We start from the raw sequence: 255,037 nt of genomic DNA on the forward strand, positions 1-255,037 counted from the left end.
AAAATCGGGGGGCACATGTGGGACCCCCTGGCAGTCTAGTCTTCAAGTTTATTATTTAGATGCGGGCTCCACCTGATTTTGTGGCAAAGAACCGTCACGAGAGCAATATGACCCGGCCCACTATCCCACAACCAAAAAACTGATTGCCATGTGGCCCATGTCTGGTTTTAGATGATCTGCCTCACTCGCAATCTCATCGTGCTCAGAACAAAATGCCGTTATCAACCGTTGCAACGGTTATAGTTCTCGTCACTTGTCTATTTATGGTATCGACGAACAACACAGTCAACATTATCCGGTGAGAAGACCAAAATGTGAAATTCAAAATCGGTTTCCGCTGTTCCAGAGTGGAGGGATTACAATCAGCTCAATAGTTGGTTTTAGGAAATTTTCAAATCAACAAGAATGGAGATAACCATATTTATCCACCGATCTCCAAATCTGGCTCCTCTTCCTCTTTCTCTTCCTCTTCCAAAACCTCTTAGACCGGAGAGGGAGAGAGAGAGAATCCTAAGATTATGCTCTAATGGAGCCCAAATTGCTTGGACTAATCTCTCATCAGTCGTTCTTTTCGGCAGTCCAATCCGACAATATCGATTCCCTGAAGCTCATTCTTGAAGGATCAAACGGGGGTGAAGGTGGAGATCCATCTAGCTTAATGGCACTGTGTAATGACGCAGGTGAGACGCCTCTGTACATCGCTGCTGAAAGGAATCTAGAAGAGATCGTCAGGCACTTGGTGGAATACTGTGACCTTGAGACCGTCATGATCAGATCCAAGTCCGACATGGACGCATTTCATGTCGCTGCATTGCGTGGGAACTTAGGTATTTTTCTTCTTCCCTGTCTTTAATCTCTCTGTTTCTCTCCGTGGTTCTGTTGTTATTGAATGAATAATGATGTCATGTCAAAGCCTCCGGTATATTAACTGGGATCTAGGGCACCCAGTGTAGCTTAAATTTTCAGTTGCCTTGAGAAAACCTTGATCCAATTGTTACAGAAACTAAGAATGTCTTCTGTTGTGTAAACATGCATGGAGATATCTGTATTTATACTTGATTTTCCAAAAAGACTACCAACATGGGATGGAAGAGATTTGTGGTTTGATGTAAATTGTTTTGACTCACCTATTCTCGAGAATACTCTTGTAAGACATTATCAGAACTAATTCGACTCTTCATTTAAAAAGATGTTTCTTCATATTGATTTTGGAGCACTGAGGATTCTAGGCAGACTAAGATCAAAAGACTCCCTGTGGTTTTTTTAATCACCTCTAAAACGGAACTAATGAGATGCCTTACCTACATTGTTCAACAACACTGCACCGCCAACTAGCTGTGGACTTGGTTGGTTGGTTAGTTATCTTGAATGCTCTAACATCATAAGATGCATAGCTTGAGATTTATAGATTGGATTAATGGTTGAGTGCCCAGTGTCTAAAAAATTAAGAACTAAAAATATGGGTCATTCTCAGCTGGGTACCAAATCACGTGGTACTTCAACCAGATGTGCCTCTGATTCCTTGTTTCCCAAACTTTCTCCAGAGATATGTTGGTCAATGATCTAGATCCTACATTGAGTGTATGTGAATTGGTTATATAGAAAAATCTGGATACAGTTTGGATCTCAGTTTATCATCCTTGAGGGAAGATGGACAATTCAGTACCCTTAGTCGACATCAAACTGTTTTTCTATTCATTCATGAAAATTCCAACAACGAAACCTCTGAGCATAATACAAGTTTGAAACATGTTACTTATCTGAAAGTTAATAGCCTGACTCTTCTTCCGATCACTCGCCCTGGCATTGTGAAAACATTTCTGAGCTTGTACTCTACTAAAACACTTACACACTCATTATTTTTCTGTCCAGGAGTCGTGAAAGAGCTTTTGAACAGGTGGCCAGAGCTTTGTAAATTTTGTGATTCCACAAACACAAGCCCTCTTTATTCAGCTGCTCGCAGGGATCACTTGGAGGTGGTGAATGCCATATTACATGCCGATGAAAGTTCAGTTAGGATTGTGAGAAAAAATGGGAAAACTGCTCTGCACAATGCAGTTAGGTATGGCCCTTATCGAATAGCTAAAGCTCTCATAGACACAGACCCAGAGTTAGTTTGTATTAGAGACAAGAAGGGTCAGACTGCGCTTCACATGTCTGTGAAAGGTCGGGATCCTTCTATAGTAGAGGAAATATTATGTGCTGATATGTCAATACTCAATGCACGCGATAGGAGGGGAAATACAGCTCTGCACATAGCCACAAGGAAATACCGTTCACAGGTATTTATCTTATTATGACCTGTCTTTAGGATAAATCTGTTCATCGTTTATCATTTCTTATTTTCTCTTAGTTTTTTTGACATTCTATAACAGTTTTAATTGCTTTTTTCGTAATTGTTTTTCTTTTTATGAATGCAACTTAATAAGCAAGCATTTCATGACTGTAATAACAATCTAGATGAACAAGATCTCCTACTATGTAGATGGAGTATCTTTTTTTCCCAGTTCTAACTTATGTTCTTTTTGTGGGGGAGTAGGAAAAGTAGACATTTGGACAGTAGCTATGCTTAAAGTGTGCTTTGGTAGACAAAGCAGGAGCACATTATCAAAGATTTCTCGATTGGGAGGATATGATCAAAGATTCTGTTTGGAACTCAAAGATTGAACAAAATAATATTAAACATCTAGAACTCATAAAAGAAAAGTAGATCTTGACATAGCTATTGAAGGTATGATAAAAATCTAATTTCAGTAAAGAAGGAGAATGGCCTTGAATTTTTCAAGCATGAAGTGAGGAACAATGGAAGAATAAAGATAGTTAAGCTTTACAAAAGTGAATACATAAGTACCACACCTGTAATAATTCCTACTTCTAGGAATAAGAAAATGTAATGCAGAATATTCTGTTTATTAGAAAGGAGGAAAACTAACACACTTGAAATGTCGATGCCTATTCCAGCCGGGACTTGATTGTTTGACTTCAGAAACAAAAAAGTACTGTTCCCACAGTACTATGTTTTAAAATGGATGAAAGAAATTATAAGGGAACCAAATGAAAACAACAAATAATTTCCAGTGACTAAATGTGGAGAATGCTGAACATTCTCCTTTCCTTGCATTCTTGATCATCACTAGCCCTTGGTTCTTCATATTATTGGGTCCTGTAGATGGATGAGCAAGGACTTGAAAATATTTTCTGATTATAAAAGGGTGAAACGTTGATCAGTTTCATATGTGTACCTTACTAACTCAACCTGAAGTTTAGTTTAGCAGGCTGTCATTTTAAGACCTCAATTTGGCTTCATCGAGTAACTCAGGCAGCCAATCCAGAGTCCAAGAGCATGTCTTAGTTATACTTTACAACTATTACATTTTAAGTAATATGATTATCATAATGTCTATCTTAGTTTTTGGAGCATTGCTTTGTGTTAGAAGTGTTCCAAGTTCAATTCCACCTTTACTCAAAGGTCATTGTAGGGTTTTAATACTAGTCAGCTTTAATCTCATGCAGCAGGTGTGAACCTGACCTAACCTGCTTGTGCAACTTTTAGCAACTTGCAATTGATTATAGACTCTGGTTGTTTTATACTTTTATGGTTGGGTACTTTGATATTGTCATTAGGGTTGTTGCATTTTGTGTTGGCAAATTATTCGTTTCATTGAGCTTGAGTTGGACCCAATAATCCTAGCTAACCCAAATTTCTTCTTCCCATAAGCAAAGTCTCGTTTTAGTTAATTTGTAGGCATCAAACTATTAATGAGTGGAGAATGTTTCTTTTATGCTTTTTCCTTAAACGTGTCAGGTAAGTCCACTGTTCTCTTCAATTGATGTAGTTCCTTTTCAAGATAGAAAGACATGCATAATACGGAGAAATATTGGATTTGGCCTCTTGTTACTCGTAATTAGGGTTTTTTTTTTGTGTTATTTGTGTACCCAATGTTCTACTTAATTCTATCCAACAATGAATTTCAACAATTTTAAGATCCCATCTCTTTTTCATAGGTACATTACTATGAAAATTTATAGATTTCCCTCATTAATTTACTGGATTTTGGAAATGTTATAGAACTCACTATTTTGTTTTTCATCTTGGGTTTTTCCTTTCCTTCAGATAGTGATCCTTCTACTAGGATATGCTTCTCTAAAGGTCAATGCTATTAACTGTCAGAATGAAACTGCATTGGACTTGGCAGAGAAACTCCAGTATGGAGGACTTGCGTTGGAAATCATGGAAGCCCTAGTAGATGCAGGTGCAAAACATGCTATGTTCTTAGGCCCTTTGGATGAGGGAATGGAGCTGAAAAGCACTGTAAGAGATATAAAATATGACTTACAATCACAACTCCTACAGAATGCAAAGACTGACAGACGATTCTCTGGGATTAAAAAGGAGCTACGGGAACTACACAGAGTTTCTGTCCACAATACCACCAATTCTGTGACGGTTGTTGCTGTTCTGTTTGCCTCCATTGCTTTCATGGCTATATTTAACTTACCTGGTCAATATATTCGTAATGGGACAGATGCTGGGAAAGCTCAAATAGCTGGTTTTATTGGGTTTCGTGTGTTCTGCCTTTTGAATGCTACATCTCTATTCATCTCTCTAGCTGTTGTTGTAATTCAGATGAGTTTGATTGCCTGGGAAACCAAGGCTCAGAAACAAGTTGTTTCAGTAGTGAACAAACTAATGTGGGCAGCCTGCATTAGCACATCTGGGTCTTTCCTCTCATTAGCTTTCATTGTTGTGGGAACAGACACCTATTGGATGGCTATTACTATTGCGGCTTTAGGTATACCCATCCTTGTTGGGACCTTTGCCAGCATGTGTTATTTTTTCCGTCAACGTTTTAGAATATTTGGTGATGATTCTCAGAGACGCATCAGAAGGGGTGGTGGCAGCAAATCCTTTTCATGGTCTCGAAACTCTGGCTTTTCAGATCCATATGCTCATGAGTCAGACTGTGAGAGGATCTATGCTTTGTAACAATGTATGCATTAAAAATCGTAAAGAACTAGAAAAGCTGGTTTTTAAGTGGTAAAAATGGCCAGTTTTGGAAGTTCAATAGCAGTAGCTTTGATTCTACTAAAACCATCTTAGGAAATGGTAGAAAAGATTGCAGGAGGATTCTTGCTTTTTTCCGGGAAGGGTCCCATTTATATAAACGTAACCTTATGTTGATCCATGCATTTGAAAATAGTGAGTTTTGATTTTGCAGGTCACGGTGATTGCATTAGTTTTAAGTTTTAACCTTCTCAAGGCTCTGGAAATACGGCTCAATGAATTGTTTGTTCCTTTTAGAATATCTGTGGCTGATACATAAGAGACCACCAGCAATGAAAGCCATGAACCGGCTCTCAGAAGCACCTGAGTCTTCACCAAAGAAGCTTGATGCAGCTCTGCAATTGAGATGATTGAAGCCCGAACACCATTTGGACACGGAAAAAAGCTAACAAAGTTATTACATACAAAGGGGAAACTTTGTTCGATTTGGTGAGCAAGATTAGGAGAACGCATTTGGAGATTAATGGATAACCATACTGGTCAAAGTCCTCAATCACATTTCAGGCATACAGTGCAGGCATAATAAAGAGGGAGGGTGGAAGTTGATTTAAAGCCCCTGATGAAAGAAACAGAAAAACTGATTTAGGTCACGTTTGCAGTTTTTTTTTCTTTCTTCAATTATAGGATGATTTCGTGGGAGTATTAAACTATTAATACATTTTTGAGGAAGAAACTGAAATTGACTTGTTTGCAATCTAAACTGTTCATGGCAAAACAAATACATGAGGTATTTCAATTTCCAAGGCAAACTGCTTTATATGACCGATCTTGAGTACGGATCATCTCCTCCGACAACTATTCACCACGAATTACACGGGATCCACAGGGTTAGGGTGATGGGGATTTTTTAAATATTTTATTACTTTTTATTTTTGGGTCCACATAATTTGTGGTTGTAAAGCCATCAAGGCAGCACAACCTGTCAGGGGAGATGATCCACACTTGCTGATCCTAGCCTACATTATATCCATTTCAAAAATATCTGAATATAAACTAAGCTCCAAAATTCTTAGAGCCCACTGGGTGCTTCAGAATTCTAGTTTCATTTAATACCCCCATTTCACTGTACAAAAATCAAATCAAACAAATTTCATAATAAGATTCACCCACGAAATTGAATTAACGATTGCACCTACCCAAAACTTTATTTTCAGGTAAACACCAAGCTTTAATACCAAATAGAAATGAACTTTGAAACGACAGTTGTTCATACATTTGATAATTGAACATGTACATAGTAGTGATCAACAAAAAAAACAAATAATGATGATTTACTTACAAACACAGAAGACATCAATGTACATAATTCCTTCAATAACTTATTTTCCTCAGATTGCTTTAGACTGCAGATCCTAAATATAATTCTCCCTCCTGCTCACATGGTCTTCAATTGAAAAAATAACAGAACCACATGAGCGTGCCCAAGTTTGCTAGTGCAAAAGAATAGGCTTGGGAGCAGCCCAAGCTCGATCTCAAGTTAACCCCATTTCCTACAACCCCAACACCCCCAAAACACAACACAACAAACCTCTATGATATACAATTTTACAATTACACCAGATCTCACTCATGGCTTGTAACATAATGTATTTGATTAACATACTCCACGGGAGCACAGAGATCGGTGGAATAGAACCCCAACCGGAGCCAAGAAAAACTACCAACAATGTCAAGACTGTCCTGAGCCTCTCCATGATGATCTTGAAGGAGGACGGCTGATATCTAGCACCGATGAAGGTCTATGATTTTCTTCTGGTCTTTGAAACTCCTGCACATAAGATTGTCAATATCCAAGGCACTGTCAATCAAAAAAAAAAAAAAAAAATCCAAGTCCAGATTTACTTAAAAGAGTAAACACTCTAGTTCAGATGAAAAAAGCCATAAAAAATATGGGTTATGCAAGTAGTACATAGCATGCCACATGGTGGCAATACATGATTCCAAACAGAGACCTGTGATAAGGAAGACGAAGTGGAATTCCGGGACTGCATCTCTGCTTTTGAATGCATCCGATGTTGGTGCTGCATGTGCTCAAACTGCTGTAGTCGTGAAGCAAAGTTAATCCCATTATATGCATTCCCTACATCTTGCTTTCTATCAACATCCCCCATGATCTGTGGTCCACTGGGCATCTGATGCAAAATCTGGTATGAATTCCCTAATGATGTTTGCTTCAATTGGTCACCGGTGAAGGAATAAGAAGGTACAGTTCTCAGTCGAGTCCGTAATATTTTGAAGGCTGAACTTTGCTGCATTGGGTAAAACCATTATCATCATCATCATCATCATCATCATCATCATTATTATTATTATTATTTTTTGGGGTGGGGTGGGGGGTGGGGGTGTGTGTGGGGAAGGCTATGTGATCAAGGAATACTACCAAAATATATGTACTATACTTTGGAACCATGGTAACATACTGTCGAATATCTCTCTAAAACTACTGCGGTTATGATTGAATCTCCAATATGGGCAAGTCAGCAAATACTCATTATTATACTTGCAGGCTATGCATTCAAAGAAAATTGAATGGAAAGCATTGAATATAACTAAAAAATATGGTTTAATGGAAGAAAATATGGTTACTGTACTTCAAATAAGAAAAAGCTTGGAGGCATCCCAATCAGAACCAGGTCCTTGACTCAGGACAAACGACAATATGGAAACATGAACTACAGTTCATACTCCAACCTAATATCAATACCGTATGATTCAATTAAATTACTATTGAAGGAGGAGACGATAAGGTTATCGTACTTCATATGAGGCATCCCAATCAGAAATAATGCCAGGCAGTTGCTCCAGGGTAACAAGAAGAAGACAAGACAACCTAAAGCTGGAAGAAGAAAAAACAGCCTACAGTCTATACTCCAAACCAATACCAATACCCTATGGTTCAACAACATCACGACCAAAGCAGCCTCAAGTCAATGAGGGCTAGAAAGCCAAGATCCTTAGATAAATAGCAGTGAGATAAACAAGGGTTTAAGAGGGCTAGTTCAAGTTATCTGAATATTAACTCTCAGTTAAGCCCTTTGTTGAAGTATACGCACTTTGGGCTATTTTACTATTCACGGTACTGTTCATTTGAACAGTATTGTACTATTGATGTTATTCTACTTTCTATTTCTAATTTAAGAGTCTTGCTACATAAGTTTTGGGAGTTTTTTAGAAAGCATAGTTTCTATTTTGGTGGTAGTTTCTATTTTCAGAACTTTCTATTTTAGGAGCTAGGAAGTTACTAAAGCTGTAATTTTTTGTTTTTTTTTTCTAGAGGACAATTATTTGTCTCTCAAGTTGTATTATATTCATTAGAAGCTATAAATAAAAGGGCTCTGTGATTCTAGACTCTTTAACTAAAATCACAGGTCTCTTCTACTTGTTATTCATCTCTCTTTTTTTTGTTCAAGTTCAACTGCTATTTTGATTATTTAAAGCTTGTTTTCTAATATGACATTAGAGCCTTTTTGAATCAAAACAGTGTTGTTCTAAATATTATCTTATATTTTTTATATTTTTTCCTGTTTTCCTTGGTGTGCAGCCACCTAATGCTGTATATTATGGACTATTAGATCAGATATTCATGTGAATTGATCTTCTCTACCTATTACCTTACTCTTACAAGTTCCAGAACTTGGATTAAATACTGTTTTCTACCTACCTTCGTTACCTCTTTTTCTTTTTTTTTTTTTTTCTCCTATTCGGTCCTAAGGTTGCAGAATTTTTTTTTGTGCTCATTCTACTTCAAGTTTTGGAAAACTGATTTGAGTGATATCTACCTCAGTTTAATGTCATCACTTACACGTGACTCAACCATGAGTACGGCAGAATCTAAAGGATCTCAAGGAGATCATGTAAGCGTTCAAATTGCAACTATCAAGCTCAAAGGTAGTTCTAATTACTTGTTGTGGTCACAAGTGGTTCAAGTGTACATACTTGCAAAAGGTAAGCTTAAGTTCATTGAGGATGAACCTACTGCTAAGACTGACAAATCCTATTTAGTTGGATCCAAGATGATGCAATCATCAAAATTTGGATGTGGAATAGTAAGGAACCTGATATTGCAGTGAATGTTATGTTCCATAAGACTGCAAAGGGAATATGAGATGACTTGCAAGAGACCCCTATTCCCAAACTAAAAATATGACTCGAATTTTTAGTATTTATGAAAAGCTATTTCAATTTCAGCAAGTTGACAAGTCTCTGCAGGATTATTACAACTCCTTTAAAGGCATGATGGAGGAGTTGAATGTCTTTCAACCTCTCACCACAGATATAGAGAAGCTTAAGGCCCAAAGGAATAAATTTTTTGTGTCCAAATTTCTTATAGGATTGAACCCTGAACTGAAATCTATCAAAGGACATCTCCTTGCTGGTAAGCATGTCCCTAACTTTAGTGAAGCATATTTTAGACTTCAACGTATTGCCTTGCCTGAAGGGAGTTCTCCAGAAAAAAAGTTCTAAAGGAGAAATTCAGCCTTCATTACCTCTCGTGGAAGGGGATGTGGTCTTGGTTCAGGGGGAGTTAGTAGGTCTTCTGGAGGTTGTGGTGTTCAACAGTTTGATAAGACATCTCGACTTTGTACTCATTGCGGTAAAACACGGCACTTAGTGGAAGCTTGTTGGGCCAAACATGGAAAGCCGAGTGGGCCAAGCACCTTGCCAATCATGTTGTTTCTGATGGTGGTACTGATACTGTAGCAAACAATGATAGTGGCTTTGGATCTTCTTTAGGGGACTTGTCTAAGACTTTAAGAGATGATGTAAGCCAAATCCTTCACCGATTGCAAACTATTGAGACTGGCTCTTCCACATCCACTGGTACTTTTGCTGCCACACTTTCTCACGCAAGTAACATAGCACTTTTCACTTCTACTCCCACCCCTTGGATCATCGATTCAGGGGCCTCTTCTCACATGACTGGTAAGTCATCACTTTTCAACTCTTTTTTTAAATCTACTACTAAAAATTATGTTGTTATAGCTAATGGAACTTCCACACCTATTCTAGGCTCTGGAAGTGTTTCTCCTACACCTTCTCTTACTTTGTCATCTGTACTTCATGTTGCTAACTTTCCTTTTAACTTATTATCTGTTAGTCAATTAACTGAAGCACTAAATTGCTCTGTGACTTTTACTCCCACTTATTGTGTTTTCCAGGACCTTCACACAAGGAAGACGATTGGTGGAGGGTGTGAAAGGAACGGACTCTACTATCTGGACTATGCTACCCCTATTGCGGCTCTCTTTGATGATGGTGTAGATGTTCTCCAATGGCACTGTCATTTAGGCCATCTGTCTTTTACCTAGATTAAAAATTTTATTTCCTTCTTTAATCAGTGTTTAAATTAAATTGTGAAGCGTGTGAGTTAGGGAAGCATCATTGTGCCACCTATCCTCCACGCTCTATCCCTTGTAGTGAGTCCTTATTTTCTTTTGTTCATTCCGATATTTGGGGTCCTTGTAGAATTAGTAATAGGCATGGTTTTTTATATTTTGTCACTTTTGTGGACGATTTCTCTCGTCTTACATGGCTGTATCTTTTAAAGGATCGGACAGAGTTCTTAACTACATTTAAAAGTTTTATTCATGAAATTCGGACTCAATTTTCTCTTCCTATTAAAATTTTTTGGTTTGATAATGCTTTAGAATATGTGCAACATGATATATCTAACCTACGTGATTCTCTTGGAATGATTCATCAAACCAGTTGTTCATTCACTCCCCAACAAAATAGAGTGGCTGAACGCAAAAATCCTCGCCTCTTGGAGGTTGCACGCGCTATTTTGATTAAGATGAATGTTCCCAAGAGTTACTGGTGTGATGCAGTTTTGACTGCTGGTCATTTAATTAACCAAATGCTTATGACTTTGCTTTCTGAAAAATCTCCTTTTTCAATTGTTTTTCTCAATAGAGAACCATTTTTAGTTCCACACAAAATTTTTGGTTGTGTTTTGTTCATAAACCACATCCTTTGGACAAGCTTTCCCCCCGTTCTGTTAAGTGTATTTTTCTTGGGTACTCACATACTCAAAAAGGTTTTCGCTGTTATGATCCGGTTCTTCGGAAACAATTTACAAGTGCAGATGTGACCTTTTTTGAAGACACTCATTATTATCCTAGTCAATCTATATATGTTGAAAACTGTGTTTTGGATGATGCTCCTCCTATTCCCTTTTTAGTTTCTTCCACTAGCAATGTTCCTCTACAAGTTTATTAGCGGAGACATAAGTTGGCAGAACATACTATGGATAGTAGAGTTCCTCCTAACAATATTAGCAACTCTCCTTTAGTGGAGCCTGAAGCTAGCCCTAGGGATGTTTCTTCTTCATCCTCTCCACCAACGGATTCTTCTAGTGGAGATCCCACTCCGACTTCAAATGACTTACCAATTGCTTTGAGGAAAGGTACTTGTACTTGTACTTTACACTCTAACATTGTTTATCCTGTTTCCAATTTTGTCTCTATCTCTCATCTCCCTCCTAGCTTTCGTTGCCTTGCTTTGTCTATGTCTGCCATTCATATTCCAACCCATCATACCAAAGCACTTAAAATTCCTGGCTAGAAAGCCGCCATGGAAGTGGAAATGGATGCTTTACATTCTTGTCATACATGGTCTTTAGTAGACTTACCCCTGGGAAAGATGTGGTCCACTGTCGATGGGTGTATATTGTTAAGTACCATTCTGATGGTACAATTGAAAGGCTTAAGGCCCGATTGGTGGCTAAGGGCTATACACAAACATATGGTGTGGATTATTTTGAGACTTTTTCTCCTGTAATGAGACTTAATTCTGTCTTTGTTTTGATATCTTTGGCTGTGAATTATGATTGGCCTCTTTTTCAAATTGACATAAAAAATGCATTCTTATATGGTGACCTTCATGAAGAAGTTAAAAGGAGCAACCTTCAGGGTATGTTGCTCAAGGGGAGGACAATGTTCATGTTTGCAAGCTTCATAAAGCGGTTTATGGACTCAAATAGTCTCCACGGGCTTGGTTTGAGAAATTTACCAAGACTGTGGAGTCTTTTTGTTTTGTACAATGTTATTCTGATCACTCTATGGTTGTTAGACGAAAAGGTGATTGTGTTATCATTATGGTAGTTTATGTTGATGATATTTGTCCTTTCAGGTAGTGATGTTGATGCAATCCATGCAATCCATGCACACTTTACAAAAATCTTTCCAAACCAAAGATTTAGGTGATCTACAATATTTCTTGGGGATTGAAGTGATCTGCAATAAACAGGGAGTAAGTTTGTCACAACAAAAGTATGTGTTAGATCTTTAGATTGAGACTGGCATGCTTGCTTCTAAACCTAAAGACATTCCCATGGATCCTCAGTTGAAGTTAGGACATGATGATGGTGACTTGTTAGATGATTTCCATCCTTACAGGAGTCTTATTGAGAAACTTATTTATTTAACTGTTACTTGTACTGATATTTCTTATTATGTTGGTCTGTTGGAGTCAGTTTATGCAGTCTCCTAGGAAGGCCCATTGGGGTGCAGCAATGAGAATACTTTGGTACCCCAAGAGTGCTCCCAAAAAGGGCTCATCTATCGACCAAATTGGAGTATGGACTTGGTTGCCTTTTCTGATGCCGATTGGGCTGGATCCGTCATTGATCGTTTCAACTTTCAACTACAGGTTATTGTACTTTTCTTGGTGGAAATCTTGTGACTTGGAAGAGTAAGAAATAGTCCACCATTGCCCGATCTAGTGCTGAAGCTGAGTATAGGGCTATGGCCCACACTGCTGCTGAATTGATGTGGCTTTGTTCGTTGTTAGAGGAAATGGGATTTCCGGTTTCTGCCCCTATAAAAGTATTTTGTGATAATTAGGCAGCCACTTACATTGCAAGTAATCCAGTGTTCCATGAGAGGACAAAGCATATAAAAGTAGACTGTCACTTTGTGTGTGATGCAGTCAAGAAGAAGCTTATAGCGACTCCTTTTCTGAGATCTACTGACCAACTAGCTGATTTGTTCACCAAAGCTTTGTTCAGACCAAGTTTTTAGTCTTTGTGTTGCAAACTGGGCATTGGAGATTTGTATGCTCCATCTTGAGTGGGAGTCTTGAAGTATAGACACTTTGTGCTATTTTATTGTTCACGGTACGGTTCACGTGAACAGTAAAATTTGTTTATTTACTATTCACGTGAATAGTATTGTGCTATTGATGTTATTCTACTTTTTGTTTCTAATGTAGGAGTCTTGCTACATAAGTTTTGGGAGATTTTTTTAGAAAGTATAGTTTATATTTTGGTGGTAGTTTCTATTTTCAGAACTTTCTATTTTAGGAGCTAGGAAGTTACTAAAGCTGTAATTTTTTGTTTCCTTTTTCCCAGAGGACAATTACTTGTCTCTCAAGTTGTATTAGATTCATTAGAAGCTATAAATAAAAGGGCTTTGTGATCCTAGACTCTTTAACTAGAATCACAGGTCTCTTCTACTGGTTCTTCGTCTCTCTTCTCTTCTACTTCTTCTCTCTTTTCTTTGTTCAAGTTCAACTGCTGCTTTGATTATGTAAAGCTTGTTTTCTAACACCCTTGATTTCTGAATTTAAAACTGAACTGAACTGCCAAGTAGATTCTCTGTTTCTGACTTGTTTGTATAACATCTTGCTGACTTGAATTCCTCAATTCAGGAATTAGGTTTAGGGATTACAGGGGACTCGAATTGGGCTCCGTTTAAGGGACTTCTTGGGTGGGGTGTGACAGGGTCTGGTTTAGGGTTTTTAGAGTTCATGGATGGGGTGTAACAGAGACTGCTTTAGGGTTACAGGTCTAGGGTTGGGATGTTCAGGTTCTAGAAAGGAAACTAATAATTTGTGGCACTAGGGTATTGAAGATCTAGGGTTTGGGTTACAGTTTTAGTAACTCGTTTAGGTTTTGGGAATTTAGGGCAGCAAGGATTTAGGGTTTTAAAGGAGTGAACAGGGCTGAGGCTGAGATCTGAGTGTTAGTGGCTGTATAGGGATTATGGACCTGCAAGGCGGAAGGATTCTAATAGAGGGTTTAAGAATTAAGAATTCTATGGTTTATGGAGAAAACAAGGGCTGAATGGGGTAGGGTTTGCAGAAATAGAAATTTAAATAGGGGAAAGGTGAATGGAATAAAGCTGACATTACTTGTCTGTAACCAAGTTTCTTAATGGCCAAGATGCAGATGGGATGATGCAGGTAGGTTGAAAGCACTGCTGAAGGAGCATAGTTGTCAAGGCGCGTCCTGGCGGTAATAGAGAGGGTGAGTCGAGGAACACCTCAAGGGAAACACATAAGGCGGTCGCCTCGGTATCTGAGGCGTCTCCGTAGCGTCCGAGGCGACGCATCAGACGCATTATACCACTAGGCGACCGTCTTTGTGGTTTTTAAAAAATCACCATTTTTTTATTCCAAATCAAAGGCCAAAACTGAATTGGAAACTAGATTCCAATTGGGAATCATCTAATGGCTGAATGGTTACATAAATGGTACTTGAGAAACATGGGATCATTTGTAATATTAATTCAATTAAAAAAAAACAAAAAACAAAAGAAAAGGGAAAATCGAGACAAAATCCCTAATCTCTCATTCTCTCTCGAGTCTTCTTCCTCTCTGTTACTCCTCTCCCTGACAATCGATGATGCCACCAGTGCCATCGACGACGCCACTAGTGACACCGGCGACGAAATCCCTAATCTGGTTATGGCTCTCGAGTCTTCTTCCTCTCTGCTACTCCTCTCCCTCTGCTACTCCAGTTTCAGACCATCGACGACGCCACCAACACCGGTGACACCATTGTACTCTCTTTTTCAGTTTGGAAGGTCCAAAATTGATCGACTTCTGCAGTTTTGCTGCTACTCTCTTACTTCTGCTGCTTCTTTTTTTTTCCCCCCTCATAAGCTCATATGAAAGCTACCGTAGTTGCAGCAACCAAGTTGCAGCGCCTTCGGTCACCATCTCAGGCGACGGTATGTCGCTGGATTTTTTTTTTTTTTTTCTGGTTTGGTTTGCATTCTTGAGATATACTGCTTGATGTATGCACTGTGTCCATGAGATTCCTTTGAACTGCAATTCTTTTGATATTATCTGCTTTTATTTATTTATCCCTTGCATTTGATTTATGTGCTTGCACTTCTATGATCTATCGATGCTTTCATTAGGAATCCTTTTTGTTTTGGCAATATTTTGTCTGAAATTGCAATTTTAGAACTTTCAAAGTTGCCTTAACATAGTTTAGATGGCAATAAAAGAGATGACTCGTTGGGAATACGACTAAGTTGCTTTTGGAATAATAATTTAAGCAGCCTTATGTATCTTTTCATGTGTATTACTGTATTTGTACACCACAAAACATGTATGGATGCTTGTCTTATTCACACTGGGTGTGATTTATCATGAGACTAGGGTTTTAGTTAAACTTGAGAGTTTTGATTATTTTTTCTACCTCTTCCTTATCTATAAGTTAACTGATTAGATAGTTAATTGTCGGGTATGCTCTATTTGACTTACTCCTCTGTTATTCTGGAATTTTGTACTGATTATTGTTGTTTATTAGCTTTAGTGTATTTTTTCTGATTTTTCAGAATAGAAGCTTGATTATCAATTTATCATGAAGTGAGATGATTAGATGAATGCTTAGGATTTTTATTGTGGTGTGGTATGGTGCAAAATTAAAATTATATGGTATCATTATCAATTTTATTATTGTTTTTAATTTTGGCTGATTATATGTGTATGTTTCATGTTTTTTATTGTAGATATTTACTAGTTATTTACAATGACCTCAAGGCCCTCAACTGATAATCCAACGTTCTAGTCAGCCTATTCCTAGTGGGGGTGAAGCCTATGATCCCTCGAAAGACCCGAAGAGAAAGGCTAAGTCAAATGACCCAGGGTGGAAATATGGGTATTGGCCAAATGTTGCTGATAGGAATACAGTCAGGTGCAGTTTGTACAACATAAGCTTTAAAGTAGGAATTAAAAGATTGAAGCAACATCTAATTGGTGGATATGGGGATGTTGTGAAGTGCACTAAGACCACTGTAGAAGTTGCCCAAGAGATGAATGCAATGTTGGTGAAAAATAAAAATAGGGCAATTGTTACTGATTTGGATAATGAGTATGATGACAATCAAATTGGAGAAGAACATCCTATTCCTGCCTCTACTAGAGGAGGTACATTACCTAGTGTAGGGTTTGAGATTGAGGTGTGCTCCAAGATAACAAGCTCTGGGACTGCATCAAAGAGACTGAAAAGTGCCCTTAATAAGACACCTAAGGGGTCCCATGGATATGCATGTTAGACGCACTCCTGAGGAAGTTGTTGAAGAAAGGAGGGCTAAGGGTGCTACTCAAACAACAATATTGAATAGAATGAGATCTGCCAAAGAAAAGAAGCGAGTGGATAACCACATTGCTGATTGGATGTATCAGTGTGGCATTCCATTCAATGCAGTTAAGGCTAAAAGCTTTGAGGTGATGGTCGAGTCTATAGCACAATATGGTTCTGGGTATAAGCCCCCAAGTTACCATGAAGTCGGAGATGAGGAAAAATTATGAAAAATATTAGAAGATGTATGGATGCACACTCATGTCTGATGGGTGGACTGACAAAAGGGTAGGCATCTCATCAATTTTCTTGTCAATTGTCCAAGGGGAACATTCTTCCTTGGTTCTATGGATGCATCTAGCCAGTTGCAAGATGCAAACATGCTCTTTCAGTTATTGGATAACAAAGTTGAAGAAATTGGGGAAGAACATGTAATTCGAGTGGTGACTGATAATGCCTTAAATTACAAAGCAGCAAGGGCATTATTAATGGAGAAGAAGACTACATTATAGTGGACTCCTTGTGCAGCCCACTGTCTTGATTTGATGGCATACATTATAGAGGACATTGGGAATTTGAAACAATATAAGAAAGTGATAATTCAGGGGAAGAGAATAACCACTTTAATTTATAGGCACACAAGATTGTTGGAGGCCTTGAGACAGAAGACAAATGGCAGGGATCTTGTGAGGGCTGCAGTGACTAGGTTTACCACTTCATTCTTGACATTGCAAAGCTTATTAAAACACAAGGATGACTTAAGGCACTTATTCATTTCTAAGGAGTGGACAAAATCCAATTTGTCCAAGACAGAAGTAGGGAAGAAAGTAACTAAAACAACTTTTTCTACAGCATTTTGGCATGGTGTGGAGGATTGTATTAGAGCATCACAACCTCTTATGATTGTATTGAGGATTGTGGATGCTAAAGAAAGACCCACATTGCCTGAAGTGTTTGTAGCCATGTAAGAGGCTAAGAGAAGAATAAAGGAGGCAAAGAACGACTCTGGAAGAAAGTCATACAAATAATTGATAGGCGATGGGAGTGTCAAATGGAGAGACCTTTATATGGTGCAACCTTTTTTTTGAATCCTGGGAAGTTCTACAACTTAGATGATGTAGATGATTATGAGTTGATCACTTCTCTCCAAACTTCTTTCAATTAAGTTGTTGGAAGACTAGTGCTTGAGGCACATTGACAAGATAAGATATTGTCCTGGGCAAGTGAATACAAGCAAGGTAGAGGTCCTTTCTCCATAGCTATGGCTATTAGACAGCGTACAACTATGAGTCCTTGTAAGTTTTTGGTTTGTAACTCTACCTATTATGTTTATCTTTTTTTTTTTTTTAAATACTATAGTTACATGGTGGGATACGCATGGAGGAATTGCTTTTGAGCTTACAAGGATTGCACGGAGGATACTAGGCCTTTGTTGTTCTTCCTCTGGTTGTGAACGGAATTGGAGCACATTTGAGTTTGTAAGTATTAAGTGATTCAAGTATTTAAAACACTTTAAAATTTAAATTTAGAAGAATGACTTGGGATTCTTTTCAATTGCTCATGAATTCAGATTCACGCCAAGAAGAGGAATAGGTTGGAAAATGAGAGGTTTAATGATCTAGCTTTTGTTTAGTACAATCGCTGTCTTCAAGAAAGGTTCAATGAAAGGCAATTAAAGAGTAGAAATTATGATCCATTACTCCTTGATGAGCTAACAGGAGAAAACCTTTAGTCTGAAACCCTAGATTGCTTACTCGATAACTTGGAAGGTACCTTACCACTGATGAGCTCTTTGGCAGCAACAATCTTTATTAATTGTATTCCGCTATCTGAATTCTATTAACATGCGCAGGCCTTGTATTTATAGCCTTGTACTGACTTGCCTCATTGTACTCAAAATAGAAACCAAATTTGAAATAGGACTTCTCTAATAACAACTAGTAACCTAATAAGGACTGTTTACTCATGTATATCAGGTCTCTGTTAAGGATTATCTAATGAAGGTGTATTAGGGCCTGATAAAGTCTATTTAATTATGTACGTTACGCTTAATAGAGCTTACCTAAGTTAAACAAAATAAATAACCTATTTCGTACTTGGCCTAGACACTAAATTTATGGGCCCATAGAATAGGCTTATGACCACGTAAACCTGCTGAACAAAGACCCAACACCCGTATCTACCAACCGTAAGTTAATACTAAAGGGAAATAGGCCAATCTGGTGTATGATACTAGTGCTATATTAACACCCTTCTCAAAAAAATGAGATTATACTTGGATTAAACATCTGGAATGAACTCCCTTTAACAAAAACATGCATGAATCTAATAAAATATGACAACTGCAATGACGGTTCAACCCAATTTCTAATTAAACTGGACCTGAAATAGAGACATCCTAATCTGACTACACTTACCTAAATAAATAAAATCATGTTGATGTAACCAGGGAGGCCCCTCCAAAGCCAAAATAAGGCCCAAAACTAGGCCCGCTTAGGCTGCCCTATAGGGTGGGCAAACTCTAATAAGGGCAAAATTGTCATTTTGATAGCCCCTTTGAAGTCCCAACTAGCCCAGAAAAATTTGGTATTTTATTAGGTCCCAAGATCTACTTATTGTTTTTTATTTGAGTTATTGGTTAGAGTCCGGCTCTGTTTGGAGTCATAGTTAGAATCCTATTCTCAAGTTGGATTCCTTCTTAGAGTTGGTTATTTAATTTTGCAAGTTTCGTTTGTTCAGGAACTCTTCAAAACAAGAGTCCTTTTCCTAGTTTGTTTTGAAGTTGAGTCCAATTGTAAAAGGAAATTCTAATCAAAATAGAATCCCTTGGTTGAGTCCAAGTAGGAAGTCTTCAAGTAAAGCTATAAATAAGCCCACTCAGTTGCAAATCAAATTTGATGATATTAATAAACAAAGACCGAGTTTGGAGACCGAGAGTGTCGTACGATCCAGAAAGGGCCCCCATGATTTTAAGTTTCATAGTTTCTGCGATTTCCATCTTGTTCCATCTCCTTCCAGCCTGCAGCAGCCATTGAAGACCATCAAATCCAACAATTGTTCACTTCTAGCCCCTCCCTAATCTAGAACTCCAATACCCAACCCCTTCCGTACCCTAATTCCTTTCCCATCCCTTGCACAGACCTCCCTCTCCCTCCTTCCTTGCTGCAGTGGCAGCTCCATCTCCAACCTAAAAATCCTAAAAAATCCCCTCCCCTTTGGATTGCACCCCTCCTCTGCCTCAAATCATCCCTCAAATTTCATCACAGCCCCTAATTAGATTCTAAGATATAAAGTTCATCTTGTACGCTCCCTTTATATTGGATTGAGTGAAGAGTCAAATGTTTTGGTAATTCCTCATGGGGGGACGAATCAAGAGAATTTTGAATCAGAGCTCTAGATTTTTGTTCATCCCTCGTCGTAATAATATCTCGAGATTTGCAACGATAAATTGGTATATCTACTATACGATCATTAACTAAAATATGTCTATGATTAACTAATTGCCGGGCTCCGGGAATGGTCAAAGCCATACCCAATCGAAAAAGGATGTTATCCAAACGCATTTCAAGTAATTGTAGTAACACTAGAAGCCCAAAAACACTCCCCTACCAATCACCTAAATCCAACCCCCTTTTGGATTTAATACCCTAAGACCCCTACCTACTCTCGACCCAAACCCTACCCTAGAAACCCTATAAATTACAAAACCCTAAATTCCTTAAACCCTAGTTGAAGACTAATTCTGCGATTAAAATTCTGTCAAAACAGAATTGTTTTCTTCTAATTCCAGCCCTAATACAGCTTAGCCAAGTCCGATTGTCCTTCCCTATCATACCTAAATCAACCCTAGAGACCCCCCCCCCCCAAAAAAAAAAAAACCCTAGCTGCAGGAGTTGGAAGCCAAAATCCCCCACCAGAAGGGCATCATTAGACCTTATTAGCTGCTATCCACCTGCAATTTTGTCCTAAACAGCAGAATTAAAGTCCCGAGAGTATTGCTGGTTCTCTTAAAGAGGATACTGAAGCCTGGCCCCTGATCTGAGGTTACATCACATGTCACTGGTAAAAACCTTATCAATAAAGAAGCCATAACTCTCCTGATAGAAAATGGAAGTGACGACATCTAGGCCCTGTGGGATGGTATCTTCGAAAACTTCTTCAAACAACATCAAATTCATGTAAAATATGTCAAAAAGAAAAAAATTCATGTAAAACAGATAGGTCTTCACTATGCAAAATAAACTCCAAGAAAAGAGATGGAATTAACACAAAGGAGAACTTAGAGATGAAAAAAGTTATTTTCTTGTGTTAATTTTTTTTATTTTATATTTTATTTTTATTATTTTTTTGGGGCGGGTTGTGGGTGTGGGGGAAGGGTGGTCTCTTGTGTGATGAAATAGCCATTCAAACTTTACCTGGGGCAGCAACATAAGTAGTCCATACAATGTCTTCAACAACCATATGTATCTCCCAGGTTCAAGAAGCTGCAGAATCCATAGGATTAGGAAAGGTAACCAAAACAAAATCTTAATTTATGAAGAAATGTAAGAATATATTAACATCAGGAGTTCAGGACACAACCAATAGGAACAGTAGCAAGGGAATTCAATGAGCATTCCCTGAACCACATGTCACAAGATGACATACAAGGAATACTGCATGACAACCAACACAACCAACTTCACTGGAATGCTGAAAAAGTTAGCACTCTTGTTTAAACTGAACAAATCTTCATTCTCTTATAAGTCCACCAAGAGGAAACATCAGATAACAAAATCTCAATGGGCACGCCATCCTCCCAACCTAGTGAACTTAGATCCTAATGCACCGCTTTTTGACCAGCCACTTTCAAGACTGATATGTTCATGAATTCTTGTACTTCCCCAAACTAGAATCATTCTTTTTCCAGAAAGAAACTGGAAAATCAATTCTACTAACTGGTGAGAGCTTTTATGGAGACACAAACTGTAGAAAAACCTAACCTTCTGAGACAGAACTGGATATACTGCAGAGAAGCTACACACCTGCAGTCTTAGATAAGCAAATATTGGTGTCTCCAGCAAGCGGATCAATTTGTCCAGCTGAACCAGGAATTTGACATTGATATCTTCCTCCCCCAGAGACTGAATGACAAAACTTGCATGCTGGTATGCCTGTCAGGAAAGACTACAATTGAAAAGAAATGCAAAAACAAAATCCATGAAAAGATTGAACCATTGCCATGACAATATATGTACCTGAGCTACTAAGCAAAGACTTATTGTTGCCATTGGTGAATGGCACCAGGACGAATACAAGGACACGAATAAGTCCCTGCCAGAAGCATTCACTAGAGACTGTTTTAGGAGATCTCTCAGACCAGATAATTCAGATGATGTAAGTAAAATCAAATTCAGGGCCTGAACCATCACAGATGCAAAATCCAAGTCGGCTTCTCCCACAAGGATTGTTGAGAGCTCCCGGTAAACCCGTTCAGGATCCAAAAGCACACAAAGACGGCGGACTATTAAAGCACCACGCCTGATAAAAATATCAAGTTATGAAAATTCCTTGCAAAATACCAAGATTCATTCGTCATTTGCTTTGAAAGCAGAAAAAGAAGTTATAAAGATGGATAACAGGATATCAAAAAAGAAACTCACTTCTCGAGAAGTGAGTGATCAACCCGGAAGTTGTGCACTAGGAAAATAACAAGATGTCGAAATTGAGGTGCATCTCTTGCTATACATGCATGGACCTCAAGTACCAGGAGCACTACCTGTAGATAAAAAGAACAAAGCCTTTTTGGATGGATTTAAAGGAAAAGACTGGGGACTTGTCATAATGGAGATTAATAAACAAGGAAAACAAAAGAACAAGAGCTCAATAGTAGCAACGCTCATACACCAGCTGAAAATTAATACGCATCATTTGCAGAATAAATATAAATAATAAAGGGGCATACCCAGGGCATGAGGCTCCTGTCACTGCAGGGCCTGGAGCACGCCCATCCAGTGCATAGTGATATCTAAGCAGCCTTACTTGTTTGTAAACATATTGCTGACTTGAACTCCTCAAATCAGGACTTAGGGTCTTCAGGAGACTCGAATTGGGCTCTGTTTAGGGTTTCTAAGGCTTCCTGGGTGAGGTGTAACAGGGACTGGTTTAGGGTTTCTAGAGTCCATGTTTAGGATTTTAAGGTTCTAGAATGGAAACTAATTACTTGTGGAACTAGGGTTTTGGGTTATAGTTTTAGAATTAAGACTTCAGGTTCCGGGTTTGGGAATTTAAGGCAGCAGGGATTTAAGGTTTTAAAGGAGTGAGGGCTGAGGCAGAGATCAAGTGCTAGTGGCTCTAGAGGGATTATGGACCTGCAAGGAGGAAGGATTCCAATAGAGGGTTTAAGACTTAAAGAGTTATGAATTATGGGGTTTATAGAGAAAAGAAGGGCCGAATGGGGTAGGGTTTGCAGAAACAGCAATTTAAATAGGGGAATGGTGAACAGAATAAGGCTGACTTGTTACTTACCAGTAATCAAGTTTGGTAATGGCCGAGATGCAGATGGGATGATGTAGGCAGGCTATAAGCACTGCCAAAGGAGAAAACCTTCAGTTTGAAACCCTAGATTGTTCTTACTCAATCACTAGGAGGTACCCTTACAACTGACGAGAAGCTCTAGTATTCTAAATATTGTGTGGAATAGCCTTGGTAGAGCTCAATAGTACCAACCCAGGGTAGTAGGAATTAATTTATACATCTAGTAGACTGCAAAATTGCGGTAAAAGCAAGATCCGGCTACAACATATCACTAATAAACTAGGACATTAGTTTATAAAGTCATTATTTTTTACTTAATCTCCTAGTTTATAAAATATGTGATATGTTGTTACTAATTGGGCTCCATGGCCATTTAGATAAACAGAGATGTCATACATTGTGGGTCCATCTAGATAAATTAGAACAATAACTTATAAGAAAAAATTTTGAGAAAATAAAAGTTGATTTTATCAAAGAGAACAACATATCTGATATCAGTGAATTAAAAGCAACTTCTAAACCCTATACTAGTACCAACAATTACCATGATATCGTAATTCCTATTAGCACTGGAACAACCTCATTACTGCATATCTAAGCACTGATTGGACTGACATTTTCAGCATAGTTTCCCCTTCCCATTACCTCCACTTGAAAGTAAACTGTAAACCTACACCCCTCAATCTATTTGATTGTCTATCATACAAATCCCCTTGATCTGAACCTATCCTTCATCATGATTGTTGCTACTGATTTGAACTCTCAAACCAGTAATACCATTAATACGTGGCAAATGTACAAGAATGTTTTTAGATGATCAAAACATTCTTCTAAAGCGTCAAAGAATACACACCTATAACTATTATAGATATAGAAAGCATTTTAATATACCCAAAAGGAGAAAAATATTTTTTAAAATTGGAGGAGAGAATCAGAAGGAAAATATTATTACCTCATCAGAAGGATCTGATAGCACTCTAAGAAGGGTGTCAAATATGTCATCCAAGAAAGATAATACCTGTTACAGTGCAAGTACAGAATAAAATCATTCCAGATGGGAGAAAAAAAAAACTCCAAGCTAGTCAACAAAATGAAAGGTCTATCTTAACAAATAGAAACATGGATAACTTGCGGTTAATGAAAAGAATAAAACCTTAGTGAAGAATTAAATCAACCCATGAAGACCAAGAATGAGACAACGGCGACTCCATTAGCAGCTGGGAGGTTGTCCAATGGACTCTAGATAGGCAGATAGAAAGAATTTGAACATCCCATAAAACTAGTTTCATAATATGCTTGGCAGCTATACTAAATACCAAATGGAGGAAGTGTGGCAATACTGTTTCTTTCTTGGGTTGCATAGCCACCAAATCTTCTGAGCTCATGTTTCCAAAAGGAGGGAAACCAGGCAAGCTTGCATCAACTGCTAAATCTGAAATTTCTAGCTTTAAATGTTAATGATATTCCTTGCACTCCAAAAAGCAGAGTTCTCTTCTAAGGCGCATAATCAAACTCAGTAGCTCTTGTCTAACCCACTAAGGCTCCACCACCCCTCCCTCACCTGAAAATATTAAGCCAGTGGCCTCTATAGCCCAATGGCCACTCATATTAAACCTAATTAGACCCAACCTAAACGATAAGTTTGGCTGCAGGGAAAAGCTAAACAAAACCCATTCATTTCTGCAGCAAGAAAATACGGGGAAAAAAAAATCTGTAAACATCAATGAATGATTAAATTAGTTGAACAACCATAGATTACCTCAGAACGGTTTCTGGCTAAGAGGGTAGCAATCCAATGCAATGCCTCAATCCGAGTGCCCTCCCATTCACTAGATAGTTCCCTGATAAAAAGATGAAAACCCAACAATCACTGTAAGTCAAGACACCTTATGCATATTAATTCCAGATGATCATTGCCAGTGAACTAAATTATAATATGACCCCCTGCAATAGAGATTTCCCCTGCTCTAGAAGCACAAGAGCCTCATAAACCAACAGATACAGAGGCATCAGTAACCTTTAAAACCTATCTGTTTTCCCAGGTGACAAAAACTGCACCTCCTTGCAATGGAAAGGATAGCTCCAACATCGAATCCCTCAGCAGGGTCAGCCCTAATTGCACGAAGCTCATCGTTTGTCTCACGAGCAACCTGTATTTGAACGTAATTTCAGACATTGAAGATGCTAATTATTACCACTCTAATTATAGCAGAATAAGAAAAATCATTCCTATAGATAATAACAGAAAAGACATATTACCACTCTAATTTTCTCCTCTTTATCAGAAATGCAGGGCAAGATGGCTCCCAAAATATCAGCATAGTAAGGTACAAGCTGGTCTCCACCCAGTTTTACAAACTCATTTATCTGCATGATCACAATGAATCAAAAATGATTTTGGGTTTGATCACAACACTCAGTGGATAAGTATGCCAAATAACAAGCACATAGATCCCATCCTCTACCACTAAGAAATCTGAATAAAAATAACTAAATCAACAAAGAAAGCTTGCACCAGATGGCAAGTTAAAATTCTCCATGATAAAATGAGCCAATCTCCTTACCCACGTGATAGCTGTCAGCCGAGTAAATTCATCTGGAGAAGCTGCCCTTTGTACCAATATTTCAGCCATGCGACCATAATCTACAGACTTACAAGTAGCATTTTGCAAGTCAGAAAATAGAACCAAATGCACCATCAAAGAATAAATTTGCACACTCCACCCTAGGCTCAAAACTAAAATATATCCACCCTCCAAATTCCTAGTTTAAAAGGGGATATGAAACTTGAGGTTCTGACTTAACTCCATCCTTCGGTGGTTCTGGTTTGCATCTCGTTGAACCAGTTTGTACAGTCAGGTCCTGGTTTCTGGTTCAGTCATGAATGAGATCTTAGGTTGACTTTTGTGGCTGATATTTATCTTTTCTTTAAGTACCAGTTTGTTTGGTCAGCTCCAGCTTTCTGGTTCACCAATAATTCAGATCACTGGTCGGCTTTTCTGGTCTAGGTTTTCTTTTCATTTGTTTGTTTGTTTGTTTCTTCTTCTTCTATTATTTTATTTTATTTTATTTGGGGGGGGGTAAGTAGTGGGATAAAATAAATTATAATGTCTTTTAGCCCAGGCCCATATTATCATGAGAGTTTATTTCATTTGTAACACTCCACACATCTCATTGTTCGAAAAGATCTAGTTAAAGAAAGTTAATTTGCTATGATATTATAAGAAGAGTTACAACACAAAAAGGACTAGAGGCACTTCTGTTCTCACAGTATATGTATACTAGTAATAACATAACATATATGTATGTGAGTCAGACTGAAAACTAACATAACGTAAATGTACACTAGTAAGACTGAAAACCTAGCATTAACTGAAGTTTAAATTCAACTAAAACAGGAACCGAATACCAATATTGCAGGATTCTGAGAATAATATCCCCTGCAGCACCATATACATTACGCAGTATTCCCCCTCAAACTGGAGCATACAAAATCACTCATGCCCAGATTGGAAAGCCTTCCAGAAGGGACACAATAGAGGCTTGGTTCAATTTTATTTCTGAAACTGAGTATTTGGTTGGTTATCTCTTACTCTAATCAGCTCAGAATGCTACGATTCTTATGTGCAACGGAGGCCTCTGGATGCTCCACTACAGTGGGGTGTTCTGCTGCAGCTTAGAGCAGCTGAAGGAGCCCAAGCATGGCCTAAATTAACTCTAGGAGAAGTGAGGATAGAGATGCGTAGCTCATGAATGGTATCAAGGATGGCACTAAATACATCAGATTGAAAAGAAGGATCCATGTAGCCAATCCCATTTGGCCGGGATAAGGCTGAGTCAAGTTCTGTTCACTAAAGATCAAGCCTTCAGCTGTATCTTGAGTTTCATATTGCAAGTAAGAAATTTGAATTTTGCTTTCATAAGATCTGATATTTGAAACCATTTTCAGAGACAACCATAAGACTTAGTGGTGTAGCCTGAAATGAATGAGGGCCAGTTCTCCCAAGATCTTATAAGAGAACCAACACAAATAGGACCCAAAAAACATTTCTAGAAATTTTGTGAAAATTTGGTGAAGGCTGTCTATTTAGCCATAGCAAGGATCTAACTGGATCTCACCAAGAACCTCAAGGGTTAATAAACTCTTGGAGCTTCTCTGTCCAAAGTTGACATAACCAAGCACTGCACTAGCACAATCACACACAAACACTGGGGCTTGAAGGAAAAATAATCTAATAATCAATTGTAGACTATCGTAATAGACTAATAGATGCGGGGCTATTTAGAGCTTACCATAAGAAGTCATAGGACATGGAAACTGACTTAAACTACGGCAGTCAACCTACTTCTAATTGACTAAGCAAGACTGATGGTGCGCTGCATTTGCATGAATTAATAAAAGCTTTAAAAAAAGCTTGCCTTCAATAAAAGACTAATAACAAGTCCAAGCCTGGGCTTCTAAGGGCAAGACAACAAGTCCAAGCTCTAATTAGGACTGGATCTACGTCACCTAGCTCCTGATCTGCTTTCAAAATCCAAACCTGCAGCTGTTTTGATTGAGTTCTTTTGCTACTTAACTTGACAAGATTCTCAGATTAGAATTCTATTTTCAACTGCAGTTTCTGGTTATCCTTCAGGTTGATATTTTATTGATAAGACTTGATTTTCTAGCCGTTTGATCATCCTTTGAGCTCTAATACTCATCTGTGAACATATCTGGAACAATCCTGTTCTATCTAGAATACTTCTGTAACTTAGAATCTGACCATTGAATGGTTCCAGATTCAGATATTCTGTTCTCCACACAACAGAGTATCCCCTTTAAGCTCTGAAGTGCATCTGATATTATAACTTCCTCAGATTGTTCATACTTCAATTCTGAAACTAATCTTTTAGAATTCTAGAAAACCATAACCATTATTCTTTAGTGCTTGGGCATCTTGATGAAAATTGATTAATACAAACAGATAGATATGAAACAACTACTTTAACACAAGCCTTACTGGTGAATTCTTGATCTCCTGAAGAAATTCAGATAGTGCCGAATCAGCTTGTTGCCGAATTTCATGGCTAGAATCACTTAACATGTTGAATAATCCTGAAATGCAACAAATGCTCTGAGATAGCATTTAATTACCAACACCCCCCCCCCCCAAAAAAAAAAAATCCAAACCGTAGAGTTTGTGATCAATATTTACCATCAAGAAAATCTGGAAGAAAGCCAAGCATATCAATATCTGGAACACTATCCAGTACAGTGATCCATCCTACCAAAAATTGGCGAACATAAGGATTTAAGACATTCATACGCTCCCTTAGCAATGGTATAAATTCTTCAATGCTGAGAACAATCACGCAACCACAAAATTAGGGCAAACAACCCACTTGATAATGCACAGCTTATGTCAAAGCTTCTTAGTTTCAATATAAAACCACCCAAACTTCAACAGCAAAATGCATACCTGAATTGATCACTTTCAGTTACAATATCCTGCACAACAAAAGAAAAAAATTAAACTTTACATAGCAATATTAGCAAAACCAAAATGAAATGGGAGAAAACTTGGGTATACCTTGACAAGCCGATCTAAAAGATGCGCAGCACTTTGTACATTGGAATCTGAGTCTGCTGAGAGCTTGCATAGTGCATCAAACATCTGATTGAAGAACACAATGAAATCACCTCTTACAACCTGCACAGCAGCCATCAAGAATGAGATTAACCAGAATTACATGTTGATATCTAACTACCAAAATAATAGAAAATCAGGGAATAAATTTATTAAAATAAATCCAGCCAATCTCACCTTTGCAATATTATACAAAGCTTCACAAGCATAATAGCGTACTCTGCTATCTTGGTCAGAAAAGGAACTGAGCACAGGTGGTACAATTTGCTGTCAATCAAATTAAAAGGAATATGATAATAAAAACAATATCCAAGAAAAGCAAAACAAAGGATGAAACTAGGATCTGGCATAATTAAACAATCAAAACTGTAAGAAACCAAAAGACCATGGAATGTGAGAACGCCGTCTTGTTCTCTATCATGGATATCATGTATGCCAACAAAAATAAGAGTGGTATAGTGGCTTGGTAAGACATTAATGTTTGGATTTATTACTTTCTCCCCCATATACATGACCAACTTAGCCTTTATCCTCCAGATACCAGAGATCAGGTTCTGTGGACCAATATCTGCCCTCAAATTGTATTTGTCCTTTTTCAAGTTGATAAAAATTCATCACTGAACAGGAAAGCAATAATCATGATGCATAAATACATCAAAATAAAAAATAAAAAAATGTTAGTACTCTTGTATCTTTGTCAGATAGCAATACTGAAGCAGGATTATCTGAATTCAGACACCAAAGTGTTTGAGTATACAACAATTTCTTTGTTTTTTCTCTTTTTAATGTATAACTGAGATTAACTACAGATTAAGGTGGAACAGGGCCAGGCTTTTTAAAACCCTAGCCAAACCCAAAGTCCTCTTAACTCAGTCATCCTGCCAGCCCAGCCAAAACTTGATTGAACCCAGTTGAGCCAGTTTGGCCCTGATTTGACTTTAGTAGCTGCTAGGGATCGTCAGATACAAACTTGTGTCCTTACTATAAATCACATGACACAGTACATCAGGATACAATGTCAAAGGCATCATCATTAAATCCACACACTATGTTGATCGCAAAATGGACCACAATATTTTCACAATACCATCGCGGATACTGATTTGCCAAGTTGATTTTATTTCATGGCAAATCAAGGAGAAGACATAACCACCACCTTTTCTCACAATAGACTTTACTGAGAGAACCTGTAAGACTTATAATTACAACTTCCATAAAACACAGGGTCAAGCCGGAATAGCTTATTAAGGGAGTTCCTCCATCTCCTTTCAATTTCTCCACAATTCGAATCTTGCGACTACAAAGAATTTAGAGCTCAAAAGTTATTAAGCTCTAGCCTCTACTGGCTTCCTTCCAGCTGGCTATCACATAGACTATGAGAATCCTTCTTGTTGCACTCCAAAGGTCACCATGTTAGAAAAGAAAACCAGATTATTTTGCTTTACAACACAATATTTTATCTAGCAAGAATCTCTACTGAGAAACAAACACCAAAGTCTGATACAAGTACCAGGTGACCTCTTTTGACGCACCACTGTTCTTTACCAAGAAGTAGTATGGTTTTCATATCTTGAGATGGATCAAGAAGGATTAATCCCATCAAATTGCACTGCACAAACGTAACCTGACATCTATGCTCATACCATTTTATCTAAAAGCTCAAACTGTTAGGAAAGAGCATCAACAATTTATACAGACACATTCCCCTGCACATATAGGCCAAGATCATTTGGAGCTCACACTACATATACTTCATACAGCACAGAGGGAGAAAAATAAATGCTGGCGAAACTTTCCCAATATCTTCCCAAGAGTCAAACACTTGACCACCTAGCTTAGATACCATGTTCGCTACCATTTCGCTTGAAATCTCAAATTGTTAGAAATGACACCATCAATGTATACGTCAAAAATCCATAACCTAAGGTCAATCAAAGGCCCTTCAAATACAATCACTAAGGGATAATCAGGTTGGATTCAACAAAAGGAATGATCAAAGGCCAAAAACCATGAAAACATGGAAAGCAATATTTTATACAATATTTTATAAGACAAAAACTTTCAAAAACTGACACGCTCCGAGTATTTCACCCAGAAAGCACTACCACAATTTATTGTAAACTCACAAGTCACACCACAAGAACTTCATATAACAATTCAAACCCATAAAACTTCATACCATTTAGCACCAACCAACAATTCCTAATGTCATGATCATGGGGCCAAGGAGTAAATTTTTACTTATAATGATACTGTAAAGAAACTCAATTTGTTAAACTGTCCCACAACAAACTGATGTAGCCCCATATTGAATAGGATCAGCTAGGATCTCAATCCAAGGTTTTTGCATTTCAGGGTTTTATGATTTTTAAGTAGTTGAATGGGGTACAAGAATACAGTTATATGGGGGCAGAGAAAGGGGGAAATAGGAGTTGGGCTAGAAGATTACAAGAAGAAGAATTGGGGCTGGGGATAATTTGACTTATTGTTGTCAGAGATCTTCCTGACCAGCAACTTGAATGATAGAAGAAACTCTTGCAAGTTGGCATATCAATCCCGAATGCATTGCTCAACACCACCAAAACTCTTATAATAAAAGTCATATTAATTAATCATCTCTAATTGATGGGGGATGCATTACATATATACAGACCTTCTAAAGTTGGCATAGCAATCCCATCTTGCTTTTGCAGATGATCTCATGATTTTTTCCAAAGTTGGTCACGGATCTATCTCTTCCATTCTCTCCTCTCTTTCCTATTTTGAATCTCTTTCCGGTCTTCGAGTGAATCTGGAGAAATCCACCATCTTCCTCTCGGGCATCTTTGACTCGACTGGCACCTCTCTCTTGCACCTTACCGGTTTTAAGCTTGGGTCCTTCCTTGTGACCTACCTCGGTCTAACCCTCTTATCCCTTGTAGACTCACCCTCCACCATTGTGCCCCCATGCTTGACCACATTCAGAAAAAGCTCCAACTCTGGAAAGGTAGACTCCTCTCCTTTGTTGGTAGAGTGGTGCTCATCCGATCTGTTCTCCAATCCTCCTACCTTTATTGGTGCGGTATCTTTTCTCTTCCTAAAGCTACGATCCATACTATGGAATCTCTCTTCTGTGCATTCCTCTGGAAAAAGCCAAGAATCCTCCCGATTCCTTCACCCCATCAATTGGGCTGCCATCTGTCGCCCTAAATCTGAAGGTGGTCTTGGTATCCGTCATATTCTTGATGTTAACTTGGCATGTCTCTTCAAACTTATTCTAGAAAAAATTGCCTCCAAGCATGATTTCATTTGAGTTTCCTAGGTCTATTCCTATCTTCTTAAATCATACTCCATTTGGATTGTCCCGATCCTATCCACCTCTTCTTGGATTTGGAGAAAACTCTTTATCCTCCGTCCTCGTTCTCTTTCCACTTTCTCTATCCAAATCTCCTCTGGATCCTCCACTTCCTTTTGGCTTGATCCCTGGCATCCGATGAGTATTTTGTTCACTCTCCGTGCTGTCTATGACACCCATATCCCTACAGATATTTCCCTCTAATCCTTCATCTCTAATGGTTCATGGACCCTCTCCCCTCACCCAAGTCTCACATAGACTTGTCTATCCAAATCTCCTCTGGATCCTCCACTTCCTTTTGGCTTGATCCCTGGCATCCGATGAGTATTTTGTTTTCTCTCCGTGCTGTCTATGACACCCATATCCCTACAAATATTTCCCTCTAATCCTTCATCTCTAATGGTTCATGGACCCTCTCCCCTCACCCAAGTCTCACACAGACTTGAAACTCCCTCTCCCCCCCCCCCACCCTCTCCTTCCGATATATCCATCTGGCTTCCCTCCTCCACTAAATCCTTCATTACCACTTCCAATTGGAACCTCCTCAAATCCCCCTCCCCCCCCACCCCCCGTCCCTTGGGCCTTTCTTGTCTGGTTCAAAGCCATATCCCCGCCATTCCTTTACCCTCTGGAGAGCCCTCAACCTTACCCTTCCCACCCAATCTTTCCTTATTAGCCGCCATATCCTTGCTAACCCCAACTGTATCCTATGTTGGAATGACTCAGAGGACCTTGAGCACCTTTTTTTCACTTGCCCCTTTCCCGTTCCTTATGGACCCTTGTCCTTGCATCTATTTGGCCGAGATTGAGGCGCTCCCTTGGGTTTGCCTGTGATTGGAATTGGATCCTGATAAGCTTTTCTGGCTCCTCAATTTGTGACCAAGTTGGTAAGCTTGTCTTTGCTGCTACCATCCATCATCTATGGTGGGAGCATAACATGAGGAGATGGAGCTCCAAATTCCAATCCCGACCCTGAGATGGGATTTGGAATGCCATCCGTTTTGATGTTTCTTCTAGATTGCTCTCTTTTCCCCATCCCCTTGTGCCTAACTCTCCAAGGAATAGGTTAATTGTTAGTTCCTGGAGTCTCGCCTCCCCTATTCAGCCCCACTCTTGATGGGCTTTCGCTCTCCTTGTTCTCTTTGTTTTTCCTTTTTGCTGTCTAATATAATTCTTTATTCACCCAAAAAAAAAAATTCTTGATTTGACTCATAAAAGAACTTCTAATTACTCAAAGGCTCAACAAGGAAAATAAAACCAAAACAGAATTCTAACTAGCTTAAGTATCCTAATCTAACTCAAACAGTGACTAAAATATTGAATTAACTACTAATCACGTTTATTAGCATAACCCTCACTTTGTTGGCTTATAGATTAGGCCCATTTACATCAATAAAAATAAGAAGCCTGATGTCTATAGAACTCAGACATGGAACAAAATATAGCATTTTAAAGAGAAATTGACCCAGCTATACATTCTTAACTGAATCACAAACCCAAACAACCCCACCCCCCTTCCCCAATAAAACTAAAAAAGAAAAAAGGAAAAGGAATGGTTGTTGCATACAAGCGAGCAACTTTGGCATGGGATCATGACCATCAAGGACAAAGTAAGCATTGAATGATCCAGCAAGAACTCATATGATGCAAATTAGCACTTTTAAAATAGAAGGACCAGCTAAGGCAAGTTGATATATAGTATCCAAGCTGTCCAAATCCAAGACCAAGTGGAAGGCCAAGAGAATTCCTGAGGGTTGCTTCCCAGCAGCTTATTTTTAGTTTTATTTCAGCTCCTTTAGCATACTAAATAGAACCAGTGGCAAAATTATTTTTCCATCCACTTGAGGGGCATAATATTAGGCATATGATCATTCTTTTTAAACATGTGGTTTTTTTATTATTTTAACTCAGTTCTTGTACAGACCCAACTACAAAAACCTCCTAATATTAGAAGTCGGTTAGAATAAGGCTGGAAACTCAAATCAGATTAGGAATTCCAGCCCATAATTTGTATAAATATACCCCTTCACTCAATGGATGGCGAGAGATCAGATTCAAATATTGAATACAAGGCTTCTCTCCGAGCACCTCTCTTGTGTTTGTTAAGTTCTGGTTCATTCAATTGGCACTGAAGACTAAAGAAGGTTCTAAGTGTAATCAAGCTTAGACTCTGAGTGTGGCTACACAGAATAGCCTTCAACTTCCATCTACAGGTGAATTCCTATCGTCCATAAAGGCTCCAATCAGGTGCATCTGTATCCTACAGAATCCCCCTCTCCGTTCTACTTTATTTTATGTTCTGGATCCCCACCCTGGTTCGATCCCTTCTCTTCCACCCTAAACCAAGAATAGCTAAATCTCCCTAACCAACAACCACTTTCACCCCCAATTTCAGCCATTAAACTACCACCATACCCCTTACCTTTGATCCAGTTTTCAAACCAATCACCTCCAAATGTGGTCATTCATGTTCCTTTTTTCACCCAACTTCCTCCAAAATCAAGAAACCTACTATCTTGACATTCAACCAAGCAAATCCATTGAAACCAGGGGAGATTATTCTAAGTGGTAATGGCTAGGCTCGGCTCAAGTTTCACCCCATTCACATGACTTTTCGTTTCATATCTCAAGAGCCAGCCCTGTCTCACCAATAATCCCAACACCCTAAAACTCTCCAAAACTAAAACCCGATCATCCTTGAGAACATTTCATCCAAAGCATAACCAGGGGATTCAAAGTTCACCAGTCCAGAGCTAATCAAGGCATCCATCCACAAAGCATCCCATACATGATACCTGAGATCAAGATTTGGGCCTGGAAAGATAGTTTAGCCTAAGAGATCTTGGAAGAGTAAGCCTCGTTCGACAAGGGATGCAACACAAATGAATTGGAATAAACAGGTAAGCAAGATATGAATTTCCAATCGAGAATAGATGTGGTGACACACAAAGGTAAGTAGGTAACAGTAAAATCAGATTGAGGTAGCCAAACCCAACTAGTCTATGAACTCGCAATTAGGTTTAGTGACCTCTTTAGTGGGACTTCTCTCCCTCAATTTGAGAGCACTCCATATCACACTTGTAGAAGTATTGGCATTGATTCCAAAAAGGTATCTCCAACTTCATCTTGATTGCGTTATGCATTGTGCTTCTATAAGATTTAATATACTCTAGAAAAAGAAAAAATATTGTGTCAAGAATCACGTTTTTTAATGCAAAAGACAAATTAAAGTATAAGCACATGAAAATGGAGAGTTTGAAACAGAAAGATGGATATTGACAGTGGACATGGGTTGAAAATTAGGATTGAAACCTTAACTTGTAAGGCTACATATTTGGTTAAAGTTCGTATAATGATGTAGACAAATATAACAAATAAGGTGGTGTTCAGAGTAACACCAATAAAATTGCTACAAAAAGCTAAACCACTGCAAATGCTTTTCTCACTAGCAGTCAGCACTATCATCTACAAAAAAGCATTCCAACCAATATTAGCATCTGGTAGTCTCTCTGGCTCAATTCTGTATGCTTTCATTGATTTCTGAGACTGCTGGTAATTAAACCGTCAGTTTGGTTTGGACTCATTCATCGATATTGTTCAAATAAGTAAAATGAAGGAATGAATGACCTAACTACAGGAGAAGTCCATTTGTTCCGGTCAAATAAACAAGATACAGGCCCTAAATTATTTTACCTCAAGATGCTGAGAGGCTTCCGATGACAGACCAACTGTCGCAGCAGCAAGTCCTATTAAACCTCCCTGCGGGAAAAAATGTCGCCACAATATTCAAATTTAAAAAGATTACTTCGATTTTATGTATAATTTGCGAAGAAAAAATTACAGATTGTAAGTCAAACCAAGCAAGGAGAAGACTGATCGCAGATAAGCAAAATGATCGACGAACCTTACGGTGGTTCGCCTGTGGCGAGTTAGTGAACTCTGAGGTCAATACTTTGATAACAGTAGATATTTTGTCATGATCTCCAGTAACAGAAAGTTGCTTCACAATCCCTTCGACCTAAAGCATTGATTTCATGTTTAGATACACAAATTCGGTAACTCCAAACCAATCGAAACACTAAGGTAATTTCATTCAGAATAAACAGAAGCAAACTAGGATAAGAACAAAAACCTCCAGTGCGGCGTTCTTGCGTTTCTCGTAGAGTTTATCCGCCAGGTTTCGAAGAACAAATGTCGGAATTACCGACACACCGTCCGACATATCACCCCCAGTATTGTTTCCAAAACTCAACTTCGTTTACGAATTTCAACCTCTCGAAATATTGTTTGCAAATGTTTTCATACCAGATCGACAATCAACCGTCATCCAACTTCCCCAAAAAAACAGATCGTAATTACAGATACACCAGATCGAAAAAATTAAGTCAAAAACCCTACTTTGTTCTCTTCGTCTCTATCTCTTCATCTCCTTCTTCACTCTTTTATTTTTCTGGTTGTTTTATTATAATTTTTTTTGCCTCCTCATTCCATTTTTCTTCTGCTCCTTGCTGTTTTTTAAGCTTATCGCCGTCGCTGCGTTTACCGTTAGTCGTCTGACGTCTCGACGACGTGTTTAAACTCAGGAAGTCGTAAGGCGGTTCGTATTTACGAAAACTGCCACTTCAATTTAACTTTACTGACGAAAATGCCCTTCTGGTTACCTCTTCGCATGAACATCTGAAAGTTCTGAAAGTCGTGAGCACATAGTCACTACCGGCTGCTTGCGTAATACGTTTTAAACCCAGGAAACCGGTTCCCGCCCTTCAAATCTTAAATGACGAAACTACCCGTCTAATTTTCCAAGGGCCCGCATCCTTTTGAACCATAGAAAACCACTCAACGAACCGGGTCTGCCAGAATCAATCGCAAATCAGTCTGGGCTCTTTCCCGGTTTAAAAAGAGCAAGCAATGGATGAATTGTCAAACAATAGGGATTCAACTTTAGTGCTGCGCATTTAATGCCAATACTGAGCTGCTTATGACCACCATCAAACTGAGTGTTGAGATCAAAATCTTGACCACTCATATTACATATATTTTTTTTTATTACAATTAAGTATGGCTGAAAAAGTCAAAAAAGTATTAAAAAAAAAAAAGAGTGGTCGAGACTTGGACGTTGACCACTCATTCCATCATCACCGTACAAAGCTAGTGCTGCTCATTAATTATGCAGCACTAAAGCTCTATCCCAAAAATAGAGTATAACTGGTGGAAATCAATTAGTTTAACCAATTCAATTATGGGTTTTAAAACCATGAGCCAAGCCCCCTATCTTTAGGGAAAATGAGATCCAAAATGGTTCCCACTAAGTTTAAAATTGATAATATGTCTTTTTTTTATTCTAGCAAGATTTATCACTTCTTGAGTTCAAAGGCATAAGGAGGGGGAGGATTGGAGGGTTGAAGATTCAATCTAGAAATCTCTTCAATCTTATTAGTTCTACATATGAGATTGTCACTATTGTTAGATACACGTTTTTATAAAATTCCATTTTAATGTGCAAGCTTTCCACCTAGGCTATGAGCTAAAATTTTGCATTCTCATCAATCACATTGATGACTTGTGGGGTTGGCATGCATGGTTTTTTTTAATGTAGTTATCCAATTAATCGTTTTTCTCTTCTTGGATTATCCAAAATGATTCAATCAATTGGACCCTTTATCCCATTATATGCAATCAAGTGGATTAGCACATATGGCTTGACATTAATTATTTATTATATTTACTAATAAATCCATCATACAATTTAGGTAAAAGTCTATTCAAAGGTACATTCACCATTGTTGGTCCACTTGATTTTATCAATTTCTATTGTTTGTGAGGATTTGAAAAATATGCAATTATAATCTCAATTGATCCACACATAACTTGAATAGATCACACACTTGAAATCTATTATAGGATAAAATATTTATCTTGGTAGGTCTTAAGCCTCATTTCTTTTGTTGACATTTGAAAGTTTCACTTACGCGGTTAATGGGTTGGTGAACAAGAAGTTCATACGGTGAGTAGTCATCTAGGTAAGTACTAATGAATTAAACATATTCAAGGTAGGGCCTCATTTTTTCTAAATTACAAACAATAATAATAATTACCACTAAATAAGGAAATTAATGGATTAATTAAGATTCTTTAAAATAGTTAATTAGAAGACAGCTTTTTTATGGGGTCCATGTCTGCTTTTCTTGTGTTCCGGGGTTTGAACTTGAAAGTTTCCCTCTCTGGATTTATGGAAAATAGATTGGGAGGTGCAGCACATGATAACTTGGTCAAGGGAAAGACAAGTATTTCCAAATCCAGTCATTGTTTGATCAGCCAATTGAAAACATTTGAGGAAATTGTGGACAACATCAATGCATTTTTTAAGGGCATGAGGTAATCAGTAATCCATTTTCTATTTAGGATCTCCATCACATTGTATTAAATTGACCATAACTATTAATTTTGATGAGTTTGGATTTTATATTAGTAGGATTATATTTCTCTTATATTTGTTCAGGGAGGATTTTATTTTTGAATACGGTTAAGATGGACCAAAGATGAGTCGCTTCCTAAATATATGATAGACGGATGTGAAAATAGCACAATCCTCTACCCTTATAAGTAAAGGATATCAACTCCAACTTGATGGATATATTTTGTAGTTTGGCTCTGGATTTGAATCTTCTATCCATATGATTGAATTTTTGACACGTGTATAATCTAAAAACAAGATTATCTTTTAGAATTTAACAGCACTAGTCATCAGCCAATTTACCCCAAAAAATGATAAAATTTAAAAAATAAGAAATAAAAAGAGAAGACTCTAACTTTGAGACTTGACACAAGTCAAAATCCAACCATGTGGATATAAATTTTTTCTCTCTATGTGAGTAAAGGATTTGAATCCTATATTATCTAAGAATATGAATTGGATAAAACTAATTATACTTGATAGAGATAAAGAAGCAGTTAAATCAGATTAATTAAATTTCTAATAGTCAATTGAATCTTCTATTTCTTTTCAAGATTCATCCACCTATCCATAAAAGCATGTAAAATTTTCACTCTTTCTATTAAATAAAATTAATTCGTCCATACTAATGCCTATATTTGAATTCTCATTCGTTCCAGGAGGCCACATTAGTATAGTAAGTAAGTGATCAAGTAATGATTATTGGGATAGATGTTGTCTACCCAAAAAATTGGGAGGGTTGGGGTTTAAAAGAATGGAAAATTACAATGTTGTGCTTGCGTCAAGGATGGAGGTTATTGAGCCAACTTAATTTTCTCTAGGCTCTAACTCGAAAGGCTCAAATATTTCCTTGGTGGGATCCAAAGGTGATGACTAAGGATGGTTACTGGACTTGGAATAGCTTACGCAATGTGCTTCCTACTCTCGTAAGTAGAGTCCTCCATCGACTGAGGTTCAGGGTATCAAATACCTCCTTCCAGCATGATCCACGGTTCTAGGACTCAATGCATCATAAAGCCGAAGAGATTGATTACAATCTCTTACTAAGGTGTCCTAGTGTTACAATCATGGTGGAAAGTAGACTTTTAGTGTGACTTTGGAGAATCCTCTTGCAATCCGTCTATCATCTTCTATTTTATCTTCTTTTAGTACTATTTATTCTAATGAACTTCATTCTTGGATCCCTTTACTTTCTTCCAGTGAGGAATTTACCACCAAACTTGCTTAGAAAACCTTTACTTAATTCAAAAATACATAATATTTCTTATATTTTTTTCTTATTGGTGGAGTTTTTTTTTGGAAATTGTAGATACATCATAAATTCAAATTGTTCCTTCTTGCCAATTTGGCTAACATATGATTGATTAGTACTCCATTTACATCATCAGACCATATGATATTGATGGAAGAGTCCGGTAAGGATTGGATGGACTCTAGCAACGTTTAACTGCACCAGTGTTTTTCTGATCAGTGGAGTTTGCGCAACTGCCCTGTAACTCCATTGCCTGTTCTGGCTCATCTTTTCAAGGGTTTTTTTTTTTGAGTGGAGATTATCATGGATCTTTCTTGGGGCTTTGGGTCATGGTGCAAAAGCCTACTCTCAAGCTTTTCCAGTGAACCAGGAGAACTCTACACTCGCCAATGTCATCGAATGTCTACTAATACAGCACAAGAGATTAACCATACATAAAAGATAATGTAGGTAAAAGCTACCTGTTTTTGCGAGCATTTGTGTGGTCTGAGAAGGATTTTAGAGGTATGGTGTTTATAGGAGTTGGAGAGATTGGGCATTTTCCAAAGGCTGATGGAGCAACATTTTGAGTGTCACGATCGAAGAAATGTTGGATTTCGAACTTGGTAGGCTGGGGTTGCTGGTTGTTCGGATTTGATTTCTCTTTCATAAAGATTTCTCAGATTTCTCAGATTTCTTCCATTGGGTTACTTCTGATATTAAGAATAATAATTTGAACGTTGTAGAGAACTCTTCAAAACGATGAGTGTCAATTGAAGCCTCTAGCTGTTCGAACATTTGTAAAAGTAAACGTCTTTAAGGATTTCACAACTAAATCGTTACCCAGCAATCCTCTCTACAGATTTAAAAAGCCTGAAGAATTTAAAATCGATGTTTACAGTTCCAAAGCCGGATTCCACATTCCAATTTTGTTTAATCGATACCATTTAATCAACAATTAAAGATCATCAGGGCACCTCACGAGAGATACTTAAACCTGAGTTGGGTTTTTAGAGTGTGCGTTTGGGAAGTGCAGGTACGTCGGACTCATATCAGGTCCATTTCTGATTTATAAATGGATTTCAACCATTTGATGTGATCTTGGGACACATGTCAAACATCTACAAGGAAATGGATGGGTCATTTGATAAATTTCCAGGTATGATCTCATTTGGCAAAATTTGAGGGAGCTTGACTCCTGGATGGTGGTCTTCTTCTGACATTACTTGTGATTTAGGGTGGTTTGAAAAGGTATGTACATTTTTTTTTGGTAGAAAAAGTATATACATTTGAGAAAGGGTATTTGACACTTTTGAAAAAGGTATTTTGGTCTAATAAAAAACCATTTAATGAAAGGGTGTGTTCCATGGCCAAGGGGTGCATTTTGTTGTGGTCAGTTGCATAGTTCTTGATGGAGGTTTTAGTGTGTGTTGTTGTTGTCAACATGTGCATTTCATGTGAAGAGGTAGGTTGTTTTCGTGGGAGGGTATTTTGGTCATTTAAAATATTTGCTATCTAGTTTATTTGGTACATGTTTATAAAGGATACATGTCTATTCAAGGGGTATATGAGTCAACCAAAAATACATACCATAACTTTTGCGAACAGGTACATGTTTATTTAGGGGATATATGTGTCAACCAAAACACATGCTACAATTGTTTCAAGTTTTTCTTTGATATAGTAATATGATATGATATGATATGATATAGTGGTATATATGTATATATATAAATTGCAAGCAATAGATTTTTCTTTTTTGATAATAAAACTTTCATTTAAGCCGGGCAAGAAACAAAATTACAAATACACTGTAGCCAAAGAGAGGAGATATACCACACAGTGTCACCTGAAAGACTCTATGCTCTCTGGGCTAGGATGTCTGCAACATTGTTGAGCTTCCTAGGAGGTTTCCGCAATAGATAACTTCTCCGTCTGAGATTTGAGACTTTCAAGTTGATTTGGACTTGAGATTACTTGATGACCATTGAGAGGTCTGAGGTTGGAGACGTTCAAGTTGATTTGGATTTGAGATTACTTGATGACCATTGATCGGCTTACAAATTTTCAGGGATGGTGGCAGATTTTAGTTGAAATTTTTGGGGCAAGTGGCAGACTTTGTTGAAGATAGACATAGAACCTTTAAAGGCAAAGCAAATTCAGTTTGACTCAGACGTGTAACTGGGTTCAAAGTTGTTGGTTTTAATTAGAATTAATAGCAGAGAAAATATGAACAGAAACAAAAATAAAATCAAAGAAAATAAAGATACTATCATGATTCACATATCAATACAGCATGCTTTGTGTAATTTCACTATACAGGGAAAGATACAACGAAAAGAATAAAAAAATGATTCTGGATGTTGGAGTTCTAAGTTTGAGCTCTGTTTCTGTTTTTCTTCGTCTTGGAATTCTTCTGGGTTTAAAGTTGGGCATTGAAAATAAGGCAGAACCGCAGAAGTGGTTCTGTTTCTGCAATGGTAGGTTCAACCATTAAATTCTCTTCACCAAATTGTAATTAACTTTAGTTGACCGTTCTCCATATTCCATGGTTAGACGATGGACACCGAAGCATCTTAGCCACAAGACCCATCAGTCTCTGTCATTAATTATTTATCCAAGAAAATAAAGAACCTCTCTTGAATGTTTAGTGAGGACTTGAGCCATAAAACAGAAATTAATACCTTACTCTTTGAGTATGGAGATTTTTTTTTTATAAGTAAAACAATGAAGATGAAACCTTGCTTGATTACCTGAGAACCAACCTTAAAACTTTGAGTGTCCTCTCCTCTCTCTCTCTCTCTCTCTCTCTCTCTCTCTCTCTTCCCCTGATTGCTTCATCAAAATGCCGTGCAATCAACTAAAAGATGAAGAGAAGCGTCTCAAACACAGATTTTTGAGTTGCTTTAATGATGATATGCAGCGGGATGGAGCATACTGTAATGGTGATCCTGAGTGGACAGGGACCATGGCTTATCGGTCCTGGAAACATGTTCTCAGAAGCACCGGCTGCAATGAATCACACACCTGCAAAGTGTACAAGGAAGCTGTGGGAAGAGTGGAGAGAAAAGCTAGAGCTGTCTATGTAGACGAAGATTCAAGAAGCCAGGATGAATTCATGCGTATAATGATAGAGCGAGGTTGTTTCATACTACAAGTAGTCTTATGCTCCTTGGGTGGTCCAAAACGATTGGGTTATCCTCCAAATGATCCATTCTTTGGCGAGAACAGATGGAACAAGGAACAGATCAGACGCTGGGTCACCTCTATATTTACCATGAGGAAGCAGATCCCACTTGTAGTTCTCAAGGTGTTGATGAAACAGAGCTTCTTTCAGAAAGTACTGAAACAGGGCAAATGGAGAAGACATAATGATTTGGCCAGAATGGCTTTGTATGATTTCCTAGTTGAACCAATGTTAGAAAACCCAGTGAAGAACCAAGGAAACTCCATGAAGAGGTTTCTTGGCTTCTTCAACAAGAAGAGCCATTCGCATCAAGAACAACCCAACACTCCCCTCCATGCTCTTTGGTTGCTCTTAGCAGGACCGAAATCCCATGGTGCCAACCATATTCAAGATGATGATCAGGGTGACCCATATAGAAACTTCACCACAGTACGCAGTGCCATGGATCTGCAAGCAGCAGGAATCACTTTTAGGACTGAAGAGGGAATGGGAATAAGACAGATAAAGTTCAAGGAAAAGATTATGGAGGCTCATCTTGATCTCCCCCGCATTTACCTAGAACCTGACACTATAGCCCTGTTCCAGAGTTTGATCCGTTATGAAGCTGCAGTTGATTTGGAGAGAAACCAGTGTGAGGTTTCTGCATATTTAAGCTTCATGAAAGATCTAATTCGCAGTCGTGATGATCTAAAAGTCCTTATTACACAAGGTATCATTGATACCGATACTGAATATGAAGAACTACTACCATACATACTATCAAAGTTGAACCCAGTGGAGGTGGGAAACACACACAATCTTGGTTCCATTCGGCAACGGGTTCACAGGTATCTGAAGCCAAGCATCCGGCCAAAAGTAATGTATCTTGCTGCTATAAGTTTAGTTATTGCCTTGGTGCAAACCACATATACTGTCCTGAGCTATTATCACCCTCCCAACTGATCAAGAACTGAAGAATGGTTTAGCAGTGAAGAAGCAACGAAATCATGGATGGAAATCCTATCTGCCATATTTTTATAGATTTTCTTGGATTGATTAATATTCCTTTTGGGGGAAGTTCTCCATCACTGTGTCACAAATGCTTATTCTAATTTGCTTGGTACCTTATCTAAAATGAGTTGTTATGTACATGGGCAGTGCAATACCAGAATCATTGGCCAATTTTTTTTTCTTCTTCCAGCAATTTACATGCAATTCCTAGAGATGGTGATTCTAAGGCTTTATTTTCTGCATCACTCATAACCCGTCTACAAGCATTATCATCCACAAAGGAACAAGGTTTCTCCACAATTTCCTTACTCTGTTAGCCAGTTGATTAGCGACCCAACAAGCAAACATTCTATAATCAAGGAATATTTGAGCCCAACCAAATTCAGGAGGTGGACCATTAACAATGGTAAGAAAATTTCAGAGACATCAAGTAGCCACTTTGACATACCAATCGACCCAAGAAGACAACTTGCTCACAAGCTAATTGCAACCCAGGAATCGCAATCCAAATCCCCATAGCCTCTGATGTTTCTTTTTAGCTTCATTTGATCAAATCAATACTGAATCACTCACTCGCTACACTATGGAACATCAAATCATCAATTGTATCAGAATAAGTTTACAATTTCCATCACTTGTTAGGATAATGGTAGCTAAGCATGGCGTATAAGGTCTGCAGAAATGAGAGAAAAACCGTTATGACGATAAGATTCATAACCTTCCCCCAATTGCTTGGCTTCACATAGGTACGAATCTTACGTCGGACATTGATCATGTGCTGGCTATCTCCCACCTCATCTGGCAGATTCAAACTCTGTAAGATTCCGGGTAGATCTTCCTCTCCTCTGAGATCTGCAATCACAATCCCTTGCATCGCAAGCACTTTGGCATCATCAGGTGTGCGGATGAGTTCACGCATCAGCTTTAAATAGGAACAAACCTCACGCTGATTTTTCCCCAATACAATTTCGGTCTCATAATCGATCAAGTGCTTGAACAATGTCTCTGTATTGGGTTCAATTGTAATGGAAGGAAGAAAAAGCTCTGCATTGATCATCTTCTCTTTGAATTCTATTCCCCTGCTGCCCTTCCCCTCGTTATTCTTGAAGGTAATCTCGACCTTCTGCAACTCAGTCGCACTCCGGATCGTGTACCAGGATGAATTGGTGCTGTCATCATCTTCATCTCCGTCGATGTCGACACTGCAGATAATGGAGCCTGGTCCAGTCTGATGAAGCCAAAGAGCATGGAGAAGGGTAGGGGGTTCAAGATCTGAAAAGCCCATGCTTTTGTTGATGAGGCCATGGAAGAAATGCTTCATGGAATTCACTTTGTGACCTGAGCCTTCCAGCATAGATTCCACCAATTGCTCATACAAAACAATTCTCGCCATGTCTTTGGGTCGATTCCACTTTTTTCTCGACTTCAATACCTCCTGGAAGAAGCTCAGTTTCATCAACTCCTTGAGGACTAGCAGGGGAAGCTGGCTTCTGATGCCAAACAAAATGGGTACCCAAGCTTTAACCATATCTTTGCTCCATTCATTTTTCAACTCCTCTGGAGAACAACCTAAAGAGAACAAAGCGACTAGAAGTACGAAGCAGCCATGATCCATAGTTCGGCGCACGAATTCGTCGCGGCAGGGTACAGGATTGTAGGGGTCATCTTTATATATCTTTCGAGCTTGTTCCTCTACTGCTGCCACTGAGTCTGTGATTAACTTTTCATCGGTTCTTTCCCTGACGATCTCCCATGCCCTGCGAACATCTAGTTGCGAGAATGATCCCACAAAGAACATACCCAAACGTGGATCTTCTTGTTGACATGGTTTCAACTCTGAATTGGTGAGGAGTGAGCATTTCTTCATCTTCAAGAGTAACTGAGATAGTCCTCTGGTCGATGAGGAAGGTGTGAATGCTCTCTTTCTGTCCATTCTGACCTCATTTTCTTTGGGTAGACTTCTATTCTGAGATACTTAAATTGCCGAGCATACCGACACATACAGTAGTAGCTTTCATCCATGGTGAATCCTCAGTTCATAAATCCAATTTCTCCATACCGGTTTCACAGAAGGTTCTTTCACAAGGGATATAAAAGGGAGGAACCTCAGAACACAGTGACCATTACTTTGACCCAATTATTGGTGTAGATATATAATATTGTTAACGCGTAAGTGCACGAACTTTTCAACGGAAGAGATTCCAAGTATTGGTCAAGCGTGAAATTTTTTATATATGTTGATTTCTTCATATTAGGTAATTATTAGCATATTTATTTTACATAAAATATAAATATGGTTTCTCTTTGCATTTTTATTTTTCTTTTTGGTTTTTGAAGCAGGAGAGTTATATATAAATAAAAATCCAAAGAGAAACCATATGCCGTATATGCATCCCATATATATATATGTTTTTTGGTAAATAAGAAATATGAATCTTACAATTCGTAGAGTTGGCTGAATTATCTTTACATTTAAGTATTATTATATCAAATTCTCATTGTTATAAATTAGATAGTTACACCTGGCTGAATTCTCTTTGCATTTAAGTATTATTATATCAAATTCTCATTATTATACATTTGGTTGCTTCAATGGTCAAGAATTAATTGGAGACCAAGGATCAAGTATTGGTACCTTCAAGTCCTTACGATAGTCACACCTTGTAAGCCTATATGAATGCTTAAGTGAAAGCTTTGCCACTTAAGTGACCCCTCCGGAGTACAGTTCGACTAACACTTGATGGAACATAACTAGGGGGAAAAAACACAGGGCATGCTGCTAGAAAGAAATTTCAAAATTTTCTGGAAGAAAAATTCATCAAATGGATGGCTCATAACCATTATCCAAGTCAAAATGCTTAGTAATAAGATGGTACTCTAAAACTACTCAAATCAACATAAATAAGGGGCTTGTCTATCTCCAGCATTGTACTTGCACAGCCAACAAGCAATCTGGAATGTACTATAATTATGAATGCACTTGTAATGTATACTGTTGTGTACATCTCTCTACTATGCACAACAATATACTTTTATTCAAATAAAAAACTGTAATTAAAATTTTAACTTTGAATTAAAAAAATCCTCAATCATTTTTAAATTTTTTAATTTTCTCAACCACTTAGTTTGACATATAAGTGCACAATTGTGCACAACAAAAGATATTTTTCGTTCTTAGTAGAATCTTTTGGGTTCATAATAAATAAATAAGGAACTTCAACTGAACTTCAACTGGTCAACAACCGATGTACCAACTTTGCTCCAGAGGTAAACTATAGTCTGGATCGATCCTATTTGGCCAAAGCCTGAAAGAATTTTGCAGAAATAAGCATTTGAGAAAGTTGGGCATGTCTCTGCCAAGTTGTTTGCTCAGGTAGCACCAGGAACGAATTTCTATCTCATGTTGATACGTTTCAGCGCATCAAAAAAAAAATTCATTCCAATTATGGAAAAATTGAACCATGCTGACTAAAACTAGATACCTTAGCGAGTCTTTCTTCTCTGTTCTTTTGCCCTTCGTTCTTCAGCTGATAAGAATTCAAGATACCCCAGCACGGGTTTTTACAACTCAACATAGTGCCCCCATCCCAACCCCAAAAAAATTTCAAAAAAGAAGAAAAAATGCAGTTCAATCAACTAACCTAATACAGAAACTGCAACTTATTAAACTCTATGTTACACAGAAATTTTTTTGTTACATTATACATGAAAAACAATTCAGAACCGCTCAAAAGAAAAGGGACTCATTAGTGACTCTTCAAGTTCTCGGAAACCTCGGTAAACAGCTTCAGTCTGGCTCTGTGGAAGAGCTAAACGACGCACTTCAGTCATATACCTGCCATTCCAAAATTCAACAGAAAATAGACTTTAGTTTATGTCCTTCATGATAATTGAGAGTGATAGATAAAAAGATGCCAACCAAAATAACATTAACCTTGACTAAGGAAATCAAGCATATAACTTAACATAGCTGATGGCTAAAATATTTTCTTTCTTTTTCTGGATGAATATTAATTGCATTAAACAACCAGGATGGGAGCAAAAAAGAGAAGGGGAAGGAGGGGAGGCACAAAAGCCATGGATGAGAGATGATAGGGAGAGATTTAGGCCCCAAGTAACAACAATAAATTTGTTCCCTTGGGGAGCATACAAAAGATTTTTGGGAAAGCAAGGTAATCTCAAGACTAACATTTGTACAGATGGTCTTTCAAATCATGTCAGGGAAGCGAGATTTTAAGGACCATCTACAAAGGCTGCATACAAGCCAACAATGAGAAATAGATGCTTCAAAAACAAGCTTGTCAATGGTGTAATTGATTGAAAAGTCACTGAAAGTAGAGAGCATCCAAGAGCACTAATGGTCAAAAGAATGACGGTTCAACATGAAAAGGGGGGAGGTGGGAGGCGGCGTTGGGCTCAAATGGAAGGGTGTCTAGACGTCTGGATGGGCCTGGATGAGGAAAAGGTTGGGTGCTGATAAGAAGAGAATGTTTAAAGAGGTGAGGATGGGGGGGGGGGGGGTCGAGGGATGGTTTCAATGGACTAGGCTAGTTCTGGCCATCCAAAAGCGGGGGGGGGGGGGGGGGGGGGGGGGGGGGGGGGGGGGGAGGGGGCAAGGAGGGAGGGGGGGGGGGGGGAAGGAAAAAACGGGGGGGGGGGGGGGGGGCCAACCGGCAGGGAACCAAGATCAAGTAAACCAACAATGGACTAGGCTAGCTCAAGCCAACCCATTTAGTTTAAATGGTCGTTAGAAGGCCAAAACACGATTCACGCGAACAATGTCATAGCCCATTATTTGGCATAGTGGGAATATTCATAGAGGATTTTGTGGGGCCCAAGATTGAATTTTATGCACATTTTATTCTTGGGAGATTTAGGACCTTAGTTTCAATTTTAGTTATTTATGCATGTGGCTAAAATATAAAGCCTAGTAGTTTCTAGTTTTAGTTAGTTTTTATTTCCATAAGATTCTATTGTCAAATATTACTAGGATATTGGTTTCTATTTTTAATCTACTAAGTTTCTATTTCTCGTAAAGCTTTGGCCTAGCTATAAATATGACCTTAAATTGCAATTAAGAAACAAGACTCTTGGAGGTAGGAAAACAATGAAGTAAAGCTTGAGCTTTGTGCATTTGTGCCCCCCCCCCCTCCCGGTTTCTTCTTCTCCTCTTCTATTCTTATGGGTGTTCTTCTCCCTCTTCCCCTTCTTCAAGATTGGTTCTTTTGAGATTTCCCCTTCTTCCTCTATCTTCTTTATCCTACTTTCTTCTCTATCTTGTCCCTCATTGATGATATCAGAGCCCAAATCTGAACCCTGTTGAACTCTTCACTCTATCGAGCTTGCTCTCGACTTTTCTTCGGTGCTAATTTCCTTCTCTCTGATTTGTCTTCTCCATTTCTTCTTCTTCTTTCTGTGGTCTTCTCCCCCATTCTGTTCTCCATTTTAATTAATATCATTTCTGCAAACCTTGTCTTTCTTCATTCTGCACACCTTTGGTGCCCCCCCGGGGGGGGGGGGAACATACTTTGATTCTTTGAACAAGCGCTTGTCGTACAATATCAGTTAAGTTCCTATTTGAGTAGAACTCGAGGACATTTTCTTTTTCTTTTTTTTTACGAGAGGAGAAATTGATGCAGGAGAACCAGCATGGAACTAGGACCAGGTGAACTAACAATAGACCAGACCAGCTCAAGCAATACCATTCAGTTCAAATGGTCTTCTAGAAGGCCAAAACACTGTTAACGTGAAAAGTGTTATAGCCCATTAGTTGGCATATTGAGAATATTCATAGAGGATTTTGTGAGACCCAAGATCAGATATTATGAGCATTCTATTCCTGGGAGATTTAGGACCTTAGTTTAGTTTCTATTTTCTTTATTTATTTGTGGCTGAAATATAAAACCTAGTAGTTTCTATTTCCATAAGATTTTACAGTCACTATTACTAGGACATGAGTTTCTAATTTGTCTACTAAGTTTCTCTTTGTTTTAAAGCTTTATCCAAGCCATAAATAGGCCCTTAAATTGCAATAGAAAACAAGACTTTTGGAATAGAAAAAATGAAGTAAAGCTTGAGCTTTGTGTGTTTTCAGCCCCCTTCTCTCCTCTTCTCTTCTTATGAGTCTCCTTATTCCCCTTCTTCAAGACTGATTCTTCTGAGATTTCCCCTTCTCCTGTCTTCTTTATCCTTCTTTCTTCTCTGTCGCATCCCTCATTAATAAGCTTACCAGCATACAACAGGAGTTCCTTTCCCCAGATGGAGCTCTTTGCTCATACAATAATGCAAACATTCTCAATAAGTAAGCATTCTTTCATTTCTTGCCACATTTTCTTCCATCTGTATCACTTTAAGCAGCAACGGATCTCGTGCAAGGAGTTTGTTAGCACCGTCCAGGATACCTACCTACCTGAGCATGACTACCACCACACCGGTGTTCCTTCAGCAGCTCAAGGATGAAATCGCTCAACACACTGTCGTTGTTCAGGATTCAGGAACTTGGAAGTGATGCACAACTCCACCCTGGCTTTGCATACAGAAATGGACTACTATACTACTGTGATCAATTGGTGATCCCAGCAACCTCACCACTTTGCAGCGTTTTTTTAAAGGAGTTCCATGCCACCACCATGGGCGGTCATGCAGGCAATTTGAAAACATTTCAGTGACTTGCAACAATTTTTTCTGGAAGGTACTGCTCAGATTTTCACAAAGAAAATCTGCTGAAATTTTTGGTTGAATATTCCCCTAATCTTAAGGCACTACCCAAATTCATACCTATTCATCCAAATGATCACCTGAAGTTACACTTTTACCAATCAGTCTTATTTCTACTAGAAATCCTCTATAGCTACAAGTTTAAAAACCTGTTGTAGTTGTAAGTTGTAACTTGGAATTTCCTATTCTACCCTACATCAACTTCAGTAAATCTAACCATCAAACCCTAATTTTGACATAACCCTATCCCTTAAGTGGACCCATGCCCAACTCTGACCTTTAATTGAACCAGGTTGGTTCACAGAATATCTTGGTTTATTCCTTCCTCCTTTGTCTCTTACAAATCTAGGACTACATCATAGGCATCACTGTAGCCGCATTCCCTACCCGATGCTTACCCTTATTGATTCAACAAGGTCACAATATGAAGAAGAAAAAAAAGGGGGGTGGTTTATAAGTGTGGGCACCCTAATTTGGACCAGTCTATAAACAACTGTTTGCCATTCCCACAGCAAGTGAGGAAGCAGAGTATATTTATTCAGAAAAATAAGACAACTAGCAGAATTGGTAAACATGAAAAGGTAGATGGTTAAAACTTGAAAGCAAGTACAAGCTCTCTACTTTGGGAAATAAAACAAAGTACCATACCTGTTTGCTGCACTAGCGATTTTATCGCGGACTCCTTGATTTATGACAGACGTTTGTTCCAAGGATAATGCTCCACCAAGAATAAGAGAAGCTCCAGTAGCACTAGTTCCCATTCTCTGCCCAAGCACTGACATTGCCCATTCACGAAGGACCACAAGCACAGAACGGAGAAGGCGCAATCTGAGGTTTGGTGATGGCAATATAATTCCATTTGATAGCAATTGGTCATATGTATTTAACACAGGTTCAGCAGCACCCTTGCAAGCTGCAAGAAGAGCCCTTGCAACATCTTCATCTCCAACAAGTTCAACTCCTGAAACAGATCGCTCCTGCAAAAACAGATAAGCACTTTGTAATAGAAAGCAACAGCAAAAAAAGGAATTCACAAAAAGCAAACACATGCATCGACAAATTAGAGAAGCACAATTTCAGAATTAGCAAATTCAGAAAGCAACAACTTCAAGAAGACACTATTTTAAATGTTAAACAAGATACCAGTGCAGCCTTCTCAAGGTGCAAGCATAATGTATCTAGAGGCAAGCCAGCACCATCCCCAGGGTAAACACTTGAACCAACCCTCTTTAAAACAGCACAAGCTTCAGCAATGCCACCCCTCAAAAGAGCTTGATCAATAAGTCTGGCCCAGGTCTCTCTGACGATACTACTATCTGCATCTCCAGAATAATTTGCAAAGTAAAGCATCTCCAAGCATATCTGGAAGCAGAATAGCATGTGAAAGAAACTGTCAAACATTATGTATCATGCTTGGAATACATGCCTCAATTCCAACAATTAGATGGTTTTACAAGCAAATACACAACAAAAGAGACGCCCACCAGAAGATATATAAACATAGAAATCAAAAAAGGGAGGAGGCTTGACAAAAGCAGTTAATAGCATGACACTGAGATTTGATGATGAAGAGAACAAAAAGAAACAAGATAGAAATCCTAGAAGATAAAGAGGCATCCTAAGGAGATGAGATTATCATGGAAATCAAACAACAGGACAATAAAGTGTACATGAGAACACCAGCAGCTAAAACAAATTATGTCATTAGCAGTTATTTATGCAAGTCAAATACAGAGATACCAAAATGTACAGAGTACTGCATAAATGGAAGTCTTTTCTCTTTTCACTTAGATGCTAGGATGAACCTGATGAAGCACTAATTTCCCATTTACTCAAAAAACAGAAGCATTGTATTAATATCCATCAAAGACAATCAAAAAATTGGCAGCCATTGCCGATAAACCAATACAGTATGGGAAACTGCCTCCTCACCATAGGGAACCCTCATCATAGTAGTGCAACTGAATAATCAAAGAAAAACCTAAACAAACTTTAATGCTTTGCTTCACAATGTAAATTAATAAAAAAAGTTACTAAAACAAAAATGAAAACTCACCTCCCAAAGCTCAAATGGGACTGCATAGTCATTGTATAGTTGAGTGATACTTTTCAAATCCACTGATAACTCTTTGGCCTTCTCACTTGCTGTCTTTACAAGATCAGTATCAGCAACTGGATTTCTACGTGGGGAGGAGTCATCAGGGGACTCAGAAGTACCAGATGAAGCATCCATCCTTGAGGCAACAGCCTCCAGTTCCTCTTTGATCTTGATTTGAAACCGAAGAACAGCAAGCTTCCCTTCGAGTAAATCCAACAACCCATTATCAAAAGCACCTCGGGCTGAGCTTGCTAAAGCATCACTATTGCTTGCATTCTTCGCCTGCAGAACCGCATTACTGAGGTACTGGCGCCTGGTTTGAATGAGATAATATGCAGTTCAGAAGCCCACAAGGTTGATCCCAAAAATTTAAACAAAATAAATTAAAATGAAACAGAAGGAAGAGGAGGCAAATTGAATCACAAATAAAAAATAAGAAATAATAGCTAAATATTTTATGAAACACCTTTGCTCCACTGTAGGGGCATCTACACCATCAGACGGGTGTCTTTCTGCAAGTCTCAACAATACATGAGCTGCAAGGACATGCTGCCGCTTTAATACATAGTATTTTGCGAGAAGTTCACAGTACTTGACTTGATGAGCGGCAAGTGGTGCTCCTGAGTGACCCATAGATGAAGCTCCAGATGATATGGCAGAAAGAGGCCGAACCTATAAATGAACAATGATGGCAAAGGCATTTAAAATAGTGCAAATCCCAATTGGTCAAAATATTCTAAATTTTTCTTATCGAAATCAAGGCAAGCAGGCTTCCAAACAAGCTATAAAGTGGAAACAGAAATCTATATCAACAAGATAAATCATCTCCAAAAAATATACTGCCTTCAAAGAAGAGCTAATGCAGCAAGTACCTCTTGTATTGGTCCACGGGCAGCATTCTGCAGAAAAGGCACCAAATCAGACCCCCCGTACTCCAACAACTCATTCTCAAGGCCCACATCAATCATTGTTCTGTACAAATGCTCATGAAATGCTCTGTCAGTTGACTGGACACCAAGCTGAACAATCTGCCGTATATATCTCTCCCGAGAGGCTTTATCAAGGACAGATTGCACAACAGGTCTAACAGGAGAACCAAATTCCCTTTGTGACCCTGTCTGTCCTTTCAAGGAACGTAAGGCATTGGTTATTATCTCATAGCACTGCTCACGTTGAGCTAGAGCATTTTCTCGAATGCTTGCATCAATTTGCTCATTGAAAGCATCTCCTGCAGGATCAATCGCCTCTGCCTTTTGCAGTGCTAGATGGACCACAGCTTCATAAAATCTGCAAGAACCAGAAACCATCGGACTTTCTGTCGCCAACTAAAATGCACATTTAGTGCATGAAATGAACAGGGACATTAGGCATGAAAAGAAAAGCGGAGCATTAAGATAAAAGATAGCAGACCTCAAATCTTCAAATCTTTTGCACACAATACTCAAATCCACCGACTCTGGAACTTTAGTTAACAAATTAAAACCCTCTCTAGCAAGATTCTCCTTCTCTTCAATGTCAGCAGTGCCTGCAGCTCTCTCAAGACACTCAACAGCAAGATAGAATTTATAGTCAGACTCCTTGAAATAGCTAGGACAACCTTCTCGTAATTTCGCACTGACATCATCCACTGTCCCTCGGCCATCAGAACCAGTATAATACTGGAAAAACAAATAGCATTTTTCCATAAGCATAACGCTTCATAATTGAAACACTGGAACTAGCAGACCAATAACAACTAGCTTATAAATACTCAACTAAACAGTCAGAATTCAAACCATGCTCAAAAACAAAGCTGGTCCAAACAATGTTGATTTTTTGTTTTTTTTTTTGTTGGGGGGGGGGGGTGTGTGTTGTAAAACCTACATAATTAACTTGAAGAGTACGTAAAATGGCTTATCATAGGTTACCTCCATAAGAGCAGATATAAGCCTTGTAGCGAGCCGATCACCCTCCTCAGAGCAAACCAGCTGATGGAATGTCATTTGAACTAAAGCCTGCCGCAGACTGCCATCAAACCCTTGAACCAACCGAGTCACATGATGCTGTGAAAGGATTTGAAGCAAAAAGAATGCTTCACCAGATCTAAGGAGCAACTGCCTAATACACTCCATTGCTCTCACCTGTAAGACGACAGACGGAAATTTAGTAATGGAACTTTGGATGTGGACGAACATTTGTCAGAGAATCAAGAAGTCAGAAAAGGATTTCAATTTACCTCCATGGCAGCCAATTCTGCAGGATTATATGGAAGACGCTGCCGTTTAGATGCCCCAATGTCACTTGACTCAACACTTCGTGAATAAGCACCAAACAAGTTTCTCACCATGCTCTGGTCGCCAAGTCCTAAATTTGAACCAGTTCCATACAGAATAGAACCAGTCACATCTCCCAGACCAGCAACACAACCATAAAGTCCCCTCCTTTGGTTTCTTCTTGACCTTAAAAATTGCTCTAATGACCGAATCTTGCTTTCAAGGACTTGCATCGACCCAACAGAAAGTCTGCAAACAACGACCCCACTTTCAACATCCGCAGCAGAGCTTAGACTGCCCTTGATGACCAGTACAGGAAGCTCCCACACAGGAAAAAGTAACCTAGATGAGCACAAACAAAGCCCTTCATGAGCACCAGAAAAGATGGGTTCGGCCTCTTGAACAACCTGCCCCATACTGAAGCCTCCTGGAGGAGTTCTTGTGTTTGACAATGCATTACTACCTTCAAGTTGTGGCATCCCAACTAGACGTGGATCTTCAAATGCCTCAGCTGCCTTCTCAGCAACAGCATTAGTTATTAGGTTTTCAGAATGAACTATCTTTGCAGCCAGCATTAAACACATTGATGCAGCTTCTCCAGCTCCAAAACGGTTAAAGAAATCTTCTAATATTGATCTTGGTGTACTCGACTCTAACAACCTTCGCAGAATGTCAACTGGCCTGTTGAAAACCACTTCCATCATGCCCATGGTACTAAATATGACAATCCTCCTCCTCGGTAAAATATGTTGCATTGCAAGGTCACCTCTAGCCCAAAGTTTCACAGATTTCTCACATGATTCTCCGAAACCTTCAAATCCAAAGGATTCCGAATCTAAATACAGAGACTGCACAATAGCCGCTGTTTCTGGAAGAGGCAAAACATCAGCAACAAAAAGCATGCGGCCTTCTACAGGTAGAGAAGATACAGATTCCCTTAAAGCCCGAGAGCTCCTTGAACTTGTCCCAAAACTGCCTGAGAGAGATGACTGTGTGCTTGAATCCCTGTTCACAATGAGAAGAGAGGACATGGATGGGGGCGATGAATCAGAAAGCACAAGAGTGCCAGCAGAGTAGTATGCTGCTTCTACCTTCAGTGACAGATCCTCAGCCTGTGATCTACTAGCAAGAGACATGGCCCCAAAGCTCAGCCCACCACTGACACCTAAAGGAGGTGAGGGCCTGGTTGTTACAACCTTTAAACAGCATGGCTTTTGACGAACAGAATTTAGTCCACCTAAACCTCCAACGCTGTTCCCACTAGAAGGAATGGTGGAAAGGTACATCCTCTTACCATCTGACAAGATAGCAACAAGGTGTAACCACTTTGATTCCGTGGTTGATAAAGGTTCGATGCAAACTATTGATGGTTTTGCTGCCCGGTTGCTAACGCCTCTAGATCCAGCAGACTGTCTACCCCCATAAGATGTATCCTTCTGACTGATCAAATTCCTTTCTTCTGCAACTTTCTTAAGTGGACCCATACCATCTTCCCCGAGATCAAACACCTGAAGTTTCATCTCCTCTGTTCTTGCATAAAGAATGTGTCTCTCATTATCCACAACCATTTCAAGGACGGGGTCAATAGCTCCAAACTTGAACACATTTGGAACAACCCACCTGCACCAATACAGCTTGTTTAAGATTAATAGAACATAATAGCAAGTCTTAACTTCAATATTCATGTATGCTGAGCTGTACATTGGCCAATCAGAAGAACCGTTACCACCAAATACCTTGAAATAACACTTCCTAGACCTGCAGTGAGGCAAACTTTACGGCAACGCTTATGCCAGCCTGAACCAGTTGTATACTGCATCTCATAAATGTGACCATCACGGCCAGCCAGGAAAATCTTTCCATTATCTGTACATGCAATACATGTCATCGTGACACCATCAGATGGTACTGTGTATTCTGGCAATGACTGTAGTGCAACCTCAGCATATGGGTCTGTGCCATCTTGCCTACCAGTGCAGCATACTCCTACAAGAAGCAACTGCTTGCAATATAGAGGTTCATCAGAAACCATTAGAATCATCACAGAAGGAATGGAAATTCGAATAAAAAGGAGGACAGCAAGAAGGAAGTCCAAATCTTGCAGTTATAGCCAAGCAATTGTGGACAGAAAAACTAAAACCATGAAGAGAAGAACTTAAAAGAATTGCTATTGAAGGATTTGGGGATTAAAAAAACACGTAATATTTTTTTGGATTGGGATGGGATTATAACCTACCTCAACAGGAGTTGCAAGGACTAAGAGATGTTGAATGGCTTCAATAAAAATTCCAGGCTTAGATTTGGCCAGGCCAACAGCACAGATAGCTTGTTCCTCGCCGCTATATTCAGGGCATTGACCATCCCTGGATGAATGGAAGAAAAAAATGTACGCGTAAAAAATATGAAAAAGTAAAAGATGTGTAAGCAAAAACAGTAGCATAGACGAAGAACTAGAGGCCATTGTGCAATTTCAAGCATGAGCGTTCAAAGCATAAGATCTTAGGTTAGCTATGGACTGGAGTTGGCCAAACCTCAAAATGCAGGAAAACATTGTAAATCAGACTCACAAATTACTTTCTCAAAATGTGAATGAGGCAGGAAGTAATGAAATATCCTCATATTTCTTCTATGGGCATCACAGGCTTTTTGGGATTATCAATTGCAATTGCACATATTGACTTATGGCATGAGAACATGGAGAGAGAAAAGACAAAAGGGGGGGGGTGCAACTGGATATAGTTCAACGATAAGATTTTCAAGAACACGGGAATTCTACCACAAAAACAAAGCAGAAGGTCAGAATAATTAACTAGACTAGACTAACTACAAGGATGGCCTTCAAGTAGAAGGACTAAACCTTCATGAAACATGTAATAATAAGTTAAAGATTGATTTTTGTAATGCGGAAAACATGTCAGGTAGAATACTTCACACCATTTCCAAGTACTAAGTCCCTACATCATAGGAAAAAAGACCAATATGTACAGAATGAGCAATGAGCAACATAAAAGGAAAGTTAAAACTGGTTTTCTTAATCATAAAATATGTTTGCCATATTTGTAATATGAAACCTTCCCCTAATCTTGTTTCCAACCTTATTTTCAAGGCCACATTGTATATGCAAAATGTTGAAGACTAACAACTACCTTTTGTCCATGTAGAAGCTGAGTACTACCAGGCTACCAGCATTCTGTCTTAGATCTTTATTTGATGAATCAAACAACACATGACATTCATCTAATGAATTACATGCCTATAGTTTTCATTCTTAATGGGACAGAAAATCCCCAAAAAGAACTTCTCACCATTTATCAAAACGCCAAAGAAATAAAGAATTATCTACCGATGCCCATGCCCGGCGTATCTCTGGAAATATTCCACATAATGCTGTTCCTTCTCCACTGGCTGCATTGTATCTTTCAACCAATACAGGAGGCAACTCCAAAGTGTCCGCCACTTCAACCAGAGGAGGCCACTATAATGCAATGAATACCAGTAAAATGTGAGAAACAGCTTCTACTTCCAACCATCATAGAGAGTTACATTCTACAAACGCATAATCACTGACAAAATAACAATGTGAAAATGAAACGGGCAACCACACAAGCATCAGGAGAAAGTAGAATATAGGAGTAGCTAAATAGCTATGATAATTAAGGAAGGATAAAAGAGGGAAAATTTCACCCACCTGCACATAAAGTGATATTAGTCAAAACCACCAGATTAACAATCAAGCAATTCATTATCACTGGTAGAAAGTGTCAACTGACAAAATAACAAGGTGAAAATGAAATGGGCAACCACACAAGCATCAGGAGAAAGTAGATTATAGGAGTAGCTAAATAGCTATGATAATTAAGGAAGGATATAATAGGGAAAATTTCACCCACCTGCACATAAAGTGATATTAGTCAAAACCACCAGATTAACAATCAAGTAATTCATTACCACTGGTACAAAGTGTCAACTGACAATATAACAAGGTGAAAATGAAATGGACAACCACACAAGCATCAGGAGAAAGTAGATTATAGGAGTAGCTAAATAGCTATGATAATTAAGGAAGGATATGAGAGTGAAAATTTGACCCACCTGCACATGAAGTGACATTACTCAAAACCACCAGATTAACAATCAAGTAATTCATTATCACTGGTACAAAGCGTCAATCAGCATGTGAACAAAAAAAAAAGGGTTGGCAAAGTCAATACACATTGATATATCTCATTTCATTGGACATTCAAGTATTAGGATATCACTAGAACTGCAAAATAGGGAAGATAATCTTGATTCACAAGAAATCCAAGTATCCGGTACCACAAGAACTGCAATATAGGGAAGCAACACAAGCACAAATATTCCAGAATGGTATTGCAATTTCATAATTATTTGTTTAACAGCACCAACATTTAACAATTTTATCAACAGCTAAGACAAGGAAATAAAAGAAGAATAACAACTTGGTCTTATCCTATTAGAATGGGGTTCCTTGACCTCCAATCAGCTCTCTATTTGATGCCATACCTGAATACATAGGCCTAAGGTTACATATATTGTTTCACTCTTTATAGGATCATCATAGGTCTGACCTTGGCTTTTTATGTTATGTTAGAAAACAAGCATTAAATAATCAAAACAACAGCTGAACTTGAACAAAGAAAAGAAAGATGAAGAACCAGCAGAGAAGAGGCCTGTGATTCTTGCTTAAGAGTCTAGAATCACAAAGCCCGTTTATTTATAGCTTCTAATGAATCTAATAAAACATGAGAGACAAGTAATTGTCCTCTAGAAAAAAGAAACAAAAAATTACAGTTTTAGTAACTTTCTAGCTCCTAAAATAGAAAGTTCTGAAAATAGAAACTACCACCAAAATAGAAACTATGCTTACAGTTTTAGTAACTTTCTACTTTCTATTTCTAATGTAGGAGTCTTGCTACATAAGTTTTGGGAGTTTCTAAAAAGCAGAGTAGCATCACTAGCATTATACTGTTCACGTGAATAGTAAAATAGCCCAAAGTGTGCATACTTCAACACTCCCCCTCAAGCTGGAGTGTACACAAAGAAAACTTCAGCTTGTACAATAAGAATAAACTTAAAGGTAGCACCAATCTTGAATCGTGTAGCAATAGTAGACGTCGATAAACACTGAGAAAACTTCACCCAGGAGATAATCAACACCAAGTTAAGAAAAAACTTTAATTCTTCATGTCGAAAGAACCACCCAATAATGAGAACAATTGACGATGTTGAAGACGAACAAAGTCCATAAGTATAGCAAGATCAAAGACACTATCCACATAATGCCGGTAGTAGGGAGAAATATCCATACTAAATCTTCAAAATTGCAACTCCAATATCCATATAAATGCTTCGCAAGAATGCAAGTAGTAGGTAAAGTATGGGTAGGTAAAAGGCAATATTGATTATTGTGGACCAAGCAAGTAAGTAAAAGACAGTATAGGTTACTATAGACCCAGTAAGTAAGGTAGTATGGATTACTACGGACCAAGTAGGTAGGTATAAGACAATATAGGTTACTACGGATCAAGTAGGTAAGGTAAAAGACAGTAAAGGCTATTGTAGACCAAGCAGGTAAGGTAGTATGGGTTACTACATACCAAGTAATTAGGTAAAGGATAATATAGGTAAAGGTAGGTAATGATATTGTTGTAAAATGCCAAGTAATATCCATCAATACATCTTGAGTGGATAAGGTACCATGCTCCCCCTCACGTGTAGCATTACACGCGGACAATTAATGACAACCAATAACCAATATCCAGTTTAAAAAAAATCCCAAAAATATAGTTTCCAAGTTCTCCTCATGGTAGGGAATGTTAAAATGTGGTAAATATAGTCCAATGGCGAGGAGTTGTGGTATAGATGGGATTTAATAAAAAGCAAAAATATGGACGAGGAGGGAGAGGCACAAGTTCAGCTATGGGTAATCAAGAACAATAAAAAAGCAAAATATGTGTAGTACCAAAGGTGGGTAGAAAAAAATTTTATTAGAAAATTAATTTCACCCATAAAATAGGGAAACAGTTGCCCGGGATTCGAAGGAAACATTGTATAGCATCGTCGGTTATAAACCAGTAGTTGAGATGCTAACACAACCAAATAGGTAAATCGCAACCCTTATCATATAAAAAGGAAACAGCTGCCCAGGGATTAAATACTACGTAGATCGAACCTTAGAGAAGACCCAAAAAAAAACTTGTGTAAGAACCATCATGTAAAGGATTGCAAATTAAACATACAGCAAATCTTCATCTGGATTCCCTGGGTTGTTAGTAGCATGGATAGGTATATTTGAGTCCTTTATAAGTCACCAAAGAAGCAGACCATATAAACCAGTAGCCATCCCAAATAAATCTTCAGAAACCAGCAAAACATCCCACGATCTATAGTATAAACTCATGAACCAGCAACCCAGAACTTGAAGAAGAATCATAAAATGAATTCTGCAGAGTGTAGAACATAATAGGGTAGGACAAAAAACTAATCTAAGTAGCACATTATTTGCAGCAGCAGGTGGTTGCGCACCAAAACTTGAAGAAGAATAACAGAAAAATTCTGCAACACAGAATCAAATAGGTCTTTGCAGAGAAAAACAGATCTGCAGAAGGATGTAAAACTGCAGAAAATAATAGATCAAAGTAATCAATCAAGTTATGGGATAAGTAAGAGATAAATAATAGAATAGATCAGTTTATATATTCATCTGCTCTAACTAAAAAATAAATACAGCAGTAGGTGGTTGTGCACTAAAGAGAGGAACACTAAAAGAGAACTTCAGAAGAGAATACTTGAGAACATAACTGTTTTGATTAAAAAAGCTCTGATACCATGTTAGAAAACAAACATTAAATAATCAAAACAACAGCTGAATTTGAACAAAGAAAAGAGAGATGAAGAACCAGCAGAGAAGAGGCCTGTGATTCTTGCTTAAGAGTCTAGAATCACAAAGCCATTTTATTTATAGCTTCTAATGAATCTAATACAACTTGAGAGACAAGTAATTGTCCTCTAGAAAAAAGAAACAAAAAATTACAGCTTTAGTAGCTTTCTAGCTCCTAAAATAGAAAGTTCTGAAAATAGAAACTACCACCAAAATAGAAACTATGCTTTTTAGAAACTCCCAAAACTTATGTAGCAAGACTCCTACATTAGAAATAGAAAATAGAGTAGCATCACTAGGATTATACTGTTTATGTGAACAGTAAAATAGCCCAAAGTGCGTATACTTCAACATGTTCATTTAATCTGAATCAAACCTCTCCTCATTGAGGCATTCAAAGACCTCTATTGAACATGGCCATGCCACTGATTTGAATTTCCTATAGCTTATCATGTATGGAAGCTACTACCAAATCAGCCCCATTATGACTGTTGTATCGTTCATGTTTTGTAAGACATCCATCTCAACATCCTCATCTCTATTAAATTGAGATGACCTACATGATGCTTCTTAACTACCAAACACTTCACACTATTCATTATAGCCAATCATACCACTAGCCTATGGAATTTCCCTTTTAAGTTTTTAATGACTATGTAGATTACACAAAACTCTAGTCTGAAGACGCTTATCCAATTCATCCATTGTATTCTAATTCTCTATGAAACACTAATGTCGAACCTGGGTAGAACCAAACAGGCTTCCGTTCGAACTAATTGGACCAAGTCAAACCAGTCTAGCACATCTTCTAGAAGATCCAAAAAGAAGCCAAAACATTGTTCATATGAACTAAAATAATGTTCACCACATTATTATTGTCCTAGTGTAACTAAAATTTTCACCACCTTATTATCATCCTAGCATAACTAAAATGACAGGTCATATTCTCCTTTGGTTCTACTTAAATTGAAGCCTTTAGATTCCAATCAGTTAGACCCAGTCAAGCTTGATCTTTTCCATCCACACCCGACTGCTTTCAACAATGCTTCAGGCTTGGACTCACCCCTATCACCGAACCCTGATAAAACTGGATTCCCACCTCCGTTGTAAGAGCCATTCGATCAAAAGAATTGCTCTTCAAAACGTGAATGTCTCATCTACCAAAACAATATCATTAACAGAAAACATACATCAAGGAAACTCATCTTCAATGTCTATGGTAAAAATACCATAATAAGCACAAACAAATAAGGACTTAACGTTGATCATTGATTTAAGACAGTTGTAATTGGAAGTTGACTACCTCAAAACCGTCTCCCTACCCCCTCACCTCAAACAACAAATAAATCTTACATTAGTCACTATACCACCGTACATATTCAGTCAGTTCTAATTGGAGATTCACTACCTTGAAACCTGTCTCCCTTCCACCCCACCACCAACAAATGTCTTACGTTAGTAACCAAAAATATCTTTAATTATGTTTACATACCCAAAATATTTACTTGAAAAACTTCACTCTTTACTCTCTAGTACTTTCCAGAATAAGTTTGTAGGAACAGTCATAATATCTTTCCTACATCAATAAGTACCATATGGAGATTGATGTGGACCTTGGTCAGAAGAAGAAGAATAAAGGTCCACCGAGTCAGCTATAAGTGGACCAGGACTGAAAGAGGTCAAGCAAGTCTAATAGGTCTAAAAGGACCAAAAATAGATGAAAACATTGTTCACATTACTGATGACATGAAGTGTCACAGCCCCTCTTTTGGGCCTTAATGAGAATATTATAACAAAGGTTCATGGAGGCCATAATTGTGAGTTGAAACTGACTGAACTTGGACTTCTAGCAGGACCACCTGTATTACAAAGCTGCAACCTAGGAAACTGAAGGTTTTTTTTTATTTATTTCCTAGTTGCTACAGACGTGTTTCTATTTTTAGAGCCGGAAATCAGCTTTATTCCTAACATATCTATTTTCTATTTTAGATTTAGCACTTTCTTTTTCCCATGTAAGTTGGAGAGCAAGTCCCCCCCCCCCTCCTTCTCCATTGACTTACCAATGATTTCTTTAAGCCAAGGAAGGAAAAAAAAAAGAACTTTGCTTAAATTGAGTTACCATTCTCTTGTCCAAGTGTGTAATAAGAAGGGTTAAGGGACTGTGCTGTTGACTGCTAAACCCTAGTGCTCAAGGAGTGATGCAGTAAAGAATGTCCAAAAGGGTCAATTAGGCTTTCAAATACTTAATTTTGGCTCATGGGTGGGTTCTATAGACATTAAACTTCTTATTTTTGGGTTTATTGACGCAACGGGCCAAATTTATAAGCCCATAAAGTGGGGGCAATGATGATTGATGTAACACAAGATTTTAGGGTAGAAATGCAGGATCTTCTAGGATGGATCCAGCACTCAATTAGGGTTTTTAGGGTAAACTAGGGATTCGGCTAAGGTTTAGGATGGGCCTAGGGTTGTTGGTTCTGTAGGTCTGAACTACCGTTAATGCTAAATTAGTAATTCAGATGCTGTCCAGAGGTGAGGGGGCTGGGGTATGAAGGTTTTATAGCTTTCTGAAAATTCAAAAAATTCTGCAACTTCACTTGAAAAAGATAAAGTGCAAAAAATTTCTAACTCCAGAAACAGGACTGCTTTTGGGAAACTGGAATTAGGATTACAGTCTAGTGCTAGGGGTGACCCAAAGAGAGCGAAACGGGGGAGGGAAGGGGCTTGGATTTAAGTTCTGCAGGGAGGGGAAACCGGCTGTATCGCAGGGAGGAAGGGAATAGAGGGATGGGTCACGGCAGCTTGGGGTGGTCTAGGGTTGGGCTGGAACTAAGGGGAAAGGGAGGGGGATGATTTGTGATGCGTTTAGGAGGGGTTTCAAGGTCTGAAACTGAAGGGAGGGGCTGGGAGCTGCGGAGAGAGAGAGAGAGAGAGGTGGTTAGGGTTGGGGTCTCTTACTTGCTTGAGAATGAAGATCTTTGCAGGCATTCTGTGATTGAATGTTAGAAGCAGTGAAGGAAGCCTTGAGCTTTGAAGAAACAAATCACAAACTCGGCCGCATGATGTCCCTCAAGATCCCACGATTTCTACAAGCCAATTTTTCAAACTTTGGTTTATTCAGTAATCAAGACTGAGAAATAACATGAAGGACTAGTCTATTTATAGCCTTCACAACTAGATTGAACTCAAAAAAGGATTCCATTACCTATTTGGGATCCAACAATACTTAATCAAAACCTGACTAAATAAGACCACTACACTTAAGATAAGGCTTCTAAGTCTAGAAAACCCTATCCTAAACAACTCATACTCATAAACAAATAGCAACTTAACTACTAAGACTCCAAATTAGGAAATAAAAACAGAATTAGTTTTCCTAACTAAAATAGACTCGGTCAACCAATAATACTTGATCCAGGGGTCGCAAAATGACCATTCTCTAGATAGATTTGGCCCCTTTTAGTTGGGCCATGGTTCACGGATGGGCGCGGGCCCTCTTCTGGGCTCTTTTGGGGTGGATAGATCAATGATACACCGGAATAGGCATTAAATTCAATATATGTCTATTGTCTAGTTAGATCATGATGTTTAATTCTTATGAAGAATTCTGTTTTGAGGCTTCTTATGTACAGGAAAGCTGCCCCCCCCCCCCTTTAGCTCTGCTTGTGTGCAAGCCTCTAGCACTGGTTTTGCCCTTTTCTTTATTGAGTCTTCTAGAGTGATTAGTAGTCCTTCTATAAGTCAAATTTAGAAGACTTATTAATGTGAACACAAAGACCCCCTGGCTGAAACACCTAGCGGGGCCCCCTAGACGGATGCAAGAAGCCTCCATAGGCTGGCCGAACCTTACAAGAGGGGTATTTTGGCCATTCTAGCCCTCATTTACTCCTGAAACAAATTAGGAATTATTTCAGATTTTATTTGAGTCAGTTTGAGTCCAGTTTGAAGTCTTCTAGGATGAGCTAAAGTTAGGTTTTGAACAGTTAAATAGTCATGTTTGAGTTAGGATAGGATTCCCTATCTTAGGCAAGAGTTATTTCCTTTTAAGAAAGCCCAATTAGTTTTGTAAAGGAATCCTTATCTGATAAGGAAGTCCTAAGTTGAGTCAGAGTCAGGCTATAAATAGCCTGTCATTGTAAGTTATTTTTCAGTTTTTGATGATTAATTGAATTGATCGAGTAAGGACCAGGGTCTCCTTCATTGGGTGGGCCTTGGTTGAGAGTTTTGAGTTCAGACTTTCTGCTCCTCCTTCAACTACAACAACTTCAAGAGATCATCAAGACATTCCTGTGCATAGCCCAAGCTTCCCAGCACCTTCCCAAGTAAGTTATAAACCATCCCCACCCCTCCCTTAGCCCACAGATCTCTCACAACACTCCCCATCTGACCATAGCCTCCTCTGCTCAATCCCCATTGTTAGACCCTAGAATCCCTTCCCTCCACATCGTGACAGCCCCCTCCCATACTGTTTCCCCTCCATCCTGGTCACTCCCTTACTTGCAGCAGCCATACCCCTTCTTCCTTCTTCCCCACATCCTCCAGTCCTAACTCCATTAGGATTCACTGATCCCCAGCCCCGTTTTCACTCCTTTTCCCCTCAATAGAATTGCAGGAAGCTTTAGAATCTAGTCCTACCCTTAGTTTCTGCAAATCAGATTTGTCTTGGTGAGTTTGAAAATTCTGCAAGTCATCTTCAACCTTGAGATTTTGCAGAAATCAAATTTCCAGAATTTTGATTTTGTTTAGTCTGATCAATTTGGAACTCAACCTAATTGAAAGGACAACAACAGAGGACCATTCTGGGCAGCAGAAGCAGCAGGGTGTTAGCCAAAACTAACACTAGCTGAAACCTCAATAAACCCTAAATTTGATCTTAAATTCAAGTTCAAAATCTGAGATCCCAACTCCCATATAATTTCAGGGCTGAGGTTGAGTTTCAGAGGATTTAAAACCCTGTTAGTAGCCTTCAAACCCCTTCATCTACCGCTGAAACTCCTAGGCAGCCTCCTAATCTAGGGAATTACAAAACAAACCCTAACCTTAGATCATGGTTTACATCACCTATATATATTTGATGCTTCCCCCACCAATAAAATGATGAATTGATCAACTGAGTTTTTATTGCTTGTTTACTGCTCCCAGTGAGGTACAATGAGATAGCACCCCCACCCCTTATATGATTTATTATCTTCTCTTTTTATATTTCTTCTCCCAAGAATAAGTTTCCAAATCCAAGAATATCTTCAACAAAAGTAAGTTGCATTATCCCCAACCCCAATTCTTCTTTTTCTAATCTTCTAACCTTCTAAATTTTCCCACCCTAAATTTCTTTATTTCCTTTTATTTGCGTACTCCCAAGAAACCCAAATTTCCAACTTAGATCTAGACTTATCTAACATTAGAATGGTCCCAAACTTTAGTCCTTATACCCTTTTCAATAACTTTGCATCCCATCCAACCATGCACCCCCATTCCATTACGATTGTTCATTTATTGCTGCTGATGAGATACAATGACATAGCATCTCCCTTGCCCCTCCCCCTCTCTTGATTTCTTATCTTTTCTTTTTCTCCTTTCTTATCCCAAGAATATATTTTCTCACCAAGCTGATATTCAAGAATATCTGATGTGAACACCATGAACCCCCCCCCCCCCCATAATTGGTTCCAAAATCCAAATCCAAAGGCCAATACAAGGTGGCCGAATGCCCCCCAAGGGTATTTTGATCAATTTCCATCCCTGTTATAGGGTTCAATATAAGTATGGCTAGATTCCCCATGATCCAAGGGACATGAATCTATTTTCAGTTTCTTATTTGAGTAAGTAGTTTAAGAGTTACATTTCATTGTAAGTTGAGTCAGCCAGTTGTGGATAAGATAAGATTCCTTATCCAAATGGGTTCTTATCTTTTAGGAATTTGTTTTGCTTAAGAATCCTATTATGAAGTTGTCCCAAGTTAAGTGTCGTTACAAGATTCCAATCCTAGGGTTGTGGTCTTGTAGTAACTTGATTCCGTTTTGAGTGTTTTAATCTAAAGTTGGGACTTGGGATCCTTATCTCTTAGGGATTCCCTACCCCAATTAGAGTCCTTTATTTTAGGCTATAAATAGCCTCTTCTTGCATTGTAATATTCAGATTTGATGAACTAAAGAATTTGATTGTTAATTGCCTAAGTGAGTGGCAGGGTTCCTTTGAGAGGGACCCTACAATTGTTTGTTGAGTGTTCCCAAGTTGTTTCCAAGCTTTCACGCAGTCGATAATCAAGTTCAGAAGATCAATTCAGCAAGTCCATCAAGTCTCTTCAACAGTCCAGCAAACCAAGTAAGCCATAGCCCTTCCCCACCTTCCACCCCCCTCCAATGCAAGCCCATCCTCCACCTCCCCTACCATGCACAACCTTCCCCAACCCCTGCCCTGCTGCTGCATCAAACCAGCAGTCACCCCTAGGTCCTATGATCCCATTAACCTCTTCCCCTAAACCCCATGACTCCCCCCGCCTTTCCCTCCTCACCCTAGCACCCGCAGGCCATCCTCCCCCTTCTCCTTCCTCACGGCAGCCATATCCTACTCCAATTAGAAAACCTTGCTTCCCAACCTTGTTCAATCCCCTTTCAACTCCATTAGGATCACACAAACCCCTAGATACCGTCCCTACTGTTAGTTTCTTAAATTCAGCCCTACTCCCCTAACTAGAGAAAAACCTGCACTTCATCTTCAACCTTGAAATTCTGCAGAAATTCTAAAATCGTAGAAATCTGATTTTGTGAAGTTTTGTTCAATTGGATCACATTCTAGTTGAGAGGATAGCAACAAAGTCAACTCTGGACAGCAGAACCAGCAAGGAATAACCTTCTTCCACCCTAGCCAAAACATTAGTTTGACTGCTGAGTTCGAGACTTGAAATTATATTTGCAGTAGAATTCAGATCTGGTTTTCAGTCTCAACGACCTAAACCACCCTAGAAACCCTAAAAATTTCCACCTTTTGCTAGAATTTCCTGGGCAAACCCTAAGTCTAGGGAAATTACTAAAATAACCTGAACCCTAGACCTGGTTTACGTCAATATCTTCAACAAAAGTTGCACTATTCCAACCAAAATTCTTCTTTTTCTAATGGAAGAACACATGGCCATTTCTAGTCCAAAGATACTTCTTAATTGCATATGTTATCAAACCTAGACTTCACGACTCTAAAACTTCAATGATTTCCAATTCTGGATGCCAGCAACTCTCTAAGTTATTTTTCCTCTCTCTTGGTCTTCTCCATGATAAAATCACTGTATGACACTAGAGTATGTATTAAGTATATATCTCGCTGGGAGATATACAGTTAATTAGCACAGAACTATTCCCCGCCCCCCCCCCAAAAAAAAAAAAAGATGCAAGTTGCGATTCAGCCCTCACTGATGTGACACTCAAATAAACTATGAAAGAGAGTATACTTCATTAGGCCAAGGAAAATGTTACTGCCAATGTTATTTTTGTGTTCCAGAACAAAGAATAATTTTTGATAGACCTAAGTAGTAATTTGAAGCTGTTACTGCCAATGTTGTTTTTGCGTTCCAGAAAAAAGAATAATCTTTTATGGACCTAAGTAGTAATTTGAAGCCACTTAAATAAAAGTTTCAATAAACATCCAAGAGCAGCTCCAACAATGACGTTATCATTAAATTTAAAAGAATCATTCGTCATGAAATGAAAGCCCAGAGAGAAAAAAAAAAAATTGGACAGTTATCATTTATGGGGGCAAAAGGTAAACCAACATGAACTGATCCTTGTAGATACCAGTCAGTGTAAATCTCGGGCCACTCAAAATTTGTTCTATCAAAGAAGAATTCTCAATAACCCAGTCAATCTTATTATGCATATAAACAGGAGAAGCATCAAGCGTCAACATATTCAAGTTACTCACTATCAACGAAGATTTCGAGACTACCTCTCTGGGATGAGACGAGTATGGGTGGCTAGTGTATCTAGCGGCTTCAAGGGCTTCTTCGAGGTCGAGTTGAGCAGAAACGTCTCTGCTGATGCGGTCGCTCACGACAAGACCAGCATTAGTGACGTCCCTGACGACAATCTCTTCTTCTCTCGACATCTTTACTTGGGATACTAGAAACCCTAGAGTATCCCAAGTTAACGCGAACAAAAACTAGACCACGCTGATTTTTGGCGCTAGGGCTCTAGAAAATAGATCAGGTACCATACAAGGTTTCCAGTGTAGCACAACTTTACAAGGAGATTGGAGAAGAAATTGGGAGAGTATAGACCAACGGAAGCTTTTGAATTGCCGGGAAGTATGGTTGCGCCGAGCGACACTCATAAGAAAAGGGTTTTGTTTGGGTTTTATTTTCTTCCGTTGGCGGGTTTTAAACACGTTTGAAAAGGCAAAAAATATACACGTAGAGTATCCGGTCCTTCCTCAGCGTCGACAATATTGAAATTAGTCCGTTGTCACTTAATCTGTCACTCGGAAATTTGAATCGGCAATTAAATCGGTTTTTTCTTAATAGAAAGCATAATCTGTGTGATTATGAAACATTAGAATTTAAAATTTAACAAATATTTCCATGCTTTTTTTTTTTCTTTTTCTCTTTGATATGGAAGTATACGTTTACCACTTTACAGACTACATGAGAATACTAAAAACATCAAAAAAGCCTCTCAACAAAAAAATGTTGAAACAAGATTGTAGAAAAATTATCTCCCTCCCTATAACTCTTCTTGTGTTGAAGAAGCTTGTCATTTCATGTGTTTTACATGAAGACTAAAAATAATGTGCTGGCCACTAAATTGATGTATCCACCATTACATTTACAAGGTGCACAAAATCATAAGAGTAGATTAATTGATTAATATAACTCATAACTTGTTACACCAAAGTAAATAAATCTACATTAAGTTACGCAAGGTGATAAAACAATCTCATTTAAATTATTACCTTTCATTTTATTTTGTGTTCCCAACTATGACCTTTCCAATTGCCACGGTTAGATCTAGTTTGGTTCAAGCTTGCAAAGCTAGTGTTCACCCAATCATTGTGAAGTCAGACTCCTTGGATTTAGTTAACCACCTGAATTCCAAATCTAATCCACCTATTGAGATTATTCCTATCTGGCAAGATATTTTAGATCTAAATTTGATTATTGTAAATTATGTTTTGTTCCAAAGTCTGCAAAATTGATTTTGTTGGTTGAACTCCCAATTGAGCACCTTTTGTGCAAGCTTTGGCTTCTACAATTATGTAAGGTAAGACATTTATGCTTGTATGTGCTCTTGTTCTCGATGATATTTTTTCTTACCCAAAAAAATAAAAAATCCACCTGAAGCCTCTTATAAGTCTAGTCTTGCCCTTTTTCTCAATGAAATTTTGAACTTTTTTTCTTCCAAAAGACATTCCCACTGAAAAGATTTGAAAGCTGATGATAAATTCAAGCGAGTCAAACTATTAGCTACATTACTTAATTTCAATAAATTTAGTTTCTTCTTTTTTTTACTTTTCTCTCAAGCCACCCTCCTCTTCCCCCGGTCAATTTACTTTTTGGAGTGATGTTCATAAACCATCATATATTTTTCCTATTATTTAATAATTTGGTAATAATATATCATATTTTGATAATGGAAAAATTCAACTTATCCGGTCATCCCAAACAGTTTCACTTAACTAGACGGCTAGGCCACAAGGTCTTGTTGAGGATAAATGAAATCTGAAAAGCCTGATTTTCAAACAATGTTGAGTAGTCTAACACTCTCGGTATATACACTTGATATGTTGAAAGGTATGTTTCACAAATAAGACTGATGGCAAAGGGGAACAATAGCTTTCTATCCAAAAACAGAGAAGAAAAAAAAAACATTCAGTTCACAAAATGCTAATATCTTCAAATTAATGTCTTCATTCCTTGTTCCATCAGGTCTTCTTACATGTACAAATACAATGGGTGGGCACAGACTGGTTGCTTGCAGTAGGTTGTTTATTTCCTTTTTTCTCAGACCTGATCAATGCTTCCCTTGAGGATGTTGTACTTGCAGAGAGGGCAAGTTGCGTTTATCTTAAGCCATTTTACGATGCAGGGAGCATGGAAATGGTGGTTACATGGAAGAGTATGGAGCTCCACCCCATCCTCATATGGGGTGAGGCAGACACAGCATTCCTGCAAAGCAAGAAAGGCAAAATCTTTGTTTAACTAAGCCAAAAGCTAATCCAGTAGAAAAAAAAAGAGCAGGAAGGAATCTAAGGTGTACGTACTCCTGAATAATCTGTTTAAGTTCAATAATTACCAAGTCATGTAATGGCAAACAAAAGTCAGCAAAAGTACATGTGCCACTACAGGAGTATCCCAGGCAGGGCAGGTTGAGCATTTGATGAATTTTGATTAGCTTTCAGACCAACAGCCCTTCCTAAAGGGGTGAAGTTGAGCTCAAGTTGCACACACTATGCTGCTCGAGTAATGGCTGCGTCCACCAGTCCTAATCCCAATCGAAACCATCACCCAATTTTGCATCATTTGACATAGAATGATCTGGCCTAAGGATTTGAGGGAGTTTTCCAAACTGACCTGGGGAGGTCATTCGTCAGTGTTTCAAGATTCTACCTCATCCAACACATAACTATTTTATCTTTATGGGATAAAAAGGTACCAATATTTGGCAGTTTCAGGTGGCCAAAAACAACAGACGCAAGGGTTCCTCTTTCAGGTTCAGCTCAGATAAATGCTCTTTAGGATGTCTGAGACCCTTCGCATTTGAAACCTTTAGGTTGCTTTCCCAGGTTGACTCAGACGGAAAGCTGTCCCAAGATTTTCGGAACGCATGGTCAGTTACCTTCTCAGAATAATGAAAAGCCATCACAGAGATGATCTTGGAAAAGTGTTTCTCACAAACACATCAAATAACATAGCTGGGTAAGTCAAAACTCAAGCCATCAAATAGATGATCTTGGAAAAGTGTTTCTCACAAACACTTAAAAAAAAAAAAAAAGCTGGGTAAGTCAAATCTCTCCTATTTTCACCATAAAACAATGCGGCAGAAACCCCTCCTGTCACTCTTATGTTCCCACGCATTCTCCTGGAAAAGCAACCATAAAGCGTAATGAGCCGGGGAGAAATCCTCAGCACCTGATCATGGATTTTCCATGAAAGCATAAATCAGACATTCTTTTCAAATCTGAGCTGGTAAAATCACTAGGAATACTGCATTTAGTAGCAGAGTATGGACTCAGAAACTGACTACTCATAAAATGGTAAGCACTGATGACCCAGAAGGGTAGTGTATGAGAAGATGTCTCCACAAATCAGGGATGCTTTTGCATCTGTTTTAAATATACGGCTTCATTGATGCCTAGAGAACAAGAATTCTGTCACCAACAAGTCATACATGTTGAAGCCATTCAAGTCTACCCAGGATTCTCTGATCTTTTTGAAATGTGTTGTGTTGGGAGAGATCCATTGAGATGCTTGAGGACTTCTCTGCTTTTATCCACTTTTATTTATATCAATTCAGTTGACTGATACTTAGTAATAAAAGAAATGATAAGCAAGTAATTACCGCATCCTCTGGTAAAAGGAGACGTTCATCAGCCAAGTATCCGCTATTTGTTGCCACGGGAACCATGGACCCCGCTTTGGCAATAGGCTTTTCATCATCGCTTCTCATTCTGAACTTGTATTTTGGAAGGATGTTGATATCAGCATCGGATGCCCCTTCCTGTTCATTCATGTGAGAAATGGTGAATGTTAGAGAAAAAAGACCATATATCTGTTGAAAAGGATATATCCATAATATGGATGGACATTCTTGCTAACATACCTGGCCAGCCACAGCATAAAGAATTCCAATAATGCAAGGTAAGCAGCAGCAGAGTGCAATTCCAATCAAACATGCCAAAGCAATACAAAAGATGGCGAAAAACACATCGAACGCCAGAAATATTACAGCCAACCTGGACAAGTTCATATGAGATTTGTACACAGATAGAAAGTTTTCACAACATATTGTGGCATTTACCAAACTGAGAGATAATACAAAATAAACCTATCACTGCTTGGTCTTAGTAGATTTCCAGGTCTACCATAAACTGAGAAAACCAAGCAAGAGCAGATCTCTATCAGGGAACAAAAATTGATTAAACAAGCAATTAATTAATGACACTTTATTTAATCAACAAAAGTAAGAAAAGATTGCTAACTAGAAAACATGTTATGGTTTTATGGATATTAAAACAAACAAAATTATCATCAAGAAGGTTGTGCTTGGCATGTTGGCCAAATGCTCAGTTGTTGAATGCATGGTCACAGTTCAAGTCCTGGAAACAGGGGAAGACCACATACATTTGACCTCCCCTAACCCTGCTAAAAATTGGAGCCTTGTGCACAGGGTACAACCTTTAGAAACAAATCACAAAAGAGTTAAAGAATATTTTCAGCGATTCAATAGTGATTTATTTCACAAAAATCAACAAATTACTCAATTAATCTCCAATTAAGTTTGAGATGTCTGCTGGAATAGACCAATTCAGAGCTTATGTCACAACAAAATGAAAATCGATCAACTAAGTGGTTGCCACAATGTAACAGATAAAAGGATCCTTTCTTCCAACCCAACCCCCCTTTCTCTTTAATTTGTCCAACTCAAGAACACAATAACATTCAAAAGTGTTAATAAGAAAGAGCCGACACTAAATACCATGAAAATATATGCATTTGTGCATCCTGGAGAACTCCTGCAATATTCTTAATCAGCCAAAACAGATTTGGCTAATACAATAAGACTTGACTGCTTTAAATCATTTGCAAAAAATAATCCAACCACTTAACAGGTCAGGACCCAAAAAATTGGAAACAACCTAAAACCTAAATAATTTAGGGGAGTAGAAAAGGAAAAAAAAAAAATAAAAGGAAGAAAAGAGAAAGCACCTATTTGATCACAGAAATAAAAATGTCGCATGCCATACCAATAAAGACGTGGAGCATTCTGAAGGAGAGCTTCACCACCAGAGACCACCCAATAAAAACCAACTACCCACCAAATAAAGGAAGCCATTGTATTAACAGATTCACATCGTTTGGCAAACCTGAACCAAATCAGCACAGTGAAATTAGTTAAAGGATGTCCAAATGTATAATCAGAACAAATAGAATGATTATATACAAACCATATGAGAATCATTAAATTATAGACAGCAAAAGATGTTACTGCAGCAGAGGTTTGAACTGTTTTCAGAAACTTGAATAACATTTACTTGGTCTATTGGAATTGAAACAACTTGCTTTCTTCAGTGAGTCATTATACATTGAGATTAACTTGTATCTCACACGTTTAAAAAATTATTATGGAGTTAACAATGATGGAAAGTAATAATATCATGCATATTTTCATGATAAATACCATGCTCGTTTATTTTGCAAAGGAAGATATATATATATATATATATATAGTAGGGTATATGACAAATCCTGAATTGACTTGGGCTGGTAACAGGTCAAGACGTAGCCTAACATTTCATGAACCGATCACTTCAATCTATTTACCTATTGCAAAAAATGAAAGGAAAATGCATCATTATCAAAGTTTTTCTTTTATTCATTCTATTTTATTTAGTTATTTATTTTTGTGGTGTGGGGAGGGGGGTGGTAGTTGGGAAGTTGACTAGTAACAAAGTTCACTCTATTAATACATCCAATTACAGCAAACTCAATAATGATACATTACAGCCATCTAGTGCATATCATCCTCAACAAGTCCAGGACCAAGTTTTAGAACATTACAAAACATTTCCATTATGCAAATCATTTAAACAATTTATAGAGAGTTAATTTATAGAGAACTCTCTAACTCACATCCAAGATGTTCTGTGCTGCCCTAAGCAACAGAAAAAGCAAATAAACATTCGTCCATTTTCAGAATTATATTAATTTGAGGGAGATACAGTAATTTGACAAAAACTTTACTTATTAATGGCAACTGTGCATGTTTTTGTTGAATATATATCTTTCATTTAACATATGACAAATTGGTAACAATAGAGTCAAAATAGAGAAGCATTCAAGAAGGAAAGTTTTTGCAAATCAGCATAGTTGCCAATGCATCCAGGCGTCCAGGCGCTTTGTTCAACCTGGGCACCTTGAACGCCTTGCTTGCCTAATTGGTGTCGCCTCAGATTGACCCTCTTGAATGCCTCAGTTCACCTAGGCGCTGTGACAAATTTTTGTTTTTGGTGGTGGAAAGGCGCTGTGACAACTATACATAACAGAATAAGAAAGGGGGGAAAAAGCACCATCAATCTAGAATGCTGTTCAAGCAAGACTGGAAAATCTGACTTCAATATAAAAACACAGCATATAGCAGTCCTTCAACCTGGTGTCTTGATGATCTCCATTAGTTAAGGATTTATACAATAGTAGTTTGCCGTAAGGATACTGTGGTGGCCAGTCCTTAGCTACAACAGTTTCATCTTGACTAGAGTCCCATCAGACCGAGTTTATGTTTCGGGTTTAGCACTTTTGCAACATACAAGTCATAAAAATAGTTTCTAAGTTAATTTACTTAATCTCAGAAGACAGATATTAGGAGGATTCTTCTTTTCTTCACTGTTCACAATACTGTTTATGATAGCAATCACAGTACTCTTCACACTTCCTCTTCTCTGCATATACTGCACCTCTGTTCTCCTAACTATCAATCTGCTTTCCAACCCGTGCAATGGCCTCTCTTTTTTCCCCCGCTACACAAACATACAAGATAGCAAGCTTCTCATCCCCTAGGTTGCCAGGAAATAACCTAGACCAAGGCCTGTCACCTTGCGGCAACCTAATATACCACAAATTCTAATTCAGAGATAAGGTTTCATGGCATACATTAGTTCAGTGGTTTGAGAAAGCAATTGACTAGGGAATAGTGCTTTTCCACCCATTTTCTCATTCCCTCAAATAAATAGACTGAAGAATCCAATCAGATGGAGAGATTATTGTAATAGAGTAGATGAAATCCTTAGAAAGCAGAAGTCTGATAGAACCCTCAGACAATCCCCATTAATTCCCATGAAGGAATTATTACTGAACAGCTATAATTTCAGAACAGTAAGAACAACATTGAGATAACATCTGATTTCATTGAGCAAACCTTAATGGTTAACACTGATGAATACAAAGCTGATTCTACAAACTTATAAACGATTCCGGAATTAGGAAAAACAAACTAAAACTCTGACAATCAAGAACAGCACAATACCCAGACCATTCCAGAGAGGTCCCCCTCTCCCACAAGCACTGCTTGCACCTTGCTTCCTTCTCCCCCCTCTACTCCTCTCTCCCCTCCATTACATAACCAAACATTCCTAACAAACTCTTACACTTCTTCCCAATATTCTTCTGCCACCTGGACTGTCTCTTCTGCACCTCTGCCCACAGCAGAGTTGCGGTTGCTGTCCAATAGCAGGTTGCCATCTGTCCACTCTTTACTTTGTAGTTGATCCCCTGCAGCTGCTGAAGGTGATATTGTGTTCCTCCCCCTATTCTTGCACTTGTACACCCAAATTATATGGAGCTTATCAAAGTCCCATTAATTTCCTTGCACTTCCTTGGCACAACCAAACCTCTCTGTGAGAAAATGCTTCCCTTTCTTCCCCTTCACTTCAGTCCCCTACAATCTCCTATGCTTTCACTTTCACACATTTAACCCCAACCTCTTGAAAACCAAATACAGATTTGATTTCTAAATTTTTCCTGTTACGTATATTACAGAGTCAAACACCACCACTAGTTCCTGTTATCTCCTACAAAATATTAAGTACATTAGTTTTCGTCCTACTGCTGTCAACTTCAGAAGTTCGAATACCTTAAATCTTAGACCTAAATGTTAAGAATTCATTTTCCTATACAATATGATAACCAAAGGTTTTAGACTCTTTAGATTAGATCTTCTCACCTAAATGGTACATGTTTGCGTAACACCTTAAATGATGTTGCAGCTCAAACATACAAAAAATGAATAAAAAAACCATCAATTTTCACATTAAATTCGTAAGTTTAGTGTATAGGGGTTCTCCACAAATATCAAGTAAAGCTATCAACTGAACCACTGCATGCATTAACTAGTAGCCTTAGACTTAGGTAATATTTCTATGAATGCCCTCCAGTCTGCAATTTTATATCCTAATATAGGTTGGTTTATATAACATCACTATAGTCTATGGAGTTGCATTTATCACCTAAAAGCATACCATTTTCTTTCAAAAACCCATAAAGGAAAGAACAATCATAGAGAGGTACTTATCACCAAAAAACATGCCACTGCCTATTGCAAAGCTATACCAACTTCTTTTTTCTTTTTGGAAACTGGAAAGGGAAAAACAGTCATAAAGTGAATTTATTGGCTAAAATCATACCAATATCTATTGCAAAGCTGGAAAGGGAAGAGTAGTTACAAATATAGCAGTCTATTTACACTATGTATTTCTCAAGCATATACACTTTATGAGATGCTTGCAAGGATAGTGATGCAACTTTATAGTTAATTCTAATGATTATAAAACATGGAGGAATCTGATAATCGGTTATCATCCAACCATTGCATATTATTTCTACAGTAATAAGTTCGAAGTACCCAAAGAGAGAGAGAGAGAGGAAGAAATCCATGTACACTTTTTATCAATTCTTGCACCATTGATAAATAAAAGTATTCCTTCGGCATTATGGAATTTCCTGGGTCTAAAAGAGTTCAGCCAAATGTTTTGGTGCTTGCCACTGGCAGAATTCTCATTGTCAGGGAGAAGAAGTTACTGGAAATCATCGTTCCACTGGACTCGGTCCTTGTTCAAAGATAATTAACTATATTCTAAAAGAAAATAATCAAAATAAAACAGAAAACACTTTTCAGAGACCCAATTGAAATAGAATTCAACAGCTATTGAAGAGAAGAAAGGCTATATATTTGTGTTTTTCAACCAACCTCGATGGACTCCCACCGGTACCAGCATCTGAAATTTCATCGTCGCTATCATTCAAATCTGAACCAAAAGTCCTCACTCCATCTTCACCATTCCGACTTATTCGCATATTCCTTCTCCTGTACTCAGACCACACCAAACCCACATGAACCAGACACTGTAGCACATACCCACAGATCCAAACCCTAATCGGAGTGTTTGGCTTTTCATTTGTGGTACAAGAAAGCAGCACAATAGCCCCAATAGTGAAAGCAAGGTTCCAAGCAATGTCAATCGCAACAACAGGCTTCGAGTAACCCCAATCAGCACGTCGCTGCTCGAGTTGCTGCGCCGCCGTCTCACGCACCAGCATCGACGGCCCTCGCCGACCAGCCGCCCGACCCAGCAAAAGCGCTAATGTAGTGGGGCGAGGCGTCAAATCTGTATTCCCATTCCTCGGGCGTAATAGAGGCGTGGAGGACTCGTCGACGGTTGCCGCCGTTGACGTTTCCGCCATTGTTTGTACGGTCAGTTGCAGAGAAGAAACTGAACCGGACAAGCAATCGAAAGAGGTGAAGAATAAAAACGTAATATCATACCTAAAGTTTCATCGTTTGCTCAACCTTCTTACGGTTTGACTGCGTTGAATGGTAGTTTGCGTCAATGCGTGATGCAGATTGAACGGAAAGTGCAGTTTTTTAGCTGAAGAACGTGGCTCCTTTCGAGAGCGCTCCAATAATCACCAATCTTGAACATTCTGGTTCGAATCTAGGTTTTATCCTGTTTGGTTTTTGGACGGTTATGCTGTCGTGGACTCTTGACTTGAAATTTTCAGAACGGTTGTACTGGTCTGAGCCTCTGAGGTTGTCAATATCAACTGATGCGGTGGCAACAGGGAGGAGGACTAGTCAGTACTCTGTAGTGTAGTACGAAAAAATAGAACTACCATCGCCAAAAGGCCCAAAACGGCTAAATCTGCTAATAAGGCTGAGGCTTTGCGCAAGCAAAAGCTCCATTGAAGAAATAGCGCGCCATTAAGATGAGGGATCTTTTTTTTTTTTTGGTAAAAAAAGATGAGGGATCAATAGCAACAAAACAGGGAGACAATAAATACAAAGTCTAGATTCTAGGTTGGCTGTCCACCCATCCTTCCGCTCCTACAATGGGGTCACAAGTTTGCCCGTGAAACATGGGTAAGACCCACGTCTACGGGTGGAGGGATGGATGGAAAGACGGGCAATTGAGGGGAGATAATTTATATATGTGCGATATGAGATAATATAAGACTACCAAAATAAGAGATTATATAATAAGTCTAGATCGCTTTTCTGTCGCTCTCACAATGGGTGAGATAATCAATGGGTTCTACATGGGGCCTCACTTAAAATGTATCTAAAGAAGTGTTAGAGGAATACATGTGCTCATGTGACCGCAAGGTGATCCGGATTCCATATAAGACAATATGACAATGTATGTTCTTAGCCTTTCTATTCTCTTTAAAAAAAGATTCAAAATTAAAAAACATAATTGAACCGTGGACCTGCCTAGATAATACACATTAATAATCTATTTGCTTACTTCAAAGGGGTATCATAGATTCATGGGCAGAACTCCCCTATATTCCCCAGAAGATTATTCAAAAAGAATGTTAGAATAGAGGTACATAATACATCCAACCAGCAATAGAAAAGGTCCAAAATGATACATTTTCTAACTTTCTTAATTGCCTTGCCCAAGCATGTAGTTGGGGGGGGGGGGGACATCTTCTCCAAGTTGCCAACTCTTTTAGCCCTGCTTGTGTCTTGTTAAATGGAGTTGGTCGGCTAGTCCAGTGGAGAGGATTTTCATACCAAGTGAGACCCATGATGGTCTCCTGGAGCGTACGCATTATAAAGGCACTACTTCAAAGTACCCTTTCTATTCATGGTTGGGTTTGGTAGGACAAATTTAAGATATTCTTTCCATAGTATCCTACTGAGTTCCAACGGCTCTCTTTGACACCGCTAACAGTTTCACATTCCTCCGGAACACCACAGCTACCAACCATGAGGAAGATTCATTTAGAAACATCTCCTCCATATTCACTAGGACAAAACCATGCTAAATCGTGCGACAATCCTTCCTTGAACTATTTAATCATTCCCATTCCCACCTAAATTAAACGTTGAACTCCTAGAGTCCTAGTGAACTTCTTGGGCCTTTTCATTAAATGCTTACAATGAGTTATGGATATACAACAATAACGTTTCAGACTTATCTCCATGAGATTAAGATACCCATCTTTTGCCAATTTTTTTTTTTTTTTTTTTGGGTCAACTTTTGCCAAAATTGAATACTGACTGCAACTGTAAAAAAACGTTACAACCAAACTTCACCAGTTCTTTATCGAAAACTTAAATAGAGATAATCCTTGGTTTTTCTCTTTAGCTTCTCTTCTCTATGTCGACAGCTCTAACACCTCTAACACCTCTAACACCTCTAACACCTCTTCCTCTTAAAGTCGACTATGGAAACAAGCAAGCATGAAGCAAGAACAGATGAATTGACCGTGGTGAAAGCTGCAGCATGGGCGTGGTACCAACGTGGGTCGGGTTCCCTGCAAGGAAAAGCAGTGAGCCAAGTCGATCTCACTAAACCACGGAGATCCATAGGGCCATCTCGGTACAAGCTAGAAGCGATGAGGATTGCTGATGAAAAAACGAAAGAGAAGAGATCATCTGAGTCAACATTTCTCAGCAGCAATATTTCTCTATTTGATCCATATGAAATTGCGAGGATATCCAAGCATCTAGAATATCTGATAAACTCTTCTGGGAAAAACTATTTTGATGATTCTCAATCCAATACTGGTCAAGATTATCAGAAAAAAGGCAGGTCGAAATTGCCAGAACGAAAGAAGATGAAGAATAAGAAGAGGAGGAAGAGATTTAATGGGTGCATCTTATGTGGTTCATTCAGTGATGTGGAACAAAAAGTGGCGTTCGACGGGTCTAAGATGGCATAGTCGTACATGTCCGTTTGGTTTCGCTAATGCTTTATTTGGTATACGGTTGTAAATCTGTGTATACCTTAGTCGAGCTAGTCGACACACAATCTAATGCAAAGTTGCAGCAACTAACTAACTAACAAAATATATTCTTTCTTTCCAGTTGGGTGTAGGGTTTGTTTGGGGTCATTGAAGAAGAAGATAATGATTTTCAGTTGAGGAAATAGATTGACATTCATACATCTTGCAAAACTTTCTTCCCTTGGCATCATTCGCCAGAAAGCGTAATACTCTGTGATTGTGGAATCAGATCTTCTATGTTCTGGTAGGGTGTGCGTCCATGCATCCACCATTGGATGCCTTGCTTGTAGTACCCAAGTTAGTTGCTTGGTACGACAGACAGAGAATCTAGAACGGATCCATGGACACACATCCTGCCCGAACACAAAGAATTTGCATTATTGATGGTGGGTTGAAATTTTCCACTTAATGATTTTTTTGCAAACTTCATTAACCAGCAAAGACGAATTCCATCGTACTCGTAAACGATAGTGCCCTTTTGCCCGAGAGTCGGCATAAGAGTTGTCCAACTTCGGTACAAAGACAATTTCACACTGAAGCATAGTGGTAGCTAACATAAATACATCATCTAGAATACTAGAAAAATCCAAAGGTACACCACTTATGTAAAAATCGAGTCAAACCCAAGGGATGGCTCAGTTGGTAGAAAACCGACAATTCAAAATAGGAGATTTGGATGAGGTTGAGAAGAGTCCAAATCTTCTCCACCAAGTCTCCTCTTCCACCCGTTTACTCACATTCACTGAGTAGAGGAGCCACTAAATTGAGAAGGTGGTGGTTATAAAGAAGTTGTGGTGGCTATAATAATAATTCCAATAAGAGGTTTTGGTGTTTTATTTTCCAAATTTAAATATATAGGAAAGTTATAGAATTATAGTGGTAATTAACTAACATTTTACGGAGAATTGGGAAAGAAAACATAGACACTCACTGACTCATGGACATCATAAACGGCTTCAATTTATCAATTAGTTTATCTTAGATTTCTTTTTCCCATTTTGTAAGAGTTTAAGAGTGTTCTTTTCAAAAGATTATAAATAAATCCTGCATCTCCACGAAAGTCAGATAAAAACATGATGTTTTCAGTTTTCTTCAAGTCATTGAAGCTCTGGCACAATACCTATGCACATCAATATATTAATGCTGGTGGACAATGGGAGTCCGGATCCTCACCCCATCGACCTCCCGATCACACAAACATGTGGGGCCAACATGTGAAAATTTGAAGTTTTTTTTTTTTTAAAGTGTTTTTCACCTGTGAGCCTCACATGTTTGTGTGGTGGGGAAGCTGTCGGGGAGCATAGAGTGCTCCCCGACGGGGGTGAGGATCCAGACTCGAACAATGGCAAACTCATTTTGTGGGGAATCAAAGTAGGATTCACATATAAATAAAATATTTTTGCCAGGTTTAGTCAAAAAGAAAATAAGAAATCATCATTAATGAAACATGTGGTCATGTGGCAAAAGTCTTATAGGAAAAAATGCGGTAAAAGAATCACAAGGTTTCGTTACCCACAAAATGGATGGTGACGAACTCATTTTATGGGAAATCAAAGTATGATTCACATATAAATGAAATCTTCACCAAGTTTGTCCAAAAAAGAGGGGGAATCTTCTCTAGTAAAACAAAATGTGGCACAGAGTCACAAGCTTTTGTTACCCACAAAGCGAAGTCAACAACAAGGTCGACAATGACAAACTTACTTTATGGAGAATCAAAGTATGATTCACATATAAATGAAATCTTTAGCAAGTTTGTTTAGAAAAAGAAAAGAAAAAATCTTCTACAGTAAAACTTGTCCATGTGGCAAACAAAAGAGTCACAAGCTTTCGTTAAAGCTAATTCAATCAACAACTTTACTTCAAGGTATATTGTCGATTCAAGCATAAAAGTTTGACCATCACCCAATTCAATTAACATACTCTAATTTGTACAAAATTAATTTCCCCTTTTTAAGTGCAACGCTAAATTATTATGATGGAAGAAAAAGAAGATGATAATGATGAAGTGGGAACGATTAATTAAACACTTTTTTTGATAGGAAAGTTTACTTAAATGTTAGAATAAATTAATTGAAATAGTGAAGTTCAATTAATTAAATGATGTACTAAGGCAGCAATCAAGGGTGTGATTGATTACCATATGCAAAATAATGAACGGTTATGATTTTCTTAAATAAACTAAGGGTTCACATTTTTTTTCTATAAAAAACTTATTCATTCATGGGAAAGACTTGAATCATCAATGAAAGGTTCAACAACCAAGTAGCAAAATAAGACCAATCTTTCCTCCTCACAACATAAAGGTCCTTTCTTGTCAGTATCAATGAAAGGTTCAACGACCAAGTCTAAAGAGAGTAAGAAAGACTCCTAACATCATTTAAAATGGATTCGAAGATTTAAGGGTAGGGTGTTTGGCTGATTCAAGAAAAAAATAAAATGCAAACCTTCAAGATATATATGCACAACATAATATAGACTACAAAAAAAAAAAAAAAAAAAGCAAAAAAGTAAAATCATCAAGATATGATTCAAGATATGGACTACCAAAAAAATAAAATAAAATGGGTAGTGCATATTCAATCTCAACCAGGGGCGGAGTCAAGATTGAACATGGAGGGGGCTGAATGTATGTGGGCCAATGTGGAACCCACTGTAGGTCACATCTCAGAATATATTATTATATTTTAATGTAGAGTCTATATTAAAAATTAGGTAAATTAATAGAAAATTCGTGAGTGTGAGAGAGAGAAAGGAATAATTTGAGAAAGAGAGAGTGAATACCTGATGTGGAGAAGATTTAGGAAAATTCCAAAGTTTGCTAACTATTTCAATATTTTATGAGACGTGTGATAAAAAAAAAGAGAAAAAATAGGAATAAAAGAGGAGATTCATGAGAGAATAAATAGAAACGAAAATAGGAAAGAATATATAAGGAGAAATTCATGGATCGTGAATTAGGCTTTAAGTTAGTTTTTAATTAGAATTTAACTTTTTATTCCTTAAAACTAAGAATTTAATGATAACCATTAGATAAATATTATGAATGACATTTGTACCCATCATCTTTATCTTAAATCTCTTATTTTTAATTTTTGGAGGGGACCAAATAATGGTATTTCACATTTAAAAATAGAAAAATAAAGAAAAAAATAAGGATATTTACAATTTTAAAAAATCCAAAGGCCATGGTCCCCTCCGGTCCCAATGTGGCAGGGCCACTATTCTCAACCACCAGAATCTTTACCATTTTTTGACAAAAGAATCTTTACCATTTGCAGGTCAGTGGTGGTGGTGCTCAATTATTGTACAACACTGAAGCACCACCCAAAAGTAAGAACGTCTTAGAATCTTGATTAGTCAAAGTAAGGATAGGCAGCTTTTCTTGGGGGTCTGACTCTGGAGTACGGACAGCTTTTACGTATGCAAAATTTTGAAACCTACAGGTTGGGTTGTTCGAGTCTTCCGAACGGGCTTGTGTGAGACGAGAGAATTCTAGAATTGGGAATTCTGGATCTCTGGTTTTAGTTTCCAAATCTCCATAGTTTTCTTTGAAAGAAATTCCAGGTTTTACCATAAATTTAAAAAACACTGGAATTGTGATCTGAATCGGAAAAAGATGGATTGGGTTAACTCTATAATCAGTTCAACAGTGCTATATATCATTAAAGAAATACTAAAATATCATATGCAACTTACGCCAACAAGCAGAGGAGTTTGATTCAGCATCCATGATTGATCCTGAGGTACTGATCGAAATCATCTACGTAACTCTCATGCAGAGCCCTGTTTCCAAACACTTGTTTCATCTCCATAGCTTTGGCCTTGTGATTCTTCTTCCCTTCAGTGTCGGCTACTGCTAGCCTTAGTGACTTTGCCACTGAGTCCCTTGTAAGCGACCCATCTGCTTCATCTCTTGGAATTTCTACCCCAATATTCTTGCTCAGCAGTAACCTTGCAACCAAAGGTTGATCAACTGATAGGGGTAACAACACAAGAGGACATCCTATTCCAAGAGCTTCAATTACCGAACTCCAACCGCAGTGAGTCAAGAAAACCCCAACTGAAGGATGCGCCAGTATCCTTCTCTGAGGTGCCCAACCTAAACATATGAAACCCTGACCTTCAATTCTGCTCTGAAAACCTGAAGGTAACATTGATAAGGTCTCCACCTGAGACATTGCTGGCCTTCTCAGTGCCCAAAAGAAGGGCAACCCAGAAAGCTCCAACCCAAGAGCTAGCTCATGTAGTTCTTCTCTGCTCACTTCTGCTTCACTCCCAAATGCTATGTACACAACACTTCCTTCTCTTTGCTTGTCCAGCCACGTTTTGATTTCGGTCCACTGAACGTCTCTGGTTTCCAAAGCATCTTCCTCTGTGGGAGGAAGTAGACCTATTGGAATGACAGGTACTCTGTAGATCTCCCGCAGAACACGTATGGATTCACCTTCGAATTCTTCACAGCTTCTCACAATCACGAAGTTGGATCCGAGGAGTGCCCCGTCGAATCGGTCCATGTCAGATACACCAGACTCGTTTCCACTTAAAGATCGAGTTTTTAGAATTTCATGGAGGCGAAATGCTAAATTGGATGGGGAAGGGATCCATTTAGGAGGAACAGTGAACTCCTCTGGCTTTGTTCGGATATGTTCGCCGGCCATACGTAACCATGGAGAGCCAAAGAAGGCAAGGGTTGAAGCTATGAATATACTGAAATACCCACATGAAATACCATGTTTAGTTGCGAGTGGTTTCAGCCAGTGATGGGAGAAATCATGGATTACCAAATCTGGAGCTGAGGTCTCGAGGAAGGAAGCGAAAGGACCCTCTAAATTATCGAACGCCTTCTTAAGGTATTGGATTTTGTCGAATGGAAGATCAGAAGTAGCTTCAGCTCCCTCGGGCAAGTTTGCAACCTGAGGTAAGGTGAGCTTCACAAAATTAATTAGAGGAGATAGATCGGGAGGGAGCTTGGGAAGCCTTTCAATGTTTCTTGGTGTGGAAACGAAGGAGATGCGATGACCCCTTCTTGCCAAGCCCTTGGAGAGCTCGAGAAATGGTACCAAGTGACCAAAAGCTAACCAGGGGAACATGACGATTTGAAGCCCAGTTCTCTGATCAGCCATGGCTGGCAGGGGAAGAATTTGCCTGAGTTTTAGCAGGGGCTGAGATTTGACTCTTTGGGTCCAGAAAACAGAGTATCACAGCCTCTAGTGACAAGAGATACGGATAACTCTTTGCTTTCTTACAAAAAGATGAAGGTAAAAGCCGGACAATTTACTGATCAGAAAATTAATGTCGATCAATATCAAAGATGTGCTGAATCATTATCACCTATTGTTCGTTTTCTTCTCTTTTTTTTGGGACTTTCCATTTGGCCTCCCAAAACTCTTTCTTAATTTGGATAACATCTATTTCCGGGTAGAAGTAAAAGAGATGTTGATCTCTGTTTCTTACTTGCTGGAGTTTATGGTGGCTGGATGTTGCTTCAACAATATTAAATGGATCCAGATATTAGATATGTCTCACAGATTTGAATGGATTTGAACCTATTTTGTTCTAGGGTTTCGAACCACTAGAGGGATGAAATATTCCGATTCTCTTGTTCTCCAGATTGGTGCTTTCTCCTAAGAAATTCTGATCCTCTACAATTATCACCACTTACAAATTCTTGTAATTTTTTTTTTTTTTTGTGGAAGATCCCTTTCTCCCATGTGATTTGGATGCCCATCGTGTGGTAGATGATGTCCGGCGTCTCATCATGTCCGAACCGTCGTGGTCGGATCGAGGTTCTATCCGGGCCGATTGTCTAGCTAGGAAGGCCCTTCCTTGACGCACCATGATTGGCACTTCCTCAAGGGAGATTTTTATATAGAAGCTTGTACTCAGGATGTCTTGGGCTCTGTCCCCCTCTTAATTAAATCCCAAAAAAAAAAAGCGGATTCACATCTTCCTTCTTTTTTTTTTTTTTTCTTTCTTGGGTAAAAGGGGCTTTATTAAGCCGGGGATGGGGATATTAATATGTCTCAGCGAGATTTGAACCTATGATGGTTTCAACCACTAGAGTATATCTGCATTGACGCATTAACATCCTCTACAATTATCACCACTTACAAATTCTTGTAATTTTGATCTAAGATTGCGACACGTACAGTTAATTATCCAAAGGTTAGAATTATAACTCAATTAGGAACTGAATCTAGTGAATCCCTAAAATTAAGTCTCAAAAAAACAAGATATACAAAATTGAGATAAATTTTAGGGATGTGTTATATTTAATTTTTAGTTGGATTATAATTTTGACCATTGGATAATTAATTGCCACATGTCACAATCCTAAATAGGAATTACATGAAATTGTAAGGGGGTGAGAATTCGAGAAGACGTGAACCTAGGGAAAGCCCATATAGGTTAGAGATGATTGTAATCTATAAAGTACCTAAAGTCAATGATACCATTGGTTTGACTGTAAGGTTAAAATTTTAACTCAAGTTTCAATAAAATCTATGTAATCTCCTATTCTCCTTGATATCATTGCCATATGATAAAGTATTTGAGGTTCATCCGGGCCAGCTTGCGTGCACCTTGATTACATCCTCATGAAGTGTTTGTCGTCCGCAAGGGTCGGACCCAAGACCTTTCCACTGAGAAGTATGGATCTTACCACTCTATCAACCCTACATTGACATCAATTAACATGTTTTGATTTTTAGAATTTGGAAAATTTTCTATGATTGCTTCTCTCTCAAAAGTTTACATTTTTTTGGCTCAAAAAAATTTATTTTTCTCTCCAAAAGTATTACTCTTGCTTGTCTTGTTATTTTGCTTATACACAAAGACCATTTACAAGAAAACCTAAAATCTTTATCATCTTATAATTATAATTTTATTTAAGAATAACTAATTTATTTAAAATCCTATTTTAATTGTAAATACAACTAAATTACAATTATATGGACTAGGAAATACAACAATTATATCATTATTGTTGTACATTTGGTTGGAAAAACATCATCTGATATACACAATAGTGTACACTTATATGTCAAACAAGCGGCTAAGAAAACTTAAAAATTAAAAAAAAAATATTGAAGATTTTTTTAATTCAAAATTAAACATTTAATCATAGTCTTCTGTTTGGAAAAAAAATGCACTCCTACGTAGAACAGAGGATTTTTTTTTTCTTGTCTTGCCTAGTAAGAGTAGTAGTTTTTCTCATTTGGCTGCAACCAAAAATTACATTAAATTATAGAAAATTATATGTGTTGGACCCACCCACATGTTGAATTTTCTGAATGATATTATTAAAGTTAATTAAAGCAAGTAAATCATTGATACTAAAAGTTAATTTGATTATAATAATGAGAATCTATATTTCTTTAGTGACTTCATTCAATTACGCGGTGTCAAATTTATAGGATTTGAAATCAAAGCTAATACGTAAGGCGGTTTACTTAGGTTTCCGAAATAAAGGATGTAGAGTTGGGTTAAACCAAAATTTCTATTTTATAAATTTAAAAAATATTACACCTCTAAATGTAAATATTAGAAAATATATGTGTTGTAAAAAATAACAACGCTAAAAAACCGTTCCCTTGAGGACTGTAGAGTAAATACCCAATTAATTATATTAATTTTATTCGAACAAATAATAAATAAGAGAAATATTCTAGACTATAATGCAAATTGAAATTTAAATTAAGATCTATTAATAACTAAAAATCTAGGGGTCCGATTTCACCATAACTAATCCTTCTCATCTTTTGATCCATCTTTATAATCTGAAATATAATTTTTTTATTGATATTTGAGATTATCTTTATGTAAGTATATTTATATCCTACATATAATTCATGGCATTTACTCCAATGAATAAATTCCCTATCAGTTCACAAAAAAAAACAAAAAAGAAATCCTCTATCAGTTCATTATGATTAATGAATAAGTTGATTAATGGCCAATTAATCAAAAACATTAAAAATAGAAGTAAAAATTCAATCAAAGAAAACAATATTCAGAAATATATTGATGAATTCAAGAGTTGAAATTTAAAGATAGGCTACATCTGATCCCTAGAAGAATTAAATTAGTTTATTATAGAAATTAAAAACGTCACAAAAGAATTCGAAAACATTGAAAGAAAATGAAAAAAAAAATATATTCTCAAGCTCCAAGTCTCCAAAGCCAACCAATGCCTCCAAAATTCGTCCTCTACGCTCCTCCAAATCTAAAAAAAAACATTTTTCCTAGAGTCCACTTCCTTATTTACAGGCTAATCTCTATTTGATACAATTCTAGTTTCCTAATGTGACTCAACTAAGGAGGTTTTTGGCGTACAAATCGGACTGACTTAAAGAGCTCAAATGCACAATTCCACCATTGGATTTGAATGTCAAGAACTTGTGAAGCTCTCAAAAAATCAGCTCGATCGGACATCGGATGACCATCCAATGAAGAGCTTGATCCAAACTGGACAGAGATATTCAAAAATGAAAATTTTCTCTCTTATTTCTTTGAATATGATTATTTTTCCTTGTTTTTTCCCCTTCTTTGATACAATTTCAAATAGGAATAAAATCTTGAAGCATGCTTATACAAAAAAAAAAAAAAAAAATCTTGAAGCATGCAAAGAATCCTCCTCTCAATGTTTTTGACTTACGGAAGTTTTTAGAGTGTGTAACTTGATATGAACAAGACTTTCCTTTTTAGAGTGGAATAAAATTCAGCTTGATTCAATTAAGACTCTCTTTACAGAATTTTCCAACACTACTCCTGTAGAAACAAATCTTAATTAGGATTTGCTAGGAAATATATAAAATCACAAAAATTATAGAAATTAAAGGAAATAGTGCAATTGCAACATATTCATTTTCATATAATATTAGGATAAATTGATATAAAATAATTATAAATACATGAAAATATAGCAAATTAATCATATAAGATAATGTACATGAAATCAACTTATAAATATTTACACATATATCTTTTATTATTATTATTTTTTATTTCTACATTAGAAATAATAGTGATGACAAGGCATAAATCTAATCTAAAGGGAGAAAAGATACAAAGGCAGCTTGGTCATGAAAAATAACAATGTATCCTTCTTATTTTTATGAATATCATAGGTGATGCAAATGCAAAATGTCATTTGAATTGAAAATGACTTGGAAACAAAGCTCAGGAGGTCCAAATGAAAATTACCTTAAATTCTTTTGAGCAAATTGCATTCGCACCCAAAATGGAGGCTTTAAAACATTGACAGCCCACTTTATGTTTGAAAAACACAGACACCCCATTCATTAAACACAATGTTCCATTCTGTTAGTGAAACCCTTAATCCACTGTTTATTTTTCTTTAATTCCAAATATGCCCTTACCAAAATCTAAGGAGAATAAAATGGGCCATTAGATGTTGACAAGTGTTTTATTCCAATCATATGCTCATTATTCTTCCAACACCAAAGCCATGCTTTCATCCCCCAATCTATTGTCTCTCCTCACTCGTCTCTCCTCTACTTCACCCTCTCCACCTTCTGCTCCAGTAGCAACAGCGACACCGCCACCACCATTACTGCCTCCTTCTTCCTCTTCACAAAACAGAACATACACATAAACAAGAAAAGAAAAAAAGAAATAATTCTTTCTCATAGCGGGAGAGTGATATATACTCAAAGATCTGATCCCCAAGATACAAAGAAAAGGCAAAATTGAAGAGAGAAAACTAGATGAAATCGAAGAGAAAGAGCAGGGGAACTCTTCAATGTCTCTAATTTCAACTCCATCTTAAAGCTTAAAGAATTCTTCCAAAAACATAAACATGATAGGGGATCCTAAGCACGCCTTTCTATTAGTAAGCCATATTCCTGAGCTAATTGCTTGAGCAACTCCATGAAGATCGGGTGATGCAAGACCTCAACATTGACCACGAAATGCTCCATCTCTTCATCGACGTACACAGGTAGATGCCCTTGAGGAACGCCTAAACGATGGTCTTTGTCGATTCTGAACTATTCGTTCCAGCGTGATCAAGAGACCGTTTGTGATTCTGAACAAAGAAGACTATTTTGTGAGGAATCAGCTATGCCTCCGATCGCCTTTCCATGCTTAGATCAGTTGTTCCCAAGATTAGCAAGGTTTCGATCGATCAAATCTTGTTGTTTTTCATTCTTTAGGATTCCCTTGCTTCTAGGTTTCCCTTCTTTTCCCCCTTCTCTTCTTTCTTTCTTTCTTTTTCTTTCTTTCTTTCTTTCTTTTCTTTTCTTTTTCTTTTTTTTCTTTTTATTTTTTATTGAGATACAATCAATTACATGAAAGAGCTACGGGAGAGGATTAAGAATTTGTAGGGCGAAATCGAAAAAAGCTCAAATGAGTTGAACCTAATGGAGACCTTCAAGGAGCAAAAGTCAAATGAAGTCCAACTTAGAAAAACACCCACGGTTTGATTTGTTTTCATCCTATACTCTTGTTCTACGAAGAGGAAGAAGGAGGCGGTAATGGTGGTGGCGGCATCGCTGGTGCTGCCTAGGTGGAGAGGGTGAAGCAGAGAAGAGCCGAGAGAGGACAGAGAATAGATTAGGGGATGAAAGCATGGCTAAGTGTTGGAAGAATAATAAGCATAGTGTCAACCATCTAATGGTTCATTTTTTTCTACTCAGATTTTGGAAAGGATATTTTTGGAATTAAAGAAAAATAAACAATGGAATGATTGTTTCAATAACAGAATGAACTACTGTGTTTAATAAATGGGATGTCTGTGTTTTTAAAACATAAAATGCTTTAAGGGTCTGTTTGGTTACATGAATTCAGAGATTTCAAATTTATAGATTCATGAATCTGAGAATTATACCTGTTTGGTTGTAAAAATCTCTAGATTCATGAAATCTAGAGATTCACCTTTTTACACTAAAAACGTGAACCTGTAGATTTATGGGTTAGGGGTGAAATCCAGAGATTTCAAAAAAGCTATACATTTACACATTCATAAAAATCACATTGATCAAATAGTTTTTTATGATGAATCCATAGATTTCATTCCACAACCAAACATTTAATTTTATAAATTATGACTCCACAGATTTCAAATCTCTAGATATTTGAAATCTCCAGACTCATATAATCAAACAGGGCCTAAAGCAATACTTGGATGTTATGTGATAAGAGATGACCCCATAAAATACTTGGGTATTATGTGAGAGGAGTGAATTCAATATAGAATTGGATCTTCAATTCCTACTCCCCACACGCCACTGAAACGGATTCACATCGTCTGTAATTCCTTTCCCTGCAATTCCCTGCAATTCCCTCTCAAGATTGTGCCACGTGGCATTAGGTAATCCAACTGTCATCAGTTCTAAATTCACCCATGTATTCCTCTCTCCTCTCTCTTCCCCAAATTCAAAAATCCCTAAATCCTCTGCAATGTTTTCGTTTCTAATTCCTCTTCCATACCATCTCTTTTGTCTTGCAAAACAAGATTTCTCGATTCCAGGAGCTCGACTACTGGATTCTCAAATGTTCTGGACGAATTTGAAGGCCAAAATGTGTAATTTGTTTGATTGACAAGAACGAGATTGCCTGTAATATCAATCCTGAGCACATCAAAGGGGTCTCTAAGTGGGTTATCTCTGTTTGCAACCCAGACGACGGATTGAACAGGGACGTTCATGTACCAGATCCCAACGTAACGGTTTTTAGATTCCCCGGCACTGAAAAACCCCAGTACAAACCTTTCAAGTTAGGAAACCATTGTTTGTCCATCTTTCAGGGGCTGTGATCGAGTGATGTTGGCTGCAGTGGACACCATACACCTAGAGTAAAAACAGAGGAAAACAGAACAGAAAACAAGATAGAAGAAGCTGGCCATTGATTGTTTGGTTATCCTCATTGCGTTGGTTTAATCTTACTAATGGATATTCACGACTGAAATACTGTTGGATGAATTGTGAGGTGGAAAATGTGATTGCCTTCAAGTATAGTTTCCCATAGTTGTAAATGAGAGTTTATTGTTATTATTGTCAATTTTGTTGTTGTTTCTATTCATTAAAGCTTATAGAATTCTTGCAGAGTTGACTACATTTCTTCCTTTCTGTCCCTTCCACTCCCATTTCTGGGCAATGTGAAAATCGCAGGGCTTTTACCGCATCAACAAATAAATTGAGAGCGAGGAGAGATCGCCAGCCGATGGTGAGAGAGATGAAAGGGGCTTTTTCAGAGTTTCGCACGGAGGAGACTCTAAGTCGTTGAGCAACGGGAAAGGAAAAATCGAAGAGAATCCCGTGTTTTTCTGAATTTGGGGAAGAGAGAGAGGAGAGAGGAATATAACGATGGGTTTAAAATTGGGGATCGTTGGATTGCATAATGCTACGTGGCATAATCTTAAAGAGAGAATTACAAGGAATTGCAGGAAAAGGAATTACAGAGGATGTGAATCCCACTAAAACACGATCCTATTGAGTGTAACAAAATTAAAAAAATTGGAAACAGAAAAAGAAGAGCTGCAATTGGGATCTGAAGCAGAAAAAGGTGGATTAGGTACCTCTAATCAGTTCAACAATGTAACAAATCATTGCTTTTATTTTTTTGGGGTAATGATCATAAATCATTGATGAAATACTCAAAAATCATACACATTTACACCAACATTTATTCCCCAAAAAAAGAAGAAAATTACACCAACATGCAAAGGTACTGATCATTCAGCACCATGATTGATCCAGAGGTACTGACTGAAATCATCCAAATAATGCTCATGCACAGTCCTGTTTCCAAACACTTGCTTCATCTCCATAGCTTTGGCCTTGTGCTTCTTCCTTTCAGTGTCGGCTACTACTAGCGTCAGTGACTTTGCCACTGAATCCCTTGTAAACGACCCATCTGCTTCATCTCTTGGGATTTCTACCCCAATATTCTTGCTCAGCAGTAACCTTGCAATCAAAGGTTGATCAATTGATAGGGGTAACAACACAAGAGGACATCCTATTCCAAGAGCTTCAATTACAGAACTCCAACCACAGTGAGTCAAGAAAACCCCAACTGAAAGATGCGCCAGTATCCTTCTCTGAGGTGCCCAACCTAAACATATGAAACCCTGACCTTCAATTCTGCTCTGAAAACCTGATGGTAACATTGATAAGGTCTCCACCTGAGACATTGCTGGCCTTCTCAGTGCCCAAAAGAAGGGCAACCCAGAAAGCTCCAACCCAAGAGCTAGCTCATGTAATTCTTCTCTGCTCACTTGTGCTTCACTCCCAAATGCTATGTACACAACACTTCCTTCTCTTTGCTTGTCCAGCCACGTTTTGATTTCGGCCCACTGAACGTCTCTGTTTTCCAAAGTTTCTTCCTCTGTGGGAGGAAGTAGACCTATTGGAATGACAGGTACTCTGTAGATCTCCCGCAGAACACGTATAGATTCACCTTCGAATTCTTCACAGCTTCTCACAATCACGAAGTTGGATCCGAGGAGTGCCGTTTTGGACCGGTCCGCGTCAGATACGCCAGAATCGTTTCCACTTAAAGTTTGAGTTTTTAGAATTTCATGGAGGCGAAATGCTATATTGGAAGGGGAAGGGATCCATTTAGGAGGAATAGTGAAGTCCTCAGGCTTTGTTCGGATATCTTCGCCGGCCATACGTAACCATGGAGAGCCAAAGAAGGCAAGGGTTGAAGCTATGAATATACTGAAATAGCCGCATGGAATACCATGTTTAGTTGCGAGTGGTTTCACCCAGTGATGGGAGAAATCATGGATTATCAAATCTGGAGCTGAGGTCTCAAGGAAGGAAGCGAAAGATCCCTCTAAACCATCGAACGCCTTCTTAAGGTATTGGATTTTGTCGAATGGAAGATCAGAAGTAGCTTCAGCTCCCTCCGGCAAGTTTGCAACCTGAGGTAAGGTGAGCTTCACAAAATTAATTAGAGGAGACAGATCGGGGGGGAGCTTGGGAAGCCTTTCAATGTTTCTTGGTGTGGAAACAAAGGAGATGCGATGACCCCTTCTTGCCAAGCCCTTGGAGAGCTCGAGAAATGGTACCAAGTGCCCAAAAGCTAACCAGGGGAACATGACGATTTGAAGCCCAGTTCTCCGATCAGCCATGGCTGGCAGGTGAAGAATTTGCCTGAGTTTTAGCAGGGGCTGAGATTTGATCCTAATTTGGGTCCAGAAAACAGAGTATCACAGTTCACAGCCTCTAGTGACAAGAGATACGGATCTCTCTTTGCTTTCTTATTAAATGCGCTCGATTGCTGTCAGTGCAACAGCACTGACCGTTCGCTCCATGTACTGTGCAATAAACAATTATTGCACAGTACTCAAGCAATTCCATAATAAAAGATGAAAGAGAAAGCCCAGACAGGTTACAAATGATTGTAATCTACAAAATACCACTAAAGTTAATGAGACGATGGATTTGAATTTTGTTTGTAAGGTTAAGATATTTGCTTCAAGTTTCAATAAATTCCTTGCAATCACCTTAATATCATTGCCAAATCGTGTCTTGTATATCAAATGTAAATCATACGTCACAAAAAATTTAGACCATTACCTAATTCAATTAATATGTTTTGATTTTAGAATTTAATTTTGGAAAATTTCTATCTTTGCGAACCTCTCAAAATTTTACTGTTTTTCAGTTAAAAAAAAGAAAAAGTTTATTTCTTTCTCAAAAGTACTTTTCTATGCTTGTTTTGTTACTTTGGTTTTTCCACACAGACTATTTAGAAAACTTAAAATCTTTATATTTTTATAATTATAATTTTATTTATATATAAATAATTGATTCAAAAATTTATTTTAATTATTAATACAATTAAAATATAATTATATGGACTAAGAAAATGCAACAATTATATCATTATGGTAATATGTCTTGGTCAGTAAGAGTAGTAGTTTTTGGGAAAAAATCATCTGTTGTACACTGTAATGTACTACCATAGACGTGTGAAATATATCAAATAAAGGGTAGAGATAAAAATATTGATTTTAAGTGAAAATACCTAGGTTTGAGACCTGGTTACCTTATACTCGCCCAGTTTTACAAATTCAATTCAACCTCTCCTCACTCCCATCGTCCCACGACCTCCCTCTTGTTTGACACTCCATCTTCCACCGCTCCTTCTCTGCTTTGAGAACTGAGTGACCAAATGAAGATTAAGAGAATAAAACATTCATCAATGGTGGCTCAGAAAGAACAATAGGTTATTCCATTTTCTTCTCATGCTTTTGTTGAAGCTAAAATTTCTGCAAGTTGAAGACCTAAAATTAAAACCACCATTGTATCCACGAAACATATTTAATTAAAATTGAAGCTTGTTTATATGAATTGCAAATATGCAAGCAACTCCACCATTGTCCACAGAAATCAAATGTAAAGAACCTAATTCCCAATTCCTATTTTCATTTCTACTTATAATTTATGTTTTAGTACTCTTACCGTTTGGTATGTCAACAAAATTTTCAGACCTAGATTTTATATTCAGTAACTCAGTTGCTAAAATCACACCTCCTCTTCCGAGATATTTTGGTTTTTGCTTGTTGATTATTTATAAAAAATGAAGAATAGGGGTTGGGGTTGGTTTGGGTTTCAAAAAAGAAAAACGACAGAGGGGGAGTGAGAGTTGAGGAACCCTTGAAATGGGTTTTTTCAGAAATGGGCAGCTATAACATAACCGGATCTCAAAACTAGGTCATTTTCACTTAAAGTTAACTAATCTCAACCTTTTATTTAGCATATTCCACGTGGCATATTGTGGTAGTGCATTGTTGTGCACAACGGACGATTTCCCCCTGTAGATTTTGTCTTTTGGTTGCAACTAAAAACTACATTAAATTATAGAAAATTTTATGTGTGGATCCCACCCACATGTAGAATTTTCTAAATTATATTATGAAAGTTAATTAAAGCAAGTACATCATTAATCCTTAACGTTAATTTGATTATAATAATGAGAATCCGTATTTCTTTAGTGACTTCATTCAATGATGCGGTGTCAAATTTGATTCGATCTTTGCTAATACGTAAGGCAGTTTATTTTCCGAAATAAAAGATTTAGAGTTCTATTTAATTAATTTATAAAATATTACACCTCTAAATGTAAATATTAGAAAATATATTTACACATTATTTTTGCTGTTGGAAATAATACTGATGCCATAGTGTAAATTTAATCTAAAGATAGAGATATGTAAAGGCATCTTATAAAAATAACAACGTATTTTTTCATTGATTTTTATGGATATCATAGGCGAATGCAAATGCAAAATGTCATTTGGATTGAAATTGACATGAGCCAAAGCTCAGGAGTCCAAATGAAATTACCTTAAAATTTTTTTTAGTCATCGTCAAACCCATACACCCAACTACCCAAGCAATGGAAAAGAGGAGGAAGTCTGAAGGTTTTACACCGAGCTGGAAGTATCTCCCATGGATCTGGAAGCTTTGCTAGTGCGAGAGTCTCGTGTTGATGGTCGCCGTCGGTGTGTTTTCGCCGTGGCTATTGTTTCCGCCCTTGTGATGTGTTATCTTTTAGCTCTTGTAGCGTGTATTTCCGCCCTTGTGGTGTATCTATGTCCGCCTTTGTGGCATGTCACCTCTTTGGGCGTTTGTGATGGAGGATACGTATGTCGTATTCCTTGTGCTTAATTGTTGTAATGGTTGTTACAACCATTATTCTAAGGGCTTGGGCTTGACCCATTCCTTAGCCAGGATGACTTCGTCTGTTGCATGTATGGCATTTGGTCTCCATTCCTTGGTTTGAATTGAACTTTGTGTTTTCTTGCATTTATTTTTTGTTTTTCTGTCTTTCTTTTGATGTGTCTGTATTTCTTTTCAAGTTCATGAATGAAGTTTTTAGCTTCATACCAAAAGAAAGAAAAGAAAAAGAAAGGAGGAAGAAGGAAGAGGGGGGGGTGGGGGGGGAGGAGGTTTATAAACATGAAGGTTCAACCTCAAGTCTTCTTTGGCCTTACTTCCCTATATCCTACATAGAAGATTGTCACTACTATACCAATAACACTTAAAATTTGTTCAACTAAATACACGATATAATTTGACTGGAACATATAAAATATTTGGAATATTTGGATGTTACGTGAGAAGAGATGACCCCATAAAATATTCGGGTATTATGTGAGAGGAGGGAATTCGATCTGTATAGAATTGGATCTTGGATTCTAACTCCCCACACGCCACTGAAGCATACGATCCCGTTTATTGTAACAAAATCCAGGTTTTACCTTTGAAGAGTTGAAGTTTTGAAACAAAAATTGGAAGAGGAAAAAGAAGAGCTGCAATTGGGATCTGATGAATCAGACAAAAATGGATTAGGTTCACTCGGTAATCAGTTCAACAATGTCATAAATCATTGTTTTTTTTTTTTTTTGGGTAATGATCATAAATCATTGATGAAATACTCAAAAATCATACACAATTACACCAACATTTGTTCCCAGAAAAGAAAGAAGAAAATTACACCAACATGCAAAGGTACTGATCATTCAGCACCATGATTGTTCCTGAGGTACTGATCGAAATCATCTACGTAACTCTCATGCAGAGCCCTGTTTCCAAACACTTGTTTCATCTCCATGGCTTTGGCCTTGTGCTTCTTCTTCCCTTCAGTTTCGGCTACTGCTAGCCTTAGTGACTTTGCCACTGAGTCCCTTGTAAGCGACCCATCTGCTTCATCTCTTGGAATTTCTACCCCAATATTCTTGCTCAGCAGTAACCTTGCAACCAAAGGTTGATCAACTGATAGGGGTAACAACACAAGAGGACATCCTATTCCAAGAGCTTCAATTACCGAACTCCAACCGCAGTGAGTCAAGAAAACCCCAACTGAAGGATGCGCCAGTATCCTTCTCTGAGGTGCCCAACCTAAACATATGAAACCCTGACCTTCAATTCTGCTCTGAAAACCTGATGGTAACATTGATAAGGTCTCCACCTGAGACATTGCTGGCCTTCTCAGTGCCCAAAAGAAGGGCAACCCAGAAAGCTCCAACCCAAGAGCTAGCTCATGTAGTTCTTCTATGCTCACTCGTGCTTCACTCCCAAATGCTATGTACACAACACTTCCTTCTCTTTGCTTGTCCAGCCGCGTTTTGATTTCGGCCCACTGAACGTCTCTGTTTTCCAAAGTTTCTTCCTCTGTGGGAGGAAGTAGACCTATCGGAATGACAGGTACTATGTAGATCTCCCGCAGAACACGTATATATTCACCTTCGAATTCTTCACAGCTTCTCACAATCACGAAGTCGGATCCGAGGAGCGTCGCGTCGGACCGGTCCACGTCAGATACTCCAGAATCGTTTTCACTTAAAGCTCGAGTTTTTAGAATTTCATGGAGGCGAAATGCTAAATTGGAAGGGGAAGGAATCCATTTAGGAGGAACAGTGAAGTCCTCTGGCTTTGTTCGGATATGTTCGCCGGCCATACGTAACCATGGAGAGCCAAAGAAAGCAATAAATGAAGCGCTGAAGATACTGAAGAAGGCACATGGAACACCATGTTTAGCTGCTATGGGTTTCAGCCAGTGATGGGAGAAGTCATGGATAACCAAATCTGGAGCTGAGAGTGAGGTGTCGAGGAAAGAAGCGAAAGACCCCTCTAAACCATCGAACGCCTTCTTAAGATATTGTATTTTGTCGAATGGAAGATCAGAAGTAGTTTCAGCTCCCTCCGGCAAGTTTACCACCTGAGGTAACGTGAGCTTAACAAAACTAATGGCAGGAGATAGATCCGGAGGGAGCCTGGGAAGCCTTTCAATGTTTTTTGGTGTGGAAATGAAAGAGATGCGATGACCCCTTCTTGCCAAGCCTTTGGAGAGCTCGAGAAACGGTATCATGTGACCAAAAGCTAACCATGGGAACATGACGATGTGAAGCCCATTTCTCTGATCAGCCATGGTTGGAAGGAAGGGGAAGACTTGCCTGAGTTTCACAAGGGCTGAGATTTGAGGATCCTTGCGTCTGGATTCCGGGACACAGCTTCGTTTTTTTTGGTAGCAACGACCAGCTCTTTGCTTCTAATTAAAAATACGAAGAGATCGAAAAGCTCAGTATAGGAAGTAAAAAAAAAAGAAGCAGTTTAACGTACTTTGAGTTGTAACTTGAATTAGATGATTGGTTTGAGTCCACGAGTTCTAAAAGTAAAGTTATAATTGTACTCTCAGTTTCTGCGGTTGTAAATGCGCAGCAAACTGTACTGACTTGGTCCGGACATTCTGATCTCAACTCTCTATTTCAATTTACAACACTGTCGAAATGGACCAGTCGAGATCAAAATTTCGATCATCCGTGCATTAAATGCACTGCATTCAAGTTTTGGGGGCAATTTCAGTAGATTTTTTGTTTTCGCGTTTTTGTCATGTCAAATCATGTTTCTTTAAGTAAACTAAAATCTCACCCCTACCCTTCCCAAAAATTTATCAAGTTTATTTTCATGTCAGAAATGGACCATCAAAGAATTGATTGATGTGACTTGTAAATGAATTTTTACTATTTAATGTGATGTTGAGACATATGTCATACATCAACAAGGAAATGGACTGATATTGGTCCCCCTCCCCAATCCAAAAAAAAAAAAAGACATTCATATTCAACACTTCAATAGGGATTAATTCACATAAAGAAATAAATTAAAAAAACACAAAAATAACGGTAATATTGATTTTGTAAAGCATCACATTGATTCTAGTTTAGATAGTCTTTTGTATTTGTGTTCATATAATTAGCAATTCTTTTTTTTTCCGGTACAAAGACGTGGCTAAACAACCCAAAGGAACATACAGAAAACTTAACTTAAATAAGACTATCTATCCACCATGAGAATGCCTTCTAACTCAGCTAGAGGATCTGAGAAGAAAGCTCATGGGTCCAAGGGAAAAGTTGCACCCTAGATATACAGTCAGCAGCTTTGTTTGTTTCTCTACCAAAATGAACACACCTCACCCTTCCATTAACCCCTAAAAGAGTTTTTATTTCTTCAATGAGGCGAACAATACTCCCTTGTGCATGTCTACAAGGGTTGAGGAGAGCAACAGCTTCCTTAGAATCACATTCGACTTGAATCTGACAAAACCCCAAACTCCAAGCCAACCTAAGGCCTTCGAATATCGGCCTTCGATGATCGCTATTAGTAGTTCTATTATTTTATATATATTGTATATCTCCATTGAAATAAAAAAATAAATTCAATTTATATTCAATCAATGGAATGTTAACATAGAATTAGTCTAAACAATCATGTTTTCCTCTCTAATGGCTTTTTTCATCTCAACTACGACCACGATTTCTTAATGTTGACAGTCTTCCAACATGGAGTCATGCTGTAATCATGAAATGAAAAAAACACCGCATTGACTTCATTCATGGCTCTCTTAAAGGATTTGGTAATATCCAGCAAGTCTTTATCTCACATTCCTTTTAATAATAAATATTTATAAAAAATATATATTTTTTTGTCCTTAAAAATGTGTAGATTAGTATTTCATTTTTGATTATAAACATGTTAATAATGAAAGGAACTATCACGTGTCACAGTTGAATGTTCATAATGTGGGCCCCACCAAGCTAGTAAAAACTAGGATCGTGACAAAGTGATACTTTAGTTTAAGGGGTAACTCAAGTCTCAAGGGTGGGGCTGATAATTTCCCTTTGAAATTCTTTTAACAACAATAAATATTTATAAATTAGTAACAATTTGAAAAAATGGAAAAACCAGGAGGAAAAACGGATACATACCGATTTATTAACAAATTTAAGAAAGTCAATGAGCGGATGAAAGGGGTTTCAGGTTGAATCATATATATATATATATTTTGGGTTAATTTATATATATATATATATATATATATATATATATATATATATATATATATATATATTTTATGGGAGATTTCCAGCCGGTTGATGGAGGTGTATGGTATGAAAAATTAGGATATATCAGTGATTTTATCTCTTTTATTATTATGTATGAACTTTTTGGTCATTTAACCAGTGAAAATTAACTAAGTTTAATAGTATTAGTTTCTCTTGTGACCTAAACAAAATTTTAGGCATGTTAGGGAGGGTACACATAATTCCAGTCCAAAATAAATGAATCAACCGTAGATTTTTCTTTAAATTATAAGTTTATTATTTTATTGACTCGATCATATGCAAAAATGATGTACATGCAGAAGACATGACGGGTTCTCATCATTTATTTTCGGGATTTATTAGATTCAATTCTTAGTTGAGTTTTAATTGCAATGGTTGGATTATTAATTGCCACGTGTCATAATCCAAGATAGGAATTAGGAGGTGGTAATCGTAGAGGATGTGATTCTAATTTAGATATTCATAATTAGTAGTTCTATTATGTATATTGATGTACCCAGGTCTCAAATCGCGTTATCAATAGGTGATTACCTCATATCAATTATCTATTGAATCAACTGAATTAATCAACCTATAAACCCTAACCTAGTCAAGCCAACCGATCGTGATTTAACAAGAAATTGGAAGCAAGAAGAAGAAGAAGACACAGGTGTTTGATGACGGAGTTCGGCTCTTGAGCCTACGTCTCCGGGACTCGAGTGTGAATCCAATCCACTATAGGTTTGGGTGATTACAAACTAAAGAAGAAGAACAGCAAGGAACATATAACCCGTATACATCGTCTTCGGTTCTCATAAGACCATCGAACGATCGCCTTGCTCATACGATCAGAAGCCCTATCTTTCCATGATCAACAACCACCTAGAACCATAGGTACGGAAGATCAAGACGAACGCCATGAACGAAACCTCAAGAAGCTTCAAGAACCCGTTCGGAAAGACGAGTTGCATAACTCGTGCGAACCAAAACCCCAGCCTTAATATAATAAGACTTGAACCACATGAACCAAAAGAAACCGGTTCGGTTCAATCACTAATAATAATACAAGATTACCAGATTACCCCAACATTCTCCCCCTTAATCTGTATCCCCAAAAAAACTAACTATAGTGAATTGGATGCGACCGTCATCGTCCACGTATACCTGCACACACAAGACAAAAGAAAAACATAGTACAAAACAAATAAAGAATATGCAAAATACCTAGACACACTAACCATGCAACACTAATGACTCCATGCAGATATACCATGCAACAGACTGCACCAGGTAGAGAAAAAACCCTAAACATAACTCATAACTCATAACTCACTCATACAACAATGAAGAGCAAACATGCACACACCAGGCATATATCCCAAACCGAGATAAACAGATAAGAGTTATAAAAATTTGGGCGATCTCCCCTAAAACTGCAACATATGCAAACTTAATAAACAAACACAAACATACCATCACCACACCATAGATAAATGGAAAAACAAGTATACAATCTCCACAAAAGATAATAACCCACCACATAGACTTACTCATGCCAACACAAGCATAATAAATATATGAATTAAAACAAGTAAGACTTTAAACAAGAGACTTGTATAAATTTCAAGAAATCCATGGTGATATCCAAAACCAACCTAGATTAACGTAACCTCACAACATCAACGAGATGAACAACATGGATCCTGACATAATTGTCAATGCCAATACAGCCATAAATCTACAAATGCTTACAATATAAGCCAAGTCAAGTCTAAAACATATCATATGATACATAAGAGAACTTAACCAACTAGAGAAAAGAGATTTAAACAATTCAAATATATAAAACATAACAAGTAAGCATAAATCTCTCCCCCTCAATCAGTAGATTCCAAAACTTAGGAAATTCCTAACAAATCCATGTATTTTCATTTCAAAATTCTGATTTTAAAACCTTCCCCAAGGAATACAATCATGCAATCAATATGTAAATCACATAGATGCAGATATAAGACATAGAAAATGAAATGAGAAACTAGAGGCAACTGTCAACCTAAAATGCAAATACAATGCAAAAAACTCAACCATCAAGTCTTATATATCAATGCCAAGGGTATTCAAATGAAATCACAACAGAATTCATTTAACAAGTCATATTTCCAAACTTAGTTGTTAAAATGCCTAAAGAAGTTGCAAATCTTTCTTTCTTCCACACTAAAGTAAAGAAAGACAACAAGTATCCAATTACCCATTAAAATAATGAAGAGAGTAACTCAGGATAGCAAACATTCTAATAGCCTTACATTTAACCAACAAGATGAAAATATTCTAAACAAACCCAAATAGGCAATAACACTCCTCAATCCATCACTGGCTTACTACCACTACTCAGACCAAGACCTCTTCACCCACTCACTACATATGACGGGTACAAGTCACAACTAGACACATCTAGGTCATCTAGAGTAGAAACCAAACCAGAGATAAAAAAGTAAACTCAATAAGACTTGACAACTCGACCAACCGCCGACTCAATGACCACATAAAAATATAACTCGCAAACAAGACATAACCTAATCAATAAAGCTTGCAAGTCATCTTACCGCACAACTCAATAAATCCGACAATAACTACTCCCAAATCAAAATCATACAAGCCGACAAACCATATCCCCCGAATCTCATGTGAACCCCAACTCGTGAGGACACACCCTCTTGACAACACCTATGTCAAGACCGACTAATGCTTGAACGGAGAACAAACATCTCCCCCTGGAGACCAACCTCTCCAAACACTTGACAACACTGTGTCAAAAACTAGCACTCATGCTACACATAGAGACTATACCTCTCCAAAAAACCAGGGATATATCTAATGCTATACCAAGTGAAATAGAATCCTCATGTGTAACCAACTGAATAAACAGTCTCAACACCACCTATTACCACTCTAGCATTAAAAACATGACAAGTATACCAATGCCAATAAAAGCATCCATGAGGTACAAAACAACAACAAATACATAACATGCCATCACTATCATAATTGGTCAAGAATTCTCACACAACAAGGTATATCTTAACCAATAGAAAAACAGGCATAAAACATGTTGTCTCAGATTTATGAAAAATAAACAACTTCCTTACACAAGCATATCACCTTAAAAAAAATAGACCACCTCCTTTTAACAAAGGAACAAAATAGGATAAACCAAAGTGTGCACCCAATGGAAAACCAAACAACCAGGTCTTAAAACAAGGTTTATGCTAACACGAAAGCACCTAGGTCATCAAAGGACCTCAAACATGTTTATTTCACCGAATTAGGCACATTATTATTAGTTGTCTCATTTTCTTGCAGTTTTCTCTTATATGCAAAACAATCTTTCTTAAAGTGTCCTACTTTCTTACAAAAGAAGCATCTCTTGAGGTTTGCATCAGACTTGTTGTTCCCATTATTATTCTTATTGTTATTCTCATGACTTTCAAATACTTTTCCCTTCCCTTTGGGTCTCCTTTGTTTGTAAGAGCCTTTACCCTTAACAAACAGATTCTCCCCACTGCCCTTATTCATACCAGAAGCCAATAGTTCAGACTCCCTATTTTTTAAGGCATCAATCAATTGTTCTAGGGAAATGTTTTGACATGCATATTTGATTGAGTTCTTCACAACAAGGTAATCATTATGTAATGAATTCAATAGGATAATAGACAAGTCCCGATTTTCCAATTTAGTCTTTTCACCGTATTGGCTAAGTCTTGAATCGCCTTCTTAAATATATCTAGGTTCTTGTCAAGGGTAGTTGTAGGGTCCATCTTAAACCCATACAACCTCTCCTTCAAATAAATTTTGTTACCTAGATTCTTTTTCCGGTATATCCGCTCAAGCTTGTTCCGGACTTTTATAGGGGTGTTGTCTTCATCATCAAGACACCTGATGACCCCATCTGTGATGTTCCGGAGCATGCAACCAATTGCATTCTCCATCACTTCAGTCCTCAAGACTGGATCAATACTTTCAAAGAAAGCATCCGGGTCATCAATTGATCTTAGGAGCTTCTGTTGAGCCATTAAGGCTCGAACCTTCCTCTTCCAAATCCCAAAGTCCCCGTGCCATCGAACTTCTCAATGTCTACCCTGGAACTCCCCATAGAAGTATCCAAACTTAGGTAACTAGGATCCCTCCCTAGTCCTACAGCTCTACTAGAGCCTGTGGTAACTACACTAACCACACTGGGAGGAGTGCCCTCCCCTGGTAGACCAAATCCCTTACTTAACTCCACTTTGAAGCAGATAAATCACACACAATCAGTATATATTGGAATTAAATCACAATACTGATATAAACAATTCTGAAAAATATAATGAACACAATTAATCAATCACAATTTTATTATCTACTCATATACATGTGTCAGCAGTATTTAATCAAACATTTATTAACTCAATAGGCCAATATAAACCAAATAAAGTGCCTAAGTTATCAATTGAGATCACTACTCTTGTCATAAAATTCTAGGGAAATTATATAACCAGTGATCAATTAACAGTTAATAAAACCGAATAAATCTCATACATAGATTATCACAATTACAAAGTCAAAACAGTCATAAAAAGATTAAAACCGAATACCTACGGCATACAAGACCAGTAGTATATATGACCAACATATGACAAGAATCAACCTATATTCATATGAGATTAATTCAGCAAATTAATCTAATCGAATCACCAATCCTCATATAGATTAACATTGGAAATGAACCAAAAATTATCATGAGAATGCAATGGTAAGCAATAAATCAATCTATATTAAAAAAATAGGTTATCAATCTAACAGTTATCACTTGCTGAAATTATATAAAAAACATTATATAACCGCAGAAGAATCATCCAATTATAATCCGGAGAAGCATATACGATTATATAATCGGAAAAAATGATTCAATAATTTAACCTATTGCAATATGAGATCATAGAATCGAATTAGATATAGGAACTAAACAAAAGCCCTAATCCATCTAATTATCAATCACACGAAAAATGAACCGAAACACCGGGTTCGCAGGTAACCTCAGCTCGATGCAACGATGTACCCGGTCTCAAATCGCGTTATCAATAGGTGATTACCTCATATCAATTATCTATTGAATCAACTGAATTAATCAACCTATAAACCCTAACCTAGTCAAGCCAACCGATCGTGATTTAACAAGAAATTGGAAGCAAGAAGAAGAAGAAGACACAGGTGTTTGATGACGGAGTTCGGCTCTTGAGCCTACGTCTCCGGGACTCGAGTGTGAATCCAATCCACTATAGGTTTGGGTGATTACAAACTAAAGAAGAAGAACAACGAAGGAACATATAACCTGTAATACACTGTCTCTGGTTCTCATAAGACCATCGAACGATCGCCTTGCTCATACGATCAGAAGCCCTATCTTTCCATGATCAACAACCACCTAGAACCATAGGTACAGAAGATCGAAGACGAACGCCATGAACGAAACCTCAAGAAGCTTCAAGAACCCGTAGCAGAGAGCAAACCAAAATCGAAAGGACGAGTTGCATAACTCGTGCGAACCAAAACCCCAGCCTTAATATAATAAGACTTGAACCACATGAACCAAAAGAAACCGGTTCGGTTCAATCACTAATAATAATACAAGATTACCAGATTACCCCAACATATATCTTTTTTGAAAATATTAATTCCAATTCAATCAATGCAAAGTTAACATAGTATTAGTCTAAATAATCATGTTTTCCTCTCTAATAGCTTTTTCATCTTAACTACTACCACGACTTCTTAATGCCGACAACCTTCCAACATGGAGGAAAAAAGTCAATTGAAGAAAGTCAATTTATTAGACCTTAGGGAGGGTACACGTAATTTCAGTCCAGAATAAATAAATCAACCGTATATTTTTGTTTAAATTATAAGTTTATTATTTCTGGACTTTCTGCATTATTCAAGTGGAGATCATAAAGAGCCAACTATATATTAGTTCTTATAAACTATATATTAGTTCTGAGATAGTGATCGAAATCGTCCATGTATCGATCATGAAGAGCCTCATTTCCAAATATCTGTTTCATCTCCCTAGCTTTGACCTTGTGCAGCTCTCCTTCTGTGTCCACTGCAACTAGCCTCAGTGATTTGGCAACCGAATCTCTCGTAAACGACCCATTTCCTTCATCTCTTGGAATTTCTACCCCAATTTTCTTGCTCTGCAATAACCTTGCAACCAAAGGTTGATCCCAGGATAGAGGTAACAACACAAGAGGACATCCTGTGCCAAGAGCTTCAATTACGGAACTCCACCCACAGTGTGTTAAGAAAACCCCCACTGAAGGGTGTCTCAATATCCTTCTCTGAGGAGCCCATTCTAAACAAATGAAACCCTGACCTTCAATTCTGTTCTCAAAACCTGATGGTAACATTGATAAGGTCTCTTGCCCTGCTGGCCTTTTTAGTGCCCAAAAGAAGGGCAACCCAGACTGTTCTAACCCAAGAGCTACCTCAAGCATTTCTTCTTTGCTCAATTCTGCTTCACTCCCAAATGCTACGTAGATGACAGATCCTTCTTTTCGTTCATCTAGCCACTTTTTGATATTGGCCCATTCTTCATCCTTGCTTTCTGAAATATTTTCCTCCTCCGGAGGAAGTAGACCTATCGGAATTACTGGTGTTTGGTAGACTTTCTCCTGCAGGATTCTTAGATAATCACCCTCGATTTCTTCACTGGATCTCACAAGTAAAATGCTGGACCCAAGGACTACTGGGTTGTATTTTTCTATGTCATACAAACTAGAATCGTTTCCACTCAAGAGTTGAGAGTATTTAAGGATTTCATGGAGGCGAAATGCAAGATTTGAAGTGGAAGGAATCCACTTGGGAGGAACAGTGAAGTGTTGTGGAGCTGTTCGGGTATCTTCACCAGCCATACGCAACCATGGGGAGCCAATAAAGGCAAGCGTTGAAGCATTGTATACACTGAAGTAGGCACATGAAACACCATGTTTATCTGCAATGGGTTTCAGCCAGTGATGGAAGAAGTCATGGATAATCAAATCTGAAGATGAGCTCTCAAGGAAAGAATCAAAAGAACCCTCTAGACCATCGAAGGCTTTTCTAAGAAACTGGGTTTTGTTGTGTGGGAGATCAGAAGTGGCTTCAGCTCCCTCTGGCAAGTTTGGGACCTGAGGCAAGGTGAGCTTCACAAAATTAATTAGAGGAGATAGATTAGAAGGGAGTTTCGGAAGCCTTTCAATGTTTCCTGGTGTGGAAATGAAGGAGATGCGATGACCCCTTTTGGCTAAACACTTGGAGAATTCCAAAAACGGAATCATATGACCAAAAGCTAGCCATGGGAACATTACGATGTGAAGATCATTTTTTTTCTGAGCCATGAGAGGAAGTGGAAGAGAGACCAGACCAGAGGATGGGTTTTGTTTTCTATGTAAATTTAAAGAAGAAAACCGATATGACATGTTATATATAACCCATTTTTTGGTGATCACACATTATGTAACCCACTCAGGTAGTCATTGCTTAAAGCATTCTCTTAAGCAAGTTAACTAGAAACCCAAGAGACGTATATGGTTACGCATGCATGCATTCAATTCACATGTACCAGATTTTCGGAAGGCCACATACATACTCTTATCAGAGAAGCATGCAAAGAGAAAGATGTTGCATGCAGAGAGCGTCTCCCTTTAATCCTTACATTTTACGGAAAATGAGAAATGAAAATCATATGAAAAAGAGTCTTGCTCTCTTTCTATTTCTAAGAGACGTGGATCATTACCGGAGACATCCAGTAGAGAAGATTAGTATGGCTGCTCCATGCCCAAGGATGCGACACACAAATAAAGAAATGTCCAAATTTGTCATTCATATTTCAAAAATGATCAAATTATAGTTACCATCCCTGAAAAAAAATTTGATTACAAACACACCCTTGGAAGCTAACACTATTATTCACCCATCTTAATATTAGTTGAAATGACTTTACTACCCTTACCAGTCGCACTTATTAATTCAAATGACCTAACTACCCTTACTAACCCACTTAGAAGTCTGAAAGAGAGAAGAGAGAATGGCAGAACTCCTATCAGCAGCCAAGATTGGTTCTTAGGTATTGATCGAAATCATCCAAATATCGCTCATGCAGAATCTTATTTCCAAACACTTCTTTCATCTCCCGGGCTTTGGCCTTGTGCTTTTCTCCTTCAGTGTCCACCAATACTTGCCTCAGTGACTTGGCCACTGACTCCCTCCTAAACGACCCATCTCTTTCATCTCTTGCAATTTCTACCCCAATATTCTTGCTCAGCAGTAACCTTGCAACCAAAGGTTGATCAATTGATAGAGGTAACAACACAAGAGGACATCCTACTCCAAGAGATTCAATTACCGAACCCCAACCACAGTGAGTCAAGAAAACCCCTACTGAAGGGTGCCTCAATATCTTTCTCTGAGGAGCCCAACCTGAGCATATGAAACCCTGACCTTCAGTTCTGCTTTTAAAACCTGAAGGTAACATGGCTAAAGTGTCTGCCTCAGAAAACCCTACTGGCTTTCTTAGTGCCCAGAAGAAGGGCAACCCAGACAGATCTAACCCGAGAGCAATCTCATGCATTTCTTCTTTGCTCACTTCTGCTTCACTCCCAAATGCTATGTAAACCACTGATTTTTCGTTTTGCTTGTCTAGCCATCTTTTGATATTGGCCCATTCATCATCTTTGTTTTCTGAAGTATCTTCCTCTGAGGGTGGAAGTAGACCTATTGGAATGACCGGTATCCGGAAGAGTTTCTCTCTCAGGACATGCAGAGAATCAGCTTCGATTTCTTCACAGGTTCTTACGATTAGAAAGTTGGATCCAAGGGCTGCCGAGTTGTACCGATCTATATCGGACATAGAAGAATCGCTTCCAGGTAAAGAATCAGACATTTTAAGGATTTCATAGAGACGATATGCAAGATTGGGAGGGGAAAGAATCCACTTGGGAGGAACAGTGTAGTGTTCAGGATCTACTCGGGTATCTTCTCCTTCCAAACGCAACCATGGGGAGCCATAGAAAGCAATAAGTGAAGCGTTGAAGATACTAAAGAAGGCACATTTAACACCATGTTTAGAAGCAATTGGTTGCACCCAGTGATGGGCGTAGTCATGGATAATCAAATCTGAAGCTGAGGTTTCAAGGAAGGAAGCGAAAGATCCATCTAGACCATCGAAGGCTTTCTTGAGGTACTGGGTTTTGTTCAATGGGAGATCAGAAGTGGCTTCAGCCCGCTCCGGCAAGTTGGCGACCTGAGGTAAGGTGAGCTTCACAAAATTAATGAGAGGAGATAGATCAGGAGGGAGCTTAGGAAGCCTTTCAATGTTTCTTGGTGTAGAAATGAAGGAGATGCGATGACCCCTTCTGGCCAAGCCTTTGGAGAGCTCAAGAAATGGTATCATGTGACCAAAAGCTAACCATGGGAACACAACTATGTGAAGCCCATTTCCCTGATCAGCCATCGGTGGAAGTAGAAGAAAAGCTTATCAGAACGCTGAGATTTGATTCCTTTCATCGAGAAATCCAGAAGAAGATATAAATAGTGCACCCCGATTCAACTACCAGTCATCGTAGTATTCTCATGGAATTTCCTAAACAGTCAGTGAGGTTGACATCATCGCTTACGCACTCTCATTTGGATTTTGGTTTTTTCAGTCAAGGTTCGCCGAATTCTGCAGAAATATTCTCAACTCTTTGGTGATCGAAGGACTATCAATCGAATCAATGTGCTTGTTAGACCCGATTTCTTTGAGAAAATGTATTCAAGATCAATAAGTAATTAAGAATTATCCAGAACTGTCTGGTTTGAATCAGTACCGGACATTTGGACAATCCAGTTCATAAACGTAATGACTATGGAATTTTTCTTAAAAAAGGGTTCTGGAATTTGTGATTGTGATTTTATGGGATGGGTTGATTGTGAGACCAGATTTTCAAGCATGCCAGTATTGCAGTCTAAAGTATTGGATGAAACCAGAAGTTCCAAATCCTTTCAATTGATGGATCTTTACTTTGCTTTCTATAAAAATAAATTAAACTGTGTTTGTAAATAATTATTCTAAATCTGGTTGTTAGGGTTTGTTGAGATTCCAATCCTTCGTTCAAGTCTTTTTGGAGATTCAAAAATGCATAAAATAAATTACACAACTTCAAATTCCTTGCATTACATCGAAAAATTAAAACTTAAACATTCAATCTACAAACTAGAACCCACAAAGTATTGAAAAAAAAAAAAAACTAGAGAAAGCGTGCAAGACTTAAATAAAGTGTCATAAATCTAAGAAGGGAGGTAATATTTATAGGAGATGATTAATGGTTTACAAATAAGGAAATAATAATAATAATAATAATAATAATAATAATAATAATAATAATAATAATAATAATAATAATAATAAAGAATAAAGAAGAGTGAAATAAAAAATAATAAATAAATAAATAAATAAGGACTTAAATTTGTTAGAAAATCTAAAGGGCCTGTTTGGTTACATGAGTCTGGAGATTTCAAATTTATGGAGTCATAAATTATAAAATTTAACTGTGTTTGATTAACCGAATATGTGGAATGAAATCTATGGATTCATTTGTGATTTTTATGAATACGCAAATGTTTGGCATTTTTATTGTAGGGATGAAATATCTGGATTTCACCCCTTACCCATAAATCTACAGATTCAAGTTTTTAGTGTAAAAAAATGAATCTCTAGATTTCATGAATCTAGAGATTTTCACAACCAAATGGGTATAAATCTCACATTCATGAAATCCATTCATGTAACCAAACAGGCCCTAAGGAAAAAAGAGAGGAAAAGAGAAAGAATAAGTGGAAAAATTAAATAAATAAAAAAAACTTGATTTTGAAGTTAACGTAGGAAAAAAGTGGAAGAAGGAAAAACGAAAAAAAAATATATATTTTTAGAAAAGTGATTTTGGGTTAATTAAGGAAAAAATAAAATAAAATAGTAAAATGAATAGAAAGTCGGGGAGAGAGAGAAAACTAATTAGAAAAATAAATAAAATCTTCTGAAAAATCTATATAAAAAAAAAAAGTCACTACTCGTGGCGAGTTCATCTTTCAATTACAATAAAGAAAATAAAATAAAAATTCTAATCTAATCTCAGCCGTAGATAAAAATTGACTTATTTATTTATAAGATATTTTGTAGTTGGTCTATAATTGCCTCTTTAGTTCATCATGCTCTAAATCAAGTTCATTTTTGCACTTCAGAATTTGAATAGATCTACATGTGAAATTGCATGTTTCATACTCAAAACTATAAATATTCTCTAAGTCCTAAAAATTCATAAAATCTATAAAAACAATATAAAATCCAAGATAGTTATACTCTAAATGTGTAAAATGCATATTTTATGCCTTAAGATTTTACACATAAATGTGTTCATCAGCAGACATCCTAGTAAAACTACGAATGGCCGCCCGCCTCTAAATCAAGCACGAAACAAAAGACTTGAAAAAGTTTTGCGCCTACTTTATCCATTTTAATATTAATCGAAATAACTTTATTACCAAGAAAGGGAAAAGAGAGATAACTTTATTAGCCTTAGAGAGAGAGAGAGAGAGAGAGACGGCAGAACTACTATCAGCAGCCAAGATTAGTTCTGAGGTATTGATCGAAATCGTCTAAGTATCGCTCGTGGAGAACCTTATTTCCAAACACTTGTTTCATCTCCTTGGCTTTGGCTAGGTGCTTCTCCCCATCCGTATCCACCAACACTTGCCTCAGTGACTTGGCCACTGAGTCCCTCGTAAATGACCCATCTTTTTCGTCTCTGGGAATTTCTACCCCAATATCGTTGCTCAGCAGTAACTTTGCAACCAAAGGTTGATCAACTGATAGAGGAAACAACACAAGAGGACAACCTATTCCAAGAGCTTCAATTACCGAACTCCAACCACAGTGAGTCAAGAAGACCCCAACCGAAGGGTGCCTCAATATCTTTCTCTGAGGAGCCCAACCTGAGCATATGAAACCCTGACCTTCAGTTCGGCTTTTAAAACCTGAAGGTAACATGGCTAAGGTGTCTGTCTCAGACACACGTCCTGGCTTTCTTAGTACCCAGAAGAAGGGCAACCCAGACTGCTCTAACCCGAGAGCAATCTCATGTATTTCTTCTTTGCTCACTGCTGCTTCACTCCCAAATGCTATGTAAACCACAGATTTTTCTTTTTTCTTGTCTAGCCATCTTCTGATATTGGTCCATTCATCATCTTTGTTTTCTGAAGTATCTTCCTCTGAAGGTGGAAGTAGACCTATTGGAATGACCGGTATCCTGAAGATTTTCTCACTCAGGACAGATAGGGAATCAGCTTCGATTTCTTCACAGGTTCTTATGATTAGAAAGTTGGATCCAAGGGCTGTCGAGTCGTATCGATCCAACTCGGAAATTGCAGAGTCGTTTCCACCTGAAGAATCAGATGTTTTGAGGATTTTTTGTTGACGATATACCATATTGGGAGGGAGAAAATCGACAGTGTAGTGTTTAGCATCTACTCGGGTATCTTCTCCTTCCATACGCAACCATGGGGAGCCAAGGGAAGCAATAAACGAGGCGCTGAAAATACTAAAGAAGACACATGGAACTCCATGTTTAGAAGCAATTGGTTGCACCCAGTGATGGCCGTAGTCATGGATAATCAAATCTGAAGCTGAGGTTTCAAGAAAGCAAGCGAAAGATTCATCTAGACCATCAAAGGCTATCTTAAGGTACTGGATTTTGTTCAATGGGAGATCAGAAGTGGCTTCAGCTCCCTCCGGCAAGTTGGGGTGCTGAGGTAAGGTGAGCTTCACAAAATTAATGAGAGGGGATAGATTGGGAGGGAGCTTGGGAAGCCTTTCAATGTTTCTTGGCGTAGAAATGAAGGTGATGCTATGACCCCTTCTAGCCAAGCCTTTGGAGAGCTCAAGAAATGGTATCATGTGACCAAAAGCTAACCATGGAAACACAACTATGTGAAGCCCATTTCTCTGATCAGCCATGGGTGGAAGTAGAAGAAAAGCTTACCAGAGGCTGAGATTTGATCAAGAAAATGAGATCAAGAAGATGTACATACGTGCACCCGATTCAACTACAAGTTATAGTGAAATTCTCATGGAATTTCCAAGACAGTCTGTGAGGTTGTCATCATCGCTTACGCAATCTAACTTGTCCATCAAGATTGGCCAAACTCTGAAGTCTGAAGTGATTGAATAGTGATAAATAGACCAACCCTTCCAGAACTTGGCTGGCGTCGAGGTTTTCAGGATCAATCAATCGGGAAGGTAAACAGTAAACTTTCCCGAACTGTCACGTCAAATTATACTAATAAAAAGTCTCGTCAAAATCAGCCCAATTGATGGACGTAATGGTTTTCAAATTTGCTTTAACCAAAAATAGCAAAAGGGTTTTGGAATATGATCCCCTAAACTAAAGACACCAAAGTCCATTTTGACAATGGAATAAGTTATCATTTTCTATTGGATGTGTGACATGTGCCCAACATTATATTGAAAGGTTGAGATCTATTCATAAGTCATTTTAAATTTAATCACAATTATTTGATATGACTTATAAATGAGTTTCAACCATTTAATGTAATGTTGATACACATGCCATACTTCTACAAGAGAAATGAATGGTTCTATAGAAATTGACTAAACAAATTTCCTCTATTGGATGGGTTGATTCTTAGATTAATTTTCAAGATTGCTATTATAGACAAACCAGCTAGGTAATGGATGAAATCAATCGTTATGCTATTATAGACAAACCAGTTAGGTAATGGATGAAATCAGTCGTAGCATATTCTTTCAATCGATGGATCTTAGACTTCTATTTCTATAAATTTATTCGAATCCTCTCCTAAACTAGCTGAAGGAGAGAAGGTCAATAAATCAAAATTCAACCAATAAGGTTACCTGGGTTGAGGAATTTTTTTTTTTCTTTTTTAATAAGCAAAATCTTCATTCAAATAAATTGAAAAAGATACGAAACATGCAAAAGAAAAATATTCAAAAAACACACCAAAATAAAAGATAAATGCATGCAAACACAAGGTTTTGAATAGAACATTCCAAACCAAGGAGAGAAAGCGACTAAATTGTCATACATGTTCTAGAAAGGGTCTTTTAGGCTAAGGTGTGGATCAAGCCAATAAAACCTTAAAACACACCACAAAGGCATAAAGACAAATAAACATCCCACAAAGACGGAGACGTCCACGCCTCATGGACAAAGAGATAACACGCCAAAAAGACGGAAAAACTTCAAAATTTGAGAAACACGCCAAAAAGACGGAAAAGCTTCAAAATTTGAGAAACACGCCAAAAAGACGGAAAAACTTCAAAATTTGAGAAACACGCCAACGATGTTGCAAGCTTGGAAATCCTTGAAACACAAGATGAGAGAGAAAAAAATACTCAAAAAATCAACCATAAAACTTGAGAATTGTAATTCGTTTTTCTGGGAAAATATAAATGTTTTCCTTTTATTAATAGTGATTGGTGACAGGTCCTATTTCACTAATAATTGATATAATTTCTGTATCAAAGAAATAATTGAAACCATTGTCCTAAGAGATTATTCAGTTCTCTCTTTTTTTCCTTTTCACTATGCCTAAAATACTTTTGGTATCGATGTGTTAATGTCATAGCACTTAGCTTTCGTCTAATCATATCAATTATCTTCATTTAACTGCTCAAGATGTACCACATGTCATAAACATAATTTAGACCGTTGGTTAATAACAACTTTATTTTTTTTTATTAAAATTCGGTTCTGAAACCTAATTCTTTTCCCTACAATTCCTTCCTAGGATTGTGTCATGTGGTATTAAGTAATCCAACGGTTTCCCAATTCAAACTAAATTTGAATTTTACTAAACTCTAGTTTCAATTGAGTGACCGTTGGATTACTTAATGCCACATATCTCCACTCTTCTTCTATCCACTCTTCGGAATTTCTGCCACAAATGAAGTTGCAAAAACTTTATGGACGATATCATCACTCTTGTTCTGGGTAGTTTCATTCTTGCTTTTGCTGTAGAACACTACGACATCCACCAACAACTTGCTTTAAATGTAATGTTTCAACTTCATGGGGTCACCTTAGTTTGTTTGATCTTAGTCAGGTGGACCTGTCAAGGTTATCAAAGGGATGAGTTCCTGGTTCTTCTTTGTATTCCCTATAGCCTTAATCATCTTCCTCGCCTTGTGGGAATGCCCTTTCTCCGATTATAAGTTTCTTTTACTATTCTTTCCCACTTTTGCACCCCATATATGACCTGCATCATGTGGAACAGAAACACCATACTGCATTGCTTCTCTAGTCTTTATTCATGATTCAACTAAGATAACCAAAATAAAAAGCATCCTACTTATAGGTTATGAATATTTTTAGTACATCTCAGTTCCTACTGTTGCCATTGTTGCTTTTGATGCATTCTAACATAATTTGGACATAATACATTTCAATCTTGAAGCATTCAGTCAGCCCTTCTCAGGTTTTATGGTTTCGTACAAACTGAAAGTGTTTGTAGAGTAAAAAGCTGACCTATGGTTGTGGAGCACTGGTATGGATAATGATTTATCTGTATTTTCTGTTTATTTGGGATAGATTTACTTCAGGGAACTGTTTTCACTGATTATAACTCAGGCATTTACACCAATTCATCCAAAGTCTCTAGGAAATCATCGTCATCGCCATTGCAAAAACCAAAGCTGATGAGACTCCTCCATTTTCTTTCCATCCTATTAACCCCCCCCCCCCAAAAAAAAAAAAAAAAAAAAAAAAAAAAAAAAAAGAAGAAAAGGTGGAATTTTGTTGCTTCTCCATGTCTAAATTTTGTTCTAACCCATAAGAGTCGCTGCTTGTAGCTAGCATCCCTCATTTTTATTGTTCCTCTACGTAAACTTCAAACCAAAAGAAAAAACAAGCTACCTCAAAAAACTTAACAAAAGCAACAGTAAACCGGCCTTATCCCTGTTTAGAGTAAGTCCATTTATTCTTTTTCTCTAAGGGTTCCTACCAGTTTATCATCATCTTTCTAATATATGAATCCCTCATTTTTCTCCTTGTTCTAGTAAACTCTGTACAGATTGCTAACAAAAGAAATATGAGCACCAAGTAGCAGATACATTATAAGGCTTGTGCATTGGATTGGCAAAATTATGTAATTGTCCACTATTACTGGCTTGATTGGTTTAATTGAGCTGGATATTGTCTTTTGCCTAATGAAGTTCAGAATGCAGAGTTATAAAAAGAACTCTGTTGATTTCACTATGTTGGTATTATGAACTAGTAACCATGTTAGTGTCTGATGTTTCTGTAGGTTACACCAAACGCCAATTTTCACAGCAATCATGGACTTGAGAGTTTGGACACCGTAGAGATTGTTATGACTCTTGAAGAAGAGTTCGGCTTTGAGAATCCTGACAACGAAGCAGATAACATCAACAACATTAGCCTTGCTGTTGACTTCCTTGCTTCACACCCCCAAGCAAAATAGAACAAATAAAAACTTGCATCTTGGTAAATTGTTTGATTCTCAGATGTCTCTCGCATATTTCATGGAATTTCTTTTTGAATAAGAAATACATAATTCAGAAATTTCCTTGACGTGATTTTGTAGCCAGAGAAGTATCAATAGATTTGAGCTGTACCTGATTACTAAATTGTTTGAATTCAGGCACCGGTTGCCACAGCTACATCAAGACGAGAAACTTTATTCAAACCTTTCTCCGGAGTCTGACCAAGTAAAACCAAAAGCATTGCCCGATCACTATGTCTGGGTGGAGTCGTGCTGCCTGGCAGCCTTCGCGTTCCCTTCCCATTAATGCATACCATACAAGATCAATGAGATAAAACTCTGCAGACCAACTCCTTCAGCTACAAAGGAAATTGGAGGAGAAAAAAGGGCAGGTTGTTACACTGATCTCACTTATCAGTAAACAAAGTCTGAAGACTATTAACACCTCAAAACAACCAAAACCAGTGAGATTTCAAGGTACAACTTACAAGTGAATAAATATCCATACAACATCAGTAGAAATTCTACCCTTGCCAAGTAGCTATCAAACTTAAATTTACTTGTCTGAATCAGTGATGAGACTTTAGGGCTGCAGTCCACCAATAATGCGACTAAATGAGGTTAATCCATGGGGTTCAATGAGTCAGCAACTTGGTTGCCTGAGAGCTGCAGTTGAATCGCAATCCTTCATCACTGAGATGACTCTCCGTGCCAGCTTTTCATCACCTGCCTGCCAACTGCAGCAGAAAAATATTGCTGCTGATTCATCATGTACTTCCTCCTTGAACTTGTAAGGGCAGTTGGGATTTGAACAGACAGAAATACGTAAGGACTCCAATTGTAGATGGTCAGGAAACTGCTGGATGTTGCTCCCTTCAGGAAGTGCTTGGGATAGTTTTAACAAAAGAAGTTGAAGCAAAGAACATTGATCCGAAGCTACCAACATTTTCATTGAGGAAGATGGATCTGTATCTTTGGCCAATGAACTTGATATGGCACCTGATAGTAAGGAGTCCACAGCTGGTACTGATGGTTGATTGCTAAAATCATGTGATCTAAAATGTTTGAGACTGCACATATTTACATGGCAGCAGTATGCAAAAAGAACTTTGTTTTCAACCATTCCCAATATTGGCAAAAGTTCAGTCTGGTGCATGGCCCTTGCTTTCTTAGTTTTCTCCATAACAAGGATTCCTTCAGCTAGCTTTTCATCCCTTAGATGTGGCAACGAAACCAAGCTCTTGATATCAGCAAAGTTACCATCTCGACTGCTTTTCAAAAGTTGAGGATTTGTATGCAAGCAATTCCGAATAAACGTGTGTGTTGCATTGATTTTTACATATGCAGTAGAGGAGACACTAACGGTTTCATTGTTTGCTGGAACATAACACTTAATTCCCAATTCAGTCTGGATTCTACCTTTCAGTGTTTCCATCTTAGGCTTTTCACCATGTACAAGTATTACATGCTTGGGGGAAAGAAATTTGACGAGATCCATAATCCCTTTGGCATCCGTGTGAGGACTAAAAGACATTTGATGAATCTGTCAATACATAAAATTTGTTTAGGGAAAGAAAAAAAAAGGGGAAGAAAGAGAAACAAAAACAGCACCCCATTGAAGGATTTCAAAAGTTAACAAGTGAAGGCGAAACAAGCTATTAAAATGCCACAACATTATTATTAAATCATAAAAAAAAGAAGTGCAATTCATTTACTGCAGTACAATTATTCACTTGTAACAAGAATAACACATAGGAAGTAAACATCAGTTTTTTTGGCACAAAGCATCTATGATGTTGCCAGAAATAGCACTACGATCTGATCAAAGCTAATGTGGAAAGTATAGTAACAAGATGATAATACCAACTAGCCAATGTATCTCTTGTTCTCACTGCCAGTATTTCTACCTCGCCTGTAGCTCCTAAGGCTTTTGATTGATGTCTGGATGTCTAACTGAAACTTAGTTACATCCATATCGATGTCTAATAGAGATTTTCACATAAAGCAAGAACTGACTTCCAAATCTGACGTGGCCATTAACACTCCCCCCCCCCCTTCTGATTGCTGGGGGCCAGGATCGCAAAAGCATCAAGTACCCCCCACATTCCTGTCTCTGTGTCCCTCCCTCTTCTCTCTGCTTTCTTTTAAGGGTTGCCACCAAAACTCCAACTAGTCTTGTTAATTGCCCACCCTCTATGCCACACCCCAAAAGAATAATAAAAATAAGATTAGCATAACCACCATATGATGTTAGAAAATCAAATAATGCAGTTGATGGTAGAATGTTGACATTAAGAAGTGACCATTACAGTTCTAGTGCACAAAAGCAGAACTTATTCCTATTATTCATGTGCAATTTTTAAACCCATAAGATCTATTTGATTGTGGAAGTGAAATATCTAAAAACATTCTATGTACCATTGTAAATGTGTATGTGCAAGTCAAAATATATGAAGGATGATACATTTTAACTAAACCACTTATGCATTTGTATTTACCTATTAATTAGTGTTGAAAGAAACGATTGTGGTAGAATGGCTTATCGTGATCAGTGTGATCTCAAGCCCTTTATTATAATAAAGTGGAAACAACACTATTACATAAATACCCTTATTTGGGTAACAAGAAATATAAATTTACATAAACACAAACTCTAATTTAACTCCTAGTAGAATCCAACACTCCCCCTCAAGTTGAGGCATAGATATTAGTCATGCCCAACTTGCCTACAATAGGAAGGAAATCTCTTTCTTTCAAACCCTCAATGAAAACATCTACCACTTGGTCTCCAGACCTCACAAAAGGCACGCAAATAAGCCATTGTTCCAACTTTCCTTTGACAAAAAACCTGTCAATTTTAATGTGCTTAGTTCAATCATGTTGCACCGGATTATTAGCAATACTAATAGCAGCCTTGTTGTCGCAATATAACATCATAGGGTTTGGAACTTGGACTCCAATATCTTGCAACAAGCCTTTCAACCATAGTAGCTCACAAACTCCACGAACCATAGCTCTATATTCAGCTTCGGTACTGAATAAAGCTACCACATTCTGTTTCTTACTTCTTTCAAGTAACTAGATTACCTCCAACAAAGGTACAGTAACCTAAAATTGACTTCCTGTCTGGAAATCCAGCCCAATCTGCATCAGTGTATGCTTCTACTCTTAGATTATCATTGAGTGAAAAAAGTATTCCTTTTCCAGGAGTTCCCTTCAAATATTGTAGTATTCTGGTAACAACCTTCATATGAGCTAAATAATTAAATATGGATCATGCATGAATTGGCTCACTATCCCACAGCATATGCGATGTCTGGCTTGGTGTGGGATAAGTAAATAAGCTTCCCTACCAGCCACCTTTGGTATCTTCCTTTGTCCACTGGTTCTCCCTCTTTTTCTTTAAGTTTAGCTCTAGCTTCAATAAGGGTATCAACTGCTTTACACCCCAACATTCCCACTTCTGATAATAAATCTAGGACATACTTTCTTTGGGATAGGAACATACCATTTTTTTATCGAGCCACCTCAATCCTTAAGAAGTATTGTAATTTCCCTAAATCTTTAATTTCAAACTCTCTGCCAAGAAAGTCCTTTAACTTTTGAATTTCTTCACCATCATTCCCTGTGATGACAATACGTCTACATAGACAATGAGAAGTGTGATGTTAGTACCTGACTTCTTGACAAATAGTGTATGATCAACATTGCTTTGTTTGTACCCAATAGAAGTCATTGCCTTCAGGAGGCATCCAAACCAGCATTTAAGAGATTGTTTTAACCCATAAATTGACCTCTTCAACCGACAAACTTTCTCTGCAGTATTGTCATCGAAGAAACCATGTGGGAGTTCCATATAGACTTTTTCTGCTAACTCCCCATGTAAGAAGGCATTCTTTACGTCTGGTGTAAGTTCCGGTCTTTGTTCACAGCTACAAACAACAGAACTCTGACAATGTTTAGTTTTACAACAGGGGCAAAAGTCTTCTGATAATCAATTCCATAGGTCTGGGTAAACCCCTTTGCAACTAGTCTAGCCTTCAACTTATTGACTGATCCATCCATATTTTGTTTAACCACAAAAACCCATTTGCAACCCACTGGTTTTTTTTTTTGAGGAAGTGTAACCAGATCCCAAGTATCATTTTTCTTCATTGCCTGCATTTCCTCTACCATAGTTGCCTTCCATCTCTTATTAGCATAGGCTTCCTGCCAACTTTTAGGAACAAATATAAATGATAGAGAGGATACAAAAACTCGGTAAGAGTCAGACAGAGAGTCATAAGAGACATATTTAGCTATGGGATGCTGAGTACAAGATCTGACTCATTTTCTAATAGCAATAGGAAGATCAAAAGAAGATACCTCAATGGGAACAAAAGAATTTGATTATGGAGCAGGAGATTGAAGTGGTAACTTGTCACCTTTCTCCACTTACTTTAGCCGGTTGTAATTCTTCCTCTAATAAGTCTGTACCTCCTTATTGTGGTCAATCTTGTTTTGAATACCTTAATAGTGTGCCTCACAGGAATGGTCTCCCCCTGACTAGGTTCTTCACATAGTTCAGAAAACGGAGGAGTGGAATTAGATTCCTCAGGTATACTAGCTGAAGTCTCGTCCTGGTCAGGAAACACTTCTTAAACTCCTAAGTTGTGTTGTGGTGGTGTGATAGAAATGTCTAGAGTTGGAAATAACACCTCTCCTCTAGGACTCTCCCCCTGGAGAGGTGTATAGTAAGGGCAAGACTCATTAAAAATGACATCTATGGAGACAATGGTTTTCCTAAAAGGAGGATGATAACATTTGTACCCTTTTTTAGTAGCAAAATACCCTAGAAAAATGCAGCAAAAGCCACGTGAAACCAGCTTACTTTGATGGGCTGTGATTCTGGCATTTCAGACACATCCAAAAACCTTTGGGGGAATAAGAAAAAAGAGGTTCCCCTGGAGAAGCTCATTAGGACATTTAAAACCAAGTATCCTACTGGGCATCCTATTCATAAGGTAAGAGGCAGTGAGTACAGCATCACTCCAGTATTGGTCAGGGACATTCATAGTAATCATAAGTGAACGGGCTATCTCTAAAAGATGCCGATTCCTCCTTTTGGCAGCAGTATCAACACAACTGGTATGGTGTATTATGCCAGAGTCAGAAAGATATCTCTAAAATTCACCATTAATATACTATATGCCATTGTCGCTGTGAAGGATCTTCATAGTGGCATTGAACTGAGTCTTAATCATATTATGAAAATCACAAAAAATATCGAAAAATCTTTTTTTTTTTTTTTTTTGTTTCAAAAGATAAATCCATGTAGAACGAGAGTGGCAATCAATAAAAGTAACAAAGTATCCATGGTTAGTAATAGACATACGTCGACAAGGGCCCCACACATCAGTATGAATGAATCCAAAAGGAATAGATTTTCTATTATGAAGAGAAGGTAAATAAGTAGAACGAGTCTACTTCGCAAAAATGCAGGCTTCACAAAAAAATTCATTCGTTTTAAAAAAAAGAAACTAAATCGGGAAATACTTTCTTAAGAGTTCCTAGAGGAGGGTGACCTAGCCTACAGTGCCACTGCTGAAGGTCTGATATTATCAAATGGACCTGATTAGGAGATGCAGTTAGAGCAAAAGTAGATCCTCCAATTGGCTCCAATAGATAAAATCCATTGTCTAGTTTACCACGTCCAATTTCCTTCCCCGTTACCAAATCCTGGAAGACACAGTAAGATTGGAAAAAATCACTTTACAATTCAAGTAATGTGTAAGACTACTTATAGAGAGCAAGTTAGTAGAGAAAGAGGGAATGTGTAAAATTTTAGACAAAGAAAGTGATGGAAAATGCTGAATGGTCCCTTTTTCAGCAATAGAATAATAGAAGCCATCAGCAATTCGAACTTTATCTTTTTCGGAAGTTGGAGCATAATGTGAAAAAGAGGAGAAACCTGTCATATAATCTGTGGATCCTGTATCAATGATCCAGGGAGCAAAAATTGAAGAAACATGATAGCCTATAAAAGTTTTACCTGAAGTAGCAAGATAGGAGTTGGTATGGGTAGTGGAGGAAGCAGTAGTAGAGGCTGTACCGGCAGTAGAAGACTGCGGAATACATCACAGAGTAGCTAACTCCTGTGAAAAATCAATGTCTGCAGAAGGAGTTGTGGAAACTGTCTCAGAAAATTTTGCTTTTCGTTTTTCCCTTCTTTGTGCTCTTTTATTCTCAAAATAGCAGGCTTCCCATAGAGCTTCCAACAATTGGCCTTATTATGATATGGTTTGTGACAATGCTCACATTTGACAATCTCCTTAGCCAAAGCAGATTTAGTGCTAACAGACTGTAAGGCTAATTTCTCCACGATAGGAGTATAAAGCATGGTTAATTGACGGCTTTCCTCACACTGAACAAGAGCATAAGACTGTGTTAATGTAGGAAAAGGAGAACGACTTAATACTTTCACCCTGATCGGATCGTACTCCACATTTAAACCTATCAAGAAGTCATATACTCGAATCTTATCAATGTGCTTCCTATAAGTAGTCACATCATCTGGGTTAGTGGGGCGATAATCCCCATAATGATCCAACTCCTACCAAAGAGATCGCAATTCGGCATAATATTGGGCCACAGTCAGTACCTTTTGGGTAGTCTCATGAAGCTTCTTTCGTAGTTCATAAACATGTGCATCATAACCCAACTGTCCATATGTTTCAGTAGTAGCCTTCCAGATTTGTGCTACAGTATCAAGTAATAGGTATCCCCGAGCAATATTTTGTTGCATGGACTTCAAAAGGAATGACATAATAAGAGAGTCATTTGATATCCATTTATCCTATGAAACACCTGTGGTAGTAGCTTTGATAGTGGTGCCCGTAAGGTGTCCAACTAGTCCTCTTCCGGTAATAGGCAGGTAAGCAGATTGAGACCAAATCAAATAATTTGTGCCAACAAATCTTACCGAAAGAGGATGAAGATTGGGGTAATGTTCGGATCCAGTGGGAGCAGTAGTACCATCGGTGGTTGCCATGTTGAAAGAATTGTCTACAGTTCTTCAGTCTTCACCTCTTCAAAGTAACTGAAATGTCGCAAAATGCAATAGCCAAACCACCCAAACAAATGATAGAATTCAAAAAATGCTTATAAAGAATACCATTGTTTTCCTTCTTTCCAAACTGACTCTTTTTTTTCCTTTCTTGTCTTTTCTTTCTTTTGTTTTCTTTTCTCTTCTTCTTCTTCTTCTTTTTGTTTTTTTTTTTAAATAATACTATGGAAAATTACAACTAAGCCCCTAAAAAATCAGGAAATTACAATAAGGTCCCTAGTAATATGCAAAATTATATACAAGTCCCTGAAATGATGTAAATTTGCAAATAGGTCCCTTAAAAATTGTAAAATTATGCATAGGTCCCTGGAACTATGATAATTTACCAATAGGTCCCTGAAAGAATTCAAATTTACAAACTAAACCCCTCGTTTTAATTCGATCGATAGATGAAGCACCACAAATACCAGAAACTCTACAGCGATTCAATCGCCATCGCAGGGACTTCGGCAACGGAAACTGAGACTTAAGCACCAAAAACTGAGAGAAAAATCAGAGGTAAACTCATTGCTAGGCGCAGCAAGCAGCAGCAGTAGCAGCGTCCTTGCTTCTGCTGTCTTTCCTCCTTTTTTTTTCTGTCAATGGCACAGGAAGCAGCGGTGGTACCACAGCAGCGGCGGCAACAGGAAGCCGCAGGCGTTAGCAGCAGCGGTGGTAACAGGAAGCGTGGTTCTTCTTCTCTTCTTCAGTCCCTCCTTTTTTTTCTGGTCTTCGAGGTTTGCAGCAGAAACGATAGTGCAGCGGTAGTAACTGAAGAACGATGGTGAACCCAATTCCGATGGTTTGATGGGTTTGAAAAAAAAATAAGATCCTAATCGAACTTAGGCTCTGATGCCATGTTGAAAGAAATGATTGTGGTAGAATGGCTTATTTTGATCAGTGTGATCTCAAGCCCTCTATTTATAATAAAGTGGAAACAACACTATTAAATACCCTTACTTGGATAACAAGAAATAGAAATTTACACGAACACAAACTCTAATTTAACTCCTAGTAGAATCCAACAATTAGTTCTTTATGCATGGAACCAAAATGCATTATTTACCCTTCTTTTATCAGAAGCAGAAAAGAGAAGCCAGATGCAGAGGCCCAAATTAAGAAAAGCATGGCCACCTTAAAAACCCTAGTGATGACGGTCTTTATGCATGTGTTTGCATCTTTTCTCTGTTATATAGGACATGGAAAAATTCCTTTTATAATGAAGAATGCTCCTAAGCTGGAGACCGACTATGTCCTGTCCCGTTTCTTAGATATCCCCTTATTTCAGTGAGAGAGATTTAGATATCAACAAAGGAAATATAACCCAATAGAGTGAAATTGCATTCCAAAATCCCAACTCTATGAGGGATTCAAAAGATCAAGAAAGTTCTTGATGTAGGATGTAGCACTGAAATCCTACATTCCAGGAAGAAGAACAAAGTGCTCCAAGTAGTTGACTAGGGATGCCTATGGATGGTAGACTCCCATTATTCACTTCTTCTTTTTGTAATGTTTTATGTTGGAAGGCTTTGCTAGTTTACATCAATGATTCAATTTAAGTTTATTTTGAAATAATGCCTTTTTGCAATTGAATGTCATGCTTGTAATTAGAATCCTCACTTCCTCCACATGATTTTCATGGGAGGAGGTGCAATGTGAACCAGGGATCTAGGGTTTCAAGGACAGATGCAAGCTCTAAATCTCAGTTTCACCCTCAGGATCTTATTCAAGTGAACCAGCAGTAAAGTGGGGTTTAATAACCTTGTAGCTAGGTCTTCAAAGGTATACATCAGTTATTTAAGGCTTAGTACACCCTGCAGTTAGGGTTTCTAGAGGCCTAGGGTAAATTAGGGTTGAAGGGAGAAAAGGGTTCGGCCAGGCTGAATTAGGGTTGGAAGATGAGAAATTAATTCTGAATTTTATTTCCAGATTTTAGTTCCAAAGCTAGGGTTTGTAAAATTAGGTTTCTTTGGAGTTTCATGAGGTAAGGAGCTTTAAGGCTTTACGACTTGTGTAGAGTACAACCTCCTTGCCCACCAAGTAAAGTATATAGTGTTTGCAAACTTGAATGACTGCATAGAGCTCCAGGTCATAGGTTGAGTACTTGATTTTTGCTTCATTCAACTTCTCACTGTAAAGGTTATTGGGTGTCCTTGCATTAGTACTCCTAGGCCAATGTGGGAGTCCTCTAGAGCAACCTTGAACACAAGGTTAAAATCAGGGACCCAAAGTACTGGTGCTTCAGTCATCTCCTACTTTATTAGATTGGAAGCTTTGATGGCTGCTGGAGTCCATTTAAATTTCCCATTGGGGGTCTTTGTACAGTCTGTGATGTAGGGCCATGACGGTGCTGAGTTCTTAATGAATATCTTCAGAAAGATGCCAACTCATTGAAGCTCCAGACCTCTATGAATGTTTTGGGTAGGCTATTCTTCTATGCACCTGACCTTCTCTGGATCAACTTCTACTCCTTCAAAAAAAATGATGAAACCAAGGAAGTTGACCTTGGGCAGCATAAAAGTACACTTCTTTAGATTGAGAAAGAGCTTCCTTGGGCTTCTCATGATTTGTCTCAGGTGCTCTATGTGTTCATCTGTATAGTAGGATGTCATCAAAGTACAGAACTAGAAATTTCCAAATATAGGACTAGAGTATCTGAGTCATGACTCTTGTGTAAGTACTAGGAGCATTTATTAGGCAAAAAGGCATAACCTTCCACGTGAATAGACCATCTTCAACCACCAATTTACAGAACCAAAACATACTTGCTCGATATTATAGATAACACAGGTGTTCAAAATTCAAAATCCCCAACAGACTTAGTCAAGTAATGTGAGGTTATTATCATTCTTAGTTGATGGCTCTGATACCATGTAATTAGCAGAGTTTGACTTGAAACTCAAACCTGTTTTCTCTCAACTCCAAACACTATTTCCCTTCTTCTCATGAAACTAAATCAAGGAAACTACTTATTATAGAAGTCGAAATTTCTTCCATTACTTCATGCCCACGACCTTATTGGCTACATGGATCGAAGCAAGCCATGTCCTTCTCCAACTCTACCCCCTACATCTGAAACGTCTTCTTCTTCAACACCACTTCCCAATCCTGAATTTACTCTTCGGAAGAAACAAGATCAAACTCTGTTGAGCTGGATCATATGATCATTCACAGAACCAGCACTTGGCTGAATAGCTGGGGCAACTACCTCCCTAGCAGTGTGGAGCACTCTTGAAAAAAACGTACTCATCTCAGTCACAGGCGAGAGTGATGTAATTGAAGTACCAACTACCTCAACTTAACAAGGGGACACTATCAACGCTGGATTATCTACAGCAACTAATTACATTCAATATTCTCCCCATTGAGTGGAACTAGGGGCTAGAATTCTTTTTAGGATTTGCGTTCCCAGCCTGATTCTTACTTGGCCTAATCTACTTGAGGTCTTTATAACTAAGACCCCTGCACAAGGACTGAACTAAAATAATAAATAAACACGTCTAAAAAAAACTCACATGCCAAAAAAACCCCTCAACTGGACAGGATTATAACTCTGCCACTGGTCCTATCGATACAACGAAGAACTGAAAAGAAATAGTAAATAAACTGCTGGGCAGCAACCCTAGGGGGTTCTCTTGGCCCTCCACTTGGGTCTTAGACTTAACAGGGCTCAGATATTGCATCACTTTGTTTCAGATATCAGAACCAAGTCTACATCAGGTTCTGATGGAACCTACCCCCCCCCCCCCCCCCCCAAAAAAAAAAAAAAAAAAAAAAAAAAAAAAAAAAAAACCTAGATCTTCCCCAAATCTGAAACTGTAACCCTTACTCTGCCCTACTCGATTTGGTTTTATTTTAAGACCCTGTTTCATTGGTCCTTAGTTGAACCTTATCAACCTAAAAACCAGAGGAGGTGAAGAGATACAAACAAGCCTTTTGAAAGAGGGAGAGAAAAAAGTTTACCTAATTTGAGATTGAATAGCTGGGATTCAAGTGACTACCAAACCCAACATAAAACTCTATCGACAATAGAATAATAATAAAAGGTACAAAATTTAACCTTCCAAACAAGCTACTCCAACAGGTGATTCTATTTGAAGCTCTCCTTCAACTTCAAGATCTAATTTTTGTTCAAGTGCTTCAACAAACGAGCTGCTGCCAGTGAATTTCTGCAGCAACCTTGCTTGAATATCTCCTCTCTTCTTCTAATCTTGAAGACCATAAACCCTTACTTTTCCCATCTCTGGATATTGATTTCATAACCCAAAACCTTCCTAGACAAAACAAACCATCAAAACCTCAACAAACCTGGTTCAAATTTCTCACAACCCTGGGATATTTTATCCAAAACCCCAGACCAAACAGAACATTGTATACTGATTCCCCTGAATATTCTCTTTTCAAAACCAAAAACCAAAAACCATAACCCAGATGACTGTAACTTCATTCCAGCACACTTCCAACTATTAAATCTGAACCAAACCCCACTATTAGACTTTACTACACTCGTCATAATCCTTATATCAAAGCCTAACTCTAATCTGACCTGGATACCTATTTTTGGCCTACCTGGATTACTATTCGTAGCAGATTCTGGTTGTTTCAGCTTCCAGTTCTACCAATTTAGAACTACTCCGCATGAGACCTCGCTCTCGCCAGCCATCTCGGGTGCAATACCAAGATCTCTAAGAGTAGGGTGGATTTTTTTTCCCTCCCAACTCACTGACTTATAAGGGTTCTGTGGGCCTTTCTGTGAAGCCTATCTTAGGCCTTATAAACACAATGGTGGCCTTAGATTGATGAAAAAACAACTCTATAGACTATATGTAGGTTGCCTTTCAACCCCTAGTTTAAAACCCATGTGCTGAAGAAGCACACTTATAAAACCTATTATACACATTATATATCAATATTTATGGATGCATTGATGGTCAAAACATGTATAATGCACTACACATGCTTGTCATCGATGTTCAAATTACAAAATTCAAATGACACGAAGGGCACAAAATTACTGTAAAATTCAGAGATAACTAGAGATATCACCGAGATTTGACCGCGTTATATCCAAGATATGACCAAGGTAGCTGAGATATGACTGAGATATCCCGGAAATGAATAAGATATATGAGATATGAGCGAGATCTCAAGTAGATTTGGTAAATCTTTTGTCTTGCCACTCTCTTGTCTCGCTTGGCTGAAAAAGCGAGATCTCGCGAGTTCTCAAACCATGCTACTCATTTCTAGGCAATATGGTCCTAAGTTACATTTAAGGTGTTTGTTTTTCTTTATTTCAAATGCAATGTTGGACCTTGGAATTTTCCAGGTTGTATACAAACCAACTTTTTAACCAAAGGCAAATTAAATATATAAAATGTGGGAAAAGAAATTACACTCCACGTGTACCATATGTGAATTGATTGGAGAAATACGAACCTGGCATCTTACATCAATTTGTGTGTCCTTATCCAGATCAATTTTTGTTGGTTTACCAGACATCAACTTATGTCCTATTGTTCCAGCCACACAGTACCTGGGAAAAAATATATCAATGGTGGGATAGGTCTTAAAATGGTAAGAAGTTCTGCACAAAAATTTCCTTTTCTTATTTTTTGCCTTCCTGCCAAGGATCTGTGGTGTCAAATTGACCTTCTCAGTCAAAGGACAAAGATGCTAAACATTTCCAAAAAATGTGCCACATTCTGGTACTGAACAGCATTTTGATCAGCAAGAAAAGAAAAGAGATAGTACCCTGGCAGAGCAACAAGATTCATCTCAGAGGGAGCCCATTGCTTGAAAACCTCCAGGGAAAAGCCACCACTGATCATCCCAGGTGTAGCAAAAAGAACGCAAGGTCCAGGGGCATTTATTAAAGAACGGTCAAATCTGCAAACTAAAACACCCAAAATGATCAACTATTTTCTTTTCCAATGCAGCAATTTCAGTAATAGGAACAAAATCCTAACATCTTGTAAGGTTTGCAATCATGCATAGGCCAAAAGCTAGGGTATCGTAGCATCAAACATCCAGAAATAATCATCTAAAACATTTCATGTAGAGTTGAGTGGAGACAGAAGATCCGTGCAGCACAACCCTATTAACTGGACTAAGGGTGAGTTGAATTATATAAATCCCTTCAAAAACCAATATTTCATATACCACTTTGGCTAATTTTTCAATTGCAGCAGCTGACTCTTCAGACATACTATATTTTAGCAATGTAGTAGATGAGCCTAGTCAAACTTCTTAAGCATCCTAATTTTCAGCTTAAGAATCAGGAAGTCATGGATTCACATTGATCCTCCCGACCATTATAAAGGAATTTATAGAGTGAAATGAACTTTTTTTCTTCTCTACAAGAGCTGGAAGTTAATAGATTACATCCTTGCATAACAAGTGGCATCATATATCCACACACACTAACCTTTAGATCACTTTACAGTACTGTTGGGCATTGTATTATTCCAAGTTATATTAACTTTTTTCTGGTATAACATATAGACCTCGCAGTTTATGAATTGTTTAAGGCCTTCTTGTACACCTCACTGCCCCTTAGGAGAGATGATGCATGACATGCTTTTTCTTTGGGGTCATGGCGGGTGGGAGGGGTGACAATGACTACAACCAGTAGATAAAGTAATGGTCATCCTGAACACTGCACCCCATAGAAATAAAAGATTATGTTAAAAAACAGAAAAGGGCAAAAATAAAGTGAATCTAGGGTTTAGGCAAATGATGAGTCAATATGGGTTGGCATTTTTTAAGGTTTGAAGAAGAAATTATGGGCCAGAAATAGAATAGTTCCTGCAATAAGACAGATAAAAGAAAATACGAAAAATCAACCCATACAGACAGCTATACAAGGGATTTGAGGAAGATCCCTAAGAAACCGCCAGTTCCACCATAATACCATGAATCTGCATGAACATCTACATGACTAGAGAAATTGGAGTAAACCTTGCTTAATGCATCAATTCAATGAATTGAATAACAGTTAGGAAGAGAAATACTTAGAAATACCATACATTTTCAGAAAAATCCAAAGTCATAATAAATTGATGCCATTGAAGAAATATCGTGAAGTCTCAGCAAAATTTTGAATAATTTGAACCCCCCCCTCCAAATGAGTTTTTTTTTTTTTTTTTGGGGGTGGGGGGGTCAAAATTTTCTTTGACAATATTTCAGTACTTTTTCGATATTTCAATATCTCAAGGGGCCAAGTGTAAAAGAAAAGAATGAAAGTAGCCTCGTCGAAATCTTGACCAAGAGCTTAGTTCTTACTAGTTTCAGCAAGAAACCCACGAGAGGAGTTTGAAACACATTGAGTAATCTCCTTCAAATTAATGGTATTTGTCGACAAAACTACTGGCTAGCACATGGAAGCAGTGGAGTGTAGCTCTAAACATTGAAGTTTTTTCTTCTATTTGAGGTGACTCATTTTTCTTTACACTATTATTTTGGAAAATGCATGTTAAAGGGTTGTTCATAATTGCTGCCATTGAGCCTGATCGGCAGCAAGGATATGATATTGGAGGGAGACACCAAGGGAGGAGCAGAGGAGCTGCAGGTTGCAGTTGGAGAGGCGGAGTTGCTCATGGTCGCAGGATCGGAAGATACCAAGATAGAATACTCTTAAAGGATTATACATTGAAAACTTGCAAATGCACCCCCTTCATAGGATGAAAAAAATTTCATAGAGTTATGTTCCATAAATTGTAATATAGTCCCCAAAAATAACTATACAGATGCTGGTTATGCATGAAACAACAGATGATGCATCTAATAGAGCAGATATGTGACAGAAATACCATGTTTGAAATCAAAAGCATTGCGTGTCACATATGTATCTTTGATTTTTTGGCTGGTCCATCCAATAAGCATCTTATAATACATATTAGCTTGTATAGTTAAACCTGAAAGATGCCATAGCACACAAATCAGTGTCCGAGGAATTAACATAGAGATTATCATAATGATCTACTAAAAATTGCAAAAGTAAGATTTGAAGTGCCCACAAAGAATTCAATTTTGAAATTATGATAAGTAAAAATATAGTGCAGCAAAAAGACTTCATACATGGAAGTACATTCCAGAAATTTCTGAATTTAGAAATTATATATTGGTGCAACCCAGGTTTGGCAGCTAAGATTGAATTATAATCAGCCAATCCAAATAAAATAAAATAAAAATTAATTTAGCCCAATTCATAAAAAGAGAGTGAAAATGATTTTAGAGGGCTGTAGAATTATTTAAAAGGGACAATCTTGGAAGAAATGGTGAAATAAGGACAAAAGAAAATAAAGATAGAAGAGAGGGGTAATAAGGGAAATAAAGAAATAAGGGGTTGTATTTCATATTGAAGGTGAAATGTCTCCTACATGATGCAGATAGGTCTCCTAAATAGTCTTATTTTGATGCAACTAAACCTTGGGTTGGTTATATGTGTTGGGCCTTTAGTCCTATGGGCTTTCATTTAGTAGGCCACTTAATTGGCACCAACTATGGGTTAGGCTAGGCAGCACACGGAATTGCTTTATTAGGACTTAGTTTCAATTTAAGTTGTTTTGAGTTAGTTGAATTGAATATATGTGTTGGGCCTTTAGTCCTATGGGCTTTCATTTAGTAGGCCACTTAATTGGCACTATGGGTTAGGGCCGTTAGGCAGCACACGGAATTGCTTTATTAGGACTTAGTTTTAATTTAAGTTGTTTTGAGTTAATTGAATTGAATTGGTTTTATGTAGTTCAATTCAAGCTGCAAGTATTATTAAGTGTTTTAGCTACGCAGGATTAGGAATTATATGTCTCGTCCTCTTTTGAGCTTGTTTCCTTTATAATTTTACTTTGCTAGTCTTTAATCTTTATATTTTTAAAATTTAATTCTGTTCCTTTTGGTTTTTTTCCAATTATATCCTTTTCTCCATACTTTTTTTAAAGGGTGCTTTATATCAACTTACTGGGAGAAGGGGGTGGGGACCATTACATATGCCATCAAGGAGGATCGAACCCTAAACTCTTCACTAAGAGGCATTGGTCATTGCCAACTGAGCCAAACTTTGATGGTCAATATTCAGATTGACAATAGCGTAGCTTCTCACTACTTCTACTGTCCTCTTTTTTCCCTCATGCTTGGTGCTTCCGGGGGCTTCAAAATTCAGGTATGTCTTCTTCCCCCCTGCTGCTCTTGTTCTTTTTCCTTTAATTTTTCTCGTTCTGCTTCACTGTCTGTTGATCTTCTCTGCTCTATTTTTTCTTTTCTTTTCTTCCTTTCTGGTTCCCACCACTTCTTCTACACCCCCCCCCTTTTTCTCTTGCTTGGTCAATTCTCTGTTTCTCTTTCTTTTCTTTCTGATTCAGGATTTTCGGTCGCTCAATTCTGCTGCACTTTCCTTTTTTTCTAATTTATGGATCATATGTTGCCTTCTCTTTTCTGATCCCCTCAAGAACTCTTTTTCTTTTATCTGATTCTGTAGGAACACAGGGCAGACTTAGTGAAGGAGAGAGAAATAGAGGACGGAGAACGTTTAAGGGTGGGGACATTTGGCTCTGATACCAGATGTTACAGTTCTGAGAATATGCAGCTAGGGTGGGTTGTGGTAGCTAGAGATCTAGAAGAATGGGAGGAAGAAAGAGGGGGGGGGGCAGTAGAGGTAGGGGGAAGAGAATGCACAACTGTAAAAATAACTTATCTACTGTCATAATTCACTCTAAAGGAAAACACAAATCCTTGTTGAACTATGAAACTCAAAACTAAATTCAAACCAATGTTTAACTCAGTCCTATGTAGAAAAACTAAAACATTTAAAGGACTCAGTCCTATGTAGAAAAACTAAAACATTTAAAGGATTAAAACTAAAATAATTTATTTAATTAAGTCCAACTCTAAACCCATTTGGCCAGTTCTATTTGGGGTTGGACCGAAACCCATTGGACCAGTCTATTCATACTGCATCACTGCCACAGTTACATTTCTGGTTTACCTTTTTATATCTATATAAAGTATGGAATATGGACTATGGTTATAACTCTGATGTGTTTCAACTCTTAATGTAGTAATGCCCAATGATTAAATGGTTTATAGACTATTATTTAATGAATCTTAATTCCTAATGCTTATTTAGTTTTACACTTGTGATTTAATTATATGAGTTATTGAGTTCTAAATATTGAGGTTCTTAGCCTTGGGTAGAGTGGTAGGCGTCACATACGTTGCATAGACTATCAACCTTGCGTTCGAATTCAAAATACCATTTTGGATCACTATTTGAAAACCTTGGGACATAGTTGTCAAGGCAATAGTGGTAAAGGCTGCCTAAGAATTTAGGCAGGAAAGCACCCGCCTAGTTGGGTATCTTAAGTGTTAATACTACTCTCCCTCCTAACGCCAATACATCATATCTTATATCATAAAAGTTTAACATCAAGCCACCTCAAGTCATCAAAAAACAAATATCGTACATGATTCATTAAAATTTAAAGACATCATAGTTTAATTAAAGTATCAAAAAGAATAAGTGAATACCAAATAATCAAAGGAATTAAAAATAACAATGCGGCAAATATGGATACATGCTCTGTTATCAATCCTGTTTGGAACTGATTCGACATCCAAATTAGAAACACATTACCCCTCCCACCCCTCAACCCCCTGGGTCAAAAAAAAAATTTATGACACTTCTCTCTTGTTGGATAAAGTAAAACCAAAGAAACAGTTCAGAAGTAACCTCTACCCATCTTAGTTATAAGGGCAACACCTTGGCGTCCGGTGCATTCATCTCACTCTGTTTGATCATGTAACCTTGGTTTCCTAGCAACATGACAACTGTGGCCCCATAGTAGCATGTACAAAAGTTCCAAATTTGAAAACCATAGGTGAAAGAATTGGCAAAATGATACAGTGATATTAAGTAATTGTTACTCAAAAGCATTTTCTCCAAATACAATTTTATCAAGTTCCAGTGAAAGAGAAACACCATACAAACATACTTTCCAGTTTCTATGTAATAAACAAGGTAAGAAATCTAGCACATAGTAATTTGAATTCATTTCAACTACTCAATCCTCTTCAGAATTTGAAAAAAGAGAAAAGTAGCAAATAACAAACCTGCGGAGAAGTAAATAGGGATCTTTAGATTCATTCTCTCCCAGTAATCATCCAATAATATACAAAGTTCCTATTTCATTAAGGACAAGGTTCTCAGATTACATTGTGCAATGATTCTTTAGCAACAGAACGACAACTAACTTCAGAAGAAAAATATTGCATCTCATATTGAAGCAGGGATTGCAGCTCCTAGATTGTTGTTGCAGTCAAAAATATTGAGTAGCATATTGAATAATATATGAAACTTAGGTAGCGCAATATTGTTGAGGATGTAGGCAGTTTGGCCAAACCACTTAAATTCGGTGTTGTATGTCTGTGTTGCTTTCTGTCACATATATCAGAGCGTTTGAATTATAGAGTGATGGGACACTGTCTAGTTGATCCAACCACATTGTAGCGTGTGGTGGACATGTCTATGTGTGGACGGTAATTACAGAATCAAGGTCAGCCAATTTTGAGTCACAATTAAAGAACTGTTGCTAGATCAAAAGAATGTTTCGAGATACACTGACTCAACCCCACCAGTGTAACTTGGGGCTTCACAAAATGTCAGTCAACTAAGTTCCATTACATTATATTAGAACAGGATTGGTGGGCCCCGCTATTTAAATTAAAATAAATAGTAAAAGGTTGCAGATAATGAGTATTTCAGTGGAAGGTCAAATTGGTAAATTTCTTTTTTCTTGTTGACAGTGATAAGTTAATTGGGTAATTGGGTTGGACTGAATATTTTCGAGTAACAAGGGAATATGAGTATTTAAGAAAAAACTCGGGGAGGTCCACCTGATATAGTCTTAGTAATGTTATAATCATCATCACTGTAAATTATCCAAACTGTCTAAATCTGTGCTCAATACAAAAACATGCCCAGACCAGCTTGTGATTTCATCCAAGAAATGTAACTGAGTATGATTTTGAAAATTTCAAGGTCATAAAATCCTACAGATTACCAGCAGATGACATAATCACCCCCCCCCACCTCCAAAACAAAAAAAAAAACACCCAAAACCGTTACTTCACAAAAATATGGAACCGTGTAAGTTACAAGAGCATGACACAACAGTATTGCAAGACCACCGCCTAAGAGAAATCTAGGGAAACTACTTATGCTGTCGTAAAACTTATTGCCATGCTTCTTTATAAGTAGTTTTAATTTGATAATCAAACATGAATCAGCGATAAAACATAAAAGCATCCCATGAATAGAGAGGTTACTAGGGAAACTACTTATTCTCCAATCTCATAAAACATATTGACATGCTTCTAACAATTGTAAGTAGTTTTCAATCTTTCATTTGAAAACCAAACATGTATGGGAGAAAGAAATATAAAGCATCTAAGAAATAGAGACGTTGTCAGTAGCTTAAAGGTACTCTACCTGGGCTCTTCCCAAAGCAAATGTTGGAATCAAAACTTTTCCTCCGCCAGAGATACATTTATGAACCTATATAACACTCTCTATTAGCAGATATATTTTACGCAGAATATGATATTTAAGGGGAGAATTTTTGTTGTCAAGGTAAGAACTATCATCAGAAAAGAACAAGGTTGTATCCCTGCCAAATGCTCAAAAGGCAAGTATTGATCATTGACAAAACACAAGAAAGACTGCATGGCTATTTGAGCAACATCTAAAAAGCATCATAGCATAACCTATTAACAGGGTCAAACCTTGAAAAGAGTATGGAAAATATGCATGTGGATGGAAAATTGACTAGCTGAGATGAAATTTTGTCATAAGAAATAATCAGTTGCAGTCTGTTTTGACGAATGCAAAGAAAGCGAGAAATTTGGATCAATTATTTAATTGGCGAGGAACATGAAAATCATTTCTTTACAAGTGCAAAAATTGATGACCAGCCCCAGTGGAAGATGCTGCTAGTATTGATCACTAGATAGACGAAGAGTGATTCCAAGATAAAAAATTAATTAAATAAATCTTTTAGTTTTCCAAGTCCAGTGCCTGCAACATCTCTGCATCTTCCTACTCCTTCAGTGTCTGGTAAGCTCCATGGCTGGTGAAGCTTCCACCTGCCAAAGGATACATTATTAAAGCTTCTATTCATGATATCTCCTCAATCCACTCTCTCATAATTTCAACAGTTGAAAAACTCAGTCCCATCCTGAGTACCTTACAGAAAGGTGAACGCAGTGCTGAGGGCTTTATCACAAGCAGGGTATAGGGGCAATTTCTACACAGCCTTACCCCAGCAATTTATGCTGACAGGCTGTTTCAATGCCTCGACCTTAGGGTACAACTGCAGTCCACCAACCATTGCACCAAGGCATGCCTCTATATGCTCTATTATATCTCTGAGGTTCAACTCTGGGTTTCCTTCTACAATTTTCAGTTTCTTCTCCTTTCCTTTTCTCCAGCTGCTTCTGCTACTTTTTCCTGCAACCCTACAACCTCCTCCAATGACTGCAACACTCAGCTCAGGTTAGTTTTCGTTGTTCTTTTTCTTCTCCTTCTTGGTTTCATACTTTCCCTGTTTCCCCCGTTCTTACCTCCAGCCAGCAAGATCAGCGTGGCAGCACCTGAAGCTGGTTTTTCTTCTTCCTCTAGCAAAATGGAGTCAAGTGCTGATGACTTACCCAAACCCCCCCCCCCCCCAGGCCAATGATTTCATCTGCTTCTTGGTTATTTTTTTATCAAATTTACTCTTAAGATGCTGTTGCCTATTGTCTAAAATTTTAAAATATATAAGCATATTAGTGATTTGCTTTTTATAATGGCAGCTTTGACAGTCGGCAGCCATATTCTTGGTTCCATTTTCTTACCGTTTATAAATTATAATAGAATAATTGATAACAAGAATTACTGTTTTTTAAATATAATTATGATTTATATTAGGACTTAGTGAATCACTAAATAAAAGGGGCAAGCCTTGGTGCAATGGTTGGACCACAGTTGTAACCTAAGGTCAAGGCATCGAAACAGTCTCTCAACAAGAATTGTTGGCATAAGGCTGTATAGGAAAATTGCCCCTGAAACTCTACTTGTGTGGAAGCCTTTGGACCAAGTTCATCGTTCTTTCTAAATTACTAAATAAGAGAATGCTGATATATCATGTATGCTTTTTGTTGTTTCGATGACTTTAGTGGCTTAATCATGGTGATATAAGGTATGTTGTATTCGTGTTAGGGGGAAAAGTAATAAAAAAAAAAAAAAGGAAAGAAAGGGGGGTGTATGTACATTTAAACCACCATAACTGCCTCAGCAGCACCTAGGCGCTTCACCTGCCTTAAAAACACCTTGCCATGACAATAATGCTGCTGCTAAATCTTGAATATGTAACCAAATCTAGATATTAACGAATAGAATTCAAATCTATTTCCAGGAGTTGCTCAACAGAGTTGTCCACTTACAGCTTTAAGAAACTCCCTCTCACGGCCATATTTTGAATCACGTATAGTTGTTGCATATGTAGATCTGTCAAAAAGAGACATTTTCAGGAAACAATATTAATTGAATAAGCATTTTCCAACTATTTGGATTCAGCTGCATGAATCCTTCTACATTTTCTTTAAATCCATCATTTGCTCGGAATATCAAATCAGGCTTCCAAAATACATCTAGAGCAAAAACTATGCTACTAAGGAGGGGGAAGAAACATTTCCAAACTAAATGCAAGATTTTAAGAGAGTAACTTTTCTAACAATTAACAAACACTAGACTACACTAACATTTCTCTGAACATGATGTAGTCTCAATTGAACGACAGCCAGATAACCAAGACTTTGTCAGAAACAAATTAAATAAGTCCAAGAAAGAGCTTGTTGGGATTTCAGTTATGGGGTCTATAGGGGTAGAAGGAGGATTATCTCAAATGAAGTCTTGTAAGTTTGCTGCAGGTTGACAAAATGGTGGTACAATAGGAAATTGATTCCAATACGGTGGTGTGGGAAGAAAGTCTTAACTACAGAAGTCTTAATTATAGGTGTCACCTAGGCTTTCAGGCAGGTCTTCATTGTGTAAGGCAAGCCTCGCCTTATGTGATATGCATAAGGCAGGTGCCTTGGCTTCCAAGGCTTCGACTAGGCATCCAGGCGCCTGAGAGAGCCAAGGCTTCCACCTTTTCGTCCTTTTTTTTCCCTTAATATAAATATTCTTAGCCAAGGGCTGGGATTTACTAGCCTAATAGATTCTAATCTAAACAAATAAAATTGGTTGGCAAATTACGCTGATATATACAATACCACATGTGATCACCTAATCCTTTTCATTGCAAAACCCTCACCCCCAGCACTCACAGCGGCAATCCCTGGTGTCTTCTTCCCATGGTGGGAGATCTCGCTCTCGAGCGAGATCTCGCTACCATGAAAAACCGAGATCTCGACCATCTCGGCGAGATCTCGGTCGAGATATGCCATTTTTTGGGTGTCAACTCGGTAGCCCATCTCGGTGGGTTTTAGGGTCCCAGTTAGGCTAAAACTTGGTATTTAGCCTATTTGATGCCTTTTGAACACACTAGTGGCCTTGGATTTGTGAGAAAACAGCTCTAAGTATGATTCTAAGTCTACCCATATTGTGAAACCGAAATGCTGTAGGATTAGAGAATGCAAGGTTATATAACATATAATATAAAACCATTAATGCTGTAGGATTATAGAATGCAAGGTTATATAACATGTAATATAAAACCTTAAGGCATATAAATGAAAATCATGTGTATCAAATACATCAAATAACTTAAATGTCATCAAGATAACATTCATATGAGTATTACAATCTTAACTTTCAAGAATAGAATGATAAAAGTATACAACCGTTAGAAGTTTTATATAAGTCATTAACGCATAAGTTCATAAGACAAGTAGAGGATGATTGAGCTTTCTTTGATGTTGTAGATGTGCTAAGAGTAGTTGCAAGTGAAACTTTGGCTGAAATCTACAAAAAATTTGGAAAAAGTTGAGAGTTCCAGCGAGATATGGCGAGATTTGGGGCAAGATATGGCGAGATATGGCGAGATATAGCGAGATATGGCGAGATCTCGAGCGAGATATCCCATCTCGCAGATCTCGCCCTTGATCTCGTCTCGGTTTATGAAAAAACCGAGATATCTCGCGAGATCTCCCACCATGCTTCTTCCCTCTCCGGCAGTTCCCTTCTCAGTTGAAGGTAGGTTCCAGCGACTTTTTTCTTTATTTTTTACTCCGGAAGTTCTCTTCTCAATTGAAGGCTTATTCAGCACAATTACCTCTTGGGTGACTTATTTTGTTTACTCATCATATGAGACACCAACAGGCACCATCACACTCACAGCGAACAGGAGCTGCTTCCAGCGAGTTGTTCCTTTTTATCATTCATATTGTGAGGCATCATGCACCACTGCAAGCTCAAAGCAGCACCACCGCGCTCCGGCAACCTCTTCTTCTTAGGCTGACAAGAGGTAAATTTTTACCGCAAGTCTACCACTCCGATAGGTTTTTTTAATTTTATTTTTAAGTTTAGGGTGTAATTTTTTTTAATATGCAACTCTATCCCCCCAGCAGATTCATCTCTGTTCCTCCTGCAATTCTCTTCTCCCACTCCGGCAGCTTTCCAGCAACTTCTTCTTCTCTGCTGAATAAGTAATTTTTTTAAAAGTTTATTGTTTTTTCTGCATTCTGCAAGTCTGCAACTCCAATAGGTTCTTCTTTTTTTTTAATTTACAACTACAACAATAAGCCTTGTCTCAACTTGGCTACATGGATTCTTGCCTTCCAATTTCTGTTTGAGGTCATGCTAGATACAAGGCCTAAGCTATGCATATCATTTCTCACCACTTCTCATAAGATTACCGTAGGTCTACCCCTAGCTCTTCTAGTTCCTTCAATTTGAATTATATCGCTTCTCTGTACAAGGGCATTTATAGGTCTCCGATGAACCTGGTCGTGCCACATTAAACTACTTTCTTGAAACTCATCACTTATGGGAGCAAGTTTCAGACCAACTCTAATATGATCATTTATTATCTTATCCTTCCCAATTTTGCCACTCATCCATCTTAGCATCATCATTTCTCCTACACTGAGTTTATCTATATGATTCTTTTTAACAGTCCAACACTCTGCACCGTACAATCATAGCTGGTTGAATGACCATCCTATAGAATTTTCCTTTAAGCTTTAATGGAATACGTCGATCACACAAGACCCCGGACGCACCTCTCCACTTCATCCACCCGATTTTAATTCTTTGGAAAACATCAACCTTTATATCACCTCTTTTATTTATGACTGAACCTAGATACCTAAAACAGTCACTCTAAGGAATCTCCTTATCGTCAAGTTTCACCACCTCATCGTTTTCCTCATAACTAAAGTTACAAACTAGATATTTTGTCTTCGTTCTACTTAGTTTAAAGTCTCTTGATTCCAAAGTTGATCTCCATGATTCTAACTTGGTATTAATCCTTTTTGAGTTTCATCTATCAACACAATATCATCAGCAAAAAGCATACACTAGGGGACCTTATCTTGAATGTCTTTGGTTAATTCATCCATTACAAGTGCAAATAAATAGGGGCTTAAATTGATCCTTGGTGTAGCCCAACTGTAATTGAAAATTCATTACTTTGTCCCTCCACCATTCTTACACTTGTTACTGAACCATCATACATATCCTTTACTACCTAAGTAGGCTTAGTGTTTTTTTTTTTAATTTACATTCTACCTAAATACATATAATTTATTTAGGAGGTAAGACCTAGTGAATTACTATATGTGGTTTTCAATATGTTGGATGACTTAAGGTAGCCTAATGTTTAGTTTTTTTTAATTATCTAAGAAATGATATGTTTATTTCTATTTATAATGAACAAGAGTGTACAGGATGTACACTAAAAATGCCTTCACCACTGCGGCCAGTGCCTCACCGCCTGAATTGGGCTAAACCACCTCACATCGCCTCGTCACTATGACAACTATTCTTTAGGCCCCCCAAAAAAATTATTGATGGGCAACAAAGTTGTAGGTGCCAGATGGTCCTATCATGATAATTGAATAAATAAAGTGGTTACAAATATGTATCAAACACATAACCATTGGCTGAATTCCATAGCCAGGAAAAGGATTAAAGAAGCACCTCCTCTACTTAAATACCTAGACAAGATTAGAGCTAACAACCGGATCACAAAAGTAATCAGTAAAGTCAACTACATGGTCACCATACAATTGACCTGAGCAACATAGGTATAGATGTCGATAATCTAGAGGGGCATTGTCTGTCAAGCATCTAGAATGCACAAAATACCCCCTCCAAGGCTCAAATATAGTCATCTAAAGTCTAAACCTTTTCCAGATGGTTTCATTAGGGAAAGATCTGCTAGCAATGTTGCATAACAAATCAGATAAGCCAGAAATCTTACAGCTGAGTTGGCTGTCCACAGGGATCAAAAGTCAAAACATCATCCTCCATGGCAAGTTTTAGCCCATACAGTTTTAATACATTGAAAGGTAAATCTCTTTTTGAGTCCACATGGAATACAACGCCCAAAATCAATTATTTTGTTAGAGAAAATGAGTAAACAAAAATTCTATTTGATGTAGCCTCAATCTAATGAGAGCCAATCTTCTAACATCTGTAGGACAAAGTCATCTCCAAGCTCAAAACAATGGGCTATGGTGAATTCGAGTATAGCCTATGGGGTGATGTCAGAAATGGGATCCCTGTGAGTTCGAACCACTAATCTTAAACACCCTGGCTGGAACATATGAGTAGTTTGGGTTTATATGGGACATTTTGGATAGATTTCCAAAGTCAAGCATATGTGATATATGGAGTAAGAAGTTTCTTGAGATAACTTACGAAGGCTTAATTATGAGAAATTGGAATTAAACTTGGACAGAGTCTAGGACTAATTGCCTAGTAGGTTTGGATGATGCGATTTGGAGTTAGATGACACATTTTTTTGGAAGGAAAGGGGGTGCCAAAACAAGAATTGACAGATCCAGAGTTTCGCTAGGGGTATGGGGCTGCAATATGGATATTTACGTGTAATATGGAGTTTCAGGGTAATGTGATGGATGGTTGTTGACATCGGGGATTCTTGATATGCAGTGGAGAGAAAGGCTCAAACCAAGGTAGGGGATTCCAAAGAGAAATTAAAGGCGAATGAGAGGTAGGCAGCCAGTCTACCTGGATGAGGGCCTTGTAGTTGGTAGAATTCCTCCCCCCCCCCCCGGGGGGCGGTTCTTCACTATACAAATTGAACAAAGCCAGAATTGCAGCAGCAAAATACAAGAGAGCACTAGAGTGGAGAAACTTTATTAATCATATCGACGTTGAATGGCTTCCATCAAGTGGAGGGACTTATTTATACATAATGTGTTGGAGTCCTAATCCAATATGGACTCAAAGCTGGAATCTAACTTAAATTAGGAATTAGCTGTTCTAGACTAGGAAATATAAAATATAACTATGTCTTTACAAACCTTGTACAAGGAACAGCAACCCAAATTGTGGGCCTCTATTAATTACTTAAAACTAATTAAAAAATTACTATTTGGCCCTTAGGTTGGGCAGAATAACAAAATATGCCACTGCTCAAACAACTAAGCTAAAAAACTTTAAAATTTTAAAAAGAGGATTGATGTGCTGCTGGGCAGCAAACCTAAGGGCTTCTGATGCAGCACAACCAGAACCAGAAATTACTGTTCACGCTACAGTAGCGTGAACAGTAACCTAGATGATATTTTTCATATTTGGTGGGCCCCAAGTCTAGCTTGCATGGAAATAGATTCAAATTTGGTGGGCCCAAACTCCAGCTTGCAAGGAGATAAAATAGGATCTGTTTTCGTGGGAGTTCTAGAGATAATTTAGAATTTTATTATTTATTATTGGGATAATCATGTAATCAAAGTTTTTTTATTTGGGTAGGATATCTAGGATAAGTTTTAGTTAGTTTTAAATTCCTAAGAGTCCTTGTAGGATCAGTCTTTTGTTAGTTTTAAATTACCAAGAGTCCTATTAGAGTCTGTTTTCGTATCAAGTATGTTTGTTTTGTTATTTAAACACTTGTAATCAGCTTATTGAGGATGGAATAGAAAAATATGAATTGAAGCTTTAGCTTTGTGCGTTTGCAGCAGCCCCCCCCTTCTCTCCTCTTTTCTTCTTCTTCTTCTTTTCTTCTTATGAGTGTCCTTCTCTCTCTTCCTCTTCTTCAAGACTAATTCTTCTAAGATTTCCCTTCTTCCCCCTATCTTCTTTATATCCTTCTTTCTTCTATAGTCTGTCCCCCATTATTTGGTATCAGAGCCCAAACCTGGATAGATCTCTTCTTTATCTCATCGTTTGTTCAACCTTCTTTTCTCTCTTCCTTGTTTTCTTCTCCTCCTTGAGATCTTTCTACTCTTCATCCTTTCTTTATTGCCCCTAATTTCTTTTCTCAGTAATTGTGAACAATGCTACAACAACCTATCAAATCCTTTTTTTGTGGTGCCAATCGTGAGACAGATTTCTTCTATGAAACTCGAGGACGAGTTTTTTTTAAGAGAGGGAGAAATTGATGCAGCACAACCAGAACCAGAAATTACTGTTCACGCTACAGTAGCGTGAACAGTAACCTAGATGATATTTTTCATATTTGGTGGGCCCCAAGTCTAGCTTGCATGGAAATAGATTCAAATTTGGTGGGCCCAAACTCCAGCTTGCAAGGAGATAAAATAGGATCTGTTTTCGTGGGAGTTCTAGAGATAATTTAGAATTTTATTATTTATTATTGGGATAATCATGTAATCAAAGTTTTTTTATTTGGGTAGGATATCTAGGATAAGTTTTAGTTAGTTTTAAATTCCTAAGAGTCCTTGTAGGATCAGTCTTTTGTTAGTTTTAAATTACCAAGAGTCCTATTAGAGTCTGTTTTCGTATCAAGTATGTTTGTTTTGTTATTTAAACACTTGTAATCAGCTTATTGAGGATGGAATAGAAAAATATGAATTGAAGCTTTAGCTTTGTGCGTTTGCAGCAGCCCCCCCCTTCTCTCCTCTTTTCTTCTTCTTCTTCTTTTCTTCTTATGAGTGTTCTTCTCTCTCTTCCTCTTCTTCAAGACTAATTCTTCTAAGATTTCCCTTCTTCCCCCTATCTTCTTTATATCCTACTTTCTTCTATAGTCTGTCCCCCATTAGCTTCTCTTGGCCTTCAACTTCATCTTGGAGGGTTTGGATCCTGCATCATTTATGTTAACATTTGTAGGTGAATTTTAAGGGTTCGCCCAAGTTTAAAACTTGCCATGTCAGAGACAGATTCTTGTGTGGACCCATATGATACGGACTCCACACTAATCACAATGGTTACCTTTTCAGCACCAAATGAACAGAGAGTTTAAAAAACTTTGAGCTCAACCTTTATGATATTGCTGGTTTTCACAGAATGTTGCAGTTGTTTATTCTGTATGAGAACAGCTACCAGAGTGGAGACTTAGCAGCTGTGGAGCATTTTAAAGTCAGATATCTTATAGATTGGATAGGTAACAGGTTTTCTTTTGTACAGGTTTGCCCAAATTCCAAGGAACTACTATCATGAATATAAGGTCAACATCTCAGGCAAGCAAACCAGTGGATAATTATATTCAGAGTAACATAGATCCTGGAACTGATCAAATGCATATAATCAAGCCCCATATTGGATCAGCCAGCACTATCTCCCACATCAACTCACTAAATGTCTGAAATAGGGGGATTGACTAGGTAAAAACCCTAAAATATCTACTTAAATCCTTTTCAGAATAAAAAGATAAAAAATCACATTGGATGTGTCCATCTTAAGTAGACACCTGAAATGAGCAGTTATAAAGAGAAATTTAGAAGTTCTGAAATTCACCATCGTAATAAGCATTTAAATTTGGAGTCATTTAACATGTTGAAAATGCGTCCATTACAGTTGATGCCACATGCTTTCTTCCTCTAGTTTTTTATATTTCTAGTTATTAAAAAGGTTTTCCTGGACTGGGGCAGTCCAGAAATTGTCTCCACACCGAGCTGCGACACATGAAGGATGATGCAGGAAATCCAACAATGGATTCTAGAAAATTCCAGGCTTGAATTCAATAATATGCCTTTCCATGTATCGGCACATTGTCCTTGAATTTTAAACCGTCCATTTTGACACGCAGCAAAAAAGAAAAGGAAAGGAAAAGGTTGCCTAGTCACCTATCTTTCCTCATTGATTTTCAGCATGCCCCAACGCTGGTACAACTGCAATTGAATCGGCCTTGCTGAATCAAATTGATCAAAGGGAACTACACAGAGGAAAGCACTCTCAAGAAGACAATAATGAAGCTAAGGCCTGGACTTGTACTTGACTATAGTTGAAGATAATAAAGAAGCCGAAGTTGGTACTATTTCACCAGAGTGCCAACATTGATGAGATGCTGGGGTTGGTGCCCCTCAATCTTCTTGCCTGAAGTAGAGTAAAGTCCACTTGGGACCCCAGAAACCCTATCACTGTTTTCTGCTTTCAAGCTGTCCCTTTACAAAGTCAGAATTGCTGGGAGCACTAGTGTACTTGGCAAAAAAATGCCTTACTCTAGAGGGGCGTTGTGTCAGGTGCTCATGTGAAGAAAGCAATGAGAAAAATGGATGCACAGACTTGCACTCCAAACTAATGGGTTATCAAAGGTTCATCTCACACCTGATTAACTCTAATTGGAGGCTGAAACTTGAAATATAAGCAGGGGTTCTTGGGGTCAATCTATGTTCCATACAAAGAAATTCAGCCCTTCGCAAAAATAATTGTCGAACATTTAAAATGGAAATGGTACCCTCCACATGGCTTAGAGGTAGTCATCTAAACCTTTTCCAGATGATTTTCTCAGAAGGAAGGAGTGGAATGATCTGCTAGAGAAGTTGTATAAGAAACCTAGGCATGCTTCTAACACAGTGGTGGCAGCCCCCCATATAGAAGCAGTAACACCAAGGAGATCTCAGATTCAAGCCTCCATCCGTCCCCTCCCCTGGGCCTATAGGCCCCTGGTCCTTGTTACTGGGATGATGATAACAAAAAAAAGTTGTATAACCAACCAAGATGGATGGGACTGAAATTTTTGTGCTCTGTTCGACAACTTGGTTTCGAGCTCAACTAAGCCCCCCCCCCCCCCAAAAAAAAAAAAGTTAGACGCAGATCTCACCAAGTTGATGCACTTTTCGGGGTTCAAATCCGAGCCAAGTTTCAGTGGGAAGCATAAAACCACAGTAAAATTCTGAGATACACCATGATACCGTAATATTCGTTTGTCCTAGAATTCCAAAATATAAGATATTACCATGATTTCAGCAAGTTTTCAATTTATGTTTCCATCTAGGAAAATCCTGTTCATTCAAATTCATTACTTTTTAAAGAGCACAGCAATACTCCCACTGACACACACACACAACACAAAAGAAATGAAAAGGGAAAAGAAAACCTTAGTGGAAATTTGAAGTAAATACGAGTTCCTCTTACTCTGTTATGAGGAGATCTAGTTGTAGTCGATCAATTTGAGCTGCTCCAAGATGTCTATCAGGTGTCATGTTATAATCCCCTGTGTATACAATAGCACTATCTCCAACTTTTGCATAAAACATTGCTGCACCAAGAACCTATGGAAAAGAAATATATATATATATATATATATATATATATATATATATATTAAAAATGTGTGTTTGCAAGCCCCACAATGAAAGACACGGCACTAATCTAGTAACAGATGAAAATAATAATGGTATCCAAAAGAACTTGATAGAAGGATAATAATTGTGTGACATTACAATGGACACAAATGAAATTTGGATAGCTAGAAGTACAGAGAATATTGCAGTGCTTCTAAAATATGAAAATTTAACTGATTCTCAAATGTGACAAAATTAAAATTAAGAAAATAAAGGTGTGAACAGCAATGCATGACTGATAAGTTTCCCATTGCAGACTGAATTATAGCACACATCAGGGTTGCAAGTGTCAATCCATTTTTTGGGCCTAAATCAACCAATGATAGAAGCCTTACCCAAACATGGTTCTATGATTCTATCACGCAGAAGTTAAAAAGAAATGTTAAAAATTGAAATCCACTAATTAATATATGGGCATAATTCTAGTCTGCAATTAACAACATCTACTAAATGGTACTGGAGACCCAAACCAGCTAAAAAAACAAATTCTTGGGCCTCAAAACCAGCATCCCAAGTTGGCTGGTGAAAATTACCAAGTTTTGAACGAAACTTGAAACTTTCCAATTTATGGCTGGTCAAAACCAATTTTGCCAGAGAGTTCATGAAGCTTTTGAGAATTAAAGTAGGATGGATGAAGTGAAAGATGTGTGCCAAGTGTTGTGTGATCAAAATATTTGATGTAGCTTTGGTTGGCAGGGGCAGTTCTTTCAAGATCTTAAACAGAACCAGCCACAAGAATTTCAGTTGACTTTAAAAGGGGGGAGGGGTGATGTAAATCAAAATTTTCCCCTAGGCCGTAACCCTCAAGTGGGCCCTGTTGGGAAATGCCAAGTCAGCATTTGCCACATCGGCCTCCAATCAGTTTTGATGATGACAAACACTCTACTAATGATTCCATTCAGATGAGTCTTGTCCAGCTCATCACCACAGTGAATCTCGATGCAAAATGACCGGATCAAAGAATTACCGGAGAATCAAACTCAAGACCAACTCAAACCATCTTAGACAAAGAACCAAAGTCAAGATGAGTATCAAGACCGTTGCACAAGATCAAGTCGAAGATCAAGACTTAGGCTGAATTAGGGCTTAGGACACTCCCGCATACACATATATGTAAATGCATCCATTATATATAATTCATGCTACTAGAGTGACCTAGGACATGTTATGAGGTGTACAATGCTTAGGGTTGACCAAAAAGTCCAAAAACCCAAGCCATGTCCCAGCCCCAACTCTGTTCAGCAAAACAGAGCTCAGACGGTCGACCGTCTAGTTTTGGCATCTCTGTGTTTTCAACACAGAAGGCCAGACGGAATTTCCGTCTGGCAAACGGAATTCCGTCTGGGCTAGTCAAGCCAGACGGACGACCGTCTGGCCTTGACTTAGCCAATAACGGCTAGTTTACAACGGCTCTTTTCCAGACGGCTGACCGTCTGGGCAGACGGCTGACCATCTAGCCCTGACTTAGCCAATGACGGCTAGTTTACAACAGCTCTTTTCCAGACGGCTGACCGTCTGGGCTAAAAACAAGACAAAAATTATGTCCGTTTTCTATCCGTTGGGGATTGGCTTTAGGCACTCAAAGGTACTCTATATAAGCCCAATTCACCTCATTTAAGAGTATATACACCCACACTTGATCACCCACTCCCCAAGTGATCCTAAAGCTCTCAAATTGCAAAAAAGCCTTGTGCTTTGCCTCTCACCCTCTCCCAACCTTGAAGAAATATACCAAGGTGTTTCTAAGCTTGTGGAAGCCAAGCTTGAGGTGATTAAAGGCGTTGGTGGTGCATACATTTCCATTTGAGCATACAACTCACATTGCATCACACTCACACAAGAGGTAAAGTGTCACACCTCTTGTTAAGGTAATATCCGACACTTCTTGTATCTGCATTGGTTGTTGAATTCTAGTCTAGGTTGATTAGAATTTGGTCTTGAGTGCTCTTGCCCGTGAACAAAGATTGATTGGGTGCTATTGCCCGTTAACAAAGATTAATTGGGTGCTCTTGCCCGTAAACAAAGATTGTGAAGGGTGCTCTTGCCCTACTTGCTAAACAAAGATTGTAAAGGGTACTCTTGCCCCGCAACAAAGATTATTGTAAGGGTTTGATCTCTACCCACTATATTGAAAGAGAATCAATAGTGGAATACTCTCTTAAGGCCAAGAGAGGAGTGGACATAGACTTGTATAGTCGAACCACTATAAATTCAGTGTTGTGATTGCTTGTCTTTATTGAATTTCATTTAAATTATCAACTTACATTGAAATTGCAATCAAACCGAGAATTTGGGATAATCCACGAGGTACAACCTAATCACCCCCCCTCTAGGTTGCACCAACAGGCCTCACGAATACTCCCAAAGGTGTACCCAAAGCTGGCGGAACACTCTAGGAAGGGTATTTTGATCACTTGAGCCCTAATTTAGTTACTGGTTTATTTCCTAGAATTTTATTTTGAATTCTGTTGAAGAGTTTCAGTCAGTTAGGAAGTCCAATTTAAGTAAGAACTTTTAAGTCTTGGGACTCTTCTTAGAAGATAAGATTCCCAACAGTTTTTATTTACAAGAAAGGTTCCTAGAGTTTAAGGCTTAGAGGGAATCTATTTTCAAGGAAATTCCATAGATCCTTTATTGATTATTTCAACAGTTGTAATCATTGTGGTGGGATCCTAATCTACAAAGGAATCCCACTTAGAGTCAAGGTCTTTTAGTAGGCTATGAATAGCCTATTCTTTCCTTGTATTCCTTAAGTCTGATTATTGAATAAAACTGAGTTGAGTTAAGGATTGTGGCCTTTTGAGGCGGCCATGGTTGAGTAATTAATTGTTTTGTTCACAGATCAGCATCTCTAGCAATAATTCCAGCATCTTCATCCCACTTCCAGCAGCAATTGTCAAACACAGCAGCATCAAACAAGCAAGTACAGCAGCCCTTCCCCCCACTCCCATGCCCTCACCTTCCAACCCCACCGCACCCCTCCCCTGCCTGTGCAACCTTAAAACCCCCCCCCCCCCCTGCTGCCAGACCCCTAGCAGCAGGCCCTCCCAGCCCCCGACAGCCCTAATCCCCTCCCCCAGCCCCCTAGTTCAAGATTGCCCAAGACCTTCTACCCTTTCCAAGATCCAACCCATACCGATTCAAATTAATTATCCATCTTTTCTACCACACCTTAGGAACAATTTCATCCAATACCATCCCATAGGAATTTGTTAAGCTTTTCCCTACTAATTTCCAGAAATCCTATAACAATCTTTAGTTAGCCTTTGCCAAAACACGCCCATCACAATTTTTGAAAGACATTCAAATCAACCAAACCCTTTCCCTGAAGTTTCCTATTAGATCCTTGTTCTTTTGCTTGCAACTTTATCAAATATTATGGGCAAACCCTAAATTTTAGGGCGTCTTTCCAAGAAACCCTAACCCTAAAATTGGGTTCACATCAAGAGAGTTCTCATTCAGGGTGTTAGCATTGTGGGATGGGGGCAGTAACTTCAATTGAATCTATTATTCAGCATAGGGTCATGTGGCCCAAATCTTGGGAGGTTTATAATGGTTCAAAGTGCAGCATTTAAGTTAAAAAAAATTAGGGTTTCTTGGAGAATTCAATAATTAAATAAAGGAGCTGGATCTAGGGTTTCTGTAACCTGAAGGGGTTGGTGTTTTATGGGAATAGTATGCAGGCCTAGGAAAAGTTTGATGTGAATTTTGATGCATTATAATGGCTGGATTTAAAATCCTAAAATTTGGGACAGTAGCAAGTTTTAGGGCTGGAGGGTCAAAAAACATCCAGTTGAAATTGGTGACCCTGATTAGGGTCAAAGGAGGGTGACATGGGGAAGATTCCCTTAGAAGGCAAGCTAAATATGAAGGACAAGTTACAAAAATCTGTAGTTGCAGGATTTGGGCAGTTAGGACTTAAATGGAGGTCAGGCAGGGGAACGACAGGGCTTCCTGGATTAAGAGGAACAGCAGGTTGGAAGGCTCCTTCAATGGGCTCCAAGTGTTTCCAATGGAGGGAAGGGCCAGAACTTAGGTTAGAACAGATAAGGGTTAGGATTTCTTCAAGAAGCTCACCATTTAAAGCTGGTCTTCAATAGCAATAACTCTTTCTTGAACCGCATCTATAGGTCGAAGAAGAATCTTCAAGCAACAGACTGGATCCAACCAAACAAGCATTTGGCTACAGCCTGCATCTTGGAATTCAAACAATTAGGATCTCCAGCAACTTCGACTTAAAACACCAAGATGCTTTGACCAAAACTTTAAACACTAGATCCAGTCTCTCAAAGAAAAGGCAACAGCCAACAATTGTACAATTCAAAGCAATTAACCAAGTCTTAACTCTATTCTTCCCATCTTGGTGGCTGGAATAGCCACTTACAAATCAGATTCCTTTTAGGGATAGAAAACTGAATGATGAATTTACCATTACGTGGACCTAACTTAATCTATTTGTATCATATGATTTTAAATGGTCACATGACTTGAAACAAAAGTTACTATTTGATTAAGCTTACAGTAGTAAGCGACCTTGTGACCTCATTTTGAGCCATAAAGAGGCCCAGAGTATCTTTAAACCATGGGACTACAGGTCCATAACCACTATAACCCAACCCTGGGTTTATTTTTGGGAAAATAACCCCTTTTTGGTGATGGATCAGCATCAGCATTCTTTAAACTTACAACAACAAGAAGCCTTGTCCCAACTAAATGGGGTCGGCTGCATGGATTCTTGCTTTTCTATCCACTCTGTTTGGGGCCATACTAGATAAGGCCTAAGCTCTGCATACCCTTTCTCACTTCTCTCAAGGTTATCTTAGGTCAATATTCTTTCAAACTTGAAGGACAATTTTCAAAACAGTGTTACAAATCAGGTCTGATCTCCTAGGCTAAGTCATCTATTTCTGTCAATTTATAAGTAACTGAATGCTGGATTGATTTCCTTCTATCCTGGAATTAGGGTTAGAGTTTTGAAGGTCTTGAGTTGGTGTTTTAAGAGGTCCAGGGTCAGGGTTTTAAGGACTTAGGGTTAGGGCTTTCAAGGATCTAGGGTTTCGATTTTAAGAATCTAGGGTAGCAAGAAATTAGGGTTTTGGATGGACGCGAAGGGCTGCAATTGGGAACAAGTGTTAATGGAGATACAAAGATGATGGATCTGCAATGTGGTAAAATTCTGATGGTAGAATTGCAAGATACAGAATTAGGATTTATGATGATGAAGGGATCAAATGGGGTAAGGTTTCAAAATAGAAATTTAGGAGAGTGGAAGGTAGGACAGGATGCTTCTGGCTTACTACTTACCTGGACTACAAGTCCTGTAATAGACTGATAAGGCTATGCACCAATGTAGAAGCAGGCACAGCTGAAGAAAACCCTTCAAGTAAAACCCTTAAAATCTTGCTAATCAACTGTAAGTGGCTTACCAGTGATGGAGCAGGCTCTAATGTCAATAACACATAGGATGTAATAGACACTTTTCTTAATCTGAAATCTAAATTCTATTACATGCATAGGGCTTTATTAATTGCCTTTCACTTACCTTCCTAGTCGTACTCAAAAAAGAAACTAAACTTGAAATAGGAACTCTAATAATAAATACTAAGCTAATAACGACTATTTACTCATGTGTATCGGGTCCCTGATAAGGAGTATTTGATGAAGGTGTATCAGGGCCTGCATGATGCTCCCTTCAATCCCTGTTACAGCCCAAACTACCCAGCTAAACTTTGCCCCTTTCTTAAATTAGAAACTTTACTTTCCCTCCAAATCAGGATTTCCTATTAAGTCCAAATCCCACCATGCAAAACCTGATGATTCTTGGTGAGCAACTGGTAGGTAATGAACTCAAGACACGATCCAAGTTTCAGCCCATTCTCACATCATTAAGCCCCCATAAGTTATCTCCAGAGACTTCTCTCAAATTTACCCTATACAACCCATATCCTAGACCCTTTAAATCTATCTAAAACTACCCTATATAAACCAAATATTACGCATGTGTTCCAACCAGGGTTTTATTGGTTCAAATTCGAAGGATCCCCCTTCAAAGATAACCCCATATGTCATACCCAAATCCACCATGGTTCTTGAGCCTGGAGTTGTCTTTGCCCTACACATCTTGGAAGATAGGCCCTCATTGACCAAGCCCCAATTTGTTACAACAGTTCTCTCTGAAAGTGGAAAGCATGGATTGGATAATGCAATATTAAGATTCAAGTGGAAGATCCTCACTAGATCACGGGAACAAAAGCATTGTTCAAACTTCAAACGTGTTGTCCAATTATCATAGCATATCATGCTAAATGACACATGAAAGGACCAGATTACAAGCTGACTAGTCCATCATCCCAAGGAGGTTCTGACAGGTGTGGCAGGTCCTTATATTTCAGGTTTTCGGAGCAATTCAACATTAACCAAAAACATTAGAACAGAAGAGCAATGAGGAAAAAGAGTAGAAGCTTGAACAATCCCGTTTCCATTATCATCATTTCGCTGCTTTCCTTTTTCAGAAGGCTCATGTGCTTCTAATATTATAGAACTCCAAGTCTAGAATCAGAACTTACCTCCACATAAACTCTAACAAGCCATTCACTCAAAACTCGTCAGTTCAACTATTTGATAAGAACTATTAAAAAAGGATGTCAGTGCAGTATCTGAGGTAGTTACAGTTCAATTACTGAAGGTTAACACAGAAATGGGAACTATGGTGGCAGTAAAACATATGGAATAGATGTGCATTGACAACTACAAAGGTTTAAAAAATTTGTCTGCAAATAGTTCATACCACCAATATAGCTCTGAAGCCATAACAAAGCTTACCAAGTACAAGAAGAAAGTGAAATCAGAAATTAAAAGATGGTTTGCAGATTTCAAAAAGCAGACAAAAATTAAAGTAAAAGAGAAAGCCATTAGCTTTGTTAGCACAGCTATATGGAGAGTTCAAGAACCATACATGCCCTGCATAATAGGCACGAATCTGGAGATCCTTATCAACTTGCACAGTCTGCTTCAAATCCACCACTGTAACTGCAATATAGAGAACAGACACAAAAATGGCATTATTAAGTGAACGTTAAAATCAGATAAAATTGGCACAAGAAGCATGTTAATTGCTTAGGAATGCATAGTCCCTGTGAATATAATAGAGGAAGGGTGGAAGCTTAATGTATAACATAGAAGTTGAAATGCATATGACCGTGTGAAGTAGAGCCTTTTGCTCCACATGAAGAGGACAATGGAGTTCGCAGAAAAATAACGTTCTGGTATGTGGGAACCATCTTTACAATGTGGCTGCTGCATTTTCATAAATAGAGGGTACTGAAGAAAAAACCAAATAGGGCTTCCTTACTTTCTTAGAATGGTCTTTTAGCTCAGCTGAGTAGTCCATATAACATCTTCTAAATGCTAGTTAATGTGAGCTGATAGGACAGCAAAACATTTCACAATAAGAGAGGAACCTGAAAACAATACACAGGATTCCTTCTACTATATTATTGCCTGCAGTGCAGCTCAGAAGGAGTTCTAGGAGATACTGGACTCTGAATTGCATGGATTGTTCTATTTAATTGTCATATAATCAGATAAAGCACCTCACTGCTCCAGAGATTGTCCTACCATACTTGATTCGTAACAAACCAAAATATCTGTATATCTTTCCATTTTACATTATCAATTTTTCTTTGCTCATTCATTAAAAGAATTGTATATATGTTCATTAAGATAATTCAGCTAAACTAATAAAAAAGAGAGGTCAAGTGAAGATTCATTGATAAAAAGAGCGAACAAAAGATGCAAAACAAAATATCAGCTCCAAGAAATAGCTTATTCAAACTACCAAAAAAAATAAGAGAAAAAGGGAGCCTAGAAGGGTATACTTTGCACATATTTGTTAGTAGTAAATGCACACACTAGCAGCAATTCTCCACAAATGCTAGTATAAGTTGGTCACCTTGCTCAAATGAATTCAGAAAACAACTACTTATAACCCACACCAGAATTTAATAACCATAATACATTTGAAGTCATAACATAAATATTTTACTACAGAATGATGACAATTGGCATAAAAAAAGGGTATATGAACATGCAAGGACGCATGACAAAAACAAATCACCAACAGCATAAGCAAAAGCAGGCATACGTGTAGTTCTATATAACCGCCATGCACATGCACAAAGATAACAATCTAAAACCCAGTATGGAAATGGGCATTTTATCTGGTAATGATGCTTATATGATAGATTGTAAAATGTAGTTCCAGGGTCATTGATCTCACTTTTAGGTAGATCAAACTTCCAACAGAAAAAAGAATAAAATAAGGAGCAGATACCTTTCTTCATACAATCCATTATATGATTGTAAGTGAACTGTTCTTCCTCTCCCCTTCGGTCTACCATTACTTTCCTAAAGTCCTCCAGCATCAGAGGAGCCAAAGCCTTTGTAGGATACTGTATTAAAAAACAAATTTTAGATTCTACAGTAACTGCATTATTTTCTAACAAATTCATAGTTCAAGTGAAGACCCAAGAATAAAACATGAAGGCATTAATACGACTAGTGTTTCAAAGTTAGGGATATCCAAGCACAAAATATGAAGGAAGGCGTTACTAAAATATGAATGGTGCATCCAAGTTTAGGATATTGAAACACAACTACATGTGAATGCAATACTATATGACAAACTACAGAAACCTGCAAGATAGATTGAAACAGTTCATTCAAATGATAATGCTGAATGCTAAGAGACCTTACATTTGTCATGCAGATGCAACTGAGATATATTTGGGGAAGACTAAGGCTCTCTTATCATTTTTCCTACTAAAGAGTAGCACATTAATGTGCTAACGTACCAGACAAACATTTACTAGTTCCTGTTTTTCTTATTTTTTTGGAAAAGAGAGAGAAGAAAAGACAGCTGGAAAAGTCAGGATATCCTAATATGCCCCTAAGATCTCCATGTAGCATAATGTCAACCTTGGCACCATTCCGTGCAATGAGTTGTGCCTCTCTGATAAAAAGAGAAAGACTTCATTGTCCCTCTCCTTTCCATGCATGAGGTGCTCATCTTTAATGAAATTTGCTAGCCATCAGTGTACCTCTCCTTTGCATGCAATGAGGCGCAGCTCTCTGATAAAACAGGCTTATGCTTCATTGTCCTTCTCCTCTCATAATCACACACTCTGTGCCCTCATCTCAGAAACCATGATGCAAGAGGTCGATCAAGCGCATAGGACAAACATTACAACTCTGATCTTCTTAAGAAGAAGCCTTCATCAATGACCAATATAGAACCAAGCATGAGCTCCCAGTGACCAATATAGAACCAAGTGAATGTCCAAAATTTTGAGGAAGTTGATAGGAACAGCAGAGCTCTTAATGTCTAATGACCATCAATCAACCCTAGGCTAAAAGAATCATATCAACCAAAATGTAAGTGACTGCCCCATTATTCACTCCAATGATACAGGGAGAGACAATACCTATACATAATAGTGTGCAATATATGAAGAAATTCTCTGATATAACCTTCCAGACCTCCAAAATACATGGAAATCCACAAAATAGCCATCCTCCAAAACATGACTAATTTACTAAGCATTACAAATAACTGTTGAAATTTTCATGATCCATCACCATTTACAAAATTCCAACAGAAGAATCTCATATACAAAGAAAAGTGATAGAAGAATAAGCAGCAGTCATTAAGAAAGCTCACCGTCATGTAAATTGGGCCATGGTAACCACAGACCTCAGTGAAGTAAGTAAGCGCCCCCACATGATCCAAATGACTGAGGAAGTGTATTTAGAAAGTTAACATCCAGTTACATTCAAAAGGAACCAAAAGAGGAGACAGAAATAGCAGTTTCAGTTACAAGTGAGTGATAATGACGCATGTCAGAGCCTTGTCAAAGTCGCCAGATTCAGAGATAAGAGAAAAATCAGGGTAGCGTCGGTGGTCTTGGTAACCCATGTGCATTCCACAATCGAACATGATCCTCTTTCCACCAATGGAGACAATGACACAACTCTTCCCAACTTCTTGGCCAGCCCCTGAGAATGCCAAATAGCAAGGCATCTTCAGCAAACAAAAGGAAAAGGGGAAAAAACTTTGGAGAAGAAAATGCAAAAGGGATGTAAGAAGAGAACTTACCCAGAACAAGACATTCAATCGCCATAGCTTCTCAGCAAAACCCTAGTCAATGGTGGTCGTTATGAAATTTGGTGTGCTTCGCAGGCTTCTACTTGATTTGATCTATCTCAGCCCAATTCAGCTCCCCATGGAGATGGCCCAATAAAGTGTCATGTGTGACAACTGGCAGATGCTGGTTTACTCACGTCCTTTCCCCCTATTTTCCTTTCCTACTTTCCTACTTCATCTTCCTCCAAGCTTGCAATCTTCAAAACCCTATATAAGAGATTACCGGCACCAGGAATTTTTGTGAAAAGTAAAAATCAAAAGCCGAAACAAAACATACATGATAATAATAACGAAGAAAGAAAGAAAGTCCAGAGCCAGATCCCATCCAAAATGAAAGCCATAATTTGAAAACTAAGGGTGCGTTTGATAACGTTTCTATGGCAAAAGCACACAAAAATAAAATCTTTTGGTGTTTCTATGCTTAAAAAAATGTTTTTTGAACAATTTTGAGTGTTTGATAAACATGTTCCAAAAATGCGTTCTTAGAAATTTGTTCTACGTGGAATTTTATTCTGAACAAATATTGATAATTAAAAAAAGGACATTATCATCTAATTAACCACAAAGGATGATCATATTATTGAAGTAAAGTGAAATTTAAATTTTACAAAGTTCTTAAACAAGACTATCCATTAAGAAAAGCTCTTAAATTTAAAGAGTTTACAACACATTCAATTTAAAAGTTTAAGCTGTAGAACAAATCTACAAAGGTATTTCAGGCATACCACGCCTTCTAGCCATTTCATTAGCAAGGATCGGAACAAACTGCTGTGAGATTGCAACTATCAACATTTCAGCATTCCCCTTCACAGTAATCAATAGAACAACTGCTCACTTACATCTACTGTCCAGCTATGTAACATCTACATAAGCTAAGTATAGAGGAAATTTACATTTATTGGAATAAAGCATCTGTACAGTTACAAATATCCTTTTGACAACAATGAGGGAATCAACAAATTAGTACCAAACAAAGAAAAGAAAAAGAAGGATTATCAAATAGAGAATGAAAGCTCTGCCAACAACAATGCATATGGCTGCACATATATAAGTTGTACAGGATAACAGGCTTAAGTCCTAGCTTGGAATACTACTGGTGCTTGCATTTGTTGGACAAGTCAAAGCAAACTTGCAATATTGACACTTCCAGTGCTCCTCTGTCGGGAAATATCTGGCTTCTCGGTTTCCCGTCCAAAACTCGAGCAAGCCTTGGATCTGACTTTAAAGCCAATCAAAATCATAAGCAAACTTATGTTCACCTAGCAATGAATGATCTTCTTGGAGTTCATATCTGCACCAAATATGAGGCAGAAAGATGTCTCCAAATATGTGGAGGGATGATCTTAGAAAGTAGAAAAGAAAAAAAAACTCTGATCAAAAAAGACTCATACAAAATACCCAAGAGGAATTTCATAATTATACAAATTTATGATCAGATTCCAAAAGAAACAGACAAATTGGATGGCTATAATTAGATAGATTAATAACCCTTTGTGACCATTAGAAGGCATACAAACCTTCTCATGATATATTTCTCAACTTCCATGTGCAGCCTTGCTACTCTCTACAATATGTTTCTCACATATCCCTGAATTTCATTGTTCATCTAGAATATTTCCAACAGCCTTAGGGCATGCATTGGTCACACTACATCTCAACACCCTCAATTTTTTGCCTAAATTCTCCTACTTAAGATCAATACTGCACATCAAGTGGAATACAACAAGCATATTCTCATTTTTGTCCATGTAGATCAAGAAGTAAATGCATCTAGACAGCGAGATTTCATACCAAACACAACCTCAATATTCTTCTACGGTTCCAAAAAGGAACAGCAAGCTTTAGTTCAGATAAACAAAACAGCGAACTTTAGTTCAGTCTCAGACCAAACAATGAATGAGAAAAACGATAAAACAACAATAAAAGACGACACATCATAACTAAACAAATCAAATCAAATAAATTTGGTGATCGGAAAAGGAAAAAAAATGTTTCTAGTGCTTCAGAGCACAATGGCCATGGTTCCCGGGCTCAAGTCCCCACCTCAACCCAGAAACCGAAGAAAATAGCCTGTATCAGAGCTGCGAACACTACATCTCACCGCTTTCCGTCCTTTCTCTATCTCTTTTTCTTCTCCTTACAGCACCAACCTGGCACATTTCACAACCACAAGAGTTGCAACCTCACACATTACACAACCACAAGAGTTTCAGGAGGCTCAACTCAATCACTCTCTATTCTTTTCCAGTGGAGTGGTAGAGAGCTTTTGTCAAACAATATGAGCTCAATCGTAGAGAGTTTCCAGAAGCAAAGCTTCTTTCCCCCAGACCCATAAACCAAGAGATCCCTGTATCTCAAAAGAGCCCAAAACAGCAATATCTGCATCAAAGGCTCTCCTCAATTTCCCTGAGAATCAACCCATTCCTTCCAATGCTTTGTCATTCAACTTTCTACCCGTATTCAATTCAATAACACGCACAGGATTAGAGACGGTATCCAACTCTAAACGGAGATTAAAAAGTCAATAATTATACTCGATGGATGGTAATAACAGAATATGAACAACAAAGAAATCCCAGGTTTCCCACTAGAAGGCTCCAGATCAGAATCTCTTTGCATATGATACTTTTCACCACTCATTCCCTCACCATAGCAAACCAAAAAGGGGGGGGGGAGAAGGGAGAGAATGTTGAAATACCTATAGAAATTGCAGAGAACAATGGAGAGATCCTTTAGCATATGACCAACCGCAGTACAGCAGTCAGATTATTCTGTTGCAACGATGGTGTCCCCGGATGAGAATTGAAGTTCTAAAATGAATTTTGAAGATGAGATTAGAGAGAAGAAAAACCAGATTAGAGAGAAGGAGAAGAGTCAGGAGGTTACCTGAGCACATCGACACGAGAGACCTCGAGTTGCAGAGAAATCGTTGAGAGAAAATGGAATTCCTCGGACGAGAAAACTGGGTTTGGGTATAGGGTTTATCGCGCACATTTTTTGAGAGAAACCGGTCCGTTTTCAAACCCCCAAAAAAAAACAAACAAACCAATTTATCAAACCCATTTCAACTGTTTTGTGTTCTCTGTTCTCACAGCACATGAAAACATTAAAAACATTTTTTGAGGAGAATTATCATTCGCACACTAGAGTCTAGAAGCCAACAGAATGTCGGGAAGCATACCGGCTACAAGCTAGGAAAAACAAAACCCTAAATTTTGAAGGGAAAAATAAGAATATATAAGAATACGAAAGGGAAAAAAGAAAAAAAAAAATCCCAAACTCAGATCATTCAGATAAAGGCAATAAGAGCGATGGGAAAAAGACTGGGAAAGACATGTTCAGATTTAACAGAAGAAAAGAAGTAAATCCAAAAAAACCGGAGCATTACATCGTCAAATTGAGATGAGAACTTGAGTTTTCCGTCCCGGCTTCTTGATCTACTCTTGAGAATACAAAAGAGCGGACCATCTTCAACAAACAAAATGGAAAACAGAAACAAAAATTGAGCTATCAGAGAATCTGGAATGGATGTTAGAAGATAACTTACCTAGTACAAGACATTCTTCATCGCCATGGCTTCCCAGCAAAACCCTGGTCGATAACGATAGTAATGAACATTTTGGCGCTTCATTGGGCACTAAGCCCTATAATACAACGGTCGACATGAACGTCCTGGCGTTTGCGCGGGCTCTTTTTGAATTCATCCGTCTCTATTGCTTTTTTTTTTTTTTTTTTTCTTTTCTTTCTTTTTTTCAATTAAACAAGAAGTCTATAATTTATAACCACGATGGCACGAACGTACAACTTAAATTATCAAATCAGTAAGGTTGCGTTTGTTTGCTGTAATAAAGGTGGGGTGGAAAAATTCTTGAATAAAATGTAGATTTTTCACTTTTTTTCTAAAATCAAGGAAACTTGTCTGGTAATGTAGCGGCCCAACTTTCCCACCCCCAACCCATTTTAAAATCCCACATATTTGGTGAGACTTTGTAGAAAAGTTGGGAAAAGTAATAAATGGGACCCACCACTATCACTTTTTCACAGAATCCTTTCCCACCGCTTCATTTTTTTCTCCTCACTCTACTACACATGGGACCCACATGTTTTTTTTTTTTCACCCCACCTTTACAAACAAATCACAGCCTAAGGGTTGGGGTGGGGGAAGGAGACTGATCACTAAAATACATATCTTGAGTCATTGCCCCATAAGCTGTTAATTGAGAAGCTACATTATTCTCTAAGGTAACTTGAATGATGCGCATTTAATGCGGAGCACTAGAGTTGAACCCTTATTCTCCTCTCTTCAAGTATGAATAAAACTCAAGAATTCAAAAGAAGATGCCAGCAGCCTACAATCCTAAGTAATTGTTCATAACTTTCAGCAAGGTAACCAAGTAGCATGCTTGATAAGATCTGTGACCAGTCATCACCCTAAATGATAAACCTTGATATCCTCAATTCTTTTGTACAAATTATAGCGCTTTTATTTCGAGCTCTTCAGCTACCTTATTGGTCTCCATCCTTCAATAGAACAAAGAATAGTGCAGTGGTTGAGAACCTCACCTCTTAGTGGAGAGATTATGGGTTCAATCCTTACCGGCGGCATATGTAATATCACATCCCCAGTTTCCTTATATATATAAAACGCCTTTGTTAAAAAAAAAAAATCATATTTCCCCTGTTGTCCCTTAATACTCCTCCATAACCTCCTTTGAAAGAGGATTGGTTTAATTGCATTCTCAAGCCATCAACACTTATCTTCAGCCATCCTTCCTTTGAAGCCTCCTATTTGATCCATATATCTTCCTTTGATGCTTGTTGAGCAGGGCTAGGAGAGTGATAATCTGTAGTGAGCTGTTGAGAAAGTCTAGCAACCTATTGAGAACTTTTGATGGCATGTAGTGCATTACGTTATTATGGTTCAACCATATGGCTCATAGCCCATTGAGATGCAGTGGCAAAATCCTCATACCCTTTTTCTTGTGGATTACTAGATTTTGTACCTGGTTTTGTAGAGAGTCAGTGGATGACCAAAGGGAAGGAGTGATGTAAGACTAAACTTGTATGCTGAAATGACAAGTTAGGAATAGATAATTCACATAATTTTGAATATCTCCACAGAGACACACATTTCTAAAACAGTGTAGCCCTTCCTTCTCGATAAATCAGGTGTTGAAACTTTCCCATGTGGAATCTTCCAAATAAATATGATGACCTTTGATGGGAGTTGAAGATGTCATCATTTGAGCCATATATTTGTTGTGGTATGAATGGCAAAACTAGGAAGGATAAGATAAGGAATGATCATATTATAATTGGGTTGGAAGTTACTCCTTTAAGTGATAAGCTTCGAGAAAGTCGTTTGAGGTGGCACGATCACGATTAACAAAAACCAATAAATGTCCATGTACGGAAAAGTGATATAATCCAGATTGAATGAACTACAAGAGCTGGGGGTAGACCTAAGATAACCTTAAGAGAAGTGGTGATAAAGATTATGCATAGCTTAGGCCTTGTACCTAGCATGACCTCAAACATAACTGATTAGAAGGCAATAATCCATGTAGCCAACCCCATATAGTTGGGACAATGCTTATTGTTGTTGTTGTTGTATGTTTGTTGTGGTATCTTCATGACTTTTCAAACCAAACCTATATGCCAAAGCCACCAAAAGGTCTCCAGATGTTTTTAGAACTTAAATAGTTGAATCCTGCATGTTATGCAAAGGTAAGGGAGTGTTAAGTTTTTGTTTTTTTTCCTTCTAAATCAAGTGGCCACCGGTCCTTGATTAGCTTCCTCTTCAAAAAATGAGTTTGTTGGCCAAGGAAGAACCATACTACTGTTGGAGGTTGAGAAGGCAAAGGAAATGGAGCTTGTTGTAAACCTGTCCCCGGAATCCAATGGTCCAACCAAGGATTCATTGAAAGACTATAATCAACAAGGTTGAGAAGTCCAAGTTTCATAAAGTCTCTTGCTTGTAAATTGATTTCCATCCCCACAAGGAGGAAGGGGTCAATTTTGCACGCATGAAGTTAACATTTTTAAAATAATTTTTGTTGGGAAATGCCATGTCAGCATTTACCACATCAGCCTCCATTGATTTTGATGATAACAAACATGAATTACTAATGTCCTAGGTCAGTCTAGTGACATGAATTACATATTTTCAATATATTTGAAGTGTAAAACTACCAGCTGGGCATACATTATTACTACTTGCTTATTGAAGTATTCAACATTTTTTTGGCACCCTTTAAGTTGGGCTGAAATTGTTAACTATTATTTTAAGTAAAAAGTATTACTGATTGCCCTCTTTTCACAACTTGATTAATTACCTGTTAGGCTGTTACTCTCTCTTAAGTTTTTTCACATTTTCTGTTAAATTTAAAATAGAAACAATCATTTTACCCATGGGGGTGTTATAACTAAATTACATTTCATACACAACCCTTATGTGGATGAAGGGATCACCCATCATTCACCTACACCTTCCCTGTCGGAAAACACTTGCCACTGCTGACTCCTTGCCAGGAACCACCATCCCTTGCCGGAAATGTTTCTACTGCAATGGTGGCCTCAAATGTTAGTAGGACACCTCCATCATCGGAAACATAGCAAGCAAGCTTTCAATTGGGTAATCAACATCAATAATTGAAAGAATTGTGTTCGCATAACCAAATTTCCCAGACCATGACATGCCCCATTGCCATATTGCATCATCATTTTTGTGTTTAACCTCTACATCAGGAAGAGAACTTGAAAGAAGGATTTTATATCGATTTATAGAAAGGTTGGCAAGCACTTTCAGTGATTTAACAGCTTGATGATCCCCTGCACCCAATATCGGCCACATCCACAAGAATAGAGAAGTTGATATGTGAGAGATTTTCAGCAGGGGACGGTGGTTTTCTATAGTGAGTCGACAGGTGTTCTCTGGCAAGCAAAGCGTAGGTAGAGAATGGGTGACTTCCTCTTTCTAAAATTAGGTATAGAGGGTAATTTAGTCATAACACTTTTATAGGCAAAATGGTCATTTTAATTTCAAACTTAAGAGAAAAACTTAAAAAAACTTAACAGAGGATAATAAGTAATTTATCAAGTTATGAAGGTGCAGTCAAGAGTTTCAGCTTAATTTGAGGAGCGCTAAATAAAATTTTCTTTTTTTACCATATAACAATATAGTGTTAAAATCTATTTTTTTATTATGTAAACAACTCACCAAAATAAACGGCTATAATATTACTACATATTGTAATTTGTAAGTAATATCACATAATTCCACCATGATTCATGCGGATAAATTTTGGCTGCAAGCGGCCATTTTTCAACTATCCCATTTGGTACCAACTACCACGTTAACCCTTTCGATTCCGATCTTTTCGTTTTACGAGTGTTCTTTTTTATTTTTTTATTTTTTCAAACTATCCTATTAGAGTTCGTATCGAAGCATATATAAGAACAAATTTTGTCCGAGTCACCCTCACAAAAGAAAAAGAAACATATAAACTTTATTGCACGTAAAATGACATGCCTGTCATTTTTCTTTAGTTATATGTGTGATTACTAGTTCCTTAGGCAATGCATGGGGTCCTCCAGGGTCATTGGAAGTATAATATCAAAACAAGAGGAGTTGATTAATATTCCACACGCTAATTTGTTCCAATACCATTTTCAAGCTAATGAGTAAATGTATACCTTCATGATCAAATTAAATGTGGACGACTCTTATTTTATTAATCCAAAATGTTCAAGGATTGGTGGTCTAGCACATGACTCATGTCATCAAGTAGTGTTTGCTTTTGTACAAGGAACAGGCTATCAGGACTCTCTTACAGCCGAGACACAAGAAGTTTGTCGCGGTCTTTATCTCACTCTCGACTTCCAGATCATACATATCTAAGTAGAAAGCGATAACCAGTCGCTTGTTATTTTCCTTACACATTGGAATCTTGTGGAAGTTAGAAAATCTCACACCTCATTTCCGATATCCGTAGGCTGACAGCGTCCTTTACTGAATGTTCCTTCTCCTACATCCCTCGTGAAGCCAATTTTACTACTGATGAACTTGTCAAAATAATGGCCCACACACAGGATTGGTTCATGAACCATTTCTCCCCACCCCCTTTTTATCTTGGACTTTACTCTTTAACTCTTTAGTATGTAAAATCCCGTGTAGATTTCAGTTAAATAAATAAAACTTTTACTTTTCCAAAAAAAAAAAAGAAAAAAGAGTAAATGTACATCCATCCATCATTATGCTGTTTCTCGAGGACTTGAAATTTAGGGTTGGTTTACATGTAGTTCATCTCTCCCACATAGCTGGCTTCCACTTCAAAGCGAATCTTGCTTATATACCCATAAGGCCATAACAGCATAAATGGAGCTCAACTTGAATCTGTGAACCAAATAGATTGTCTCGTTTCTTTCAACTTTATGGTTACAGAACGTGACCCATGAAAAGCATTTCATCTCTCATTAATTATCTTCTTTAATTAGTAAGGTAGGTTTAGGAGAAACTAAGCAGCGCAAGCCCACGGCAAACCCCCATTCCTTCTCGAGGTTATTTATTGCATAACACTTTCGCGTACAGGAATTAACAATCATATTCTCCCCACAATGCCCACATACACATCATGATCATAAACAACCAAAGTGCGTTAGTTGAATAAAGCTACCGCGTGGGTCCTTCTTGCTCCTCAGTGCGTGATCAGGCACTCAGAAAGCAACCATGGAAACATCCCCCACTAGCTAACATTTGTGGAACTCAGTTTGTCTTGTCATCTCCAGCTCCACAGAAAGTGAAACTAGTTCTACTTCTCTTATGATTTCATCTCCCCCACAAAGCAGCCGACTTGAAAGTTAGGGTTAGTTTCTCGAGGACTCAAAGCCACGATCGATATCTCTTTCCGCCTTGCTTTCGTCTCCTTCCAGCTGTTCTCTCCCACTTTTTCTTTCTTCATTGCTTTCAATCTTGAGTTCCAACTTTTTCTTTAATGCGAAATCTCATGGAATTCTGTATCTGATTATTTCGTTACTGTACAGTGACGGATGCCAAATATAGCCAAATACCAAACCCACCCCTGTCACAGCCTTAGTTACACTTGACAATTTATACGAAACTCTAAAAGGTCTATTTGGTAATATCGTAAGATTGTATTCACTATATATACATATTGTCAAGGAAACTGACAACAACGTACACCGTTCGATGAGGATCAAATAATATACAACAAAAAAGAACGTATAATATACGGAGTGGGTCAAGTTCTCTATACCGATTTGCTGCAATCTGCTCTTCCAAATCCAACCCTGCGATTGGCGACGTCGAATTCCACCCATAGATTTTGCTGATGAAAGTTTCCTATGATAGTGCTTTCTACCCCAAGCAGACTGGACCGTCCAAAGCTCAAGCAGTGGACCCCATTGCCAACATCAACCAGCAACCTATTTTTATCCAGTACTATTTCCACTCCTTTCTCCATCTCCAGCACAACATTGCCTATCAACCGTCCGATCTCCACAGCATTCCCCTGGAGGCATAAATCCAACGCTTGTCCATACACAAACCCCTTCTTGACCCTGGACCCTGCCAGCCTCAAAATCTCTTCCCTTACCTTCGTGTAAGCACCTTCCACCAAAAACGTGTATTCCGTGCCGGAATCGATCATCGTCTGGCCAGCACCACCAGCATCGGGTCGGAAAACGGATCTCGGGATATCCAGTTTCTTCGCGCCAATTCGAATACCTTCCATGCCGACAGTATACGCCAACGGATCAAAATTCGGCATCCGTTGATTTTGAGTTCGATCGAAGGTCAAGAGGTCAACATATCGGAACACACCGGAATTCGGGTTCTCGCCCAGATAGAATGACCCGACGGGTGGGGCCACTCCTCTGTTCGTACGTACCGGCACGCAGTACGAGAACTTCGAAACCTTCGTTTGCGAAGCGAAGGAAAGCCTGCCAAGATTCATTCCCAAAATACCCTCCGTGGAGCCGTCGGAGTTCGGAGCGCAGCCGAGGATCAATGGAGGTGTGGTTTTGGAAGCGGAGAAGGTAACTTTTTCTCTGACGAGGTCGCCCTCCGCTAAAGTACCGTCAGCGTAGAAGTAAGAGTAGTGACAGTGGCGGTTCTGGTTGCAGGTGGTTGGGAGGGTAAAATCGGGAATTCTGGGTTTGCAGATAGGATGGTTGCAGGGGAGAAAGGAGAAGGTGGAAGAGTGAGAAGGATCGTACAACAACGAAGGGAGCTGTTTTTTTGGGTTTCTAACCGTTGATTTAGCCTTGCATTGGATCCACGATAACTGGCTTCCGGTGTCTAAGACCATATGTTGGGTCTGTGGAGGAGTCCCTACAGGTAGAGAAACGATCAAAGCCATTGTGTACTTGAATTGATATCTGTAAGCATATGGGTTCTTGGGACTTCGCTTGGTTTTGGTGGCTTGCTTCGCTGATGATGAAGAGAGGGTGGAGAGGAGAGTTGCAGGAGAAGGGCGAGATAGAGGGAGAGATGTGAGAGGGAATGAGAGAGAGAAGTTCAAAGAGGGTTTGAGATTCAAGCTCTGTGCTGGGTTTTGAGTTTCTTGCGTTGAGAGGGAGAGAAAGCAGAGGGAGAGGAGGAGGAGAAAGAAAGACTTGCAGTCGCAGAGAGCCATGGCCATTGTTGGTTGAGTAGGTACTTGCATTTAGTTCTATTTATACGGTTTCAACTGCTGGAAAGTGAAAAAACCTAAAGACGGCAAATGCAAAACGCGTCATTTGAAATTATGGTGCCAGTTTTGTTCTCTTCTCCCTCTGTGGGACTTGGATTAAACTTTAAAGAGTGAAATTCTCCTTTAAAATTGTGGTTCCGTTCCGTTCTTATTTTTCATTGACAGTTCAAAAGAAATAGATCCTCCGTTCACGATCTCCGAAGTTTTATCTTTGACCTTCCTAAGACGCTTCAGTGGGACCCATTTTCCAGGCTTGTGACAGCTGCTAAGTGCAAACGGATGAATATTGCGTAAGCGAATAAAAAAAAGGTGTCCTTTAACTTTTTCTTCTCAATGCTGCATGGCACAATGAGGATGGATGCTTTGCTTCCTGGTCATTTGATGCTTTAGTCTATTTCACTTCACATCATTGTTGGATTGCTTTAAGAAACTGAAACAACCTCTCCTGTGTACAAGTGTATCTCTTCTTACACGATGCAGGATTCTAGCTTCACAACAAACTGTAGCATATGCAAAACCGCCTCTCGTTTTTTTCTTTTCTTCTCTTTCTTGGTAATAACCATGTCTCATCTGAATATAACCAGCTACTTTGCCTTCCCTTGATTTGGTAAAACCAGAAATTTGGTCGATGGAAACCTAATCTGTGCCTGATTCTTTTCCAGCTTTCAAAGAGGGGTGTGTATCTCTAGGTTACACATTTAGGATGTACATTTTTATCGTTAGTTTCTATATCTTAAACGATGACGTGGAGTTTTTAAATCCTTAAGCTAACCCTAATCGTGGGAAATCACATTTTTATCCTATTAATACTTCTCCTCATGAATTGAACCAACTAGGAGTAGAAGTAATTATAAGGACTCCCAATATGTAAGGTAGGTATTGAAAAAGTGGCTTGGGTGTATACTTTTTTTTTTCGTGGTGAAACATCATATCTGCTTAGCGGTGGATGTAGCTTTCAGATGATACACCTAGAAAAAATTTCCCCTCTATCTTTCTTAACACATGAGCAGTTTGATTTCAGAATACATTCATCGAACCCTTTGTAGTTATATTGCCCAGGAAATAACCTCCCTTTTCTTCTTATAAATTTGATCGAGTTATCCTAAGACTCTGATGCCTAATATCCTACGATAGTTCAAACAAGATGATTTCTTATATGAATTTCAATTAGAGTTTCAATGTATTCTAGCAAAAATATCTCGAAAAAAAATTTGATTGGAATGAATTGTGTATGTCACTTATATTGCCTTTCACAAGTAAGAGCTCAAGAAAACCCTAATTATTCTAGTCACTTTTTAAGTAAGGCTCTAACCCTGTGATTGTAAGAGTCGACATTATAGTTAATATAGTCACTTTAGTAGCATTTTTTTGGGGGGGTTAAATTAGCTAGTTTAATAGCCAAGAAAGAGATAGATAGACAAGGAAAGTGGAAGCACAACAAGCTACAGATAATGCCCATGCCCTACGGCATGCATACATATAACCTACCCATCTTTGTGCCCATGCCATTTGGGCCACCATTTGTTTTCCCCATTCCTCAAGTAACAATATCAACAGGACCTTATCATGCAAGCATCTATTCTATTTAATCTCTGGTGTATTGCGAGAGAGGAGAACAAAATTATGTGACTATAATAATACGTACATGTGAAATGAAACACAAGCATACATGCATGCTTGCTTGAGCATGGTGCATGTGGTTAGTGTCTGATGCATGTGGGCATGTGGAATGTGTAGTTATTGAATTGGACAAGGGAAGGAGAAAGAAAAGCACATAATTTTATACTAAGTGACGTAAATTTTACCCTGATATGCATTCTAAGTCGATTTTCATTTTTAAATGAAAATAATAACAAATTGTTTTATAATCCAAGACTGTGAAATCTATTTGTAATACGTTTCACGAATCCAAATCAAATATTGCTCAAGCCTGGTGATGATACTTGAGATGATAACTTCCTAGATGAAATGACAATTCACAAGAAGCCGATACCTACTTGATCAAGTTCTTCAGTTTTGTATTATTACTGACACTATATATACTTTTTTCACTTGAGGTTTGTAATGTGGTTCCAATTTTCTTTTCACTGATATATCTGGCTGTTAACAAGACCAAGTATCTTACCATATAGGCTATTAGCAGCAGCCAGTGGTAATCAAATAGAAGAAATTAGGAAAATGGGCATTTCTAGATGCTGTTCCTTTTTACATATATTTAGGCATTAGGGTCTGGGACTGCTTACAGTTCAGTGGAACTAAGAGTTAGGAAGGAACTGGAATCGACATATCTGAGATCTTTTTCCATACTTTTTTGCCTAGAGGGAAGCAGAACAGATTTTTTTCCATACATTTGATAAGTGGTTCTAAGTTCCATATGGGTTTGTTAAGTACTTACTATTGGAGTTGGTTGGCCTTTCTCATTGGTCATCTGTGTTTGGTAGTCTTGCTTGTAACGGCAACACCCAAAAGCGCCATCTGCAACAAAAGCTCTAATTTTTTGCACTACACGTATTTCTCTACAAATGAAATTCATACATGATAGGAAACGTTAGAATTCATTTGAAGAAAGCCTTGTAAAGTACATTACAAATTACACGCTTGCTGCTGGAATCTATTCATTCCATTCCAGATCACTAGCTAGCTTTACTAATAGAGTGTTCACATAATTAAAACCTCAGTTTTTTCTCTTATACAACTGATAGAGTGTTCATTTGAGTAAACCCACAGAATTTTACTTGGCTATTTGGGTATCCTGATTAGTTTTGAATAGTCATTTAGGTGGAAATCCTTCACTTTCTAAGAAACCTATGAACCTTGAAAAGTCAGTTAAGGTAAGCTGTTTCCCATTACTACCTGGTTCTCCTGCCACTATGATTCTTTTGCAATCTAAAAAGGGTTGGTTAGCTTGCCGCCAGTTTTCCAAGTTCGACGAACTACCTGCTCTAAGTTTTGGTCAAGTTTGTGGTCGTCGTGCAATCTAAATTGTGCTGCTAACTTGCCCAGATTCTCTAGTTAGGCTAACGACTTGCTCTAAGTGTTTGCCAGGTCTGGTCTACATTACTCATCGTTACTTACCTTATGCAGCATGCCGATTGAGAGAATGAAGACAATAGATATTGTCGCTCACAAGTAAGAACTCAAGAAAAACCCTTTCTTACCAAAGAAAAATTGATAAACCCTAATTGCAGTCACTTTTTTTGTAAGGCTAAAATATCTGTGATTGGAAGAGTGGGTGATGAGTATATAGTCAACAGCTAGCTTCATAGGCCAGAAAGAGATTTATAAACGAGGAAAGTGGAAGCATGCTAAAACTTCAGATAATGTCCATGCCCTTTGGCATGCAGACATATAACCTACCCAAATTTATGCCCAAGTCTCTTCGGCCACCATTTATTTTCTCTATTCCCCATGTCACAATATCAACAGGACCTTATCATGGAAGCAGTTATGGTGCATGTAGAATACACAGTAATTGAATTGGATCAAGAGCAAACAAATGATAAGCACGAAAGGAAATTAATTCCTGATACTTTGCCTGCTTTGTGTCTGAAGTTTGAAACCTAGCGGGGAGAAATGAATGTAAAGAAATGCATATAGATTATGAAAATTTTGATAAAATTTATACAGGATGTCGAAATAATTTTAATGGTAAAGATAACATGTATAAATTTCATTCACAATAATTTACAATTAGAATCCTATTTTTAGAAACTAACTCTTTAATTCTTAAAATTTTTCCATACTTATTCTCTCATCTTTCTTTTCTGTTTATTCTCTTCTCTTTCCTTCCCTATTTCTTATCTCTTCTTTCTTCATATGCTTTTTGAAAAACATGGAAAACCTCAACTTTAAGAGTTCATTTCTAAATCTTATCCACAATTAGGTACTCTCTCTCTCCAATCTATTGTTTTTCTCACTCTCGATTTTTTTTTGTTATTTTTTCTATTTGATTTTATGTTGTCTATCTTTCTCGATTTTTTTTTCTGTTATTCTTTTTATATTGTAAATGAAATATCTATAATTTATAAGGCAACTACCATTATTCCTTTAGTTTGCATCTAGCCTTTTATTGTTGAAATCATGCAAATTTTTTTATTTTTTTTTGTTGGTCCTATAATGTTGATTTTGTAAGATTGATATTATTTTTTTTGTGAACAACCCTCAAGCTTTAATTTACCCATATTTTGTAACGGTAAAAAATGTCAATATTAATAATTTACTTATACTTTTAATATGTGTAGGCCCACACAATATCTATGACTCACATCTGAATATGATAAAATAATTCATAGGTGGGACCTTAGTGGGCCACACAATATGTATGGTGAAAAAACGTTAATGCTCCCCCAACGCAGAGGTGATCTGGACTCCCATTTCGCCCTCTCCCCCCCCCCCCAAATGTTGGATCCTACTTCCGCCCTTGGGTGGAGTGGAGCTAAGACAAGTTTACAACATATCAACTTATAATGAAACATTCCCTTTTGCAACATTGCCGCGAGACGTAAATATGTGGCCTCGCCCCTTGTTGGGTGTTGTCTCCCCTCTTGGGGTTTTTGCCTCTCCCCCCCCCCCCCCCCCAAATGTTGGATCTTAGTTCTGCCCTTGGGTGGAGTGGAGCTAACACAAGTTTACAACAAATCAACTACAATGAATCATTCTCATTTATTTTTCAAACGTTGCAAAACAAGCAACAAGAACCTAAATTGAAAACATATATGCATGCAATATCTATAGTCGAATTTGAGGTCAGAGCCTTGAAACTTCTCTTTTGTGATCTTGTTAAGTTGTTGAATCATCTCAGATGTTACTGATTTACGCAATCCCCAACTTTACCATTCCTAAAGAAAATATCATGATCAAGACCTAAAGATCGTCTATCTCAGTTGTTGAATTTTCTTTTTCTTTTTTCATTTTAGGGTTTCTTGGTACTCTAAAACCATGTTTTGGGAGTCTTTTGAAGAGCAACTGAATATTATTGTTTTTTAAGAAACTTTCAAGAGATAGAGTTCTCCATTTTCTATCCAATCTTTTGTTTGGTCTCGTTCTTTGTCGTTTCGACATCACATGACTATATGCAGAATATATGCCTAAAGATTCTTGTTACTAGATAATAGGTTATGGGAAGAAATTAAAATGTCTTGGATGAAATGCTAGTAGATTCTTGTTATTACTAATTTGGTTATCGCGCATCAAATAAGTACCCTTATCGGAAAAATCCAATTTTCCCATCCAAGTTATCAAGATTTAGGAAGGAAACCTTTAGTTTGAGTTTGTTCTTGTAGCAAATTCAACGAGAGGGAGGGGAGGGGGTGATTTCCGGTTGGGGAAGGTGTTGGCGGTGGTTGCCGGCAAGGGGAGGGGTTGGGGTGGTTTCTAGCAATGGTGGTGGGCAATTTTCAGCGGATATAGCCATATAGGTAGAAGATCAGCAACCTAGAGTTGGGTATGGGAGGGTTTAAATAAGGGTAATTATATCATTTGACTCTAATGATGATCATTTTGTCATTTTATTCGTGACATAAGAGGATCTTAGATAGAATGTTATAATTGTGCAACTTGTAATTTTAAAAGTGTGCAATCGATAATTTGAGCACTAAAACATGCCAAGCATAATTTAAATCCCATTAAAGCAAACAACCTATAGAAAACTCGAGACTTTTTTTTTCTTTTTCCTTTCACCTACTTATGTCAATAGTCAATATTTCAGTTTGCCAAATTTGGTAAACATAAAATATTACAAAAAACCCAACGTTAATTTTAACTTAACTGTTAAATTTTAATGTATTAAAACATAAATACCCCTCACCCCAAGTAAACCTTTACCTCCTCTTTTCGACCGTTAACCGTTAATCAATCAGAAGAGCTGTCGGGTTCAAGATTAAAACCAGACTACAGGGATGTGATGCAATGCACAAGCGGTTGTTGATCTTCTCCCTAAACCTCAAATCTAAAAACTGACTTCTTAATCTAACAAATCTATTTTTCAGATAGACTATATAAGATGAAAGATTCAAGTATTAGACCGTTTAAGAATGACAGTTTGTTGAAATAGATTGTAAATTTTGGCCTTGGAAAGCTATGTATGGTATTAGGCCCAAAATATGGAGAGATGAATGATTCCGAGGGGATATACATAATTGTTTGAAAACACAAATGATGTTGATGCAATTTGCTCTATTTTTAATTAAATCATGATGAAACGATATGGTCAGACTAACAACAGACCATGCACAGCCACCAAAAGCACATATGGCGTACCCATGACACCAAAATAAAAGATCCTATCAAATATCAACCATTACTCTCAGTATAAGAAAAGGAAAATCCTGATAATAAGATCCTTATATTTGCAGAAAATTTGGGAACCAAATTCAATGGTCCATATAACAAGTGAACCAATGGTCCATATGACAAGTGAACCACAAGGCTAAGAGAAATATAAGAATAACAAGAACCTCGCTCCATTCTTCTAATCATTCTACTCAAACGCATCATCATCATCGTCAGGGAGAGGCTGAGCAGCAGCGGCAGCAAGCTCAGCTTCATGCCTGCAAACCCAGAAATACAGCAAACATGATAAGATAAAACACATTAAAATATATATATATATATACTCCACAATGATCACAATAATCCATCGAGTGGAAAAAAATTTCCCCCTTTTTCAACCTAAGAAAAGATATATTTTCCCAAATTGCTTCACAAAAAGCAACCATTACATCAATACACAGCTCTCTGTTTCAAAATCTTACATCCAAACTAAACCAATAACTGGAAAGAGAAGTGCTAGAAACAGAATCACGAAAAGCATATGCTGGTGTGACAAAGAATGGCTGGCATCACACCCCTGGGATCACACCCAACCAGTATGTCCACATCATGATAAATGAGTTAGTCCCACTAGCAGCATTGGACCATAGCCATTACAAGTTCTCAAATGCTCATTACTTGTGTGGTTTTGACATTATTTTCTATGTTTAATGAGACTGGGGAAAAGCAAACTCAAACAAAATCCCAACATACAATATACTTAAGCTTGCAAACATTTTCTTCAAATAACTAATAAGTACTAGGGAGTCCACATCAGACATTGCAAAATGTGTAAATCACACAAAAGAAAAGGCTGCCACATCAACGATTTTTTAAGGCTAAGCATTCATGATTTTTACTTGCATCTGACCAACCCCAACCTGATAGAAGCGGGTTCAGGTAAGGCTGGAAATTGGCATTAAACCTTTGCTGATACCTACTTGAAGGGAACAGTACTTACCGCTCAAAAAAAAAAAATTGAATGCTTACAGCAATCCATCCTATAGTCAATTTCAGGTATAAATAAAAGTGTAAGAAAACAATCAATGAGATCTTAAAAAACTTACTGTTGCTGAGCAGCCAAATCAAGCTGCACTTCAGGGGGAGCCAGAGCAGGAGATTCTACGAAGTGGAGATTAGGATCCCTATAGACCACAGGAAATTGTGACATTATTGATTTCTGCAACATTTAGTAGCACAAAAGTGGTAAAGTTGGAACTAGATTGTTTCATTACCCTGCAAGCTTCCTGGCAAGATACAGGAAAGGCTTCTCAAAATTATAGTTGCTCTTAGCAGATATCTCATAGTATTGAAGATTTTTCTTCCTATGGAATGTGACTTGCTTTGCCTTCACCTGCCTGTTCTTCACATCAACCTTGTTTCCACACAGAACAATAGGGATATTCTCACAAACACTGTCATTCCAGGAAAGAAAAAAAATACATTCAGAGACAGACAATATGCATTAATGGAACATGACTGGAGAAACTAGAAACACAGCTAGCCTCAATTTGCATATTATTACGCACCGGCAGAGATCTCGATGCCATGTAGGAACATTCTTATATGTCAATCGGGCAGTGACATCAAACATGATGATCGCACATTGTCCATGGATACTGCAAATAGCACCAAGAAGTTTAGCACAAAAACAATCTAGAAGTTGAATTGAAGATACTTCAAACGGTGAAATCAACAGCCTACACCAGTAAGATCCCTCCATACAGAAATTTGAATGCAATTTTTTTGAGAGGTGAGTGGCATAAATAACATTCAGTTCACTGGATCTTAAAAGAGATGCATAAAATAAAAATCTCAAATTAGATTAGCCCAGTTGATGTGAACACACGGACCCCCCGGCTGAAACCTCAAGTGGGGCCCCAGGATGGCCCCAAGAAGCCCCACCCTAACCTGGCCGAACCCCTATTTGGGGGTATTTTGGGCATTTTACCCCCTGTTTATTCTGGAATTATTTCCAGAATGTTTCAAAATTTTATTTGAGTTAAAATACCTACGTTAAGTTGAGGATGGATTGGTTACTGAGCTTTATTTTGATTCCAAGTTGTTTGGTTGAGTCCTAGGTTATCCTAAATTAGTATGTGCTTATTTAAGTTAATTTAAATTCTAATCCAGCATGTGGTTTTTTTTGACTTAGTAGAATTCTATGTCAAGAGCATGGTTATCAAAGCGTCCGCCTAGGCGGCAAAGCGGTTTTTGAATTGCTTAAATTGTTGCCGCTTAATTAACGTGCTGATTTCTTGCCGTTCTTTTGCTTAGGCACTACCACTTTGCCGCATTTTGCGCCATATTGCCACCTAGATGCTAAAGTAACCGTTTTTTTTACATTTTGTGATTTGTGCATATTATTTTTTCTTTTTCTTAATCATAATTTATTCTACAATACCGTATATAAATTTAAATATGTGAGCCATTTCGGAATCGAGGCCCAATTTGCAAATGAACTCCGAGGCCTATAGTGTCTATCGGCAACAGAATGTGAAGCACGAGTCATATTCAACATTGATAATCAATGAATCATTAAATAAACAATGACTTGAAAATCGGAATAATGAGAACTATTAATTTATCATGTTGGCACTGTTTGGTTAAAAAAAGGGAAAAATAGATACATCAATTCTGATTACTGATCTATGCACAAGAGTACAAGACACTTATTTGGCGTCACACTATCAAGAGGTAAATAAGAATGTAAAATTACTACTTTCATTTTCATTTTTCACATTGATTACTGATATAGTACATACTACATAATTATTGTTATGAATCTTATGATGCTAGATGAAATGAAGTCATGTTTTTAATCTTTTTTTGGATAGTTTTTCATAATTGTGATTCTTGAATGTTTTTTTATTTTTATTTTTATGAATGTGAGTGTTGAATGTTTGTTTAGTGCTTTAATTTATTATAAAAAGTATTTGTTTTAAAAAGTAGTTTAAAAGTAGTAATATTGACTAAACCGCTTTGGTCGCTTTATTGCCGCCTAAGCACCGCTTAGTCGCCTAATCGCCAAGACGGGGCCCCAATCGCTTTGCCACTTTAATAACCTTTGGTCAAGAGTCCTTGTAATGTGGAGAGATTGTAAGACAACAGGTTCTTGGAGAAAGAAATAATCTAATTTTACTTCCATCCCAATTACCTTACCCCTATAGATTTTTGTAAAAACCCTAAACTATCCTTTTTCTCTTAAAAGACTTTATATATAATTTTAGGTTGATCCTTTCCAACCCATAATAGTCTTAAAATCACCCTTGGGTATTAAGATCCTTCCATTAAATTGCCGGAAGATTCTGGACAAACCCCAAATTCTAAGGAGGTCCTCTTAAAAATTCTAACCCTAAAATTGGATTTACATCATCAGTTTTCTGGGAAGTCCGTTGTAATATCGTTATGAAGAAATACCCCATGCTTTTGGAGACCTCCCATTTCCATGACAAAATGGAGGCTTGCAAGCCTATCATATAAAAGAATAGGAATCATTTTCAAATTTCAGTAATAAGTTCCCATTCATTGGGCTGTTAGTCAATAATGCTAATACCAAATGAACCACATCTGAGGAACCCCATCCATTATGAATGATTAGATAGGGAGCCCAAATCCAATATCTTTGGTAACTAAATACACAACAATGACAGGTATCAAGAAAACACCAATATAAAACGTCATCCTCAATCTAAGTGGGGAGACTATAGAGAAATGACCACTCTCTTCAGAAGACAATAAAATGGGCAACTAAGGCATTGTATGGTGATGCTCCCGGCACACTTATTCTGTGCCATTTGCCAAATTTGGCACAGAAGTTGTCAAAATCTTGTATGGTAAACCAGTCTAAAAAAGTGTGCCAACAAGAAGCTCCAAATTGGAGTTGCTTGTGCCCAAAAGCAGCTCTCATAAAAAATGCGGGGACCAAGGGAGCACTTGACGGTGAGTGGGGGTATCAACGTAATTTGACTTATATTATCAAAAACCCTTCCCAAATCACTCTCGTCTCGGTTGACTCTCACTCTTTCCTCTACAAACCGAAGTTGTAAGCCCTAACAAACGACTCTCTCGTCTGTCTCCTTCACTCTCGCCGTCTCTCTCTCTACAACTGAAGCCATAAGCTCCAACGAAAGTTGTCTCAAGTGAAGAATACTCAATAGTTGCAGCTTCAAAAGGGGAAAAACAAGGGTCTGATTTTTCTGTTTTCAGTTTATTTATTTCTTTTGAGCACCTATTCGGTACTTTGCTTTCATCACGAAGTTTGGATCATTTGTTTATGTCTTCATGGTTTGTCTTCATCAGAGTCAGTATGGTGTTCTAATTTTCGAAGAGCTACACAAAGGGGTTTCTACCATCTACCTTTCATTTGCCTTTTCCCATTTCTCTTCTTCTCTCACTCTGTTTTCTTGTTAAGTTTCTAATCCCAAAAAAGAGGTTTCTGCCTTGATTTTATGTCTTTTTTAGTATTGTTGTGCTCTAGAAAAAAGTTTGTTTTTTTTTCCTCTGTGTGGGTTGGGGGCAGTGAGTTGAAAGATTGCTTGAGCAAATAAATATCTGGAGCAAATTGCCCTGGCACCCCAAAATGGAGGCTTTAAAGCAATGACACCCCACTTTCTATTTGAAAAACACATAGGTCCTATTCTGTTAGAGTTATATTATTGCAAAGACTATTATAACCCTTCCAAGAAATCTTATTCTCATTTACCAAAAATAGAAGAAAAAAAAGGCATTTTTTTGCCTACAAAGTTTATTTGATGAAGACATTGTTGTTGTATTTTTTTCTCTTCAGATTTTGGTAAGGGCATTTTTGGAATTAAAGAAAAAATAAACAGTGGGTTAACTGTTTCATTAACATAATGGACTAATGTGTTTAATGAATTGGGATGTCTATGTTTTTCAAACATAAAGCGGGGTGCCAATGTTTTAAAGCCTCCATTTTGGGGCTCCAGTGCAATTTGCTCAAATATTTATGGTTGCTGCTGGTGATTTTACAACTGATGTTCAGCCTTACTTGCGAATTATTGGCTCCCAAGTATTCTATGAATGAACAGAAATAGAGGACAACTGTCTTCTCAGCCTTTTCATATTTGTATGGCAGGGTATATGGTGCACAAAAGAAGATGAAGTGGATGGAACTGAGTATCTGTAATGGTAAGGGGATTGGGATATGCAGCAGTGCAATTGAAAACTGAGCACTCGTGTATCCGCAGATTAGGCCAACCAACAATGCTTCAAATGTGATCTGGATCAGCTTTGACCCTCGATGATATTATAAAAAGAAAAAGGAGATCACCTAGGCAGCTCAAGCACTTCTTTAGGTGTATAGTAGTCTTAAATTGTAGTACCCAAATCGATATTCAGCAACTTGTCTACTTCTCTTGCATATTAGTGTGCTTTGTTGTACTGAAGATTATACAAGTGGCAAATTTGGTAGCACTAACCGTAGTACAAAGTCAATTGTTACTGAATGTCAATTAAGTATTTGTCTTTACCTTTGTTATTTATTTTATTTTTGTTTTTTTTAAAAGTACCCATTTTGTACATACAATACAAGATTATGTGCCCATTTTGCCAAAGAAACGTGCCCATCTATGCCCAACTATACAAGATTTCAGTACCTATTATTTGCCCAAATTGGCACAGAAGCATAAAAAGTTCATTCTGAACCAAATTGGGCAAACTGGCACAAAATCATTTGCCATACAACTCCTAAAACTTTCGATGTTTGATTCCTACAATCTACAGAAGTACACAACTTGTGGATCATAACCATTTCAGTAAGATGAAACCATAAAACTAGATCATAGCAACATTAATGGCACCAAATTGCAAAAGTTAATGATTGCTTTCTTCATGCTTATGAGTTCAACAAGGTTGTTCCAATGATGTAACACAGGATCCTCCTCTTTGACTAAAACCAGCAAATAATGGGTTGTCCGAGGATTAGGATATGGTATACGGGTCGACAAGGAGATGTTTTCTATGGGTATCATACGGGAGGGTTTGGGTATGCTATGAGATAGTTAAAAATTATGGATACCCTATGGGATGGCTTGAGTGGATTAAAAGGGTAATAGATTATGTATCTCTAGTTATAGGAATACCTAAAGGTCCTAGGAATGGATTAGGTTTGATGGGAAGGGGAATGGGCTATTTTGGTATAATAAAGATAGGGTGAGATATGCCCAAAGGGAGGGATGGGGAAATTTAGTCAAATAATTTGGAGATAAATTGAAAGGATGTGGGTTGTCATAGGATATTCTAATTTGAGATGCAATAGGGTGCTATTAAATTAGGCAAGGGGGGAAGAGAAATATCATGGATAAGGGAGGGAGGGACGAAATAAGGGATCTTGCGGCAAAGGGAGGGAGGATGAGACTTGCAATTGGAAGGGAAGAGGAGGGGAAAATCTTGCGGTAAGAGGGATTCTTGGTTGGATCTTTATTCTTTCTTTCTTTTCTTTCTTTTCTTTCTTCCTCCTTGTTTTCTTTTTCTTTCTTCTTCATTTCTCTTCTTTTCTTTCTGCCGTTTCAATCTAGCCGCAAGAATCAAGAACCAGGAAAAAAACAGAGAAGAGGGGGGAAGAGGAGACATCGCAAGAAACATTTAGGGGAGGGGCTGCTGTCGCAAGGGGAAGAGGGGGCTGGGGAGGTTGCTGCAATGAAGAGGAGGGGTTTGGGGGAGGGCTGCGACGGAGGGGAGGGGCTAGAGGTGCTATGCGAGGGAAGTGGAAGGGGAGGGGAAAAGGGGCCAGGGGTGCATACTTGGAAAAGATGCTGTAATTGTTTGTAAATGCTGGAAACTGGAAGAAGAGTGCTAGAAAGAAGGGGCTGATCATTTAAAAAGAGAACTCTGAATCTTTTACTCAACTGTGACCTCCCCACCAAGGCCAAGATCCTTAATCAATTCTTTTTCAAATAATCAGACTTCAAAAAAATATAATGAAAAACAAGGCTTATTTATAGCCTACTAAAGACTCCAACCTAAGGGGGATTCCTTTACAGTTTAGGATCTCCCTTACAATTAATCTCAACCATCCAAATGCATAAACATCTAATGGAATCTCGTTCAAAATAGATTCCTTCTTAGACTCTAACAAAAGGCAAAGAACTCTTGTAATAAAAGACTACAAGACTCTTTATTCCACAGCCCCCCTCCCCAAAAAAAAAATAATTCCTAAGGATTCAAGAACTCTTCTTTAAATCAAGAGTTTTTTTCATAGCGCCCACCTAAGTTGGGCCTAAATTCTTGACTGCCCGCTTTTCACTTTCTTGAAAATTCCAAGTTACCCACTGTTAAGTTCAAAGGTCTGACCGTTGATTTTTCAAATTTTAGGGGTCAAGTGACTAAGATACCCCTATGCTTGTCAATTACTAAAATGCCCTCATGGATAAAACCTCTTCCTGTCCAAAGTATTATTGATTTTCATTTGACAAGCAAGAAAAAGGTGAACAAGCAGGGTCAGCTCCTGTTTAAGACACTCAAGTTTGCTCCAGTTTACCTTTAGATTGGTGACAAGTGTCTTGTTCTCTCACAACCCTAATTCTTGGCCGTCTCCTTCCTTGCATTGAGCACCAACTACTTACCCCAATCATCTTCTCTCCCCCTCCACAAAAGCTTAAGAGTTGCAGCTACTTATCCGAATAAACTAAAAACAGCATTAAAAATGCATAGCCAACCATAAGAGCTTTCAGATATTTTAAGAAAAATGAAACAAAAAACCCATCAGAATCCATGAGAGATTAGGGAAGAATTAGATTGTGGTGAAATTAGATGTTGCAATTAACATGCAGGGTCCAAAATCATATATAAAATCATGTGTTACAAAACCTAGAATCTCTCTATCTCATCTCTCTCTCTTTTTCCTTTCTCCCTTCCTTTAATTTCAAAGATGTTGCAATAGAAATGGCGTTAGGGTTAGGGTTGAAGACGCGATCATGCTTGGTTTGCTCTTCAACAGTCTTTCTCAGCTCAGAGGTACTAGAGATTCATTACTTCATTTGTCTTCTTCGAGTATCGTCTTTCAGGCTCAATTCAAATGCCACAAACCAACAAGCGCTTTACGGTAATCTCATCAAATATCTTCACGTCTCTCAAATGAAATTTCAAAGCTTCCACTTTGATGCTGAACCTTGCCTCAACTAACATAGAAGTAGATGGGCATAATTATTTAACCGTTAAATCCATGGTATTAAACAATCTCCACCAATTATTGGAGGCACCAAATGCTATCTGCATAGTACTCAAAGAAACCAACGATCGAAATTTTGGATTGTTGAATTATGTTGTGTAATTTGGATCCAACTTGTCTCTACTCCGCAAGTCTTCATCATCCATATACACATCGATTCCCTTTTCTTTTCCAGATCTCTATATGAAGGAAACCAGTAAAGTTATAGCAAGTAATTTACAAATCTATGGATGTCTCGGATCTTCTAATTCGATTCAATGCACAAGTCAAGAAATGGGATAGATTGAAATAAACCCATCTCCATGCTTCTTCGTCTTTTTCCTTTCTACTTGTTTATCCGATTTTACTTGTTGTCTTGCAATGGATGGAAGTGTGGCACCAGTGAGGACAGGAATAACAATGGCAGGGAAGGGGCGGTGGTTGCCGGCGGTGGCAGAGTTTCTGGTGAGATATAGGAAGAAGATGGGTGACCTAGGGGTTAGGTCACTTAAGTGAGTGAGAAAGCATTTTACTAATTTGACAAACAAAGGGGTATTTTGGTCAGTTGACCACTTAAATTTTAAAAACTAGCAGCAAAACTTGGAAAGTTAATAGTGGGTAACTTGGAATCTTCAAAAAAGTGAAAAATGGGCATATTATAATTTTTCCCACTTAATTGGGCAATAAAGAATTTAGGCCCAACTTAAGTGGGTGCCATGAAAAAAACTCTTAAATCAAACAAGACTTCAAACTAATCAAGACTCTTTTGAAAACAAAAAACTAAAATTCTAAACATTGAATCCAACAAATATTTTGGGCTGGAATGGACCACACCACCCTTTTATGAGGGTTCGGTAGGCACTAGGTGTGCCACTTCGGAGGATGGGGGTGAACCCTTGTTCACACCATCTAGTCAACTTGCAACACAAAAGGTCTCCATTTTCCCTATATTTTGCTTCCAAATACTATTTATTAAAATAGAGGGTGGACCTTGGTTTAACAATACAGCCATGCTCCATAAGATCAAGTGGTCACATGTTTCGAGTCTGGAGACAATCTCCCTTAGAAAGCAGCTAAGGCTAAGAACATTATAAACCAACCTTGTGCACTAAAAACATCTTTTTTATGTTATTTAACAAAACATCCTACAAAATTCTCCTAGAAGAAAAACAATGGTTAAGCATACTACAATCAACCTTCTGAGGCACAGGTAACATTGAACTATACAAATGCATTGAATTAGAAACCAAGCAAATTTGAATGACCAAAGAATGTCATGTGTCCATAATATATCACGAGGGTATTATTGTCCTGTCCCAGTGGTAGTCAACAGTTAGTCTTCAATAGACTTGTGTTATTATCTAAGAGGAATATCTTTATCTTTAAAAAAATGTGAGTGGAGAAATTTACAACATTTTAGACAAGGACAAAAGATGCTCAAATCGCCAGACAAAAATGATAGCATGGAATAAATTTCAGTTGAAACGGTCGAAATTTTGACCGAAATCACTGCATTTTTGGAAATTGAAAAGGAACCTTCAAGATTTCGTCAAAATCATAGGTTTCAACCAAAATTTTGCAGGTTTTTACCTAAATTTCGCAAGTTTCGACAGTCTAAATTGTTTTTATTGATTTTTATCCCATTTTCAGCTAATTTCCACAACTCCTTTGCCTGCAAACACCTTTATTGCTCCTCTTTCTCCTCCAAACACCTCTCAAGCCACAACAGCTATAAAGGAAACTCCAGCAGGAATAGAATGTGAAGCATGAGCCATTTTTATTTTTGTTTTGTTCATACCTTTAATGATCTTGTATTGCCTTCAAATTAATATATATTTAGTCTATGACTATGATCTATGATTGTGTCCTGTTAAACTTTTTTTTTTATTTGCAATATTTTTTTTTATTTTCTGATTTTAAAATTATTTTTTAAATTATACATTTGTATACATGATATATAGGCTTCAACTTAATATCTGTGAGACACCATCATTTGATCAAGTTGGTCGTTGAATTTTGTTAAATTCTTATATATGTGACCATTCTATCAAACAATTCATATATGTTGATAATTCTATACATGTATGCAATACAATTTATACTTGTCTGAACCAGTCATTTATTAGTTTACTTGAATTATAAATTTTTAGTGTTTTTTGGCAAGATACTAGTTCCATTGTATCTATTTTGTTTTAAATAGGTAGGAGGCAAGAAGTCAAATGAAATGGAGGTCACATAAGGCCCAAAACCTAAGGTCGAAATTTCAAAAACCAGGTTTCGACCGAAATTTCAGTTGAAACCTGGAGATTTCGGTTTTTGCCTTGTTTCAATTGAAATTTGCACCATCAATGAAAGTGAACAACCCCACCCCTTCCAACACATCACCATTCATCTGGGAGGCATAACATGTCATAGACACCGCCCCTTGTGTCAAATTGCACTCGGTAGTCAAGGGAACGGCACTTCAGCAACTCTAAGTAAACAAAATTAAAAATTGAAAGAAGCAACAAGATCAAGAATTAAGGTCTTGAAATGGGAATAGTATTTACAGGCTGCCAAGACAGTCACTCTCTCTACCCCCAACCCCATGGAAATGGTACTAATACTAGTGTGTGGCCCAAAATGTCATTGGTTGAAGCCACTAGCTGTAACCTATAGGAAAAGCTCGAATTGAGCTTACCCTCCATTCCTTGATTTTATTTTTTTAATCAATATATGAGAAAATAATGGTGCAAGCACCACAATGGTTCCTTTCATATATTGTAAGAAGACAACTCAAAAGCTAAATAAAACTGTTTGTACTACAGTACCCCAAACTATCAACAATCAACAAGGTAGAAAATCCCATTACTTCACTGCAACAGAAAAGTCATCAATAATCATATGACATATATCATGCAAGAAAATAAATCACACATTTGTGATGGTTAAGTTAATGACGACTATCAGAATTTATGTATTGGATGCAGATGCAAGTATATTCAGATTTTCATTGCCCAGTGAAATGAACAAAGAGTTTGCACAATGAAACTGACAAAACCATACACGTATACAGCAAGGCTTTTTAATCATCTATGAAGCATATTTTCAAAACATTCATATTTTCAAAACATTCATATTTTCAAACCAACAACAGGAAAACACTTTTTATTTTCAAAAGAACCACTATCAATCGAAGCCACCCTGAGAATATTATTCAATTAATAGCTTTTACCAGCTATGGAATCCAAATTTCTCACCAACAATGTGAAGCAGCCTGAAGTTAAGACAAGAGCATCTGAAAGAACAATTTAAAATGATTTCACAAGCATCTATTAGTTTAGCCAACACTTACTAGTATCCATCTCTTAGCCCACCAAACTTCTCCTGGCCAGCAGTATCCCAACAATAGAATCTGATCTTCCCGCAGTTGGTGAAGAAGTCCAAGGGGTGAACTTCAACACCAATGGTTGCTGTAAATCATGGTTTCAAACCAAGCCGTCAACTTCTAGCCACAGATGAACTAAAACAATAACTACTGAAGAAGATGTAATGCTTACGTTCATATTTTTTTTCGAACTCCCCAGTAAGATGCCTCTTTACGAAAGTAGTCTTCCCTGCATCAATTACAAATTAGCTTCATCAGCTGAAAACCTCAAAAGAAGAAAAATTTTGGATTAACAAGTTATACAAGTCCACAGCGCGTGATAAAACAAACAACTCTGGAACCCTAGAATTTAGTAGAAACTATATAAGGGTTAAAAAAAGAATAATAATAATAATTAAAAATATAATTCGTTGATTCCCAAGAGAATATCGAAAGAGACCACGTACCTGTACCACCATCACCGACGATAACAAGCTTGAAGCTTGGGTAATCAACAGTTTGCTGGTTTGGAAGTGCCTGCAGAAATAAAGACCAAACCCTAAACCCAATCAGCAGTTACCCTAAATCGGAGATGAAGATCGGGAAAACAGTATGACAATGAAAGCAAAAAAACCTAAGACCTAAGTAGAACCCTAGAAGGACAAAGGTAAGCAGATGTACCATTTTCAAGGTTTTTCTCAACTCTTTCTCGGAGATCACAAAGGAATAAGGCAAAGCCGCAGAGGATGATTTCCGCTCTTGCGGGATTTTAACGCGAGAGATACTGAAAAGAACATACCTATGGTGATACGTCTTTAAAAACCGGACTCTTTGGTTCAAACCGGGAGACACCGGACCGACCGGATTGACTCGAAGACATCTACTAGGCCAGGTTCATTTTACTATTCGTCGTACAGAAGAGCTGGCATCTTCATTAGCACGGTGCACCTGTGCGGCTCTGCCAGCTTGTAAGATCAACCAAACTATGATTTAATGATGCCACGTATTCTTTTTTTTTAAATAATCAAATTAAATTCAAAATTTTTAAAATAAAAGTAAGAGCTGGTTTTGTGGGAATGTAAGTACGATTTTTTTTTTTTTTTAGAGCTAAAGTATGGAATTTTTTCCCCCTTTTTGGGGAAGCTGAGGTTCATCCGGCCAAGTTGTACATGCCTCGACTACATCTTCATAAGAGATGCCTTGGCGAGAACTGAACCCACAGCCTCTTCTTCACTAAAAGGCATGAGCCTTACCTCTGGAGCAACTTTGTGTTGCCAATGTAAGTATGATTTTCTCACAAGCTAATTCGAAATGGTAACCACATCATCAAATTGATTTATGATTTATAGCAAATTGCACCAGCACCCCAAAATAGATGCCTTAAAGCATTAACACCCCCACATTATGTTTGAAAAACACACACCTTCAAATTAAAATTTCATTCAATTCAAAAAATATCTCAGCCAAAATATAAAGAAAAAAAAAAAGATTTAACGATTTAAGTGGCAAATTAGACTAATGCGTTTTAAAGCCTCCATTTTGGCATGCCAATACAAAATTTGCTCAATGATTTAACATCTGTAATCATGTTTTGCCAACAGCTGGCGATCAACCTCAAATAGTCAAAACAAATTGTACCATTAATGTTAAGGCACAACCAATTTGTCATTCAAGACTAAAATACACAGGCTTGAAGCTGGTCCTATAGGTTTGATAGTTGATGACAACAGTGATGTATAATAAGGCATTGATAAACAAATCAGTTGGAATTTGGGTTCCATTGCTAACAGTGGAAGGCCTCTAATTAGGAGAAAATGCAAAAGGATACGATTGACTAGCAGGTATTGGCTGCTGCAACGATAGAGGGAGTCTTGATGTATTCAATAGATGAATCCTTTATATTTGATCCCACTAATCTTGACATAGATGTTACACCTGGAGTACTCACCATTCTGTTTTGTGAAAAGTTCTCAACAAGAATCAAGCATATATTTTTAATCTAAAACAAAAATCAATACAATGTGACACATTGGTTTCTGACTCTAATCAAACTTGGAATTGTTTTAATCGGCCACAATTTGAAACAACTGAATAAGAAAGCTCGTGGTTCTTGGACTTCTTCAGAAGGTAAACAGGGTAAGGAGAATCAACATTGTCCAAAATCAAGACTTCAATGGGATAACTTCTCTTTGTACATTAGTTATAAGAGGAAGAACTTGGATTCTTTGAGGTTATAGGTATTCAATTCCCTTTGTTAATTATTTGGAGATAAAGGAAAGCACATCACATTATTGTTCCTAGGTTTCAACTAGGATATTGAATTTGAAAATGGTTATACCAATATTCAAATAGCACGTAGCGTTAGAGATTGTAGAGCCATAGAGGGCAAGACCATTTTCCCTAGAAAATTTTTGCTTTTATTTTATTGCATATCCAGAGATCACATAAAACAATTTCCAACATCTCACTCTTTTATTCCTTCATATATATGGTCATGTACTCATCATGTGTATAAGTTTGTTAATTTAATGAAAGAGAAATTTGTGGCCAACCTAGAGCAAGCACTATCAGAGAGTGGATCTATGTGGCTGACTGTAGTGTTGGATCCCCTAAAAAATAAAAACCAGTTCTTACCAAAGAAGCTTCAAAGTTTCTAACTTATGGGTTCCATCAACAAGATTGACAAATGAAGAAAAATCTATTTCCCTGAAGAGGGTTTCAAGTAATGTGTTCTCTATATTGAGAAGTAATCTGGTTTTATGGACTCACAGTAAGCTATATATTGTGGGTGGGCCTCAAAGCCCACAATGTGGGCCATAGATTTCACTTTCTCCTGTTAGAAAAGAGACGTTACTAGTCTAACAATGTAAATTTAGAGGGGAAGGAAAAAGAGGGTTTGAGTTTAATGGCACAAGTGAAAGGTTCATGAGAATGAAGTTCTGAAATGAACAGAGAGGAAGGAAGAGAAGAAGAGATGGATGGTGTGACAGGTTAGGTGAACTAAGCTTTACCAAGAAAGCATATTGTGTGGACTCTTTTTTTTTTCTTTTTTCGCTTAAGAAGACGGAAAAAGATGAGACCGCTACTGCATATATTCTTCGTTTCTCTCTTTATCCATTGCCTTGTATATGTATATAGGATTCTCGAGATAAGACTCTCTCTTTGCAATCATGAGTTTTTGAGCTAAGGCCCGGAGATTTTTCACTTAATTTTAGTTAGGGAAGGTGTCATAGAACCATTATCCAATGAAAACTAGTTTGGTTATTTCAACATGATATAATCATTTATTTTCATGGTTTATCACAATTTCGATATATGGATCTTGCATCACGCTATGTGCATTGTCAAACCAAATGGGTCCCCTTAGACGAAATTGTGTCTGTGATGTGTTGTTTATCTTGACATTGTGGGCAACGTCCATTGATAACTGTCTTAATTACAACCTATCAAAATCATTATTTTTTTATTTATTTTGGTACAAAACTAAAGTGTGGGGATGGAATTGCACACCATATTAATAAATGTTCTAAAAATAACATCATTGACATTGGACCCACATTTTTCACAATGGGTGAACTAATGATAAAAGTTACCCGAATGAGAAAATGCATACAACTGTGGCATTTTTTTTCAACGCTAAGATAAATCACATCAGCATGATTACTTCCATTCTTATTCACTTTGCTATTTCTAGACTTTATTTACTTTTTTTTTTGGTAATCTAGACTTTATTTAGTTTGTATGATGCTATTTCTGGATCATGGATTCTATGAAACTTTATGGTAAATTGAAAAATAAAAAATAGTCAACTCCATATATAAAATAAAAATAAAAACTATATAAAAATCCAGCAACATATTTGATTTAATATTACCCTTCGGAATACCATTATTGCGGCTTGATTTATTTATTATTATTTTGACGATTTTACATATATTTGCTGTGTGTGATAACATAAAACATTGATTACATGGTTTGATTTCATAATTGTTATAATCGTTATGGTTTAAGCCCTTAGACTCGAGTGGACCATGGGAATTCAGTGTGTTTGGTTCAGTCCCAATTCATGGATCTCATAAGGCACTTCTCGGTAAGGCAGTAGAAAACTTGTTGAGAAAAGCACCTCATAGTGTCAGTCAGCTGTCAGGATGTACTTCTCGGATGGCCTTTCATTAAGCGTTCGACTAGTTATATATCGGCTAAAGTAGGGGTGTCAACGGTTCGGGTTGGGCTGGTTTCGGGCTGAAAATCACTCAGCCCAAACACGGTCCATTCATAAAATAACGGTTTCAGGCCGGTGCGGTTTGGGTTCGGGTTGACTAACGGTTTGGGCTAACGGTTTATAATTGATTTACTAACGGTTTGGGTTCGGGTTTACTAGCGCTATGTTTTGAGTACCTTGTTGATGATGTGGAATTTATCAAGAGCATGTAAACATATATAAGCATTAAATTCTCTTTAAATCTCTTGTGTTAGGTATTCAAAACTAAAACTTTTTTTTCTACAAATAAATAAAATTTATATAACTAATGTACAAAATAAAGCTAGCATCTTGTTAAATTTTAATGGGTTGTATTTGCTTGTTCTCCTTTCTCTTCTCGACGCTTATAAAAATGGATCAAAATTAAACATTAAAATATTTTCAAATAATAATACATTTGCTAAATATTTACTAAGCCCGTATTCCAAATGGTGAAGGATTTGATAAGCTTGTTGTTTGCATATTCCAAAGTAAAACAATTAAGAAAACTAATCGAAATTGGGGGTTTTCTAGTCTTTTACATTTAAATTATTTTTATTTTATCTATTTATAACGGGTTTAACGAGTTGGTTTGGGTTTGGATCAATTTCGGGCCAAACGGTTCGGGCTAGCGGGCCACACACGAGCTAGCCAGGCCCAACCCGAACCATTGTGGGCTGAGGTTGTTCAGCCCAAACACAACCCATTAAGCTTCGGTGCGGGTCAGTTTGGGCTATAATGGGCCGGTTCAGTCCGGTTTTAACGGTTCGGGTTAGGTTTTGATACCCCTAGGCTAAAGTAACGTTGCAAGATGATTCTGCGTTTCTTCTTCCAAACTTTAATTAGCACATTAATTTCAGCATTAAATGCATTTAAATTCATTAAATGCTCAATGCCTGCAATGAAACTTTTCATTTGTTTAAGATTTCCTCGAGTATTGCACCCTTACGTTTTGTTTGCTAAAGTAAGGGATAGTTGTCACATTCATGTCAATGTGAATTTGACCACTTGATTCGGTGGGATTATGTACAACTGTCTTGAAACTTATTCGGGAAGATTGGACACTTAGCTTGCTGATCGAGCTACCCATCAGAGGCCATCACAACCCTCCATCTAGGATCAAGAAATCCAAGGACTACAATGCATCTTCTCCACCTAAGAAATACGGACTTGGTATATAAGCCAATACTCTACAAAAATGAGGGTAAGTTCGAGAAGATTAACTCTGGATATTTACTCTCTTGCAACTACCCAACAAGACATTATATCTTTGTCTTCTTTGAGCATCTATTCTTCCATACAAGGATTTGTGTTCACCATATTTTGATTTAATCATTTGAGGAAGTTTCTTGTCCCCTGAGGCAGCTCAAACTCATTGTCTTTGTTTCTCAGGAACAAAGATTGGTCTTGTAACGAACAATTTGGCCCACAGTCATATATTGGAGCAACAATAATATACTTGTGTTAGTTGTGTTAATATGTAATATCAAAACATGCAACAAATTATCAATTATCCCCTAAACTCATTGTGTAATTCATGTTTCACCAATGATGCCATTGGAAACTAGCTAGCTAGGTCGATGACATTGCTGACGGTTTTCCTTTTCTATAGTTCAAACAAGAGGTATGTTTTATTTGATCGATATATGTCAATGGCTCTTTAACCTTACTTTCCTCTTTAGATGTGTAATAGAAAAATGTTAGAAATATTTGAATGCATATTTCAACACTTTTTTTTTTAGTGTCACTAAAAAGGGTGAATTTTTTTATTTTTTATTTTTTGGTTCAGAAAGTCATATTTATTAAGCAACAGGCAGAGAGCCGAGGAGGAAAAGCAAAGATATTTCAACCAAGGTCGAACTTTTTTTTTTGTCGGTAAATCACACTTTAATTAGATAAAGAGCGATTACACAAGCCCAGCTCCAGGGACGACAAGTCCAAAAAGAGTTAGCTGGTCATCTTATGCAGTGAAGGCGAACTTGGTTCTTAAGACTTATGCACAAGAAAAAACAGTTTGCTGGTCATCTTACGTGAACAATTTAATATTTATAAGTTTATAACTAAGCTTCTTAATCCCATTACATGTGTACGTTTTAGATTATCCAAAAAAAATAAAGGGTAAGGGGGGGGGGGGGGGGGGGGGGGGGGGGGGGGGGGGGGGGGGGGGGGGGGGGGGGGAAAAAAATTTTAAAAGGGGGGGGGGAAAAAATGTTTGAGGGGGGGGGGGGGGAAGGGTCTTTTGAAAAAGCCAGGCCCACCCCCGGGGGCCCGGATGAAAATACCCTAAATAAAAATATGTGTACGTTATACCTACTCGTGCACCGGAAGATAAAATCAAGTATACGACTTTAAAATGGTGGCCACGTGGTGGCAGATCACTGGGTGCTGAAAATACTTAACGATACTGTCACGTGGCCAACTCGAGGAACTTCCCCCAAGTAAAAGATTCCAATGTCCAATGAATCACCGAGTTCGGGTGGTTCAATAATAGAGACGGCTTCTTACTCCACTCGGAGCTCCGAGAATCAGGTGAAAATACAAGAATACCCTCGAGTCCGCGGTTCCGACTTCCCACAAGGAGGGAAAACCAAAGAAGCGTCGGAGTGACACTTTAAAAAGCGCGCTTGTGCGTGTTGCGCATCTGGTTCCCTCCCATCCCATGTGCACTGAGACAGGGATGGTTTATGGATGTGAGTTACGCACCGCGGCGTAACTTAAGGTTAACCAAGGTAGTAATCACTAATCACTTGTTAGTTGTTACGATTATAAGTAGTGATGTATATACGACACTCTGTGTGTCCAGTCTTTCTCCATCTGTCTGTCTGTCTCGCAGTAGCCTCTGCTTAACAGCAAAGCGTCTGTGCTTGCAGAGTATTTCCTCCCGTTTGTTTAATAAAGAAAAAATAAACTCGCTCTTTTCACACTCACCTGGTTTGCATTCTTAGAGAAAGAGGAAAAAACAAATTTTAGAAAGAGATAGAAACAGTGACAGAGACGAAGCCGATTTAAAGCACAGACTGAGATAACAAAAGCATTTCCTCTCTCCACACTTCAGATATTCCGTTGGGGAGGAAGAGAGAGAAACGACGAATGAACTACTCAATGGCTATCATTCTCTAAATCGAATCGGAAGGAACTATCAAGAGAGTGGAAATAGGAGTCTTGTGTGTAGAGTTAACCCTAGTCTTCAATCGGAGTGGTTGAAGGTTTGGGATTCTGTTTTATTCGGATGTGAGAGTGTCAGATCCATCATGACTGATTTTTACGGCGATAATGCTGCTCCGACGACGCCGGAATTGAGTTACGGCGGTGGCGATGGCCGATTTATGGCGAATGAAGGTGCTTCTCTAGCGTCTGGTCCGACGCCTCCATTGACCGTTTCGGGATCGTTTAAGGAAGGGAGGACGTCAAGGAGGAGGATGTCAGTGCGGCCGAGCTTGGACGCGGATGACTTTTTAAATCTGTTGCACGGTTCGGATCCGGTGAAGGTCGAGCTTAATCGGCTGGAGAATGAAGTTAGAGGTGGAATGCGATTTGATCTGGTCGTTTTTTAGGCGATTTGTGTTGTTCAGGGGTGAACGTTGGAATTTTTACTTGTTCTTTTGCAGAGAAGGATCGGGAATTAGGGGAAGCTCAGGCAGAGATCAAGGCACTGAGACTGTCAGAACGCCTGAGAGAAAAGGCCGTTGAAGAGGTTAGTTCTTATTTTCCCGTAGTTTAGTTTTAATTAGTTTTTGCTAGAGGTTATATGTTCACTTTTTGGATCAGAATTTCCATTTATCAGCTAACAGTGGCAGTGAATTTTTTTAGTAGTTCAATTTGATTTACATTCGGTTTCGAAATAGTTGGGCAGAATTCGAATTTCACAGACGTCATCTGATTTTCAGAAAGACTTACTGCTAGAAATATCCAACATGTGAGCTTTGATGATGAGAAGTTAACTCGGAAGCCTTTCTCTTTGCATTGATTTCTACTGTATTCTTTCTATTCCAAATGTTGAATTAGCAATCGCTAGATGTTATTTGTAATACATGTCGTCGTCTTTATTTTTTAAATGGTTAATCAAAGCAGTTCAACTTCCAGGGTTTTCCTTTTCCTTTTGATTTTTTTATCTGCATTTGCATTTATGTTTTAGGATTAAATCTCGTGTCTTTCGTCTGTATATCACTGTAAGGAAAAAAAAGATTAGATCTTTCTGTTGGTTTGAATTATGTTTTGATGTCAGGGATTTAGTCCAGCATCATATTTGACCAATATGTGGTAATGGTGAATCGCATGCAATTGCTATAGTTAAGTAACAGTGGTTTCAGTATTGCGTCATTCAATGTTTTGGGAGATCTTGTTAAAGCAGCTTTAAGGGTTGGTTTGTTTCTGTAGAAATTTGGTTCATCACTTTGTCCTATTAATTTTGACGTAGCTTATCATCATTCTGTATCTTGTCTATAGGTACTGTTCTGTAGTCTTACTTTTATTTTCCATATTTTATGAAACACGGATAATAATTGCGGATTTTTAATGGTGGTGATTGTTTCAATATAATATATGGATCTACTATTTTTGTCATTGTCTAGAATTTGATTTAGGTTTGCAAGTCCTGTAATTTGCTATTTCTGTAGCAATTTATTCTTTCATTTAGAATTATACTGACTTAACCTTTCTTGTTTTGTTTGTTATTTCTTAGCTCACTGAAGAATTGTCAAGAGTTGAGGAGAAACTCAAATTAACCGAATCTGTTTTAGAGGCCAAAGTAAAGCATGGAACCGTCTTCTTTTTTAATTGAATTCTATTTTATGTTCTTCCTTTCTCTATCGCAAGTGTGCCTTATTTTCCATTACTCTACTACAGAATCTTGAAATAAAAAAAATCAATGATGAGAAGAAGGCCTCCATGGCTGCTCAGTTTGCAGCAGAAGCCACCCTTCGAAGGGTTCATGCTGCTCAAAAGGATGATGATATGCCACCCATTGAAGCTATTCTTGCACCACTGGAGGCAGAGCTCAAGCTTGCTCGGCAAGAGGTAGTATACTTTTCCTATAACAAACTCTGTTTTTCCGTATTAGAGTGTAACACCTGTGAGAGTGTATTTAGGAAAAGAATAGAAAGAGAGTCATTATTCATTGCCTTTGATGGGTTATGCAGATTGCGAAGCTACAGGATGACAACAAGGCACTAGATCGCCTTACTAAATCAAAAGAAGCAGCTTTACTTGAAGCAGAACGGACTGTTCAGATTGCTTTGGTCAAGGCTTCAATGGTAGATGATCTTCAGAATAAGAATCAGGAGTTAATGAAGCAGATTGAAATCTGTCAGGTATATTGCTACCTTTTTTACCTGCTTAATGTAATATTGTCAGAATTTTCATTAATCAATCTTCTTAATTGCAATGATGTATTTAATAATCAGCATGTGTTTCTATGTGTTATTTTGTACATTCGCTAGGAAGAAAACAAGATTTTGGACAAAATGCACCGTCAAAAGGTTGCAGAAGTTGAAAAGCTTAGCCAAACTGTTAGGGAGCTTGAGGAGGCTGTTCTCGCTGGTGGCGCTGCAGCAAATGCTGTGAGGGATTACCGACGGAAAGTCCAAGAAATGAATGTAATGTCCTGTTTTGTATATGTCTATTGACTTGAAGATTTGCGTTTTTACCAAACTTTTCTTCTTGACTAATATGGTCTGCAGGACGAGAGGAAAACACTTGATAGGGAACTAGCCCGTGCTAAGGTGACAGCAAATAGGGTGGCAGTAGTGGTAGCAAATGAATGGAAAGATGCTAATGACAAAGTAATGCCTGTCAAACAATGGCTTGAAGAACGAAGGTTCATGCAAGTATGCACTGATGGCTTCTTTGTTCTTTCTTACTTTAGCTTTCAAGTTTTGAATATGTTTTGTCCTGGCCAAAGACATTTCATCGGTCCAACAGTTTAACTTGTACGAAATGGGCTTTTGCAGGGAGAAATGCAACAACTTAGAGATAAACTTGCGATAGCTGAGAGAACTGCAAAATCTGAAGCACTGTTGAAAGTAATTTTTTGGTGTACTGCATTTCCACTTGCACTCGTGAGTCATTTTTCAACTAGCTGTCTCGGAAAATTTTGAGTTGCTTTTTTCTTGTACTGTTCAGGAAAAATATCATCTAAGGCTCAAAGTAGTTGAAGATGGGTTGAGAGCATCCACCAATGGTAGCAATCGATCTACCCCAGAGGGAAGGAGTGTGAGCAATGGCCAATTGCGTCGTCAATCTCTAGGTGGGGCTGACAACCTCTCCAAATTGACCTCCAATGGTTTTTTATCCAAGAGAACTCCATCGTCTCAGTTGCGGTCTTCAATTTCTTCTAGTACAACTACAATATTGAGGCATGCCAAAGGGACTTCAAAATCATTTGATGGTGGCTCAAGGTCATTAGACAGGGGTAAAGTCATGTCGAATGGAACACGCCCTAGTGCCCTCAACAAATCTACTGATGCAACTCGCGATGCTGAGTTAGTCAATGATCGAATAGGAAGCACGGATGAAAAACCAAATGAATTCCCAACAGTTGATAAAGAAGATACTGTCTCTGGATTATTATATGACATGTTACAGAAAGAGGTTATTTCATTGCGGAAAGCCTGCCATGAAAAAGATCAAAGTCTTAAAGATAAAGATGATGCTATTGAGGTGCTTATGCATGCTTTATCTGTGTTGTTCTCTTAGTGTGTGTAACCTGTAATCTAACTGTGTATTCTGTTTCAGATGTTAGCAAAGAAGGTAGATACTTTGACCAAAGCAATGGAGGTTGAGGCAAAGAAGATGAGAAGGGAAGTAGCTGCCATGGAAAAGGAGGTAGCTGCCATTCGTGTTGAGAAAGAACATGATAATAGGGCTAAGAGGTTTGGTAATTCCAAGGGACCTGTAAATAGTTCTCAGCTGCTTCCTGGAAGGTATTGATGGTCATATATCCTGTATGAATGTTATTGTTGTGGTTGTTTTATGTCCCGTATGAATGTTCCTAATAAATCTTACCTAATTAACTGTGCATTCATAGCTATTCTGAATTAGAGCATGCTTGATGATTCAATTTTCATAATCAATCACACGAGGTGCAGCCGTTGTTCCTTTTTATCTTTCGTTTTTATTACATATCAATATGAACATTGAATATTTTCTGATTTTTTTTATACCGTGGTGTGCTGTGACTCTTTTTGTTTTAAATTTTTTTATTGTGTGGGAATTTAATATTTAATATGTTTCTTTCTGGTAAGTAGCCAGCTGTTTTGTGTACATTATTGGCATTTTATTCCCAGAAACTGGTGGACAATGCTTGTCCTTAATGTATACAGCCAAGTGTGCAGTATTAACATATACTCTACTAAGCTTAGAGAATAGGAGTGGGTAGTAGCAGAAATAAAATTTGAAACTGAAGTTTCTGTGTGATATCAAAATAGTTTCTAGTTAGAAGTTAGAACAACAGCACTAAAATTGTTTAATGGGAATTTATCTCTCTCCTCTATTCTTGCCCTACATTTGCTTAAGCAGTAAGCCCCCCTACTCAAGCTTTACATTTGATTGCTCCAAAAAAGTAAAAGTGTACCTCGCCTTCTCCCCTGCTGCTTGAACATAACTGAGAGTTACCCTCCTTTTCCCATGATTCAATCATCCCATTTTTTTTTCCTGAATTCAACTCTACACCTGCAATGGCTCATTATTCTGTTTTAGTAATAGAAATGGAAACCCCTATCTTACTACTACAACTACTTTCTTTGCAGAATGCAGCGAATCATTTCTGACCTCTTGCCTTGCCCCCACCCCCTGCTTCATACACCCTAACTGTCACCTGTCTGGTCCATCTTACAGTTTTTGGCACAGCAAATTTATCGACTCTAAAACATTAGGATTAACTAGACTTCCAAAATAAGAACCTTATTGTAACATTTTTCTATCTAAGCCAATTGAGTAGATCTTTCCTGAAACAGCTTCATTTTACAAGATTTCAGTCACATTATGGAGTTGATCAAGCTTTTGAAGCCCTCAATCATACCAAGCAGACAAGTTTTAGCGTTTCCAACTCTATACATTGTTGACAGAAATATCACTTGTGATGACTCAACATCCTATGATGTTTGAGATACTCCCGATGTGGGAGCTTCATGGACAATTGTGAATTCCACACTATGACTGATTGTGGATCCCTTGGGCTATTGTTGTGGGGTAACCAGTGTTTGACAGGCTAGACATGGTCTTTTGGATAAGCAGTTTGGGATATTGTAGTTTACAGGTGAATCCAGTTTCTAGAGCTATTTCGGCTTGTTGACTTTCCAATAAAGCTTTCTTCACCTTTCATAGCATGTGACTTCTTCACTGGGGTTTGTTCACCTTGCCTACAACATGGTAAGGGTGTGGATACTATGTTCATTGGTGTTTGATCCAGATAGCTTGGAGATTCAGTATGTGGACGGATTAGTATCTATATGTGGGGGGCTAGTTAGGATAAGGAAGAAATTTGAGAAGGGGTCCGGGTGCATCATAGTTGCTGGGGAGAGGGAAATCATACTGGTAGAAGAGGGGCAAGGGGATGGTATCACATAATCACTTTGGTCACACAAGCTGATGTTTTATTTCAATAGTAAAAGACACCTAAAGTAACACTATAATTGAAATAGAACTTCACTCTCTCTTGGACTACAAATAAAATATTAACTCATCCTCTACCATGACTTGTTGTTAACAATAAAAGAAATTGTAAATTAAATCATACACCTATTGGACCGAATTACAAGATAGACCACAAATAAGAATATCCAACTGAACCACAGCTTAAATTGGACCTGGATTATCTCCATCTGGATTCCCAAACAGGTTTCAAGGTATTGCACCAGCATCAGTGTGTTTAGCTAAGCTTTCCTTTAGGCAGTTGCTGAGCTGCGACCAAAACTATTAGCACTGTTTCCACTTCATTCTACTCCACACAATTTGTTCATACCTACAAGTTTGCACCCTCTTTCTTTCCCTTCTCCACCCAAACACCCCTTCTCCCCACAAAAAAGAAGAAGAGGAGCATGTAGTCAGGCAGGAAATTAAAAATATAAGAAGGCAATTGCTGTACCCAGTCTGACAGAGACAATGGAAATGAGTCTAAATAAATCAATGTCGTTTGAGAGAAACTTCCAGAAGAACCCTCCAATTTGGTATTGGCTTGCATTAATTGAATCCAATTTTCTTTCCTTCACCTATTCCTGCCAAGCCCACCCTTTTTCATACCCCACCCCCCACCCCCCCACCAAAAAAAAAAAAAAAAAAGAGGAAGAGAAAAAGGAAAAAAAGAAAAAGAATATTTAAAGACACAAATATACGGATGTATGGAAAGCAAGGGAATTATGTCTTTTTTGATTTTTATGGCATTGGAGATATAATGCACCAGGCAATTGGACAATTTGAATTCATCGTGAGTTTTCTGTCCCCATCATCCAATGACAAGTAACAGAACATCAGTTGATTTTCTAATTAATTGGATACTTCCACCGAATCTTAATGTGCTTCCACATAGAGCTGATATCAATGCTATCGTGAGTCAGTGTCTCAGGTTTGACCAAAATTTCTTAGACAATCCCCCAACCATCCAAAAAAAAGGGTGGTGAGGGGCAAATGGCTAAAATAGGTTGTGAAACTTGTAGGTCTTCATCATATGTTAGATCCTCTAAAGACTGGAACCATTAGTTTAGAAGGGAAGAGGGAAAAAAAAAACCAAAATGGTACTTTGTCTTTGGACCTAAGTTGGTAGAATGCTGTAAATGGCTTATTCCACACAATGTTTAGCACTAAACACATAAAATTCAAGTAAAGCAAGTTGAATATTTTGTTTGGGAATGGATGTGCATCAACTTACATATAGTGACAAACCATAAATGATTAGGGCTGTAACAGGGCTGGGCCGGGCTTTTGCAATCCCAAGCCCAGCCCTATATGTTCTAATTTGAGCCATTCCCGCCCTGACCATAGTTTAGGGCCAAGGATTATTGTCCCTAGCCCTAAGCCCTACAGGGCCAAGCCAAGCCCATTTCCGCCTTGATTGGCCTTGTCCTTACCTTGACCCTGATTGGCTTTGACTGTCCCTGTCCCTAGCCCTGACCCTAATTGGCCCTAATTGGCCTTGACCCTGATTGATCTTGATTGGCCTTGATTGGCCCTCTCTTGGCCTTAACCCTGATTGGCCCTATTATTGGCCCAAGTCCTGATTAGCCTTATCCCTAGCCTTAATTGGCCCTGTCCTTGGTCCTAAAATATCAAATGTTAACTCATAAAAATTCTTAATTTACCCTTTTAGGCCTTACCTGCACATTTTTTTTCAAAAGACTAAAGACTTGTGGCTTTTAAAATGTACCCCATTTATTTACCAGTTTGATTCTAAAAAAATCCTAATTTAATAGAATTAGAAATTGGATTATAATTAACTCATAGTTATTTACATAAATTTTATTAATAAAAATATAGAATGTTGCTCAACGTGTAAATGACTAAACGAATAACTGAAATCCGCTTTCGAATCTGCATCCGCATCCGCATCCGTTTAAGGATATCCGAATCCGTTTGATCACTAATAGGATGTGGATGTGGTAATACCCTTCAAACTGATTATTATCCAATTAAATTACTTATTTGAAATTTTGTATTCTTTTATAAATTTTTTACTTGAAATAAGTGAATATTTTTTTTTGGATTTTCTATTGAAAGAAATATTAAAGTTGTTAAATTCTTAATTCCAAACACAGTAGAGAGAAATAAAATGATAAATATGTCAACAAATAGTCCAAAACTTGTATTCAATCTGTATTTATACCCATTTAGATTTTAGAGAAATAGTGAAACCATATTTTCTAGGGTTTTCTATTTGCTATTCGATGAAAATTAGGGTTATTAGATGTAAGCCCGTAGGGAAAAAGAAAAAAACTTATCTCGATTCTCAATTTCTAAGATAGTAGTCAAACTTCACTCCAGTCTGTCTTTCCCCTAAGAAAGATGTCAATATTCATAATGAGAAGTTGGGGTGTAGATTTGTTAGATATTCATTCTCTATATACTAGTTTTTATTATTTATTTATTATCTCGCCTTAGTCCCCAAAGAAAGAAAGAAAGAATTTTTTTTGGAATTAAAAATGACTTAGTTCAAAAAAAAAAAACCTTAAAAATAATATAAAAAGGGAAGTCATAGTCTAATATGATCAAAATGATTGAAGGTCAAAATCAAGACTTATAGTTATATCAATGTTAATATGAAGATTATGATAAAAATCTAGTACATGATCGTGGTCAAATTAGCATTAAGACTAGAGCCAAAATTAGGGTCAGGATTAGGGCCAAAATCAGATGGATGCTTACTACATTGGTAATGAGGTTATAATTTATTTTTATTAATTTTCTACAAAACATGATTATGTTTTTAAAATTTGACACATGTCAAGTATCCACCCATGTGGATTAGAATTAATTCCTCTCCATGTGGGTGGAGGGTCCAGGCTCAAATCAGGGCTAAAATCATGGGCCTAGATCAGGGTCAATATCAGGGCTAATATCAGGGCCAAGATCAATGCCAGAATCAAGGTCAAAATCAGGGCCAGAATTAGGGCCAAGATTAAGGCTAGAATCAGGGCCTGGGTTAGGGTATAAAATCAGGGACGGGCCGAGACGGGCTGGGTGGGCTGAGAGTAATCCCAGGCCCGCCCTTGGCCCTAGTTCAAGGCTAAAATATTTTGGCCCTAACCCGTCCTTAGGGCCAAAATCTTGAGCCCAAGCCCTATTCGGGCTTAGGGTGGTTTAGGGCCGCCAGGGCCAAACTTGCACCCCTATAAATGAGACATGGTTTGTTATGAAGAATAACATGTAGCAGAGAAAATGGTACTTGCACAAATCATTGCTATGCCCAAGCTAGGAAGTCCTAGGAATGCTAGTACCTAATTGTTACTTCCTCTGGTTGGCTCCATTGCCCAAGTACTTGTACCAACCTAGTGCCTCAGTGATTTGGTTAAGAATACACAAATTTAGTTCAAACAACTTCATTGCCAAAACCAATCAAATTCAACTTAGTGACATTGAAATCGCATTTTTTTTTAACTTGATGGCTCCACACCCACTCGTCCCTTTTTATTTTTTATTTTTTTTATCACATTGTCACATTGTGTTGTGTGTGAATGATTCCCAGATTGTAGTGACACCTTGCAAAATTCGTGTATTAATGGAGCATGCAAGAGGAGGTGATCATTTCAGGCAGTTACCATGATTCTTATCAATTTATTCTTAGGGAAAGGATCTGCCATGATGCCACTGTAGAGGACATGTCCTCTCACACCCCACCCGTGGATCCCACACTCTTTTACAACCCCCTACTGGACCATCTCATTTCCCACCCTCTCATTGGTGGGTAACTGCACTAGTGATCCCTATCCCCCTATTTTCTTTTTAATTAGCTGGGGGTTATTTAGGGCCTCTTATTTATCTGTTGTGGTATATACCGTCAATCGTATGTCAAAGTCCACGTGTGTGAGTGAAAGTGTGCATTTCTTTTTCCCGTTTTGGAGGGACTAGTAGTAGAACCAAAGGTGAGTTGCTTCTGTTCTTTGATGCAAAATGCAAAGCGCAACGTGTAAATGGTCATATTAGAGGGCATGGAAAGCTTATTTACCTGTTTTCTCCTCATCAGTTGCAGGAAAGCTCAGACAGGAAAGACGAAATAGATAGGTATCATTTAGAGAAATTGATTGACAACATACATAAATTCTCAGATGCTCATGAAAGTTTTGATCTATTAGCAGAATGTGATAGATGGGCCAATTATGATGTGGGTTCCATCTGTTTGTGATCAGTGATCAATATGACTCCTGTTGGAGTCTTGGACACATCACTGGTGGGAGAAAACCCCATATGTATTAATGTTGTTATTTTTGTGTGATTGTTATCTAGAGATGGCCAAGTTTTGTGGTTGATATCTTGGTGGTGGAATTTTCTTTCCCACTTGAAGGGATGCCTTGGTGGATTGGATCCCAGTACCTACCTTTTATTCATTTGTGCATACTATTAAAACGCAGTTCCACAATACATTGGTGATTTGGTAATTGCGATGTACTTGTTTGAAAGTAATTTTTCTTACTGTGAGATTCAAAACTCTGGAAAATAAACAGTCTGAAGGCTTTTGGTATGGGGAGGATTATGCATTCATGATTGGAGTGAAATCTGGACTCCAATACAAAATTTTGTTGTAAGTTGCTGAGTAATTGCAACAAGATGATTTGAGTCTTGGATTTGTGCAGGAATGTGTCGCGAAGTGGTCTGATGCGCAACATTCAATAACAGGAAACCCTGAACCTGGAAGCGGCAAGGAGTTATTTCCTGGGCATTGTTTCCCTTTGCTTTTTGTTTTTTTTTTCACTATATATTGATCTTAAGATTATAACCACAGCATGCCGACAGCCCTGTAGTCTAATTTTTTGAGAGGGTCTATTGCAAATGAAAGGAAGCGGGTGGGGAAGACGAAGAAATCGGTTTGCTTCTAACCCAACCGCTGCCCCTGTCTGTGGAAAGCTAACCTTTTGGCAGTTCTTCATCGAGAAACAATACTTGCGGTTGTTGTATAGGCTATAGTGGGTCCTTTTCCCCTTCATATATTTGTAAGTTGCAGTTAGTGTGATTCGTGTTATTTTTATGGTTTGTGAATATTCTTGTAATCAGATCAAGATCGACCAAAGTTTTCATATTTATGTTATTCTTATCATCTTATGTATTTCTTTGGTACCCATTAATCCATATCCAGTAATGGTATCACTGATGGGTGTGAATTACCTCTGCAACGAATGTTTTCCTATTTGAAAGCTTAACTTTAGCGGAAATAAATGGTAGTTCTTTGCCAATGGATGATCCTTACAATGGTAAGAAAGAAAAGCATCCAACTGTGCATATGTCAGATCACATGGGAATGTTCCTCTGCACAAAGAGAAAAGGTTTGATCCAGGCTTATCTGGACCCAAAAAAAGAGCCCTGAGGTGTATGTTTCACAGTTTCAGCGCTTCGGTAACCGTTAAGAACAGCTCTTTTCAGTTCAGAATTCTCTCTTTTGATCAAAATGTGAGCTTTCGTCAGATGGTAATTGCTTTTGAGGATACTGGGTGTAGCATTTCTGAAGGTCGTTATCTTATTCTATTGGAATCATGTAAAGAACTTGATTCTGCCGACAACGTAATCGGTGACCATGTTCGTTGGTTAGTTCTTGTCATAATCTAATGTGGGGACTAGCTTTTCAAATCGACCTGAAACGTCATGAATTTTTTTTTCTTCTGATTATTAATTAAGAAAAGTTGCATATGTTTCTAGTTGTACGGAAAGAAAAATTAATACATTTAATGGTGTGGATGATCCATCAAGCTCCTTGTATGGTCCTCTGCTCTGCAATTTCTGAATGCTAGGACCCAGGATTGGACATTCAAGTCTGAATTCTGAGAGTATTAACTCTATTGTTTCTTTGGGTATACATTTTGAGCCGTACTTTATGGTATTAATCTTCTGCATGAATCTGTTTGTGTGGTTTTGTCCGTAGAAATACCAATGTTCCTCTAGACAATTTTCTGCAGGTATGTTTTTTGGGCGGTTAGAATTCTGCGCAGAGTTTCAAAGCTTGAAATTTCTGGAAAATGGGAAGTACAAATTGTTTGTTAGTGGTAATCACAATGGAGAAATGGACATTAGAAAAACTTGTCACCCATTATGGCAGACAAAAAGATTCAATAATATCATTTCTTTTTGGAAGGTAGCATTTTTTCCCCCTTCTGGATAAGTAGCATTTCATTCAGAAAAAAGTGTATAACCAACCCTAAGATAGCAAAAATTCTGAAGTCTGGGAGTTATGAGTCCAGTTCCTACTGTCTTCAATGGGTGGAGGATTGATGTGTGGAAATGGCTATCCTTACCAGACATCAGTTAAAGCATTAGCTTCTCCAGAAATAAATTGGATAATACAAGCTAATGAAAAGGTAGAGAGTTGTCTGATGTCTTATTATGGCTGGTAGCAGTATCACCAGGATTGCCCTCTCCTTATTGATGATATGGTGACTATAACCAGTCAAACAAACTCAAATGGAAATCTAATTTTTATAATAGAAAAAAAATCAAATAAAAATATGCAGCTTCAGTGGATGTGCTTCTAGCATGGTAATGACAGAAAATTGCTTGGGCGTTGCCCAATGAATGTGCATCATCTGTAGTGAACTGTTGAGATTTCAATCTCGACCGTTCGCAGCACAATGCCGTGTATTAATTGCAGCACTGAAGTTGAGCTCCCAAAGTAGATTCAAAAAGTCCAAAGAGACACACCGATCCATTCATTATGACTGATGGATGATTAAAAAAAATATTTAGATTTGCTGGTGATAGCTGTGTATGGCCATTTTTTGTCTACAAGGAGCATGATTTGAAATTTTAATGCTAAAACAAATGTATTTGTTAACGACTTTGTCTCATCGATCCATTCATCAGGTACATTTGTAGTGGTTATGAAATCCAATGACTCATTTGGATGGTGAAGTAAGTTCAGAACCAAGCATGTTTTTCATTATAAGAAAGGTAAATTAGTTTCCCTGCACCATTTGGAGGGATAATGTGGCAATTCCAACCATAATAAGATACCGTGTACAACCCACATAGGGTACATATGCTCTCTTGCTTTTCATTTTTTTCCTTTTCTAATGAAAAGAAGAAAACACAGATTATTTGTTGACAAATTTTTTGTACTGTTTTATGTCGCTATTTGATCACTCTTGTTTGACATGTGAACAATATATTGTGCTCTGTGCAACTAGATAATGTCAATTCCATCAACATTTCATTTTACACAACTAAATGCAATCCAATGTGATCTGAATGTTCCAACCAAATCAATGGGGACATGTGCACCACAAAGGTACCATACTGCCCCTTTCCCCCAAAAGAAAGGAAAAATAATAACGTAATTCAAGCTTTGTTTTCTCTGGCTTCTTCAATCAGCAATTGTCCTTTTATTTTTTCTTAATTAATTTCTGGTCAAGTGCAATGTGCAATTGTCTATAGTGGATTGTGAAGATTACGGTTTCATTTACAGAGTAGTGCCTCTCTATGGCGAGGGTGAAGAATGCAGCTGGGAGAAGTTCGTCCTGTTATCTACTCTTAAAAATTCATGGAGTGGTTAGTGTTGTTAATGACAATTGCATAGTCAAAGCTGAGGTTATTGTAATGGGTCATGTCACCTTGCCTTATCATCTTTTAAGGAGTTCCAGAGTACCCAGTGTACGCTTATTCCCAACAAAAAGCATTTGAACCTAACCATGATGGGCCACTGATCTAGCAACACTGTATGATAGTGATGAAGGCTTGGGTGGTTTCACCAACTCTTCATAGATACCAATGACTCGAGGTTTCACATAGCCTTTTTAAACTCAAGGAGTAAGATTCCAAGCCTCTAGGCAAGATTTCTCTACCGCCTTGCAACTACAACAACAGTGTGTTGCTTTGACAAAGCAACATCCGCCGTCGAAGCAAATTTGAGTCTCTCTCTCTCTTTCTCACACCAAACAAGGCTCATGCATGCATTTTAACATGACAAAACAGAAGGGGATGGTAAGTTGGTAACAGGCCTAAACCAAACTCTCAGTTCTTTTTCCCAAGATTTTTTTTTAGCAAAACTCGAAGAATCATATCTCAACTGTTATGTCATGGTACTCAAAATGTTCAGAAAAATCAGCAACTTTTAAACTATCAAGAATAAAAAATATTGAATATTGAAAAGGAAAAAAAAAAAAATCCGAAATGTAATTCATGAGTACCACCAAAGTATACCATGTAAAGACAGGCATCCAAGACTTCACAAACCTGATCAAGATCAAACATTTGGGGCAATCCTCTTCAGGTATACCCCACAATCGCTGAGCTTCCTTTAATAACTAGCACAAAAATTAACTAAACAGAAGTGCAGGCAACACCAGCAGAGTGATTCTTCCCGTCTTCCCTCGGCTTCATGCAAGAGTGACAACACAGGCGAGTTAGGTTTCCATATTTCCACTGATAGAGCAACACTTTCCGGCTGAATCTGAGGGTCACCACATTGTTCCAGCCCAGAAAGCAAGCGGCATCACATTAGCATGTGGAAATTACCAATCAGACCACCTGAGAATTGTATATCACAGTTTTTCTTTGAATACATTCTATTCTGATACCAAATAATTAGGGTCTCAGCCTGCTTGTGGATGGTATAAGAAGAAATCGTTTCATCACCTTTGCAGCATCAGGCATCACCTTCCAGAAATAAGTCTGAACATCAAATGAAGGGAACTAGATCCTAAAGCCTGTCCCAGATTCCTCACCAGAAGTATCATGGATGCTTAGGAAACTAACTTAAATGAAACAAGCTTACACAACTGAAGTTGTCATTTTTGTACTCTTGATACTTTTTCTTCCAACCCCTTTTGTCTCATGGAAGGTACTCACCAGAGAAACCAATCCAACCCTTGTTAAATCAAAAGCCAAAAATTGCATCCTTGAAAAAAGTAAGAACTCTACAGAGTTTAAACATTAAAAAAACACCACAAATATTCCCCCCCCCCCCCAACCAATAAACAAACTGAACTGACAACTTTCTTCTGGGCCCTCTAAACTCAGGAGGCCCACAACGTTGTCTAAAAGGGCTCAACAAAGACTCCAGAAGTTTAGAGAATACAATATCTCAGGTATCGGCAACCTGTGAGTGAAACACAAAGCTCGGGAATGTGGTAGTGATGTCCCTGTTCATAGAAAATGACAGTCAGCTTCTAGGCATTAGAAGTACATACGAAATTCTTTATGAAGAAAAACTAAGAGAGTAACATTATTCAGAATAACTTCACACTATCTAATTAGGTATCTGAAAGCATATTGAGATCAACCAAAAGGTTGTACAAGAGCAGTTAGCAAATGCAGGAGTCGGCAGACTTCCAATATACTCGAGGCATTATCCTATATTATTGATGATCCTTGGACTACTGGTTTTGGAACTGCCTGTTCGTAATGTAATAATGCTCATGTTGCTATCTCCTTCATTCCATCAAAATTGTAATCAACAGCCTGCCCTAGGGGAATACCATGGGTAGTGCATTTGACTCCAAAGAGACATCTGCTTCTTAAGAGATTCCCTCCCCCCCCAACAAACAGAAAAAGGTAGAATAGAGTATGGAACGAGAGGCAATGGGATCCAATCATGCACCTGTTAAGATTGTCAAAAGGGTGGTTTGGAAAAATCACTCTTAATTTCAGTTTCCCTTATCAATCTTAATGGACGAGTGGAATGGAAAGAGAAACTAAACATTTCTTCTGAAAATAAAGAAAAAAAGGCCTCAAAACACTTGATACAATTTCTGGATGGAGTGAGTTTGTGTAACTCTTCGTTCTTATAAAAAAGATTACGTTTATTTTCTTTCAAATTAAGTTAGATCAAAACCTTCAAAATCCAAATCTAAATCTCACAAACTCCCAACCAGATAAAAGAAAATAAATCTGAGTGAAACAAGAGACTCAGTATAGCAAGGTTCAAAGATTTATCGGCTGAACCTTAAAAAACAATTGAGATCCAGACAAGAAGTTGCCTTGCCTTTACCAAACTTCTTCCAAAACCTACTCTGCTTTGAATACCGCAAAGAGAGAAGCTATAAAATCATTTAAAAGAAAAACACTGAACCTTGAAAAGTCAAGAACCGTATAAAGAAAGAAACTGTTCAAACTCAAAAATTAAAATGAAATCCGTATGCAAGTGTCCATAGCCTAGTGGGTGAGTCAACCCCTGGTTTAGGGTTTGAGCTGGAGCTTTAGCTCTAGGTTATGCAAACATTTATTTTTCTAATAAATATTCATGAAAGTAAATGCTTTACAGGACTTAAAATAGTAACAAATCATCATCAATCCCTCCCTGAATAGAATCACCTTGGGCAAACATGATCACTCCATCAATCAATAAAAAATTGTCACCAATATCCTTGGAAATAACATTTCTCCAGAACATAATAATGTATCTCACAGCATTCAGTCACTGGATAATGTCATCTGTTTAATATTATCAATTTCAAGCCTCCAAGAAAACATATACCTAACCATTTAAAGCCATAGCTTCTTACACCCTAAAAATGATATGCAGTATTTGGTATGTGGCAACCAGTTGGCACGATGAAATAATATAAAATATGCAGAACAGAAACCTACATTGGACTATGCACAGACAGAAAAGTAAATAGCTCATATTAAGTAAAGTTTTACTTGAGATATTGAAGAGTCATATTCTTCAAGAGAGATGGATGTCGTAAAACAAGGTTACGCCACTCTTCCTTGTCAATCTTTCCATCATGTTTTGTATCGGCTTCCTCAAAGGTCTGTAACAGATCATGCAAGAGAAATAATCCAAGGTAAATATTTATGAGACACAACACTCAAATATTTTACCTAATAATGATTTGGCAAAACATGTTCAAGGATATCAGTCTATGAATAACATTGATGTAATAAATTAGACATATAGAAACATGACAGGTTTTAAATTGGAGAACCATGGAATATAACAGCCATTTCAGAAAAATTCAACCACTTCTAATCATGCAAGAACAACGAGAAATGAGAGCAGGAAGGTTGACTAGCCACAAGCTTTCAGCACATTCTTTTTTCATTGCTTCTCATAGCTACTTTGTCTAACCTAAAAAAACCCTACTAGATCTATTTTCTTGCTGGACTTTCTTTGGGAACTTGTTTGAGAATTCATCAAACCATGCACTCTAGAATATCCAACAGTAATTCAAGAATGATAAGAAGTTAACACAATGGGCATCAGCAACTGAAAATGCATAAGGTAAACCCAGACAGGGATAACAAACCCAACAGCCTGCCTCAAAGGATCATCTGTTGATTGGTCAACAGAACAGCAATTGAACACCATTAGTCTGTTATGAATATTGAAAAAGAGATTACAGTTGTTGTCCTTAGCTTTAGATTTTAAAAATATTAAAAATCAGTTTGTTTATGGATTATAGGTTTTGGCCATTTTATCTCTGCTATTAGTCAATTTTAAGATACCGAGTTTGTAGTAGAACCTGATATTATGATTATTTCTGTGATATCAAATTCGGATTTGAAGTATGTTACAATAAGGGTGATGAACTCGGCTGTCTAAAACAAGCCACAGGCGTAAGGACTCTTTGTAAAACCAGCAGTAAAGCAGGCATACGGATTCCCCTAAACCAACAGTCAAATTGTGGGACTAGGTTTAGAATTACTTAATTTGCACTTGGAGTTTTTTATTTGACTTCTATTTGTATTTGCAATCCTGATGGGGGTTAGTTCTGAAGCCTAATTTTTTTAAAGTCTGACTGAGTTCTATGTCAGCCACTGTGGCTATAAATGTAGTTGTAATTGCAGAATTGAACTATTAAAAAATTGCTTTCAAGCATTATGAATCCTGAGATACCTGTTTATTCCCCTTTCCATCTATCAAATTCTTCAGAAACCCCAATTCTACCCTACTTGATCTCTTGAAGCACCTTTCTGGTCGTTGGGCCCTCTGTGCAATGGTTCAAGGACATCTTCAACCATTCATCCTAATGTTCAACAAGTTATTCAACAACAGTAACTTGAATATCCCCAACACCAACTCCTCTTCTTCTGATCCTTCAAACTACCAAACCCTAGCATCCTCTCTCTGGACTTCATCCCAAACCTTATAATCTCCATAGACGAAACCAGCCGATGAAACAACCCTGGATTTGAATCCATAAGGAAAATCGATCCAAATAGCAGCTCTTTCAGAACATTAAAAATCCCAGATTCCTTCATTTTCTGCTTTTAAAATCCCAGAAAGCTAATCCTATTAGTTTTTGCTTTACTCCAGCTTAAGTTCATAACTACTAGCAGGTATTGATTAACAACTACAAGCCTGTTTAAAATTGAGGTTGGCACAGGGTCAAAATGTTCAAAACTGAAGATGAGGAAAAGACACAATGTGTGTACTATGAGAGTATATCAAACGCAAGAGTCACAAAGGTTCTTGGGTAACCATTAGTAACAAAGTTTAGCGCTTCTAAATAGGTCTGATTGACCATCATCATCATCCTTCCAACAAGTTGCATCCCAACAGAGTCTGGTGTCACGTCTAATAGAAGCAGATATAGGATGAAGCAACTACAGCAAACTGAAATAAAGACTGTATAATTAAACATCTTGATTCCACCTAGAGATGCAACTGTAAAACTGTACCAATGGGATGCACATACAAAATGAAGCTCTTTAAGAAAGGTTAAACTGAAACAACATGATAGTCATTTTAAAGAACAGAAGCAAAATACCACACAGAGAGCACCAAAAGTGTGCACAGATTAAATGTCCAAGTTACTGTGAGCATGATAATAAACAACAGAGATAAGTTGCACATTAAAATTGCTTCAGATTGCGAAGGCACCTTGTCAATGATACTTTCTATTACATCATCCGAAAGATTCATACCAGATTCAGCAAGTGTAGCTACTACCATTTGCTTCACCTATAAAGAAGTCTGTCAATAGTCAGAATAGTTTTGAACGTATAGAATAAATGCAAAAGATTTATTCTTTTGAGATATTAAAAGACGAAATGTCGCTCAAGAATTTAAAAGAACACCTAATCTATAATGAAAACAGATTGTCAAGCCTCTAGAGGATCCAGAGGACAAAATAACCACCTTACCTAACTGTCTAGATCTTAGGTTTTATATGTCAATAATCTGCTTATACCATATCTGAGATTAAATAAATAAAAGACCAAGTTTTGAATGCCCCTAGACCCATGATTTTGGGCATTATATTTCAATGTGTTACATTTTCTAAACATAAAAAACAGGCCCCAGTGGCGTAGTGGAGTGCTGGAGAGAGGAGAACATATAAGGAGGGGAAGGGAAAAAACAGGAAAAAAGGAAAGAGGTGGGGAGAGAGAAGAAAAGGGAAGCTCATACACAGTCCACAGTCTACTCAAACAATAACTCAGCGATTCCTTTCTACCAATCTACTCAATACTTTAGCTACAAGCATATAAAAGAAATAATTTTCAATAAAAATATAATACTCTTGACAATTTAAATCTTGGTAAATTTATTCCTCTTATCTTCTATCCAAATTGATAGATCTCCTTACATAATCATCCTAATAAAACAAATAATTAAATCCTACATATCTACCCCCCAAAAAAAAACATATTTGGACTAGGTTCTCACTCTATGTTCCCAAATGGGTTTGGTTTGGTCAAAAGTGATGCACCTACATTAGGATAGGCTATAGTGCAACCATAAGTTCTGACATCACCAAGTGGTCATGGGTTCAAGAATGGAAACAACCCCTTTATGAAAAGATTACTTAGGTTGCATGCATCATGATCCTCCCAAAAATCCAGTGGCGGGAACATTGTGCCCTTGTTATGCCCCCTTTTTTATGCTTATATTATAAATTACACTTAATTATTTGTTGGCCCCACTGCTTCTCATATTAAGTGATTATTCGTTTAGTCTGACAGCCAATTTGACACCCCCCCACCCAAAAAAAAAAAAGAAAAAGAAAAAGAAAGGAGAGAACAACAAAGAGAGAAAATATAATGGTTGGAAATTGTTTCATGAATAGCAGAGAACATGGTGGAAGGAATTATAACCGGCTAAAAGAAATGGTGGAGCACCTGTTACGAGAGAGGTGGGGGAAGAGATCACATGACCACACTCTCAAGAAACTTCTATTCAATTCATTGTCCATTGATGGGTTACACAAGTATTTAAAAAAACATACAGGGATCCTACTTACTACAAAACTGAAAACAACAACTTCCAATTCAACCTAAAACTATACTACTCCTACATACGCAACCCAAAACAAATAAAGACTCAAATAAATAACCTAACACATAACTAAGTCGAACCCATATTGGACCAGTTCTTGTGGGTTGAATCTCCTAAAACCTATCATGCCAGTCCAACTAGTCAAATTACAGTGTACCAGAAGGTGGGCAACGTATGAACTGACTTATGCCACAAGGTAGTATTAGCTATTGTGTTAAAAAGTTCCTAAACCCATACAAAAGTTCCATGTGTCATGGACAAAATCAAATGATGTATACTTATGTTTATTTTCTGTTGTGTTGATGTAAAGGAATGGGGTGGTTTAGAATTAGTCATACGTCATGAAAAAGAAATTCTACAAGTTCTAGAGAGGAGAGGGATGTCATATACATATGTGGACATATTTAAGGATAAGCATGATTGCATGGCAACTAGCATTAGAACTGTGGGGGTCAAGGTAGTGAATTGATTACAATTGGTTACATCAGTTATCAGCCTTAAGCCTTCATTCATTTTTCATCTTTTTGGATGAGGCCCTCGAGGCCCCCTCCCCCTTTTCTTTTTTAACACTTAGCATGGATTTTCACCAGACATATAAGATTAGGTTTGTTAGTCCTTTTTGCCGATGATGCTGTTTTGGTGGATGAGCATGAGAAAAACTACGTAGAGTTATGAAGATCAAAACTTGGAACCAAAATGTCAAAAGTAGAACAAAGAAAGTATATGGTGTGTAAATTACTAATTTTAGTCACACTGAGACATTAATGAGGCCATGAATATTGATGAGAGGGTGATTCCAGAAAATATAAATGGCCTCAATAGTAAATAAAGAAGACGACACAGAGGATGATGTTGCCCAGTATTAACATAGGATTGATGAAGCAGGGTGGTGCATCCAGAGAATTACGTAATTAGTGTATTCCTTTAAAGTTTGAAGAAGTTTATACAACTCTCATACAGCCAGCTATGACATGTGAATGTTGGACATTAGATTCAAATTTAAAATAAGGGCGGGTAAAATAAAGAATGACCATACTAAAGCTGAGATAGGCGTAGTTCCAGTACATGATAATCAAACAAAGGCCTTAGGATGCTCCAGTCGGGAGCAGTGACTATTTCCATTATGATTCACTCTATCATGTGTTCTTGTCATATCAGCATGTTTTGACTATTGCCAGGACCTAGTTTCCAAAGGATAACGAAACCTGAATCAGACCCATGCCAAATTCATAGAATGTGACTGAGGTACTGGGATCAATATTGGTCTCTGCTGATGACCAATCCAGATCAGCCAGTACAGGCATGGATCAGAAAACTTCACAGCTACATTTATTAAATATTGGATTTTCTAATAAATTTTTTACCCCTGATACAACACCGATACCTCAATCCATGAGTGACATGTCCATTGAAGCAAACACATAAAACTACATAAGGAACAACTTTAAACAATGATGTTCCCTCATATGGTCTTTACTTCTGTTAAGTTTTGGCTTAGGAATATGCCTCATGAACCCACCTTTCCAAACTTGGTATCAACTTAATAAAATCCAAGGAGCAACCATGGAATTTTATTCTATCTATTTCTGACAAGGAAATGGATGGTCCATTTCTTTATGGATGAGTGACATGTGTCCATAGGTCACATCAAAGGGTTGAGATTAAATTAAAGTTAAAAACTTTCTATCTTCTAAATCCAACCTCAACCCTTTGATGTGACCTATAGACATGTGTCACTCATCCATTAAGAATGTACCATCCATTTGGAAATGGCTAGGATGAAAATCCGCAAACCCACAGCCCTTGAGGACTGTTGAAGGGGCAATTTCTTGGACCAGGACAATCCTGTTTGAGAAACCGAACCAAGATGAACCAGGTCCCAACTGTGTCCTGGTTCAGTAGAACATTTAGGAAAGATATGTAATCTTTTGTTTTGGGGGTAATTAATAAATTTACAGAGATATTTCCTACTTAAATTTATTGAGTTTCTACTTTTACAATTCGAAGTTTAGGAAGTAATTAGGAGTCATTATTTTTTTTGGGGTTTATAAGAAGATGTGCAACCAACAATTGAAGCAGATAACAGACACTTATGAATGGAACAGATTGAGTTGTTTGTGGTGTCAGTTTTCCTCTTCTTCCCTTTCATTTCCAATTATTTACCTTCAAGAACTGCTTCTTAGCTATCAATGGCCAACTGAAAAATCACATATACTACCAGATTGCCCCTAGTTATTATTTACTGATTGGGCAGGTCATAAGCAATCCGATATGGGTTTGGAACCCCAACATATAATTCTCAACAGAGCTATTTTCCACGGATGCCTAACAAGTTGTGCTGAACTTACCATTTTTTAAAACTCATGCTCAAGAATGTTCCAGGCAAAGAAAATGAATTGCGATAAAGACTATGTTCAATCACAAAGCAAAGAGTTTTTGATCCACTGATATGAGTTGGGTTCATCATGTCTCCTTGAGCTCTCGACAACAAAAACCACTAAGCCATATCCCAACTCAATGGGATCAACTACATGGATCCCAGCCATGCCATCTAATCAGCTCTATCTGAGGTCATACTCGATACAAGGCCCAAATGATGCATGAGCTTTATCACCCCTTCTCATAAGGCCATCTAGGTTTTCTCCTCGCACTATGTGAGCTGTCTACCTAAAATAAATTGAGTTCTCTAGGGCAATAGGGGTCATGTTGTCTGCATACCTCCCTATGGTAAATGTGAAAAAACTAAACTAGATTTTCTTTGTCACCAGTGAAGTTGTTAATTTACAAAATTAAATATTAAGAAGTAATCATACTTAGAATCAACACTACAGAGGAAAAGAATTAAACTAGTTATACATGTGCAACTTATCATAGCAAGTGACATCAAGACTAGAAGTTACCTCTTGTCTCTCAATGAATCCTTGTTGCTTGAGATCGTATAGTTGAAATGAAACTGTAAATGAACTTTAAGTGAGTTTGACATGATCCACATATTCCAACATAAAATCTAATCATGTTGAACATTAGGATTAGCTTTTGAGGTGATAGTTACAATTTATAAATTTATAAAGAGAGACAAAAGAATGAAAACACACATCAGCCCAAATACTTTGCAACTCACATTCGATCTTATCATCAATTGGTGCATTGGGGTGAAAAACTGACAGAGCACGTGCAAACTCCTCAAAACCTAATATTCCATTGTGCTTTGTGTCAAACAAATCAAATACCTGCATAGTTGGAATTACAGCCAAACAATCATTATATGAAGGTTTCGGAACTTCCGGAAGAGTAAAAGTTATGTCTATCAAAGGCACATCCCCAACCCATCCCTCCCAGACCAAAATGGAAGCAGGGCTACAAGCCTACAACTACAGCAGTTTCTTCTATCACATGGAAACGTTTGATGTTGCCCAAATTTTGTGAAGTCATTGCCCCCATCCCATTAGACTAACTGAAATAGTTTCTCCATATGTTACAAAAATTTCCTTTGTTTCTCATTGCCCACAATAAAGGAACTGACAGATTTACACGTGCCTATAAGTCTACACTCCCAAATTTGGTGAGTCAGCTATGCAGGTCATTTCTCATCTATCATTCTATCCAATGGGCAAAAAAATGAACTGGATAGTCCATGTGAGAAAAGTCGCTGCCTCAGGTTGGCAGATTGCAACCGTGGTTCGATTGGCCACAATTTTGGACCTCCTCACTGGCCCCACAAATAGCACCCCCCCCTTCTTCCCCACCTACCACCCCCCAAGAAAAGTATAAAAAAGGAAAAGAAGAGAAGGAAAAGAAAGAAAAAATAGATTAAAGAATAAAAAAACAAACAAACATCCACCCAAAGAAGAAAAAAATCATTTGACTCGCATATGGGGCTCTCAAAGAGGGAAAAGAAGAGAAAAAGACAGGCACAATGAATCACAGTTAATGGAAAACCGTAAAAAAAAATAGTGAGATTTGAAAAGATTACCCTATCAGCGAATAAGCTTTCCTTCTTATTTGTCTTGAATAAAGCCAACTGAAATTCTTCCTGTTATTTGCAATCAGTAAACATAAGGATAACTAAGAGAGAAAAAGTACATTCAACACACAGCAGAGAACATAAACTAATCTTTCCATCTCATCAAGATATATACATTACTAGGTAATTTCCAAACTATGAAAGCAGAATAGAAGCATTGACATTGTACCTTGTTGATCAGCCCATCATCAATTACAGCACTGCTAATCTTCTTAAATAACTCATATAGTGCTTCAATTTCACTAACACTAACTGCAGTAAAAGAAGGGGAGGCATCAAAGACAATTTTACAATTTCAATTAAAAAAAAAATCTTCACTAATTGCATCAAGAAACCTAAAAAGTACATAAGGATAACCAAGTAGAATAAGCCAAGACATGGCGAAATTAAATCAGGTAAGTGATCAACCGATGACTTGAGAAAAAAAAAGCACAGAAGACAATAGAGTAAAGATGAAGATTATGTAATACTGACAATTTTTGGTGTAAAAAATATACAGACATACAAATGTCATGTTTTATCTGAAAAAAGGATAACCAAACAAGAAATAGAAAAGAATGAAAACGGACACCAGATTGGCTGGTAATGCAGAACAGATCTTGAAGAAAGCTGCATGTTTTGACCGCTTCCCAAACAACCACCCATGGGGGCGTACAACATCTAGAAAGGAGATAAAGGTTACAAATTACATACAGACAGTTTCCCTTGCAAGAACTTCTGGATCTTGTAGACCTGTTGTTGGCGTTAACTCTAGATCACAGCACTTCAGCAGAACACTGAACAGATGCTTAATTCCGTCTAGGCACTGCAACATGATATCTATGCTCATCAACACACTCCATACCTGGTGGAAAAAAAGAAAACATCGTTGGGATCACTCCAATCACTGTTCCATAAAATTAAAAAGCCGCAAATTCAATTATAAAATATCAGTCTGCATACTCAAGCCAATGCAAAGGAGTATAGAAATTCCAGAATGAACACCAAAACTTAATCTGTTATCGACAATGAAATGAAATTTTCATTCTTTTTATCCTAAAAAAACAAAAACGTTAAACCATTTTCTGTCCGTAAAATTACCAGTTCTTAGCGGCTTTGGGGATAATTAGACTCCCTCCCATTTGTTCTATTCAAAGGCCCTCTTGGATTGCACACAGCACGGAGGAAAAAAAATTTCAAGTCTCACACGGAACCTGATGAAGTGAATAAATACGGGAAATTTACAGTAGAATGCTGCACAAACAGTGATTCGGGAGTAAGAAGATCAATCTTCAAACGAAATATTCGAAAAACATGAACCAACCAAAAACTGAAGACTCCAAAAATCAGCAATGTCACTGGAAAAAAATATACAATGAGAATAAAATCATAATATGATCAAAACTTCAACCTTAATAATGCTAGAGAGTAATCACCTCTTACAAGCAAGAAAGCGCATGTATCGTCCGTTGACAGGCCTCTAATGAGCTGGTGATTGCGATTGAGCGGCTCAGATCTCTGATTGAGTACAGCTTGAGGTATGGCACCTGAAGTCGCATATTCCTCCGTTATTTCTTGACTTGTTCAAAATTTGAAAATTGTAGTTAAGCAGACGAAGAAGAAAAATGTTTCGGCATCTCAATCAATTTGAAGGAGAACTAATCTTAAAAAACACTGAAAATCCAATTGGACCTGGCTGCGCCGGCCATATATCACCACAAAATATGACTCGGAGCAATAGTCAATTAACAACCATTAGGGTTTTTTATTTCCTTTTTTTTTCCTCCTTTCTTGGCGAACAGAACAATAAAAAAAGTTGTAATCAACTTTTAATAAGTTCCGACTTTGAGCAGCCTTTTCGATTTTCAAGGTTTCAGGAGAAGTTTTACCTATAGAGATTCCGTTCAAGACATAAGTAGTAGCAGAAGAAGAGAAGAAGAAGAAGAAGAAGAAGAAGAAGAACTCAAAGATTCTGCAACATGTCTCGCTGTATATGTATGGGTTCCTCCTCTTTCCCTCTCTCTCGTTTTTTCGTTTTTCGTCGAAAATGAATTTTGTCTCTTAAATCTGCCGTATATGATTGCGATAGAAAAGGTACACTGTTTTATGTACTGTGATAATTGAGATTTAATTAATTAATTATTCAATAAGGATAATGTTGAGGTGTGACATGATATTTTGATACACCATATATCACCCAGCTCATTGCCTCTGCGCAAAAGTCTCTACCCATCCGACGGCTGATATGACATAACGTACACTGAATATGTAAGTAATTGTTATTTTTTTTTTTTTTTGGTAAACTAGTAATTGTTACTCTCCTTTGACATTTTCACACTTAATAGTAAAACATACCAACCTTCTTCTTATTATTATTATTATTATTATTATTATTATTATTATTATTATTATTATTATTATTATTTTATCTCGGTTCATTACATCTTCAGGGGAGCTTTGTTGTCGACGAACCTTTATTATTATTATTATTATTATTATTATTATTATTATTTTATCTCAGGTTCATCTGGGCCACCTTGACCGCGCAGCTCGATTACATCTTCAAGGGGAGCTTTGTTGTCCGCAAGGATCGAACCCATGACCACTCTACTGAGAAGTATAGATCTTAATACTCTACTAATCCTGCATTGACAAGCAACAATCACCATCTTTTTTGGGTATTCCAAATAAAAAATTCCATACCTGCTCCTCTATATTTTCATTACTTTCATGGTTATTAGTATAATTTGAAGGGTAAAAATGTCCAAAGAGAAGAAAGTTGGTGCTTTAATTAATTTTATAAATGCAAAGTTGATTTTAACTAGTTTTGTTAATTATGAGTGAATATTTTTATTATGAAAACATAAAAGTAACTAATCATGCAATTTTCCCTTTATTTATTTTTTATTTTTATCAATTCAACATGTGATTCACATTGGATGGCATCCTCTATCTTGTGACCTTGGTTGATGACATCTATGATTATTTAATCTTGTGGTAAGGTAGATAAGCTTCTGGCACAAGAAAATCATGGGTTCAAACTTTCGTTCATTCACACTTTCCCCCTCACCTGGATTTGTAGACCCTCAAGGAAAAATTTATTTCTAACCCGCCAAACAAGCCAGCAGAAAGAAATAAAATTTTAAAACCAAGCTAGAAATGATTACAGACAAACAACCTAAGCTATGAACCGCGTCGGAAAGAATAAAATGAAATATTCTCATATGAAAATTCCTTTTTCCTTCAACTAGCCAAACAAACGAAAAGAAATTTTCAATACCATGCTTGAAATAATTACAAACAACAATTTAACCTATGAACAACATGAGAACAAATAAAATGAAATATTCTATTGAGAAACGTTTCAAACGGTTACTTTATGTATATTATTTTTATTTAAATATATATTTTAAGAACAAATTGCATTCACACCCCAATGGAGACTTTAAAGCACTGACACTCCATTTTATATTTAAAAAATACATAGACACCAAAATTAGATTTTCATTAGATATATTTGTCTAATTTGTAATTGAAAACCTTTCGAATCTGTTTATTATAAGGATATTTTTGAAAACAAACAATGATTTAACTGTTTTCAGTGATAAATTTGAAATATATATTCAATGAAAATCTAATTTTGGGTTCTTTGGGCTTTTTAAACATAGAGTAGGGTGTTAGTGCTTTAAGGCCTCCATTTTGAGGTGCTAGTGCAATTTGCTCATGTTTTAATTATGTTTTTATCTTATGATTTTTATAATAGAAACTTTAGTTCGACATTGAATAGAAATGAGCTAATTATCTTGTTTATATATAGTATATTTTTGGGTTAAGGATCGGACCCATGTGCGACACGAACTAAGCCTGGACCCTGGTGTGACCCAACCATAGTTATATAGTTATATAGTTATATATTAATTAATATTAATAATTCTATATGAATTGAAGCTTGCGACTTTGGGATTTGGGTCATGGGTCATAGGCCTTAATTTGAAAAGCACATTTTGTCATGGGCCCTATTCCAAAAATCCCACAATTGGGTAGAAGTGTAGAGATGCCATTAAAGAAACTCTTTCCTTTAGGGAGGTTAGCTAAATATGCACTTTCCTATAGGGTGTTGAGCTGAATAGGTACCCCCACAAAGGGAGGTGACCTTAATCTTTCACCCACAGCCTTTGGGGCTCTATATAAATCCATTCTCGAGCTCATTTTTCATTATGATTTTTTCCTCTCTTTCTCTCTCTCTCTCTCCCTGTCTCCTTGTTGTTTTTATATAAACAGTGAAAACAACCTAATTACACCTGAAGTAATTTTTTTGGGATGCAACCTTAAAGATTTGGGTTGACTGATATTGGGGTTGAAAACACATTTAATACTCATATTGCACAAATCGAGGGGGGTCTAAATACCTTAAAGAAAGTACCTCTGGTACGTTTCAGCTCTAACGAAGTTTCGTGATTACAACAATCTTTCAAGTGTTTGTGGAGATTCTTCAACAAGTTTTTTACGTATTCTCAGGTTTCAAATTTATTTACTCGCTCCCCCCTTTTTGCTCTTTCGGGTTTCGTGATTCACAATCTTTCAAGTGTTTGTGGAGATTCTTCAACAAGTTTTTTACGTATTCTCATATGAAAAGCTTTCAAATTTTATTTACTTATCGACTACCACGTTTAAGTTCTAACGAAGTTTCGTGATTACAACAATCTTTCAATTGTTCGTGGAGATTCTTCAACAAGTTTCTTACATATTCTCATATGAAAAGCTTTCAAATTTTATTTACCTGTTGACATCCCGGTAGACGAGAGAGGAAGAGGTGTGACACGATAATCTATAACATGGCTATTTGTTGCTAGTTGTCTATAGCCTAAATTCCTTACATCGCAAGCAAAAACCTATCTCTTCATCTAGCCAAACAAGCCAAAAGAAAGAAGTAAATTTTCAAATCCAAGCTCGAAATTTTTACAAACAACAACCTAACCTAGCATAAGAACAAATAAAATGAAACATTCTTCTATGAGAAGGCTTCGAATTTTATTTACTAGTGGACAAGAGAGTAAGAGGTGTGACAAGATACTCTATAATGTGACTATCCATTCCTAATGATCTATACCCTAAATTTCTTTCTTCAAAAGGAGAAACCTATTTCCTCAACCAGCTAAACAAGCCAAAAGAAAGAAGTAAAATTTTGAAACTATGCTCGAAATTACTACAAACATGAAACAACAACCTAACCTAAGCATAAGAACAACTAAAATGAAACTCTCATACGAAAAGGTTTTGAATTTATTTACTAATGGACATCCCCGCCCACCAGGAAGTTTCCTAAAGATAAGACTATCCACCAACACCAACAGAAATAATTTCAAAAAAAACTCATCAACAAATTCTAAAGTGATTCCAAAAGTAGAATCAAATCTCACCTGCTCGCACTCCTTGCCATTTTTTTCTCACAATTATTGGATTTCTTCACGAGCACGTGATCATAATAAAAGTCAATATTTTAGGCTGTTTGGTCATAGGGCAGCGTGTGTAATAGAATGAATTCTAAAGAGATGTAAATCATTGTAAACACATGGGATGTAAATGTAATTTTTCATGATTAATTGATATTGTTCCAAGGGATGTGCTTCTTGGGATATTTATTAGCTCCAGTTGTTTCAGTTCTAGTTTCCTCATGTTGACCGTCGGATTATCGACATGTGTATTATTCTATCTTATGATAAAAATTCAACCACCAACTTAGCGACTTCTAACTGATGTTAAGTCTGATGTTTCTTCATCTTCAATGTCGGCATCGATTTCTTAATTTAATCTAATGTTGTCTTTCTGAACATGAAATCTTCAAGAATCTAGTCATTTTTGCCCACCGATCTTTTGATCTTCTTTTGTTTTACCATCTTTGAATGCTCTTGAGGTTTTAACTATTTCAATAGCTCAAACGTTGCTTTTTGTTTTCTTGAACTTGTTGTCTTCCTCCTATTAATCTTCTATTGCCTCTACTGTTCCTTTTCAATTTCTCTCTTCCTGGTCTTCAATAATGGGCAGGAGGTTCATAAGGTAAAAAAATAAAGAATGTTGAATATTCTTGTAAACTTGAAGGAAAGATTAGCCTCCAAAGCCATGAAATTTTTCTAGTATTATTTAAGAGAAATAGAAGAGATGAAAAAGTATGAAAACGAAAGACTCATGAGAAAAAAGAAAAAAAAAAAGAATAAGAAAGGATAAGAGGGGAGATAAATGTTATGGCGTGGAAGAGTATTTCCTTTTTTTTGGGATAATCCGTGCCGGTGTTAAAGATGAAGAGACGAGACTGTGAAGGAATCACAGGGACGGAAACCTTGATCAGGCTGAATTTTTACCTTAAGATCATAATAATACACGTGGCAACAATTTAAAGGTCAACATGAAGAAATTGAAACCTGACGCAACTGGAGCTCATAAAAATCCGTGCTTCTGGGCCAATGGTTGTAGCCTTCTGTATAGAATTAGTAATTTTTAAAGTTGGATTTGAATCTCCATCCCCACTGCCCTCTTTCCATTTCTTATGCTTCTGTGTGTCTAGACCGTGTGAGAAATTGCTTCAGTGCTGCGCATTAAATGCTATGCAATTGAAATTTGCTTTGTAATTAATCAAAGTAATCAAAACTATGTGAACTATGTAGATAAAATTGAAGGCATTGTTCTATTACTATTCGAGTTGATCGTTGGTTCGAACCAAATAAGTTTGTATCAATGCTGCTTGGTCTTGCGAAAGTGAGAAGTGTTTTGGGGGAAAACCATTTTCAGTTTTTGATATCTGATGCATTCCGATACTTCAATCCTATTTGATTTTTAATATAAATACACTTGAACAGTAACAGGTGAAGAACTTCATAAAGATGGTTGCTCTATCTGGATCGCTAAGTTGGAAATTGCAATCCATTGAGGAATTGCCCTGAAAGTTACTAATCTCTGTAGTGTGGTATAGAGGATAGGCTCAGAAACAAAATCTCATTAATTTTAGCAGTCGTAAGAATTTTTCCAAAAGCACCAACAAAACATCTGAATCCAAACGAAACCATAATGTTTTCTACTGTAACCCTTCTTCTGTCTCTTATCATATCAATGCATTAAAATATTCGAACAATAATGATGATAATAATAAATGAATATATAAGTAAATAAAAACCAATGCATTTGAAATCTTGAATACTGTTAAATAAAAATTCAATGAGTTAAAATTCCGTTTTTGCTGTATAAATATCGTTGTAATTTTTTTTTTTTATGGTTTTTTGGCATCATACAAATCTGATGTCCCATTTATTCTTCTTGACTTGGGTTCATTTTCGATCAATCAATGTCAATGTTGAGGATGAAAGCGCTTGGGTTCAATCTGGTGCAACTATAGGAGAAGTATACTATAGAATTGCAGAGAAAAGTGAGACCCTTACCATCCCAGCTGGTCTTTGCCCCAGTGTAGGCGTGGGTGGGCACTTCAGTGGAGGTGGCTGTGGTACTTTAATAAGAAAATATGGCCTTGCTGCTGATAATGTAGTAGATGCTCGGATAGTGGATGCTAATGGAAGACTTCTGAGTTCTGAACAGAACATCCATGGGAGAAGATGTGTTTTGGGCCATTAGAGGTGGGGGAGGAGCTAGCTTCGGAGTCATGCTTTCATGGAAGAGCAAGTTAGTTCGTGATCCACCCATGTTTACTGTTTTCAGAGTCAACAATACCTTAGAAGAAGGTGCAATCAAGATTCTCCATAGGTGGCAATACATTGCCCCTGAGCTTCATGAAGATCTATTCCTCAGAGCTGTTATAGATAAGCCTAGAAATCAAAGTGGTGAAAGGAGAGTAATAGCCTTATTTGATATCTTGTTGTTTGGCAGTGCTGAAGGACTGTATCCAAATGAGTTGGATCGAGTCAACCCTATTTTTTTTGTCATGATCCCTCTTGAAGAATCTTTGGGCATCTTACAGAAGAGGACTCAAAATGAGGGATTTTTCTTCCAAGGGTAAATCTTTCTGAAGGAACCCATTTCAGAAATTGAGTTGTAAGGTTTGTGGGAAAGTTTTCTTGATGACACAGAGATGGCCCAGGTAATTTTCAGTCCTTTTGGTGGAAGGATGAGTGAGATTTCAGAATCTGAACTACCTTTCCCACATAGAGAAGGAAATCTATACATGATTCACTACTTAGTTGGATGGTATGAACAGGAAAATAGTATTGCATCCAACAAGGTACATGGCTCCCTATGTTTCCCAGTTCCCTTAGGGACCTTGACTTGGGGGACCAACCAAAATAATGGTCCTTCAAGCTATTTGCAAGCAAAGGTTTGGGGTGAAAAGTATTATAAAGGAAGCTTTGAAAGATTAGTACAGGTGAAGAAGACAAAGGTCGACCCAGCAAATTTCTTCTTCAGGAATGAACAAAGCATTCCTACTCTAGACGTTTTGGAGGAAAGAAAATGGATATCAAAGATACCTGGATGAGGTAGCTTGATTTTCAGTCTTTATGGTTTCTCAAGTATTTCTTATAGATGACTCATTATATTATTCTGCTTGTGATATACATTTTATTGGTCACTTTGTTTGGTAAGATAGTGCTAATGCATTGTTATATTAATCTACAAATAATGATTCCAATTGGAATAAGCAGGTCTGAATTCGGATTAACCAAATGTCAGGTTTTAAAGCTTTGCTTCACCTTTAGTAAAATACGTAAAGAGTAAACAAATAGATCAGCAATTATCATTAAAATCAGCTTAAATGGGTAACATGTAACACAAGAAGATAACTAATTAGATAATTCAATCTTCATTTCTGTTCATTTCAAGTCTTTGTCCAAACAATTCCATTCTCATGAATCCAATGACAAACTTCAATTAGACCTGGGCCAAAACCTAGGATCTTAAAAGCAAGATGTTTTGGAGTCCAAGTTGATGTGTCATAGTGGCATGCCATGATCACGTGATTCACTCTCTTGCGGGCATGTATCTCAACCCCATATACTTTTACTTTCCCTAAAATGTGGCAATAATAGACTTGAAATAGGAATGGCTGACTATGACACAAGGCTGGTGGTTCTGAGAGATTTCCATATATGAGTTTCACAGTTCCAATCGTAACATTCTCATAAGATCCTTCGATACTCTCAGTGTTCCATATACTTACATGGTGTCCTAATTTTTCAACAACAAAATCGATGAGATCCTCACCAGAAGTAGCACACGTGCTTTGCTCACCTTGAATATTGGGGCTTTTGTCACAAATCTCAAGTGTGTCTTGAATATACTCATCCATGTCTGATCCATTGTCCACCCCAAACATCCTCTTCAATTCCTCAATCCGAATAAAAGAAAATGGGATTTTAGAAGCCAAAGGTCGTGGTAAGAATGATTTATATGATATTGGGTCCCTTAAATCAGGGATAAGCATAAAATTTCCTTGTTTCACCATCGACCTCCGAAAGAATGGGACTCCCCCTTGACTGGCAACTGATAAGGGTGTTTCATTTGGAATGTGTTCATACTTCACAATCTCAACGACCCAAATGGCTATTGGTGGCAGTGTTGTGTTGTCCATGTTCTTCTTCACCAGTGCATTTGTAGAACAAGCTGTATTAGCTTGTTTACAGAAGGTACTCAAGTGGGAAGGTAGTTCATTTTCCTCCAACAATTTGATAAATATTGCTTCTTGATGGGGGGTACGTTAATGGAGAAGCCTTTGCAGCTAACCAATGGGGAGGATGTGGAAGATCAATACGCTCTTCCCAGTACTTCAAGAAGGGATTTTCAGCTTGAGAACCCTGCCATGTCATGAAGGAAAATGATAAAATCAGAATAATTAGAACAAGAAAAAGTAAGAACCATACTGAAATATGTGGATCAAATGCATCATTTACTTACTTTGACAAACACTATCATCATAATTCCAAGCAATTCAATGGGATGGGTCATGGTGGAAGTTAACCTAGAAAACAGGAAAAAAAGTTGGGTTTGTGCCTACTTGGGAATGAGTTTGTCAGGGAAAATTTATAGTACCAAAAAATAATAGAACTTGATATATAATTTAAGTTTTTTAATTTCCAATATGAAAAGATAAATTTATTTTCACCTTTATTGGTTCAGTTTTAGAGTCATTTATTAAAAAATATTTTTTATTTCCTTCTCAGAAGGATAATTATAAATGAAAACAAGAAAAGCTTGTTCAAAGAAAGAACCCAAACCTTCCCCTTTTAATGGTTAGGCCACTTAATCCTAGCTAACCAAAATTGTGGATGCTGGTAAATTTTATAAAAGAACACATTAATTAAAAGAGTTGGTCCTAAACTGATATTTTAAAAATAAATAAATAAATAAATTTATGAAGAATCTCAGCCATAAGCTTTGTTTATGTTAAAATAACATCCCACATGGTTGCCTCAAAAAACAGATCAAATTTTCACTTTAGGAATAAACTTTGAGAATTCTGAAAAAGAATGAATGGGCATGAAAAGAAAACAATGAGAAGATGAGAAACTTGAAAATTAAATCTTATAAGAATTGGAAAAGTACAATTTAGATGAAGAACAAAAATAAAGTTGGTATTCTATAAGAAAATTAATTGGTTGAGAATGACAAGTATGCCAAAATTTTGTTTTAAAATCTTTTTAGTTGGCAAGCTGGAGAGGTTTTGCCTCATGAAAAGGTGGTCATGTAGGAATTAGGCATATTTAGAACAAGTATAAGGAAAAAAGAGAAAGAAAGAAAAATTTCTTTGTCAATATTATTCTCTTTTTCTCTACATTACACTGTTAATCTTAAATGCTAGTGCCAACACAAATGATCAAAGACAATTTCGATCTCTTTTTCATATTCAAAGAAGCATTTGAGACACCCAATTTTAATACAATCATTCATACTTTGAGGACTCAAAACTCTCCATGGATAGTTTAAGAGCCACAAGTACAAGTATATTCATTGACATGCTTTGCAAATGATGAAGAATTGTTCTCAAGCAACTTGGTTGGAGAATCATATTCCAAAATATGTCCTACTTAAGACAAGAGATAAAATGTCAAATTGATCAGGCAAACACTATATAAGAATCATAACTAACTTGAACATTGTGGTGTATTAATGGCTTTGTACTAACCATTATCCATGAGGAGAACCATATCGATATTAAGAATTGATGTTATCCTATGTGCGATTGTGATGATAGTAGATCCTGAGAAATGTTGGTTCAATGTTTGTTTAATTAAATTATCAGTAATAGTATCATTGATGTAGGAGCTTCATCAAGTATTAAAATTTTGTTCTTTTGAGCAATACTTGACCTAAACAAAATAGTTGTCTTTGACCCATGCTCACTTGAATGAGAAAATTGAATGTGCAAATTAATAGATATCAAAATCCACTGAGGGTTCTTAGTACGAAATTGGATTGGGCAAAAATCTATAGATCATGCCAACCATTTTCACACTCGGAGATGTAGTTTAACAAGCATAAGAGAAAATTACAGAAAGCCAAGCATAGGCACAATATAAGGGTTGATCAATAGCATAAAAGGTATGTGTTTGTCGGCAATGGTTTTGAGTTTTCTTGGATAGGAATCAAGCGTCTCTTGCAAGTCCATGAAATGGATAAAACTAATAATAAGATCAGGTGCGAAGAAGCAGAAAACCCATGCAGGAAAGTAATAGCAGAAGGCTCTGGGAAAGCACTCAAAATATTGATCATTTCGTTATTTGATTCTTCAAAAGCAACCATTTGGCCATATATATCTGGTGGGTTTACTCAGGTTGGTCCAACAGAAATCGGATCAGCTTTGCAGAACTCTGAATTGATGCAGGCTTATATGCAAAACCGTGGCAGAAACTCCAGCAACTAAACCTCAACCAGCTACTTCGACAGTTCGACCACAATGATCCATAAATACTATTTACCAATACGGGAGTCTCAAGTCTCAACATCATCCCTACATGTAGTGGGAACCTGTTAAGAACAGATGGAACACAAAAATGTTTGAAATTATATAAAGAATTCCATCCACATTCTTGTTTTGCACCTGAGTTTAGCAGGAGAGACGATGCACGTACCTTTATGAAGAAGAATAAGAAACTTCAAGTCCCGTGTTTAATTCTGGATGGTTTCCCCAGCTTGTACGTAGCCCAACTAAACATTTGAAGCATCTAATGAGTCATGGAATGGGCATTTCAGATCGAAGGTTGGTTGTGGTTTGTGCTCAGAAACTTCTAATGAGTTCCCCAGAAACAGGAAAGTGGCATCTTTGTATCCTCCAGGAACTCAGTATTTCCTGAGAAGTAGGAAATGGTTGGTTCATCCACATTCTCTGGAACCCGGGTTCCGAGGATTCTTCATTTACAAACATGAGGTGATGAGGGATTGAGCGAGTGGTCGAGGCGTCACCATTCAAAACCTGTTCTTTTTCCCCGTTAAACACCACAACACTAATGTTGGTAAATTATCAAATGAACCGTAGTCGTTCATTAATTCAGATTTTTATTAATCTGTTGCTGGTTACAGGTCATCTTTCTCCCTACTCTCTCTGCTCTGGTGATGCACAAAGTTCCCAGGCGCACCTTCCTCTGCCTCATCATCACCGGTCTCTCATCTCTCGGGTCCGACGTACACGGCACTTGGAGATGGCCCATTTGTTTTTCTTTTTTTGCTTTCTGCTCGTTTATTCTCTCTTCTGCCACCATTCATTCTCACCAATCAATTCTATCCAAAGTGCAAACGTTACAACTCTTAGGCTAAGTATTTCTCTCCTCCTAACACTTCTGTTGCCATTCCAAACCAAATCATAGCTGGGAGTTTAAATGAACCAGTCTTCACAGGAGTGGGCGGTAGGACTTTTTTTCCCAGGAGGATTAGGAGTAGGGAGGGACTTCGGATCACAGATATCATCGCAGTTGGTCTTAGAAGAGAAACGATCCTTAAATAGCTTTTTACCATGTAGAAGATGAGCTGTGCCAAGTATCAAATTTAAAACAAAGTGGACCTACAAAACGCTTTGGACAAATCTGGACTCCTCTTAATACCAAGTTACAGGAGACAGATCATATGGTTGAATTGAAAAATCAAGAACAAAAATTGGTATGTACCTTAAGCAATTGTAGATATGTTGGGCCTGTGTAAAAAAGGTTCAACCAAAAAATGGTGTGGGCTTCATAGGAAATATGTAGGCTTCATTGGAAATATGATGATTTCAAGGAGTTAAATGCACACTATAGAGTAGTCAAAAATAGAGCAGAGAACCCGAGTTTTCAAGCATACAACACAGCCCCAAACTTATGAAAAATACCAAGATTATAGCAGTTCCTGAATGTGGTAACTGTGAGAAGACATGGAAAGCAGGACTTCCTGTAGATTACACCAAAACGTGCTTCTCAGTTATCACAATGGTACTTGACACAATAGTAATATACTTCATGACGTAGGTGTGTTTTCAGCTATAATCACTTTTCTTCATTCCGTATGCTTGCCAAACATAGCTCATGCAGTTCATTTAGTGTCCACTCTTCTCTAGTTTGCCCACCTAAGACCAGAACTCTAGTCCCTCCAACCACGCATGTGCTATGACCCCAAGAAGACTCAGGTGGTTGCCCAGGAACATTGAGAATTCTCCATGATGGTTTCTCCTCGGAAGGATCCAGAAGGAAGAGCTGAGAAGGAGAATGGAAACCAGCAACTGAGCCACCAAATATGAGAATCCTCCCACAAGGCATGCTTACAGAAACATGGTCTAGTCTGGGTGGAGGGAACACCGCATTCTGGCTTCCTACACCACCACAACCCAGTTGCCACCACTGTGGTTCATCGTCCTCCAAATCAATTGTATAAGCTTCCCCTGATCTCAGTCGTAGGTGTCCACTCTTGGCAAGTCCACCAAACATAAGAATCTTAGTTCTGCCATAAACTGCAAGTGAGTGTCCCAATCTAGGAGGAGGAGGCCAAGATGTAGGAATCTCCCTCCATACCGGGTTAACTGTTGCTAGATCTAACAAATGGGTGTCGCTGAGAAGTACCCCAGCATCTGTGCATCCACCTGAGACGACCAATTTTGAGCCTTCCACAGTGCAAGAGCTGTGCCAAGATCTGGGAAGGGGAGGATCTCCACCCGAGACTTCTTTCCATGTTGGTTGTTTTGCATCCAAGTCCAGCACGAATACATCATTGAGTAATCCTTGCCTCCCACATCCCCCAAAAACCACCAAACAGGAACCATTAACACATGAAAGAGTGTGGCCCCACCGGCCTGGTGGAGATGATTTCACACTTACCCGTCGCCACTCTGGATTTGGTGCATCAAGATTGAGAACAAATGTGTCGTCCATTGGCTGCATGTTCACCCCTTCTCCTCCAAAAAGAACCAGCCGATTACCAGCTGTACACGTACTGAAATTGCAACGAGAAGGCTCGACCACACCCCCAACCATAAACTTTTTCCAACAAACTGCCTCTAGTGTTGTCAGCTCCCTGGCAAGACGTCCCCACCCTAATCTCTTGGTCACCAATTCCAGAGTACCTGTGATTTCTCTTCCCCATGCTTTTTGACAGACCAACTTCCGCAATTGCTCATTCGTTGTTAGTTGATGAATCCTTCTGCAGACAGACCCAATCGATGCAACATCCCTTGGTGTCAAGAGTGCTAGAATGTTATGAGCTAAGACTTCATCAGATAGCAGAAGAATCCCGCACACATCAGAGGTTGGGGCATTTGGTGCTTGCGTATTTATCACAGAATTTTCAACTGACACATCATAATGCTGATAGGATGTCTGTTTGGAAACTGGATAAGATACTTGATTGAGGTCTATATTTGCTTCAGAGAATGCCTGAATTCCTATGATGTGTGTTACAATGCCATCATTCCCACGTATGGGACTGAGTTGTAGCCTGTTCACCAAAGGAGTGCCATCCTTTCTAAAATTTAAGAGCTCACCTTGAAATTCAATCCCTTCCTCAATACATCTTTGAATTTCAGAAACGACCACAGGGTCCACCAAAGGATGCCGCCTTTGTGCACGTGGGTCCCTGTATTGTAAAAACCGGCTGGAAGAAGATCCTTATTAGGCCAACTTAAGATTTTCCAATATAATGTCATCTCTAATATGACTATAATCAAGAGGAACACATAATTCATTGTAAAGTTCAGGGCATTATGACATGATATATATCAAAGACACATCAAGTGAATGAACTCAAAACACAAATACTCTATAAGGAATTGTAAAGTATCAAGAAAACCGTTAATAATGACAAAGTGAAAATTCGTCCTCTTACTTGTACATAAAAAAAGGTCAAGGAGAAAAACCAAGTGCCAGCAATTACAGTTGTAATCTGTGGTTAGCACAGAACTCAAAACAAAAATGAGAAAAGGTTTGAAGGAAGAATCACATCCAAATCCACTATGAAAACCATTCTTCAAACAAACAATCACATTACAACTCAAACCCTTCATACTGGATAAGAAAACCTAACAGGTAAAAGTAACAAAGAAATCAATATGTCTACTTTTAAGTTAGTTTCTTTTAAGGTAAGTTATAAAACAATTAAGTCAACTTTAAATTTTTACTCCCAGAGAAGATTCATTATGTACAGTTTTTATGATGGTAGCTGCACAGCAACAACAGAAACACTGAAGGACACCATTGGCAGGCTAACCAGAAATGCCATTGACTATAAATTTCATTATCTCAGGGAGGCTTATCAGGTAAGAGTGAAATCTATATTCAAGAAGTATATAATTTCTCCAAATTCTTTATAATTGGCTCCTGACTTTACTTCTGCTGATATGAACCATCTGGCAATTGTTTCCTGTTGGTTAATCATAAAATATAGACCACTATACCCTACCAGACAGATTCATTACCACAATTTCCGTCATCAAAAAGACTAGTGTGCTGACACAACAACCCAAAAATGCAACGTATTAGAATCGATTGAATGAAATGCATAAGGTTTAAATTTGCATTATTTTTTCTCAATTCTTATGTCATTGTCAGCATCAAACAAGCATACTTATCCAAACAAATAAAAGAGAAGAAGGGCATTAACACCATTAGAAAGGAAACATCTGATGGCAAACTTCATGCTATTTTCTCACACCAAATGTTATCAACTCATCAATGGCATTAACATGCTAATCCACAGGGGGGGGGGTTAATAGCACCAACAAAAAGGAAGACTATAGTGATTCACTTTGCATAATGATGTAGCAAGAACCATGATGTGCGCACTTGACCTACCACTGCACACAATAAATTCACCACAACTAGCCTTACTGCCACATCCTTGGCTCAGAGATATTCTGTTTCATCAAGCAGCTTTAGTGCCTTTATCAGAAGTTAACATAGAAGCACTTATTTATTATCTACCACTCTAATGCAAGTCAGTTTTGGCCATACCATTATAATTATCAGGGAAAGGGGGATTGTGAAGTACCAAGAGCATCTCTGGATCTTTAACTTTTCTTCTTCTTTTTTTTATTTTATTTATTATTTTATTATTTTTATTTTTTTGCTCAAAGAGTTAACTTTTCACCCTGGATAATATGCGTTTAATAACTGAGAGATGGTGACACAAGACTACTAATCATTAAAGAGCATTAGTCTGATAGAAGGTTGCCTACCCATTTAACCAAACAAGCAACTCACAGAATATCCGAATCAGGGCAACTCAAAGAATATTCTAGTAAAAACCAACAAACGATTACAGTGATTCAGCTCTCAAAGTTTATGCCCAGACTAATCGCATTAAGATTGGACGAGACATAACAGGGACTTGGATGTATTTGAAAGTTATGTCACATTTCAACGAAAATGCTCACAATTTACCTGTAAAAGCCATATAAATATTCATCCAAAGCTTGAAGAACCCAAACCTAACAAGGCAAAGGGCAACTTCAGTCATCCATCTGATTTAGAATGTGAGATATAGCAAAACGGCCTCACTACGACAACAAAGTGGGCAAAAAACTGCGCTAGTTCTGCAAAACTTCTAAGAACAAACTTCTACTTAGTTTCACTAGTAATCAATAACTCTTCCGCTTCTCAAACCTGACACTATCTTTCTCGTTAAAGAAAAACCCACTAAATCTCTCTGTTTTTTCTTTATTAGTAGAAAATCTCCTAAATAGTTCGCAAAGTGAGTCTTTGAATTCTACAAGCCACTATGGAAAGGTAGTGGATGACAATTCATTGGTTCTTTCACTTCACATGGGGCTGGATCAACATAACAACACCAACACAATGTACAGCAACATATATCACGGATTCAACAATCAAACAAGAGCCACAGAGTCACGATCTGGTCTAAATCTGGCTCAATAATAAAGCCACGAAAAAGGAAATTCTCATGAACTACATTAGACAGCTGCTTTCAGTGCTCATCAAAATTATCTCCACTGAGTTAAAATAGCACTCAAAGAGTCATGATCTGCTCGAAGCCTGGTCAGTAAGACAGCAACAAAAACGTAGGCAAAACTAACAAGAACAAAAACGAAAAAAAAAAAAATCAAACAAGCTTGACTACGTTGAAAAGCAGAACAGGAAGGACTCAAAAGAAATGGGATAATAGTTACCAGTTTCGGCCGAGGACTTCGTCGGCACGGTATCCAGTGAATACTTCGAACAAACTGTTGACGTAAATAATTGGGAAATCAGGCTCAAGAGCATCGGCGACAACGAAAGCCGACGGAGTCATGGGATAAAAAAATGCTCCAAGCTTTAAAGGAAGATCGCTCTGCTCATCTTCCGTTCCAACACGTTTCAGCCTTTTTCCGGAGCTCTGAAGCTCTTCTTCTTCTTCTTCTTCTTCTTCTTCTGCTTCAACTTCTCTTTCCATGGCTCTTCCTCTGCTTACCAGATTCTCTCTCTTACTCCCTTGTGCATTTGCGTCGGCATCAAACTTAAAAACGCAACCTGATTGGAGTGGCACTAGACTCTGTGACAGGTAACAGTGTTTCGAGTCTCAGGAGAGTAACAGAAAAAAAAACCCACGTTTTTGGATACATTTACGAAAATACCAGTGCTATCATACGCTTTCTGCAGTTGCATTTGGCATCCTACAGAGGCCTAACGCGGACAAAATAAACACGTGTCACTTAGTCACTTGATGATATAAATATCTCCTTCGCGGTTAGCTGCCACTTTCTCACGTCAGCCAGCTCTTTTCCAGAAGATATTTTTGCGGAGCCCATTTCTGGGGCCCACCGTTTGCTTTTTCATACAAAATCACCCATCGGGCGTCGCGCATAAAAACAACGGACCCAGTTTCTCTAGATATCAGAAAGATATTTTCAAGAGGATTAGCAAATTTATTTATTTATTTTTTTCTCTTAATTTTATAAATAAGAATCTTACCCCAAAAAAAAAAAAGAGAAAAAAAAGGAGAGGATTAGGTCAGGGAGATTTGGTGGATTTGGTTTGCTGCATTTGGTAAGGTTTCATTATTCTTTCCTTATCCAGTAAAAGGAGATTTGGTGTCGTGAGCAAATAGTGTTCTAGGCTTCTTAGCATCTGAACTTTTCAATTCTGTCTAATTTAATAGCCTAAGCTATTTGATGAGGACACCCAAATTTGTCCCTTTAAGGTTTCATTATTCTTTCCTTATCCAGTAAAAGGAGATTTGGTGTCGTGAGCAAATAGTGTTCTAGGCTTCTTAGCATCTGAACTTTTCAATTCTGTCTAATTTAATAGCCTAAGCTATTTGATGAGGACACCCAAATTTGTCCCTTTAAGAGTGATTTTCTCTCCCTATATATATACATATAAAGAAGTTAAAAGAATTTCTTCATAAACTCAAAAGAAAATACGGACCCACACCAAACAAAAGAAAGAAATACAAAAGATAAATGCATGAAATCATAAGGTTCGGTTCGAACCAAGGAGTAGAAATTGATTAGGTTGTTGTACATGCAATAGATATGGTCATCCAGGCTAAGGGATAGGTCGAGCCCAATAAACCTTTAGAATAATGGTTGTAACAACCATAGTATTAATTAAGCACAATGGATACGATATACATATCCACCACCAACACCCGCGAAGACACACCACAAAAGTAAAGATAGACACGCCACAAGGGCGGAGATACAACACGCCACAACGGCGGAAACAAAACACGTCACATGGGCAGATAAAAAAATACGCCACAAGGGCGGAGACTCGGTTGTCGCGGTGTCGCTGCGGTGGATCCGAAAGAGGATGAGTTCATTTAGGGCAAATGGGTTAGATCTCGATTCTGAACTACCATCTGTCGAAGCCGTAGACACAAAAAACCAGTAGCAGCAGGAGGAGATGACCAAAATCGGGCGTAAAAACTCCAGATCCGTAGAATGCACGATCAAAGCTCCCATCAACCTTTTTTTTTTTTTAATAACAGGAAGCTTCTACTTGTTAGACAGAGAGACAATGAAGAAGAGGATAAAGACACGAAAAGGGAAACAAGAGATAGAGGCGGTGAGAGAGAATGAAGAGAATGCAGGGGAGAACAGAGGGAAGTGGAGAAAGAAACATGACAAACTAGAAAGAAGAGAGAAACAAAAGGGAAAAAATGGTGAGACAAGAGGTAGGAGAGATGCAGAGATGCAAAGCAAGGCCAGAGAGAGGAGGAGAGGAAAAGGAAGCAAAGGGAAGAGAGTCTCTCTGTCTCAAGATGCGGCGCTTAGGGTTTCTCCTTCGTTCGCAACTAATTTTTTTAAAAGCACAAGTGGGAGAAAAAGGAGTGGTCTTCTATTTCAATGGATTAAAAGAAGGCTAAGAATGGTTATTTAGACAAAGCTTTAGGATACCGGAGAAGTGGAGAAGTGGAGCCTATTATGTTCATAGGATATTGCTTTAGCAGCTATCAAAATATTGAATGTACTTTTGTATAGCAGTGGAGCCTCTTATGTACAAGAGGCAGTAAGACTAAAAAAGTATTAGGGTTAAATTTTCTTTTCTCAAAGAAGAGTAAATTTTAGGTTCTTTCGAAACTTGATGTGAAATCAAGAACACAATCTTTTATCAAAAAAAAAAAAAAAAAAAATTCACAAACACAATTAATAACGGAAAATCCATTTCGTATGGATTAGTTAGACCACATAAGGATATTTGAATGGCTAGAATCAATTTCAATCAATGACTCTCACCTGTTTGATTCCCTAACTTGAGAGTTCTTTAATTATTGTGCCACGAGTAATATTGGCTTTGATATACCATAGATTGATGTCTCTCAACCATGGTGTGAAATATTGCTAATATTTGGTGGCGAAACCCCTAAATGTCGGCAACATTTCGCCAACATTTGGCAGAGTTTTAAGCAAAATTACCCTCCCCCAAATTTCGAGGGGTATTTAAGGTCATTTTGGCCTAATTTGAGACTACTAAATATACTAGGAGTGCTATTTTGGATTTAAACTTCACCTAAGTGATGATTTTGATTGACATATGCCAAACTGTATGCGGCCAAAACTGGAAGTCTGGAATTTGAGGTTAAACTAATGTAAACATGCATAAATGCAACAGAACACATGCATCTTTATTAACTTTCGAGAAAGAAAACAAATACTAAAGTCTACAATTCATTATACAACAAGTGAAGTAAGGTGTGCAGATACAACATACAATAGAAGTATATCTACGTAAACAATACATATGAGTATCATCTCAAATTTAAATACCAAGTACTACGCCTAGGTGGATCCATCTCCTCCTAACTCTTCGACATCATACCCATAATGACAAGCATCCTCTAATGAGTAGATTTTATATCTACTAATTAATTGGTTTAGTTTCTATAACTTTAATGATTTTATATGTTTTCTTGCAAATTCTTATTAAGATTTATTATTTGTGCTTGCAGTAAATGAACCAAATCTGCAGGAGTATTATTAAGAAATTTTGCAAAAAGAACCTTAAAGAATCAAGCTGGATTTTATACCACTCAAAAAAAATATTCTTTTTCATCAAGTTAGAGGAGACTCTAGAGGCTTCCTCAAGTAAAAAACATGGAGAAAATGATTCTTTACATATTCCAAGGTTTTATTTCTTATTTGGGACTAGATTAAAAAAAGGAAGAGGGGAAAATTCTATTTTTGAGTGTCTCTTTGAGTTTCGATCAAATGCTTCATCGGATGGTCATCCAGTGTCCTATCAAGCTAATTATCGGACATGAGCTTCATAACTTCTTACTCTTCAAGTTTAACTGTGGGATTGTGCATTTGAGCTCTCAAAATCAATATTATTTGTATGCCAAAACTTTACTTGATTGAGTCAGATTAGGAAAATATAATTGTACCAAATTGAGTAAAAAGAATAACAACATTCGCTTGAGGACTTTTTGGAGAAGTGGGGAGGACGCATTTTTGAGTTTTGGAGACATTGGCTGGCTTTGGAGTCTTGGAGCTTGGGAATATTTTTTTCATCATCTTCTTCCAATGTTCTTTATTTAATATTTTCTTTTAATAGTATCACCCTTTTAATATTTCATTCAAATTTCTTTTTTTTTTTGGTAAAAGTATCTTTAAATTGAAGCTGGGCATGAAAAACCCAAGACATCTTGATTACAAGTTTCAAGAAGCCAAGGAATGGAATTAGACCAGACAGTCCTACATGCCACGGACCGGGCCTTCCTAGCTAGGGTATCGGCTACAGAGTTAGCCCACCTAGAAATGTAATGAACCGACCACAAAGGTTCAGAAGAGAGCATGAGCCTAATGTCTTCAACCACGCGCACAGCCTCCAGATCAAAAGGAAAGAAAGGATCCGAACGGCGTGACACAAGGTAAGAGAATCACACTAAAAAACCAAGCAAGGAATCCTAGCCTCTGCGGCCCAAGATGGGCTTCCCGAGAGCTAGGGATTCTCCGAGTTGAAGAACCGGCTATTGATCGAACACGCATGGATACATTGGCCTCTGCTGTCCCGCACTCAAAACCCGGACCTGCATCGCTCGGTTGGAGAAAGGAGAAATCGGATTGACCTTAGAAAAGGAGCCGAAGGAGGAGTCCAAGCCGAAGAACTTGGTCGTCATCGGTTCTTGGATGTCTAGAACCTCCAAATTCCCGGTAGCTTTCCAAGATCTCTCCATGATTTGCTCGGGCCCACCATTTCCTATTAAAGCGGATCATTTCGAGCCAACCAAATGAACCAACATGTAAAGAAAAAGATGCTGAGGGCTCTCTCGCTTGCACTTGAATCGGGATGGGCGGTGCCCCAAGTATTGATAATGCTGGTCAACGATGGCTGGTTGTGTGATCCAATCAGCCGAGCCCCATACCAAACCATAATGCTCGAGAGAAATCACGGCAAACAAGATGTGGTCAATGGATTCCTCGTCGAGCCGCATCTTCTACATGCGGGGTCGCCTCTTATCTGTCTAATTTGCGATTCTCCCCGTGCCAAAGCTTGATTCGCGCCTTTCCACGGGGTCTGAATTTTTGGATAGCATTGTGCTTTCCGATTCTTTTCCATGCCTCGGTCGGACTTCATCCCAAGTATCTGACGGGAAGATGAGGGAGCGGGCGGCTTGTGTATCTCTGTGGTTGCACCGAACATGATAGGCTGACTTAACGAGAGACTCCATTAGATGCACCTCCCCGATGATAGAGTCCTCTCTGGTAGTTGGCCGCTGAATATTTAGAATTGCCGCACTTCCCGATCTGTGAATAATTGTCTGTAACAATGTTCTATTCCAAGACCTTGAACGGCTCTATGAGATCGAGACCAATCGAAGAGAGCAACCTCTAGGTCGGGAAGAAAGAGCCGAAAGTTTGGTAGCCTGGTATCCAGTTTGAGTCCCGGATCTGGGTTTGTTCGCCTGTGCCAATCAAGCTAATGAGACCCAGTCTAAGAACATCTCTCCCAATAATAATACTCTGCCATGCCCAAGAAGAACCGGTACCTTTCCTTGCATCCATAAAGTCACACAGTGGAAAATACACGCTTGATAAATTTGGCCCATATAGAGTCCGGCTGAGCCCGGAGCGCCGGCTACTTTAGCAAGAAGAGCTCTATTGTGAAGAATGGGGTCACGGAAACCAAGTCCCCCCTTGTTTTTAGATCTACATAACCTAGACCAAGACATCCAATGTGTCCTATGCTCCTCCTCTTTCTGACCCCAATAGAAATTCGATATTGCTTGCCTCACAGTGTTGTGAAGAGCCACCGGAAGAAGGAAATGAGACCCTGCATATGAAGGAATGGCGATAACGATTTAATAGGACCTCTCGTCCGCTGGGGAGAGAAGCTTGGCTTTCCAACCTTGGGTTCTTTTAACGACTTTTTCCCCCACTTCTTTGAAAATATCTGATTTCTTGATCCCGAAATCTGAAGGCAAACCAAGATATTTGGATGGCCCATCCCCATACTTGATTCTCAAAACCCGAGAAAACCACCTTCGAAACCGAATGGGAGTGTTGGGACTGAAGGTAAAGGAGGATTTACTTTCATTAATTGCCTGACCGCTTGCTTGACAATATAGATCCATACAGGCTTTGAGATGACAGATCTGATGAAGATTAACTTCAGAGAACAATAAGCAATCGTCAGCAAAGAGGAGATGAGAGATACAAGGAGCCCTTCGCTTCACACTGATGCCCCTAATCAAACCTTGATTTTCTGCCACATGTATAATGGAACTTAAAACCTGAGAACCAAGAATAAAGATGAAAGGGGAAAGGGGGTCACCTTGTCTTATGCCACGAGAAGGACAAAAAGAACCTTTCTCCACCCCATTGACCAAAAGTGTGTATGAAACGGAAGTAGTGCATTCCATGACCATATCAACCCATCTCACAGAAAATCCCAACTTTAATAAGGCAGCTCTGAGGAAAGGCCATTCCAACCTATCATAGGCCTTTCGCATATCCATTTTCATAGCTAGAAATCGCTTTTTCCCTTTTTTCCGATGTTTCACATAATGAAAAATCTCATGAGCCATAAAAATATTGTCTGAAATAAGTCTATCAGGAACAAAGGCCGATTGAGAGGGGGAAATGATACCTGAGAGTGAACCTTTGAGTCTATCGGCAAAAATCTTTGAGAAGAGTTTGACCACCACCCCGCAGAGACTAATCGGTCGGAACTGATCAGGGGACTCTGGATTCGGGCATTTAGGAATAAGACAAATGTAAGTTCTATTCAATTCTGGTGCTAAACTCCCTGTCATGAAAAATGTTTTCACACAGCTGCATACTTCTTCCTTTGTGATGTCCCAAAATTTCTGAAAGAAGATGGGGGGGAAGCCATCAGGCCCTGGGGATTTTAGAGGACCCATAGTCTTGAGAGTGGACAAGATTTCCTCATCACTAGGAAGTCTCCTCCTCTTTTTGAACCACCCCCCGACCCCCCCCCCCCCCCCCCCCGCGCGCGGCGGGCTGGGGGAAACCCCCTGAGGTTGCGGCCCTTTTAAAATGATGTACTAATAACTCTTCCAATTGATGTTCATTTGATGTCCAAGACCCATCAGGTTGTTTCAGCTTTATGATTCTATTATTCTTTCTTCTTATCGTGGCGTGCCATTTTGTCCCCTTGAGCCTTAATTCTTTTGGTCCTGACTCTTCGCGGGCTAACTCTTCATCTAGAAGCTCCACCAACTTGGTCTCTTCCTCCATAAGATCCACATGTTCGCTTCTCATCTCCATTTGATTTTGGTGTTTATCTTTTCTTGTCTACACCGACTCCTATATTCCGCTCTTGACTCTCTTTCGCTTTCCTTCGCTGTGGATGAACTCTTCGCTGTTCTTGATACACCATCCCCGTCCCACCTCCCTACACCGAGTGTCCCCCATGCCTCATCGATGGCGTTACCTCTCGCTTTCCCTCCAACCGAATCTAATAGGATAGGATTATGGTCAGAGCAATATGCTGGTTTGACTACTACAGCTGCATCTTCGAAGAGTAAACTCCAATTGACATTAGCCGGCACTCGATCCAGTTTGATGCGAATATTAGACCCCCCTCTGCGCCTATTATTCCAGGTATAATTGGGCCCATTTGAGCCGAGATCCAGCAGACCACATTGGTAAATCATCTCCTGAAATAGCTTAGTATCCCTTCCATTCATAGCAGTACCCCCTATTTTCTCATGCCCCCCCGTTAGTCTCCCACCGCCGCTCCCTCGTTTCTTGCCATCGTGGTTGCTCCCAATATTCCTCGGGTGTTTAATCGGATGACCATACCACGTGAGAACATTTATCTTCTGTCTTAACTTCAAGGTCTATCACATGCTTATCAGCTGAAAGCAGAGTCATTTGTATATTATTCCTCCATAAAAGAGCTAGACCACCTGCTGAACCCAAGGCATCTACACAAACCAAATCGTCAAAATGAAGCTTTCTCTTGATTCCTTTCATTCTATCCAAATGACATTTAGTCTCCCAAACTGTCGTCCGAGATTGTGAGAGCACTTGCCCGACTCCCGCCCCGGCATTCCGTGCCTCATATTGCCCGTGGCCGTAACCCTCGCCACGGGTCCGCTCTAATGCAACTATCATTCCAGCATCGATTCTCCTCTTCCCTTCTTTCGTGTCGTCCTCTCGCCCTTTAACCACTCGATGGTTCGTGGTGGTTATTCCTCTTTCGTCATTGCTGAGACGGAGAGCGTATTTTCTTTGGAGTTTCTGCTTCGTGAGAGTGGTGAGGTCCCAGGTGGGGTAATGGGGTTGAGATTGGAACGTGTGATGGGTTTAGTTAGAATGTGTGAGGCCCATGTTGAGGAATGAAGGCCCATTGGGAAGGGAATCATCCCGTGGTGTGTTACCATCGATGGGCTTGGGTGTGTGGGGGGAATGCGGGGGATTTGGGCGTGAGAGACTCTTTTGGCTGTCTCCCCCGTCCGCTGTTGCGGTCGCTGTGCAGAGCATGGCGTGATGGTCGGCGGTTCGAAAATCCGTGGGTAATGGGGCGTCGTGTTCCTTTCCTGTGTCGTCGGTGTGGAGGATGCTGCGGTTGGTTGGGTTGAAAGGAAGATCCGGTATTTCCAGACGCTTTGTCTTTCCTTACTCGAGGAAGAGGGTGGGACCTCTTGTGGTTCTTCCCGCTCTCTCGTCTGTGTGCTCTCCTCCGGCCTCTTCCTCTCGCCGTCCCCTCTGGAGATCTCCCTTCCCCGCTTGTCCGTCCCGGTCGCTTTGGGGGTACTCATTGGCCGTCTGTTCCGTCCTTGAGTGATCTTCTGTTTATTAATCGTGAGTCCGTGTCCCCTTCCTCCTTCCTTCCTTTGGTGTTCTCCCTTACTCCTGCCCTGGTGTTCCGTGGCCCTAGTCCTTTCTTCGCCGTTCCTCTTCTGGCCGATCCTGCACCCCTGTTGGGCGTTCGTTTTCCGCCTCCCCGCTGTCCCCGGCTTTCTTGGGCAACTCGGGTTTGTGCTTTCTTCTCGAGCTCGGGGGAGCCTGTCCCTTGCCCCTCGTTCTCCCCTGTTCCCCTTGCCGTTTCTTCTGCTCCCTCCCGTGATGCTTGATCCTCCCTTGACTCCCATCTTTCCTTTCATTCCGGTTCCGGGTTCCCCCTCCTGTCCTTCCTCCTCGTTGGCTTGTCGGGTGGTTCTTTTCTTGTTCCGTGTGTATTTTCTCGCGTTTCCGCTCTCCTTCGGCTTGTTTCGGTTTGCCTTCCTTCTCCCCTGTTTTTCCCTTTGGCCCGTGTTCTCCCCTCTGTCTTCTCGTCCGTCCTCGCTCCTCTTGTTGCTCGTGGGAGGGAGGTTTGGATGATTCTCTTCCGGTGTGGGGCTCTGTTCCGGGGGGGTTCTTCTGTGCCTTTTCGGGAGAAACCGCCGGACTTTGTTCGGTCGGACCTGGCTCTTTTCCTGAGGCGCGAGGTGCTCCTAATGGGGGAACATCTCGTCGCGGGGCTTGGCGTCGTCCCCGGCGCGGGGCCCCCCGGGGGCTCGGTGTTTCTCCTGGTCCTCTGTTCGTCCTTGTGGTCCCTTCTTCTCGACAGCAACGAATTTTGTAAACTATTCAGGTAATATAGTTTTTAAGGGAGAAAACCGTGTTTTATCCAAGTAATTGTAACCTCACATTAATGTAGGCTTAACAAAATATATCGATTTTTTTAGTATATATAAATGAATACTTAATAATAATAATAATAATAATAATAATAATAATAATAATAATATAAACTATCATTCCAAACAAATATATAAAAAATACAAGATAAAACTAGGTTGGTTTAGATAGAAGACGACTCTTAAAGGCTTCCCATGTAATGTCTTTCTCGATGAACTCGACATTGGAAGGATCATAGGGTCCTTTAACTCGATCAATGGACTTGATTACTGCTCTACTTGGAAGAACACTCTGTGATGGATCTGGTGAAGTTCTATAGCTCAAGCAAGAAGAAAATCCCTATAATAAAATCAAACAATAAGAAAATCACCCAATAAATTTCGGGTATATATATTGGATTCATCATTCATCTCCTGTGTGTGCCGGTGAAAATACACACTGAAGTACTGATTGGACAGACATTTCAGGGATGCAAAATTCACCTTGAAGATCAGGACTTCCTCTTCTTGATCATCCAGCATTGCTCGCACCAGAAGAACCTCGTTCCTGGTTTGCTCACTGTACGATTCCAACATAGCGATTTCAGAATTGTGACCGTTGTCTTCATCCTGATCATCTTCGTCTTCGTGTCTAATCCTTCGCCTAGTAGCAGTACAGCTAACTAACCGCAGACCTGGATTTTGAAGCTTATTCAGAACGCTAACTGTGGAAATTGCTCTTGTTGCTACATGAAGGGGATGAGTTCTGTTTATATGAAGAGGCAACGAAGGCAGTGGAGATTGAGTAGCGAATGTTCCCCGTTTCAACATAGAGAGAAGAGGAGTTTGTTTTGGTAAGAAGAGAAGAAAGTCTGGGAATGTTGATGGACTCGATCGGCCGGGCTGAAAAGATAAGGTGACGAAGTTGCGTTCATGACCACTAAATCTTTAGGGACAGGTTACTACTTTGTTTTGGGCTTTCTTAGTGATGTCTCTTGGGCTGCTCTTCAATCACATTTGTATTTAGCTGTGAACCGGCCCACCACTCTCACCAAAAAAAAAAGAACCGGCCCATCACAGTGATGGCCTAATGGGTGGGATTTTGACATTTTGTTGGGGTGCTGTGTAATTAATGCACAACACTTGCAGTGAACGGTTGAGATCTCGATCTCGACTATCTATTTTCGAAAATTTTGTTTTGATACTTTTGCAAAACAGACGGTCGAGATCAAAATTTCGAGATCCCGATCTTGACTGTGTCAAGCCCTAATGGGTGACCAGTGGACCCCATGGGCAAATGTTCTTGAGTTTTGATCCTCCGCTTGTCAAGATGGATGTCTAATTGTCTATATTACCCACACCTCTCAGCCTCATATTATGAAGCGGCCCACCTTTGAGTTCTGATAAAATGAATCGGATGTAAAACCCCAAGTGGGCACCCTAAGGTCTCTCTTATGAATTGTGGTGGAGAGATATTAGGGGAGCACAAGTATCCGAACTAAAGGTTCTTATACTTTCTTTGAGTTATGATAAAATGAAATCAGATGTAAAATCTTAAGTGGGCACCAGTGGGTCTCTCTCATAATTTGTGGTGAAGAGATATGAGAGGAGCATAAGTATTTGAACCGAAGGTTCTTATCCCCCCCCCCCCCCCCCCCCCTCCCCCCCCCCCCCCCCCCCCCCCCCCCCCCCCCCCCCCCGCGGCCCCCCCCCCGCCCCCCAATATTATATAGCATAATCCAAGAGCAAGAATATAAAAGATAAATCTAAGGTTATTCGCGAGTCTAAAAATCAAGGCGTTCTAACAATGGAAAAGGAGGAAACAACCTAAACCCAACCCAAGTAAAAGAAACTCCAAGCCTCGAATGGCTGGACTCCAAAAGCACAATCTGCACAAGTACACTCCCATCATGCATCTTCGTATTCTCGCTCGCCAGACTCTCCAAGTAATATGAGTTGTCCAACCTGCCGAGTCTAAAAAGACAATATTCACAGAGGTGGTTCCACGACTCGGTGGTCTAACATATCATACATCATGCATTCATCATGTACACACACACATATCGCATATCAGTCGATGAATAAAAGATGACATGAAGATATGATTATAACTTCTACCATGCGGTCTCTCAGTGCACGCTTTAAGATAACACACCAGCCTCCTCTGGGTGTCTCATCACTCACCCTCAACAAGAGCGTCTTTGGGTTCACCACGGTGTTGGGTCTTCACATCAACCATGGTGGGGTTTGGTCAACACTCTCTCCCATCACCATTGGCCGAGGTGGCGCGTGTCAGGTTTACTCTAGCCCAATGCAAAGTCACTATGTCTCGTGCTCATGTGATCCGGATACCTTTCCTCATGCCTAAGCGCCCTTTTGGTCCGGTATCGTTCTCACCTATGAATGGATCCTCACGGAGGCATCTATTGGTCCCATTCCTTAACCCCGTAGTATCTACATATGCTGGGTGGTGCCGTCATGTCCCCTCACGCCGCCTAACCGCCGTCTTTTGGGCGATCACGAGGTCCGTTCTAACACATGTCACTATACCCCGCATGATACCGTGGTCTGTTTGATGCACACGAACCCCATCCACCGATATCACGGGTCACTCGGCTTCAATACCCCTGCCGAAAGGGTGTAGCACTCACGGGATTCTTAACCACATGCATCTAGACAACCACACCGACTATGAAAAGTGCTCGACATCGAGGCGTGTCCCATACCATCCGCTGATAACCCAAGCTAGGAATACCAGATAGGTAAACCCCATTTCACGTCACATACATTCATATGCATCAATCAAGTGAAGTAACCAATCACATAATCACATACGATTTACCTTTAATCATTCAATCGAAATACGGTATGATCGGGACTATCGAGATTATAGAAGGTAACATAATTATCATGCAATACCACATTATTCACAGTCCAAATACACAATGATATTACATAATATATGCGATGTTATCCTCACCTGTTAATCGAGAATTCACAAAATTAACGACTGCCCAAGACTCAATTAACCTAGCAAATAAACAAGATAAATAAGATTTAATTCGGGATTCAATTTGAACACAGACCAAATGTGGGTTAACCGGGTATTAATTCTAGTCCAACAAGGCGGGTCAACTCAGTCCCAAATCGACCCGGTTAACTCGCGGGCGCTCACCGAGTCAACTCGGTCGAGTGCTCGGTTTCGCCGGGTTCAAGTGACGTGCACACGGCCGTGCTAATCTTTCTCGGAGTCGAAGATTATTTCCTCAACCTAAGCCCTCCAATATCACATTTAAATGAAATTACCCATCAAAACCCTCATGAATTTGGGCCAAAATTAGGTATGTTGAGCAGCTTACCTCTCTACGCGATCATACCTCCAAATCGCGATTCCGCACCGTCGAACTACACAAACTCTTCCTCCCCAAGCTTCTTCTCCTCTTCTCTCTCCTCTCCCACGAGCTCTCTCCCTTTAGAAAACCAAAATCCCGAATTTGGTTCAATTGGGAAAGTTAAAAAGCTTTTAAGAGGTGAAATGACCATTTTGTCCTTCACTGAAAAAGGACCGGTCAGATAATTTATCTGACCGCCTCCATCCGACCGCCCCCATATCTTCTTCATTCGAAGGCCGATCGCGATGAGTTTCGGAGGGTAGGTACCTTACACAATTACCAACTCAATGGTATATTTTATTTGAGATTTGAAGTCCTCTTGCATAGGTTTCTGGGTACACCAAAATGTCACTTTAATGCCTTACGGAGTAATTTTCTCTCTCCTGGTGAAGTCAAACAAAGTGCTCAGGTCTTCATCACCGTCATTGAAGTCTATAGGATCAATTTCTAAACTTTTGGGCTCAACTCGGATGGTCAGGTTGACCTCATCCGAACGGTGGCTGAAATGCCGGGTTATTAGGTTAGGATTTTTAGGGTTCTCACATCCTCCCCCCCTTAAAATAATTTCGTCCTCGAAATTGAGGTATCGAGGCTCCAAAGAGGGTTGGATACTTCGCTCACATCCTTGAACCTCTTACCATCCGAAGAACCCAAAAGACTTCTCCTCCTTCATATCTCCCATGAAAGACAAAGTCTAACACCACTGATCAAAATCTCCTCACCATGCTTCTTTAGATCAACTTGAAATCCAAGTGGAGGGGTACCATCGGAACAAACCGAACCTTCTTCTCTAAACAAAAGATGACTGCCTTATGAGCTGTCAACCAAACCACATCTAGGTTCACATCGAAAACTCTCATATCAAGTTTCACAAGATGTGCATCTAGGTCTCTTCCTTCCACAGACACAAAATATGCATCAAAATCTCTTACTTCATCAAGTCTCACTATAGATCAAGCGGGTGGAGTTTCTTTCTCGCCTCTTTCTTTCGATCACCACGTCATAGCTCTCAATAGGTAAAAAAAAATATAAGTCCGAATGGAAGATCGCAGCCCCTTTTCTTGGCTTTCTCCATGTCAACTTTCATGAAAACAAGGCAAAGAAAAGGAGTTCTTCAAACCTTTTTTGATACTCCAGAATTGACAATGATTCCTACGGAAAATGCCATAAAGTTGGAGCTTCGATCGGCACACAGATCTTCGGTCCTCGGTGCATCTTAGGTGTCGAAATGCCTTCTCCATTTCTCTCAACCACCTACTAGCAACAGAGGATCTTAGTCACACCAGTGAATGAAGGTACTTGGAGCTTAAGAAAATGCTCCATCAGTTTGGTGTGGGGTCCCAAACCAAAGTCTCCCACATTCCTCCCTGAGCGCGAACCCCTTCATTGCCACGGGGTGAAGCCCGATTCCCTTGACTCACTGCCAACACACCTTGCATCAAAGTGTTGACATGGGTCTCTATTGCTTCAACATATTACCCAATATATTCAACACATCTTGGGTGACAACCACCCGTGGAGTGGTCGGAGGTCATCACCTTGACAGGCTTTGGGAACTTCCGCTTGAGGTGGGTTGGTACCACTTCCATTCTCATGGTTATAGCCACAAGCATTGCCATCCTCAAACGTCCGATTCCTCAAATTCACCATTCCAGCAAATCGCAAAAAGCCCAACATTCACGGATCAAAAGAATATCGTTTGAACATTCCAAAATTTCAATCATCCAGTCCAAGAAATACTCAATCATAGCACCCTCGCATGAGAATCACCCATTAGCTCTTCACACGCGAAAAGGGATCAAATCGAGTAAAAAACCCCAAAATTTTTTTTATTTATTTATTATTATAGCCATCGAGTAAGAAAACAAAACAAAACGAATTGAAGACCTTTGTTTAAGAAAAAAAACTAACCGAATGGGAGAACCAAACAATTTTTTTTTAACCCAATTGAGTAAGAAACAAAACAAACCGAATTTTTATTTTTAGCCAAATGTATAAGTAAAGAAAACGAGCCGAATTGAGTAACCAATCTCAATTTTTTTGCTTAATTCTATAAGGAAAGAAAAACGGACCGATTTGGAAAAACAAACAATTTTTTTTTTTTTTTTGGGACCGGTCAGATGAGCCAGTCAGATGGTTATCTGACCGCCTACTCACTGGAATTCAAAAAAAATTCAGAAATTGGACCGTAGCATGGGGCGGTGGATACCTTTCAACCGCCTCAAATTTTGCGAGTTGACTGGCCAAAACTCAGCCGAGTTAGGCGACTCAAGGCTGATTGAGCTGAGTCAACTACCGGTTGAATAGGTCCAAAAGGTGGCGGTCAGATACGATCCGACCACCCTATCCGACCACCTACTTCCAACTCACACCTTTTACTATTCACGACTCAGAGCCAACTCGTTTTTCACTATTCATGACTCAAAGCCAAATTCAACTCGTTTTCACTATTCATGACTCAGGCAAGGTTCCCACTTGATTTCCCACTTCACAATGCTCGAATTCAAATTGTCGACGATTTATCCGCGAAAGCACACGTAATCTTCAAATCTAGCCCATTTATTCAAGATTTCACTTCCGTTTCTGCTAGATTCAAAATCTTCTTGCACACTCACCTATGGAATTTGAATGCTACCAAAATGTTTGCATTCCAAAATTACTTAGTAACATTCCCGTGCATTTAAGCTCAAATTCACATCGCATCCCTCCCGTCTACACAATTTGTCGAAAAATTTCCATATTTCAAGAAAAACTTCATATTTTCAAGAAATCTCATATTTTCCTTTCTCCTTAGCTCATTTCCGCATCGTGAGTCGAAACACCTTCCCATCACACCTCCTTGATGCAAACCTTCCACCTTGCTCCAAATGGGCCATCTCATTGATCTTTCTTATATCCATATAGAGAACACGATTACTAGCCGAGAACTCTCGGTAGTGAACTTGACTTTCGCTCTCTTGACCCAATCTTCCTTCATCAATACAAGCCTCACACCACCACCACCTTAAGCTGTCCTGTCACATCTGATGTTCATTTCGATTCCCGAACTTTATATTTCTTTAGATTATGGATTTTGTTTTATTCTTATCGTGATTGTTCACGCTCTTTCACTTTACATTAGGGGTTGTAATATTTTATGACTTATGCTCTTTATCGTTTCATATAGATTATTGTGTCTTGTTTGATTACTAACCTGTGTATTTAATATCATTATTGTTCATTATCCAGTTAGCTTCATTATGCTTCTCTAAATCACTGTTGATTTCAAGTTGAGGTTTACCTATTATTCACATCTACTTTAGCTAAGTCACTTATGCATCGTGACTCAAGATGCTCCCTATATAATATTATAGTTAAGATTGTAGGCAACCAAGAGCTCGATACCACTCTCACACCACCCACCGGTTTCCGAACGCCAATACCCTCTACTCTCGGGATCTCGGTTCCCCAATCCAACAACAATATTATATAGCATAATCCAAGAGCAAGAATATAAAAGAAAGTAAATCTAAGGTTATTACTGAAGTCTAAAAATAAACCTTCTAACAATGGAAAAGGAGGAAACAACCTAAACCCAACCCAAGTAAAAGAAACTCCAAGCCTCGAATCTGGACTCCAAAAGCACAATCTGCACAAGTACACATCCCATCATGCATCTTCGTATTCTCGCTCGCCACAGACTCTCCAAGTAATATGAGTTGTCACAACCTCCGAGTCTAAAAAAGACAATATTCACAGAGGATGAGTTCCACGAACTCAGTGAGTCTAACATATCATACATCATGCATTCATCATGTACACACACACATATCAGCATATCAACGATGAATAAAAGAATGAACATGAAGATATGATTATAACTTCTACCATCAGTCTCTACAGAGACACCTTTAAGATAACACACCACCTCCTCGGTAGTCTCATCACTCACCCTCAACAAGAGACGTCTATTGGGTTCACCACGGTAGTTGGGTCTTCACATCAACCATGGTGGGTTTGGTCAACACTCTCTCCCATCACCATTGGCCGAGGGCTTCAAGGATTTACTCTAGCCCAAGCAAAGTCACTATGTCTCGTGCACATGTGATCCGGATACCTTTCTCATGCCTAAGCCCCTTTTGGTCCGTATCGTTCTCACCTATGATGAATCCTCAAAGGCATCTATTGGATCCCATTCCTTAACCCCTGTTCTACATAGCTAGGGTGGATGCCGTCATGTCCCTACTAAGTCTTTTGGCGATCACGTCCGTTCTAACACATGTCACTATACCACCGCATGATCCGTGTCTGTTTGATGCACACATACCCCATCCACGATATCAGGTCACTCGCTTCAATACCCCCGCCAAAGGTAGTAGCACTCACGGGATTCTTAACCACATGCATCTAGACAACCACACCGACTATGAAGTGCTCGGACATGCTGTCCCATACCACAGCCGCTGATAACCCAAGCTAGGAATACCAGATAGGTAAACCCCATTTCACGTCACATACATTCATATGCATCAATCAAGTGAAGTAACCAATCACATAATCACATACGATTTACCTTTAATCATTCAATCGAAATACGTATGATACGGACTATCGAGATTATAGAAGGTAACATAATTATCATGCAATACCACATTATTCACAATCCAAATACACAATGATATTACATAATATATGCGATGTTATCCTCACCTTAATCAGAATTCACAAAATTAACCCCAAGACTCAATTAACCTAGCAAATAAACAAGATAAATAAGATTTAATTCGGGATTCAATTTGAACACGACCAAATGTGGGTTAACCGGTATTAATTCTAGTCCAACAAGGCGGTCAACTCAGTCCCAAATCGACCCGGTTAACTCGGCGGGCAGCTCACCGAGTCAACTCGGTCGAAAGTGCTCGGTTTCGC

General features: G+C 38.1%; 13 protein-coding genes and 7 pseudogenes across 30 annotated transcripts; 4 read left to right on the forward strand and 16 right to left on the reverse strand.

Moving 5' to 3' along the window:
• Positions 1-261: 261 nt before the first annotated feature.
• On the forward strand, positions 262-5,050 carry LOC149021039 (ankyrin repeat-containing protein At2g01680-like). The gene is made up of 3 exons (XM_089149300.1): positions 262-827; positions 1,873-2,282; positions 4,115-5,050. Exons 1-3 carry the CDS (start codon positions 527-529, stop codon positions 4,985-4,987), a joined length of 1,584 nt encoding a protein of 527 aa, XP_089005426.1. The 5' UTR covers positions 262-526; the 3' UTR covers positions 4,988-5,050.
• Positions 5,051-5,910: 860 nt separating this feature from the next.
• LOC149021040 (ARM repeat superfamily protein) lies at positions 5,911-36,551 on the reverse strand. 2 transcript variants are annotated; one of them, XM_089149301.1, is made up of 19 exons: positions 35,992-36,551; positions 35,764-35,877; positions 35,553-35,618; positions 28,703-28,792; positions 28,469-28,588; positions 28,358-28,386; positions 28,094-28,236; positions 27,899-27,993; positions 25,460-25,546; positions 25,155-25,262; positions 24,954-25,045; positions 24,655-24,736; positions 23,848-23,913; positions 22,022-22,137; positions 21,617-21,899; positions 21,404-21,532; positions 20,795-20,863; positions 7,018-7,314; positions 5,911-6,833 (listed from the first exon to the last, which is right to left on the reverse strand). In XM_089149301.1, exons 1-19 carry the CDS (start codon positions 36,079-36,081, stop codon positions 6,735-6,737), a joined length of 2,175 nt encoding a protein of 724 aa, XP_089005427.1. In that variant the 5' UTR covers positions 36,082-36,551; the 3' UTR covers positions 5,911-6,734. The 2 variants fall into 2 exon arrangements, 1 of the variants encoding a protein (XP_089005427.1); XR_016172273.1 differs by lacking the exon at positions 5,911-6,833 and having other exon boundaries at positions 7,285-7,314; positions 21,617-21,692; positions 21,785-21,899.
• Positions 36,552-42,389: 5,838 nt separating this feature from the next.
• On the forward strand, positions 42,390-43,673 carry LOC149021041 (uncharacterized). Its single transcript, XM_089147423.1, has one exon. It carries the CDS (start codon positions 42,390-42,392, stop codon positions 43,671-43,673), a length of 1,284 nt encoding a protein of 427 aa, XP_089003549.1.
• A 3,182-nt stretch (positions 43,674-46,855) lies between these two features.
• On the reverse strand, positions 46,856-70,042 carry NUP155 (nucleoporin 155). Its single transcript, XM_089149302.1, has 13 exons — positions 69,625-70,042; positions 58,094-58,263; positions 57,025-57,151; positions 56,525-56,787; positions 54,752-56,408; positions 54,444-54,656; positions 53,947-54,194; positions 53,409-53,823; positions 53,003-53,208; positions 52,495-52,849; positions 51,582-51,800; positions 51,087-51,415; positions 46,856-47,556 (listed from the first exon to the last, which is right to left on the reverse strand). Exons 1-13 carry the CDS (start codon positions 69,781-69,783, stop codon positions 47,439-47,441), a joined length of 4,479 nt encoding a protein of 1,492 aa, XP_089005428.1. The 5' UTR covers positions 69,784-70,042; the 3' UTR covers positions 46,856-47,438.
• Positions 70,043-71,365: 1,323 nt separating this feature from the next.
• On the reverse strand, positions 71,366-79,602 carry LOC149021043 (E3 ubiquitin protein ligase RIE1-like). Of its 2 annotated transcripts, none has more exons than XM_089149315.1 (5): positions 78,633-79,598; positions 74,638-74,757; positions 73,494-73,626; positions 73,233-73,391; positions 71,366-71,839 (listed from the first exon to the last, which is right to left on the reverse strand). In XM_089149315.1, the coding sequence occupies exons 1-5, from the start codon at positions 79,124-79,126 to the stop codon at positions 71,675-71,677; spliced, it is 1,071 nt and encodes a 356-aa protein (XP_089005441.1). In that variant the 5' UTR covers positions 79,127-79,598; the 3' UTR covers positions 71,366-71,674. The 2 variants fall into 2 exon arrangements, with proteins under 2 accessions (XP_089005441.1, XP_089005442.1); XM_089149316.1 differs by lacking the exon at positions 71,366-71,839 and adding an exon at positions 71,861-72,752 and having other exon boundaries at positions 78,633-79,602.
• A 5,425-nt stretch (positions 79,603-85,027) lies between these two features.
• LOC149021044 (putative UDP-rhamnose:rhamnosyltransferase 1 pseudogene) lies at positions 85,028-86,908 on the reverse strand (annotated as a pseudogene).
• A 7,263-nt stretch (positions 86,909-94,171) lies between these two features.
• Positions 94,172-95,942, reverse strand: LOC149021045 (putative UDP-rhamnose:rhamnosyltransferase 1). Its single transcript, XM_089149313.1, has one exon. It carries the CDS (start codon positions 95,775-95,777, stop codon positions 94,374-94,376), a length of 1,404 nt encoding a protein of 467 aa, XP_089005439.1. The 5' UTR covers positions 95,778-95,942; the 3' UTR covers positions 94,172-94,373.
• Positions 95,943-99,064: 3,122 nt separating this feature from the next.
• Positions 99,065-100,666, reverse strand: LOC149021046 (putative UDP-rhamnose:rhamnosyltransferase 1 pseudogene; annotated as a pseudogene).
• A 7,890-nt stretch (positions 100,667-108,556) lies between these two features.
• LOC149021047 (putative UDP-rhamnose:rhamnosyltransferase 1 pseudogene) lies at positions 108,557-109,951 on the reverse strand (annotated as a pseudogene).
• Positions 109,952-110,655: 704 nt separating this feature from the next.
• On the reverse strand, positions 110,656-112,065 carry LOC149021048 (putative UDP-rhamnose:rhamnosyltransferase 1 pseudogene; annotated as a pseudogene).
• A 2,057-nt stretch (positions 112,066-114,122) lies between these two features.
• Positions 114,123-115,632, reverse strand: LOC149021049 (putative UDP-rhamnose:rhamnosyltransferase 1 pseudogene; annotated as a pseudogene).
• A 3,118-nt stretch (positions 115,633-118,750) lies between these two features.
• CPSF73-II (cleavage and polyadenylation specificity factor 73 kDa subunit-II) lies at positions 118,751-163,790 on the reverse strand. 10 transcript variants are annotated; one of them, XM_089149309.1, is made up of 17 exons: positions 163,698-163,774; positions 163,539-163,592; positions 163,037-163,112; positions 162,849-162,960; positions 160,103-160,357; positions 159,825-160,002; positions 159,668-159,740; positions 158,282-158,399; positions 156,905-156,978; positions 149,741-149,877; positions 140,686-140,749; positions 138,695-138,760; positions 137,317-137,386; positions 134,022-134,126; positions 131,965-132,106; positions 131,650-131,746; positions 118,752-120,672 (listed from the first exon to the last, which is right to left on the reverse strand). In XM_089149309.1, the coding sequence occupies exons 5-17, from the start codon at positions 160,125-160,127 to the stop codon at positions 119,773-119,775; spliced, it is 2,049 nt and encodes a 682-aa protein (XP_089005435.1). In that variant the 5' UTR covers positions 160,128-160,357; positions 162,849-162,960; positions 163,037-163,112; positions 163,539-163,592; positions 163,698-163,774; the 3' UTR covers positions 118,752-119,772. The 10 variants fall into 10 exon arrangements, 8 of the variants coding, with proteins under 8 accessions (XP_089005437.1, XP_089005435.1, XP_089005436.1 ...); XM_089149310.1 differs by lacking the exon at positions 163,539-163,592 and having other exon boundaries at positions 162,849-162,921; positions 163,698-163,790; XM_089149308.1 differs by lacking the exon at positions 163,539-163,592 and having other exon boundaries at positions 163,698-163,790.
• A 5,532-nt stretch (positions 163,791-169,322) lies between these two features.
• LOC149021051 (aspartic proteinase PCS1-like) lies at positions 169,323-170,938 on the reverse strand. The gene has a single exon (XM_089149312.1). The coding sequence runs from the start codon at positions 170,833-170,835 to the stop codon at positions 169,420-169,422; it is 1,416 nt and encodes a 471-aa protein (XP_089005438.1). The 5' UTR covers positions 170,836-170,938; the 3' UTR covers positions 169,323-169,419.
• A 6,164-nt stretch (positions 170,939-177,102) lies between these two features.
• Positions 177,103-189,452, reverse strand: LOC149021052 (GTP-binding nuclear protein Ran-3-like). Its single transcript, XM_089149317.1, has 8 exons — positions 189,369-189,452; positions 189,155-189,224; positions 188,881-188,937; positions 188,676-188,793; positions 178,701-178,790; positions 178,407-178,586; positions 178,239-178,316; positions 177,103-177,410 (listed from the first exon to the last, which is right to left on the reverse strand). The coding sequence occupies exons 1-8, from the start codon at positions 189,369-189,371 to the stop codon at positions 177,341-177,343; spliced, it is 666 nt and encodes a 221-aa protein (XP_089005443.1). The 5' UTR covers positions 189,372-189,452; the 3' UTR covers positions 177,103-177,340.
• Positions 189,453-195,730: 6,278 nt separating this feature from the next.
• On the forward strand, positions 195,731-206,493 carry MAP70-3 (microtubule-associated proteins 70-3). Its single transcript, XM_089149318.1, has 11 exons — positions 195,731-196,449; positions 196,536-196,621; positions 197,609-197,674; positions 197,773-197,943; positions 198,066-198,236; positions 198,366-198,521; positions 198,606-198,752; positions 198,876-198,947; positions 199,048-199,584; positions 199,660-199,847; positions 206,205-206,493. Exons 1-11 carry the CDS (start codon positions 196,179-196,181, stop codon positions 206,242-206,244), a joined length of 1,905 nt encoding a protein of 634 aa, XP_089005444.1. The 5' UTR covers positions 195,731-196,178; the 3' UTR covers positions 206,245-206,493.
• A 2,428-nt stretch (positions 206,494-208,921) lies between these two features.
• Positions 208,922-221,840, reverse strand: LOC149021054 (calcineurin B-like protein 3). 7 transcript variants are annotated; one of them, XM_089149319.1, is made up of 11 exons: positions 221,669-221,840; positions 221,216-221,326; positions 220,881-221,033; positions 220,494-220,644; positions 219,970-220,052; positions 219,750-219,809; positions 218,898-219,006; positions 218,677-218,729; positions 214,382-214,462; positions 212,197-212,309; positions 208,922-210,695 (listed from the first exon to the last, which is right to left on the reverse strand). In XM_089149319.1, the coding sequence occupies exons 4-11, from the start codon at positions 220,627-220,629 to the stop codon at positions 210,638-210,640; spliced, it is 693 nt and encodes a 230-aa protein (XP_089005445.1). In that variant the 5' UTR covers positions 220,630-220,644; positions 220,881-221,033; positions 221,216-221,326; positions 221,669-221,840; the 3' UTR covers positions 208,922-210,637. The 7 variants fall into 7 exon arrangements, with proteins under 7 accessions (XP_089005445.1, XP_089005446.1, XP_089005451.1 ...); XM_089149320.1 differs by having other exon boundaries at positions 221,216-221,353; XM_089149325.1 differs by lacking the exon at positions 220,881-221,033 and having other exon boundaries at positions 221,223-221,326.
• A 4,671-nt stretch (positions 221,841-226,511) lies between these two features.
• LOC149021055 (precondylocarpine acetate synthase 2 pseudogene) lies at positions 226,512-227,781 on the forward strand (annotated as a pseudogene).
• An 813-nt stretch (positions 227,782-228,594) lies between these two features.
• LOC149021056 (polygalacturonase-1 non-catalytic subunit beta pseudogene) lies at positions 228,595-229,347 on the reverse strand (annotated as a pseudogene).
• Positions 229,348-233,110: 3,763 nt separating this feature from the next.
• On the reverse strand, positions 233,111-237,708 carry LOC149021057 (adagio protein 3-like). The gene is made up of 2 exons (XM_089149327.1): positions 237,355-237,708; positions 233,111-234,824 (listed from the first exon to the last, which is right to left on the reverse strand). The coding sequence occupies exons 1-2, from the start codon at positions 237,615-237,617 to the stop codon at positions 233,228-233,230; spliced, it is 1,860 nt and encodes a 619-aa protein (XP_089005453.1). The 5' UTR covers positions 237,618-237,708; the 3' UTR covers positions 233,111-233,227.
• An 8,985-nt stretch (positions 237,709-246,693) lies between these two features.
• On the reverse strand, positions 246,694-247,626 carry LOC149021058 (uncharacterized). Its single transcript, XM_089149328.1, has 2 exons — positions 247,242-247,626; positions 246,694-247,098 (listed from the first exon to the last, which is right to left on the reverse strand). The coding sequence occupies exons 1-2, from the start codon at positions 247,566-247,568 to the stop codon at positions 246,913-246,915; spliced, it is 513 nt and encodes a 170-aa protein (XP_089005454.1). The 5' UTR covers positions 247,569-247,626; the 3' UTR covers positions 246,694-246,912.
• Between the last annotated feature and the right edge of the window lie 7,411 nt (positions 247,627-255,037).

This window comes from Hakea prostrata, chromosome 3 (genome assembly GCF_041222555.1).
Source record: "Hakea prostrata isolate BN-2017 chromosome 3, UWA_Hpros_2, whole genome shotgun sequence".
Classification (NCBI taxonomy): domain Eukaryota; kingdom Viridiplantae; phylum Streptophyta; class Magnoliopsida; order Proteales; family Proteaceae; genus Hakea; species Hakea prostrata.

Coding starts and splice junctions, on each gene's coding strand:
- LOC149021045 (XM_089149313.1), bottom strand. CDS start 95,777: ATGGCTGATCGGAGAACTGGGCTTCAAATCGTCATGTTCCCCTGGTTA.
- LOC149021051 (XM_089149312.1), bottom strand. CDS start 170,835: ATGCAAGTACCTACTCAACCAACAATGGCCATGGCTCTCTGCGACTGC.
- LOC149021043 (XM_089149315.1), bottom strand. CDS start 79,126: ATGGCGGAAACGTCAACGGCGGCAACCGTCGACGAGTCCTCCACGCCT. Junction 73,627..74,637: donor AATGCTCCACGTCTTTATTG/GTATGGCATGCG, acceptor GAACTTGTCCAG/GTTGGCTGTAATATTTCTGG. Junction 73,392..73,493: donor TTTATGCTGTGGCTGGCCAG/GTATGTTAGCAA, acceptor ATGAATGAACAG/GAAGGGGCATCCGATGCTGA.
- LOC149021041 (XM_089147423.1), top strand. CDS start 42,390: ATGCCGTGCAATCAACTAAAAGATGAAGAGAAGCGTCTCAAACACAGA.
- MAP70-3 (XM_089149318.1), top strand. CDS start 196,179: ATGACTGATTTTTACGGCGATAATGCTGCTCCGACGACGCCGGAATTG. Junction 196,450..196,535: donor GCTGGAGAATGAAGTTAGAG/GTGGAATGCGAT, acceptor GTTCTTTTGCAG/AGAAGGATCGGGAATTAGGG. Junction 199,585..199,659: donor ATAAAGATGATGCTATTGAG/GTGCTTATGCAT, acceptor ATTCTGTTTCAG/ATGTTAGCAAAGAAGGTAGA.
- LOC149021058 (XM_089149328.1), bottom strand. CDS start 247,568: ATGTTGAAACGGGGAACATTCGCTACTCAATCTCCACTGCCTTCGTTG. Junction 247,099..247,241: donor AGGAAGTCCTGATCTTCAAG/GTGAATTTTGCA, acceptor ATTTTATTATAG/GGATTTTCTTCTTGCTTGAG.
- LOC149021039 (XM_089149300.1), top strand. CDS start 527: ATGGAGCCCAAATTGCTTGGACTAATCTCTCATCAGTCGTTCTTTTCG. Junction 828..1,872: donor TGCATTGCGTGGGAACTTAG/GTATTTTTCTTC, acceptor TTTTCTGTCCAG/GAGTCGTGAAAGAGCTTTTG. Junction 2,283..4,114: donor CAAGGAAATACCGTTCACAG/GTATTTATCTTA, acceptor CCTTTCCTTCAG/ATAGTGATCCTTCTACTAGG.
- LOC149021040 (XM_089149301.1), bottom strand. CDS start 36,081: ATGTCGGACGGTGTGTCGGTAATTCCGACATTTGTTCTTCGAAACCTG. Junction 28,237..28,357: donor ACTGAAAGTGATCAATTCAG/GTATGCATTTTG, acceptor GATTGTTCTCAG/CATTGAAGAATTTATACCAT. Junction 21,533..21,616: donor GTCTTTGCTTAGTAGCTCAG/GTACATATATTG, acceptor CTTTCCTGACAG/GCATACCAGCATGCAAGTTT.
- LOC149021052 (XM_089149317.1), bottom strand. Junction 188,794..188,880: donor GTTCGAAAAAAAATATGAAC/GTAAGCATTACA, acceptor CATGATTTACAG/CAACCATTGGTGTTGAAGTT. Junction 178,587..178,700: donor TGGCATCGAGATCTCTGCCG/GTGCGTAATAAT, acceptor CTGGAATGACAG/TGTTTGTGAGAATATCCCTA.
- LOC149021057 (XM_089149327.1), bottom strand. CDS start 237,617: ATGGAAAGAGAAGTTGAAGCAGAAGAAGAAGAAGAAGAAGAAGAAGAA. Junction 234,825..237,354: donor GAAGTCCTCGGCCGAAACTG/GTAACTATTATC, acceptor ATCTTCTTCCAG/CCGGTTTTTACAATACAGGG.
- LOC149021054 (XM_089149325.1), bottom strand. CDS start 220,629: ATGAGCATAGATATCATGTTGCAGTGCCTAGACGGAATTAAGCATCTG. Junction 220,053..220,493: donor TCTTGCAAGGGAAACTGTCT/GTATGTAATTTG, acceptor CTTTTACTGCAG/TTAGTGTTAGTGAAATTGAA. Junction 219,810..219,969: donor ATGATGGGCTGATCAACAAG/GTACAATGTCAA, acceptor TGCAAATAACAG/GAAGAATTTCAGTTGGCTTT.
- CPSF73-II (XM_089149310.1), bottom strand. CDS start 160,127: ATGGCGATTGAATGTCTTGTTCTGG. Junction 159,741..159,824: donor TGCGTCATTATCACTCACTT/GTAACTGAAACT, acceptor ACACTTCCTCAG/TCATTTGGATCATGTGGGGG. Junction 131,747..131,964: donor AATCTTGTTGCTCTGCCAGG/GTACTATCTCTT, acceptor ATTTTTTCCCAG/GTACTGTGTGGCTGGAACAA.
- NUP155 (XM_089149302.1), bottom strand. CDS start 69,783: ATGTCGAGAGAAGAAGAGATTGTCGTCAGGGACGTCACTAATGCTGGT. Junction 56,788..57,024: donor TCCTTGCAACTCCTGTTGAG/GTAGGTTATAAT, acceptor TATTGCAAGCAG/TTGCTTCTTGTAGGAGTATG. Junction 53,209..53,408: donor CCCGTGGACCAATACAAGAG/GTACTTGCTGCA, acceptor GTTCATTTATAG/GTTCGGCCTCTTTCTGCCAT.